The following is a 235,426-nucleotide window of genomic DNA, read 5'->3' as shown; positions in this document are numbered from 1 at the left end:
TGTAACTAAGATCAGATGTTTATGCAGTCTATGTGTTACATGTAGCATCACTTGGATATTTATTTACCTTAATTTTTTTTTTTTCATTCCAACATGAAAGAGGGCTCCTGTCTACCCAGGCCAGGGATGTGACATCTTTCACCAGAGCTCACTTTTCTCCCTATGGCTTCTCTCTGCAAACTGCATGCCTTGGTTCTTCATGTGAGGCCAAATGCGACAGTTCAAAAGAGATGAATGAATGAAAAACAGTATACCCTATGAAATACCTTCCACTGAATATGTTATAATAGTCTTTTCCCCCTTTTGGAAAAAAAATTGTTTGGTAACCAAATTACTAATGCATTAGTGCCAACAAACTCATGAGGTGAGAAATTATCATACTGTATCTTTTGCTAAGAATCCAGAAGTTCCTAGCATCTTACAAACTATCACCTTTATATTACAAAATCTTTTCCCCCCTCTAATATATGAGCACCTTAAGGACAACGGACCAGGTTTTTGTTGTGTTATTGTTTAATCTCAAGTGTTGAGAATTGGGTAAATCTTACTCTCCAATTCATAGCAAATTATCATTACTGGTCCATAGAAGTTCACTTTTGCAATTTCGTATCATTTTATTTTATTTTTACCATTCATCTTTACTCCCCTAGATAGTCATCCACCTATATTTCTGATATATGTTGTTAAATATACATGTATCTTTATGAAATATATGTTATGTTGTCGTGTGTGTGTGTGTGTGTGTGTGTGTGTGTGTGTGTGTAAAATCTTTGCTTCTTCTCCATGAGTATTAAATGACATTGTATAGTCTGATGCAAAAGTCTAGGGTAGTTTCTAGAATGTTAAATAGACCAGTTCCTCCACAGACTTTCAGATAACGTTCTGATAATTAGACTTTGCAACTTTATTACATTTATATGGTTTTCAATGCCCTTTGAAATGTGATTAGTTCTTTTAAGGGTCATGGACCCTTGGAACACTTAGCTCATAAATAATTAAATCCAATTAATACTCCAGACTGAACCAAACCTAATTTATTTCAAGTTCTGGTTCTCAGCGGAGGAGGCCTTGGTTCACTACTTTTGAAATAATATCACTACCTCATTCCATCTTCCCTTCAATTCATTTGAATAGTAAAATACAGGTGACAAAAGAGGGGAAGTTATGCATGCAGAGTTTATATTAAAATATGAAACTTTATTAATTTGAAAAAACTTCAAAATCAGAAAAATAGAAGAATACAATAAACAATATGCCTTCAAATTTCTTTCTTTTTTTTCTTTTTTTTTAGATTTTATTGGGGAAGGGGAACAGGACTTTTTTTTTTATTCGAGAACTGTGTGTACATCCAGGACTTTTTTCCAAGTCAAGTTGTTGTCCTTTCAATCTTAGTTGTGGAGGGCGCAGCTCAGCTCCAGGTCCAGTTGCCGTTGCTAGTTGCAGGGGGAGCAGCCCACCATCCCTTGCGGGACTGGAGGAATTGAATTGGCAACCTTGTGGTTGAGAGCCCACTGGCCCATGCGGGAATCAAACCGGCAGCCTTCGGAGTTAGGAGCATGGAGCTCTAACTGCCTGATCCACCGGGCCGGCCCTCAAATTTCTTGTTTAAAAAATAATCTATTTCAGATACTTAAAAAGGCAGTAAAATAATATAAAGAGCATCACTGTGTCCATTCCTCAGCTTAAGCTCTTACGATACAGTTGTAGCCATCTCTTTGACCTCATTTCTTTCCATTATTCCTCCCCCAAACCACCATTATCCTGAATTTTGTGTTTCTCATTTCCATGTAAGTCTTTACACTTTTACTACTCATCGATGCATCTAAAACAGTAGTATTGTTTTGCAGATTATAAACTTTGCGTAAATGATATCATACTGTTAGTATCCTTTGATAAGTTACTTTTTATTTAATTTTTTGGAGGTGTGTGTCTGTGTGTGTGTGTGTATGTTAATGTGTATGGTTCTAAACCATTCACATTCTACTGTCATCTATTTTATTGCATGGCTAAAGTTTATTTTTTGCTTCTTCTTTTTGCTTCATTGTTATGACAAACAATGCTGATGTGAACATACCTGAGCATGTCCTCTTGTGTACACCTGAGGGGATTTCTCAAGCGTTGAGGCTTGGGAATGAGGGGATTGTAGCTTCAGGTGCTCCTTTCCTGGTCTCCCTTGCTCATCTCGCTCAGGCGCAGCTCACCCTTCTGTCTCTTACTGCAAGCACCCTGAGGAGGACAGCCATGGTGTCACCGTCTCTGCGTTGAGGCTGAGGGATGCTCCCTCTGGGCCCTCTTGGCTTCTACCATTCCTCAGACTGTGCCCTAACTCTGGTCCTAGGCTCTCGCCATACCCTCTGGAAGGCTCTGCGTGAGCCGCCTGGAACACTGGCCTATGTCAGCATCTCTGCATTGTACTCATCTCAGCTCTGACCTCTTTATGCTCATTGTCTCTCTCCCTCTCCCCACACCCTGACGTGACACTCCGTTCACTCCCTTCACCTGTCACTATCTTCTCTCTGCAAGTGCTCCTCTGTCCTCACTCACCTTTTTTCCACTCAATGTCTTTATTCCCTCTGTCTCAAAGCCCTCCTTGCTACTGGGCTCATTTTATTTTTCACTTATCCATTTTTTACCGCCCCCCCCCCCCACCACCTTTCTCATTTTTGCCACCAGATCCTCTTTACTTCTAGACACACCTTTCCCCAGAGTCTCTGTCACCAGAGTCCCTTTTACTACCAGTTCCAGTCACTCTCTTTCATTCTCACCACCCGGTACCTCTTGCCACCCAATCACTTTATTCCATGGGATCCCACATTCTTAATGGGAAATCTTTCCCCCCATCATTTGCCTTTTCTCGCTTCCCCCTGGAGCACACTCACAACCTAAATCTTCTTCACCAACTAGACCTCCCTTTCTGTCATTGGGCCCTTCCCTGTCATCTGACCCTCAATGTGCATCATTTTCACTCTGACTCAATCTGACTCAGTTTCAATCCTACCGACTATTGTCTCACAGAGCTTATCTCCATAGAACCGCTGTTGGTTGGCCTCTTCTGTCCTGAAAATCTCAGGCATTGGTCCCTCAAGCCTGCCTAAGAAGGTGGCTATTCTATGCTGAGTTTCCACATTAGGGAAAGGCTATGGGAGATAAACTTAGAAATTCCTCCAAGGGTCAAAGAGTCCAGGGAAATAATTAAGGTTGAGCTCTTCAGCTACAATTAGATGTCCCTAGATCCAGTAAACAGGGAAATTCCCCAAAGTAAAATGGATATCTATGTAGTGACCCAGGAATGTTGGTTGCCATGCCTTACAGAGCAGCTTGCTAGCAAGTTGAAGCTCATATTTGAAATAAAGCCACAGAACTAGTCCTAGGTTTGCCTCCTGCCCAGATACTTCTCAGGTCTCACTGGCCTATACCCAGAATGTGCCCAGTAGGAACATGGCAGCTTTCCAAGTTCTGGGTGTCCATATAGAGGCAAGAGGGAGACCTGGGGCCCAGTGAAGAACCAGGACAAGTATTTACCCCCAGGGGAAGAGAGAGAGGACTCTAAGAGATCTAATACAGGATGCAAGGAGGAAGGCAGGCAGAATTGGGGTCCATCCAAGCCAGAGGGGAAGAGCCAGCCAACCTACCCAGGTCAGAACAGAGACTCTTGTAAGCAAGACCCCATGATTCCTGGCACAGAATGAGCGAGTTCCTGCAGAAAGAAAACTGGGGGAAAGGATGAGGCACTTTTTTAACGGTGGCTTTATTCCAGGAGGAAAGGCACGGAGCAAGAAGATGCCTTGCCAATTCAGTGTTGGCTTCTGCTCAGAGCCAGGCCCTGGCTCAGTAGAAACGAGGGATGTGTCTATGAGCAGTGGGGATGCTGAAGTTCAGGAGTTTCTCAAGGGCCTGATCCTGAGAAGAAACTGGGGCTTGGGCATGGACTTCACACCCAAAATGAAAGTTAGGACAAGGAGGAACTCTGGTCCTGGCCAGCCTGGAGATGGGCATTCCTTCAACCACAAGGTTCCCTTCTTTCCAGAACAAAAGAAAGTGATGAGTGCTACATCCTGCAGTCATCAAGCAGGCTTAAAGGGCCAGAGCTGTCCCAGCAGAAATAAGTAGGAAGTCACCAGTAATAAGACAGCTGATATTGCATATCCCTTAGCGTATGGTGCACTGGAAGGACACAACATGACTTCTGGACTATTCTTGCCAAAAATGCATATGCTCAAGCTAATCAAGAAAACACCAATGAAACGCAAATTGAGGGACATTTTACAAAATTCCTTACCAGTGCTTTTCAAAAGTCTCATGATCATGAAACACAAGAAAAGAATGAGGAAATGTCACAGATGAAGGAAACTAAGGCGATATGATAACTAAACGCAATTTCCCACAAATGACAGAAAGACGTTTGTGGGAAAAGTGGTAAAATTCTGTAAGCCTATAGTTTTTTACTTCTTGCTCCAATGTTAATTTCTGGTTTTGATTATTGTACTATAGTGATGTAAATTAAGAGTAGGGGAACCTGGATGAAGATTATACAAGAAGTCTGTGCTGTTTTGCAATTTTTCTGTAAGTCTACAATTATCTCAAAATAAAAAGTTTTAAAGATCTAGGTTTGATGCCTTTTTGGACGATGAATTTTTTATCGTTGATCCAATTTCTTTATTAGTTATTGGTCTATCTAATTATTGAATATCTTCTCTAAACAATTTTGGTAATATTTCTCAAAACTTTTCCATTTCAACTATGTTTTCAGAATGATTGGCATGATATTAATTTATAATATAAATTAATGTATTCTCCAATACATTTTTAAATCTCTACTGGGTTTATAGTTACACCACTGTTTTCATTAATAAAATCATTCATTTGTGCTTTTTCTTGCTTTGTTTTCCGCTTTGATCAGAACTGCAAGAGGTTTGTCTTTTTTATCAGCCTTTCAAAGAATGTGTTTCGGTTTTGTTAATCATTCTATTGTTTGTTTTTTCTCAGTAATTTCTGGTTTTATCTTCATTTTTTTCCTTCTATATTTTTAGTTCATTATTCTTTTTTTAACTTCTTGAATTAAATGCTTTGCTCATTAATTGACCACTTTTCCTGTTTTCTAACATAAGAAGCATAAGGACATAGTTATTTCTTCTAGTACTATTTGGCTGCATCATTTAAGTTTTCATATGTAATATTTTCGTTGTTGTACAATTTTAAGTTATAATTTCTATTGTAATTTTTCCTTTAATCCATGGATTATTTATCAGTATGCCTTTTTATTCCAACATATATGGGACTAGCTATAATTTTAATATTATTATTAATTTTCTTTTATTAAAACATGGACAATCTTGTCTGAATAATATCATTGTCATTTGTCACAAGGTTTATAATTTTAATAATTTTATAATTTTAATAAAAGTTCTTCCCTTTTCCCTCCAAAAGAGTTTTTGGTTGCCTGAAATGAGGAAAATGTTTCAAAATAGAATGTATATAATTGACTGAATGATCTGTGGTTTCAGCTTTGGCTTACCCTCCCACATCTTCCCAACAATTTTGTATACTAATGCAGAGTATTGAAGCACACCTTTAGCTTGATTTATGATTCGGTTCACCGTCTTCAAACAAATTACAGCCAATAAAAGTCTTCAAATTAGCATCTCCTCTCTGGCACTTGCAGGTATCAGTGACATTTGTCTGTGGATAGAGGTTATGGAGATTTGTGATTGTGCCGAAGAATAGAGATTCAGAATCAGTACTTATTATTGCTGGTGTTAAAGTATGACGCGTAATATCCTGGTGAATTTATCTATTCCCGGTATTTAAACACTGAGCTAAGCTGAAATCTGAAGAAAATGGCAGGGAAGTCACTCTCTAAAATGAATCTAATAGGATTTAATACACAAGGGAAGGGAATTTTGTAACATATCCTATTTTGTGGTTTTTGCGTGCTCTTTTCTATGAGCCCAAGATGTTGGGAGTAACGGCCCTAACTCATATAGACTAAAAAGAAAACCTAATTGTAGTTATCCATCATGGCCTGAATTAGTCAGAGTTGTACAGAGATATAGACCAATAGGATGTGTGTATGTGGAGAGAGAAAGAGAGAGAGAGAGAGAGAGAGAGAGAGAGAGAGAGAGAGAGAAGAGGAGAGAGAGGACATTTCATAGAGCCCTAACTCACTCTTTGTATTCCTTAGGTCAAATTCAGAGAGTCTGACTGGTTGCTGGCTAGCTCCTTTGGTCAGATGGTCCAATCAGCTGTGGCTGCATGGGCATGGATCATGTAATTGATAGAGTAATCCTTCCAGGAATCTGAGTCAAAAACTTAAGTTGAAAGGGTAACTTGGATGTGCCAGGCAAAGTAACCTACCACTTAGTCTCTAATGTGGTTGCCTAGCTGGGTCAGTCAATGCACCTCAAAATGCTGTGCCTGCCCTCCGCTCCTCATCCCCAGCTCAGTTTGCCTTTACCTCACAGCCGGCCTCCAGACTTGCACAGGTTGGTGTGGGGACAGAGCCCCAGAAAGTAGTTTACAGGCTCTCGGCCTCACGTGGAAGGGTGCTGGCTCGGGTGGTGAATGGCCGTCGGCTGTGGCTGATTGGCCATCGGCTGTGGCCGGTTACCCGATTGGCCGCTGGTATAACTGCTGCGGCTACGGAGGATAGCCGAGGATTGCCGAGGAGCCAAGGAGAGCGGAAGAGTAGAGGAACAGAGCCGAGGAGAGTGGAGGAGGGTCGGTTGGTCAGTTGGTGGAAAGGCGGATGGCAGGTCGCGCATTCGGTGGGCCCAGCCTCCAGTGAGACTATAGTGGTATGACTCCCCTACCTATGGCTCCGTGGGTGTTCCTTTTTGGCCTCACCATATACTGCATTCTTGTGTGGGGAGCGGGAGCAGAGACCCCGCAGGCCGCCCCGCCTGACAAATGGCATAGCGAGCAGGGTCTCCCGCACGACTGTTGGTTTCTCCCCGAGTGAGAGTAGCCAAGGCTTTCTGCCCCTGGTTGCCATTTGTCTGGCCACTGGAGAACCTTGATCCCTCCATTATGTGGCTCCCAAAGCCCACTATGATCTCTGGCATGGCCGGCATATCTGCTCTTGTCCTGCTTCTGTATCCCTGTCGCCAATCTCAATGGCTTTCCTGGTCTTTGCCCCCTCCTCCTTCCACAGACCTGTGGATTTTGCCTATACTCACATTCCCCCTTGGGATGCTCTTAGCCCAGGATGAATCAACTCATAACATTGGCTTTCTGAACTGGTGAAGTGGAGCGGCATATCCAGACATCGCTGGATCCCTAAGACATGGGAAGCGTCCTGAGAAAACAAGCCTAAAACAGCCAGTCTGTCTTTACCGCTAAAGAGCCACTAACTGCAAGTGGCAGCAAAGTGTTGCAGTGAAAAGAAACTAACGTGTGAATCAGCAGGCCTGGATTTGAATCTAGACTTATAGTCACTAACTATGGGACCTTGGCCAAGTCTGGCAAGGCTTAGTTCTATGAAATAATAGTAATTATCATACTTACGGTACAGAGTTTCTAGAAAAACTAATTGAGATGAGTGTAAAGTACTAAGCACATAATAAGCAAATGTTAATAGTTATTTTTCATCATTTTTATCTGCTTTAATGGTAACATTTCTCAGTCCCCAGGAAATGGTTAAAGAGGAGGTATTTCTATACCACACAGTCAACTTCTCATTTCTGAAATAGGCTTTTCTCTCCCTCCATCTATCCTACAAGGTCACTACCACCTGGGCTGGTAAAGAAATGATGGGTGCAGTTATAGCAGTTAGGGAAACTGTATTTTGGATTTGGAGAATTTCCCCACCTAAAACCCTCTCCTGTAATAAAAATTTAAAGTCTTTTCCTTGCGGTTTACCTTTTTTTTTTTTTCTTTCTTAAACCACAGCAGCAAAGTCACATTGAGGTTTCTCTCTGTGTGTGAGCACCACTGTACTAAAACATATTTCTCAATAAGTTTTGGCTGGAGGGAAAATTATTTCTAAGTGGTTTTTTTCCTTTAGCCAAGAAGTATACAGTAATTAAAACATTATTTGTAAACAGGAACAAGAAATAATTTATAGCTTGTGTGTGATCATTTCATTCTTTCATGACTTACATATTTATGTGTTTGAATAAAACCTATGAATACTAACTGGCTCTTTATTCCAGCAAATGAGACTGGCAGGGAGAGAAGAAAAGTGTGGGGCACATAATTGAAAAATAAGATGGAATGATGTATTTGAGATGCATGTGTGTCACTGAATCATTCTGTGACTCTAACTAAAGTACAACACTTCGTGCTCTGATTCTCTACCTGGAAGATTATGATAATATAACTGTCTGGAAAATATGGCATGAGGGTCTGTTTTTTTAAAAAGGGAGAATTTTTTTTTTTAAATTTTTGAACTTTTGGGTGCAAACAGGCAAACATTCAAAACAAGAGTCTGGGAAATTAGAATCCTCGTTAAGCCTGAAACATTTTATCCTTGGTTAACAGTTTGTAATATTTGAAGAAGCTTCTTTTTAAATATGGGGGTTTCACCAAAGAGTACTCATACATTGTTTAGCCAGAGAGGTAGATGAATGTGCAATTTATAAAAAATGAACCACACTTGGCCAAGAAACATATAAAACAATTACCATCTTTACTAATAATATAAAAAGGCCAAACTAAACAATGAGCTTTTTCATTTTTCAAACTGGAAAAAAATTAAACAGTCTGATGATATGGTGATGATATGGGAAAATGCACACATTATTGGTGAGAATATAAGTTGGGATAGGATTTTCTCCTTCCTCACTGGCCCCCCAATAAGTAAAGATGATTCCAGCCTGGGAGCTGACACCCACAGCGGTCACTACCATTTGGCTAGAAAAGTCCATGACATGGGTCCCTGGATGAGAAAGGAGAAGATGGGAGGAGTGTTGTTTTTCATACCTAACTATGCTTTGGGGTGAAACACAGACTTAGAAAACTACACTCCCTCTTCCTTTGTCCCTTATGGATAATGATATACTCAGTAGATACTGTGTTTCCCGAAACTAAGACCTAGCCAGACCATCTGCTCTAATGCGTCTTTTGGCGCAAACATTATTATAAGACTCGGTATTATATTGTATTGTATTGTATTGTATTGTATTGTATTGTATTGTATTGTATTGTATTGTATTGTATTGTATTGTATTGTATTGTATTCATATTATATTATATAAGACCTGGTATATTATATTATGTTATATTATATTATATTATATATTATATTATATTAATTATATAAGACCCGGTCTTATATTAAAATAAGACCGAGTCTTACATTAATTTTTGCTCCAAAAGACACATTAGAACTGATGGTCCAGCTAGGTCTTATTTTCAGGGAAACACAGTAATAGGAAAATGTCAAGAACTGGGCCCATTTAAAATAAGCCAAGCAAATTGGGGGTAAGGAAAAAAACGTGTGTAACTGCTTTAGGGTAAGGCTCCTTCCCCCACCACCCGCCCCCAACCAGTAGAGCCCTTCCAAGGCCTGTACAGCACTTGCTTCGTAGAGAACCTCTTTTAGGTTACCTGATATCCTTGTATTCAACCCACTAATATGCTCTTGTCCCAGTTGAACCCAGAATAAGATGGGGTAGGGTCGGAAGAGAGAGCAGCATCTGGATCAGGTCTCTGTGGCCTGGCTGTTGGGGAGGAGGCAGAATGGGAACTGGGGTGGCCACAGGCCATACCTGAGAGCAAATGGAATCTCTTTCTGGGGGACTTCTGACATGGTCTGAGTCCCCAGTCAGAGACCTCTCGTCAATCTTGAGATAATTTCCATCTCAAGATAATTTCCATCTCATAATTTCCATGGGATCAGCATCCCATCTGCAGACAGCAGGTCACCTAGTGCACAGAGGAAAACGAGCAACAGGCAAAGAGCCTGGCAGAGGATGGGACCCATACAACCTCATCTCAGGGCTGCACCCACGGGCCCTACCTGTAAAGCAATGGCCTAGGGTATATCTGGAGAGCCTTTGACAGATAACTTCTAGAGAGCTTTTGACAGACAACTTCTGGGACATGACTCCTTTCCAGGTATTATAAATTAAAACAATTACTAATCCCCAGACACCTTCCCATGGCCTGAATATTAAATACTTTTAACCTTAAGACACGCAGGGTACAAGTCTGACAATCTTTTGGGACAGTGTTAGTTACTTCTCTCTTTCCTTCCTTCAACCTTTTTAAATGCTAACCTAGGAGCTAACACAATTGGGGTCATATCTGGAAGTTTTATTTGGTTCTTTTTATAGTTTCCATGTCCTTCATTATGTGTTCCTTTAATTTCTTGATTATATGCATAATAGCTGCTTTAAAGTCCACATCTGCTAATTTCATCATCTTTGTCATTTCTGAGTCTGTTTCTATTGACTGAGTTTTTTCCTGTTTATGCTTTACATTTTCCTGCTTCTTCACATACATAGCATTTTTTATTGTATACTGGACATTACAGTTATAACATGATGTAGTGCATGGATTTTGTTGTCTTTCTTTAAATATTGTTAAGTTTCATTCAAGCATAAAGTTAATTTACTTGCAGATAAGCTGTCTCAATTTTGTTTGAGTGGGTCTAGAATAGCCTTCACTGTTGGGCTAGTTTAGCCTTATCTCTGTAAAATATATATGGAACCACTTTAAAATGGAGTCTGAGCTGCCATCCCAGAGGAACTACCTTGCACATCTTATGTGTCAAACTTTGAAATGTTAAAATGGGGCAAAATAACCTTTGGACTGGGCCTAAAGCAACATTGTGTCCCAAAAACTGTTTGCAAGGATAACAAGAAAGCAGACTGGCTATCAGACTGATGACTATTGGACTGAATATTAAAAACATTTCTATTGTTACAGATATTAGCTTATCTGTAACAATAGAAATGCCCTCCTTCTATTGATGTAATTATTCCCCTTCCCTTTCTCATTAATTAACCTTGCCTTTGCCTCCTAATTGGAACACTATTTGGGTTTCTGCGTGAATCAGTTCTTCCCTATTCCTTTTTGATCTCAAATAAATGCGTGTTGCCTTTCACTTTGGACCTTTTTTTTTAATTAACATCTCTAAAGTGTGGCATTTCTGAGCTCTCTGTACAAAATGCCCTAGGTGTTTAACAAGGTTTTGCCATTCCAATTGGTCAAAACTTGAATGTTTCTTGATTCTATTCAAGCTCTAGTAGTTGCTCAGCTTATAGTTCATCCAGTCATTGTTACTTAGCCAGCCTCATGCAGTCTATCCTTAAACCTACACCAAAGATTCAAGGAGACCCTTACGCATATTTCTAGAACTCTTTCTCTAATACTCTGCCCTGCAAATTTCTGTTGCCCCAATCTCTCTTCATTTAAATTTCTTTCTTCTCAGTTAGCAAGAGTACTGTATTCTGGTTGGCTTTCTTCTATCCTGTGCTTAGGTAAATATCTCCAGAAAGAAATCTGGGGAAATCTTGAGATCATCTTATTTGTTTTCCTTCTTTCCAGGATCACAGTCTTACTGTGCCAATTGTCCATTGTCTGAAAACACTTATTTCATAGATTTGGTCCAGTTTTTTATTGTTTGTGGTAGGAAGGTTGGTCTGATACTAGTTACTTATTCAGGGCTGGATCGGCCATAACATTTTAGAAATGTTATCTTTCTATTGAATAATAAAATACATACTGAAAAAATACACAAATCTTAAATACAGCTTGATGAATTTTCACTAACTGAACACACTGGTGTAATCAACATGCAGATCAAGAAGAACATTACTAGAACTCCAGAAGCCCCCTAGTGACCCTTTCCAAGCATTAATACCACTTAAGGGTAACCAATATCCTGACTTTTTTTTCCCCATATATTTATTTATTTATTTTTCTTTCTTTAAAAAAAATTTTTTTTTTGTTTCAGGTGTAAAAAACAATGTAATAGTCAGACATTTATACCCCTCACAAAGTGATAACACCCATCCCAATCTACTACCCCTCTGACATCGTATACAGCTGTTACATTTCCATGATCTCTATTCCTTCTGTTGTACTCCACATCCTGTGACTATATATATGTATATACAAAATTATAGTTGACATTCATTGTTATTCAGTTTCAGCTTCAGGTGTACATTGCAGTGTTCAGGCATCTACACTGTCCATGAAGTGGTCTCTCTAATAAGACAAGTGTCCATCAGATATCCTACAAAATCTTTATGACATTATTGATTATATTCTCCAAACTGTCTTTTGTATTTCTGTGGCAATCTTGTGGTTACCTATTTATGCTTTCTAATCCCCTCAACTTCTCCCTTATTCCCACTCCCCTCCCATCTAGCAACCCTCAGTTTTTTCTCTATATCTCTGAGACTGTTTCTGATTAGTTTGTTCATTTATTCAGTTCTTTAGATTCCACATATAAGTGAGATCATATGGTATTTGTCTTTCTCCATCTGACTTATTTCACTTAGCATAATGTTCTCTAGGTCCATCTATATCATTGCAAATGGTAAGATTTCATTCTTCTTTATGGCTGAGTAATACTCCATTGTATAAAGGTAGCACAGTTTCTTAATCCAGTCCTCTTCCGGTGGGCATTTCGATTGTTTCCATGTCTTGGCTATTGTGAATAGAGCTGCAGTAAACATAGGGATGCATACATTTTTTCGAATTAGCATTTTGGATTTCTCTGGATAGATACCTAAAAGTGGAATTGCTGGGTCATAAGGTAGTTAGTTCCATTTCCAGTTTTTTGAGATACCTTTATACTGATTTCCATAGTGGCTGCACCAATCTGCAATCCTACCAACAGTACATGAGGGTTCCCTTTTCTCCACATCCTCGCCAGCACTTGTTGTTTGTTGATTTATTGATGACAGTCATTCTGACTAGAGTCAGGTGGTATCTCATTGTGGTTTTTCTGACTTCTTTACCATCTATTATTTTTGTCTGTTTTTGAACATTATATAAGTGGGATCATGTAGTATACAATTTTTGTGTCTGGTTTCTTTCATTTAATTTTATGATTGTGACATTCATCTGTGTATTGTGTGTAGTTGTTAGATTGTTCATTCTCTTTCCTGTATACTATTTCACTATGTGAATATTGTAAAATGCATTCATCCTATGAACATTCTTAGAAATGTCTTTTGGTGAACATATAAATTCATTTCTGTTGCATATATATCTAGGAGTGGAATTGCTGGGTTAACCCACTCCAGCAACCACTAAATTTATATAATTAGTCCAGACATTTCTTCTGAACTCCAGATTTACATATCCAAATCTGTCTGATATCTCCATTTATAAGCACCGCAAACTTAACACATCCCAAACCATTTGCTCCTCCTTCTATGTTCCCCAAATCAGTAAATGGCTTCTTAACCCATCTGGTTACTTAAGGAGTCGTCCTTAATGCTCCTCTTTTCTTTGCCCTCCCCAGCAAACCAATTCATTAAATCCCTTGGAGTCCACCTCTGATTTACATATGTCTCAAAATTATCCAACTCTTTCTGTCTCTACTGTGCTAGTTCAAGACATTATCATCTTGGGCCTTGGCTAATGTAATTGCCTCCACACTGGACTTCCAGCAACCCCTCCTGCCCTCTTGCAAACCATTCTCCACAAACAGCCTGAATGAGCTTTTAAATATGTAAATCAGACCCTACTTAACACTCTCTATTAGCTGCCCATTGACCTTAGGATACATTCCAAAACACCATCTAAAATCCATAAGGTGGCCAATAAGAGCCTGCATGGTCTGGCCTTTGCCTCGTCTCAGCCCAAGTTTGCTCCCTGCACCCCAATCACACCGACTTCCTTTCAGTTCTTAGAACACACCGAGTTCTCTCAAGCCCTAACAACCTCACACATAACGTTCCCTCGGCCTTTAACATTCTTTAAGGCTCTTTCATATGCCTGGAGCTTAAAAGGTACTTCTTTAAAGAACTTTCCCCTGATAGTCCAGAATTAATCCATCATCACACCCACTACTTTTTCATCACAGTTCTGATCACAATTTATAATTATGTAATGATTTATGTTTTAACATCTCTTGCTCCTATTACACTTTAGATTCCACCCGGTGTTATGTTTACTCCTGTAACCCAACGCCTAACACCGTGCTTGGCACATGGTACACAGTCAGTGCTTATTTAATAATACATGACAGATGCAAAGATTGGAAGGGGCCACAGGGTGGTTATCTAGCATTTCTCTGCTAAGGTTAGGTGCCTCCTCCTGTGTGGTGGTAAATGGGGCAGGAACTGTTCTCGCTCATTCAGAGGGGTTTTCTCTCCTGCTCCGTGGACAAGCGTTTGCTGTAGGGCCTCATGAGAGACAAATTGCCTCCAAATACAGGAGGCAGGCGGAAGAGATTAGATTTATTCTTGAGGGACAGCACAGTCTACCACTACAGAAGTAAACAACCTCTTGACGTAGGTGCGTGAAAAACTGCCAATCTCTCCTGGAGGGGGCGGGACTACCTTGGGCCCTGGGAGGGGGCGGGTTAGTGTTTCTTTCTCACTGAACCTGATTGGCCTGAGCGAGCGGAGAGGACAGGGGCGGGGCTTGATCCCGCCGGGAGCCTGCCGCGTTGGACGCCGGGCTGCCCCGCGGAAAGGCCACGCCCTTGCCCCACAATGCACAGCGGGCCGCGTGACTCGGAGCGGCTGGTCCCAGTTCTGCAGGTACGGCCCGGCCCTTCCCAGTCCTCCTTCCTCCGCTCTCGGGGTCGCTCGAACCCCTGGCTGGCCGCTCCCCTCACGCTCCCCGCCTCCCGCCACGGCCCTGGCCCTGGCTGTGGTGTCTACAGACCTACCCAGCCAAGCCCGTGCCGCGGGGGCGGAAACCGGGTGTCATTGGAGCCTAGGAGCTCCGGAGGGGCGGCGTTGCAGGGAGTTCGTCCCCTGCGACTTGCGGGGTGTGTGGGGCCACGCGGGTGGCAGTTGCCCCTTGGCCGACCTGCCCCGGGTATGGGGCAGCCCGGGCAGGGCGGCATTCCCTGTCAGAAACACCGTGATCCACTTAGGCTGCCCCAGAGAGCTTGACGTGGCATTTCCTGTTTCTTTTAGGCAGGGTGGGATTTGACTCAGTGGCTTACTTTGCGTTTTGTGGGAATTGAATGAGCCATGCGCCCAGTGATTTGCCCTCGGAATCCTCTGAAAGCCCTGTTAATGGCACTTTGGGAACGATGTGGCAGACAGACCTGCGCGGTTGGCTTGACAGGTGCAAGTGGGCTCCGAAATAGGAAGCCGAGCCCCAGCCGACTTGAATCCCTCTGCCAGTGGAAGCAGCTTTGGACTTTTCCGTTGCTCTTTAGTTTCCTGGGTCATCCACCTAGGGGCAGATGGCGAGCTTGAGAAAATTCCCTCTTACTCAGCCAATGCAGGGCCCAGGGCTTGAGTCAGCCACCCATCGGGAGATGCTGGGATCCCAGCTGACAGGTAGAACAGCCACCTTTTAAAACTCTGAACCACATTCCTGGTTACTGGCACTTGCTCATGTGCTGAGATTATAAGGAATTAGGCAGTACCTTAAATAGTACCTACAATTTGTGGTATATGAAGGTTGTAGTTCAGTATTGGAATCAGACATCTGTGACCACACCCTCAGTTAATGGAACATCTGGGTGTTTCCTATGTTGAGAACCATGATCTCTGTTTAGTGCTTCTTTTGGTGTATGATAGATATTTTAAAATCTAGGTATATTTTATATTGGTGTATGAAAAAAGCCCAGGTCTTATCGAAAGGGGGTGCCTGGGATCTTTCTATGTAGCTGGAAGAAGCATGAATATATTGAGAGGCAACGTCTCATAGGGTGGTTAGAGTCAGGCCTGGGTTTAAATCTGTCACTTGCTAGTTTAGGGATTGAATAAATTAATCCTTCTGCGTTTGAATTTCCTCAAAAGTAGAATGGAACGGATAATACCTATCTCATAGGTTATTGAAAGGCTCATATGAGGTAATGTGTGCCAGGCACTTTATGTGCCTGGTAAATAAAGGGCAGTCAATAAATAATAATAGCAAATAATAATGTACTTTCATTCTGCAAGGCAGTGGTTCAGGTTCTTTACATGTTCCTGTGAGGTAGATACTATTAGTATCTTTAAAATAACCCTATGAGATAGATACTGTTGGTAGCCACAATTTACAGGTAAGGAAATTGAGTATAGAAAGACAAAGCTTGCCCAAGTTTACACAGTATGTGGTGGAGCCAGTTAATGAGCCCCGGTAATCTGGTTCCAGAGTCCATCCTGTTAACTAGCATACTATACTGCCTCTTAAAGAAAATGTAAGCTGGTCTTTTATTATTAATCCAAAATGAATAGCTAGATTCTGTATCACTGGGTTCTTGCCCCTTGTTGGTTTTAGGAGATTGGTGTCGCATAGTGATGTAGAGATACAAGAAACTTAGGTTTAAGCGCCAGTTCTGCCATACATTAGCAGTGTGGCACTGAGAAAGGGAGCCTGCCGTTTCCTCATCTGTAAAATGAAGATTATATCTCCCTCTCTGTTTGTGAATGATGAGGTGTTACACAAATGTTCCTAGATGAGGGTCTGCACATACTGTGGAGCCTGAGGTCTGCACGTACTGTGTAATGCAAACACCTGTAATAGGAGTGTCAAAGGCTGCTGGAGAGGTTGTGGGGGGAGGCGGGGAAGAGCAAGTTGCAAAATAAATTTTGGTTGTCCTTGGTACCCTTTCCGCTTTTCCTCTTCAAGCTCTGTTTGCCTTCCTGCTAAACTATTGCTGTGTAAGACCTTCCTTTTTCTCTCAATCTTGCCCCTACCCTGTGCGGAATAGTTAGTGTAGCTTTCTCCCCGAATGACATCTCCCCACCCCCAATTCTCACAGATCTCTGTTAGCACTTTTAATAAAATAATATGTACCAAGGTAGTATTTCCCAAATTTTGGTACTGTAAGATATGCAAGATAATTTGAGTGATAAACAGATGAACATTTTTAAAAATTTCTCCAGAATTTCATACACATTTGAATGAAACCCCAAAAGTTCTCTGTTTTAGTTTATATTAGGAGAAAAACCTAACACCTCAAAACTGACTTCACAGATGCTATTGCTAAGGATAAGACAATAAATAAGTCAAATGAAAGACCTATATTAGGTACATAATAGTACAGGTAGGATGCGGATATGGTACGAATTGTGAAAATGGTACTTGGATGACTGGAGTTTGGGAAATAATGACCTAAAATAAAATAAGAGTGATTAACCCAAAATGAAATGTTTTTTTAATCTTAAAGAGGCATTTATGAAAGCATATTGCTAGAAAGTACATATAAAATGTGCTTATATGTTTGGTTTGTTTATTACTGTTTGAGAGATTGCCTTCCTGGTACCTTGGACCCACAGGCATTACTCCACAAGGTTCTGAAGAAGAAAGGTCGGATCTTGTTATCTGAAAGGTTGCTAACCCCTGCTATGGCGGTGTGGTATTATTGGAGTTTCTTTTCTTTGGCCTTTACATAAATATTTACCCAGACCTATCTAGATTCCAATTTGGCCTTTTTCCTCTAGCATTTGCTACTGGGGAGAGGCCAGTACTCAGATTCCCTGTGAGTTTTCTGCACTGTCTAAAGGCATATGCAATATTTTTCCAGTGTTAAAGGTAAGGGAAAATAGACCAGTGGCCTAAAAATGTTTCAATGGCCCTGATAAAACTACTTCTGCTCCTAAATTGTCACTCTAAATCTGTCACTCTAATTGGCAAGTATCTTAACCTTTTTTTCTCCCCAGTTCCCACTGACTCTTCCTTGGTTTTCCCAACCACCGCCTTGCCTAGACTCTAAGGGTACTCTAACCCTAGTATGAAGACAGATGCGTCTTCATACTAGCACAGTCCAGATAAGATGAGCTTTTTGGTTTTGTTTTTGGTTTTAAGGAACTGCATTAAGAATCCATGGTAAAAAGAAAAAAGAAAGGGTGGGTAATATGTATCGAGTTGATAGAGGAGAAATTGCTTATCCTAAGGTGATTGAAGTCTATTTACAAATTAGTCAAGCCTGGCATTGCTCATTGGGCAGTCATCTCAGGTTTTTTTGTTCGGTCTGGATGCAAGGTCAGTTGACTCTGGGAGGAAGAGACTTTTTCTCAGAAAAATCTTATCTACTGATAAATAGAAAGAGTGTTTTGACAGCCTTTTAAGAATTTTGGTTACAAGCCTAAAGGTGTGTATTAGGAATATCTGAAATAAGTTTATCTAACTGTAGTTTTCCAATTAGTAAAGTGGTGTGCTGCACAGCTTGCATTGTTTGCTTTTTTCATCTGAATTTCTTTAATTCTGGGCTGATGCTTCTTGATGGTAGGAACTGTATTCCTAATGTCTGCCATAGTCCCTGGCACACAGTATGTACTGTTAAAAACAAAATTCAACGGTCATTTGGAAGATCTAATTGGCTTTATTAAGTGAGTCATGAGTCTGGCAGGTTATACACAATGGAAGGTTTTTACAGGCAGAAAGAGGGTGGAACTAAAAAGTTAAGAGTAGATTATTTTAGGCAAGGAATGGCAGGGGGGTCTTACCAGGCAGATTACCTCACTAGTGGATCAGGAAATTCCAGAGTGATTGGTTTAAAATTCCACTCCTGGGAGAGGCTGAAACTGCAGTTAGGTTAGGTATTTAATCTAGGTTTGTTATCATGGGTGTTTAACATGAGTGATGCCATTTTGGGCCTGTGGCTCTTCCTTTTAACAGTACTCAATAAATGCGAAATGAGTGGAATTTACAGGTTGGTATTCTTTTCTCAGTATATGTTTTAGGAAGTATGAATTTTATCTTTGTGCCTTTCAAGTCATAAAGAAGAAAAGGGTAACTTTGAAGATTACATGAAAGTTGGCACCCTATAATAAAGATACTTCCTAATTCTGTTGGGATCCTAAAAAAAGATCAAGCATAAAAGAGTGCAGTGTGCTTTTAAAAACTAAGTATATGGATGTTTGGAAACTATAGATCACAACCCTGCCTTCATGTTAATTCCTGGAGTAGTCCTTGTGTTACAGTATACTTCTGTAAAGACAAAAGTTTTATATTTAAATACTAAATGGTTAAGGATATGAAGTAAGACATCTGCCTACTTTCTTAACACTGAGGCTAAATGTAGCAATTGTTTAATTAAATAAAACATGTTAACAATTTTTAAAAGAGGATTATAGTATAGATATTATCCCGTGAGAGATCTCAGCTTTCTCTTTTTACTGCTTTTAGAATAGAAAAAAAATGATTTGGATAGTCATGTTGGAACTTTAGTTGAGAAGGATAGGTGTTAATTCTTTGAATGTTTGCTAAAATTCACCTGTGAAGCCACCTGGTCCAGGATTTTAGTATGTGGGGAGTTTTTTTTATTACTGATTCAATTTCATTTATAGAAATCAGTCGATTCAGATTTTCTGTTTCTTCTTGATTTAGCCTTGGAAGATTATGTATTTCTAGGAATTTATCCATTTCTTCCAGATTGTCAAATTTGTTAGCATGTAATTGTTTGTAGTATTTTCTTATAATCCTTTGTATTTCTGTGGTATCAGTTGTCACTTCTTTCATTTCTGATTTTATTTACTAGGATTCTCTCTTTGTTTCTTGAGAGTCTGGTTAAAAGTTTATCTATTTTGTTTATTTTTTCAAGGAACTAGCTCTTGGTTTCATTGATCTTTGGTATTGTTTTTTTAGACTGTATATCATTCATTTCTTATCTTTATTATTTCCTTCCTTCTACTCAGTTTGGGCTTTGTTTGTTCTTTTTCTAGTTCCTTTAGGTGTAAGGTTAGATTGTTTGAAATTTTTCTTGTTTGTTGAGTTGGCCTGTATCGCTATGAATTTCCCTGTTAGAACTGCTTTGTCTGTGTGTGTCCCATAGATTTTTGAGTCATTGTGTTTTCATTTGTCTCAAGGTACCTTTTGACTTCTTCCTTGATCTCATTGTTGACCCATTCATTGTTTAGTAGTATGTTATTTAGCCTCCACTTGTTTGTGTTTTCAATTTTCTTCTTGTAATTGATTCTAATGTCATACGATTGTGACTGGAGAAGATGCTTGATATGACTGCAGTCTTCTTAAATTTGTTGAGTGTAGCCTACCATGCGGTCTGTCCTGGAAAATGTTCCATGTGCAGTTGAAAAGAATATATATTTTGCTGCTTTTGGGTGAAATGTTTTAAAAATATCAATTAAATCCATCTGGTCTAACGTGTTGTTTAAGACCGCTGTTTCCTTGTTGATTTTTGGTCTGGATGATCTGTCCATTGATATCAAAGGGGTGTTAAAGTCCCCTGCTGTTATTGTATTACTGTTGATCCCTTTGTATCCATCAGTATTTGCTTTGTATATTTAGGTGCACGTACATTTGATGCATAAATGTTTACAAAGGTTATATCCTCTTGTTGGATTGATCCTTTTATTATTATGAAATGTCCTTCTGTCCTTCTTTGTGTCATTATAGCCTTTGTTTTAAAGTCTTTTTTTCTGTTATAAGTATTGCTACCCTAGCCTTTTTATCCATTTTCATTTGCATGAAATATCTTTTTCCATTTTTTTTGCTTTCAAGTTTATATTTGTCTTTTGATATGAAGTGGGTTTCTTGTATGCAGTATATGTATGGGTTTTGTTTTCTTATCCATTCAGTCACCCAATGTCTTTTTATTGGAGTATTTAATCAATTTACATTTAAAGTAATTATTGATATGTATGTAGTTATTGCCATTTTAGTCATATTTTTATGTTCCTCCTCCCCCTTCCTTCCCTTCCTCCCCTTCCTCCCTTTAACATTTCTGGTAATATGGGTTTGGTGGTAATGCTCTTTTAGCTTTTTCTTGTCTAGGAGAAATCTGCATTTCTAACTAAACTTCCAGTGATTTTTATACAAACTAAAATTCGAAAACTACTGTGTATGTTTTATCAAAGTTTGATTGATTTCTTTCACACCCAGGCCTATGTTGTTCTTTTATCTATTTTTGTAACGCATGACCAGAATCTAATAAAGTAGGCTATTATTTTTTGCTTTCTGGTAAAAAGATTGAGAACAGTATTAAAACCAGTGTTCCTTTAGCTTTAAGATTTATTTTAAATAAAAAAGAATTTTCTGGTTATAAAAGTAATGTATGCCCATTGTGAAATATGAAAATTTAATAAATTTTAAAATGATAATCACCCACTATTTCCTGGATATAAGCATTATTCTAATTTTGGTATGTTTTCTTCCAGTATCTGTTTCTCCATTTGTTCTTCTCTTCTCTTTTTCTTTCTGGAAAACAACACTTACAGTTTTTATCCTGCCTTTTTTTCCCCCTACCAAACATATAAGCATTTTACCACATTATTAAACTATTTTTTACAAACTTAACTTTTAGTTTCTGCATTATATTCTGTCATATGGATGTATTATCAGAGGGATATACCATCCTCCTGTTACTTGATATTTAGGTTGTTTTCAGTTATTGCTGTTAAAGGATGTTTTTCTGTTTAAATTTTGTCTGAATCTGATTACTTCCTTAGGTAAAGTTATATATTTAATTTTTTTTGTGGACAAAGGCCATAAGTATTTTTAAACTCTGTTGAATATTGCCAGATTGTTTTAAGAATGATGTTTATTCCATTATTTACTTCCACATAGGAGAATGCCAGAAAGAAGCAAGTAGTCTTTTTTTTTTTTAAAGCTAATTTGTTAAGGAAAGTATGGGAAGTCACCATTTTAATTAGTATGTCTTTGATTATTAGTGAGTTGAATATTTTTGCACTGTTTATCAGCTTTGGTTTTAATTTTTTTCCTAATCCAAATTGTTCATTTTGTTTTAGGTCTTTTCCGTCAGTTGAAATGTCTATGATTTTATCTGCCTCAGTCCTTCGTGTCAGAGATGGACTGCCACTTTCTGCTTCTACTGACTATGAACAAGGCACGGGCTTGCAGGAGTGCAGGAAGTATTCTAAAATGCTCTCGAGGAGACTTGCTCAGCTTCCTGATAGATGCACACTGAAAACTGGACATTATCACATTAAGTAAGACTTCAGTTTTGCTTCATGAAAATCACTGGCTTAGTAGTTGTCATTTTAATGAAATATAAATGGTTACAATAGAAATTCGTGTTTGTTTAGGAAAACTTGTTAAGTCAAGAATCATGTGGTTCTGAACTTTTACTGAATATTAGTCATCACTTCATCACCCTTTTTGCAGTTTATGTTTATATCTGGTTTTAGAAAAACTTACAGTTTTACAGATCACAGATATTTCATCTTATAAGTTGATCTCTTGGTATTTATTGGTGTTCTTACATGCCTAGACAAACTGAAATGGGAAATATAAAAAAATCTTACATGATACCTGGCCTCAAAGAACTTAGGAAGTTTACATTCTAGTGAGAGGGGATAGCATTCATCACTATTTATTGTATATAAAGAAAGTAAAACTGGGCAGCGGGATAGAGAGTGACTTTATGGTCGTCAAGGGCCTGAGAGGGTGACATTTGAGCAGCAACCTAAAAGGTGAGAAAGAGGCAGTTATATGAAGGAAGCTATGAACGAAGAGCAAGGCAGAGATAACAGCCAGTGCAGGAGGCCACTGATACAGATCAAAGGCTGGAAAGAAAACCAGAGCTGCTGAGCACTATGGACAATTAATAGAGTGGCAGAAGGTGAGGCTGGAAGGGTAGAAATGAGACAGGGTATGTAGGGCCTTCTAGGCTGTGAGGAGTTTGGATGGAGTCCAATGCAATAGGAAACCATTGGAGAGCTTTAAGCTGGCGAGTTATATGATCTGATTTGGGCTTTGAGTAGATCATCCTGGCTGCTCTGTGAAGAATGGGCTCTCAGGAAAAAAGAGGGGAAGCAGAGAGATCATTTAGGAGACTCTTAGAAAAGTTCAGGCAGGGTAACTGGAACAAGGGTGCTAGTGATGAGAAGTGCTTGGATATGGGCTATATTTGGGGAGTAGCACCAACAAATCTTCATGTATTGAAGTGGGATGTGAGGGAAAGAGAAGAGTCAAGAGTCACTTCTAGATTTTTGTCCTGAGGAACTGGATAGATAATGGGGCTGAAATGAACAAGACTGGAAGATAAGTGTCTCAGGGGTAAAAACCAAGAGTTCTCTTTGGACATGAGAATTCTGAGATGCCCCTTAGACGTCCAAGAGGTACTGTTAGGCAGGTAGCTGGATGTGTAAGTCTGCAGTTTAGTGAAGAAGGACAAGTATGGAGATTTATATTTGGGGGTCGGCTTGCAGCTTGTGATTAAAACCATGGGAACAGATAAGACCACCTTGGAGGACATACCCATGAAATAATTAGAGCACAGTTAGCTTCTGAGCAGTTTGATACTGATTGTGCACACAGTACGAAATCAAATAAGAACAAGGTCCATGTAGGATACAATGAAGGCAGAGCTTCATTATTGAGATAAGACATGAGCCATGTCCTGAAGAAATAGTAAGATTTGCCTAAGGCAGAGAGTAGGGCATTCCGGGTGTAGTGGGGAGAGGCAGAATAATAAGAGTGTGACTCAGCATGGTAGTTGCATTAACCTGCTTGGCTTCGTGATGTGAATGGTGATTCAAGGATAGTTGTGGGAAATGTGAGATAATTATTATGGGGCCAGATCCTGGATTTCCCTGAAAGTTGAGATTGAGAGATGTCACTTTGATGTAATAGGTTATAGGAAGTTGTTACTGCAGGTTTGAGAGAAGTGACACTAGCATATAGGGTGGAATGGAAAGTCAGAGGAGAGAGGTTAACTTATAATTAGGGCCTGACCTGATAAAATACAAGTGCAAATGAAAAAGAAATTGCCAACCATAAAGACACTTCAAAAGAAAAAACAATTAAGCCTGATAAGATGGAATACCAGAGATGAGGAGAAGGAAGGCACAAAGATGACTGAAATCTGGGAACTGGACAGAATGAGGTCTTTGGAAAGGATTGCTTATGGGGGATGCGGCAGGAGAGCAAGATAACGAAGCTCCATTCTGGTTGAGATTATGACAAGGCAGTCCAGTCGATGTGGGATAGAGATTTTGGAATCATACAGAAGTTGAAACTGTGAGGGTCAGAATGCCCACCGAGTTTCTGAGAGGCCCAGAATGGGACCTTAGAGAATGTCTATAATTACTCAGATCACCTGCGTAATGGAAAGGTAATGAGCTGTTACCTTTAATTGGGTTTTCTGAGGGTTTATCTGGAAAATGGTGGTGGTGGTGGTGGTGAATATATCTAAAATGATGTCTTAGCCTGCTCTTAAATGTTTTGGAGAGAAAATCTTGAAACATTTTAATATTTTATTCACTACACATGCTCTTTTAGCGCCCTGGATCACTGTGTTGAGTTTTAGTCATTTATGTTGCGTAGTGCTGTAGACAGATGTCAGCATTATAGAAGGTTGGCTTGAATGTAGTATATTAATTCTGATAGAGATCTGGACTTAAAAAACAAACAAACGCACCCACAACTTTTTTGCGAATGTTTTTTGTTCCTCTACCTTATTCTCTTAAAAGAAGAGTAGAATGTAGTATTAGGTTGGTGCAAAAGGAATTGCGGTTTTTGTAATTATTTTTTTCACCCTTTTAAACCGCAATTACTTTTGCACCAAACTAATAACATTTTTAACACCCCTCCAATTCTGTTTGACTGGGGTGAATTCAACTTACAAAAAATAATAATAATAACTCAAGAGTACAGGTAAGAGAATCTTATGAAGGAAAAAATAAAGGTTAGGAGTATAATAAACTGAAGTAACATTTCCTTCTGGAGATACAAACTATATAGTCTATTCATTTCTTAGAAAGGGCTACAAACATTGCTTTGAGCTTCCTTGTGGCCGAAACAAAGGGGATAATGGATCATTTACAGGATTCCCAATGTCCATTGGGTAAAAACATTGCTTTTCATGTTACTGAGATTTGATGTATGTAAAAAGAGAAGCATTTGGATCGCCTTCTTCCAGCGTCCATAACAATGAGCTTTTTATGATTTGTTTTCTTGTAATATTCCTTACTGTAAGCAAATGGCAGGATGCAAAAAGCAATTTTATAAGCAAGTTTAGGAGTGGGGTGAATCAGCAGAGGTCTAATCTGGCTTGATCTAAGAATACAATTTAGAAATGTCTAAAGGTTACATGGCTTTCAGAACCACTGATGGAAAACCCTCTGTGCATGTAATTTTTGTAGTTGTAGCCAAGTTTGAAAAAAGGATTAAACTACAGAGAATTTTTAGTTTTACTTCTTGATAAGAAACTGGGTTTTATGTTTTCTATCATTGATTAGCGGTCTTGTTTGTTAGTTTCTAAATCATTGGGGTTTTTATGCTATATGACAGATTTAGACTGAAATATACCACGTTCCCCCAAAAATAAGACCTAGCTGGACAATCAGCTCTAATGCGTCTTTTGGAGCAAAAATTAATATAAGACTCAGTCTTATTTTAATATAATATAAGACTGGGTCTTATAACATAATATAATATAATATGATATAATATCGGGTCTTACTAATTTTTGCTCCAAAAGACACTTTAGAGCTGATGGTCCAGCTAGGTCTTGTTTTGGGGGAAACACGGTATACAATAGGGAATTTACGTGTGTCTCCTGACTTATTTAAAATTCTCACAAGACACCTCTTTTTCTGAGCACCATGAGTTTGCCAGATAAAACTCACAGATCTGTAGTAGTGGTGGAGCACCCCTGCCCCCGGCACCAGCCTGCCGGTTTGCTCTCCTAGCCCTGTGTGGAAATGCTTCTTTCCTTTGAAACCCAGCTTACAGCCTACTTCTTTTGAATCCCCTTCTTATCACTGCTGTTTCTCTAATGACCTTCCTTGCTTCACACATCATCTGTAGAATTTGTTTGACTTGACTTTTTCATCCTTTTTAATTAATTTTTTTATTGCTATAGCTTTTCTCTTTATCCACATTGCAACTCATTGAGATAATTGCTCTGCCCTGGCTTATATTATTTTTGATTCCTCATCTCTTAGCATTGTGGTTTTCAAATTTGTATAGAAATTGAGATGCTCTTTGCAGAATACCACTGAGAACCAAAACAAAGTAACTTAAGTGTATAATTATGTGCTAAATCAGATGGTACCTCATATTAGATTCTAGGTGAATAGGTAGAGGAAGTAGAGTTTTGAGAAAGAAATTCGGAGAGTAACATTTAAAATTGAGAAAATTCCTTTTGTTTTCCCTGTGTATTGGGAAAACGGTGAACTTCAGATTGTAGTGACTGAATAGTTCAGTACAGCTATTGGAGCACATTCTGTGGAGCATGGCTCGCGCTGGCACTGTGCTTGCGTGTATCATAGTGGCTGCTCAAGGGGGGATGGTTGTTTTGGGGGTTTGGCAGTGTTCAGAGGGCCATGGAATTAAGTCTCCGTTTTCTCCAAAATTCTTCGTCTTGGCTCGTTGACTTTGGGGGCAGATGTGCATAATCTAGTTGTGTGATTTCTTTTCACATTACCTTGTGATATTATAATTCCCTCTGTATAAATTTTTAAGGAATTCATCTGTTACGCTAGTTGAGGAATACTTTCCTTAAACTGTCATAAATGTTTAATATATAAACATATGTCACTACTTAGGAAGCAACAATAACTAAAGCAATAATTATGAACCACATGAAAATTAAGTTGTGTCATGTGAGATCTTAAAATGTTGAGATTGGTTTGGGAGGTTTAAGTATCATAGTTGTACATTTTGAAATATCTTTCTTTAAACATTTAGACATTGATATTATGAAAAGACAAACCCCTTTGGGGGACCATTCACACTTTATTGTGAAGTTTAGTGCAAGAAATAAAATTCCTTCGTTCTTTCACTGTGAATTCATTTGAAGTCTGATAATGATTGTGAGCTTCATAGATTCTCTCATTACCTGAGGATTCACTTTCACCGTATCTGTCCCCAAACTGCTACCTCCAGCCGGGAAGGCTATATTTTAGGCTTACCTGCCTTTTGGTTTTAGTTTCTGGTAGTGCTTTTCTTTCACTCTTTGGTGTTATTTTCTGATTACGGGAGTAACAACTTCAATAATGACTCAGTACCTTTAATTGCCAGGCCCTTTACTAATGTTATCATTAAATTTCAGAACAGCTCTGTGAATGCCTAATAATACAGCTCTTTCCCATGGCTTAGGGCAGAAACACAGCTCATCCTAGCTTAAGCAGCAAAAGGGTATTGTGAAGGATAGGCTGGCTGCTGAGTTGGCTGGAGCCAGGCACTCAGATGTTATCAGGCATCTCTCATTTCTCCACTCTCTCTGCTTTTGCAGGTGGGGATTCTCCACATATTAGAAAACACTGTGCAGGCAGCTCCAGGATTACTTCATTCCAGCTGAGTAACCCCTCTCACTCCCTGTTTCAAGAAAAGGACTTTTCTGTGTGGGCCATGCTGTCATGGCCCATTTCTGGAGTAACATTGTGGAAGAGGGCTGAGATACTCTTACGTGGATCCTGGCTCACATGCCCACCCCTTTGATGGGCAGCTTTGCCAAAGTCGTATAAAATGGGTGGTGGAGCTGGAGATAATTCCCCAAAGGGAAGGAGAGAAGGGATGCTGGGCAGATGGCCATTACAGGGCTACCACCCCTGTTTTACAGATGAGGAAACTGAGACTTAGGGATGTAAAGAAACTTGTTCGGACTCACAAAACTAATAAATGGTGTATCTGACCCACAGTCTTTTGGCTTCAGCATTCCCATTCTCTGGTTAAAGAGTTGCCTCCGTTTACCCATAATCTCTCTCTTGACGGTGCATTCCTAATTCTCCTAATTTTTTTCACTTTTTATGGAGAGAAAAATTAAGGTAAGAGAATTCAGTGAAACTACCCCTCCCCCCTTTATTGGTTGAGAAATAATGAGGAACAGAGTATATGTGAAGTTTAAACTTGATGAGACGGCATTGTCTTGTTGGAGTCTAGGTGTCTGGTGGGAGGGGCCTGGCGGGAGAATGCAACCCATCAGTAGCTACCAAACCAAAACCCCCTGGTGGAGGGAAATAACCTGTGTGTCCTGCTTTCCTGTGTTGTCTCATTACTAGCCATATATATGGACATATATATGAATTTTTTTTTACTGTTTATTATAGTAAAATCTATAGCTTTTCAGCACTATATGTATTAAATAGGCTCTTTACTAGTCTAGGAATCTAATTACTCTTAAAATACAGTTTCTGTGGGAAAATGAGTTCTAGGTGCTATAAACTTCTGGAATACTAACCAGAAGTAAATAAATTATGGATTGTCTGTGATTGATTATCTAAAAAAGTGAGGATCTTCATTCTCTGGGGTGTGAAGGTGTTAGGGTTAGTGGGAAAGGGTGAATCAGGACATAGATTAACTACAGAAAAGGAAATGAAGGATGTCAAAGGGAAATTATTCTTGCCCTGTGTTTTATCCAAGGCTCTGATGGTGTAATCACCTTCGGCCACTTAAAATCATCTGATTCTCCTTTAGTTTACCATTATAAGTTGCTATCACTTGGCATGTTGCATATTAATATTTTCTTATTTAGTGACTGAAATGCGTCTTTATTCATGGGATAATGTGTTTATGATTTAGCTCTTCACCATTGGAGGGTAATTGAAAGTTGCCCACATAGGAGAGGAATAAGTGAGAAAATAGGAAGTTTCTGGTAGAATGATGCACATGGTAGACACTCAGTGTTATTGAATTCTTTTTCCGGTTCTTATCTCCTTACTGTCCTGTCCCATTGATGGCAAAATCTTGTTTTCGTCTTGTTTCCTTTTAGACATAGTTGGTGATAATATTCCTAAGGCATACTCACTTTCATAATGTCAAACTTTTTGTATATTTGAAAGTTGAAACACTTTATTTTAGAGATTGGTATTCAGTGTGAAAAGTTCTATTTCAGAAATATTATTTTTCCCATCTTTAGCAATTTTAACAGTAGATTAGAGATGGCATGTCCTCCTGGAGAACTTTTCTTCCCCCAGGAAAGCTGTTCACTGGGCAAACATGGCTACAAAAGATGGGCAGGCTTTCTATGTGTAACAGTACAATTGCAGGATGAAAATCGTATGTCATGCAAATATTAATTATTATTGTCTCAATTTATAAATAGTTTGGTATATATTTTGTGCTTTAGCATGCTGCGAAATGCGATTGTGTCTCCTTGTCTTGTTTTGTGTATCATTGTGTTAAGTGCATTCCCGGTCCCGTGATGCAAGTGCCTGGCAGGAGGGACGTTGTCTGTGATCAGAGTGCATACAGCAGAATGCTAGGCGTATACTGCACTCGGTGCTCTGTTGCTTGTTGTGGGAAGATCATTATTTTCAGGAGTTACTTAGTTGGGTGCAGCAGGCCAGAACTCTCTTGGTAATGGCGTTGTTTAATCGGTGATACATAAAACTTCTTTTTGTCAGTTCCTAAATAAGATTAGATACTGGAGGTTTAATTTCTAAAAATACTTTTTCATTTTTTGGCCTTTAGGAATCACCTGAGCTTTGGCCCTCTTGGATACATGATAGAATTAGCTTTATAACAAAGTGGTTGAAAGGGCTAAATCCCCCTCATCTGGAGTTTGAACATCTGCCAGCCTTACCTGTTTAAGACACGCTTGATCCTGGAAGGCCCTAAAGAAGTTCCTAGTGTGTGTGCTGTGGAGAGGAACCAAAGATAAAATAAGGCTGGGTAAACTCCTTGGCCAGAAGAAAGGGAGTAGCTCTAAAGAACGAAGCCCAGAAGTGGAAGGGAAATAAAAAAGAAAAAGGAAATTAGAGCAAAGTAGGAAGAAACAATGGCGATTTAAAAATTTTGCTCAAGCTGGAGAAAAGAGGAGTGATGTGTGTGTGTGTGTGTGTGTGTGTGTGTGTGTATTAATAATAACTGTAATAAAATAAAAGGAGCAGACATACCTGTTAGATCTGTCTAGCCACCTGGAGGTACTCACTGCAGAGCTGAATAATTCTGCCGGGATCCTGAGAACACCCTCTCTTTAAAGTAGGGGGACGTTGAAGGCTCACTGACCTGAACCCTAACGGCTTCTGGGAACACTGCCTGGACCAGCAGGTGTGAAGTTCTGCTCTCTTCTGTCATTTAGTCAACTATTTATTAAGCTTCTGCTTTGTGTCGATCCTTTGTGTAGATACTGCTGGGCTGTACATAATACAAGAATAAATGATGCCATTTTTTACTCATTTATTCACTAATTTATTAAGCACTTATTTTTTCCTAGATGCAAAATATTCTAGGTACTAAATATAGTGTTGAACCATACAGAAATCATTGGTGCTCTCATTGAGCATAGATATTAATGAGAAAGACATTACAACAAATAAACACATAAATATATTACAAATTGAGTTAGTTACATGAAGAAAAATAACAGCTGGTGGGATCAATTTAGAGTGTGTGCTCTGGGAGGGATTTTGAGCTAAGAACTGAAGGATGAGTAGGTCAGAACCGGAGCGTGGTAACAGTGGGGTTAGGAACATTGCAAGTAGGAAGACAGAATTTGTGAAACCTCTCAAGTTGGGAGTAGGTTGATATCCTTAGGGATCTGAAACAGGACTGGTGTGGCTGCAATGCCGAGAGGAAGGAGGATGGTTGCACACCAGGAAGTGGGGAAGGTGGCTGGGCTTTCTGAATATCCTTCTGATGCAAGTTCCAAAATCCTCAAGTGTCATGACTCTTAATTGGGGGAAAAAATAGAGACTGATTTGTGGCTTGGAAAAGCTGAAAAAAACGTTGGTGGATTAGGACATAATTGATTTATCTGTACCATAGAAAAGTGGGTGTTATGTTATGGAATGCATGTGGCTTTGGAGGTAGAACTAAGTTCGTCCCAGCTTTGCTTCTTAATGGTGTGGCCTTGGGTAAGTTACTAAGCTCCCCGAGCCTCTGGTCCTTCATCTGTAAAATGTAGATAGCCATGCCCCTTTACTGTGAGAATGCCCTCAGATAACGTGTAAAGCATTTAGCAGAGGGCCTAATTCATACTAAGCGGTCACTAAGCTGTACCTGCTGCTGTTACTATTTCTCTTCCTCCTCCTCAAAGCCAAAGAACGACAACCAGATTGTCTATAAAATGTGCGCGAAGTGAACCTGATGCGTGGGCTAAAGCATGCCCAAACTGGCACGCATGGCGTGATTTAGACTAGCTCCTCTGAGTGGTCCCCAGTGGAATGGTGGGAGTCTAGCCGTCTGTCTCAGTGAGAATTGAAAAAGCAGAGGTCTTTCGATAACAAAGGTAAATCAACTGAGCTGTATATACTTTTGGAAACCTGGCTTTGTATTTCAGAGAAAGACAGCATCTAAGGCTGACCTCACTATGAAAAGCCGTAGTATTATAAAACACTTTATAGCCTTTTCAGAGAGTATCAATGCAATTATAGTAAAATAAAGACTTTGGAATAAAGACTCATTGAAAATGCTAACATACAATCTTAAAAACATAGGGTTCCCTTTATCTCACGTGTAATTCTCTAATTAAATTTAGTGTAAGCAAAGAGGAACCATTTGGGATAAACTATCATGTAGGTGTCTGTGGTTCACTGTCTTACTAATATGGAAATACAGTAAAACCCTGCCATAATACAAAAAGAGTCTAAAAGCTTCAGTCATATTGAAGGATAATGAAATAACTCCCAGTTAGCCACTTGGGAGTTCCTAGTGTGTGAAAGCCAATCATGAATTATGTTCTATCCCAATTCAAATTATTGTCCGGTATATTTGAATGCTAATATGTCAGAATTTTGTTAATGATAGTGAAGATTTTTTGGGGGAGGAAAGAAAATTCTTTGGGAAAAATATAATTTGGCCTTTAGTTATTAATTTTGTAGGAAAATGCAGTGTTATAGCTAAACATTTTTGACTGACCCATAAAGAGATATATTTTATTTGTGAACACTACCAATGCACAAATAGGAAACTAAAACAAAAGTTTTATGAAACAATATGCATTCCAATATTTTCTCTTATATTCTATTTCAATTTTTAGGAAAATGCTGTGTGTAATTCATTAAACTAATTTTATGACCTAATGAGTTAACAGCTTGTAGTTTGAAAACATTGCATCAAAGGAGTATGTACTAAGCGGAATTTCACAAAGGAATTCCAGGTTATTCCAGAAGCATAAGATCAGCAGAGTTTGACTGGTAGTATATCCCTCACCATTAATAATAGATGATTAATAGGTGCCAACCTCACATCCTTTGGCTGCCTGGCATGGCCTTAAAGAAAGAAAGAGGGGAAAAGGGGGGGGGGAGAGAGAGAGAGAGAGAGAGAGAGAGACTCTTGTATATGCATAAACGCTCACTGCAAGGATACACAGGAAATTAATAATAACATGAGTTACTTGAGGGACAGAGAACTGGGTATCTGTGGGCAGAGGTAGGGATAAGACTATTTTATTTTTTATTTTTTTCCCACTTCTTCAGCCCACTTCCCCCAACTCCAGTTCAAGCCAGTGTTTCTCAGTTGCAACCTTGGGCGTTAGGAGTTCGGCGCTCCAACCACCTGAGCCACCAGGCCCGTCGGATAAGACACTTTAAATACAGTGTTTCCTTTCATTTTTTCATTCTTATGAAATTTGAATCATGTGAATATATACATATATAAAAGTATGGCACAGGATTCTAAAAATTAAGTTAATAAATAAATTCTGTTTCTATATTATTAGAAAAAAAGGTGGGGAGGGAACTCTAATATACATCAGGGTTTGGCAGTAAAGATTGATAAGACAGATAGGAGTTACAGCCTGTATGGTCTGTTTGCTGCCCTTGATCTAGACCAGCTATGTTGACAGTACTTTAAGAAACTGTTTTAAGTGATTCATTAAGGGTGAATTTGTGTCCCTTTCTTGTGCTTTTTAAAGGGGGTATGTACTTTATTATAGCCAGTTTTTTTTCAATAGAACATGGTTAAACATTTCAGTGCTTAAAGTAGAAGTTTTTTGTTTTAAAATTTTAACTTATTTAGAAACAATTTAAAACTTACAGGAAAGTTGGAAAAAATAGGAAAAATACAAATAATACCTGTTCTCAGATTTATGTTTTGTTAACATTTTACCCCATTTGCTTTATCATTTTACCTGTCCCCCTATCTGATTCCTAACCACTTCAAAGTATATTTTCTAAAATGAGGGATATTCTCTTACTTAACTATAGTACAGTTATCAGCTCTAGTAAATTTAATATTGATACCATACTTTTTCTAATCTATTGCCTGTTTTCTATTTTTGTCAATTGACCCAGGAATGTTCTTTATAGCGTTTTTTTCCTCATTTCTGGCACGATCTAGATTACGGTTAGGTATTACATTTAGTTGTGTCTCTTTAGCTGCCTTTGATCAGAAACATTTCCACAGTCTTTATTTCTTTTTTATAACATTGAGACTTTTAAAGAATACAGCCCCTCCCCTTTTATAAATAGAATGTTGATCATTCTGGTGTTCCGTCATGATTAGATTCATGGACCCCTACTTCACAAACTGTCTAAAAACTAACTGATGGGCCGGAATACTACTAGCTGATACGTCTTTCTGAAAATGTTGTATCTGGAGGCACAGGAAGTCTGTCTGCCCCTCACAGTGATGTTAGAGTACTTTGTCAAGGTATTGTCTAGTTTCTACTGTATAATAAATATTTTTTCCTTTGCAACCAATAAGCAATCCATGGGAAGACATTTTAAAGCCGTGCAAAATTTCCTGCTCCTTACCTAGATTTAGCATCCATTGATTGTCCTTGCTTGGTCCAACCTTTACTGTGTTGGTTGCAATTCTAGTATTACCTCCACATTTACCAGTTGGCACTAGTCATCCTACTGTTAAAAAAAAAAAAAAGAGTCCTCCTTTCCTCCCTTTTTATTATTTATTGTTATGAATTCATGAATTTCTCCCTTTTCCCCAATGATTCATAATTCATTACTATGTAGAGGATTTGATTCTGAGTTTAGTGGATGACTTCAGGAGGTCAGTAACCACCCTGAAATTGTGTACTAAGTTCTGTGTTGTTCAACATCTCTCTGGGGAGGGTATCCATGACTTTTATCAAAATCTCTAGGGTTCTTGATTCAAACAGGATTAAGTTCCACTAGGTTGAAGCTATAAATGTTAAGCTGTCTGTAACCCTATATATTTGTACATTCTTTTATTCACATGCTTTCTACCTACCCCAAGTGACAAATAACTGAAATGTTAGAACTATAGCATGTGTTCCTCTGTAGGAACTATAGCACATGTACATTCCATTTTTTTGTCTACTGTTTTTAAACCACAACTGAAAATATTATATTTTGGTTTCTTTAATTTTTTTTTGAGGTACTATATAATGTTAATATCTTTATTGCCACTGTAGCAGCAGTTTATGGTGTATAGAGCCAGTCATGTGAAGCAACAAATTATCTTGATTTACTTTGAAATTTTAAAACCGATGTTTTTTACACTGTAGTTTTATTAGCTCTCTGGGAGTAAGCTACATGATGTTGTGCACTGAAAATTACCCAAATGTTCTGGCCTTCTCTTTCCTGGATGAGCTTCAGAAGGAGTTCATTACTACTTATAACATGATGAAGACAAACACTGCTGTCAGACCATACTGTTTCATTGAATTTGGTAAGGGCCTGATTTTTGTTTCCTTTTCATTACCCTGTCTCCAGCCAGTCTTAAGCAATTTTTAATCTAATACTGGGGCGGGGGCGGGGGAGGGGGAAAACTCAGAAAATTCTGCTTCCTTGCTTTTGATAGAATAATTTGACAAATGGTCTATAGATTATGGCAACGTCTTCATTTAGGTGCTTTTTAGAAAATACTGTATTTGAGCTATGGAGGTGATTGTGATTATTGGCACAAAGAATTAATCCTGGAGGACAGTTTCTCAATGAGAAATTTATAAGCCAGAGATTCAGAATTTTGTGTTTGTGATAGTCTGCGTAATGTAGAACAGAGGTTGGCAAACATTTGCTGGAAAGGACCGTATGGTACATATTTTAGGCTTAAAAGGACCATATGGTCTCTGTCACAACTACTCAGCCCTACCATTATAGCTGGAAAGCAGCCATAAGAATATGTAAATGAATGAGCATAGTTATATTTTAATAAAACTTTATTTACAAAAACAGCAGGCTAGATTGGGCCTGTGGGCATTCCTTGAAGTTTGCTCTAGGAGGAAAAGAAAAAGTAAAACCAAGTTATAAACAGTGAAAATAAAATTGGAAGATTATTTAGGAAATATCTTAGAAGATATTTAGGAAATGTCTTTTATTTATTTAATTAAATTTATTCTTTAAACTATACATTCTAATGGTGTAAGCAATAAATAAGCAAGTTTTATAAGAACATGGAATTTATAGTGTATGTTCTTATGTAATTAAAACTGGTAAATGATGAGAGACTTAATGTTTTATGAGATATGAATCCATATAAACATTAAGATTTTGGTTTCAAGACTAAAGCTGTTACTGTTTTGTCGTAGAAGTAAGGTCAAAGTAACTCCTTGAAATGGATATAATAGTAAAAAAATTCTCACAGTCATGTGGTGTTAAATCCTTAGTTTATTTACAATAACTAATTTCTAGAGTGTGAAATGACTCCATGACATATTAACCATTAAACACAAGTAATATTAGAACACTCCATGATAAATTGAACAGTTTTGGATAACAAATTAAACAGTTTATCTACAAAATTTACTGTCCATGAACATCACACTCTCAAATTATTTAATTAACAAATGACTGCAAGGAAATTTATTTTTTATTTTACATAGATAACTTCATTCAGAGGACCAAGCAGCGATATAATAATCCCAGGTCTCTTTCAACAAAGATAAATCTGTCTGACATGCAGATGGAAATCAAGCTGAGGCCCCCTTATCAAATTTCCATGTGTGAACTGGGGCCAGCCAATGGAGTCACATCTGCATTTTCTGTTGACTATAAAGGTGCTGGTAAGATTTCTTCTGGTGAGTTTTGGATCTCAATTTTATTTAAAAAATCTTTTGTAAGAACTGAGGAACTCTTGAAAATGAATTGCTTTATTCTAATATTTTAAAGCAAGTACATGAGAGAATTTCGAAGTTCAGAGTAATCCTTTCTCCCAGTGGTTTTATACAGTACTCTATCAGATATGTGACTAATCAGGAAAATTCTTTTAAATAGCCATCTCAGAGGAACTCTTTGCTAGGGATACATTTAAGAAGGTTTCTTTGTAAACATTTGACTAGAAATGAATAGTTTATTTGTAATATATGTTTATAAGCATGTAAAATGCTTTGTATTACATCAAAATGCTACATTCAAGGCAGAGGTTTTTGACTGTCACAGAAAATGTGATCATCTCAAACCTCCCCTCCCAAACAAGGAATACAGTTATGACAAGTTGAAAACCTCTGCTTAAAAATGGAAACCTTATTATTTTATAAGGTAGCATATGCCATAGTTGAATTTCTTGTCCAAGAAATTCTTCCTCATATTTGAGCAAAGGTCTATTTCCTATAATGTTTACCTGTTTGTCTAAGTTCTGTGACCTCTACTTCTCTCTCTTCAATTTTACCAGAATAGCACTTCAGAACTTTGAAGTCAGCAACTCTGTGTCTTTTCTATTCCATTAGTATGATCAACTTCATATAAAATGTCCTCATTCCCTTAGCCTCTTTGTCTATGGCATTTTGAAACACTATCCTGGAAGCTTTGTATATGTTTTATTTTGTTAATATACTTCAAATGTGGCATCCAGGACTGAACAATTCATATTTGGTTTAGTAAAAATTATGGGAGAAAAGGGGAAGCAGATTTGACTAAAATAATCCAGCCAGTCAGGAAACAAGTAAATAAGCAAATAACAATAGCAAGCTTTGGGGGAAAGGAGGTGGACCAGTACCCCAAATTGCTACAATGTGTTATCTAAAATGTCCAGTTTCCAACAAAAAATTACAGGACATACAGAGGAAGAGGAGAGTATAATACATATACACTGGGGGGGGAGGGGAAGCAGGCAATAAAACCTGCCTGTGAGAGATGTCAGATTTAACACAGACATAGACTTCAAAGTAGCCATTATAATTATTTTCAAAGAAAATAAGAGAAACCATGATTAAAGAAGTAAGGAAGGTATGAGAATGAGATGTCATCAAATAGACAATAAAAAAACAAAGAGTTAGAAATTATAAAGAAAAAGAACCAGACGGAAATTCTGGGATTGAAAAATGCAACTGAAATGAAAAATTCACTAATGGGTCTCAATAGTAGATTTGAACTGGCATAAGAAAGAGTTAGCAAACTTGAAGATATATCAATAGAGGTTATGCAAGCCAAAGAACAGAGAGAAAAAAGAATGAAGAAGAGAACCTTAGAAAAATGGGACACTATTAAGCACACTAATATATGTGTGATGCGAGAACCAGGAGAGCAGAGAGAGAAAGGAGCAGAAAAAATATTTGAGGGAATAATGGCAGAAAAGTTCCCAAATTTACTCAAAAAAATTGACTCATCCAAGAAGCTCATTTAATTCCAAATAGGATACATGCAAGAGACCTACAAATAGATGAATCATACTAAAATGCTAGAAGACAAAGACAAGGAGAAAATCTTGAAAATAGCAAGGAAAAAACAACCTGCCACTTACAAGAGCACCCCAATAAGATTAACAACTAACTGACTTCTCAACAGAAACAATGGAGACCTGAAGGTAGTGGGAGAACATGTTCAGAATGCTCAAAGGGTTAAAAAAAAACTTGTGAACCAAGAATGCTATATCCAGTAAAGCTATCTTTCAAAAATGAAGTTGGAATAAAGATATTTTCAGATAAGCAGAAGATGAGAGAATTTGTTGCTGGCAGACTCACCTTACAAGAAATACCAAAAGAAGTTCTTCAGGCTGAAAGCAAGTAACCCAGACACTAATTTGAAGTGACACACACACACACACACACACACACAAAAAAAAAAAAAAAAAAAAAAAAAATCAGAGAACAATGATAAGACAGTAAAAGTACATTTTTCTTTTAAAAAGTAATCATATAAAATAATCTGTATAATATATTGTTGGTCTTATAACATATAGACATGAAATATATTTTCTAATAACAGCACAAGGGAGGTGGATTTGAACAAAGCTGCATTAGGCTAAGGAAATGACTCCAGGTAGTAATTTGAATCCACAGGAACAAATAAGAAAGCCAGAATGATAAGAATATTAACGAAACTATAAAAATATAATTGCTCTCTTTTCTTCTCTTGGCTTCTTTAAAAGACAGAAAAGTATGTAAAGTAATAATTATATAACAATGTATTTTGGGTTTGTAACATTTATAAGTGTAAAATGTGTAACAACCTTGCTGCAGAAAAGGGAGAAAGGCAGTCGAGCAATATAGGAGTAATATTTCTGTAACTCACTGGAGTTAAGTTAGTATAAATCTAAAGCTGTTTCTGGTGAGATGTATATGGTGAGTCCTAGAGCAGCCACTAAGCAGATAACTCAAAAAATAGTAAAAAATCATTAAAGAAGTTAAAATACTGGCATATAAAATACTCATTTAATGCAATGATAGTAAAGGAGGAATAGAGCAAAAAGCACAAGACATATAGAGATAAGTAAAATGGTAGATGTAAATTCACTATAACAATAATAACATTATATGTGAATATAATATTACACAAAATGCAAATGGATGAAACAATCCAATCAAAAGTCAGAGACTGTAAGAGTGAATTAAAAAAAAATTCAAAGATACAATTAGATTGAAAGTAAAAGGAAGAAAAAAGATATATAATGCAAACAGCAACCAAAAGAGAGCTGGAGTGGCTCTTCTGATATCAGACAAAATGGACGTTAAGACAAAAATTGCTACTAGAGAGAAATAAGGACATTTTATAATGATCAAAGAGTCCATTAAGGTATAACAATTATAAACACACAGGCGTTTAACAGACCTCAAAATACATGAAGCAAAACCTACCAAAAATGAAGGGAGAAATAGATAATTAAACAGTAATAGTTGAAGACAAATACCCAAGTTTAAATAATGGGTAGAACTAGGCAGAAGATCAGCAAGGAAATAGATTTAAACAACATAAACAAACAAACATCTATAGAACATTCCATCCAACAATATAAAATATGTTCTTCTGAAGTGTACGTGGAACATTTTCCAGGATAGACCTTGTGCTAAGCTATGGGAAAAAATCATAAATTTAACAGGATAAAAATAATACAAAGTAAGTTCTGCAACCACAGTGGAATGAAATTAGAAATTAATAACAAATAAATTTGGTAAACTCACAAATATGTGGAAATTGAGTAATACAATCTTAAATAATGAATGGGTTAAAGAAGAAATCCAAAGAGGATTTATACTCTGAGATGAAGATGAAGACACAATGCATCAACTTAATGAGATGTAGCTAACACTGTGCTTAGAGGAAAATGTATAGCTATACATACCTATATTTAAAAAAAAATCTAAAATGAGTAACTTAACCTTCCACCTGGAAAGCCACTGTAAAAAGAAAAGCAAATTAAACCTAATGCAAGCAGAAGGAAGGAAATAATAAAGATTAGAGCAGAAATAAATGAAAATGAAACGAAATAGAAAAACATTAGAGAAAAATCAGTGAAGCCAAAAACTAATTCTTAGACCAAATAGTTCTGATTTAAGGGTAGACATACAGATCAACAGTATAGAATTGAGAGTATGGGGGGGGAAAACTTTGCATTATTGTCACTTCATTTTTAGCAAGGATGCCAAGACAATGGTGAAAGAATCATCTTTCAACAGATGATGCTGGTACAAGTGGATATTCATGTACGAAAGAATGAAGTTGGACCCCTACCTCACAAACAATCTAAAAATGAACTGAAAAATGGATCAAAGACCTATATTTAACAGCAAAAACTATAAAACTATTAGAAGAAAACAAAGATGTAAATCTTTAAGACTTTGTATTAGGCAATGGCTTTTTAGATTTGACACCAAAAGTGCAGTGAAAAAATAAAAAATTGATAAGGTGGAATTCATCAAAATAAAAATTTTTGTTCTCCAAAAGACACTATCAAGAAATTGAAACGACAGTCCACAGACACAGGAAATATTTGCAAATCACATATCTTATAAGGCTCTTGTATCTAGAACATAAAACAATTCAACAATAAAAGACAATAATCCAATTTCAAAATGGGAAAAGAATTTGTATTGACAAAGAAAATGTGCAACTGGCTAATTAGCACGTGAAAAGATGCTCAACATTATTAGCCATTAGTGAAATGCAAAGCAAAATGATAAGGAGATACTACTTTACACTCATTAGGATGGCTATAATAAAGACAATAACACGTGTTAGCAAGGATGTGGAAAAATTAGAACCCTCATATGTTGCTGGTGAGGTAAAACAGTGCACCTGCTTTGGAAAATAGTTTGGAAGTTCCTCAAAAAGGTAAACATAGAGTTACCATATAACCTAGCAATTCTACTCCTACGGGCATACCCCAGAGAATTAGAAATCTATATCTAAACAAAAATGTGTACATGAGTGTTCTTAGCAGCATTAGTCGTAGCAGCTGAAAAGCAGAAACAACCCAAATGCCTATCAACTGGTGAATGAATAAACAACATATGATATATCCATACAATAGAATATTCTTAAGCAATAAAAAAGGAATGAAGTATTGATACATGGTACAACATGTATGAACCTTAAAAACAGTGAGCTATGTGAAAGAAGCCATCTAGAAAAGGCCACATATTTAAAATTTCATTTATACAAAATGTCCAGAATAGGCAAATCCATAGAGACAGAAAATAGATTAGTGGTTGACGAGAGCTGGAGGGGTAGAGGAAACAAGGCAGTGACTACTACTAATGGTTATGAGGTTTCTTTTTGGGGTGATGAAATGTGGAATTAGATAATTATGACGGTTGCACAACTCCAACTCTGAATATACTAAAAACCTCTGAATTATACACTTTAAAAGAGTGAATTTTATTGTAAGCAGATTATATTTTAATTTTTTAAATTACTAATAAATGAGGAGTTATTACTTTGAAGACTTCCACTTCCAATAGTGATGGAGTAATTAATTCAGACCAGTAGTCCCACTAAATACTTGCAGAAATGCTGAATGGAATGTATGTATTCTATAGAATATGCAGGTCTAATATATAATGTAGAAGTTAATCTACAGTATAGTCTTCCTGAAGTCTTTGGAGATCCAACAAGAATTACTGGGATACAGAGGAGGATGGAAGCCCAGGGAGATGACCCAATGTTTGGAGCTACTTCTTCCTTTGGGGCTTACACCAATTCGGGAGGGAACAGCTGACAGCTTCTCAAGACTAGGGAGATAGTTTAGAGAGCAGGGCCTACCAAGGCAGTGAACCTAATGAGCAGCCCTCCTACCCATCCGAGCTTTGGGTTAGGGCCTTGGACGTCTGTACTCTAGGAATATGGGTAGATAGGAATATGCAGTAGACAGGCTTTGATCAGAACTGCCGCTTATTTTTGAATCATATTCATCTCTAAAATTGGATTGAGCTGACTGATTCCACTGTGCTATGCTCCAGAGAGCCTGGCAAAAGCAAACAAATATCTTTCCTGGAAGAAATGGTCTCATAAGCTTCAAATTATGTCTACAACAAGATTTTTAAAATAGAATGTTTGGCAAACAATCATAAGTAACCAGGCACCTAAAGAGACTAAACTGCACGAACACAAAGCATTAGAAGAATCTCTCTCTCTCTCTCTCTCTCTCTCTCTCTCTCACACACACACACACTCACACTCACACTCACACTCACACTCACTCACTCATTGGAACCATAGAAGCCAGAGGACAACTTAACGAAAACCTTCTAAAGGATAAAAGAAAATAATTGTAAATGTAGAATTCTGTGCTTAACAAAAATATCCTGAAAGAATGAAGTGACAAGAGTGGATATCCTTGCGTTATTCCTAATTCTGAGCTTAGCAGGGAAAATGTTCAGTCTTTCACACTTAAATATTATGTTAACTTAGGGTTCACGTAGCTGCTTTTTATTTTTATCATTTTGAGAAAATACCCTTATATTCCCAGTTTGATGAGTAGTTTTTATCAGGAATATAAGTTGTATTCTGTTAAATGTTTTTTCTGCATTTATTGAGATGATTATATGATTTTTCTTTTTAAAGTCTTTATATGGTGAATTACTTTGATTGCTTTTCAGATATTAAACCAACACTGCATTTCTGTGATAAACCCCACTTGGTCATGATGTATTATCTTTTTTGTATATTGTCAGATCCAATTTACTAAAATTTTGTCAAGATATTTTGTATCTGTGTTCGTACAAACACAGATACAAAATATCTTCAGGGAGTTGGTTCGTAGCTTTCCTTTTTTGTAATGTTTTTAGCTGGTTTTACAATCATGATAAAGCTGACCTCATAGAATAAATTGAGAGGTGTTACCTCTTTTTCAATTTTGGGAAAATGTTTCTATAGAATTTTTCTTTTTCTTTAAATGTTTAGTTCGTTGAAGCCTTTTGAGCCTCTAATTTTCTTTGTGGGAAAGTTTTTAACTACAGATCAATTTCTTTGATAGATGTAGGGTTATTCAAGTTACCTGTTTCTTCTCAAATGAGTTTTAGGAGTTTGTTTCTTTTAAGGAATCTGTTCATTTCACCTAAGTTACTGAATTTTTGGCATAAAGTTAATATTCCCTTATTGCTTTAATATCTGTAGAATTGTAGTGATATTACCATTCTCATTTTTTGTATTGGTAATTTTTGTCTTTTGCATTGTTTTTCTGATCAGTCTTGTTAGAGTTTATCATGTTTATTGATTTTCTTAAAGAACCAGCTTTTACTTTCAGTGAGTTTTTATTGTTTTTATTTTCTATTTTGTTGATTTATGTTCTGATCTTTATTACTTCCTATCTTCTGCTTACTTAGAGTTTAATTTGCTCTTTTTCTAGGTTCTTATGGTAGATATTAAGATTATTTATTTGAGAACTTCTTTTTACTACATATATCCCTTTAAATACTGCGTTACCTACATTTCATAAATTTTAATATATTAGTTTTTACTCATTTTGTTCAAAATGCCTTTTAATTTCCTTTTTTTTATTTCTTTTGTGATCCAAGGGTTATTTAGAAATGTATTATATAGTTTTAAATATTTAGAGGTTTTCCAAATAATCTTTCTGTTGTTGATTTCTAATTTAATTCTATAGTGGCCAGGTACCAAATGTTGTATGATTTTAATACTTTTAAATTTATTGACATTTGTTTTATTCTTCCAGAATATGATCTATCTAAGTCATTTTCTGTGTTCATTTGAAAAGATTATATATTTTGTTGTTGGGTGGAGCATTCTGTTCATGTCATATAGATTGAGTTGGTTAAATATTTAGGATTGGTTCGTTTTCTTGGTGCATGAACTCCTTTGTCACTTTGAAATTGCCTTCTTTATATCTAGTAATATTCCCTGTTGTCTAATTTGCCCATAATGTTTAGTCTAGTATTTCAGATTATTAATTTGCTTCAGCCTCTTTTCTGACTGCATTTCCTCCTCATAAATATCCTTTTGAGTCAAACAACACCACTAGCAATGCCCAGTAGCAAAGTGGTTAAGAACATGAATTCTAGAGCCAGGCTACATGGATTTAAATCCCAGTTCATTCACTTTGGGCAAATTACTTAATCTACCCAAAATCTTAGTTTCCTGTCGGAAGGAAAAAAAGGTTAATTGTAGTGCCTGTTGCACTGGGTTCCTGGAAGGCTGAAATGAGATCATGTATGTGAAGCACTTGGTGCCTGGCATCTTGCCTGGCGTACTGAGAGCAGCCGCTGCTGTAGCAGGAGCAGTGGAGGTGGTGGTGGTAGTAATGGTAGTAACGGCAGCAGCGGTGTAGGTGCTGTTAATTTGCTTCTCCCATGTCCATCTTCATGCTCATGCTCTTTTCTCCGCATGGAGTGCAGTCCTTCTCGTTTGTCCCTGTCTACATTTTATCCATCATTATAGATCTTCCCTCCTTCATTTACCATTCCTGTGTCACCACCTTCCGCCTACTTCGCTTTCCTCTTCAGAATCCCTTAACTCTTTGTAGTTTAGAATACTTACTACTTTCAGATCTGTCTGTCCACTTCCCTTTAAAAGATGAGAAGTGCCTTGAGGGAAGATTGTATATAATTCATTTTTCGTATCTTCTAAAGCATAGCATCTTACACAGAATCGTGCCAAAAAGTATTTGCTGAATAAATGTATTATTTCACTATAACTAACAGCCCTTTGGTTCCAAGGGATTTACTCTTACTTCTTTAGGAACTTTTGTAAACTCTCCATTAATCATTGGTACATTTTGAGAAAAAATTAATTTTGTCATGAAAATGCCACTGTTGGGCCTAACGAGACTAATGAAAGAAAAGGCATTGTAGCAGAAGACAGTAATAACAAACACAAAACAAAAACTGACCAAGTGACATGCTTTGGATTCAGCAAAAAAAAATTTTTTTCTACATGCCTCTCATTTGTTATTGGTCCAAATCCACTCTTTTCCTAATGGTGACTATCATAAGTGCCAAACTGAACTGTGAAGCAAACATTTGTGGATAACAATGGATCTAAAATCTGTTTTACTGAAGAAAAGAAGCATATAAAACACAATACATTAAAATGTGATTAAATATCTTATTCAGTTTGTTAAAATGAGAAATTGTCCCTAAGGAGTGTCACCTTCATATTGTATGCAGATGGAGTTTTCCCTAAGTAACCATTCCCACAGGTCCTGAGAAGGGGCTGGGGTGGGAGGGAATCTCCACTTGAAAATTTCTTTCCCACAGTGATTTGGCGCAGCACCAGCCTGTCCTTCAGCATAATGCATGCCTTGTCCTTGTTAAAGGACGCTTCCTTTGCTCTCGTGCCTTTAAAAATATTTCTGGTCATTTTGAAGTAATTCAATTATAAATGGTATACTGTCGTTATAAAGAGAGTGCTCCAAGGCCAAGAGGCAAGTGTTAGAAACTTAATAAATATTTAATTTATATAGACATATTATTTACTTCTTAAATAGATATTGCTCAACACATTAAAATGGTAATATTTTCCCATTCAAGAATATACCTTACTTAAATATAAAAAGTTAAGGTTTGTCAGTATAATTCCAAATATTATTTGGGTTTTTTTTGTAAGGTAAACTTGTTTGGTATATTTCAGAAGTGTGACTTATAATCTACTCAGTTGTCAAGTGGTTTTATTCTTGAGAGCCATATTAAGGATTTCTTTTTTATTAGAGGGTAGTTGTCCCTTACTACTGGGGGGAGGGGTGTGCTGTGGGGAGGGATAGAGGAGGGATGCAAAACGTAACTAATTGGTAGACCAGTTTAATAGATTTTTAAAGTGTGAGATTTTTTTTTCTACTGATATAAAATTTGGTATCAGTACTTTATAAAAACACTTAATTTTTTTTTTTTTCGTATCAAAATCTCAAGGAAATTGATTAACAGACCAAGCAGTAAGCTTGGGCACAGAAAAAAATTTAAGAAAATGTTGTTCCATATTAGCATTTTCTGCTGAACTTGAGGAATAAATACGTTTTGTGATATGTGGGTTTGTGTTTTTATGAACTGTTTAGGGAAGCTTTTCTGCTGAAATGGCTGAATATAAGTTGCAAAGATTTAAGCCTTTCCTTATATTAATGTTCCACCTCATTAACTTCATTGTTAGAGCTTTTACACTTCAGTGATTTAAATAAAATGATCTAAATGTAATTCTGTTGTCTTCTCTTTCCATCTGTCTTCCTTTTGAGGTCTAGATGATTACGTATTTAGTTTTGTGTTTTCATTTAGATTCTATTTTAATTCTGTTAAGTGCAAGATGATGATGAAGGGAAACTGTTGTATAACTAAATGTCTTACGCTGCTGAAGCCCCTACAGATGAGGAAATGTGTGTGTAAAGATAATCTGGTCACTTCTTCAGCTGGTGTTTTATCATTTGTACCTTCAAGTGGTCTTCAGAGACCAGGAACTTCATAGCTGTAAGACTCCATTTTTTTGTGGAGTTGAGATTGGTGATTGTAGTTGACCCTAGAACAACACAGGGAGTAGGGGCACCAAACCCTGCTCAGTCAAACATCCATGTATAACTTCTGAGTCCCTCAAAACTTAACTACTAACAGCCTGCTGTTGACTGGAAGCCTTTCTGATAACATTAAACGGTCAATTAACACATATTTTTAACGTTATATGTATTATATACTGTATTTTTACAATAAAGTAAGCTAGAGAAAAGAAAACATTACTGAGAAAAGCACGAGGAAGAGAAAATACATTTGAAGTACTATATGTGAGTGGACCCGCACAGTTCAAGACCATGTTGTCCCAGGGTTAACTGTAGATAAAAAGCTTTCGTGTGTGTCCTCTGGTATTTATAGCCCTGGAACCCAAATAAAGGAGAACTTTGCTTAAAGCAAGTTATGTTTATCCTTAAAAATATTTTCTAAGCATTTTCAGGAAGAGTAGGAATTATGCGATGAATTTCCAAGCAAAGTCACCTTTGCAAATATTTGCAACTGCTTGCAAATGGTAGACATATTTAGGCATGAAGGTTTTTTCCTACATGATTTACTACCAGATGTGAGCACTCCTTAGCAGTACATATCCCAAATGCGTGCTATATGTCTTTGTTAAAAATGTAGAAAAAAAGAAGTTAGTTTAACTTGAGTTCACTAGAATGAAGCTGTCATGTTGTCAGACATTTTGCATTAAATAAAACAGTCAATTACTAAGATATATTGGTAGATGATTTTATGAAGATTAATCTATATTTGACCATTTAAATTGAGCAGTAAAATTCATTTTACACAAGTTTAGGTATTGACTTGCAATACTGATGTTCCTTCCTACCGTTTCTTTTATTTTCCAGCTCACCAGCGACTGGAACCAGCAACTCTGTCAGGGATTGTGGGATTAATCCTTAGCGTTTTATGTGGAGCTCTGAATTTAATTCGAGGCTTTCACGCCATAGAAAGTCTCCTGCAGGTACTGTGCTATTTTTGCAATTTCAGGTGACTGTGTCTATTGATTCTGTTTGTTACAGAATTGATTTGAATTGATTTGGGTATTAGTACAACTTCAAAATGTATGCGCAGATTCTGTATTTTTTATACCTGCCTTAGTCTCTCCTTTCCCCTTCCTCGAAAAACACTGATTTAAAAAAAAAAAAAAATCCCACCGATTTCTGGTTTTAGGCTTTGGCTTCTTTGACTCAATTAGCACTATATATTTATTTATTATCTACTCTGCAGGAGGCACTGTTTATGGGTACTCTGGGACACTAAGATACCGTTTCCGTGAAAATAAGACCCAGCCGGACAATCAGCTCTAATGTGTCTTTTGGAGCAAAATTAATATAAGACCCAGTATTATATTATATTATATTATATTATATTATATTATATTATATTATATTATATTATATATCATATATCATATCATAGACCTGGTCTTACAGTATAGTAAAATAAGACCAGGTCTTATATTAATTTTTGCTCCAAAAGACGCATTAGAGCTGATGGTCCTGCTAGGTCTTATTTTCGGGGAAACATAGTATGTGTGACATGGGCCCTGCAGTCTCAAAGCCTGGAGTTGAATGAGGGAGGCAGAGACGTCCATGAATAATTGCTAAGTACACAGAGTGCGGAAGAGAAGTGGTCAGTGTGAGTCAGGATAGGAGAAGGAGGCTTTGTGGAGTAGCGGTGAGCTGGACTTGGAAGGATCTGAGTAAACAGAGGAATGGAAGAAAGGAGAGGGCATTCAGGGGCAGGTTTTTGTCCCATCTCTGTGTATCCCTATTAGTTTCCTTTTTGATTGGTGCCTCCCTCTGAAACCACTAATTCTTTTGGTAGTGCCAACTATTTTGTTTTCCAATGGAATTTCTTCCAGAGACTGTTGCTATCAAAATGTATTAAATTTTTCTATTATTTTTGTAAACTTTTTGAAACTTAAAGTTTAGCACATTTCAGACTATACAGCTTTTCTTTCCCTTGTTTCTGCTCACTTTTTCTGAAGACTTTTGACACTTACACATTGTAAATTAGTTCTCTTTTTTTGGGTTAGCATTAAACTCATAAAAACCCACTCAACACACCTTATGTTCTCTTTTAAAATTGCTGTTAGTTTGGGGAACACCTAGAGAGTACCATTCTGAGTACCTTCTGAATGTCCTCATTATGTAGGAAACCAATAGCTGAGGATATCACAGGTTCCAGGCAGCTGAGCTGTCCCTCAAGTGGAGGGTTGGCAGAGGCATCTCATGACTTCCCGATTCCTCCTCCTGGGCCCTTTCAGGCACAGGGCCGCTGCTGTTGTCCCTTGGTGTTCTTGCCCTTGTTCCCTAGCCAGCTCAACTTTATTCCAGCAGGAGTTCAATTTGGAGTCAGGTAATCAACCTGCCAACCTGCCAAAAAGAAACAGGCAATTTGGAGACTGCCGACTAAAAAGGCTAATAAATAAGATACTCTTTTTCTTTTTTTTTTAAACTTGATATAGTGGAAAGAACAGTAGTATTCGGTTTGTGAAGAGTTGATTTTTGTTAGTGTAAGAAAGAGAGACAGTTGGCTCAGCTCAGCTACTGATTAACTCTGTGACATTGAATACCTCACCTTACTTTCTGGTCCTCAGTTTCATTGCTCATCAAATGAAGGACAAGGAGTGGATATGATGAGTATTTCTCAAAATATGGGACACATTTACCACTGTTTACACAATAGGTGACTTTTGATAGAGGGGTGAAGATTTTTAATTTTAAGAAGTATGTATTTAATGTATATTAATATGTTTGGTAAAGGATATAAAACTTGCCTTTTAAAGTAAATTAATTTTAGTAAACAGTCAACTTTATGAAATTTATTACATAAGTAATGGTATCTTTAGTATTTAGAATTGGCAAAAATTGTGAAAGAGGTACTCTAACATTAAAATTCTCTGATTAAAAATTTTTTCTGGTTGTTTGAAATTAACAAATTAATAAATGAAGGGAGGGAGCAGACCTAGGTGGAGAAAAGCTTTCATGCCACAGAGCCTTACCTTCCCTGACTCAGAAGGCAGTGCACAAGCTGGGGAACCTGAGGTTTAGACCACATTGCTTTTAAGTTAAAAATCAGACAATGCTGTCATATATCTCAAAGCATGTTAAAGGAAATAATTTCTTTTAGGCAGTCAGATATCCTATTTCTCCTCTTCCTGGACTGATTCTTTCCTTCTCCCTCTTCTGATTTACAACATCAAAACTAAGGAAAGTAGTATAAACATCAGCTTTTCATGCTTTTGAACTACTACACCTGTCCAGTGCCTGCCTTGATTCCTAAGAGTTTCATATTCTCTCTCTGATCACTAATGTCTTTGCTTCATCGCAGTTGTTTTTTAGGTTTCAGACAATACAAGGATACCTTGTTTTATTACAATCCACAAATGTTGTGTTTTTTACAAATTGAAGGCAATACCCTCCACCAGCAAAAAGATTACAATTTGTTTTATTGTGGCAATTTGTTGTGGTGGTCTGGAACCACACCCACAATATCTTCATGCTCTCGAAGTAATTACTACTTCGTGTAACTGGCTGAAAGCTCTGAGATTTCTCAGACTATTTACATTTGAAAAAGACATTAGAGGCCAATATCTCTCATGAACATTGGTGCAAAAATCCCCAACAAAATATTAGGAAATTAAATCCAAAGATGTATAAAAAGAATTGCATATTTACAATAAATCCCACTTGGTTGTAGGATTTATTACACCACAACCAAGTGGGATTTATTGTAAATATGCAAGGTTGGTTCAACATTTGAAAATCAATTTATGCAATTCATCATATCAACAGGCTAAAGAAGAAAAATCATGATCATATCAGTAGATGCAGAAAAAACATTTGGTAAAATCCAGCACCCATTTCATAAACTCATAGGAAACTAGGAATAAAGGAGAAGGAACTTCCTCAACTTCTACAGAAACCCTACAGCTAGCATCATATTTATTCCCCGAAAATAAGACCTAGCTGGACAATCAGCTCTAATGTGTCTTTTGGAGCAAAAATTAATATAAGACCAGGTATAATATTACATTACATTACATTATATTATATTATATTATATGACCCAGTCTTGTATTATAGTAAAATAAAACCAGGTCTTATGTTAATTTCTCCCCAAGATCAGGCAGAAGGCGAGGATGTCACCTTTCACCATTCCTATTCAGCATTGTATTGGAAGACCTAGTTAATGCAGTAAGACAAGAAAAGAAAGCAAAAGGTATAGAGATTAGGAAGGAAGAAATGCACCTGTCTTTATTCACAGATGGTATGATTGTCTATGTAGAAAATCCCAAAGAATCAACTTCTGGAACTCATAAGTGATTAGCAAGGTCACAGGATCCAAAGTTAATACGTAAAAGTCAATTGCTTTCTTATATATCAGCAAAGAACAATTGAAACTTGAAATTTAAATAGCAGTATCATTTATATTGGCACCCCCAAAATTGAGGCACTTAAGAATAAACCTAACAAAATACATACAAGATCTGTATGAGGTAAACTATAAAACTCTGATAAAAGAAATCAAAGAAGATCTAAATAAATGGAGAGATAGTCCATGTTCATGGATAGGAAGACTCAATATTGTTAACATGTTGGTTCTTCCCAACTTGATGGGTAGATTCAACACAATCCCAATCAAAATCCCAGCAAGTTATTTTGTGGATATTGACACAGTGATTCTAAAGTGTACATGGAGAGGCAAGAGACCCAAAATAGCTAATGCAATACTGAAGAAAAAGAAAGAGGACCCATTACCCAACTTCAAGACTTTCTATTAAGCTATAATAAGTAAGACAGTGTAGTACTGGCAAAACAGTAGACAAATAGATCAGTGAAACAGAGTAGAGCGCCCTCACAAATATAGTCAACTGATCGTTGACAAAGGAGCAAAAGCAATTCAGTGGAGAAAGGGTATTTTTTTCAACAAACAGTGTTGGAACAGCTGGACATCCACATGCAAAAAAATAATCTAGACACAGATCTTATACCTTTAACAAAAAAAATTAACTCAAAATGGATCACAGACCTAAATGTAAAACATAAAACTTTAAAACTTCTAAAAGATAACAGGAAAACACCAAGGTGACCTTGGGTTTGGTGATGGATTTTTAGATACAGCACCAAAAACATGATCCATGAAAGAACAAATTGGTAAGTTGGACTTAATTTGAAAACTTCTGCTCTGTGAAGGACGTTAAGAGAATGAAAAGGTAAGCCACAGATTAGGAGAAAACATTTGCAGAACATGTCTGACAAAGGGTTTGTATTCAAAACATACAAAGAACTCTCAAAAACCAAGAAAGCAAACAACCCAATTAATAACTGGGCAAAAGAACTGAACAGACACCTCACCAAAGAAGATATACAGATAGCAAGCATAAGAAAAGATGCTCAACATCGTATGTCATTAAGGAATTGCAATTAAAACAATAAAATATCTCTAAACATCTATTAGAATGGCAAAATCCAAAAAACTGACAATACCAAATACTGATAAGGATATGGAACAGTAGGAACTCTTCATTCATTGCTGGTGGGAATGCATAATGGTACAGTCACTTTAAAAGACAGTTTGGCTGTTTCTCACAAAGCTAAACATGGCTTTAACATACAATCCAGCAACCATGCTTCTAAGTATATTTATCCAAATAGGTAGAAAAACTTATGTCCACACAAAAACTGGCACATGATTGAATGTTTATCTCACCTTTATTCATAATTTCAAAAAACTGGAAGCAGTTAAGATGTCCTTCAAAAGGTGACTGGATAAACAAACGGTGGCAATATAGACAATGGAATATTATTCAGTAATGAAAACAAATGCGCTATCAAACCACAAAAAGATACGGCTAAACATTAAATTCATACTGCTTAATGAAAGAAGCCAGTCTGAAAAAACTACGTACTATATGATTCCAACCATATAACATTCTGGAGTAGGCAAAATTGTAGAGACAGTAAGTAAAAAGATTGGCAGTTGCCAGAGGTTTGGAGAGAGGAGGAAGGGATAAATTGTTAGTTGGAGCATGGGATTTTTAGGGCAGTGAAACTATTCTGTATGTTACTGTAATGGTAGTTAAGTCGTTATATATTTCTCAAAACCTATAGAATGTATAATACAAAGAGTGAACCCTAACATAAATGATGGGCTTTAGTTAATAATAATGTGTCATTATTGGCTCATCAATTGTAACAAATGTACCACATTAATGCAAAATGTTAATGATAGAGGAAACTGAGCAGGGGAAAGAGCCAGTATATGTGTACTCTGTACTACTTAATTTTCTGTAAACCTGAAACTGCTCTAAAGATTAAAGTATTGATTTAAACACACACACACATACATTCACACACACACACACACACGCACACTGCTGCCGCCTCCAGCACCACCACCAGAATGGAGCCCAGGTTCAGGAATCTGATTCATGTTTCAAGGTCACATGTACAATTTCGTGCCCTCTGAGAACAGTATCATTTTGAGAAAGCCAGTGAGAGATAGACAGACCAGGTCCTCTGACCTTGAACCTACCAGTCCCCAATACTCCCACCAAAGACGGACTGGGAAAATAACAATATTTTAATTGGCATAAAGAAACTCTGGAAAGATAAACTAATAAATGTGGGAAGTGGACAGATGGGAAGCAGAGTGGAAATGCTACTGTTCACAATATATATCTTCTTATATGTTATTTTTATTTTTGAACCATATGAATATATTACATAGTCAGATTTTAAATAAAAATGAATATTTATTAGCACCTGTTATGTAAGCAGAAAGAAAGGACAACTTTCGTTAACTTAATAGGTAGATTTTCAAGTAACAAAAATTTTAGGCAGGGTGAATATTTTTGTGAGGGTAACGGGTCCTGAGCACTTTTCCTTGGTTTTTGTGGCTTCTTTCTGACTGTCTTAGAGTCCAGTTTCCCTAGAAGTTTCAAGATTTTTTTATTTGCTTTAAACAGTTTCTTAAAATTGTGGTGGTGGGGTGTGAAAGAATCATAGGGTAAATTATGGATAGGGAAAAAGTTAGAGTGGTCGTTTTTTATTAGTAGATCGTTTATAATTTGGGGACCTTCTGGATGCTTGTGTCTTTGAAAGTGTGTCATTCTGATTGTTGACATGGAATCTTTCTTTTTTATTGTTGTCCAAGACTAAATTGACTCGAACAACATTTCTTTCTCACTTGATCCAGGAAACTGGAAATTGGTCCATGTGGGATTCTTAACTCTCTGGAAACTAGGGACACTGGTTGTATTGTTCCCTTAACATTGTTCTGAAATCTTTGTCCTGCCATTCCCCCCTGATGTCTTCCACATACACTCATCAATAGCTGAGGTTCCTAAAAGAGTGCTGCTCAGGGAGAAGAACGAGGAAACAACAGAACGCAAGGTTGGGGGAAATATAATCACAGGTAGTTTGTCACCATAGGTAGTTTTAAAAGATTTGCTAACAAACTCTTATCCTCTCACCTAAATGAAAATCAGTGCTTTTGGAAATTCACTGGATGAAAAGTAGAGATAACCCACTGCTCCAGTTATTGGGGATTTTACATCTATAGAGAGGAAAATGTTCTAGTAAGTAACTGGTGCTTGGAAATATTTTTCCTTGTCTTGTAATGAGACTAATGAGGGAGTACTATGTAGTGGTGGAAGTATCTGCCTCCTAAGGATTCTGTAACCTAACAGATAACGGGCAAAGAAAAGGAGAAAATGAAATGTCAGAATGGAGAGGGAATTGTAATAAGCTTTGAGTATTAAGCAGGGTAGGATTAGGGGTGCAAACTAGATCAATTTTAACAAATGCATCCTTTGTAGCTCGAATCAATCTGAAAGAAAAAACATACAAAATTGGGGACCTGAAGTCTCTCACCTTTAAATTTCTCTCATTAGACTGTTTTATCATTGTTCACTACTTATATTGGATAAAAAGGCCTTTTTACTCTCACAAAAGCCATTGAATTTAAGACATATTCTTAGTTTTCTCTCTGGTTCATTGTATTTTGTGTCAGGAATAATCTCTAGAGTCGTGGTAGGTAATTTTTGGTCAGTAAAAGAGACCTTTTTCAGGTGGTCTGCTGTGTAGACTTGAGTGCAGATTCCAGGACGTGGCACTTAAACCTGTTTTGAAGTAACCTGTGCTGGAGTTACTCAGATCATGGTGGTGATACAGGAGGCAGAAAGATAGAACCCACTTTAGTGGTCTCAGCATTGCTTTAATACTTGATTTAAGAGCAAAGGATTTCGTTGGGGATCGTATTTTTACATCTAGCTGAAAATATGTCGTATGTTTCCTGAGAGTGAGCAATATATCAATATGAATTTAAAGTTTACTTCTTTAAGGCCATGAATTTTAAATACTCTTTCAAATGCTAAAAATGATTGCCACATTTATCTTCTACTATGTAACTTGGTGCCTGAGGCACATTTAAATTTGAGAACCCACATGAATTAACATTCCTGTATATTGTTAATGTTGTTTGAAAATTCAGCACAAGTTTATTTCTTCTAGATTAATAACTGCCTCTTAGGGTGATAACAAGGGATTTATTAAAATATGTAGCACTGAAGTTTTTCTAAGTTCAGACTGGGGATGTTTAGGGTGAGTAGTTTTTTTTTAAGTTGGTAAATTGATTTGGTGTTCGCAATAATGTGTAAATTAGATTTTTTTTACTCATTTGCTCACTTTGTTCTGAGTTTAGAGATGTTAATAAGTTTATTGTGAATTGGCACCTCATGAATGCGGAAGCTTTTATCACACTGCGTTTATGTTACCTGTGTTCCTTTAAGGATCAACCTTGAAACAATGATATTAATTAGGCTGATGCCAATTTAGAAGTAATTTGCATGTGGTACATTAGAAGAAAATTGAGTATTCTGATACAGCAGTAGAAATGCTGGCCTGGAAGTCAGAATACCTGGGTCCCATCTGCTGGTTAACTACCTTTGTGACCTTGGATGTGTTGCCTTACCCTTGGATCTTATTTTCCTGTGGTGCGAGATGATGGTTTTAGACTACAGAAGCTCAAGGACCACAACAGAACGAACGTTCTAAGACGCTCTGATTCTAAAATTGTAATGGCTACTACAAAGCAGAAGTAATCAACTTGGTTTTATTCCTTGTTCTTTATTTCCCATAGATTTGTTAATACCTTTTAAAGAGATTACATACCTGTTAAAGCTCAACAGAAGTTTTTGATTTATTTAGTGGTATAATATCTATGCTAACACGTGGGGCTTGCTTGCTTTCAAAAAAAATAGTGTTTTTCTAATTCTGTGCTCATTATTAAAGAATTGGGGGAAAATGTATAAAGAAGAAAATAAAAATCATTTCCAAATTTTCTCTGTATTTTATATATATGTATACATACATATGCACAATCATATGCATATATACAAATATGCATGTGTGCATATCATAATTTTGTATCTTTTTTCACTTATTTCCTAATTATTACAAATAGTTTAATAGTATCATTCTAATATATTGTGTGACTATTATATGAAGCCTTTGCTTTCCTGTTCATTCTTACCTTAAAAATAAATTATTTTCCATTTGTTAGTTTTCAGAGCAATATTTTGGTACCCTATCATTCCCCAAAGGTGAATGTGAGGTTTTAAAATTTTTCATTTGAACTCCTTACCTCTGCCCCCTCCTTCCCTGCACCACCTCACCTCTGCTGTCATCCCTCTGTCCTGCCTGCCTCCTTCTGTCCCCTGTCTAAACCTCTGCCCACTTTCCCCCAACCTCTGGCTATTCCCTCACCTACATTTCATCTGCTTGCTCTCTCCTGGCTCTTTTCTCTCAGCCCATAAACATGTTATAGCCTGCCAATCTTTAAAAAACAAGCAAAAGCCCGCAAAAGAACCTCTTGCTGTATGTTCTAGTCTCATTTTTTGAAGGAGTGAACTATCTCCTTTACCTCTGTTCTCTTAGTCTCCTGTGATCTCTTCTGCCTCCAGTTCTTTCAAACACCGACCTTTAAGCTTCACCAGGATCCTGATTGCCAAATACTGCAGCCACTCCGGAGGCCTTGTCCTATGTCCCCTTCCTGTCTCGTCTCACATACTGTGCAGTTCTTCCTTTGAACAATTACTGTTTAACTTCAAAAATAATGCTTATTTTAGAAAGTTAGAAGGAAATAAAATGAATCACTATTGATCGTTTGATGTTATTACATAATTTTTCTTGACATTCTCTCATCCCTTCATTTCCATGAAACAATTTTATCTCTTGTTATTTTTTTTCTTTCTCTTACTCCTCAGTTTATTTGGTAAACTTTCTTTTTCCATCTGTCATTTAAATAGTGGCATTCTCCAGTGTTCTCTCCTTGGCTTTATATTCTTCTAATTCTACACCTTCTCCTTGGATATTTTCATCATGTCCTTTAAAAAAAAAAGTTAATACATGTACATACACACACATCCTCATGCATGGATGTACACCTGGTAAATTTCAAAGCCTATAATTTTTACAGTAATTAGTTCTCTTCCTACTTCTCCTTCCTAGAGCCAGCCTCTGGTGTGTCCTAGAGAGATTACGTGCATATGGTAGTACATGTGTATTTCTATATTTACTTATAGTATAATTATTCATTTAAAATTAATTCTATATAATTGGCAGCATACTCTTCATATCGATTTGTGTCTTTTTCCACCTAACACTATGTAGGAGATCGTTTCATATCAGTATATGGAAATCTGTTACATTCTTCTTAGTGGCTGTGTAGCATTTGTTCATTTGTATTCTTTTTCCTCCCACCACACATTTTATTTAGAAAAATGTAAACATATAGAAAGGTTTTTAAAAAAATACAGTTGACATTCACCTGTATACCTACCTACCTTTCTTTCTCTTTTATTGAATTGTTTGAAAGTAAAATTGTAGGTATCATTACACTTTTTTCCAAAAGTATTCAATATGTCTATTTTAAGCACACATAATCATAATACCTTTATTACACCCAAGAAATTTAAGATCAGTGCGTATTATTTAATATAAACTATTTAAATTTCTGCAATTGACCCCAAATATCCTTTATGTTTTTCTCTCTCCAATCAAGGAGCCAGTCAAGAGTTAAGGCTTACACTGGTTGTCATAGACCACTCTTTCATTTAACTGGTATTTAAATAGATTAACACTAAACTAGATCTCTAGGTCAAATTCTGTCCTGAAGCAGACTTAAATATCTTCTAAATTATTTTGATGTCCCACTACCAACTCCAAAATAGCATGTACAAAATGAACTCAGTTTTTTCTGCTCTCAAATCTACTTTCCCTCCTTTATTTCCAACTTAGTGAATGGTATCATTCAAATGTTGCCTAAACAGGAAACCTGGAAGTCATCCTAACCTCTTCCCTCTTTTCAGTGCTAGTCCCTTTTCCTGGAATTCTCTTCCTACCTTATCTACCTTGTCTGACAGTTCATTCTTCAGGATCTAGGTTAGGCTTTATTTCCTCTGGCAAACCTTCCCTGACCCTTTTTTCTCCAGACAAAATTAAATGTGTCTCCAGTAGGCTCCCTTAGTGCCCTATCCCATCAGTTACCATTTTGGGTGGGATTGTTGATTTCTGTATCTGCTTTTTTGATTAGAGAGTGAGTTTCTTGAGTTAGTGTGGACTTAATTATTTTCTATTCTAGGTCTAGTAACATACTACTGGCCCATAAGTGCTTAATGAATATTTACTGAATGCAAGAATACAGACAATCTTCTCTTTACCAAGTCGAAATAAAGATTTTTCAAAGCTCAACTCAATTTAGCATGCACTTGTTGAATTCTTACTATGTGCACAGTTTCATGCAAATAGTAAAATTTATTTTTCTGCCTTGAAGAAAGGTTAGGGTCTAATTGAGAAGATAAGGCCAGCATACTAGAGGCTTAAACAATGCTGAAAGGTAATCTAATTATCTGATGAGCGATGCAGACAGTAACCTCAGGGAGAAAAAAAAGTGAATGTTTTTGAGTACTTTTCTGTGTGCCAGCTACTATTCTGTGTGTTTGTAAATGTTATTTAATCTCTGTAATTTTTATTTTTCAAAAAGAAATTGAAGTTAATAGTCCAAGATCATGTAGCTACTAAGATCTGAACCCAGATCTGACTGACTCCAGAAACATGCTCTAAGTGTTCCAAAGACATTTTGGAGAGTTATAAAGTGATGTTATAAATTTAGGGGGGAAATAATAACCAATTGTAGGACAATAATTGAATTAAAGTACAGCCTCACAATGAAAGGTTACAATCATTACAAATCATGGTTGAGGACTGTCTTGAGAAAGTATGTATGTAATTGTGGTATAATGTGAAGTACTGAAAAGCAGTATATGAAAGTATGCCATTTTTAAAAAATGTACATATATTTTTATACAGAAAAGATTGGAAGGAAATACATAAAATGGTTAGCACTAGTTCTTCCAGAGTTGTGATATTAGGGACTATAGGCATTTCTTCTCTGTAACAATCTGTTTTCTAAATTCTCTACAACAAACAAATTTTTATAATCAGAAGAAAAGATCAATTAAAAAATAAAGGATTAAGAAAAATAACCAAGAAGAACTTATTTTTTTTAAATTAAGTGTATTGGGGTGACAATGGTTAGTAAAGTTACATAGGTTTCAGGTGTACCATTCTATAATACATCATCTATATATCACATCGTGAATACATCGTGTTCACCATCCAGAGTATTTAAAGTATTAAATTAATAAAGTGGAAAGATTTCGCGCTGACATTCCTTGCCTCTGGGGTAGAACTCACCCTCAGCATCCCAGACGTTAGTGGCTCCTGTTTTAAGATCACCTCCCTCGAGGAAGAGCTACTCCCTCTGCCCCGCAGTCAGGTCTGTTGCCCAGTAGCAAGTAGAAAAGGAATCTTCTCTGTATTTCATGAAGACATGGTCATGAGGGACACTCCCATGTCTTGTGAAAATTTTTATTGTATAAAGATATTTTTTCTCAAATAAGGACTCATTTGAATGCTCCTGCTTGGGCTTTATGTTCTGTTTCATAACAACATTGAAAGAAGTAATAAATACAGATATTTGAGAGGAATCAAAAAGGAATAGAAAAACATCGGCTGTTTTTCTTCCCATTCGTTTTCTTTTAAAAGAAATATTCTATGCATGATGCTTTTCCTCTGAGTGGCTGTTTTTGTAATACAGCATGTGCGACTGACTTTTCTCATTAGGATTTAGCACACTCTAGTGGACAGTAGCTTTTCGGATTGTTTTGTGTGTGTGTGTGTGTGTGTGTTTTTATCATGTCAAATTACTTTATTGGACAATTCAGTGATGTGTTTACTAGGTACTAAAATGTGTCAATATTTATTTGAGTTAAATAGTGACCCTCGTGATCAGGACTAAGTGTGTAGGCCGCTGGGGTGTTGTACATTTTTATGGTTTCTTCAGTAAAGAGAAGAGAGGCTTTTATATGGAAATTTTTCCCCAGTGGCTTTCATCTACTCTTGGGTAAAATGAAATTACAGGGAGGCCACAACCTAGAGGAACCCTGGTGGTTTTCCGCTACCTCACACTTCTGGGTTCTTATGGTATATTTTATGTTTCCCTTTGGGACTCTTGAGAATTGTTATATGCCTTTGTGAAAAATTTGACCATTTATGTATAAACGTTTTCATATCCTGTTCCCGTGGATTGTTTTTGGAAATGGGCTTCTATCAGAAGAAAAGTAATTTTTTAAATTTTGTTTTTGCAGAGTGATGGGGAGGATTTTAATTACATCATTGCGTTTTTCCTTGGAACAGCAGCCTGCCTTTACCAGGTAGGTTCTCTCCCATTTTTAAGAAACACGTTCACGTTATAGTTTATTTCAGTTATCAATTCTAATAAGTACTTGTGCATTTCAAATAAATAAAAATAATGTCTGAGTCCTTTGCCTCCCTTTTAACTTGAGTCTCTGTCCGCTTTGTGACCTACTTCCATTTTGAAAGGACATAGATCCCAGTGAACTCAGTGTCACTGTGCTGGGCTTCAGTGGTGACATGGCATCTGCCTGTGGCCGTAAGGGCTACGTCTAGATTTTTGTGGTGACTGATTATTCAGCTTCCAGAGACTGCTTATACTCCAAGCTGAGGATTTTGTACTTGCGGGAAAGTCTTTAAATAAGGAACAGCAAAAGCAGGATCTTAGAATGTTTAATGTAGCAGTGATGACTAGGATGGAGTGTCAGTGTGGAGACTGGAAGGAAAGAAAGTAGTTGGGAGGTGATTCCATTACTTCAGGCAGAAGGTAATGAGAGCCTGAACTATGATAATGTCAGTAGGACAATGTCGGTAGGGGTGCGGGGGGGACACTGAGAAGGCAGACGGCTGGGACTTGACAGATTAGATATGAGACTTAAGGAGGGAGGAGGTTTTGCACTCGAGTGATAGACATGGGTCCTCGTATTTCCAAGAAGAGAGAAGGCACCATTTGTAGGGAAGGGAGGGATAACTACCCCAGTTACCCAAACTCAGGAATGTCTTTGCTAAAACATGGTAGCACATTTTGATCTAACTTTTATAAGTGACACATTTCTCTGGCTTGCATAGAAAAAAACGTTAGAAAGATTCCGGACTACAAATACAAGGCTACCCAAAACTCAGTAGAATTCTCTAGTAAAATATTTTTAATACATGTATTTGACTTTTATGTAAAGATGTACTAAAAATCTTAGTTTCAGTGACCCCATTTTTTTAAATCCCCTAATTTTTCTTAATCATTTCTGTCATCTTCAGAAATTGTTTCTCTATTAAATTCAACACTTAATTATAATGAATGGCATTTCATGCAGGAAATGTATTTGCAGTAAAACTCTGGTATTTGCTGATGTCACAAGCACTTTAATTTTATGAAGTATTTTTGTGTAGATTTTCTACACTTGAATCTCTATAATCCTATTGCACAGGGAATATTACCTCATTTTTGAAAATGAGAAGTCTAAGCCAGTTTCAGTACTATACAGAGATCACACAGCCAGTGGGTGGTGGAATCAGGACTTAACTCTGAGTCTTCTGATTTTAAATATCGTATTCATTCCACTGTGTCATACTGTCTCTAAGCAAAATTCCTGTATTTGCATAATTTTTACATTGCTATAAAATTATAATTTTATAACTTCTATGCATTATCTCATATGATTCTAAAACAACGTGAGGTTAGTATTAGCCTTAAAATAATTTCATGAGTAATTATTCTTGTAAAATATACTTTTGACTGTTTTACCTGAATGAATTAATTGTAAATGCTAATAATAATAGCAAAATGTATTGAGCTCTACTTTGTGCTAAGCGCTTTACATTCCTTGTACCCCTAAATCCTCACAGAAGGTCCCACACTAATCTTATTACCATCATCATTTTTCACTGAGGCCCACACAGTTCTCATGGCCAGTCAGCGACTTGAACCCAGGTCTGTGTGATTCCAGAGCCGGTATCACAGAGCGGCTGGAAGAAGTTCTAAGAGTTATGTCATGGTAGAGCAGTGTCACTCAGGTGTTCTTTCCCTTGAGAGAAGTAAACAAATTCGTGCTTAAAAAAAAAAAAACAAGCAAAATACAATTTTCTTCATGTTGACAGACATGAAAATACATGCTTTCCAAATGTGCTGAGTACAGTGATAGTAATGCTGGTTTTTTCCACAGGAAAACTTAAGTAATTGTGTGTTACCATATAACAGGCTCTATCTCTAGTCATCAGGGTATTTTTAATCCCTTTAGGTCAGACCTCAGAAGCCACTACCACATGACTTGTTACCTTTTCTCCAGGCTGTGGGTACTTATGGAAGCACAGAACTTAGCCAGATAGGAGTAATCTTGATGTGGATCATTTCCAATAGGAAACCAAAGGATCTAGAAACTATAAACTGTTCCTTTTCCCTCAGTGTCTTATTTTGAAAACCTGCAAACTTACAGAAAAGTTAAAAGACTAGTGCACCTAGAATCACTAATTGTTAACATTTTGCAATACTTGCTTTATCTGTCTCTTTATATTGGGTGCATATAGTGTTCATTTTAACTTTTTATAAAGTAAGTTGCAGACAGATATATGTGGGTAAAGTTGCTTTTGTTATTGAACTTTTTATTTTGAGATAAGCATCGATTGACATGGAGTTGTAAGAGAGATCCTGTCTACCCTTTACCTGGTCCCCACACTGGTACCATCTTGCAGAGCTGTAATACAGTATCTCAGCTAGGATGCTGATGCAGTAGATATACACACCCCCATCACAAGGACCCCTCCTGTTGCCCTTTTATAGCCACACCCACTTCCCTCCTTCCTGCCACTTACTCTCTGGCAACCACTAATTTGCACTCCATTTCTGTAATTTTCTCATTTTAAGTACGTTACATAAATGAAACCATATAGTATGTAAGCTTTTGTGACTGACATTTTTTTACTCAGCATAATACTCCGCAGGTTTATCCAAGTTGTTGCATATAATGATGGTTTGATCCTTTTCATTGCTAAATAGATTCCATGGTATGGATATATCACAATTACTCATTCACCCATTGAAGGACAGCTGAGTTCTTTCCAATTTTTGGCTCTTATAAATAAAGCTACTATAAATCTTCACGTACAGGCTTTTGTGTGAGCATAAGTCTTCATTTCTCAGAGATAAATCCCCAGGAGTGCGGTTGCTAGGTCCTGTGGTAGTTGCATGCTTAGTTCTGTTAGGAGACAGACAAACTGTTTTCCAGTTTGGCATACCATTTTACATTCTCACCAGCGTGTGAGTGAGCCAGTTTTTCCATATCCTCTCCAACGTTTGGTGTTATCACTGTTTTTTTAGTTTAGCCATTCTTATAGGTATGGCGTGATACCTCATTGTGGTTTTAATTTGCACTTACCTAATGGCTAATGACATTGAACATCATTTCATGTGCTTATTTGTCATCTGTATTTGTCACCTTTTGGGTGAAATGTCTGTTCATGTTGTTTGCCTGTTTTTTATTGGGATTGTTTGTTTTTTATTGTCAAGTTTGAGAATTCTTTATATATTCTAGACATTAGTCATTTGCCAGATATGTAGTTTGCAAATATCTTCTTCCAGTCTGTAGCTTATCTTTTCATTCTCTTAACTGGGTCTTTCGCAGAGCAAAAGTTTTAATTTTGACAGAATTCATTTATCAATTTTTCTTTTATGGATCATGCTGTGTTGTCAAGTCTACAACTATTTGCCTACCACCAGATCCTGAAGATTTTCTCCTGTTTTTTTCTAAAAGTTTTATAGTTTTATGTTTTACATTTAAGTTCATGATCCATTTTGAATTAAGTTTTGTATAAGATTGCAGAGGATGTGAGACTTAGATTAGATTGCGGTGTTTTGTTTTGTTTTTTTCTCCTGTGGATAGATGGCCAATTGCTCTAGCACCATTTGTTGAACAGGCTACTTTTTCTCCATTGAATTACTTTTGAATCTTTGTCAAACATCAGTTGGGCGTATTTGTGTGGGTCTATTTTGGGGTTCCATATTCTGTCCCATTGATCTGTGTGTCTGTCCCTCTGCCAGTACCACATAATTTGATTACTGTAGCTATCTACTATGTACTAAATTCCATTGTCTTAATAGTTATAGGGCTACTCAAAACATCTGTTTCATGGTGGGTGATATTCTGTTTCAGTCCTCATCTTTGCAATTTGTATCTTCTTTGTCAGTCTTTTTAATTTCATTGATCTTTTCAAAGAACCTGTCTTTGTTTTATTGTGCATGTTTTTTCTTATTTTCAATTTTATTGATTTCTGCTCTTTTATTATTTCCTTCCTCATACTTGCTTTGGGTTATTTGTCTCTTTTTCTAGGCTCTTGAGATGGGAGCTTAGATGATTGATTGGAGAATTTCTCTTTTGTAATACATACATTTAATGTTACAAATTTCCCTCTTAGCACTTCATTATCTATGTCCCATAAATTTTGATACGTTGTATTTTCATTTTCATTTAATTCAATGTATTTAAATGTTTTTCCTTGTGGCTTCCTTTTTGACCTATGGATTATTTACAGTTGTGTCTAGTTTTCAAATGTTTGGAGATTTTCCAGTTTTCTTTCCATTATTGATTTCTAGTTTGATTCCATTGTGGATGGAAAACATAATCTGTGATTACAGTTCTTTTAAATCTATTGAGTTTTATTCTGTGACCCAGTATATGGGCTATCTTGGTATATGTTCCGTGGGCACTTGAACAGAACATGTATTTTACTGTAGTTGAGTGAGTGTTCTGTGTCGATTAGATCCTGTTGGTTGATGGTGTTTTTTTCTGAATGCTTGCTGATTGTCTGTCTAGTAGTTCTAGCAATTGTTGAGAGATGGGTATTGAAGTTTTCAACTATAATTGTGGATTTGTGTATTTCTCATTTCAGTTCTTTAAGTTTGTTTCATGTATTTTGCAGCTCTTTTGTTTGGTTCATACACATTTAGGACTGCTGTGGCTTCTTGGTGGACTGGTCCATCTATCATTATCCCTCTTTGTCCCTGGTTATTTTCTTCTCTTAGAAATATTTTCATATTTATCTGATATTAGTGTAGTCATGCCTGCTTTCTTTTGATTAATGTTTGCATGATATATCCATTTCCATCCTTTTACTTTTAACTTACCTATATCATCTAAGTGACTCTCTGCTAGACAGCATGCAGTTGAGTTAGGTTTTTAATCTGTTCTGCCAATCTCCATTTTTTAATTGCTGTATTTAAGCCATTACATTTAATGTAATTATTGATACATTACAGCTTAAATCTGCCATCTTATTTTTTGTTTCTTTTTTAGTTTTTCTGTTTTTCTTCCTGTGGGTTACTTGAACATATTTTTAGAACTCCATTTTGATTTATCTATAGTGTTGTTGACTGTATCTCTTCGTAAAGCTTTTTAAATGGTCGCTCTAGGTATTGCATTGTGCATACTTATCAGTTTTCTGGCGTTCTCATTGTACCCATTCAAGTGAAGCATAGAAACTGTATCTCTTTTTATGTCCCTGTGTCCTCCTCTATTTATAATGTAATTGTCTTAAATATTTCCTTTATATATACTTGGAATCATACCAGACAGTGTTACAATTTTTACTCCAACCATTGAACATAATTTAGAAAACTCAAGAGGAGGAGATCTATTATATTTTACTATATATTTTTAAATACTTTTTTTATTTTTCAATTATAGTTGACATACAATATTATATTAGTTTCAGGTGTATAACATAGTGATTAGACATTTATATACCTTACAAAGTGATCACCCCAATAGATCTAGTACCCATGTGACACTATGCATGGTTATATTATTATTCCTGTGCTATACATTACATCCCATGACTGTTTTGTAACTACCAATTTGTACTATTTAATCCCTTCCCCCAACCCCCCTCCCATCTGGCAAACAGCAAAATGTACTATGTATCTATGAGTTTGTTTCTGTTTTGTTTGTTCATTTAATTTTTTCTTTAGATTACACATATAAGTGAAATCATATGGTATTTGTCTTTCTCTGTCTGACTTACTCCACTCAGCACAATACCCTCTGGGTTCATCCATGTTGTTGTAGATAGCAAAATTTCATATTGTTTTTTTATAACTGAGCAATATTCCGTTGTATATATGTACCACCTCTTCTTTATCCATTCATCCATTGATGGACACCCAGATTCCCTCCGTATCTTGGCCATTGTAAGTAATGTTGCAATGAACATATAGATGCTCATGTCCCTTCGAAGTAGTGTTTTGGGTTTCTTCAGATAAATACCCAGAAGTGGGATTACTGGGTCTTTCTTTGTCTCTTCTTATAGCCTTTGTTTTAAAGCCTATTTTGTCCTGTATAAGTATTGCTACTCCAGGTTTTGTTTGTTTGTTTGTTTCCATCCCTTTACTATCAGTCTGTGTGTGTGTGTGTGTGTGTGTGTGTGTGTGTGTGTGTTTCAATCAGAAGTGAGTTGCTTGTAGGCAGCATATGTAAGGGTTTTGTTTTCATATCCATTCAGCCGCCCTATATATTTTTTTATTGGAGCATTTAATCTATTTACATTTAAAGTAATTGTTGATAGGTATGTAAATAGTGCCATTTTATTCATATTTTTTATCTTGCCAGAAGTTATAGGGACTTCTCTCCCTGGTACTGGAACCCTGGGCTGGGGAACCTGGTGTGGGGCTGGTTCCCCCTGCTCCTCAGGAGGGACCTCTGCAGCCAAGATACCCCTCTCGATTTTTAACTGCCGTATGTGGGTGTGGGACCAGCCCATTCCACGCCTCCACCCCTCCCACCAGTTCAACATGGCCTCCCCTGCACATCCCGAGCTATAGGCATTCTGTTCAGCTAGACTTTAGGCAGTTCTGTGATGGTTGTTCTGTAGTTTAGTTGAAATTTTGATGTGGTCATGAGAGGATTACAAGCACAGCATTTACCTACTCCTCCATCTTGACTGGAAATCCATATTAAACTATATTTTTGCTTAACTGTGTTGTTTTTGCTTTCCTTCTTAGTGTTCCACAGTTTCTTCTTTTATTGTTTCCTTTCTGTTTAGAGAAATTCCTTTAGCTGTTCTTTTAGGGTACATCTATAGGTGACAAATTCTGTTAGTTTTGTTTCACCTGAGAATGTCTTTATTTCCCCTCCCCCAAGATACAAAGAGAAGAATAGTAACTTCACAGTGGAGAAATTTGTCAGACACTACCTTACCAAGAGAGCAGAGTTAACATCACCCATAACAAGACATATTGCATATCACCTCTCTGGTATTCTCGCCAAAATTGCATATCCTCACTTTAATCTTGAGAAAATAACAGACAAACTAAAATTAAGGGACATTCTACAAAAAACTGATCAATACTGTTCAAGAATGTCAAGGTCATGAAAATTAAAGAGCTATTACAGATCTGTGGAGACATGACAACTAAATGTAACACGGAACCCTGGATTGGATGCTGGACCAGAAAAAGGGCCTCATGGGACAACTGGCAAAATTTGAATACGAGTCTATAGATTAGTTAATAGTATTGTATCATTGTTCATTTCCTTGTTTGATGATTATACTATGTTTATATAAGAGGATATCTTTAGGGGCAGCAGGGTGAGGGTATACAGGAATTCTCTACTATTTTGCAACTTTTATCTAAATCTAAAATTATTTCAAAACAAAGTTAGTTTTTTCAACTTTTTTTACACAGTGCAAATCACTTCAGTAAAATAAATTCTTCCAATTCATTTTGCTTGGAGAGCTGTCTTCCTTTTAAGTAAGCACAGTCCTAATTTCTGTAAGAAAAATACATTTAACAGAACATTTCCACATTCTTTCTGCATTGTCACAAACACCCTAAGGTTCTTCCTGTACTGAAGCCTGGATACAGTTTCACACAGAGATCCGTGCTTCTTTCTTAAGATTTGTGATCACATAGAATTCCTATATTTGCCAGATTGTGAATTTTGGATATCTTCTAGAAAACAGTTTATTCATTCAACAATTTTTTTTTTAATTGGGGTAATATTGGGGAACAGTGTGTTTCTCCAGGTCCCATCAGCTCCAAGTCAAGTCATTGTCCTTCAGTCTAGCTGTGGAGGGCGCAGCTCAGCTCCAAGTCCAGTTGCCATTTTCAATCTTGCCATGTTTCCCTGAAAATAAGACTTAGCCGGACAATCAGCTCTAAAGTGTCTTTTGGAGCAAAAATTAATATAAGACCCGGTCTTATTTTACTACAATATAAGACCAGGTATGGGATATGATATGATATGATATGATATGATATGATATGATATGATATGATATGATATGATATGATATGATATGATATGATATGATATGATATGATATGATATGATATGATATGATATGATATGATATGATATGATATGATATGATATGATATGATATGATATGATATGATACTGCGTCTTATTAATCTTTGCTCAAAAAGATACATTAGAGCTGATTGTCCGGATAGGTCTTATTTTCGGGGAAACGGTAGTTGCAGGGGTCGCAGGCCACCATCCCATGCAGGAATTGAACCAGCAATCTTGTTGTTGAGAGCTGGCGCTCTAACCCACTGAACCATCCTGCCGCCCCTCCGGATGCTCAGCGACAGCTGCCTTCAATATAGCTGCAGAGGGCGCAGCTCACTGGCCCATTTAGGAATCAAACCAGCCACCCTGTTGTTCAGAGCTTGCGCTCTAACCAACTGAGCCATCCAGCCACTCCCATTCAACAAATTTTTAATGAGCACTTACGTGCCAGGCCCTGTTCTAGGCACTGGAGATAAATGAGTGAACAAGATAGTCAAAAATCTCTCCTCACATGAAGCTGAGGTTCTATTGGAAGAATATAGATGACAAACAAAATAAACATTTTTAAAGTATGTTTATAGTATAGGAGGAAAAATAAAGCAGGATTTGGGATAGGGTGATGGGAGTACTTTATTATATCTTTTAAAACAGTATTCATTGCATTATCTGTCCTCTTTTTTTAATCTTTTTCAAGGCATAACTATTTGATATTATTGTGTAAAATGTTTATAATCTTTCTCTCTCCCCAAGAATGTAAGTCATGTGATCAAGGGCTTTATTTGTTTACTTAACACTAAAGAACAATGCCAGACTTAAAGCAGGCCCTGAATAAATATCCATTGAATGATTTCTCCTTCAAATGTTCACTCAGGTCCTCCTAGCTTAATTCCTTGCACTGAATGGGGGAGGATGAGGAAATACTTGTTGATTTCAGTAATATTCAAGTTCAGGTTATATAAGAGTCCATTTTGCTAAGTAACTTATTTGAGCTTTTTGTACTTTTCTGAGGTGAAAATGAGAGATGGAACCCCCTCAGACCTGAGAATGCTTCTTAGTTGCCTGTCACCTTGAGGAATTTTTCCAGTCTGTTTGCAAGGGAGTTGTCCAATTATTCCTCCACTTTAAATATGGTAGAAAATACTTTTTCTTTTGAAAAATGAAAAACATAAAAGGAAAAATCTATTTCCTTTTCAAGCTGTGGAGCTTCCATAGCTGAATGTCTTGATATTACATTATCTTATCTGTAGATGAAAAATCTCCTTATTCCACTCTCATATTTTGCTCTGTGGCCTGTTACAATTAGATGGCAGAAGTATCTGGTTGTTTTCCTGTACCCTAATCATCTTTCATTTTTATATTTTGAACAGTGTTATTTACTTGTCTACTACACCAGCTGGCGAAATGTCAAATCTTTTTTGACTTTTGGCTTAATCTGTCTATGCAACATGTATCTCTATGAACTCCGCAACCTCTGGCAGCTTTTCTTTCACGTGACTGTGGGAGCATTTGTTACACTACAGATCTGGCTGAGGCAAGCCCAGGGGAAGGCTCCCGATTATGATGTCTGACACCATCCTTCAGACCTATTGCCTTGGCTGCTGGGGAAAAAGGAGGGAGCTTCTCTTACCGGCCACTGTGATGAAGAAGCTGTTCACCACAAACAAGAGGCTCTGCTTTCTTTCTCTCCAGCCCCTTTTTGTTCTGTCAGCATGCCTGTGAGCATGCGCCACCTGCTCGGCAAACTCCTCTCAAAAGAATGTTGGCCGTGAGCTTATTATTCAGAAGAGAAGACTTCTCTCTGCAGCGCCATGACAGTAGAAGACCAGTCAGATGCCACTGGAAGACTGGGCCAGCAGTCCTGAATCCTTGCTGAAGAGTTCAAACAACAACAAAAAAATGATCTTTTTGAGGACCAAGCAGGAACTTTGGGTTTGCCTTTGTGAGGCATTAGTACAGACCAAATAAAAAGATGCCACAGTAAATTGGAAAGTTTATGTTTAAAACAAATGACTTGCTAAGTATCAGATTATTTGCACATTTATGGTACCATGAGTTTATGAAGTCTAGGATGGTATGGAATTAGTTCTTTTTCCTTTTATATTTTTATTTGAATCTCAACTCTGGGAATCACCTGATATAGGAGAGGCCATGCTGAGCTCATCTCTGGAATATCACAAGTATTGGAAATAGTGACATGTTTCCTTTCTAGACTACATTGGTACTCTCTTTTGAAATCACTTTTTAAAAATATGATATGTTAGACTAGCCGTTGTTTCCCAAACTTCAGTCACTTGAGCGCTACATATACTCTTATTTTCTTAATATTTATCTTTTAAATTTTAACATTTTTTAAAAAGAAAGTAATCTTTACTCCAAGTGGAAAATCAGCATCAGTTTGCCATAAATAAAAGGTAACTACAAAACAAAATTCAAACAGAAAATGTTACTAAATTCTAGCTAGATGCTAATGCCTGCCAAGGCTCTGAATCTGAGAGGCCCGCTCTTTCCTCGTTGCAGTGAGAGAGGTGCTACCCAACACTGAAATGGGCCTCTCTCTGTGGAATTATCAAGGGGATAAAAAACACTAACGGGAATGACATTCTCACTGTGACTCAGTGTTATTTAACTCAGTGTTGTGTGCCACCAGTGGTATGGGTCCTGTAAACACTGTACTGAGATATCACAAAGTGACTTCTCCCAGCAACTCTCATTATTCTGTAGCTTTGAGGAGTTAAGACCCTAGTCTCTTAGAGAACGTACTTGCTTTTTGGTAACATAACAATTGTTCAAGAAGTTATGAATTAATAATATCAGAAGCACAGTTTGATTCCATTAGCAAAATCTCCCATCTCTCCTGGTTTTGGAAATGGTTTTCTTGTGTTTGTTAAAGATTCCAAACAAAGAATTCACAAGATACTAAAAGTTGATATCCAGAAAAACAGTGGACCCATTACATGTAATTCATGGTACTGGGCATATTTATAAAGTAGAAGAAATAGTCCAGGGGGGAAAGTCATAGAGCTGCCTTGTTTGCCTGAACAAGTTTACTTATGTAGGTATGTCTACAACTGTACAATAGTGCTTAACTGGGACCTTTTTTGCTACTCTCTCCTTGTAGGAGCATGAAGCAAAAGGAAGACAATAAGCTTACGATATCAGGGATTTATTTAAAACAAGAAACCCCAATTCACTCCAATTGTCTGCCTCTGAGAAAACTGCACAGAAATTTTGTATATTCTGAGAAATACCCCATGTACCGCATGATCCTAAATCAGTAAAATAAAATTGATTTATGTTTGGCATTTTGTACTTAGCCAGGAATGTGAAGTGGCTCAATTTAGACAGGTTTTTGTAAGGTAATGGTTAAAACAAGAACACGTTTTTTGTTTGTTTTGTAAATAGTCAGTTAACCAGGAAGTTGGAGCATTCTGGTTAATTGTGATTTTGCTATATACTGGTATTTTATAACTCAGTTTGGTTCTTATCACTGAATTATTGAGTTACAATGTTTGGTATTTGGATCCATTCAGCAAGGACACTTGAAAACTCACCAGCTATCTTTAAAGGCTTAATTTGTTTTTTGGGGGGTGGTTTTGTTTTGTTTTATCACCAGCTGTTTTGGATCAAGGGATGTTTACATCTTAATGTAAAAAATTAAAACAGGTATAAATAATGTTTTATGTACAAAAAAGGCTTTCTTTCGTTATTTGCTGCGTGAATCTCTAAGTGTTTATATAACTTCCCTGCCTCTATCTTGGTTGTTGCCAAGAAACCATGAATTTGGAAAGAAGTTTTTGCCATGGATGTAAAGAAGCCCGTAAGCTCTTGAGAAAGAATCCCTCAGGTCTCTTGTGTATACAATAGTAATGTCTTGCATTTGTAGTACATTTATACTTCTAAGAGCAAGTCTGCATTTACCTCCTCATGAGTTTTGTGGTTAGAGGAAGTAGTAGGTGCCTTCCTGTTGTGAAGGAGGAAACTGAGATAATCAGATGTTACTGATTTACCTGAGGTCACAGAGCTGCACACAGACAACTTCTAATCTCAGCCCAGGGCTGTAATGGAAACTAATGAGGATAAGTAAGATTATATTTAGGGACTAGGAATGCTCTTGGTAAAATCAAGGAATTGGGGACTTCTTAATGAGCTCAGGACTGCTGCTGCCAAATCTAGGTGTTTGTTATCTTACTTCAGGTAATTCTGAAATACTGCTTTTTGATTAAGGGCAAAGATACTCTCTTTTATATCCTAAAAATAATGGTAGTATTTACTTGTTTTTTTGGTCTGTATTTGAAATGTTATTTTGGTCCGTATACCGGGCCTCCTTTCTGAAAGAAGAGGAAGCACTATACCAACCAAGAAAAGACATGTACAGTAATGTTAATAAAATGTGAACAGAAAGGGGAGAAAGTCAAAGTCAATGAAAATGGAAGGAAGGGTGAACACGTTGCTGTTACCGGGTGTAAAATTGGACTCTAACTTGCTGGAAGTCGAGGCTAGAAGGGAACAAGTTTCCATTGCTGTAACTGTGAGGCAAAGCAGACTAGTTCCTCAGGAGAGACTTCCTCCTGATGAATTCTGGTAAAAATGTTCGCACTTTGGGGTCCTGTGAAATGCTCAAGTGAACATAATCCTGAATTGTTTTATGCATATTTGCATATTGTGTTTGTTCCTTGGGTCCTCAGCTTATATAAGCCTTCAAAGACTTTCATATCAGGATTTTTTTATGTGGTTTATAGAGCATTTTGTTCTCATAAGTAAGAATTCTTAAGCTAAGAACAAGTGTCCATGTTAAAGTTTGCAAATGCATTTGAGATAAATGCCTGGAGCCATGGAGAACCTTTACCCAACTTTGTAATTTTATAACTTACATAAAGTGAATGTGCTGTCCTTGGTGTAGGACATTTATTTTGTATTAAATGTATTTTTCACAATGGAATCTAGTCTGGAGAAACTCATGGCTCCATTTCTATTAGGTCATGTCTGGAATCTACTAGTCCTGATTTGTCAGGGCTCCACAGAGACCAGCTGCATCATATGCGCCTTAACCCCCGCCACAGAAGGGCTTTCTCCCGAGGTTAGCTGCCCACCATACAGGCAGCTGCTGGGCCTTTATTCCAGAACATTTACTAAGTAACCCAAGGACCCACTCGGAGCTGTTGGATTTCTAAGAGAGAGAGAGAGATTACCTTCTTGTTATTTTAAGACTTTTTGTTCACTTTATGATAAAAGAATAAATATTCCAAAAGCAGCTGCCACTCAGACCAAATTGTTCACTTAGTCCTACCACAAATTATAGGTCACTCTTCAGGGCTGCATTCTTTGTGTGTGGTCAAGCCTTCTTTTTATTTTTGTCCTTTATCTCTAAGGAAACAGTCTTTTTACCTAAAAATGCTATGATAAATCAAACCTGATTTTTGGGTTAAACTGGCTTTAGTAATAATCCTAGCCAAAAGTTAATCAAAGAAACGCCTCCAACTCGCAGGGTTATTATGAATGAGTTTGTGTAGAAGGCTGTGGCAGCTGAGAATTTATATTATTGATCAGGGGTAGAGGGCCTGCCCATCTCATCAGTGTTGTGGGGCTCCTGTTGGGTGCTGGCATATGGCAGCCTCCTGTGTGAGCACTGAGCTTTTCAAAAAGAAACAGTAGGTGTGGGTACCCCTCTCGTAACATCTCTTCCTCCAGTGGCTAAGCTTTCTCTGTGACTTTATTTCGCAGATGAAATCACAGCGTGGAAGCACTGCATGGGTGGAAGCCATGGGTTTGTATCCTCCTTGCTTGCTAACAGTGAGTGGTGTTGACATGGGCGCATACATTTTCTTATGCAGTGGGCAGTGCTGGTGTGTAATAAATAGTCTCAGCACAATTGGAGACTGTAGGAAACTCAAGGAGAGAACAGGCTTAGTTCGCAAAGAGTTCCCACAATCAATACCGTAGCCTTACAAATTGTTCCTGATGTTTCCTTGGCAACAAACAGTATTTTCAGCCCAGCCTCACCCACGGCTCACATTTGCCCTTTTCTCCGGCATCCCAGGGCACAGCAATGCAAGTGTCACGCAGCAGAAAGCACATTCAGGCTCCAGCTGCCAGAAAAACAGGGCTCATACATTCCGTTTCCCACGTGTTCCCTCAGCTCCTCCCAGCTCTGCCTTGGTTGCTTGGCTGCTCTGTGCCGGTGCTTTTCTTTGAGGCAGGTTATCAAGGACCTTGCTTAGAGGTGAACAAATACTATTCTGCCTTCGCGCTTGGAATTCCTCCAGTGCCTAGGACTACCGTGTTTCCCCGAAAATAAGACCTAGCCGGACAGTCAGCTCTAATGCGTCTTTTGGAGCAAACATTAAGACCAGGTCTTATTTTGCTATAATGTAAGAGCCGGTCTTATATCAATGTTTGCTCCAAAAGACGCATTAGAGCTGATTGTCCGGCTAGGTCCTATTTTCGGGGAAACACGGTAGTGATAAGAATGCTTGTTAGCACCTTCTGTGGACCAGATCCTCCGCCACAGTTCAACCTTATGGCAACTGGGCAGGAACAGGTGGGGACTCTTCAGCTTCACCTGAGGAACAAAGACTCACATTCAAACGTGGGATTCGGGTTTAAATGCTTCAGAAGTTGGTGCTCATTTTTCTATGCCTCAGAGACTGTCAGAAAGAAAACTGTGTGTATGTGTCTGACAACCACGGGCCCTTACTGTTGCAGCAGCAGTGAGGACAAAGTGACACGGAGGGGAAATGGCCCTGGGTATGCTAAGCATGGCACCGGCACAGAGAGCTTTTATGAGGGCTTCCTATTTGTAGACGAAGCACTTGAGACTTCGTGATGTGACCACAGCACAGTGTAACCATGTGGTGGCACCAGGAGTTCAGATCAGTGTCACACACAACTCACGCCCCTCCCCACCATGTAAAGTTAATCTAGGCAACATGGAAATAAATTCTAATCTGTTCTAGATTACTTTTGGAATAAAAGAGACCAAGTCAGAGCTAACTCCTGCAGTGTCAATGTCCTAGACAAATAAAAGTTTCCTAAAAGTCCTACAACAGTGACAGGACAGATGGTTGCAAGAGGTATGCTGAACCTTAAGTGTGTCTGAGATTTTAGGGCAAGGAAGCATACGGTTTAGTCTTTGTAGTAAAACTTACTCATGAATTAGTGATTCTTGATAAAGAATGTTAAAGCTTCATTGGTGAGTCATATGTTACAAACATTGACTTTTTCTCGCTGAAGGCCAGAATAGATTGGTTCTTTGATATGAAGTGATTTCGTGGACATTTTGCTTTAAGTAGGTCCATATATCTCAAAACATTAAATGAAAAACAAAAGGTAACTATTTACAATACCCAATAGTCATTGAGTTTGGAGCCAGATGTCCTGGCTCTCCCTTTTACTGGCATGTAGCCTCTCTACATGTAGCCTCAGTTTCCTCAGCTGTACAGTGGGCATAATAAGAGCACCTTGGGCAAAGTGCTGTTGTGAGAATTAAATGAGTCAGTGAATATAAAGGACTTAGAACAGCCCAGTACAGCGAGTGTTAGGACAGCATTTCCTGACACGCTGTGGTCTCTTTCTATTCCTTTCAAGGTAGTAAGCATCGTTTAAATTTCAAATGCCCCACGTATAATAAGCCATTGCACAAAGCTTCTCAGACACTGCCAGTGTAAGCAAGGAGCCTGTAGAGCTGTCCAGCAGGCCGTAGGTATCCGGCCCTGGCCAGCCTCTGTGTGCGGCTGCTGGGCAAGGGGCTGGTGACCCTGGAAGCGAGAAGGGAACTGAGGAACCCACGCTGGCCAAATGCCTGCTGTATAGCAAGTGTTTTATGTACAGAAGGTTATGTGAGCACAACAAAATCCATCTGAGTAAGGAAGCAGGGTTAAGTAGTCATGTCACACATCCTGGAATTGTAAACCGCGCTCCCGGACCCCCTTCTCTCAGGGCGTGGAGCACTGTCACATGGGGAGGGTGCCTCTGGGAATCCCGCCTGCTCTGGTGCGGCCCCATAGTCCTTTACTTCGAACATTCTAGTCTGATCTCTCGAGCAGTCTTGGGTGACAGCCACTGTCATGCAGGGTGTCTTGCAGGGACTCAGCTCCCACTCCCCACATAAGAACGCAGGACATGGTGAGGCCAAAAAGGAACACCCACGGAGCCATAGGTAGGGGAGTGGGAGCTGAGTCCCTGCATACCACTATATTCTTGCTGGCGGCTGGGTTGGAGACACAGGCAGCAAACATCCACCAGTACCCCAACAAGGGGTCATCCTGCACCCCAGTATCTGGAGGCTGGGCGAAACGAAGGAAGTAGGATCCACACGATGTGCAATCAGCCATCCACTTTTCTGCCTGCCAACTAATCCCATGTGCTAGCTGCAATCCGCCCTGCTAACTGCAGTCCGCGCTTGCTAGCTCAGCCACCATCCGCTGCTAGTGTAGTCATAGCAGTTATATTAGTGGCCAATGGCTCACTGGTTACAGCTGACGGCCAACTAGCCACAGCTGATGGCCATCCAATCAGAGTTGATGACCATTTACTACCCGAGCCAGCACCTTTCCACATGAGGCCGAGAGCCTGGAAACTGCACTCCTGGCTCTGTCCCCACACTCTACGCCCCCAGGGTCTCACCTCACAATCTACACGACAAGCGTCTTCTGCGAGGGGCCCTGTGTGAGGAGCCTGGAGGTGAATGCAGCATCCTGGACACAGCCAGGCTCTCTGGGCACAGCCAGGGCACTCAGGGCATTGCCATTTTCTGAGCACAGCCAGAGTTCCTGGGCACAGCCAAGGTTCTCAGGGCACCATCAGTCTTCCTGGGCACAGCCAGGGTTCTCAGGGCACCGTGCTGGAACAATAATGGCTCACAGCCAAGGTACTTACATATTCTCGATGGCGCCGGTCAAGACAAAGGCAGCAAACATCCATCGGTTCCACTGCATGGTGGTAGGTTCCCAAGCAAACAGTCAAGCAGTTCATCAAATGAGGGATGGAAGGAAATTCCCCATAGTCCACAGTCATTCTCCAGGGCTGTGCACTGGCCCCACAATGTGTGCCCTCTCCGCAGGGCGAGGGCTCCAAGTCCTCCCCAATCTGGGGGTGAGGGCCTCAGCAAGCACTTCCCAGCCCACAGGGCTGCAATGATCTTCGCTTTCTCCAGCCTATGCTGGTTGGGGAACCGTCCAGGTCTTCCCACCCCTCCATGGGGGTCCAGCTCTCCGACAGCTGCCCCTCCTCGTCTTCCCGAGACTGTGTGTTCATATGTATAAACTGCTCCATTACATTTTGTAGAGTTTGGCCGACACCATACCCTGCTCGCTGCGCCATTTGTCATGCAGGGTGTCATGCGGGGTCTCATCTCCCGCTCATAAGAACACAGGACATGGTGGGCCAAAAAGGAACACCAACGGAGCCATAGGTAGGGGAGTCATACCACTATAGTCTCGCTGGTGGCTGGGTTTGAGACATAGGGAACAAACATCTGCCAGTACCCCAACAAGGGGTGTTCCTGCACCCCAGTCTCTGGAGGCCGGGCGAAACGCAGAAGTAGGATCCACACGATGTGCCATCCTCCATCCACTTTTCTGCCTGCCAACCAATCCCAGTTGCTAGCAGCAATCCGCCGTGCTAACTGCAATGCGCGCTTGCTAGCTCAGCCACCGTCTTCTTGCTAGCCTCCATTTTCTGCTAGCGTAGCCACGGCAGTTATATTAGTGGCCAACAGCTCACTGGTTACAGCTGACGGCCAACTAGCCACAGCTGATGGCCATCCAATCACAGTTGATGGCCATTTACTACCTGAGCCAGCACCTTTCCACGTGAGGGCGAGAGACTGGAAACTGCACTCCTGGCTCTGTCCCCACAGCCACTCTAGTGCCCATCACTCTGTAAGGGTCCCCAAGTGTGTGTGTGTATGTTCTCTGCATTAAGGGAAGTCAGGGGTGGGAAGGCAGCCAGCAGCTTTCAACTCGCAATTTGGAAATACATAGAGGCTGGAGATATGAGAGCTGAAGGCCCTCTTGAAAAACACAAATGCAACATGGCTTTCAAAAGTTTAATCTGAAGCAAAATGCACTCCTCAAAAAAAAAAAAAAAAAAAAAAAAAAAAAAAAAAAAAAATCCCACATGAGCCAGAGAAATGACACTTTAGCTAACTGACAAAGTCAAAACAAAGAAGCAAATTTTGCAAAATTGGAAAATAGTCCAAGTGGAAATAACCAGAGATGCTGACAAACCAGAGATTTCAGGCAGATCTAAATTAGAAATTGGCTGAGGGGGGAAAAAGTGATGAGGTCCCAATGGATTCCAGTGAAAATTCTTTAAATTCATGGGCCTAATGGAGCAGGGATGTGAAAGGGGCCTTGGGGAGGCATATGTGCTCACCCAGTGAGGGGTGGCTCCGCTCTGCTCACTAGAAGCAGATGGGCAGGTGAGGTTTGGGCCTGGCAAGCCTGTGGGGCCAGGATACCTACTTGACTTCAGCTGTAGATGGATCCTCTTCCTGCTCTTAGAGCCGTTCTCCCCTATCCCCCGTCTTTTTGGCCCCTCTGCTCGCCCTGTGAGCCCACACTGACCTCCGCCCACCCCTCCTCCCCCATGGATCAGAGCCCTTGATAGGAAAGGACTCCTGGCCATGCTGCTGTCATGTACGGCAGCTGCTGCTACTGACATGGTGTCTGGAGGGGGACAGAGCCATTGCCAGCTCGGCGTGAAGGTGACCTTCCCACAGATCGCCCATGGCATGATGCTGTCATCTCATTTGTCTTAGCCTTTGGCTCCAAAATCTTAAAATCCTAATTCGATTGCTTGTTTGCATCACACATGTGGTCTGGTACTGGAAGACCCGATAGAGAGTTCCACGGTTGTTTAGAATCAGAGAAGCCAGAGCAGGAGGAGACCTTGGAGACCAGCTACTCCAGCGGCCGCACCTGGCTTTGTTCTTGTCTGTCTTGTGAAGCAGTGACCCTGCAGGTTTCCAGGGAGGAATGATCGGCAAGAGGACAGCAAATACCATATTTCTCCTCCCAAGACTGAGAGAGGAACACCACCAAAGGGCTTTTTTGAAAATCTGGGAAAAGAAAAGCTATCATAATTGGATCCTGTTTCATCTATTGTTGGCCTTGAGGTGCGGCGAGCCCGCGGTTCTACCAAGGTCATCAGCACCCCACCAGATGGGCACACTGGACGGAAGTCCCGGTGGGCTAGGGCCACAGCTTTTGTCCCCAAGCCCTTCTCCCACTCGCTCGGAGGCCTGGGGGGAAGCACGAGTGAGGAAGTGTGTGTGGAGGCTCTTTATACAGTATGACGGACATCCAGGTGCCGGCGAGGGACATGGTAGTCTGGTCTGCTGTGCCCTCCCCTCACCCCCACCCCCGCAGGGAACAGCAGCCGGTCCAACTTTCCTGATATGTGTTAAGTGGTGCTGGCCACAGCCAGTGTGGCCCAGCCTTCTCAGTCCCTTCCTTCTACTGATGACATGTATGGTGTTTATTCTCTTTAATGTGGAGTTGTTTCGATGTAGACACATTCAAAGCTGTGGGTTGTCAGTGTCTGTCCCTGGCGTCGTACTTCAGTGGGAATCTGCTCAGCATCACTTTGAGCTGTACCTCCCAGTGCCCAGTGCCTCCCTGCCCAGCACCGAGGGGCTCAGCATCCTTTTCTGCCCATGGGCAACTCATGGCCAGATGGCAGCATTACGGAAAGCACCCAGGTTTTAGCATGAAAACTATAGCTCTCGGCATCAGTTAACTGTACGCCACCCCGGAGATACTTGATTTTGGGAAAGCTCGGTAACCGTATTTGTAACTTTGAGAGTCTAAAGTGCCATGGCCACCTGGTGAACACCGAGCTTCCGCCTGCTCGGTGCATGAGGCTCACTGCCCAGCTCCCCGCTATGATCACGTCAGCACCATGGTGGCGGAAGCCTGGTCTTGGTCTTAGTGGTCTCTGCGGTCAGTAGGCATTAAAGACGTGCTCAGAACCCAGCTCCCGCATCAATGGCGTCTTTTCTAGTAAGTTTTGCTAATTAACTGGCTAGTACGGATATGCTTTTGGAAAAAGAACAACTCTAAGAGAGGAAGAAAGTATGTTCTCTGGGATCAGCTCCGTGGAGATGGGGACAGAAGGGCTTAGGAAGGTTCCAGGTGCACTGCTTTGTGGCCCTGCTGTGCGTGCATGTATGTGGTGTCCTCGGCTTGCTCTCCACTACCCACGGCAGGCTGCGAGTTCTTCGGGAGTTGAGGTTCCCACCCGGGCAGATCGGCCCTGAAGTTTGCCCTTGCGTATCATTTGGTCTCCTTTTCTAACTGCCGTACCCCCGCCCGAAAAGTTCCGAGTTCAACACGAGTTCTGTGCAGTTACATCCTTCACCACCCACATTTGAAGTCCTAGTGATGTCCATTCTCTTTGGAGCAGGCCGGCCTGTGCCCCACGGGGCCAGTGTTGTGATGGAGCCATTGACATCTTTCTCACTGGCTCCTTCATTTACACGTGTGTGAAGCCTGTCCGAGCCCCTCTGGTCTTATTTCCTGAACCTGCCTTCCAATGGCTGGGCAGGCAGGAACTGCTGCAAAGGGCCCCCTGCCTTGCTACCACCTTTCCCTTCCTCTGTGGGGAAGAGGAGTGCTGGGCATGCAGGACGTTTCCTGTGTGGGCTTAGCACACACTGCTGCTTTGAATCCCGTCTGTTACTGACCAGCTCTGGGGCCTTAGGCAAATAACTCAACCTCTCGGTGCCCACTTCTTCCGTGAAATGAGGTAGCCAGAAAGATGAAACGAGATGATGTTTGTATGGTGCTTCTGCCAGTGACTGATACACAGAGTGCTCAATAAATGGTAGCCCTCGTTACTAGCTATCCGGGTCCTATCGGTTTACCTCCAGCACACATCTCCTCCCCTCCCACCGTCTTTGGTCCTTTCAATGATCTGTGTTCTCTCCTGTGTTTTCCACTTTCTTTCCCTCAGCATAGAAACATGTTTGGCTCACCTGTTTTAAAAACTCCTCCCCTAGACCCTGGATCTTTCCTGGCTGCATCCTCCACCCCTGTCCTCCCCACATCCTTCACTCCTCAGCCTCCTGCACCCTGGCAGCTGCCCCCAGTCCAGTGAACCAACTCTTGCCAAAGTCACCAGGATTCTCCCACCCAGCTGCCACAGTAACTTGTCCTCAGTGGACATTCTCCCTCAGCCATGTTCTGGCCCCCACTTAGGAGGCCCCCCCCCCCGAGGCCCCCGCTCCAGCACCCTCCCAGGGCTGAGTGCACTGTCCTTCAGGCTGGACCTAGGCCCCCAGCCCAAGCCACAAGTCAGACCAGGACACATGACCAGTGAAAGTGTTTAATAGATAAATTATTTAAATAGACTTTTCAATTTCCATGGGAAATCATAATCGTATCCGTTTTTGCAAGAGCAGGAATAAAAAGAGTGCACACCCCTTAGAGGGAATGAAGAGCTAGCACTGCACGTTGTCACCAGTCACTGCTGGGAGGGGGAGGATGGGCCCCCGCAAGGCTGGCGGGGTGACAGGGGGAACATGGGAGGAACTCAGCACACACACAGTTACTCATGTTGGAAACAAAATGAAAACCCAGCACCACTGGTGAGTGATGGGAGGGGCAGGGGACTGGAGAACATGAGAAAGCCGACCCCCAGCGAGGGCCGATGCAGAACTCAAAGGACAGAGCAGCAAAAGCGCCGACACACTCAGGCAGTTTTAGGTCCATAAGCTTTGCTTCTCAGAGCTGTGTTCAAATTGGGGTGGGTGATGGTGTGTGGAAAGGGGAGGCCAGTTTAGTGTCCAGTGAGAGGTGGTACAGGTGGGCCTCAAAGTAACGTTTCAGCAGCTGGGATATGGCTGCCACCTCACCTCCTTCTAGCTCGTGTTGGAGGTGAAAATAATTCTGCCCTGAGAAGCAACGGATCTGGGCACAGGCCCCAAGGATTCTGTTTGAATTTATTTCTATGATAATATTTTCCAAATGCCCCCCTCACAGCGTATAAAAATAGAATTTTTTTCCTCTGTGTATTTAACTGTTCCCTCCTCAAGAAACAAAAACCAAACCAAACAAACTTTCTGCTAGCTTTACCCTGTAGACTCTGAAACTGGACTCTACCCTTTCCTCTGGTTTGCAGGTGGAGGACAAAGGCAATACCCCCCTCCACTCCCCCCTGAACCTGAGGGCTACACATTATGTCCCCAAGTCTGAGGGATCGTCTCCGAGAGCCACCTTGGCCAACTGAGAAAGCCAGGCAGCTTTCTCACACCCCACGCCGGCCAAGCGCCAAGGGCCACTGCTGAGCCCTCTGCAGGCAGCAGACGGCTGCTGTCTCAGGGAGCAGAAGGGTGAACAGCGGCCAGGCTGTCTGCTGCAAGTGGAGGGTGCGTCCATTGTTCCCACTCAGCCTGAGATGGGAAAGCAGCTTTCTGTTTTGTTCTTACCATTCCATTTGCATTTTACTTAGGGGAAGAGATGTGTGTGTTTGTGTGTTGAAGAGAGAGAGAGATGGATGGGGGAATGTCCATGCATCTTCCTCTTGAATCTGACAGGATGGTACCCCAAAAGGACATGCTCACTGCTCTGGCTGGACCTGGGAAAACCCAAAACTGCCACATCTGAATGAGGGAAATAGGCGTCCTGTATGAGAGCAGTTCCACAGCATACACACACACACACACACACATACACACACACACCAGTACACATCGACGTACGTACAGTACAAATGAGCACACACCCTGCTGTGCACAGCTGTGTTCTAATATAGAGAATTTACAAAATATAGAATTTGGTATATTTGTTAGATCTCCAAGGTTTTCAATAATACAAAATAAAAAATACAAAAAAGACAAGTCGGGACCCCCGCCCCCTCTCCCCAGTGGCAGCCTCAGTTGCTTGTGGGTCTGTTACACGCATACAACTAGCATGGTCTAAAGAAGGGCACAGAAACTTGTTTTGTTTTATTTAATAAATATTTTCCTTTTCTCAGAACCACCACTCCTAGCTTCGAGTCCTCCTGCCCCCCCCCCCGAAATTCTTCCTGTTCCCCTCAAAGGGGCATTGGCTGTGTGTGCAGATGTAGGAGGGCGACTGCAAAGGAAGCCAGTCCCTCCAAAGCCAGCACTGCTGCCGGACACTCCCCTTCATGGAGCAGAGACCCGGCCTCTGTCTGAACTTTCCAGGCTCACAGACAAGCAGATGCCTCGGGGCCCCTAGGCTCTCAAGAGCCAGAGTCACGCTCCCCACCCCCTGAGACGGAGGCCGCTCCCTCAGCCCTGCCGTCAGCGCTGGGCAGCCACACACCCATCAATGCGCCAGCAGCTCTTTTCCACCCGCGTTGCAACAGCGCCCATTAGAAAACTCAAGATTCAAGTTGAGTCTAGCGGAGTCTTCTATGGAGGGAAACATCTTTGGTCAGCTTGGTGCTCGCAGGACGCTGGCACCCCCGGGGCCTGGGACACAGGCTGCTGCCTGCCCACAAAGGCAGAAGCTGCTTCTGGAGTCAAAGTGGCAAATCTCACCGGCGTGGCCCCCTGGGCTGGAGCGCAGGCTTCCACCTGCCCGCCCGGCACACAAAGAAGCCGTTTCCATTTCTCTGGAGGCCAGGCTACCTGGCATCACTGGCTGGCAGCTGCTAACTGAGCGGGGGCCCTCCATTGAGGAAGTAGGTCATCATCTCTCCTTTGCCCTTGACCTTGACCACACCCCGGCACTCCAGCTGGTATGTGTTGGCAGCCAGCACCTGGTACATGTCCGTGGTGACCTGAGGAAGCAAAGGAGGAGAGAGGATAGGCCATCGATGACCTGAGCTGTGAATCTGCCATCGGGTAGAGCTGCCTGACTGCCCCTGACAGAAGGGTGGGTGGCATCTCCCCGGCTGGGGCTCTCGGGACAGACAATGGCTTGTCCATGCAAGTGCCTCTTAGTGATGAGAAGGATGACAGCACCCACCCCATGCCAGGCAGTATGGAGAGCACCTCTCACGTGCTATTTCAGTGCTACTCAGAGTGGAGCTGCTTGTCACCATCCATAACAAGGGACGTGCGGAGGCTGAGAGGAAACACACGGGAGCTCTCATAGCAATCTGACCAAGCACGTGACCAAGGTCTCACGCCATGACAGATCAGAAATATTTTTGGAAAGTGGTTTTTCACCACAGAGCATTTGAGAACCACTGCTTATCTAATCTATGAGGTAAGTACTATTATCTCAGGCTCGGAAAACCCAAGTCACTTGTTCACGGTTACACAGCTTATGCCTGGCAGAGCCAGGGTCAGTTCCATAGTGAAGTGCTCATCTCTCCTTCCGCCTTTGGAACAAGGAGAATTCACAGGTGGCTTCAGCAATTACACTTTTGCAGGATGACGGAGAAAAGCAGGGGGGATGGGAGCAGCAGTGTCAGTATCGCCAGCACTCCCCTGCCAGCCACCGACAACACACCTACTGTGTGCCCTGGCCCAGCCTGGCTGCCAGGCCAGGGAGGAAGGGGCCAGGAATCTCTGGATGGGCTGTTGGGAGGTGACCCTGCTGTGTTATGAAGTATATTCCGTGAATGGTAAAGCCTGATGTACAGGGAGGTTCTGGGTCATTGTGTGGTTGCTGACAGAGTCCCTCCCTCCTGTCATGGGTGAGGTTAGAAGCTCTGCAAAGCCGTATGCCTCACTCCTCAGTTCCCGTCTCCTGTCCCTTCTCCCTTTGGCACGGGGATGGATTTGAGGCCCCTCAGACAGGATGTACAAGCCAGCCGGGCAGGAGAGAAAAGTTAGGGTACGTTTGAGCGGGGTCAGTGTGAGCAAAGGGCCATGAAAAGAGCACAGCTGGCACTTGGGAAAACAGAGGCCAGGGAAGCTATGCGACCTGTCCACAGCCTCACAAGGAACTAGGGGTGTGTGGGGTGCAGGACTAGAGCCCAGTCCGGGGCCTCTCTTTTGTCAGATGAGAGCAGAAAATCAAGGAAGGCTGAGAAAAACAAAGAAAAGCAGCTGAAGCATTTTAGGCCTGGGACTCACAAGCGCCAGCTGGCAAAGAATGAAGGGAGGAGAAAAAGTCTCTGGGTGTGTGGCCAGACCCCTTGGCTGTTGGGACTGGTGGATGGAGGCACCATCCCAGGTCTGGTTCTCCTGAACCAGGCCCTGAGTGCTGCGGGCTGCATTTGGCAAGACCCTGCTCTCTGAGCCATCTTTGTGTCCCGCTGTGGGCCTGGGTTACGGCGTTAGCACTCCTGCCTGGTGTGGGCCGCTGGCCTCCCCGCTATATCCCCCAATACCTTCTGTGGCCAGTAGAGGGCTTGGCACAGACTGAAGATCTGTCCAAGGTACTGAGGGCCTGAAGCAGCCGTGTTCTCCAAGCTTCCGAGACAGCGCCAACGGGCCCAGCCCCCTCAAACTTGGCTGCAGAAATTCTGACTGGGCACTGTGGGCAGCTTGCCCCAAAGACCACTTAGCATCAGACAGAGCCCCCGGTGGGGGGCGGACTCACTTGGATGCGGTCAGGCACACCGGTGCTGTCCATGCGGCTGGCCACGTTCACCGTGTTGCCCCAGATGTCGTACTGAGGCTTGCGCGCCCCGATCACCCCGGCCACCACGGGCCCGATATTGAGCCCTGCAGGGGACAAAAGTCAGCACACTCGTCAGGGCTCAGACCAACGCGTGCCTGCGTGTCATTCCTCCCTCCGCACTCAGCAGCTTCTCCTGCTGACTCCCAGCCTGAAGACACCCCGTTCTCCAGCCCCGAGGCAGTGCTTCACCCTGCAGCTCCCGCATCTCTGTTCCTATCAAAGGCTGACAACTCAGGACCACAGGAACCGGCTCACACACCCACTGCTCCTGGGTCCTCCGAACCCAGTCAGTGCTCAGCTCCTGCCAGGCCATTACCACAACTGCCCTCTGCCAGGTTTCCAGTGACCTCTGACGCCACCCAGTTGCCCTCTCCCTCTCAATGGCATGTCTCACCATCAATTGAGACTCAACATACTAGAACTGGCCCTTTTCTTCGTCCTCACTTCTATCTTTCTTTAGGAGTGCCACCATTCTTGCTCTTCGAACCTGGCTCCTAACCCATCCTTCTCTTCCCTCTCCAAGTAATCCTACCCCGGGCCTCTGAGCGAGGGCAGGGTCACCGCAGCGACCCCAGGCTCTCCGTCAGGCTCCTGGCGCTTCTGCCCTAGTCTGTCCTTCCCGATCTTACCCAAGGCGACACTGAGCAGCATCTCCTCTGAGACTGCCCTGTGCCACACTCCACCTGAAGTGCCCTCCCTCCTCTCCAGGCAGAACCCTTCCCTGACACATCTGGCCCGCCTGGCATTCTCTTGACCTTTTCTGTCCTGTCTCCCAGCCCAGGGTGCTCCCTCCTGTTACATTAACTGTTTCATGCTGAGTCTTATTAAACCTCATGGCTGCTTAGTTGTTTCTTCTGTGTGAGAGGATGGGGCAGAAGCTCCCCAATAGGCCCCTCGGGCCACTCAGTCAGATGTGTCATTGGTCCTCAAAACTCTTCTCCCATGACCCTCCGCTTTGGTCCTGTCAAGCCACGAGTAGCTTTTCACCCCACGTGCTATTCCCAGACTGGACTGTCCAACTCACTGGCCCAAAGCCAAGCTCCCCAGTAAATATGTCTGGAGTCTGGAGGAAGGGCTTTGCCACACAAGGCTCCCAAATGCCTGCCCGTCTACCTGCCACTCAATCCCCGGTCCTGGTCTGATGAAGGAGTTGAGGCAGCTTACAAAAATACAAATCAACATCGGTGGAAAAGATAGCGCATAAGGAAAAGAAGGGTGGCAACATCACGAAACCAAGAGTGAAATTAACACAGAAATGTAGGCTGTGTATCAGGTGAAGCAGACCCCCCAGTTGGCTCTGGTCTGAACTTTCTAGCAGTCAGTGCAAAGTGAGAATCTGGGCAAGTCCACAGGCACTGGGCCCCCAGGCTAACACAAACAGCTCGAAGGAAAAGCCCAATTCCCGACAACTCAGTCAGAACAAAATGTCTCCTGAGGCTATTAATGACCACAAGATTGATGGCTAGTAATCCAATATTTCGGTTTAATGTGCTCATTTTGAGAACTGAAGTACCAGTATTTCTGTTGATGAATTACTCTTGATTTTTAAAAAAATGTGACATCTGAATCATTTATGGCTTGAGACATGCCCAGGGTTGATGCTACATTTTGAAATTTTGAATAGAAGAAAGGTCTGCTCTTTCAGAAAGCATTCTTTACCTCCACAGCCCGCAAGAGGAGGAGGGCAGCAACACTTGACAAGGCCAAGTTTCTACTGCAAAAATCACTCACCCTGGAAGCCTGGGCATCCTGGGTAAAATGCGCGCTAAGGCCAAAACGAACTGCAGAAATAGCTTGACCTTTATGGAGCAACCCATTCAGAGTTGTAATTCTGAAATCATTTTGTGGATACAGGAGGGTGGAGCAATGTGTGGCTATGTCGACGTACATGTGTTTTCACTGTGCTACTCTTTCAACTCTCCTGTAGAGCTGAAACTTGTCAGAATAAAAGGGTGAGGATAATAAAACAACAAAATTAAATACAAAAGGGGGAAAAATATATAGGTTTTTGGTTTAAAGATTTTCTGAACATGTAGAATATGGCCTGAAAGTGACTGAAAAGTGCCCCATGGCCTCTCCTCAGAATCCCCCTCTTCCATGGCAGCCCCCATCCTGGGACACGACCCTCGGCACCTACAAAGTGGGGGCCCCTGACAAAGGAGGAGTCCCGGGGTGATACACGGACTTGACGTATTACCACCTCCTCACCGTTTCTTTCCCCAGTTTGTATGGAAAAGCTTCCCAGCGCCTAGAAGATTGTGCTCACACACAGAAACGACTTAACACAGCGATAATCCCGCAGACCCATCGTTTTTTAAGGTTACTCTTCTAAAATGTTGAAATATAATCATTTCATTGTCAATTTTACATGATTCTTTTCATGTTTAAGTTTTTAAAACGATTTCACTATATTTTATTTTGCTAACAATTTTGTGGAATATACGTTCAATATTTTTATAAATTTGCAAATTCAGTGACTTGTACCATGTTTCTATTTTTTATACTTAAAATGTGAAAGTGTTTCATTTTTCTGCTTTTCATTTCTACTGAATGAATTTGGGACACTTTTAAATGAAACACTGTCATTGAGTCACTATTACTTGAAATAAAAGGGACTGTCATGCCCACGAGGCAGCCACCAGAAGGCCCTGTGCCCTTGGCACACAGCATCCCCCACACAGCTTTTCAGGTAGGGACAGCCTGGGTCCAACCAGGCCTTCCCAACGAGTGGTCGAGGTGGGAACTCAGAAAGCGGGTGTCCTGTGCAAGTCACCCACACACCAACATGCAGAGGAGGCACCTGCAGCTCCAGGAGGAGTCTGCAGTGAGTGATGGGTGATCCCCCCCCCACGCCCTTGGGCAGGGACGCACTGTGACATCAGCCTCTGCTTGGGCAGGCTGTGGGATGGGGTGGGGGTAGGAGCCCCGACGAGCCCTCAGCACGCCCGGGCCGGCTCACCGATCTTCATCTGGAAGTTGTTGAAGGAGTGCTCGTTGATGTACTTCATTTGGTCCATCAGCTTCATGGCGAAGTCGGCCAGAGCTTTGATGTGGGTCTTGCCCACCTTGTCGTAGGTGGAATCATTGAGGCCAGAGGCGGCCATGTAGGTACTGCCGATGGTCTTGATCTTTTCTAGCTGCCTGAACCGATCCTCGCTGATGATCTGGACAGAAGGAGGCCAAACCTGGGTCACCCTCCAGTCTGGGCCCTGAGGGCTGCAGGGAAGTACAGCACCGTGGCCCCTGGCGTCTCCCCAGTTCTCACAGTGGACCCGTCTCCATCACCAGCTCAGTGCCAAGCCTCGATGCTTCCCAACAGGGCCAGGCCTCCTCCAGCTCTCACCCTATGGAGTGGCTGTGTGCTACTGCCCCCCACCACCACCAAGAGCCCCCAGGACCAGGTCACTAATCACCTCCTAGTCTACAGCCCCCAGGAGGGGCTGGTGGCCATCTACCCCTTCACTGGCTCACATCCCCATCCTTCCCAGGGAAAGCTCCTCATCTTTATCCAGCGGGACACCCTTCTGCTATCTCTAGGACCTGTCTGAAGCCTGTCCAGACCCATTTCAGCCGACTCCAATGAACCCAGTTCCCCACCGTCTCTGGGTTGCTTCTGACACTGCCCCGTCCCAGTTCCATCCTCCCTCTCCTCCCTGTGCTCCATGCCCCAGGCCCTGGATTCACACTGGGGCTGTCCCTCTCAGCCTCACTACACACACAGTGAGCCCCCAGGGTCGAGGTGGCCCTACTGGGCACAGTGTCCCCAGTGCCTGGCACACACGCTGCTCAACAACGGTGTGATACACGGATGAAGACATGGCTTTGTTTCCGCCTCCACTGTTCAGGGATTTGCATCTGTCCTGCCTCCTCCCTCGGCCTGGAAATTCTTCCTTCCTGTGACTCTCTCCATGGCTAGGTCCCAACCTTGGGACCCTGTCCAGTCCTCAGTGGCTTGAGGGGAAAGGTGGATGGTGGGAGTGGCTGGAGAGTCAGCTGGGCAGGGCCTTCCTGGGCGGCTGAGGTGCACAGATTGCAAATTCAAACAGCCTGGGCTGAAACCCCAGCCCTGCCACTTACTGGCAGTGACCTGAGGCAAGACGCTTCACATCTGTGGGCCTCAGTTTCCTCATCTGCAACATCATGCTAGGGGACGGAGTGTATGTGAGGGGCCTGCCTATAACGGTGCCTGGGGCACCCCCGTCTGGGCTCCTGAGATCACTGTTCACATCTGGTGACGGGTGAAAGGGGGCATGAGGTCTCTCCGCATCCCTCCCGCTCTGGGGACTGAAGTGCCCCCTGCTTCCCACCTCGTCAAAGTCAGCGATGATTTCATTGAGCAGCCGCAGGCACTCAACACCCTCGTTGTTGGCCTCCAGCTCCACGTAGAACTCGGAGAAGTTGGCGATGGAGGCGAACATGACCGCCACGCATTCGCATGACTGGTAGTAGAGCTCGTCATTGCGCCGCTCGCGGGCCAGGAAGTGGGCGGCCACGTCCTTGGGCAGGATGTTGTGCAGCAGCCGCCGGTTGTAGGCCTGCAGCTCCTCCATCTCCTCCTTCTCCTCTGTGGCCTGGGGCAGAGGACCGGGCAGAGGGAGGGCAAGCGAAGCGCTACTTAGGGGAGAGAAGTGAGATCCGCCCAAATGCCAGCGTGTGCCCCCGATTTCCACCCGTGCCCAACTTTCATGCCTCTCTCTGCTGCCTCTACTTCCAATTTTCTATAAAGAGCATCTATTACTTTGACCATCAGGAAAGAGAGAGATTTGTATCCAACTCTCTCCCACCTGCCTCACATACGAGGGTGTTTATCCTAAAGCAGGGAACCTGAGTGGAAACAGGTCCCGGAGGAGAGGCCGAAGGGATCCTGTCTGCCCAAGACTAGAACGAAGCAGTAGGTTATAGGGATGGTCCAAAACCACACCCCAAAGGCCCTCCAGCTGCCCAAGTGCTCCTCAGCTTTCCAGTGTTCTCTTCTTAGCAGGAAATCATCAGAAAAGCAGTCTGATAAGGGTCACTTTAATAGACTGACCCTGTGGCCATCTTCCTGGGTCCCATGAGAGCAGACTCGCCCCAGGGCCAGACACAGCCAAGCAGGGCACGGAGGTGCAGGTGCCCCGAGGTGCCACCCAGGACAGAACGGGGGCATCACCTTTGACTTTGTTCTTTCCCCAGTTTGGGTTCTGGATCTGGGCAGCTGGAGTTTGCGGTCACTCACCCTCCAGGTTAAAGAAACAACGCAGAGCCCTCGAGTCAAGAGGTCACTAACGGCCCACGGACTGAAGCACAGAGGTAGGCATGCAGCAAGGCACAAAGGAGCCACCTGATGAGAGCGTGCGTGGAACACAGGGCACACAGCGGGGTCTGCTGGCTTCCTCCCCCCGATGGCAAACAAAGTGTCCCCTTGAACTGGGAATGAGCGTGTTGGTAAGGCAGGCAGGAAAATGACCACCAGCAGGACCACTGAAAAGATCTAGCCAGCCTACTTGGACTTTCCCTAACTAAATGTGGAGGCCTTTCTATTTGACCACAACTCCAACCTCTGAAACGGTCAGGACTCCTTCTCAGGGACCTGGCTCTCCCATGGGTGGTGGCTGCCTGTGGGGAAGCAGCAGGCACACCCACCTGAGGCCACAGGACCTGGGTCCAGCGAAGAAGGCAGAAAGCTCAGGGACTCCAGGCTTAGAGGCTGAGCCTTGCTTATCCCTCCTGGAGCCATCAGAAACATGGCCATTGAGGGTGGGGGTCATGCCTGCGGAAGCTCCTGGACCCTCAGATGTCAGGTGGTCCAGTGGGCATGTGCTATCTTCCCGCCCTGGCTTTCCAGCGCAGGTGACTTTACTCCTGTGAAGTGTGACACTTTGACCACTTCCCTCCCCATAAATCAGGGCCACCTACTCTTAGCTCTGGAACACATGTGCCAGAGGGAGACGTTTGGAGTGAGAATCCCTGTACTTCACACAGGCTGTCCCACAAAGAAGCTGGACCACCTGTCTCCAAAAATGCACCAGCTGCTCACAGTCCTGCTCCTGAGGACCGAGGAACACTCCAGCCCAGCAGGTGGCAGAAATGTGACATGTGCCTTCCCAGAGAGCATCTGCCCGAAGTGTCAGGCAGAGTGGCAGTGCAGGCGAGGAGGCCGGGAGGCTGAGAACAAGGTACTGATGAGAACAGAGCCCAAGCCCCCAGGCCCTGGCCAGGTGCTTCTGCCACAGCTGGGGAACTCTGCGCCAAGACGTGTTGGGTGGCTGCCAAACCCCATCAGAAGCTTCTAGGGTTGGGTTCTGGCTGGGCAGGAAGGCTCGGGGGTCCACAGCTTCTCACTGGTCCTAAAAAGGTCAGTGCTGTGGGCGGAGAGAAGAGTGGCCTCTGCCCTGAGAACTGAGACCAGTGGCTCGGCCAGGAAGGGGCCGTGCAGGTAAGCGAGTTCCTCATGCAGGTGCTTCAGGGAAGCTAAGGACCCCAGGCTTCCCCACCTCCCCGTCAGCACCCACCCACCCGCCATGACCACAGATCCAACAGCAAAACGGGCTACTGGGCAAGACTAGGCGTGGAACAACAAACCGTACCTCACCCAGCCCAAGGACCTGCACTCAGGTGTTTATTGGTATTTACTTGATGTTGTCCCCCCTCCCCAAAGTCTCAGAGCAGGAGGGGAGATGGAGGGACCTGGAAGCATCGCGAGCCTGCTGGAGCTTCAGGGCAGAGAGGCTGACACACCGCAGGTAGTGCTCACCCACACACCCACACATGGCCACAGGCCTTCTGAATCGTTTTCGAAATGACAGTGTGTGTGTATGGGGGTGGTGTCCAGCCACTTCCCTGCTTCCTTCCCTTGCACAGAGCCCTCAGTGCCTGAAGAAAAGTGACTAGAGGAAGGGGTGCCACATGTGGCATGCCCAGATGCAAGAAGCAGAGTGGTGAAGAGGGGAGTTGGGCATGAAAGGTAATGGGCGCTAGGTTTCTCACTGCCAGAGATGCTATTCGCAAGCATGGAAGGCGGAGAGACTAGAAAGAAGCCTGAGGTGTTGCATTGGAAAAGGAGGCACTGGTATAAACTCATGGTTTTAAATAGCAACAGAGATACTGGAGTGGTATCCATACATATGCATGTGTGTGTACATATAGTTACTTATATGTTCATATACACTTACACATATTTCCCAGCTTTGTCCACGGAGAGGACCTAGAGCAGCGAGCACACTGAGCCCCCGATCTTGGTTTCTAAAGACTGTTGTCCACGGAAAGAGAACTGGGGCTCTTTAAAGAAATTACTGATTTCTGGGCTGGATCAGGGAAAGTATATGATGAGCCCGAGACATAGTCTTATGCCAGAAAGTGAGAAAATGCTCAAAGAATGATGGAGACATGTCAAAGAACACAGAAGCCAACTTGAAGAAACTCCAAATCCAGAACTGGAACATTGAAATAATGGGAGGGAGATTCCATAGGAATCCACAGATTCCTACTAAATTCCATAGGAATCTATACGTTCATGCTATATAGATAGATGAATGACTAAGTAGATAAGTGGGGAAAGGAGTGTCTCCCTTACAGTAGAATGCCAATTAACTAATGCAGAAGGAAGGGTGGACACGTGTCATCACTACTTGGCAGGCAGCAGTCAGCAATGGGTGCTGAGACCGGTGGGTGGAGGTTTGCTGAGGATCAGAATATGGGTGTTACATCGGAATTTCTTTCCACAAAATGCTAACTGAATGCAAAGGGGAAGATGGAGACCCGACAGTGGCGAAGTCTGGCAGACGCCCTCTTGAGTGGGGAGATCAAGGTTAAAGTCACCGGGGTGGGACAGGTCAACATAGTGGAGTCCCCATGTGATGAGAAGGCATCTCATCCTTTCCACAGTTTTCCTCCAAGAAGGTGTGGCCTCAGTCTGGACGTGGGAAATGTCAACAGACCGAGGCTGAAGGTCACAGAATAAAAACCTCTTTAAGACGGACAAGGACTGAAAGAAAAGGAAAGACAACTAAATGCAGAGTACACCCAGCTAGGATCCTAGGCCAGAATTGGGACCACTGGCAAAATACGAACGGGCTTTGTGGGTGGTATGATGCTACAACAGTGTTGATTTCCTGACTGGGAGGTCACGTGGGAGTAATGTAGGGTGTGTCCTTGCCTTTGGAAGGTAGGCACAGGAATTTAGGAGGGATGGGGCATCACGTGAGAAGGTGGGGAGGGTGTAATTAAGCAAATGCAGGAAATTAGCTGGGGAATCTGGTGAAGGGACTGCTGGAGTTCTTTATAACTGTTCTTGTAACTTTCCTGTAGGTTTTAAATTATTTTTTTAAAACTTCCTCCCCCCCAAAAAATAAGATAAAATGGGGGTGGGAGAAGAGCGTGGCATGGGGAGGGAGGTCAGGGAGAAAAGGTAAATAAGTGGAATTAACCTGTTTCTGCGGCCACACGTGGAGAGGACCACTAACAGTACAAGTGCCTCTCGGGGCTGAAGACTCACACGGGAGTCACTGAGAATGACCAGTGTGGGGACAGAGCCAGGAGTGCAGTTTCCAGGCTCTCGGCCTCACGTGGAAAGGTGCTAGCTCGGGTGTAGACGGCCATCAGCTGTGGCCAGTTGGCTGTCAGCTGTAACCAGTGAGCCACTGGCCACTGATATAACTGCCGTGGCTACGCCAGCAGAAAATGGGGGCTAGCAAGAAGATCATGGCTGAGATAGCAGGCGCGGATTGCAGTTAGCAAGTGAGGTTGGTTGGCAGAGAAGCGGGCAGCAGGTTGCGGATCGTGTGGCGCCTGCTTCCTATGTCCCCAACCCAGCCGCCAGTGAGAATATAGTGGTGTGACTCCCCTACCTATGGCTCCGAGGGTGTTCCTTGTTGGCCTCCCCATATCCTGCATTCTTATGTGGGGTGCGTGACACCAAGGCTCCAAATCTCCCCAAACCCTCAGCACCGCTGCAGGCTGGGCTGCAGCCCGAGGATGCTGGAGGGAATGGGAATGATTTGGGCATATGTGGGGGACCTCACACCCAGGGGCCTGGAGGGGGCCGGCACACCCCTTCCTGTAGCAGAGGAGAGACCCCCTCCCCTGGGTGTTTTGGGCCTGAGAGGTTCAGAGCCCACCAAGGCCGGCTGAGGCTGGGAGGCTTCAGCTCTCCGGGAGAGACCCACACCCAGCTTGTGGTTCATCCAGGTCTTTACCTTCAAGCTCCAGAGGCAGCACCTGGCTGGGGGCTGAGAGAAAGCCGCTGTTGCCTGAGCACTGGGGGGGACCAAGTGTGAAGGGGCAGCAGGTCACAGAAAGAGTCTGAATGGCTGCTTCACCCCTGGTTTCTACCCCTTTTTCTTGAGGTCTTTGCAACACAACTCAGGCACACTACAGAAACTACACTGGGGGGGCCTTCCTAGGGGCTCACAGGGAGGGTGGGGTGTGTGTGAGCAGAGAAGCAGAAGGACATCGGCCCTGAGTCCCACACAGGCTGGCCAGCCCCTTGGTGAGAGCTGGGGCGTCCTGGGAGCTTCCCCAAGGGAGAGGGGTGTGAGAGCAGAGAAGAGGCTGGGCAGCTGCTCCCTGAGGAGACACAGGAGACTTCATACTGGGTACCGCTGAGGTCCCTCCCCACTTCTGAGGGGCATTCGGAAGGAAAACATGTTTCCCTGACTTCAGAGGTCCCCACTGGAGACCTCAGTGGGGAATCGCAGACAGACCTCATGCAAAACTCCCATCAGCAGGGCAACCAGATGCCCCCATCTTCACTCGGCATCCAATGAAATTCCAGGGCCACCTGCTCCAGCCTAAAGACTTTAATCTCAACGTTAATAAGAAGCTGAGGATGGAGGAGGCCTAAGCCAGTTGCAGATGAGTTGGAGAAGTGACCTGGACATGGGGACCAGGCCAGGGGAGGCAAAGAGGTGGTGCTAAGCTATGTCCTGTAAGGGGCTGGGCTTGAGTAATAGATCTGAGGCCGCCTGCACAGAAGACCAGGCTTTCTCACAATCAGTGCCCTTGCGCACCCTCTCTTGGACCTTTGGAGGGGTCCACCAGGGGACAAGGGGCCACGGGGACTGCTGCTAGCACCTGGAGTACCAGGCATCCCTTCCTCCAGGTGGACAGATTCAGGGTTCAGAGCACGAAGACTGGAAGGCAGGGCACTGACTGGATTTTAGCCTCACCTGTGGCCCCAGCATCCCACTGCCTCTGCCCCTGCCTGGCCCACCTCTCACCAGGGCCTGGGCACAGACCCATGGCTGGGCTTCCTGTTGACGGTCTTTGATGTCTTCTTTCATCCATCCATCCATTCATCCATGCATCCATGCTCCCTTGGAGAAATCTTCAAGCCCAGTTCTGGACACATCAAGCCCTGCTCATTAGCCTTTGGTACAGCTCCTGCACCTGGTCAGGCCCCTGCACTGAGGCCTCCTTGACCCTGGGACTGCATGCCCCTGCTCTACTCACCTCCTGCCACTCTTCTCCCCCTGCCCTTCTGACTCCTTGCTGCCCCCCACAAACGGCCTGTCCATACCTCTTCTCTGTCCCTGACTCTGGATGCACATGGTATTTGTGACTTAAGAGCATATGTCTTGGGTCCCAGCACTATTGAGGGTGGGTCTGTCTAGAATAAGCTCCAGGGTTTTGCCTCTTGGCCCCAGAGAGCAGGGAGCAGACCCACTGGAACACGGGGCACTGGTTTGTTGGGACAGGACCTGAGAAGGACAACTGGTCCGTGCAGAACTAAGGCCCGGCCCAGCCCAGGTGATGGACACGCTCACTCATAAAATACTGTGAGGCCCCCACGCCAGATCCAGCCCCTGGAACACCCACCTGCAGTTTCCAGAGGAAGTCGAGGCGGGCAGTGGACTCCACCTGCTGGGCGTGCAGGTACAGGGCCAGCACAAAGACGGAGATGACGATGGGCGTCACCACCTTCAGCGCCACCTTGGTCGCGTGCTCAGGGCTGCAGGCGGGAGGTAGATGCCCTGGCACCTCATGGCAGGCTCCGAAGCCCCTCAGGCCTGGTGTCTTCCTCCCATTATAGCACCTCCCTCTCCTCACCCTCCTGCTCAAACTTTGCCTGAGGTGTGCCTCATCCAGGAAGCCTCGGCTGGCAGCCCCATCTCAGCCCTGCTCACACCTGTAGCTCAGCACCCCTTACTCCTCTCCGGATGCCTTACTCTCCCATCCCTGGGGAGCTTCCCTCTGGTCACATCAGGGGATGAAGAAGGTCCTTGTAAAAGTCAGCCTGTATATCCCAGGTCTATCTTGGTGGACAAGACAGGGGCTGTGGGTGCAGTAGCGAGGGAGCAAGGCAGGCCGTAATGACCATCTCTGGGCAACCTTGGGCAAGTCTCTTAACGTCTCTGAACAATCTGTGAAGTGGGATAACAATGTCCACATTTCAAGACTGTGATAAGAATTAAAGATACGGTATAGAAAATCCCTTGTACTGAACTTGACAAACAGTAGGAACTCCCAAAGTGGTAGCTATTGTCGTCTAATTATATTTAACATTTTTGATGCATCCTCTTAATAAAAGCAGCTATCCCAAACACTGCTCCCTGTCACAGGAAAGAGCCCAAACCTTGAATGCTGCATAGACCTGCTAGCAGCAGACCGGATACAGGGCCCAACCCACACATCCTGCAGGCCTCCCCTTTGCTTCTCTCCTCAGAGGTGGGGGCACTGATTCTTGTTCTCCTGGGCCTGGGGTCTCGTACATGCTCCTGTGTAAAAGCTTAAGGCTAGATGCTTTTAGACGAGGCCTGTGGAATGAACTGTGCATCCCCAGGACCCCGGCCATTGAGCCTGTCGATCAACTTGGGGTGCTGGATAACATGAAGGAAAAGAAGGGCATCTACCAAGTGAGGACCCCTTGGTACCCAGGAAGGGGAGGGCTTCCTCATCCCCTCCAGCCTCCTCCTTCACTGCCGTTGCCATAAAGCCCCCTCCCACTTGGGCACCACTGCCTTCTCTGCTGGCCCTGGCTGCTCTGTGCCTGCTCTGTGCCAAGGGCAGGGAGAGGCCATATCAGAGCGCTCAGAGAAAAGCAACTCACCACTGGGAGGTCCCGTTGTTGTTGAAGTCTCTGTGAACAGGAGTGGGGAGGGCTGTTCAGGGCCATCTTCTGCATGGGCAGCCTCCATGCCTGCTGTATCCACCCCCGACTCTGCCCCCAGCCTGCTCCTCCCCCACCCTGCTCTTCCCCCCCCTGCTCTTACCCCCCTGCTTTGACCCCCACCCTACTCTGCCCCCCACCCTGCCCTGACCCTCATGTCCAATACTGCTGCTCCCACTACTGTTGCTCCTTCGCCCCCCACCCCTAGCACCCTTCCTGATTCAAGGACACTCTCAGGATGAAAGGTTTACAGGAAGCCCAGTCCCACCTAGCATCTGGTCACCATGACCACAAGGCACCGCAGCCCTTCCCTGGGACTCTGGGGCCTCCCAGCATATCCACCTGGGCAGAAGCCTGCCCACCTCTCCCACCCCTTTGTTGCCACCTGCACTGTCCAGTATGGCAGCTACTAGTCACATGTGGCTACTGAGCCTTAAAATGTGGCCAGTGCACATTTGTGGCTATTGCATATGTTGCCCCGTTAATACAGCTACTAGAAAAATTTTAAATTACACGTGTGGCTTGCATCATTTATCTGTTGGATCATGCTGCCCTAGAGCCAAGCCAGGGTCCCCCAACACAGAAATGACCTCCATTCTCTGCTGCTGCTTCAGGAGGAGCAGAGAGGCTGGGGAAGGGGAAGGAGCAGGTAAGAATGAGGAGGCAAAGTTCCCTGCTCCTGCGGGGCCCATGGGTACAAAGGCCTGGACGGCCTCCCTCTGCTCATCCCCTCAATTGCAGCCTGCACAGCTCCCGATGCTGCAGTGACACTGTCATCTGTCCACAGCCCCATGCAGCTGCCAAAAAGTGCTTCCTTGAGTCTGACTTAGATGCTTCGTTACACCTTCATTTTCTAGGTGACACTCTTTTCACAAGAAAGTGACTGTACTTCCCACTGCCTAGTTCAATGCCTGGAACATGGTAGGCCCACAATAAATATTTTGGAACAAATGGATAGACGGATGAATGGATCCCTTCCTGTAACTCAGAGAAAGGCAAGTTTGCTGTATTTCCTCAGGGGACACAGACCTGTCACTCACATTGTTTGTACTTCCTGATGTGTGTGTTGGGTGGGGGATGGTGACGGGAAGAAAAAAGTACTACATATCAGGCACTTTACACACATTTTACTACTATGGGTATTATTATTCCCATTTTACTGGGGAAAAAATAATAACGTTCAGGAAAAGTAGCCAAATCTGTGTCTGAGGCTGATTCAAACCCAATTCTACCCAAAGCCAGAGGTCTTTCCCCTTATGAAGTCATTTCCCTTGGAATCTGACAACTTCCCTTGGAATCTGATGCCTGTTCCTATATGACCAGGCTGACTGCCAGCTTAGATGGCCTAGGGCACAACCCCACAACTGCCATCTCCGGACTGTGGGACTTTGAGCAGTGCACAAACTACCTAGCCTTCCGTGGAAGCCCTGCCTACTTTGCTGGGGATGTACCATGAGGATGAAAAATGGTACGGTCCGTCCAAGTGCCTGGCTCAAGGCGGACCAGAGCCCATGAACCACACAGACCTTGCTGCCCAGCTCTGTTGAACCTTAACCCCTCTGGGCCGGAGGTGCCCAGCACCATCCAATAGATACATAATACAAGCCGAGGCAGTTGGACTTAAGTGAAAATAGCTCATCAGAGGTTGCCATGGATTAGCGAGGAACAATTCACCGAGGCCTGAGACCAGGATTGAGTGGGAAACTGGAGGCAGAAGGACAGTAGACCTAGTCGCCTTCAGGCCACCCCCATCACTGGGAAAAGGAGAGAAGGAAAGAAACAAGACACTGTGGGGCTTTGAAGCATGTCAGAGCTGGGGAGTAACAGGACACTCCCCTTGCAAACCCCCTGCAGCCCAGGACCCCAGCCTCCTGCTTTCCCATCTCTCTACTGTGCCCTCAACCCAGTGGGGGTGTGAGGGGAGGTGTCACCTACATGGCGTTGGAGGTGACCAGCAGGTCGGCATTGTCAAAGAGTGTGACACCGGGCACCTCAACGACGAGCACATATATGAGCTCGATGGCCAGCATGAGCACCAGCTTCCCGATGCAGCTGATCTGCAGGAACACGGAGCAGGCCAGCAGGCTGAGCAGCACGCTGTAGGTGAAGTACTGCGAGGAGAGGGCAGCCGGGCTTCAGTGCCTGGGGCCCTGCCTTCCCCCAATGCCCGCCCCGCCCTGTCTTCCCCCAGGCCCCGCCCCACCCTGCCTTCCCCCAGTGCCCGCCCCGCCCTGCCTTCCCCCAGGCCCCGCCCCGTCCTGCCTTCCCCCAGGCCCCGCCCCGCCCTGTCTTCCCCCAGGCCCCGCCCTGCCTTCCCCCAGGCCCCGCCCTGCCTTCCCCCAGTGCCCGCCCCGTCCTGCCTTCCCCCAGTGCCCGCCCCGTCCTGCCTTCCCCCAGGCCCCGCCCTGCCTTCCCCCCAGGCCCCGCCCTGCCTTCCCCAGGCCCCGCCCTGCCTTCCCCCAGGCCCCGCCCTGCCTTCCCCCAGGCCCCGCCCCACCCCCAGCATCCGTCCAGCCTGAGCTGGCCTCAGGTGAAGCTTAGTCTTGGGATAGTTCTGCTGATGCAAACTTGTGATATAATGTGAAGGGCCCTGATTAGGGACCAGAAGATGTGGCTCCAGGCTGAGTTTGATCAGTACTGGCGGTAGGGTCCAATGGTTAGAGCAGCGCTCCAGGCTCAGGCAGCCTTGAGTTTCATCCTGATTCATTATGGACTGTTTGTGTGACTTGGGCCATATATTCAACTTCTTTAAGCCTCAGTTTCCCCATATGCAAAACATCCTATCTCATGGGCTCACAGCAATGATTACAAGAAAGGAAGCCACTTGGCGGAGTGCCCTGTGCCCTCAGTAACTGGGGAGCACAGACCCTAAGCCACCAATCTGCAACTTAAAATCTAAAGTTCTGAAAACTGAAAATGTTCTCATAACGAAGTGGTGGCAACACCTGAGCTGACCTTATTTGGTGGCAAAAACCTGACCCAACTGATTTAATGCTAATTATCATCTTTATCCTGTTTCCTGTGACTATTCATACATTTTGCTTCAGAAATATTACTGTGTTTCATCATCAGCTGCTACCCAGAATGCACTAGGGTGTGAGGTGATCTTTTAAAATCTGAGAAGTTCTGAAGTCCGAACTATATCTGACCTGGAAGTCTTCAGATGAGGGATTGTGGCCTGATACGATTTACTCTGGGGAAATCCCTTCTGGTCTCTGAGCCACGGTTTCTTTCTCAGACAACTGAGGGGCCAAACCAGGTAGTCTCAGAGGTCCCCTTCTGCTCTGTCATTCCCAATGCTAATCCTAGACATGTCAGCATCTATTTTTTCTTTTTCCCTTTTAAATTTAGCATTTAAATTTATTTCTGAGTCAGGCATCGGGGCTCACTATTTACTGCCTCTGCCTTGGGCTGGAGGCCAAATGGCAGTGGCTGCCAGTGGGCGTAGCTCCCAGGTTGGACATTCTGCCTCCCCAGGCCTTCAGGAACCCAGAGAAGGACTGCAGAGGCCCCCAGGAATTGGAAGGGGCAGGGACCAGCCTTAAATCATCCAGAAGAAATGGGACAAAGGAAGGAGCACACCCGGATAATTCAGCCCCAAGGATAACAAGCTCATCCTTGGGGGATGCGGTGGCAGCCCAACAGCTAGCCTGGATTCCCCTTCAAAGCCAGGGCCCAGACAACCAGAGACCGAGGCTTAAGGCTGGAGTCTCCCAAGGGCCTCAGGGTCTGTGAGGGATGCTGAATCAGAGTAACACTGTGAGGAGTGGTCAGCCCCGGAGCAAGGCCGCCAGCAGGGGTCAGCAGGTCTGAAACTGGGACCACCCCTCTCCTGAAAACGAGGCCCTGGCACAGGCCCTGGAACAGCCCTCTTCCCCCACTGTTCAGCTTCTTCCATGGAGCAACTACCAAGAGACAAGTGTGACACCCAAACCTGCCTGAGTTTCTCAGCAAGCAGCTCTCAGGCAGCAGCTCCTGTGGGCTCTCGGCCAGATGGAAGAGGGAACAGAGGCAAGGGTTGGAGGGCGGGTGCCTGCTCATCCAGGCTGCCTGAGGAGCATGGCCACCAGGGAGAGGGAGAGCTTGGCCTGGGCCCAGGGATGGGTGGAGGAAAAGCGCTGGTCTGGTGAGCACCTGCAGAGCCCTGCTCCTCAGAATTTCCCTTGCCCTGTCTGTATAGGTGAGACGGCTCAGGTTTCTTCCCGGAGAGCAGGGAGACCAGCACCGTGATGGCCCACAGGGCCCTCACAGCAGTTCTGGACCCTTCTGAGTCATGGGCCCTTTGGCAATTGGATAAAAGCTTGGACCCTCCCTCCAGAAAAGGGCAAAACTGCCATCATCTTAGAGGTTTCATGTCAACCGCTTCCAGGGAGCTGGGGTGTGGGAAAGATCCAGTGCATGGAGTGGACACCCTGGGTTGGAAGCCTGGCTTGCTGCTCCCTCAAAAACTGCTCCCTGAGAAAACGAAGCAAGGTGAAGGAAGCAGCTCGCATACCGTAGGCATGGAATGCATGCTGCTCTCTAAGCGTTCTCAGGGCTGTTTTAAACCCAATAACTTATAGGTACATGATTTCTTTCGGGAGTGATAAAAATGTTCTATAATTAATTACGATGATGATGCCTGCACAAATTTGTGACTGTATGAAAGGCTACTGAATCATACACCCTGAATGAGTGAACTTGATGGCAGTCCCTTTCCTTCCCTCCTTGCTCTCTGACCCAGAGCTGGTGGGGGACTCAGCCAGGTTCTCCTGAGGCAGCTTATGGTCTCCTGCCTAAGCTGAGGGTCCAGAAACAGCTCCGTTCTTTGGTTAAAAATACAAACTCTGGAGCCAAATCACCTGGGTGAAAGTTCTGGCTCTGCCACTTACAAGCTGTGTGACCTTGGGCAAGTTACTTAATCTCTCTGTGCCTTAGTTTCATCTGAATAAAGGAGATAATAGTATTTATGTTATAGAATTGTTGTGAGGATTAAATGAGTAAATGTATATAAAGCACTTAGCACAGTGCCCAGTACATCGTAACTACTACATAAACCATAGCTATGTTATTTATTATTGTCATTGTTATATTGAGGAGGCTGGCTTCCTTCATTGGTGTCTGGCATGTGCAGTGAGAAAAACGAAGGAAAGGAGGTCTCTGGAATGGCAGTGAGCCTGAGGGCCCCTGAGTCCCTCAGAGCAGCCAAGGGCAGAAAGGGAGTGGAGTGGGACGGTCTCAATCTGCATTACCCAGCCCTCTGCCTGCCCAGTCAGTACCTCAGGGAAGTTGCAGTTGGGCCAGGGGCTGCTGCAGAAGCCCTGCTCATCACCCAGGCTGTAGTTCATGGCCGACTCCACCACGTGGCATGCGTTGACCTGGCTGGAGCTGATGTTATGTTCATCTGCCAGGCAGCCAAACAGGTCCTTGGAATTGCACATAAACTGAGGGCAGGGGAGCAGAGGGTCAGGGGGCCAGGCCAGGGCAGCCCATCCCCACAGGGCAGTGGGTACCTGTCCACCCTCTGTCTTGGGTGCAGCCTGACATTAACTAGGGACAGGAGAGGAACCTGGGAGAAGCTGAGGACTGGGTAAGGTGTGCCCACTGCCCAGGGTAGGACTCCAAAACAGCCCCTGGGGACTTGCCGAGTCCTTCTGGCTCCTCCAGCCATGAGAGGCTTTAGGAGTCAAAGCTGATGCCAGACCCAAGCGAGGTGAGACCTGAAAAATTTCCACGGAGGGAGAACTCTCGGGGAGACTCTTCCCAGCCCATGGTGCAGTGCACAGGGCCGCACTGGGTTTCACCTAATGGGAGCGGACAGGGCTGGGGAGGTGCAGCCAACCCACCATGTTGACAAAAGCCGACAGGAACACCAGGGTGATGGTGAACACCCCCACCAGGGTGCTGTTCATCTTGGAGCGCACGATCTTCCTGGAGAGGGTCTGCAGGGGGGCTGGGAAGAGCTGTGGTGGGGGGAGGACCGAACAGAATTCATTGGGCACGCCGCGAAGCGCCATAGAACCAGCCCTGCCCTCCACCTTGGTCTCTCGTCAGTGCCAGCATCGCCCCAGGGCCCTTCCTGAACACCCGCCCCATGTGCAGGCCTCCAGCCTCATACCACTGCACCAGATTGTGGCCCAACAGCACAGATTCTGCAGCTGGCCAGGACTGGGTCTACCTGAGGAGCTCACAGGTAAGAGGCTGGATGGAAGAAAGAAGGAAAAATGCCGTCTTGACCTCACCAGGGAAGTAGACAAAGCACATGTTCCCGCTGTGTGAATTCTGAGCAGCTCAGAGTTACAATCAGGGAGGGGCAGAAGGCTTCTCTGAAGAAGTAGGAAACTATGGGTCTGAGGATTTGGGGAGAGCCTGGCGTCTGGAGGAAGGGTGGGGGCTGGGAAGAAGGTGGCAGAGCAGCGCGTGAGCAAGAGGGCAGGCCCTGGACAAGCGAACGCAGTGAGCCCTTTTCAGCAAGATGCTCACGGATCTGCCATTTCCCCCACCTAACCCTCCTCATATTTCCTTCAACTAGACAAACCGTATGTCCACTCAAAGACCCACTGCGGTTTTGGCAATCACATGACCAGGCTCCACCAAATCTGACACAGTTGGCCTTGCCCAGCATGTCTTCCTTATCTCCCATCCGGCCTAGACTGACGAGAAGTAGAAACCAGCAGACCCAGAGACGTGGAAACTACCCAAATGTCCATCAGTTTCATGTTGACAATTTGTTGTGTCCACACAATGGAATATTACTCGGCCACAAAAAGGAATAAAATGCTGTTACATGATGGCATGACGTAGATGAACCTGGGAAATAGGCTCAGTAAAAGAAGCCAATCTCAAAAGGCCACATATTGTATGATTTCATTTACACGAAATGTCCAGAACATAAATTCATGGAGACAGAAAGTAGATTAGAGGTGGGCAGGGACTGTGGCAAGCAGGGACTAAGCAGTGACAGCTAATAGGTGTGGGGTTTTGGGGATGGCGATGACAATGTTCTGGAATTAGACAGCGTACAACTTTATGAATATACTAAAAACTACTGAAATAACAATTTCACCCACCTTTATAAAGGTGGATTTTATGGTATGCGAATTTCATCTCAATAAAGCACTTATTAAAAAATCCTGCTGAGTCTCTTACCAGCTGTCTGATCCTGGAGAAGTCATTTAGGGCTCTGAGCCTCAGTTTCTTTATTGGTAAGTAGGGAATATCTATCTCACAGGGTGGCTATGAAGATGCACTTGAAAGTGCTTTGTAAGCTGTTAAATTCAACAGAAAATTTAGTTAATACTTGCATTTTAAAGAGTTATGTTGCCAATAAGAACGGAAGTTCTTGTTTCCTATTAAAGGAATTTTTGGTTTCCCAGCTGGGGAAAGTGTTTTGGCACTAGCATCAGGACCTCACTCTGAAATGCTAATGACAGATGGTTTCTAATCTTCACCTGCCTCTGATTTTGTCATTCCACCCTCCCCCACCCACACCCATGTTGCTTAAATCATTTTAGTTCTGATTACCTTATCCATCAACTGAAGGGCTTCCTTCACCATTCTGCAATCACCAATGATTAGGGAGCAGGATATGCACATGGGCTTCCTGGTTAATGTGAAACTAGTATCCCCACCAAGGCCACCCAGAGACCAGGAGAAGGACTGCAGGCTTCAATTAAAAAATAGAAAAATCTATTCTGGGGTAGCTGGTTAGCTCAGTTGGTAGCTTGTTAAGAGCACAATGCTCTTAACAAGGTTGCCCGTTCGATCCCCACATGGGCCAGTGTGAGCTGCGCCCTCCACAACTAGATTGAAACAACTACATGACTTGGAGCTGATGGGTCCTGGAGAAACACACTTAAAATAAATAAAAGTTAAAAAAATAATAATCCAATCTGGAATGTTGCTCTAACATCTCATGAAGGATTAACTCTTAATGCATTAGCTTGCTATAAGCCAATTTCCCTTGTCACCCTTCAAAAAGATCCACTCTTGATTTTAAAACCTCAGCAAGAACCAAGAACCCAGGAATTGCTGCTTTTTGAAGTCTCCAAAAGATCTGACATACTGCGCTGGTATGGGTTTGTAGAGGCCCTCATTTCCTGTAATCAGAAAGTTCATCTGAGTGTTGACCCTAAATCCCACCTTTACTAACCCCAGTGTGATGACAAATTTCTTCACCCGGGACAGAGTCTCCTCGTGGGGCTGCGGCCCAGTGGCAAGCTGATCTTGGAGAGCATATTTTTAACGGCAGGACATTGTATCTGTGCAAATCAATTGCTCAATGCTTGTCACAAACAGAGCTCAGAAAATGAATCAATTAAAAAAAATTCCAAACCAGTACATTCCCAGTCTAATTAGTTCAAATCAATTCAATATGAAAACAGGAGTGGGGACATAATAAACCATGACTGGGTGAAGGACAGTTTTGATCTTGGCTTCTTTGAAAGTCTCCAGGTAAATCAATGACTTCCTTGGGGCCCTGTTCCTGGTATGTGATGTGGGGCCAGGGTGTCGCAGAGATGAAAGAAGGTGATGAAACCTGAAGGCAAAATGTTTAAGAAAACAGGCTTTTTGATAAGGACCGAATAAAAAGAGGCAGTACCTCCTACTTCAGAAAAATATTTTAAAAGATAAGAAAATTTCAGAGGCCTAACAAGGCAGGCAGAAGCTAACCAGGCTCTCATCACCTGGCCTCTTAGAGGTCAACTGGACATATTATCGAAGGCAGTGTCCTGGAGGGGAAGGAGTGTAGGCTCTGGAGTCAAGAACCATTTGGGTTTAAATCCCAGCTATATACCACTTCCTAGCTCCAGGACCTGTGTTCCTAGCTCCAGGACCTCCAGGGGAAAGCTGTGTTACCAACCTCTCTAAGCCTTATTTTCCTCATCTTTGAAGTAGATGTAATAAAAAGCCACCATAGAGGCGCAGGAAACACAGCTCAAAGTGGCACGGCTGGGATCTGGACCCTAGATTGCCTGACTCAAAACCCACAGAAGGAACCTAAGATATGCCTCCTGGAACAAAGACTTCTCCACCCCAAATGAACGTATGTCTGGCAACGACACAACCTTTCCCTGAGAGACAAAATGTGATCCTGAGCACATGGGTGGAAAGGTGAGTGAGGGACTCCTAAGGTCCTCCCAGGACAGAAGCTATCTTACGAGGCAGAGGTACTGGTAGTGTATGTAGTAAGCCCCTATTTTAGATACTGTGGACAGCAGTCAGGGTGAGAGGTAGAAAGGAGAGCCAGCAAGGAGGGACTTAGCCGCACTCAGGCTGCGGGGAGAGGAGAGGAAGCTTTTTGGTGACTGCACAGAGCAGACGGAGACTAGAAAAAGCTCTGGTCACAGTTCCCTGGAGCTCAGACAATCGGGTTCCAGGGGTCACTGGGATGCAAGCTAACAGGGAGCCAGCAGCCTGGATGATGAGGGAGATTTAGACATATGCATGCACGTGTGTTCACGCACATGGACACACACACGCACACATACACACACACACACACACACACACAAACACACACAGAACTATGTGGCTGAGTATTCCTTCTGGGCCTATCTGTACCCAAGTCCCAACCTGCAGGAAAGGAGTCTGGCCTTCTGAGTAAGGATGCGCTAATGAGCCATAGTAAATACAGGGGAACCAGATCAGCATGTGGGGAAAGGAGGGAGGCACCCTCCTCTACCCATTTGGGTCGTGGTGGCAAAAATGCCAGCATTGTCAGGGGTAGGCCTGGGCTGCTTCACAGGATAATGGGCAGAAGCCACAGGAAGGTGGAACAGTCAGAGCTGGCCAAAGAGGGGAGGAAGGGACTGTGCTCAGATGTGAGTGAGCTCACCGACCCTAGAAGTGATCAAGCAGAGGCTGGCCCACCCCTTGCAGGGTTATCATAGAGGGAATCCAGTCTCAGGTGGGTGTTTGGGCTGCCTCACTGCTTGGGTCCCTTCCAATCTGAGATTCTCTGAGTCTGTGGACCACGTGTGATGGCAGGGAGGGATTTAGCATGGTTTCTCTAAGAAAAACAGCTCTGGCCAGCCCAGTGGCTCAGGTGGTTAGAGCTCCGTGCTCCTAACTCCGAAGGCTGCCGGTTCAATTCCCACATGGGCCAGTGGGCTCTCAACCACAAGGTTGCCAGTTCAATTCCTCGAGTCCCACAAGGGATGGTGGGCTGTGCCCCCCTGCAACTAGCAACGGCAACTGGACCTGGAGCTGAGCCGCGCCCTCTACAACTAAGAATGAAAAGACAATAACTTGAAGCTGAACTAAGATGGAAAGGACAACAACTTGACTTGGAAAAAAAAAAAAAAGTCCTGGAAGTACACACTGTTCCCCAATAAAATCTTTAAAAAAAAGAAAGAAAAGAAAAGCAGCTTTGGGGCCCCAGGCAGCACCAACGCCAAGGGAAGGGAGAAGTGATGTGTGAGGGGTTCAGACTCGCCCCAAGACAGCGTCCCCAGGAGGAAGTGCTCAGAGGACGAGGCTAAGGACCAGGCCTCCCACAGACGGCAGGCGGGCTCTAGAGGGCAGCTGACGCTCTCTGGACATGGGGCCAGGACGCTGGGACAAGCTAAAGACCAAGGCACCAAATTAGCCTCACTGAGAAAGCTAGGCCGGCTGTGAAATGGACCAACTGTATCAGGGAAAGACCAAACAGGCCCAAGGCAAAAAGACAACCAGCCCTCAGTTAGTAGGAAGGGAAAACCTTCCAGCAAAAAGGACACGAGAAACTACTCCCTGTCAGACAGTGCAGATGACTAAGTCAACTAATTCAGTCTATACTTTCTTCACAGTTCTCCCTTCAAAAAGGTTAAAATACGGACAATTTAAGAAAGTCATTCCAAGTCATTTGGGGGGAAATGGAAAAGTAAATGAAATAGAGAAAGAAACCATGTCTGACAGAACTGCCTGGCTTTGGCTCTATGGAGACTATACCAGGTGGGGATAACTTAGGAACGGCTGCATCTCATCGAAAAACCACTAGCCACGACTTCTGAGAAACTGTGGAAATAAAATGAAAAATTTCTGAGTCTGATAAAGGGTAAGTGTTTTCAGAGGGAAAACAAAATGACATTGAAAATTCCAGTCCAGTCGGCTTCATGGCAATACCTGAAAAGGTGATAAAATCAACTCTTAGTCCACCTTCAAGCAGGTGCAGTGGTGCTTAGTGACAGGCAGATGTCCCCACATTAGCGGAAGGGAGAGCTAATCTGCCCTGGTGCATGGATGCCAAAGGGAGAATTATCCCTTTTATGTCTTAATATGCAAACATGTTAATGCACAACATGAAAGAGGAATGGAAAATAATGAAATGGAAGACAAGTGCATCCTACAAACACTTCTCAGGTAGGGGGTTTACTCTCCAGAACGTGGATAAATGCTGAGAAGATGGCTTATCAAGAGTTTGGGAGGGAAGAAGACAGCCAGGAATGAACCTAAGGTAGGTACCAGAATATATTCAACCACTGGCCCCGAACAGCAGGTTCCAAATTTAATAAGCCACTGAGCACTTTTTTCCTAAACAAATTCTTTACAGAAGCTCTACATCTGTAAGATGGACGAAGCAGCTACCCCTGGTTGGAGTGAGTGTGTGTGTGTGTGTGTGTGTGTGTGTGTGTGTGTGTGGTGTGTGTGTGGTGTGGTCGGATGGGGTGGGGTTAGGGAAGTGGGCATTCCATCCACACCAGCCTTCCCCTGAGGAAAGTTGGGTCTCCTCAGAACCCAGAAAAATCAGTGGGCTGGATAAAGGAACTGAGAACAAGCTTATGGAATGTGACGTTGATTACAAAATACATTCAATAAAACAAAAAGAGGCAGGAATGATTTTCACAAATAATCTTGAACACTGGCAAAAAGAATTCACTAGACCAAAATAGTAACTTAAAATGGCCAGTGCAGGTGGGAAAATGGGGCTCTCCTCCCTGCTCCTCCCCTTTCCTCTTCCCCCTCCCACCCCCCACCATCAACCGACACACTCACAAATCAGGGAACATAAACCAAACGAAATCAGTGTGGCTCAGGTTTACCAAAGCAGTGAACAGAAAAGAGAGAAATCTAGGTTCCAGTTTAAAAACTATAGACTACACCTAGCTTTGATTCTGATTTGAATAGGCTAAACAACCACCTCAATCAAACAATGACTTTGCCTCAGTTTGTTTATAACTTAAAAAGATTCTTTAGGGGGTTTAGAAAAAGAATGTTTAAGAGGCCCTTTTAGGGCAGCCCCATGGCTCAGTTGGTTAGAGTGCAAGCTCGGAAGAACAGGTTTGCCGGTTTGATTCCCACGTGGGCCAGTGAGCTGCGCCCTCCACAACTAGATTGAAGACAACGAGCTGCCACTGAGCTGCCGGAGGGACAGCTGGATGGCTCAGTTGGTTAGAGCGCGAGCTCTCAACAACAAGGTTGCTGGTTCAATTCCTGCATGGGATGTTGGGCTGTGCCCCCCACAACTAAGATTGAAGGACAATGACTTGGAGCTGATGAGCCCTGGAGAAACACACTGTTTCCCAATAATCCCCAATAAAAAAAAAGTTTTTTAAAGTTGAAAAAAAAAAAGAGGCCTTTTTAGCTATGGTGTGCTTTTTCTTAGGTTTTGACTACTGTGGTAAAATACATGTAACATAAAACGTGCCATTTGAACCATTTTTAAGTGTACAATTCAGTGGTGTTAATGACGTGCATATCGTTGTGCCACCATCACTGCTATTTATTTCCAGGACCCTTTCATCACCCCAAACAGAAGCTCTGTACCCATCAGGCAGTTACTCCCCATCCCCCCTCCTGCCAACCCTGGGTACCCTCTAATCTACTTTCTGTCTCTATGAATTTGCCTATCCTAGATATTTCATGTAAGTAGACTCATACAACATATGTCCTTTTATGTCTGGCTTCCCTCACTTAGCATAATGTTTTCAAGGTTCATGGATGTTGTAGCATGTGTCAGAACTCCATTCCTTTTTATGGGTACATAATGTGCCATTGTATGCAAACACCACTTTGGTTTATCTGTTCATCTGTTGATGGACACTTGGGTTGTTTCCACCTTTTGCCTGTTGTGAATATGTGGTGTGCTCTTATAGCCACGAGAGGAAGAAAATGGGACTGCCCACTGTGGAAAAGCAGGCTGGGGGTGGGGGGAGAGGTGACAATGAAAGGAAAGACCAAAAGGCCAGGAGGTGACTGACTGAACACAAAGCCTTGAGGAAGGAGCTGGTGGAGAAGCAGGGAAACAGGATTAACCCCTATGATGCAGCGAAGCAACCAGCTGAGCACATGGCCCAACTCTCCAAGTGACCCCGGGCTGCCTGCCCCTCTTCGGGATCTACTTCTGCACCAGCTCTGAGGAAGGGCAGCACCACATCAGGTGATTCCCAAAGCTTCCAGTTCTGACAATCAGTCCACCAAGACTTTGACCATCAGGTGATTTAAACAGTTAACGGGCAGACGGGTGACTCAATTGGTTAGAGGGCAAGCTCTGAACAACAGAGTTGCCAGATGAATTCCCACATGGGCCAGTGAGCTGCGCCCTCCACAACTAGAATGAAGACGAGCTGCAGCTGAGCTGCCACTGAGTTCCTGGGCAGCCGGGTGACTCGGTTGGAGCGCGTGTTCTCAACCCCAAGGTTGCTGGTTTGACTTCCGCAAGGGATGGTGGGCCGCAACTAACAACGGCGACTGGACCTGCAGCTGAGCTGCACCCTCCACAACTAAGATTGAAAGGACAACAACTTGACTTGGATGGAGCTGATGGGTCCTGGAAAAAACACACTATTCTCCAATGAAAAAAGTCCTGGAAATACACACTGTTCCCCAATAAATTTCTGTTCCCCTTCCCCAATAAAAAAGTCTTAAAAAAAAAAAAAAACCATTAACAGCCCAACCTAATGAAGGACCCCATTGGAGGGTGGAGAGGGAACGGGGACTTTGGAGGTAACAAACGTCCAGTCCCTCCAGAAGAACATGGTGCCCACTGCACAGTGTATAGGGAGTGATGGCAGGGCCGGGCCCACCCCCACACACCCCCAGGGGCTTGGCTCCGAGTGTCAGGAAGGAGCAGAGAAATGATTGCAGTAGAAGGTGGAGAGGGCTTGCACCTGCCCAGGGACAGAGTGCTTTCTGGGACCAGGCTGACCTTGTCAGGGAATGCCTGAACCACTGGGTAGGAAATGAGGGGCAGGCAAACAGGAGCCTGAGTAATCCCTACAACAGACCAGAACAGCCTGTGGTCAGGTCCCCTCACCAGACACAGCTGGCTGGGGGACACAGCCTGCCCAAGAGGAGGCGTGGGAGAAAAACACAGGACAGGGTCTTGTGCCCACATTACTAGCTGTGTGGCCCTGTCTGAAACACTGAACCACTCTGGGCCTCCCTCCTCATCTATATGATGAACAGCTCAAAAGCCATCATCTCTATGGTCCCCTCCAGGGCCAATTCCAGGGCACGTGGGAACACTGAAGGGGGCGTCGAGAGATCTCTTCCACACTTGTTCTTTCAGCAAATGTTTACTGGCCACGGCTTCAGGCCAGGCACTGGGCTAAGTGCCTTCCTGCATCCCACCTCATACCAAGTGGACGAAGAGAAGAGGTAGCAACACTATCTTCTGGTTGCAAAGATCTGCGAAGGCCAATTAAAACAGCCAGTACCAATGAGGCTCCCCCGACTGACTACCCCCCTACTGCCTCGTTTGCTGCCAGCGCCAGTCAGCAGTTGTGACCCAGCATCACGCACCCCTGATCCCAACAGGGACTCTCAGGTGCTGGGAGGGCCCCTATCAGCGGGCTGGGAAGGGAGGGAAAATGGCGACCAAGGGCTCAGGTGTCAGCCAGACTTACCTTCACGCAGGAGTAGATCACGGACACAAATACTACCAAGGTCAGCAGCACAAAACAGGTCAGGTAGAAACTCAACATGAACACGGAGCTGGAAGAAGAGAGAAGGTGAGGAATTATGGGTGGACCGGGTTAAAAGATGACAAGGACGGAAGATGTCATGCCCAGGTGACAGGGCGGCAGCTTCCCCAGGCCTGGCCTAGCAAATAGACTGCTGGTTCCGAGTGCCCAACTTACAGCTCTGGAGGGCTGGGGCTCTGAGAGCCCATGCGAAGGAAGCAGAAGTTGCTCCGTTTCCCCTGCACCCACCTCCCAGGCTTTCCTAGCCCCTGACTCACTGAGAAAGGCTCACACAGCCTTGGGAACTGATTCAAGACCCTGCTCCATGACCGTCTAGCTCCTGCCCTTGCCACCTTTCTGCAACTTCCAGGGCGAGCAGCCGCCTATGGTGTACCCAATGGAGAACCAGGTGACACCTGCTCAGTAGTTTGCCTAATTCTTAGCCATCCACAGACTCTCGTCATTTAGCTTGGAAGGACCCATTTTAAAAATCACTTGGTTATTCCCTCCAAGTAGCCACTCACGGCTTGATAAGTAACTATAAAGGCTGAAAACTGATTTGATAAGCAGTCATCCCCACCAGCCACTCCGAGAAATGGCAGTGATGTGTCTCTTTGAAGGGCAGTCCTTAAACCTTGTCCCCTTCCTACTGCCAGGCCCCAAAACAAGTCCTGCTCAGGTTTTGCTCTCCAATTCCTAGTCAGTTCAACAGCAACAACAACAACAAAAATTCAGGGGTCTCCTCCTACCCTTCCTTTCAGAGGCAGATCACAGGTGATCTTAACATCGACCATGGACCGGAATCCTCAGACAAAAGACCTGCAAGTGACTTTCCATCTGGAACCTTCCACTGGCTCTCTGGGGGCAGGGGCTGGCCGAGGTACAGCACACCCCACTACATCACCCCACCTTTCAGGGAGTGAGAGTAACCTGGAGATGCCAGGCATTGTCAGCAGTTTAAAGGCAAGTGAAGGACTTGAGAAGGCAGGGGACACCTGTAGGGACGCATTCAAATGGCGTCTTTGTTCCAGGTTCCCCCAGAAGCCAGCACTTAGCTGCCTTAAACAAATAGAAGAACGGGAGAGCACTCTCTTCAGAAGGAAATAAAGACCTTTAAAGTAGCTTTTAAGGCTTCGCTAGAGAGGAGGGCTAGAGAATGACCTCTGTCAATGCCTTAGCAACTCCTCAATGTCTTAGCAACTGGGAGCTGTGGCCTGAGGAGGGAATGAAGCAGCTGGAGGCAGAGCAGGGAACTGGGATAACCCAGCCCTGACGCCATGCTGCAGAAAAAGAAAAGTGGCAAAGGGGCAGATTATGCACCCAAGCTAAGACGACTTACAGCTGCAATGGGACAGAAAACCTAGGTTGCTTATTTATAGCTGTAGCTCCACTTCAATACAGAAAAATGGGTCCTACGCCAGTAAGAACCCACAAACCCACCAGCTCTGCCCAGTGTGCATGCGGGGACAATGGTCACTGGCTGCATAACCAGGGTGCAGCTGGGTGCCAGTGCCTGGTTTTCACCTATGGAATCCTGACAGAGTCACAGCACATACAAATTTAAGAGCCATTTTTTCAACAAGTGTCATTAAAAATAAAAGGCATTGAGTAGTAAGACCTGTCAACATTATGTACCTCCTGATATGATGCACTGAGGACACAACATCACTCCTGTGGGCTTCTTGTCAGAAGCACATAATCTCAATCTAATCATGAGAAAATATCAGACAAACCCAAATGGAGACATTCTACAAATTAACTAGTCAGTACTCATCAAAAGTGCCAAGGCCATGAAAGATAAGTAAGGCTGAGGAGTGTCACAGATTAGATAGGACCAAGGAAATACAACAGCTAAACGCAATGTGAGGTCCTGCACTGGCTGCTGGACCACAGAAAGGCCATTCAGGGAGTCTCGGATGACATTAGAAATGGTCTGTAGAATAGTTAGAATAGTTAATAGTTAATAGTATCATTCCAGTGTCCATTTCTGGGGTTTGATTATTATTGTATTGCGGTTATGTAAATTGTCAGCATTATGGAAAACTGGATGAAGGGTGCACAGAAACTATAGTACTGTTGTAACCTTTCTGTAAGTCTGCAATTATTTCAAAATGAAAAACAGAAAGTGTTGGGGTGATTGCCTTCTAGATTAAATTAGACTTCTGAGACATAACCAAATACAACCAGTGGGTCTTGAGTAGAACCTGGCTAGGAATAAACTAAGACTAGAAGACATTTTGGAAATTTGAATATGGACGTGATATTAGATGATTGTAGAGAAGTGGTGCGACTTTTGTTTGGTATGTAAGGCACTGTAGTTAAGAAGGAAAATGCCCTTCACATGGTGTGTATTGAGCTTTTCAGGAGCAAAACATCCTTGTGTCTAAAATTTACTTTAAAAAATCAGGAAAAAAAAGCAAAATATTAACAATTGTTATATCTAGGGGATAGGTGTTGATTATATTAATTATTTTCTGTGTGTTTGAAATACTGCATAATAAAAAGTTAAAAATTATGTATGTATACATGCACATACCATGTTTGCCTGAAAATAAGACCTAGCCAATCAGCTCTCATGCATCTTTTGGAGCAAAAATTAATATGAGACCCGGTCTTATTTTACTATAAAACCGGGTATAATATAATATAATATAATATAATATAATATAATATAATACCAAGTCTTACACTGATTTTTGCTCCAAAAGACACATTAGAGCTGATGGTCCAGCTAGGTCTCATTTTCGGGGAAACACGGTATTAGACATATATATAGACATATATGCACACATGTAGAACAGTTATATTCCTCACCTAGACATGACTGTAAATAACTAGCTAACAAACACTTCATTTCCAAAAGCCCACGGCCCACTCAGAGTGGTCCCCTGGAATGCCACAGGCCTCTCTTAGCGACACGGCCAGTTCTCAGAAAAGTTCAGAAGCATCTCTTTGAGAAAGGCCTTCAGAACCTGAAATTCATTCTTTGAACTATCCAGAGTAGCAGAAAACGTTTATCTTTTGAAGATATATTGATTTTTTTGTGTAAGAACCAAAGGTCATGCAGAAACAAGCCTGGTGAAGACTTTGGGTGATTCAATAGACGCCTGCAGTGTGGGTTCAAATGGGATGAGATGATCGGGTGAGAAGGAGTCTCCCGTGCAGTCAGGCAGTGCCCAGAGCACACAGCCTCCCCGTCACGGAGGAGTCAAGCTCCCGACTTCTCCATCCCATCAAGAACACGTTTGGAACATTCTCTCCCGGCCGAGCAAGTTCAGCCGACTCCCACCTCTGCTCCCCCACATGACCTCCCCTCCCACTCCCGGAGCCCCTGGAGCCAGGAGGATGGGTACTTACTGGGGCACGATGGTGATCTGAACAAAGCAGATGAAGAGGAAGACGAGCGAGGCACACGCCACGTAGGCACCAAATCGGTCATCCACCTGCTTGGAGTACTGAGAGGACAGGGCAGGGTGAGGGGGCGGAGGCACCGGCCCTGTCCACTCCAGCCCCACTCCATCCCAGACACACCCGGGGCAGCCCACTCCCAGGAGGGGGAAAACCCGCAGACTAGCGCTGGCCTTAGCTCTTGAGAAACCAGTCCTATTCACCATACGGTGCTGCCTGTGGGGAGAGTGGGTGAATTGTGTCAAACCAGAAACCTTCTGCAGACCGGATCACTGCGAGAGTAATTCATAAGAATCATGGCTGAACTTGCAAAGCACCATCTACACGCTAGGACATGTGCCGAGGTCTACAAGCGTCATCGCAAGCACCCCAGGAGGTAGGCACAGGCCCGCTATTATTTCTACTTCAGAGATCAGTGCGCTGGGGCTCAGAGAGGTCACAAGACTTGTCCAGGGTCACAGCTTGTCTCCAAGGTCCTGACTCTTAGCCCTGGCCCCTCCCATAGTACCAACCAGCGGCACAAGCAGAGGCTGTGCTGGCACAGGCCCCCAGCGAGGGTAATCCATGTCAGGTCCACCGACTGCTGCTCGACAGAGTAGTTCCCTTACAGTTTTCCCTCCTAATTTGGTTTGCCTCACTTGACGATGACGTGAGGTCACGTGAGCACATTCATTTTAACCAAACACTGGGGAGACCTTGTGATGTGGAGCAAAGACCCCGAACCAGGGACCGATGCAGGCTCTGTCCCTACTTCACTGGGTGGCCCAGAGCACAGCTAGTAGAGCAGCTACTCTGATTTTCGGTTCTCTCAGTCACAATGTAAGGAGATGGGACAAAGAGATTTTGACTGCTGCTTCTCCAACTTTAATACTTGGAGGTTCAGTGTAGCTGGGTGGTCCACTGGTAATGACAATGATAATAATACAACAAAAATAATGCAAGCAGCAACTAACATTTATTGAACATTTACTATGTGCCAAGCATCATGTTTTATACACATGGACTTGTTTCATCGTCACTATGACCCTTTGAGGTAGGTATGCTAAATATCTCCATTTTCCAAATAAGGAAACTGAGGCACAAGGAGGTTAAGATCTATCCCTTCCAACCAAGGAGGTAAGGTCTCTGTAAAATCTCCACCTCCTGGATAGCATAGCATCAGAGCTGGGGAAACTGAGGTCACTAGATAGGCTATTTCCATGGTGACGGAGACAGGGGAGGGAGCCTCCTGTGGCCTTGTTTCCCTCCCATTGGTCCTGGTTCTGCCTGGGGGCCTCCTTCCCACTCAGGGTGCTGTACCTTCTTCTCTAAGTCGGGCTCCCTGAAGGTCAAGAGGAACTTGCGAACGTGCTCAGACCGCAGCCTGTCAATGCTCCTGGCATCAATGGCACGGCCCAGAAATTCGTCCACTTCGTCCTCGGGATTTGCACTTTCCTGGGCGTTCCTGTGAGCAAAAGGTGCACACACAAGACAGGCTGACCACCAGGGGTGCCACTCGAGAACAGCTCTGCCCTCCCATGTGGGGCCCATTACAGAGGCTCAACAGCCACCCAAGATCAGCCCTCATAAGGGGTGGGGAAGCTGAAACTGTGACCAGGACAGCCGGAAGCCCAAGCCCCGTCCTAACAGCTGCATACATGCATAGGAAACTGCCAAAGTCTCGGAGCCGCTGGCCGGAGGGCCTCACTAACAATAAGCGTTCAGGGACTGTTGATATACTGTTGTAGCATAATAATGCTACTATGAATTATTACCAAAGGTTTAGTTACTTCTCCCCCACAGCTAACAGTCTCTGCTCTTCATTCTCCAGCTATACCATCATCCAGGAAGGAAAGCTGAGATTGGCAGGTGTGACTTCTGCCACACGGGCTGTGAGCCACCTGGCTGCTTTCACCTGGCTCAGGCACTCTTTGGGAAGCAGGTTTCTTGATCCTTGGGTGCTGAACTAAAAACCCCATTTCTCAGAGTAAAGCCTAGTCCTTGAGTGGGATTAGCGACAGTCCCTGAGAACTGGGAAGTGGAGGCAGCCACACACACACACACACACACACATGCACACGCAGCTCTCAGCAAAGTGCAGACCTTGCACAGGGGTCTCAATGGCCTCCTCCACTTGCCAGTTCTCAGGGACTGTCACTAATCCCACTCAAGGACTAGGCTTTACTCTGAGAAATGGGGTTTTTAGTTCAGCACCCAAGGATCATGAAACCTGCTCCCGAGAGCGTGCCTGAGCCCGGTTAAAGCAGCCAGGTGGCTCACAGCCCTGTGTGGACGCACGCACTTGCAGAATGTGCGTGTGCAGGTGTGTGGACACGCGTGTGTGTGCATGGAGTAGAGATTATAAATGGGCAGTGCTGAGGCCCAGCCTCCCAGGCTGCTCATCTCTAGCTGTCGTAGGTTCTAGACACTCTCAGCCAAGACTGTGTGGCTTCCTTCTCCATGGAGCTATCATGCAGATTTGGAGCTACCCCCCAGGCCAAAGCAGCAGGAAAGAAGAAGGGCACATTACTCACTTGTCCTTGGGGTCTTCAAAACCCTGAGAAGAGGAACACAGAGAGGAGGAGTATAAGAACATGAAGGCTTCCCGAAACGGGGCTGTGGGGAGGCTGCTGCTCCTTTCTCTCTATACGTCACTAAGGAGCCTGTGTTTGACTACCCAGGGCAGGTGGGTTCCTCACTTCCTGGGTCCCCAACCAGCTTTAGAGAGGATTGTCACTCAGTAGTCCCTTTCTCCCTTCCTCCCTTCCTCCCTCCCTCCCTCCCTCCCTTCCTTCTTTTGGTGAATACAGCTGGCTTCTTCCTATGGGACAGGCTCTATGCTAGGTACTGAGGGCACACTGCGATTTCATTTTATTCACTGGCAAAAATCCATGAGTCTAAGCTCTTCTTGTCCCCACACACAATTCCTTGTCATAGTCCCCAAAACGTCTCCTCCCCACCTCCTGGACCTGGGGCTTGGTTGATCCCCTCCCAATTCTGCCACTTCCTCAGATGGAGGTAAGAGAAACTACTAAGCCGATCAAGCTCCACACAAGTGCACACCCCTCACACGCACCCCCAGCCCCACTGAGCACACCTGAAATCGCCTGAGAGTTCACAAGTTTGGAGCTTAAGAAAACTAAACTCCAGTTACCTGCAATTGCTTTTCTGGTATCTGAGGACCAATGTGTTCTTATAAGGCCAGAGCTAGTTGGGGACCCAGGAAGCGAGGAACCTACCTGCCCCGGGTTTGAACCAATCTGATGTTCACATACACAGGACAGCGGTGAGAGTGGGACGGTCCCTTACCAGCTGCTAAATCCAAGCCTTATATCTAATTAATCTATAAAGTGCACAGAAGGATAGCTGTGGTCAGGGTCTGACCAGTTGTGATGGAAAGAAGGGAGGGTTCCTTAAAATGGGAAGGGGGTGGAATCCAGGAGGTGACAGGCAGCCCCAGGCCAGGCAGTTTCAGGTAAGGCTCAGGTGGCCAGGACAAGGCCGAGAATGACCTCTCATCTGTGGCCTAGCAGGGAACACACGGCTGGGCAAACAGGGAGATCAGCAAATGCTGAGTAAACCCAAACCCCAAAGGAACACACCTCTCCTCATTCCCCCTGAGGACATGGCTTGAAAATACAAAAAGCAGGATTTATGTTAGTCTCCATGAGCCAGAGCTGCTAGGTGCAGCTCTGTCTGTTTTACCCCCAGCTAAGGGCTACCAGGGAAGCTCAGCAGCCTCTAGCCGACGTCTAAGTGCCCAGCTCTGGGCTCTGCGCTCCTCCCAGGCTCCTGGCAGTTGTCTCCTTGTCCTCTAAGAATCGCCAGGCCCCCTGTCCAGGCTGCAAGACCCAGCCTACTTCACTGTCCCAGCCCTAGGCCAGAAAAGTCAGGGTCACTCCAGTGAGAGCTCAGTCTGGAGCAGGCTCCGACCAAACGCTCCCGGGATCCCCTGGAGCACGAGCGTGAGCGGAGAGCAGAAGCTGGACAAGCGCGGGCCCCCTGAGTTCCATCACAGGGGCCGCCAACAAGTCTACTCTGGGATTGAGAACAACTGAGCTGTGTTATGCCTATGCTGGTCTCTAAAATACACCCATCACGTTTAATAACCCTGCTGCTGACTGTCTACTGCTCCTTTGGTCATCTACGGGGGCTGGTGTTGGGGCCGGGTCCATTCTAAGCACACTGGGGTGGGGCCATGTGGATGTGGAGAGCTCAGCATCTGCTTGGGGCAGAGAACTGACAAGAGTCAGAAAACACTTTGGTCCAGAAACCATAGCAGAGGGTCCAACAGACTGGGTTTGAGTCTCCTGACCTGCTTACTAGTTCTAGCACAACGGTCTTCAGCCGGGATGGGAGGACCCTCAGATGGGTTCCTACGGTGTGTGCCTCAGCACTTCTGGGGAGCAGCTCAGATCAGGGGTTCTGTTTGGTTCCCCATCCCTCCCTCTTAGGCCGGGGCCCCCAGCCCGATCACGTTTGCACGCCCATCCTGGCGTGGTGCTTATCTGCCCCAGGCACTTGGGCCCACCCTCCACCCCTGAGCCATGCAGAGCTTCCCTGGGCCTGGTTAGATGAGCAGAAGTCCACGCACACGCCTTCTGTCAACCTTCTTGTTAATACATAACCCTAGAGACCCTATAATACTCATGTCCAAACATAAACAGCATAGCTCGTCACTACGTTTTAAAAGCTGAGTAAAATTTGGAATGAGATTTAAAGAAATAAGCCGCTAACTACAAATTAGTACCTTTCTAACTGTTCTCAGTCACTGCTTAATCTAATCCCCACCTCCCAGGCTGCACCCCATGCCACATTCCGGGGAAGTCAGAGTAGAAGCTCTCATTTTGCATCTTTCTCTGATTTCAGGGCAGTTTAACCCTAAAAGCCAATAGTGTGCCTGAGAGCCGCCAAGACCTATCCCAGCCCCAGCCCAGACACTGCCTGGGCATGCTCATGGAGGGCCAGGAGTTGGTACTTGGATGCTGGCCCCCTCTGCCCAGCCAGGATGGTCCCCACACTCTCCCTTCCCTCCCTGCTGGGTGAGGCACTTAACACCCGGAAGGAGACTTTCCTGCAGCCTGTCTCCTCTAAGCCTACCTGTTCCCAAACTACAGCCCTTCTGCTATTTCTTCTAAGGTTCCTTGTCCTAACAATGATCAATGCATCTGCCAAACTGGTGCTTATGGTCCAAATTGCCGCTGAGGCTCTGAAAAAACTAAAGAGTCCGCTTATACCAAATATCACTAAAGTAAAAAAACTTTCCACAGATTTTAAATAGAGAAAGTACCACCAGGCACCCTTCCTGCCTGCTGGTGGTTCTTCCTGTCACCTCTTCCCTCCCTTTCTCTTTCTACCCCACTCTCCATCATTTCCAGCTCCCCCTCCATCTCCCACTCACCCTCTCAGTCCTCTTTCCTCCTGTCTTGCCGCTCCCCTGTTCCTTTTTCCTCTGGCCTGCTGGGAGCTCCCCTCTTCCCACCCTGCTCTCAGCCTTTTCCCTTCTCTTCTCACCCCTGCTCACTGCTTGACATCCTGGTCATGTGGGTACAGAGTCCACAGGATGATTTAAAAGGCTGGGGTGAAAAAAAAGGAGGGTCCACCAACTGCTCTTTGCTTTGGGGAAGGCCCTTGAGGGAGGCGTGGTGGCTGGAGACCTGGATGACAATGACCAGGTCTGTGGAAATCCAAGTTCAAAGCCAAGGGGAAGGCTAGGCCTCTCCCACTCTGCTCCCTCATAACCTGGGTGCCTGTCAGCTAATTCTTTACCATCAAAAGTTAAAATGGAGGTCTTGACTCACTTCATTTTTTTCTCCTATACATCTTCCTTAAACCTTAATCGCCTGCTTCTAGCTAGCTAGCAAGGAGCAGTGTCTGGGTCACCAGCTGCCCCCTCCCGCAGGTCCTGGTTCTGTCTGCTGACTCACATGGACTCCTATGGAGTCTGTCTCTAACTCCTACACCTGCAACTGAAAGCTCGTCTGATCTATGATCCGCAGCTGGGGGTCCTAGTGCAAATGCCCCATCTATTCCTCTACCCTCGCCCTGTGGCTCTGTGGCTCACACCTCCCTATACCTTCTCTCCTCACCCAGCCCTTCCTCAGGGTGGAGGACTCTGCCTGGAAGCCAGGCTGCCCTTGAGTTGAGAAGTGTGCCCTATACAAAAGCCACGCTCTCAGATAAAATGAAAGGGGCTCAGGAGGTTGGAGCTCCGTGCTCCTAATGCCGAAGGCTGCTGGTTCGATTCCCACATGGGCCAGTGGGCTCTCAACCACAGGGTTGCCGGGTCGACTCCCGCAAGGGATGGTGGGCTGTGCCCCCTGCAACTAAAATTGAACATGGCACCTTGAGCTGAGCTGCCTCCCAGATGGCTCAGGTGGTTGGAGCGCGTCCTCTCAACCACAAGGTTGCTGGTTCGACTCCCGCAAGGGATGGTGGGCTGCGCCCCCTGCAACTAGCAACGGCAACTGGACCTGGAGCTGAGCTGCGCCCTCCACACTAAGACTGAAAGGACAACAACTTGACTTGGAAAAAATCCTGGAAGTACACACTATTCCCCAATAAAGTCCTGTTCCCCTTCCCCAATAAAATCTTAAAAAAAGGAAAAAAAAAAGAAAAAGAAACACAGCTGCTGTAACATGACTTCTGTCGTCCTCTTCCTTTTCTTTCCGTCTTCGGAATTCCTCTTTCTATCATCACTCATAGAACGTGGGCAGCACATCCTGAATTAGCTCTTCCCTGGTATGTACAGGGACGCTGGGGGTGTCTGTCCCCCGAGACAGGCAGGGTCCTTTGAGGTGGGGGTTGCACCGTACCACAGCGTCCACTCACTCAGCCTGCGTGCTCCCCCTGGCAGGCTGGAGTTAGCAGTGGTATTTCTCAGCAAGAGGGCAAAGGGGACCGTTACCGGTCACTTGCCAAGAAGCACTGGAGTGGTCTCTGAGCAAATGAGCCAAAGCATGTTTTTCAACTGCCTGAGAAACACAGCAGGTACTGGAAGGGCATCTGACACAATGGTGCCCACCCAAATCCCAGGGACCTCACCAGACAGTGCCCAGAGACCACTGGAGGCTCTGGCTGGAGTCCAGTCAGAGGGGGCTGCTTCCAGCCTGTGCCAGCAAAGCCAAATTCGGCATGCCAAGAGCCAGAAGTCAGGTGCTCTGGCTTCTCGCCCAAAGTTGAGGTGAGCCCCACTTCCAGTGTTCCCTCCTGCGGCTCTCCAGATTCTTTCAGGCAACGAGGAGGCTGCCCCACCCTGAAGATTGATGCCTGCACACTGTCCCACCCATCACTCACCATGCGCTTCATCTCCTTGGACACCTGGTTGCCGCCCAGGTGGTTGTAGAAGGGGCGCTCGGCACCCCAGTGTGGCGGGTTGTGTCCGATGGAGTTGGTTCTCTGGCGATTCATCTTGGCGATCATGGCCTTCTCGTCTTTCTGCGAGAGCAACACAGATGCATCAGCCTCCGGGTGGAGTTTCTCATTCCTCCCAGGTGCCTGGCCAGGCACCCAGGGCTTAAGGCAGCTCCCCTTCTCTTCCCTGCATGGCCTGGAGCCCAGAGTCCCGCCAGGATCCTGGGGCTCATCCAAGGAAGCATCCTACTCCCTCCAAGCCCCAGTGCCATCCCTGACCAGCCCGGGTGAGAGCACCAGAACACTACAAAGAGGTTGGTCCTGTGAGAAAGGAACTGGGCATAGGAATATCTGTCTTTCACATGGAATTCTCAGGAGTGGGCAGAGCCTGAATCTGTTCGTGCCCGGGGGTGATGGGGAGGGGAGGAAACCAGGGACTCCAATCTCCACTCAACTTATCCAAAATAGGCATGTCCTAGCAGAGTGGGCAGTAGGATAGGCCCTGCTGCCCAGAAGGCAGCTTCCAGAGGTTTGCGTCATTAGAATACGAGATTCAAGGGCTGACATACATTGTACAGATACACAAACAGGGCCTTGGCCAGACACCCATGTGCCAACCACGATCTCTTCTTTCCACTCGTCTGTCCATCCATCTGAATGGGCTCGATTGGAGGGTTGGGGAGGCCCATAGAGACTTGAGACAATCTACACCCCACATCCCTCCCCAAGCCTGGAAGGGAGCCTGTCAGAGCAGGGATGCAGAGGGAAGGGGACACAGCCTGCTTCAGCTGACGCTGCTGGGATGGGGGGTGTCACTGTCTGTCTCTATCTCATCCTTTCTGAACCACTTGTCAAGATGGAAGAGCCAAGACCCACAGAACTGAGGGTAGTGGGTAGTCCTTCAGCCTGCGTGGGGCAGGAGGGTGGGGCTGGAGGCCTTGTGAACCGGGCAGAGGAGGGATGTGGAGGGCAGCCTGGCAGGGTTTCAGTACATTTATAGTCTAGCCAAACAACAAGCAAATGTTTAATATACGTCAATTAAGCCACTAGGAGCTCTCCACAGAGTGCCTTAAATCCTTCCATCCCTCTTCCTGGTGTCTGTGAAGGGGGCTGATACAGCTCACTCAGAGGCCCCTGCAGCCAAGATCCATGTCCTGGGTGCACTGCTGGCAGGACGAGGTGCCCTCTGCTGGCAGGATGAGGTGCCCTCTGCAGGGGTGGGCACCTGGCCCAAAGAGCCCTGCCGCCCTTAAAAAATCTACTTCTGCTTTCGTCCAAGACTTTCTCTGAACTTGTCTCACCACTTAATTTTGTCTTTAGTCTAAATTCTTAGGAATGAAACAGGGAAGCTTTCTCTATCAGAGGGCTCTGACCAACAGAAAAATCCAACTGAAAGATTCATAAGTAAAAGGCATTTTAATTTAGGGAGAAATAGAAAATGTTCTCTTCATTCATTTTAAAAATTAAGAGGCTGGAACATGACTATTAAAAATAGAATACTAAAGTCTGCTGATAATTCGGTTTTATATTTTGGACAGTGTGGGCTGAGACAAAAGGAGAAAGAAGAGACTAGAAAGTGAAAGGGTGGGAAGAGAGGTTCAAGAGACAAAGATATATAGGATAGGCAGAGAGAGAGAGAGAGAGAGAGAGAGAGAGAGACAGAGAGAGACAGAGAGAGACAGAGAGAGACAGAGACAGAGAGAGACAGAGAGAGACAGAGAAATTTCCGCCCAGTTTAGGCAACAGGGAAGGACTGAGATGGAACTAAAGTACATGATAGACACAGATTTCCTTGAGGTTTCATTTCCATCTCGTGACCTCCTGATGTATCACTGCTAACTGATCCGAGGCCTGTGCATTTTTGCAGCAGAAGCAAAATGAAAACATCCCTCTTCGCCATCAGCCTTTGCAGGGCCCCTGTAACTCTCAGGTCCTTCCCCAGATGCAGGGACCACGACTGTGTAAGAATTCATGACTTGACTCAAGGAAAGAGTAAAGAGAAGCACAGAGCAGGCCAAGAAAATGTTGCTCCTAAAAGAATGAAGGCCCCAGCCGCCCGGCGCCCCCAGCTCCCCCAGCCCCCCGGACCCGCTTCTGGGTGCAGCGCAGGATGAGGAAGGTCTCGATGCTGTGCTCCTTGAGGTAGGCGTTGCGCTCGCCCCCACAGCCTGGCTCCACCTCGTAGTCGCCATTCAGGTAGTTGAGTGTGGCCTTGGTGATGTGGATGCGTCTGCAGGTGGGGAGGGAAGCGGGACCAGAGGGCAGAAAACGTGAATTCAGACCACGAGCTCCCAGGCAAACCCAGCTGCAATGGACTCAATCATGGTTCAAATTCCAGGGCCCCCAAGTCTGGCTCAAAGGCTAACCCCAACCTCGATCCAGCCTCAGCATCCTGTATCCCTCCAACGTCATCAAGGTGGCTTAGGTCAGGCCCTTGCCAGTGTGTGTCCGCCGTGACGACACGGTATCACATCTGCGTTCTATTATTATAACCACATAAGACATCAGGAGCCTGCCAGGAGAACACGGCCTCTAGCCTCACCGACTTTGCAAACCTGACTACAGGACTGAGCCCAAATCCCCCAGGCTGGTCTGAACGTCCCTCTTAGCACAGGCGCTCTTTCTCCCACTGGTCCCTAAAAGGCCCTCTGCCCCACTCCCACTTCTTGGAAACACTACGTTTTCCTATCCTGTGCCTGTCGTCACCCCATTCCCTCAGGCTGACTCTCTCCTAATGCTACCTTCTTCATCTGTCCGAATCCTGCCCATCATCCAAGCCGGCTCACATTCCACCTCATTTCTGTCTTGGCTACCCCGAAAATTATCTGTGGTTCCTTCCTCCTCTAGAACTGTACCCTACCTGTCACATCGCACAAGCCACCGTGTTTTGTGTAAATAGCTTCTGGGGGAAGACTCTACAAAGTTGACCCAATGTTCCCTACAACTTGCCACCTCTATTACTTGGGGTGGTTGAGTAATGTGTGAAGTTGAAGAATTTCTGCTAGCCTCAGGTTGCAAGCTACCCTGTCCTGCCCACTTCAGCCCCACTCCTCACGACAGGTACCCTGGGTGGAGCTGGATGGGAAGCTAAGTCTGGGTCCTGCCCACAGCTCTCACTCACCCAGCCTTGCCTCCAGCCTCCATGTGGTTGGCCAGCGTGACGTCGTTAGACCAGACGTCGAACTGCCACTTCCTGAGACCAAGGACACCGCAGTGTACTCGCCCGCTGTGAATTCCCACGCGCATGTTCACGTTCACCCCTGTCACCTCCCGGACCAACCTGGGGATGGAGCAGGGGTGAGGCTGGGAGAGGGTCAGGGGCCAGGCACACAGAGTGGGGATGAGGCTGGAATGCAGGGGGTCGGGTGGGGGGTGCGTCAGAAGGTGCAGAGGTCAAGCGTCATTTGGCAGCCAGCACAAATCCAATCTGAGACTGTCCAACCTGGAGGGCAGGGCTGAGCCCTGCAGCTCAGGTGCTACGTACTGTGAGAGGTGCTGTTTCCAGGCTTGGCCACAAGGTGGTGTGGCACTTCACTCTAAACCTCAGGCCCCACTGCTTCCCCCGATTAGGGCACCTGGGGCCATTACTACCCAGTCAGTTAAATTGTGTTCCAAAAATGCAAATGCACATTAGTGCCTACTTGAGCCAGATAGGGAAGTTACAGCCACTCCAAATCCCATTCATTTAATGCTCTTGGATTTATCCACATCGCTGCTTCTTCGACATTAGCAGGATAATGGAGAAAGGTTAAGAGAAGACATATGTCTGCTCAGGAAAGAAGGGGAGCCCAGGCAGGTGCAGGGGACTAGGGGTGCTCCATGCGCTAGAAGGCAGCTCCAATCCCCGCCACATGCACCCACGTACCCAGGGGCTCCCCAATAAAAGGCGGGCCCCCTCTGTGGGAAGGGGAGTAAGACAGAAGCTATCCAGCCCCAGGGATATGCCTGGGGCCCAGGGTCTGCAGAAGAGGGTACAGGTGTTCTGGGGGGAGGTACGCAGTGTGTACTGACGTGGACCCTGCCTGACACGCTGGGGATGAGCCCTCAAGCCAGCTGTGGGGCTGGCATTCTGACCGTGAGAACTCCACCCCACTCCACCAGGGAGAAGCTGACACCCACCACAGGGAAGATTTATGTCATCCATCATTTCTCTTGTCCTGGGATCAGCTCTGCAAATACTTCACTGGAGCTATGCCTCTGGCCACTTGCTTCGGTTGATGGTATCTCATTCCACCTTTCTGGCTTACATCCAGGGCCACCTCTTTCATGAAGCCGCTCTAGGTCGTCTCAATGGAATCAACGGCTGTCTCTTTGGCCCTCCTACCACAGTGTGCCTCTTTTAGCTGATGGTGTCCCCTCGGCAGGCCCAGTTCAGGGCAATGGAGTCGCAACCTCTCTCCCTCAACTGACTCCATGCTCCTGGCAAGGGACCCACTGTCTGGCCCAGGCATGCAGGGGCACTCGGCAATCACTGCCAAACAGAACCGAGCCACACTTAATGAACCTGGCCACCTTCCTGGCCAGCTACTCTGACCTCTGATCTTGCCCACTGTGGCTGTCCCTCTGCCCTTGCCCAGGCTACTTCTAAAGTTCAAAGTTACAGAACCTGGGCACAACCTCTCCTCTGACACATGCCCTAGATGACATGTGCGCGTGTGTTGTCCGTGGTTTTTAATGACCAGAGGTCCTTCTATGGCCACCAACGACCAAGAACTGGCCAAAATCCCTGTTGCTATACTCCCAGGAAGGTGGCTTTTCTTAAAATGGGAACCTCTGAGTTTGACTCCCTGCCTAAGAGTATTACCCTGTGTAGCTGTTTACCCCTGAGCCCAACCTTTCTCATTTGGGAAGAAATGGGGCCAGTGGATTCCACCCCTGGCTGGTGATGGTGAGAGGATATGAGGGACTGGAGAGCAAGGCCCATACACGGCATGATGCCGGCTGGTCCTGCAAAGCCCTCCTTCCTACGGGACACATTCCTCAGGGAAACGCTTCCCGGCTGCTGTGGGTGAAAGGAGCCCAGGAGAAGGCTCAACACGTGCAAGTGCAAATCAACCCTCCTGTGTGGCCCGCTGGTCCTCGGGAAATGGCTGTCCACTGCTTCCCTGCCTCCATTGGTCCGACCAGGTGGCAAGCCAGTCAGTTACTCTGGCTATGGGACAGTACCCCCTGCAGACAGGCAGTCTCCCTGGAGGTAGGCAGTCCCCTTCCGACAGGAAGTCCCCCTTGGAGATGGAACAGTCCCCCTGGAAATGGACAATGCCCTGGAGATGGGACAATGCACCCAGAAGTGGCTAGTGCTCCTGGAGATGGGACAGGCCCCCCCAGAAATGGACAGTGCCCTGGAGATGGGACAGTCCCCCTGGAAATGGACAATGCCCTGGAGATGGGACAATGCACCCAGAAGTGGATAGTGCTGCTGGAGATGGGACAGGCCCCCCCAGAAATGGACAGTGCCCTGGAGATGGGACAGTCCCCCTGGAAATGGACAATGCCCTGGAGATGGGACAATGCACCCAGAAGTGGATAGTGCTGCTGGAGATGGGACAGTCCCCCCCAGAAATGGACAGTGCCCTGGAGATGGGACAGTCCCCCCAGAAATGGACAGTGTCTTGGAGATGGGACAGTACCCCCTGGAAATGGACAGTGCCCTGGAGATGGGACAGTCCCCCCTGGAAATGGACAGTGCCCTGGAGATGGGACAGTCCCCCCGGAAATGGACAGTGCCCTGGAGATGGAACAGTCCCCCCGGAAATGGACAGTGCCCTGGAGATGGGACAGTCCCCCCGGAAATGGACAGTGCCCTGGAGATGGGACAGTCCCCCTGGAAATGGACAGTGCCCTGGAGATGGGACAGTCCCCCCGGAAATGGACAGTGCCCTGGAGATGGGACAGTCCCCCCTGGAAATGGACAGTGCCCTGGAGATGGGACAGTCCCCCCGGAAATGGACAGTGCCCTGGAGATGGGACAGTCCCCCCTGGAAATGGACAGTGCCCTGGAGATGGGACAGTCCCCCCGGAAATGGACAGTGCCCTGGAGATGGGACAGTCCCCCCGGAAATGGACAGTGCCCTGGAGATGGGACAGTCCCCCTGGAAACGGACAATGCCCTGGAGATGGGACAGAACCCCTGGAAATGGACGGTGCCCTGGAAATGGGACAGTCCCCCTGGAAATGGACGGTGCCCTGGAGATGGGACAGAACCCCTGGAAATGGACAGTGAACTGGAGATGGGCCAGTCCCCCTGCAGACGGGCACTTACGAGATGGCCTCAATCATGTCCATGCCCATTTCCACGCAGCAGTGGGCGTGGTCAGCCCTTGCTTCAGGCAGCCCCGAGACGCAGTAATAACAATCCCCTAGGATCTTAATACGTAAACAGTGATTCTCCTGGAAAGCAAATTAATTTTAAAAATTAAAAATAGCAGGAAAGTGAAGTGGGAGGGAAAGAAACGGGAAGCAAACAGATTCACTCCATGCCTGGAATAACTTGCCTTTTAGGGCAGTGAGCACAGACCCGGTGCCCCGACAGGCTTATCAGAAGCTGTGGGGGACAGAGGACAGGCTGAGCAGTCCTCGGAGAGGCATTCCGGCCTCACCGGGATCAGGAACTCACTTTCACGGCCAATGCAGAGGCCCAAGAAGAAGGGTCTACCAGGGCAGCCAGACTGAGGAAGGCCCCAGGCCGCGGGGGCGTGTCCCCAGTCCCCCTACACCCTTGGCATACCCTGACTCTCGGCCTGAGGGTCTACAAACAGTTTTCTGATTCTTCTTCTTTTACAAAAAGACTAAAGCAGAAATGAGATTTAACCCCAAGTTTGCCTGACCCTCCGCGTGTCTCAGTTATCAAAAACAGTTCTGCTAAACCAGGAAGCGTGTGAGTGCTAAGACGGGGCTGAAGGGCCTGCCCGAGTAATGGGCGCACAGGTCACCCCGGCAGGCCACCATTGATCCGTCATAGTCACCAGTTCTGAGCTGTCCAAGTCTGACTCCAGGAAATGAGTTTAAGAAGCTGGACCCTGGGACTCAAATGGCCTGGACCCTCGTTTAAGGCCCATCCCATCACCCATGTTCAGTGATAAAAACCATCCCCGCGCTAGGCCCCCCTGCAAAGGGCAACGTGTCTACCTACTGGTGGACACTGCAGTAAGTGGCCCCAGGCATAAAATGACTCCCCAAAGGCCCAGAGCACCACCCAAAGCCACAAAAGCTGGGAAGGTGACGGTATAAACAAGGACCTAAGGAGTGAATGAATATGTCCTCCGTGCCTCCCTGCCCTGGGGTGCTACGCCCACTTTGTCTGAACACCGAAGTGTCCTCTCTCCCTGGAAGCCTCTGGGGGGTGGCCCACAGCTGCCTGCAGGCCAGTTGGGATTCAGACTCGTTCTCTGGTCACTCTGGCCAACCTCATCAGGAAAGTGGCTGTACGGCATCTAGTTTGCCCTACCGGACGCCTGGGCAGTATTACCTGTAGGCCTTCCCACCGTTATCACCCATTCGCTCCCTCGTGACCGATGACGCGGAGAAAGCATCTCCAACTAAGTGCGTGGCCACAGCTGATGCAGGCCGTGAGGACACACAGCACAGCCTGTGTAGCCCCCCCACCAGTCACCAGTTCCCTGCAGCAGGCTCTGCCCAGCAGGGCACACCCTGGCACAGTGCCCATCCCTTGTCCTGGGATCAGCAGGGTCTTGACTGCAGCACCCTCCCGCAGGCAGCCTGGCTCAGGCACACACAGGCGCAAGGGCAGTGGACAGGGTGACTCACCGCAGCCAGCTTGTCAAAGCGGGCGAAGAGCTCGTTGAGGGTCATGACCAGCTCCTGGGCAGTGCACTGGGACGCCAGGCTGGTGAAGCCCTCGATGTCAGCAAACAGGATGCTGGAGAGACAGGTGGAGGAGGACCCCTGTGAGGGAGGATGGTCAGGGCGACACAGCCAGGCCCACCCTCGGCCTCAGGAGGGCTGTGGGCCAGCATGAGTCCTGGGGGGGCTCACACGGCTGCTGGGGAGGGGACAGAGAGGCCCTGACACCAGAGACCCGGGAATACTGGCCTCTCCCTGCTGGCCAGGAAATGCCGATCAAGCCCTCCTTTCTGTACCCCAACTGCTACCCAGGAGGAAAAGGGGGCCTGGGAGGGTGCGCCTGCCTGAGGTTCCCATAGACAGGGCCAGATCCCCCAGCTCTTAGTTACCTCTCGGGCCGGCCCGTTTGAGCCCTGAGCTTCCCCTTCAAGGTAGTTGGGCCTGGGAACAGGGGGTCTCTGATTCGTCTGCTCTGGAAGGTATTTCAGACCCGAATGGTAGCTGTACAAAGGCCTCACTTCCCAGCACCTACACGAGGGAATCCGACCCCAAGACCCTCATCCCATGGGAGTCCTCTAGTAAGGGACAGACGCAGCAGCCCGGGGAGAAGCGAGAGGAAGTCGCAGCCAGGAAGTGTCTCTGGAAGCCCCCAGCTGGTACCTGCCAGCTCCTCGGGCCTCATCCCCGGACGCCTGTCAGATGCACTAGCTCATCCCCGTGGATCTTTTATCCGTTTCTGAGACTCGTGTGCCCAAGATTGAAAACCTCTTCCTTTTCTTTCATAACAGACTATCAGAGGTGAGGACCCAGGGCCAGAATGTGTAAGGGCCCCTCGAGTTTTCTTCTTAAAATGGACACAATAATGTAGTAACTTTCATGTACTGAGACGCTCCTGGTGGCCCGGTGTGGGGCTCACCTCACTGAGTCCTCCAGGTGGCCCTGAAGTGAGGGCTTGGTGGCTTCATCTCACAGATGAGGAGGCGGTGCCTCAGGGAAGAAGCTGCAGACAGCAGCACGGCAGGCTCTCCCCCCAAGACCTGTACTCTTCTCACTATGTCACAGGGCACCTGAGGCTCCAGAACTGACAGTTCCATTTTTAAAGTTGGAATGTAGAACTACACATATTTTGTCATTTTATTCTGGAAATGTGTGCTGGTGCATTAAGTGTGTCTGTTCATTCTGGTGTGTGACATCTGGGACCTCACTCACTCCGGAGCCTGTCCCTGCCAGGCTAGCAGGTTCCTAGAGATAGTCAACAACTCACCTCAGGGTCCAGAGCCTCCCGCCCCCATCAGGCTGTAATGTGTGGGGCCACGGCCCCCCTGCCCTAATCACCCCAGGGACAGGTGCCAGGTAACTTGGGACAGTCCCTACACCCCACAGCCCACTGAAAGTATTCAAACTCGTCCCTCCTAAGCCTGCTTACCCTGTCTCACCGGTTCCTTCCCACAGTAAAGGCTCTTGCCCACATTTCCCCCCTCACTGCCTCCTGCACCCCAGTGTTTCCCTGCATGGCCCCCCATCGCATTGGGGTGCCCTCCTCTCTTGGGAACGGTGAGAAACAAACTCTTTTTGTGGTAATCAGCTCCTGGCCTCACCATACCTGGATAATTATAAAACCTACATTTTCAAACAGTTGGACAGTGTTCTAAGCACTTTAACTCTTTTAAGCCTCTGAGGTTGGTATCTTCCTTTTACAGGTGAAAAAACTGAGGTACAGAGAGGTGGAGTGGTTGAGTCACCTGCCCAAGGCCACACAGGACACGTGGCTCCACATCCAGGAGTGGAACCAATAAGTATTATTATTTGTCTGTTGGCCCCACAGCCGTCTTAAGTGAATAGACGTATAATCTGACAGCGCGGCACTGAACGTGTGGGCTGCTGTAGGGGGGCGAGTTCAGGACTCCGTCAAGACGAGATACACTCAGCAGCTGCTTGCCATGTCACGTGAGGCGAAGTGGAAATAGGCTGGGCCACCCGGGCATGCATCTTGGGGCTTCAGCCAGTCGATGTCACCTCCCAGGGAGAGTACAAGAGGGTAACTCCCAGGTCCCCAGCCCAGGGTTATTTCCTGGCATCCGGCACCGCCAGCCATTCTGATTTCCGCCTGGATCAGTAAAGACAACTGCAGGACGGAAGCCAAAGGCAGTGGGAGAAATGACGAGAGACGAGACACATGAGTGAAAAGAGAAAAGATGAGGAGGAGGAAGACGGAGAGCAGAGAAGGGAGACACGGTCCCTTCAGGACACAGGACATCAGACTCCCGGAGTGGACAGCCACGGGGCAGCGTGCTCAGAGGATGAAAGGGAGCCGGAGTCGCTTTGATGCCTGGTGTCTGACAGGCTCACAGACGGGCTCAGCGCCTGCCCGGGGAAGTCTCTGGCCATGCAGCCTGCCAGGTGAGAGAGGAGCGGGTGAGGGCAGCTGCCGGGCTGCAGGGGCTGACCCCGGCTTCCTGACTAAAGATGTGCAGACCCTCATCCTGGCCTACCTGCCTCTTCCCTGACTCAGTATCTCAGCTAGCTGCCCCACTCCCTCAGGAAGAAAGGAAAGGTTTCTCCGGGGCTATGATAAGCACCATTACATAGTTACTCTGGAAATTCTTTAACTTTCAGGAAATCCAAGCAAAGGCAAGTTGAGGTCAAGACCGGCAGCTCCAGAGTCAGGGAGCATGATCAGTGACAGTCCCCTGGGCTCACTTCAGTGTTTCCAATGCAAAGCTGGCAACACCAGGCCCAGCAGCTGTCCCACCCTGGGTCCAAGCCTACACAGCAGAAGCCTGGCTTTGGGGGCGGAGGGAGGAGGAAAAATGTCCTCAAACTTGGTAGAGGCAGGACTGCTATTGGATAAGGTGACCCACGGTACCAAGGATCTGAGGAAAGAAGAAAGAGAATGGGCCGCTCCGGGAAGCATGAGGCAGATGTGTGTGGACTGCAGGCTCAAGGGGCCCCGCCACACTGAGCTATGACCCCCATACCTGCTGAGCGCACCTAGCCACTCGGGGCGCATGCGTCTGCCTGCCATGTATGGACATGGCCAGGTCTGGACCATTCTTCTGTACAGGTGACCTCGCTGGGCCACAGGGAGCACTTTTCTCCACTGCAGCTGTCATCCTGCTAGACCAGTGCTTCTTAGACCTGGTGCCCTTAGAATCATCTGGGAGCTTTCCTAAGGAGAGGTCCCAGAGCCCCACCCCGAGATTCAGACCTAATTGACCTGGGGTGGCGTTCTGCTATTGAGTGTTTTTGTTCTGTTTTATTTTAAGCTTCTCTGGTGATTTTAATATACAGCTAGGATTGAGAACCACTGCTAGTTCAAGTGTCACCTTCTCAAGGAGGCTTCCACCACCTTATTTAAGACTGCAACCCTTTCCACATGTCTCTCTCTCTCCCTTCCCTGCTGGATTTTTCTCGCTTGTACTTTTCACCATTTAATATACTATTTATTTACTGTTGTTGGGATTTATCATTATGCTCCTGTCTGTTTCTCCCCATTAGAATATAAACTCCTTGGTGCGGGGTGGGGGATTTCACTCACTGCTATGTCTGAGCCCCAGCATAGCGTCTGGCACACAGAATAAACGATCAATAAAATGTGTAAGTGAATGACTGAATGAGGACAGATAATGTCTACCTTTCCCTTCTGCTCTGTCATCGCACTACATACACACCTAGCACAATAGCCAGTGCCTAGGAGGTGCCTATATTAGTTTCCTAGGGCTACTGTAACAAAGCATCACAAACTGGGTGCGTTAACACAACTGAAATTTACTCTCCCCCAGTTCTGGAGGCTGGAAGTTGGAAATCAAGGTGTCAGCAGGGCCATGTTCCCTCTGAGGCTCTGGGCAGTCCCTCCTTGCCTCTTTCTGGTGGTGCCTGGCACTTCTTGGCATTCCTTGCCTTGCAGCTGCGTCACTCCAATCGCTGCCTCTGTCCTCACAAGGCGTTCTCCCTGTGTGTCTCTGTCTTCGCAGGGCATTTTCCTCTTATCAGGACACCAGTCATACTGGATTAGGGGCCCACCCTACTCTAGCATGACTTCATCTTAACTTGATTTCATCTGCAAAGACCCTATTTCCAAATAAGCTCAGATTCACGGCTACCAAGGGTTAGGACCTCAACATATCTTTTAGGGGGACACAGTTCAACCCACAAACATGCCTAATAGATATTTGCTGAATGGAAGAGAATATTTATAGTTTCAAAGCAAGTAAGAGGCAGGCCTAATAACTCCAGTCGCTCTTGCTTCTACCCCACTGGACTTCTTGGGGTCCCAAGCATGTCATTTGAGACACGAGCCTGAGCAGCCCATAACCTGGCACCCAGCAGACACTCCAGCAATGTTCACGGGAACAAATGGTGGAATGGTGACAGAGGCCACAAACTGCTTTCTGGTTGTGCGCCAGGAGATTCTGGAAATAACATCAGCGTGTGAGAGCCTCTGGGTGGCTTTGAAAGCCTGATGCTTCCTCCAATCTCCTGGATCTACTCTTCCTGGCCCCCTCCAAGGGCCTCAATAGCTGTTGAGGAATCAGGGAGGGGCAGGTTGCTATGGCTCCCTTCCTTCAGGGAGTGCGACACAGCAGCCAGACAGACGGGGAGGAGGTAGCTCAAAGCAGGGCTTCCAACTTGCACAGAGGTCCCAGCGCTGAACCCCTGCAGCCTCTCCTACACATTTACGGAAACACTGCCACCTCCACATTCCCCCACCTCCCTTCAGAGGCAGAGTCACACTTCCCTGCCGCCCCGTGGGAGGATTCTGCTTAGTGACTGTCACTTCTGGAGTCTCCTGTTTTATGAGGTTTACCCAAAGGCAGACTGTCTGTTCTGCTGGCCAACAATTCCTGACCTGCTCCTTAGTAATTCTGAAGACCATTTTACAACCAGCGCTGGGCCCAGACATGCAGTAAGGCGCTAATTCATCGATTAGCTCCCACTTGAGAGCGCGTGTTGGCAATTCGACCAGGCCCTCACGACAGGCGCACAGAAGCTGGGCAGGCCCACTCTGGTTGTGTGCTCCTCCCTAATTGCCTGCCATCCATCACTCACGGTTGCCCGCATTCTACTCCAGAGGCAAGAGTGGGCAGGCACTTCATCCCAATTACCACAACAGGCCCTTCAGCTATCTGTCCCAGCTTCAGCTCAGCTTTACCACAGGCATTTTTAGTCAAGCGCATTTCCTCACTGCTGCTCCCTCTTGCTGCCAACACGCCCTGTGACTTGCTGAAGTTGTCCGCATCTGACCCTGCTCTTGTGAGGAAGCCACACTCGGTATCATCTCCAAACACCTGGAGTTGAGTTCGCCTAGTGGTCTCCGCAAGTGCAGTACTGAGGACCTGCTCCTCTGATCACTAGCGTTCCTCGGCACTGCACAGAGGGAGCTCAAGGAATGCCAAGAGGCAAACCATCGGTTGAGGAGGGCCTAGGAAGAGCAGGGGCCTGGGGTAGGGGGTTGGCAGTCTCAGCACAACTCCCAGGATGCTGGGCCCAGTGTGAGATGAAGGTCTTATGGAAACAGGGCAGGAAGCGCCCCGCAGGCCCCCAGTGTGTAGCCTGGGGAGACCCAGCCACAGGCCAGCCTTCTCTTCTTGACCCAGAGGGCTGCCCCCTGCAGCGTGCTCTCAGCTGCTCTAAGCCATACAACCTGGGGAGCCTTTTGGGGCCACGCCCCATGTAAGGTAAAGGAGGAGCGATGAGTCACTCACATGTAGGAGACAAGTAGCACAGTGAGGTATGGTCTTATCAACACCTGGCTGAGAACGGACACCACACTACTGAGTGCTTTCCAGGGGTGATGGAAAAATGATTAGAGCGAAGCATATGAACTAGAAGCAGCCAGAGACCCAATCGAGGGCATAGGCTGGGAGAGGCCAAGGAGGAAAGCCAATGAGAAGATGCTGAACACACTTATGTCTGCAGGTTCCACAAACAGGGAGCAACTACCCTGACACAGCCATGCCCTCTCCACTCTCACAGATGGGACACGCTCCTTCAGAAAGTGGAGGAACCCTGCAACTGGCTCGATCGTCAGGACCGAGTCCAGTGGGTCTGGGGTCAGTATATGTCCTGGAATCCATACTGCCAGTCTCAGAGACCCCTGCAGACCCCATTCCATCCCGATCCCTTGATCTTGTTTCTGCCACCAAATCCTACTCCCAACCACGCAGACAGTGTACCAGCCCACAGCACCTATACAGACAGCTCACAGAGTCTTCGAAGAGCTGGGGAAATGCCTCTCCAAGGAGAAGCACGATAAGGGAGAAGGGAACTGCTCCAAGACTGAGCAGTTGTCAGTGATCTCTCGGGGGTGAGAATATGGCGCTTTCTATTTTCTTCTCCACACTGCTCTTGTTTTCCAATTTTTCTACAAAGAACATGCATCCTTTGCATAATAAAAATGTTTACTTTTAAAAGGTCAAAAACAAATCACATTCTTCTTTTAGGACCTGATTCTAACCCTTCCAAATTCATGATGTTTTCTTTGACTTACCCTGCCCAGAAGAATCCTTCTTATGACTGAATTCTTATTAGAATCAGAATCACAAAGCACGACTGATTCCAGTTGTTTCAAAGCCAAAGCTTGACATATTCAATGGGTCGGTGCCTCTTTACCCTGACTTCTCTCTCTTCCTCTCTCACAGAGACCCCCATTTTGAGTCCAGACAGCAAAAATAGTAAGTCTTTACTGGCTACTGGCTCCATTCCCCATGATCCCTATTCTGTGCCCAAGGACAAAGTCAGGTTTGTTGACAAGATCCAACCCCAGGCAAGGTTGTGAAGAAACTGGATCCCTTGTGCACCGCTGATGGAAAGGTAAAGCGGTGAACCATTAGGAAAAACAGTATGGGGCTCCTTAAAAAATTAAAAATAGAATTACCACATGACACGGCAATTTGCCTTCAAGGTATATACCTAAAAGAACTAAAAACAGGAATTTGAAGAGATAGTTGTGTACCCATGTTCACAGAGCATTATTCACTAAAGTCAAAAGGCAGAAGCGACCCATGTGTCCATCCACGAATGCAAGGACAAACAAAATGTATTTACACACAGTGGAATATTATTCAGGCTTAAAGTAATATCTGACACACGTTACCACATGGAGGAACTTTGCAGACATTATGTGAAGTGAAAAAAGCCAGACATAAAAGGACAGATACTGTATGCTTCTATCTACGTGAGGTAACTACAGCAGTCAAATGCATAGACAAAAAGTATAATACAATGGTGGTTGCCAGAGACTGAGCGGAGTGGAGGAATGGGGAGTAAGCACTTAATGGGTACAGAGTTTCAGTTGCAATGAAAGGTGAAAGGCTTTCTGGGGATGAATGGTGGTGATGGTTGAGCAACGTGGATATACTTAATGCCACTGAACTGTACACTTAAAAATGGTTAAAATGGTAAAGTTTATGTTCTGTATATTTATGACAGCTAAAATAATTAAGTAAGTAATTCATTAATTAGAAAGAGAAGAGCCAACCCCAGTGGTTCCCCCAGTGGGGCCACTGGGTGTTCAGGCTGCTGTACCCATAACACCCCGCTCAGCCGCACCTCACTGGTGAGGGCTGGGTACCCCTACGGGGCAAGCGCGGTATCTCTTCCATGTACTCAGGCATGTCTGGCACATAGCAGCAGCTCAACAAATGCCTGTGGAATGAATGAGATAATAATATAAAGACCACTTATGTCTATAATTGGTATGACTGTAGAGTTCAGAATACTTTTCTTAATATCAGGTTGGAGACAGAAATGCTGGGTGTTTATGGTCAGTTGGCTGGGGACCTGATTGGAGGTAAACGTTTTCCCTCTCGGCCCACAGGGTGCACAATCCACTCACGGGTATCTGAGCATCACAGACATTATCACGAGGTCATTATAATTCACAACCACGCGGTAGCTGAGCCAGACGCCGGAGCGACCTGGGGATACAGCCAAGTCCTTGAAGGAGACGGGAGAGCAGATGATAACCTTAAAAGGGGGAGGTTTGGGAGAGACTGGGGAGAGAAAGGAAGGGAGGGGGAAGGAGTGAAGGCAGGGCAGCCCTCCATAGACTTTGCTACATCCCGGAGTGTAGGGACAGGTGTTACCTCATTTTCACACCTGGGGCAGCAGACACTCTGCCAGTCCCACAGGGCTCCTGGGTCCCTGAGAATGAGGCTGACTCCAGTCAGTGAGACAAGACCCCCCACCCCACTCCATCTTGAACCCCTCCCATGGTCCACAGAGCCCTATAAGGCACGTGTTTCTTCAGCAGACGACCAGCACTCCCTGGATGAGGAGCTGTCTTTGGAATGATTTCTGGCCTTCCACACCACCTACAACCTTTAAAACATTAAGGGGTCCAGCGTGGGGACAGGCCAAGTAGGTGTGGGGCCATCCTCATTCAATAGTGACCCTTAGTGAAAGTGGAGATTCCTTAGTACCCCCTCAGGTCTTCCCTGCTCCCTGAAACCTTTGGGGTGTTGGGTTACCTGACCTTGATGCTTTCCTGGTGGCCTGCTCCAGCTCTCAAGGGCAAACAGTCTGCAGCCCAGTCAGGGGCCTTACATACTCTACCTCATCTTTCCTCCCAGCACCCCTGCAAGGAGCCCCCAGTCCCCCCTGCTCCTTTGTGGCTTTAATCACAATTGTAACAGAATAAATGAGCAGTAAGTTGTGTAACATCTATACCCATGGAGAATGCAGTTCTATCCCCTCCTCATGTGATACATTCCTAATTTACTAATTAATCCATTGTTTAGTGTGTGTCTTTGCAAACAAAAGGTGAGCTTCCCAATGTCAGGGACAGTGTCCCCCTTCATTCCATCACGATCCCTGCCTCTAGCTAAATGTCTGTGAGCTCGGCTGGAGGTCCCCACCTAAGGAGGCAGAGGGAAAACGTCCGCTGAACAGAGGGGTGAATGGATGTCACCATTCCCTATTACAGGTGAGGAAGCTGAGACTCACACTAGGTGACTTGCTCCAGTTCCCACAGCTACGAAGTGGCAGCGTGGGGTGCAAGCCAGTCTGCTCAACACACTCATCTTGCTCCACGACAGTGACCTCATGGCAAGGGGTCCCGGGCAGCACCTGGGTTCTGGCTGTGTCTTTACTTTGACTGTGACCGAGAGAGACGTGCCTCCCCTGGTGTGGTGCTTCTCTGGCTGGCCCCTTCCTCCAACCCTGAACTCCCTCCTGTCAAGGCAGAGCAGTGGGAGACCCCAGCCCAGAGCAGCCTGTGCGGGTATGTGCTAGGGGCCCTTGTCCCAGGAATGGAGAGAGCACAGCCCACCTCTGACCCTGGCACTGCCGGCTACAGGAGGGGCAGGTAACTGGGGACAGGGTGGGGATAGGCAGGAGGGTTCTCAAGTCACAGGTCTGACATCCGAGCAACGGGCCCCAGCCCCAGGCTGACCTGTTCAGCCAGAGGAGCTGAAACATCTCCATCTGTCAGACAGGAGAGGCATCTAGAAGGCTCCCGGGGTTCCTTGGCCTCCGGCTCCCTCAACCCATGGCCAGTGGTGGCTCAGCACCGCGGCAGCCGACAGGCTTCCGAAAGCCCCAGGAACTGTCTGCCGCAGAACCATTCTCCTTGGGGCCAGGGGAGAATGAGGTCACAGAGAATGGGAGCACCTGTCACCCTTCCCCACACAGGCCAAACTCTCCCCCACCCATTAGTCTCTTCCCCTTCCGTAGATCCAAGTCCAATCTGTCACACCGCAGAGCTGATTTATTTTTCCTGTGGCCTTGCTCTTGGTGGGGCTAGAGAACAGCATGTCATCACCCTCTAAATATTATAGTTCCACAGGGAATTGATGAATGTGACTCATCACCCTTCCACTCTCCAGATAGAGAATCCCCAGGCCTTTCTTTGTTGATAGGAGTGTGATAATCGTCATAATAATCACAGTAACGACAGTAATAGCTGTTCCCAATTACTGAACACTTGCTTCGTGCAAGGTATCATACTAAGCGCTTTCCTTGCACTATTTCATTGATTCTTCATAACCCTATTAAGTAGGTACTCTTCCCATCCTATTATATAGATGAGGAAACTGAGGTTCAGAGTGGCTCAATGCCTATGACTTGCCCCGGTCACAGAGCCAGGAAATGCTAGGACTCTATGCAGGGCTGCCCGACCCCGCGCCCTAGGCCGAATCACTGTATCACGATCCCAGCCCCAACGTGCGTTTCTACACTATGATGGCCCCCGTCCACCTACTACTCAACCCCTAACCCAAGCCAAAGGTTCAACCCAAAAACAGAGACCAGAGCAAGCAATGTGTTTCTATCAAAAGCTGCATCCAGGGCTCCTAATGCAACAGCGAAAGGGGCCCCGCGGGATATTTGCATATGATTGCTTGTGGCTGGCCTCTGATGTGTACCACACCGCTAGCCTGGCAATTTCAGAGTCAGAATTATGTCTGGCCCCCATGAAAATGATGGCATCTTGGTTTCTCTCTCCTTTCATCTCTTCCCTGATTGCTGTCATTGATCCTGAGAACGTCCTAGAACCGGAATACCTCCACTCGGCTGGGGTCTGCTTCTCGCCATGTGGAAGCTCGAGCCACTCTGTAATTAGGACACTGTTTTTTTATCAACCCAAAGTCACAGCGTCTGTGGGAGTGGAAGGGTGAGGGGGGTGTCACCAGGAGCGTGGGCCATTCCTTGTGGTGGTGGAAGAGGCCTGAGTCGGGCCTCCGACCAAACACCCTTGAAGGAGGTCTGGGGGCCCAAGAGCCAACAACTGTGGGATGGGAAGAAAGACGATGCCTGTCGTGGGGCAGAGCAGAGGGGGTGAGAGGGCAAGGGACTGGGCAGAGAGGCAGCGGTGGCCAGATGTGCCGATGTGTCAGCCAAGCCAGGCTGAGAACCTGTGCCTTGAATGACGGACTGTTTCTGAGCAATGAATCTTCTCAATCTCCTTTGTAGACCACTTTATAGTTAGTGAAATCTGTTGAAAGTGCTGTATCCTAAGAGCCATCAAGGAAAGCACCTTCATCCATGCTCTGCCTGGAACAACGCCAGAGCCAGTGAGGTGGTGAAGATAGGACCAAGAGAGAAAATTCCAGAAGTGGGGAGCTCAAGGTTTCATGTGTGTCTGGGTCACTTGGCAGGTCACTCCTTCCCTCACGCACCTTAGGATCCGGGATTTGTTCTAATAGGAAAGGCTGTTTCTTTACATAAGATGGAGTACTACAGATTTTAGGGGTTGCTATCAGACAGAAAAGCCCTTGGTGTGGCCTCAGTTTCACACACACGCGCGCGCACATGCATTGGAAGCCAACCCTCTCTCCTCTGAACCTCCTCTTGGCCTAGGGACTCCGCAAGACTCTTACCCACACCATCTCAAATGAACTCCTTTCTCCTAGGCATATAGAAAACATCTGCCCAGTAGTCAGGCTAGGTAAAAACTGGCATCAAAAAGTTTTCCGGAGGCAATTCTCCCACTTAACCAGCTATGGGATCTTGACACAAGTTAATCTCTGTGCCTTAGTTTCCTTACCGGTAAAAGGAGATAATAATAGGACCAACCTCTTACATTTATTGTGGGGACTAAGTGAATATAGGGAAGCACTTAGAAGCGTACATGGCCTACAGAAAGCTCTCGAGAAATATGAACTATTGTTGTTAGCAATTATTCACCATGTGAGGACAGAGGTGGGTATGAGGAAACCAGCCGTCAGAGCTCCCTCCCAAGGCTCGGACACATTCCCTTCTCTGAGCACCAGCAGCTGAGCCTGTAGCCCCCTCAGGATACCGCCTGGGTTGGAAACCCCACCAGCAGCAGTCTTCTTTCTCCCTGACCGACCAAGGCTGCTGCTGGCTGCACTGTCCCAGTGGAGTGTGTGTGGGCTGCAAGGAGGCTGGGATTACCACAAAACCTCGGGACAAAACTGTGTAGGTACATTTTTCTCCCAAAAGCTTAGTGTCTGTTTTGAGAGATAGATAGATGACATGCAGGCAGAGCCAACAGTCTTAGATTCCAGAGCATACGTGGGAACTGGGCAATTCTGCCTGCTCTGCCTGAAAACACAGTGCCCCCCCTGACCCCTGCTGCCATCAGCGTCACCTTGAATGGATGTATATTGGTGTGCGTGTGTGTGTGCATGCATGTGTGTGTGTGTGGGTGGATGTGTAATTTACATTACTCCATTTAATCCCTTTATTGACAATTCAGCCCCAGCCTCCAAAAGGGTCTATCTCCACCAACCTCAGGGGACTCGTGGGTCCTAGGAAAACATGCCCAGGGAGCAAGTAACTCCCTCGAAGGCAAACACAGCAGCTCCTTTTCTGGGCACACGGGAGGATTATCGGACCATGCTGGATGAAGGCCACTGTATCGCCGCATGTCCCCGTGGAAGTCTATTAATCTACATCTGTTTGCACGTCCCTGCTGTCAGTGGCTTCTGTCTGGGGAAGCAGCAAGCATGCACTGGCAGGAGCGTGGGCTCTGGGGTGGGCCGACCTGGGTGCACCCCAGCTTTATCACTCCTGGCTGAGTGACCCTGGGCCAAGGGTCTTAGCCAGTCTGAGCTCAGTCGCTAAACCAGGGGTGCTGACAAGGAACCGCACCTCGCAGGGTTGCCAGGCGGATTAGCAAGGATGTGGGAAATGCTGGTACAGTGCCTGGCACGTACTGTCTCAGCAGGCCTGGAAGCTACTGCATGGTGGTGAAAATTGAGATGATGGTGCAGACATTTGGGTCCCACGTCTGTGCTTTCTGTCTCCCTTGTTAAGTTAGGAGTTTCCCCAACAGCCAGTGGTGTCCCTTTGTCCTTTCTCCCGTTCCTTCTGTGTCCTCTCCCTGCAGCCTCACACCCCCACCCCATAATAGCTCACTTAACAGACCTGGACAGGAACCCCACACAACACACATTCCAAAGCCACCACTGGGTTGGGCTGTGCCCCCTTGAAAAGGAGGGAGTGGGGATGTCGTCTCCTTTAGGGTTTAGCCCTCCCACTATGCCATCACGCCCCCCTGCCCCCCACCTCACCCCTACCTCACGTTGTCATGTTTCTGGATGTAAATCTTGTGGAACATCATATCCTCCTGCTTGGCGTTGATGTCTGCTTTCATCTCCATGGCAACATGACGGGGAAGGACAGACAGCAGGAGCCGCTCCTGGGGAGGGAAGCAAATGCTTTCATCACGGCTCCTGCCACCTGCCTGGCGGTGCCCTGTCCTCTCCAGGTTCACTCCTCCACACTGTGGCCCCACCTGCAGGGCCCTGGAAAACCTCTCGGGCTCTCCTGAGACTCGTCGGGATAACACCTGTGTGTGTGTGTGTTGGAGGCATAGGTTGGAGTCACGCCCCCAGGGCTACCTGGCCCCCTCTCCCTGGACACCTCCTGATTCTTGGTGCACATGGGGAAAAGCAGTCCTGGTGAAACTATAGCGAGAACCCGAGTTAGAATGCTGCATGTCACCTAAGACTGTGTATGACCTTGGACAAATCCCTGAAGCCTTCTGAGCCCCAGGACCCTCATCTGTCACTAGGGATGGGAGGGGGGTGTTGAGAGCATTAAATGAACTCCGTTCAATCAGTCATCAAATATCTACTGAGCACCTGCCATGGTCCAGGCATCACGCGGGGGGCCGGGAGTCATAACCATGAACGGAGCTGGCAAAGTTCCTTCTGCACAAAGCTCCCAGCCTCACGGGGGTGCAGGCACTGCAGGGCACCTGGCCTAGGCTTGGGAGAAGCGGGGCGCTCAGAGAAGCTCACAGAAAGCAGAAGGAGGAGACGATGATGGGGGCTCCGTGTCCACATAGCGGACAGTGGCCCAGGAGAAGGGAAAGCACGCAAGTGTGAGAAGCAGAGACGTTAAAACCTGTTGAAGAGGAAATAAGAGAGAAGCAGGGAGCGGGACCAGAGCCACACTGTGGAGGGGACGGGTCATGTCGGCCAGTGGTGGGGTCTGGACCTTGCCCCTGCTCTGCGCGCTCCTCCCGGCCTGCCTGCTCCAGACTGGGTGGCCTCCACCTGTGACCTCCGCAGCCCATTCCCCATGCCAGGCCTGCTCCCGGAATTCTCATGTGGAGCCTTGCATCTCCGCTGCCTCCAGCCCCCCTCGTTATCCTGTCCTTCACTCAGCTTCAGCGGATGTTGGGGGACCCCCTGTGTGGCCCTAAGACTCTTCTCCCGTCCCTGCCTCTTTCTTGGCTCCTCTCCCTCTGTCCCTCCTCCTGGCCCCACACAGAGTGCAGCGCCACCTCTGTCCTCTTTCTGCTCACTCTGTCCTCTAGGAGTGAGGTTTCTGCCAGCACCTCTGCAGTCAGCAGGGCGCCAGGGTCTCCAGCTGCCCGCCTGATGCCTGGTCACCTTGACCCCATGCCCCAAACCATACCTACCTTCCCTGGTTTTCATTCCCCAGTGGCTTTTCTTTTCAAGTTCCTTGCCTTTGACATGACACCCCCATTCTCCTGATCACCAAGGTCAAGCCTCTACCCATGTAAACCACTCTTAAGTTCTCAGAACCTTTCCTCTGAGACTCACTTCTCATCCCACAGCCGCAGGCCCTGTCCAGCACTGAAAGAGTCCTGCTGATTCGGACACCGCTCCTGGATTTGTCCTGTGTGTTCTGCATCTGCCTGCACTGAACACATGCAGCTCTGACCTGCCTGTGGGATTCGGGCCATACCATCCGGCCAGATAGCCTCCCCTCAGCCTTCCTCACGGCCTGTACAGCCCCGGTCGCCCCAGTACATGGCCTTTTCATGTCACTCCCCTGCTCAAAACCTCCAAGGCTTCCCTGGGTCCCACCAGCCACATGAAATGTGGATTCTTCTGGACCCACTGAGCCCACTCTTCCCATTTTCCACGGTGAACCAACGTCCTCACTCCACCCACCCACTGCCTGTGCCAGGCCTGCTCCCTGGCACGCTCCCACCGACCCGGGCCTGGCTGCCATCCTTCTCCCTCTGAAGCACCCCTGGCATCCCAGCCTCAGCCTCTCCCAGGTCAAGGCCTCCTTCGGGTCCACTGGGCCTCCACACTGGGTTCTGTCTCCAAGCTTGCTGCCTTTGATCCGTCCTCCATGACAAGCCAGAGAGTGATGTTTCTAAGACACACACCTGGCCACATCCCTGGCCCACATAAGAACCCCTCTTTGCCTCCCAAAGCTAGCAGGATCAGTCCATGCCCCAGCCTGGCCTCGAGGTTTCCACAATCTGGCTCCTGCCTATCGCTCTGTGCTCCCCTCCCAGAACCCCCTGAACTGAAATCTGCACTTTGCTCCCGATAGAGTGAACCACGGGAAGCGTCCCCAAGCTTCTGGCATTTTTTTCTTGCCTTTGCACATAAGCAAGCCCCCAGCTAGAATGACCACACTGGCATACTGCTCCTAATCCTCCTTCAGATTCACCGCTTTCCAGGAAGAGGGGCCTGGCTCTGGCGGTCAGCATCCCCTCCCCACCTGGGCCTTTGTTTACAGCCCCTGATCACTCTGTATTTCAATGGTCTGTTAACATGTCTCCCTTGAGTGTGAGCAATGAGACACCTCCCTGAGGATGGGCGCTGTGTCCTGTTCAGCTGCACAGCTGATAGCCATACGCGGAGACGTAAACTGGTGAGGGATGATGGTCTCTGTGGGTTGGCCTACTCTTCTCCGGCGTCAGTGAAGCCCATCTCATACTTACCAAACTCTCAGTAAATAGTTACTGGTGATAGAATCACAAACTAAAGGACAATGCTATAAAAATATTGGATGACTAGGAGAAAGTGTGCCACAAATTGTGTAGATTCATGAGAGATCTTTCTATTAGGTTGATGCAAAAGTAATTGCAGTTTTTGCAATTATTCACCTTTTAAACCGCAATTACTTTGCACTAACCTAACACATTTATTACTACTTCTGGAGCTGAGGGTCAGGAGGAGCGGGCAGAGGGTGGCTGGGGAAATCCCTATGGATTTGCTGGAATGTCCAGCCTTGCCAGGCTCAGGGCAAATAAACTCTGATGAGTTGTGAAATGCTGATTTTACTGGAGAAAGGACAAGGTGCAGAAGTGAGAGGCGACACTCCCTAACACGGAAAGGGAAGCAAGGTGTCCTGCTCGCAGGTGAGATGCTGGGGCCTGGGATGAGAGGGGGGAATTTTGAGGACTGAAGGGGCTTAGGGGGTTTGTGGGGTGCAGAGGTGAGGTAAGCTTGTCAAGAAGACAGTCGGGGATGGGGGGAGGTGGGACTCAGGGACACTGCGAGGCATGGATTGCATTCAAGAGGCAGGACCAGGAGTCCAGGCAGGGCCAAAAGAGTACATGGGGCAAGCCAGGTCTCTGACTAGACAGCGTGAGCTGGGGACCTGGAAAGACACGGTGCCACAGTAGCAGGCTGGCAGGGAGGCAGGACAGGTGGTGGATGGGGGAGGGCCTGGAAAGACTGCAGAGCTGCATGCCCTTGCTCAGCTTCTGGATGTCACCAGCCCATGTCACTGTAACTCCCCTAGGATGCATCCGGACAGAGTCAGAGACGCCATCACATTGTGCAACCTGCTGTGCACTCAGGGTGGCCAGAGCACACGCTTCATGCCAGCCAGGAGAGTGCAGGTGACTACTGCTCTCTAGGGCTTTGTCTTCCCTGGCCGCATGCTCAAAGGCAGACCTTTCACGTTTACAGCTGCCATCGGGCATGCCGAAGCATGTGGCACAGAGTAGGAATCCACTAATGTTTGGGGCAACACTAACATGAGAAGAGAGGGAGAACCTGGTTTGGAGCAACCTGATCTCTTAGAGCCATGACTGCTATGGTCCGGGGGGGCCCCGTCACTCTGCTGACCTGCTCACTCCCCTGGGGTTGCATGGCCCATCCAGGCCCCCAGGCCGGAAGCCATGCAGCTCCCTCCATACTCTCTCAGAAGTCCCCGCCCTCTATCTAGTTTACGCACAGAAGAAGCCACAATGGTCTTGAACCCCAAACAGGACCCTTCCAGGATGCCAGGCAGACAGGAGAGGAACCCTGACACAGCCTCAGTCCCCACTCCACCCTTACCCAAGAGCAGCACATGGAGGCAGGTCCCTCTGCCCAGGGCTCACTGGGACAAGCCCCTTGGTCTGTGGCCCACTTGAGCGGCCTGCCTCCCAACCCAGGAGTCCCATGAGGGTGAGGTTTAGAGTGAGATAGGGATGCCTTCCTTTCTCTGAACCAAGTAAACCCCAGAACTCAGCACAGAGGAAGTATCTCGTGTGGGTGTCACATGGGCTGACAGCTTGGGTCTCCTCCCTCCCCCCACCCCAATCCCAAGTGGAAATGCTGATACTCAGACTCCAACTCATCAGTCCCTGGGGAGAGGCGGAGCGGGCCCTCCTTGCTGTCAGGCCTGGGCTGCTTGGATTGTTTGCAAAACCACAGGGGGACACTGGATGGAGGAGGCAGTGGGCAAGGACAGGGGCAGAACTCTGTTTCTAGAGTCTCTCCTAGAGCTATCCTACGGAGCCAGGAATGCCGACTCCCTCTGAGGGAAACATGCCCCCAGGGAGGTGGGGTTGGGCAAAGGCAGTGAGCACAGCTGGTGGACAGGCAGGGCTTGGGCCTGCTCCCCGCCAGCTGCGCAGGGGCAGGAGGGTGTCACTCACCTGCTGCTGGTTCTCCCGCTGTGAGTGAAGTCGAGCCTGGATGCATTCCCGGGTCTCCTGGAAGGCCTGTCTCTGGGAGACCTCGGCTGGGTAGTGGGTACAGACACCCACGATGTTAGTGCAGGAGAAAATGAGGACATTGGAGACGAGCTGCAGAGGAGAGATGAGGACATCAGTCACTGCAGTCCCCACCCGGACCCTCCAGTCCCAAAGCTCGAGCCCCCAGCCTCCATCTTAGCAAACACACACTGAGCTGCTAGCAAACAAATGCCAAGGAGCTGGGAGCAGCCAAGCAGAACTGGCCGGACTCTCTGACGTCCTCAAAGACGAAAGCTCGGATGGCCTGTGACAGGGTATGACTCTATGGACACCAGGTCACTGAATAATCACATTGGATGCGTCCATAGTACTGAGAATGAAAAGATTCGGTGTCTTGCTGATGCTGTGACCACCTGAGTAAATGCTGGGGTGGCAGGAGCACTGCATGGAAAGCTGCATCGGGGGGACAGGATTTCATGTGATGAACGTGTAATAGAGTCCAGCACAGGACAGAGGGCTGCCCTTGCAGAGAAGCCTTAGCTTATTATTCCCCAGGATCTGCTGCAATGAAACACGGACTGGCTGGCTAATGATGAGATCCCCAGCACTGTGCTAAGTCCCCTAGGGAATGAGAGAAAGAGAAGGACCCTGGCCAGTAGCCATCAGTGTCCACAGCGGGTCTCATCTTCTCTTCCTAGGCTTCCATTCCTTCTCTGCACCAGCACCAAGACCCCCCCGACAACCCTACCACATCAGCTGGCAAGCATTCACCATCACTCCCTGCTCCTCACTGGTGCCCTTCTCCACTGACCAGGATGGGCACCTGGAAAAATACTATTGCCCCTCAGGCCGCAGAGACACGGTTGGAATTCTTTTGAAAGGAATATTTACTGAAAAGCGAAGGGAAAACAAAACACAACACAACTCACAAAGGCAAGTTTCTACCACACATTTCAGATACTGACAAAAGTACTGTTTAGCCCAAATTTCTCTTGGCAGGTACAGCTCCTGGGGTATCAGGGTAAATGGATCCTGGTCCTCACCTCAGGCCACACAGGACAAAAGCCACAAGTATGCACAGGCTTCTAGGCCTCAATCACTCCCTCCAAAACCGAATTCTTCACCCCAGCTACAGAAGGTCTAGGCCGGCCCCTGCGCCTTCCACTGTGGCTCCTCTGGTCTTCAAGAGCCGTGCATTGGTCCCTAGTCCCCTTGTACATTTGGATCCCAAAAGCCTTCCTCGGCAATGTCAGCGGCCTGGCAGCGATCCAGCAGACAGCTCCCACATTCTTTTTCCAGGGGCCTCTTTGTCTTTAAGACCTAGAAGTCCTCCCTTGACTCACATCTGTGTTCTACCTGAAGACTTACCCTGACCCCAGCTCTGAGCTGGTCCTGACCACACTGGGTCCTCAGCCAGGCTAGGTCTGGAGGCCATGTGGGCTCCATGCTGGATGTGATGCCATCTTTCCTTGGAGACAGCCTATACTGCGTCTGCCCCGATCCATGAACAGAGACTTTCTCTTTCCCATTTCAAAGACTTGTTCTCTCCTCGGTGACACAATGAAAATTCTGGTTTTCTGGCTGAAGGCCACGTCCTGGACCTGCCTTCAGGGAAGGGGCAAACTCAGTACCAGCTCCACCAACTCTGCTGATGACTCACAGCTCCCACCATCCCCTCCCCACCCCCATCTACCCCAGAATCCTACCATTGTCACTTTATGTATAAACATATGGCAGAGAAAAACCCAACCTATTTTTCGAAAAATGACCCCCTACTGTACAGAAGCTAACAATCTAATTGAGGAGATAAGTAGTCAAGGTTGACAGAGAACTGGCAAGAGGAAGCAGAAACTGACATGCACCAAGCAAGAAGGAGAGTGGGGAGTGTGGGGCATTGAGAGGAGACTTCTGGGCAGGCCTGGGAGGGCTGGGCCTGGGTGAGGGGCCTGTTGGGTGAGGCTGCCAGGCATGCGGAAGGGCCTCCCTGGAGAGAGATCCAGGAAGCTCAGGCTTATTAGGTACCTCGGGGTCCTTGAATAAATAACCCAGGCTCTCTGATTCTGAGGGGAAGTCCACAGAGAGAAAACGGATCTGGAAGGCAGGCTGGAGCCAGACTGAAGAGGCATCTGAAAGTCAGGCTGAGAAGTCCTGGCACAATCCTTACACAAAGGATTGTTGCACCAAAAAACAGCATGATGAGCACACAGCTCCAGGAAGATTCATCAGGCGAGAGTAGTGTAGGGGTAGGAGATGGGTCAGGAGGCTGCCACAGAAGACCAAAGTATGAGAGGACAGAGACCTAATGAGGCTGGGGGAACAGGCAAGGCAGAGCTGACTCAGAAGGAAGAGCCCCTCAGACCAGGGAAGAGAAGGTCCAGGGAAAAAAAATGACCATATGGACTGTAGTATCAACCACTGCAGGGACTATGAAAGAAGACCCTGAGAACATCTCTGGAAGTCACCGGGGACCACTGAGAAGAGGGGTAAGGAGAGAAAATGAGATGAGAAGGTGAAGGCCGAAGGCGCAGGCTACAGAGAATTCTGAAGAATGTTCTAGTTAGGAGATACCTATTGAAATGAGAGAAGAAGGTGTCAGATGATAAAAACAGGAGTGAGATAGGAGAAACTGGGAAGAAGAAGATGAGGAGCTTTCTTTAAATAGGATGAGGCATCATGATAATGCAACATGGCCAAGTGGGGTTTATCCCAGGAATGGAAGGCTGGTTCAACTTGGAAAATCAATCAATGTAATTCACTGTATTAACAGATTAAATAGAAAAACTGTACGGTTATTTCGATGGTTACTAGAAAAGTATATAACAAAATTGAACACTTATGCAAGATTAAAAAAGGACTCTTAACAAATTAGAAATGGAAGGGAAATTCCTCAGACTGATCAATGGCATATATGAAAAATGTACAACACTATACTTAATGGTGAAAGACTGAATGTTTTCCCCTAAGGACCATGAACAAAGCAAGGTTTTCCCCTCTCATCACTCATGTTCAACATTGTACTGGAGGTCGTAGAGCATGCAATAAGACAAGAGAAAGAAATAAAAGGCATACAGATTGGAAAGCAAGAAATAAAACTGCCTGTATTCGCAGGTGACATGATTGTCTGTGTAAAAAATCCTAAAGAATCCACAAAACAGCTACTAAAATTAATAAGCAAGTTTAGAAATACAAGAATACAAGATCACAGGATACACGGTCAATATACAAAAAGCAACTGCATTTCTATATGTAAGCAATGAATAATCACAAGTGAAATTTTTTAAAGTACCATTTAAATATAGCCCAAACTGTGAGGTATTTATATATAACTCTTAACAAAATATGTGCATTCCTGTTCACTAACAAAATATGTACATACCTGTGCACTGAAACTATAAAACACTGATGAAAGAAATAAAAAATACTTAAATAAATGGAGAAATAAACCATGTTCATGTATTGGAAAACTCAATATTGTTCAGGTGTCAATCTCACACCTTTATTTTTGACAAATATATAAAGGCAAATAAATGAAAAAAGGATAATCTTTTCAACAAATGGTGCCAGAACTATTGGGTATCCATATGGTTAACTCAAACCTCACAATGTATACAAAAGTTTACTCAGAATGGTTCATAGGCCTAAATGCAAAACCTAAAACTATTAAACTTCCAGAAGAAAACATAGGAATTTTTGGTAGGCAAAAATTTCTTATATATAACAGCAAAATCATGATCCATAAAAGAAGAGATATAAATTATAAGTTGATAAATTAGACTTTATCAAAATTAAGAACATTTGCCTTCAAAAGACACTAAGAGAATGAAAAGACAAGCCGCAAAATGGAAGAAATTGTTTATAAATCACATATCTGATAAAAAAAGACTTGTACTCAGAATTCATAAAAACTTTCAAAAGTCAACAATAAGAAAACAAACAATCCACTTTTTTAAAAAGCAAAAGATTTGGGGCCAGCCCGGTGGCTCAGGCGATTGGAGCTCCATGCTCCTAACTCCGAAGGCTGCCGGTTCGATTCCCACATGGGCCAGTGGGCTCTCAACCACAAGGTTGCTGGTTCAACTCCTTGACTCCCGAAAGGGGGATGGTGGGCTCTGCTCCCTGCAACTAAGATTGAACACGGCACCTTGAGCTGAGCTGCCTCCCGGATGGCTCAGTTGGTTGGAGCGCATCCTCTCAACCACAAGGTTGCCAGTTCAATGCCTCGACTCCTGCAAGGGATGGTGGACAGCGCCCCCTGCAACTAAAATTTAACACAGATGGCTCAGTTGATTGGAGCGCGTCCTCTCAATCACAAGGTTGCCGGTTCGACTCCCGCAAGGGATGGTGGGCTGCGCCCCCTGCAACTAGCAATGGCAACTGGACCTGGAGCTGAGCTGCGCCCTCCACAACTAAGATTGAAAGGACAACAACTTGACTTGGAAAAAAGTCAGTCCTGAAAGGTACACACTGTTCCCCAATAAAGTCCTGTTCCCCCTCCCCAATAAAAATATAAATAAAATAAAATAAAATAAATAGCAAAAGATTTGAATAGACAACTCACCAAAGAAGATATATCGTAAGAATGACAAATACTGTGTTTCCCCGAAAATAAGACCTAGCTGGACCTTCAGCTATAATGCATCTTTTGGAGCAAAAATTAATATAAGACCCAGTATTATATTATATCATATCATATATCATACCATATCATATCATATTATTATATTATATTATACCTAGTATTATATTATATTATATTACATTATATTATACCCAGTCTTATATAAGACCTGGTCTTATATTAATTTTTGCTCCAAAAGACACATTAGAGCTGATGGTCCGGCTAGGTCTTATTTTCAGGGAAACATGCATGGTAAGCACATAGAAAGAAGCTCAAAATCATTAGCCACTAGGGAAATGCAAAATTTAAAAAAACAATGAGATACTACTAAACACTATTAGAATGGCTAAAATAAAATAAAATTTTAAATGGAAAGGGAAAAGAATTGCCCATCCTTATACTGGTAAGGATGTGGAGCAACTGGAACTTTCACACTTCGCTAGTAAATGAAAAACGGTAGCTGCTTTGGAAAACAGTTTCTCAATTTCTGATAAAGTTTAACATACACTTGCCATATGACCAGCAACCTCACTCCTAGGTATTTGCCCAAATGAAATGAAAAGTTTCATTTTCATTTCACACACACACACACACACACACAAAATCTATGCAGGAATGTTTAAATTCTACTCATCTGAAATGGGTACATATAAAATGGAACAATCTAGTGATAACATACAACATCATACAACTATGCTGAGTGAAAGAAGCCACACGCAAAAGGCTGTGAACTGCAGGACTCCATTTATATGGCATTCTGGAAAACGCAAAACTGCAGAGACTGAAAATAGATCGGTGGTTGCCAGGGGGCAAGGAGAGAGGCTGACTACAAGGGGCAGCAGGAAGAAATCTTTCAGGGTGATGGAACTGTCCCTTATCTTGATTATGTTGGTGGTTACACATCTTTATGCTTCTATCAAACCCACAAAACTGTCCACCTGAAAGGGTGAATTCTACTGTATGTAAATTATACTTTAATTAAAAAAAAACAAAAAAAAAAAACAGGAGTAAGATCATGGAGAGAGAATGTAAGGGGCCAGCTCGACAGAGAAATGGCAGTCTTTCCTCTCTCTGAGGCCAGAAAGAGGGGCCCGTCTATTTTGAGACATGACCCCCAGGTAATTATCAACTGGTCCCTGCAGCCTCTCAGTGCTAATCTGCCTGACCTCTCCTGCTGTAATCTGACTCCTCCTGCTGCCAAAAGGCCAATAGCAACAGACGGTGCAAATCCAGGTAAAATGATGCCTTGTAACCCAATAGGGGTCCAAATGGCTTTGCTAAGCTTAGTATGCCTCTCATGGACTAAATACAAAACGGGATTAGCAAGAAGAGGGGTCTTGGGCAAGGCTGTTGAGAAGGGTGATTTCAGTAAATTGGATGTGAGAGTGAAAAAGTAAGATTAATATGTCAGACACACATATATACGCTGGCACACATGTGCGTGCATACACACACACACACACACACACACACACCACCCACCAAAAAAGCAGGAATCTGGGCATCAGGTCTTAGTAGATGCTAAGACCCCTGTGCAGACACTGCTGTTATGAACAGAGGGGAGGCATCAGTGAAATCTGATGGAATTCTGCTTACAGCCTTCTAGAAGGCATCTGTAGCTTAAAAGTGATCTCACACCTTGGGCACAAGGATCCAAATGCTGACCAGTTCTCTTCTCCACTAAACACAATGATCAATTATTGAGCGCCTTCATATGCCCCATGGAGGCAGGCACAGGAAAAGTATAAACCCTGTCCTTACGTAAAAGACTTTATTAGTAAATAATAACAGGTATCATTCACAATAGCAGGTAAACAAGGCCTAATTAAGGGTTTGTTGGTTTTCCCTGCTGACCCCACGGGACCTATCCAAACACATGGAATGTGTATAAGAGAAGGGATACCTACATTTCACCAAGTGGGGTAACAGGAGACCCGACAATACAGCAAACCTCAGCCCTGGGAGAGCCTCAGCATCTGCTTTTGAAACAAGCCCTGCAGATGGTTTGGGTCCAAGTAGTCCCAGGACCTCACTAGGAGAAACCCCAACAGAGGGGACTGTTTAGGATTCTGGTCTCTGAGCGGAAACCCAGGGGAGATGCCTATGAATATTTACCACTCCAGCTGGCATTTCTAAAACCCCAGCACTTCAGAAACCCAATCTCTGGCTGCCTGCAGGCTGTAGGTTTGATTTGGCACGAGTGAAATTATGGTGCTCAGTTTGCACAATGTCTCCTCCGCAAAGGATGAAAGAAATCCCAGCAGCCGGCCTTGTGCATGGCAATTGTTGCTGCTTTTCCTCTGAATTTTCAGAGGGCTCCGCGGACACAGGCTTGCTAGTCGCCAATCCTGAGAAACGAGCAAGGCAAAGAGGATTGAGGAATGAATGGGTTTGGAATAGAAGGAAATGAGTTGGGGAAGACCCTCATGCAATTTGCTACTTTGCGTGGCTTCTGCTCTAGACAAGTCAGCTAGCCCCTTGCAGTGATGTCCACAGTGTGTGTCTGACGGTGGTAGTGCTGAGATGGTGGGGAGTCAGAATTCTCCAGAAAGCCAGATTTAGTGGTGGGGAAACAAGATGTTCAGTTAAATTTGAATTTCAGACAAACAATGAATACTTTTTTTTTTAGTATAAGTATGTCCCGTGCAATATTTGGGACATACTTATACTAAAAAATTATTCATTGTTTATCTGAAATTCAAATTTAACTGGGCGACCGTATTTTACCTGGCAACCCTACCAGGGAGGCTTTTCAAACCTGGCCTCCCCCCAGCGCTGACGACCCTCCTCCCTTGGCAGAGCCCCAGCAGACGAAGAGTGACCCAGCTCCCACTCCACCCTCCTCCCTCATCCAGATCCTTCTCCTCTCTCCGTGGCTCCTGCACCACAGCGCTTTCTCTTCACATCAGAGTCTGAAATCACCTCAAGTAAGTGCAAGCCAAAGCTGGGAACTGATTTTCCAAATCCATCCACCTGGCCACAGGGGTTAGACCACCTCAGGGGCCCTGGGGGCTCCCACCACTCTGTGTATTAGGAAGGGGGAGGAGGTTCTCTCCTGCAGGTGAGACCTGGGACCCAAGCCCTAAAGACAGGCACAGCCCCTTCCTCTCCAAGTCCCAACACACAAAACTAGTAGCAACCAAATAAGTCCCAAACAAAAAGAGCTGACACGCCTGACAAGAGTTCCTTCCACCTGCCCCAGATTTCATGCGTTCTACTTGGTGGTAGTGGGAAGGTCGTTGGAATCCCATTAGGATATAAAATAAAATAAATCAAGAAAGGATAACCTTAAATTACGTGCTGTTAGAAGGCATGTCGACATGTTCCTTATATATTGTACCAGGCTAGACTGGGGATTAAATGGCTTTTTAAAAATATTACAAATTTTAAACTTTTTTTTTTTTTTGAATCATAGTGATGGCTCTTTAAAAATTTTCGTTTACAAAGAACAAAGGCTCCTGTATGCTTTTTTGGTGATCAAAGCCATACTATCTCTACTAGGAGACTTTTAAGATGAGCTCCTCTTTCATGGAGATGGCTGGTCAATTTTCATGGTTCTAGACAAACAGCACCAGGCTCTCTGCCCTCTTCATTCCTACTAGGGTCCTGCCCAGGTGGCAGCCTCTGCTTCTCCATCCAGCTACCATCTAGCTGCCAGGGGCTTGTCAATCTCGCCTGCTCCAGAGTCCTCTATGCACCCTGTCCTCTGTGTCAGAGATCCTCCTATCTTTTTACATCATAATACTTCCTCCTCAAAAGCCCATGTGACTTCCTCTTACCAATAAGATAAAGCCCGAACTCCTGCGCTGATGTGAAGACTCTACCATTCTCCTCCTAGGCCACATTCCCCTTCTCATGACCTACCCCAAACATACGGGCTACTCACTGCCTCTGGAAAACAGCAACCTGCAATATGATTCTAAACTATGCTGATTTCATATCATTTTACTGTCACTAAAACCAGAGCATGAAATATTAAATCAATGATTAGCATCTGCTTGATACATTTTTACAAACGACAAAATAGACTAAAATGTGAAGAAACACAAGTATCTCGGAATGACGGGATACAGCCGTTTACAGTCTCCAGCACACTTTCACCTGTAACATTTTATTGCATCCTTATCCCATCCTTATAAGATAAGCAAGTTGGGTGGTCTCACCCTCCCTTTTGTGGATGAGGAAACTGAGGCTCGAGATAGGAGCTGTGTCCCTGATTACACAGCCAGACGGTGGCAGAACTAAATCACAGAATCTCATTCTGAGTGAGAGCTCGTCCTACTCTCCTCTACTAAGCTGTATTCATCCCAACTTAATTTAGGTCCACTTGTTTTTTGTTTTTTCTATTTAATAAAGAAACACTCAGCTTTCTGTTGCCCTCATCCTTAGGTGCCCCAGGCCACCTTCACAGATCCCGGTCACATAAAATGCTGCTGACGGGGACCTGCTCCCAGTCGCTGCCTCCAAACTTGCTCTCTCCGAGGAATGCGCCACTGGCTGAGCAGGCCCGTCACCTGTCTCGTGAGGCCAAGCCTCAGTCCAGCATAGCTTCCCTTAGTTTTTCACTGATATACCTTAAAATTCACATTTTTATACAATTCAGTAATTTTTAGTGTATTCTCAAGATTGTGCAGCCTTCGCCACTCTCTCATTACAGAACATTTTCAACACCCCCAAAAGAAACCCCACAACCATTAATCACTGCTTATTTGCCACCTCCACCCCTACCCCCAGCTCCCGTCTACCATTAATTTACTTTCGGTCTTGATGGATTTATCTGTTCTGGACATTTATATAAATGGAATCATATAATAGGTAGCCTTCTGCATCAAGCTATTTTCACGTTAGCATAAAACTTTTTCAAGATTCATCTCTGTTTGTAGCACATACCGGGACTTCATTTCTTTTAATGGCCAAATAATATTCCATAGTACAGATACGTCACATTTTGCTTATACATTCATCAGTTATGGACAACTGGGTTGTATCCACTTTTTGGCTGTGGTGAATCATGCTGCTATGAGCATTCATGTACAAGTTCTTACATAGAGGTATGTTTTCAATTCTCTCGGAGTAGAAATGCTCGATGTTATAGACTTCCCCCCACTTATATGTTGAAATCCTAACCTCTAATGTGATGGCATTAGGAGGTGGGGCTTTGGAGAGGTGATAAGGTCATGAGGCTGGAACCCTCATGAATGGGCTCTTATTAATAGAAGTCTAACTCTTTAACTCTCTTCCATCAATGAGAAGATGGCCATCTATGATCCAGGAAACGGGCCTTCACAGACACAGAATCTAATCTGCTGGTGTCTGAACTTGGGACTTTCCAGCCTCCATAACTGTGAGAAATAAACATGTATTGTTTATATATTTTGTGATAGCACCCTGAATGGTCTAAGACACTGGGTCATATGGTAACTCTATGTTAAACATTTTGAGGAACTACCCAACTGTTCCCCAAAGTGGCTGTACCATTTCCTATTCCAACGGGCAATGTATGAGGGCTCTAATTCTCCACATTCTCCCCAACACTTGTTTTTGTTTGTCTGTTTTACTATAGCCATCCTAGTGGGAGTGAGGTGGTATCTCATTGTAGTTTGCTTCCCTTACATTTTGAAGCAAACAATGACAATAATAAGCCCGATAGCTTATTCTGTAACTTGAACAGTTGTGCCTTTAGAGAGAAATGGCCACACTGTATTTTATTTTTTGGTCATCTTTGGTTACTTATTCCTAGGAAGACCCTAGACCTTGTGTTCGCATCCAGAAGAAAAACAACTGCACTTACTTCAACAGGGTAGTCTTTTAACTCACTCAACAAACAGAGCCCTGTGCTGGGAGGCTGGGGATCCCCGACCCTGGCCACCTGGCCCATCCCCAGGGTGCCAAGTCTGGTGGTAGAGTCAGGATACGTGCAGAAGCCGCTAAGAGAACACAAACTCTACAGGGTCTGTAGTCTTTAACCCCAAGTTAGACCCACAAACACTCAGTTTGCAAAAAATACAGCAAAGGAGAGCATATTCTTAATATATGAAGCATTTTATAAGTTAACCAGAAAGAAATCGAATTTAACAGAAAAATGGGTAATGTAGATGAACAAGCTACTCAAAGAAGTAAAACTACAAATGACTTACGAACACGTGACATGAAAAAATGTGAAGCCTCGCTAGTAAGCAAAGAAATACAAATGAAAACAATATTTTGCCTATTAAACTAGCAAAGCTTTTTTTTCATGGTAATGAGGTTGGCAAGAATGCAACAGAACAGGCGCCCTCCTACACCATCAGTGGGGAGTGAGCTGGTACAACCCTTCTGGGAAGCAATTTAGTAATATGTATGAACAGCCTTGAAAATGCTCGTCCTCTGACCCAGTAAGTGAGTCCCCTCCCAGGAATCTGTGCTACAGAAACTCAATAGCGTGGGCAAGCATTTATATCCAAGGGTGATTAGAAAATTATAAATAAGGAACAGCTAAATGTTGAACAACTGGAAGACAGTTGAATAAATTACGAGGCTTCAATACCCTGGAATATGTTGAGGCCTCTAAAATGTTTTATTTGAATAAGATTTAATATCATGAGGAATTTTTCAAAATATGTCAAGTGGGGAGAAAAGAGAATATGGAATTTCATATTCTGCATTATATATATTATATATATATATAGTTATAGACTGTCTCTAGGTAGTGGGATTTTAAGTTGTTTGTTTTTTACTTTTTTCTTTCGAGCACTGAATATGCTCCAACTTTTCTATCAAATGTATTACTCTTAAAATAGAATAATGATAAATTTGTATTTAAAAAAACCAAAAAGTACACACTTTTACTCTGAGCATGGCAGGCTGAAGCAACTTCTCATCTAACGGAAGAGCTAAAGTGAGAATGCAAATGCCTACAAACCCAGGCAGAATAAGTCAAACGGGAAAAATATTCAAACGAGAGGAAGAAGTCATGTCTGGGCAGTAGGGACTAGGAGGGCGTCAGGCAGAAAAGTGTTTAGAGACGGAACTCGCAGCTTGGATAGGATCCGGGCAACTAGCATGACAGTGGAGGGGCACCCAGGTGGCAGGAAGAACACAGGGGCAGAGGGAGAAGAGTGCAAGGCTGCCCGGGGAGCAGCAGAAAGCCAGTGCTGACAGGAACAGAGCAAGCAAGGGGGACTGGCCAGAGATGAGGTGGGGCTCGTGGCTGGATCACAAAGAATATCCACGTCCGGGAAAGGAGCCGGCCCATGACCCAGGCGGCATGCAAAACTCCTGGTGACAGCATTTCCCAAAATAAAAAATACATTAACTTTTCAATTTACAAAACATGTATTCATTAGAGAAAATTTCAAAATCATAGAAAAAATCAATTTACCACTCCAAAACAGCTAGTATTAACTCCTTTCTTCCTTCCTTCCTTCCTTCCTTCCTTCCTTCCTTCCTTCCTTCCTTCCTTCCTTCCTTCCTGTCTCTCTGTCTCCCTATGTCTCCCTCCTTCCTTTCCTCCCTCCCTCCCTCTCTTTCTCTGAGCTTTCTTCTCTCTCTCTCTCTCTCTCTCTCTCTCTCTCTCTCTCTCTCTCAATCTACTCACAGTCTTTTGTTTTCGCTTTCATAAAGCTGTGATCTTACCGTTTATATAATCTGGTATCCTGCTTTTTTCACTTAACATTATAACATAAGTATGTTCCCCAGTTATTACAACTTCTAATGTAGGCTTTCGACAGGGAAATGTGATCAGAGCTGCACTTTAGGAAGATTAGTGAGTGTGACAACTGGGGAGGAGGCAGCAAGGAGGAAGGTGCTGGAGGCAGAGACCAAAGGAGAGCTGGGGGAATGGCACCCATAAGGACCAGAGCCTGAGAGACAGCCTGGGACCCTGCAAAGGGAAAGGGGAGTGGTGTTTGGGATGTCCCAAGCCAGGCATCTGAGAGCAATGAGTCTCTAGGGGAAGGGAAGGGCTTTGGTTCTTAATCCAATGCAGGGAAATCCAGGGGAGGGGCTGGTTTGGGGAGGGAGACGTTCAAGGAAGAGTTGGAGAGCCAATAGTCAGGTGCTGTGGAAGAGGCTGAAAAGATACACATGAATCAAAGGTTGTCAGGGGCGCCACAGGTGACCCCTGAGAGAGATTAGGGAGGAGTCCAGACGGCATGGGGTTCAGTCAGGGCCGGTGAAAGGGACAGTGAGTGAAGGTGACACTTTCTCAGGATGCTTGGGAGAAAGCGTGGGTTACAGCTTGAAGGGACACAGCATGGAGTGGAGGGAAAGGCGGGTGAATTTGGTTTATCCAAAGGCAGAGGGAGGGGAGGCCTAAAGAGGCAAAGGAGAACAGACTCCAGTGAATGGCAGGACGGTGCTGTCTGCGACGGCAGCCACCGGCCGCACGTGCTGTGAGCACATGAAATGTGGCTATTCTGAACTGAGGTGTGCTGTGCGTGGAAAATACGCACTGGAGTTTGAAATGACTTTTTATACTAATTCCATGCTGACATGATACTCTGGATATATTATATTGGGTGAAATAAAATACATTGTGAAAATTCATTTCACCCGTGGTATTTCTTGTTTATTGTGTTTTACTTTTTTTTGGCTACTGGAAAAGTTCAAGTTATGGATGTGGCTCTCATTACATTTCTGCTGGATAGCACAGCTAGAGAACGAAGGGGAGGCAAAGCAGGAGGGACTCGGAGCACGGCAGACAAGAGACAGACCACAGGATGATTTTCGAAATATCAAATTGGTGTTTTGGAAAACTCGGCCATCGGTGAATTGACACAGAGCCCCCACCTTTGGGCCACAGAGACACTGGCCTCGCTCCCGGCCCTTGAGGGGGTCATTTCCCAAAAGCTCAGATTCATTCATCTGCCAGGCTCAGAGCTGACTTGGGATGGCGCAACCCAAGACAGCCTCTCCCCTGGCTTTTGGGAGCATGAAGCGTGGAGGCAGAAAAGAGAAGGAGGTGTTTGGGGGCTGAGGCTGAAACACAAGATTCCAAGCGGGGAGAAGGTCTCGGATGGGGCTCAGGTGTAGACTGCGATTTTAGGCCTGTTGTTGAGAGCATGTCAACTTCTCCAGCACGTCATCAACATTGGGGGATTCAGAAAAGTATATGAATTTAAAACCACAGGGAGAAGGGCAGACCAAGAGCAAGAAGTGAATGTCAGGAGGCAGCACAGAGTGGAGGAAGAAAGGACGGCGCACTGAGGAGGCTAAATTCTCCTCTTGGATCTGCAAAACGAACGAGCAAAGAGCACTCCGGCTCCAGGCAAGCCACTTTTCCTCTGTGGACGTCAGCTTCCTTATCCACAAAACCGGAAAGGCAAGAGGTGATGGCCAAGGTCTCTGGCACCTGGGGCAGTCCATGGAGTGGCCACGTCCCAGGTCTTTGGCTGCTGAGACAGGACAGTTGTCTTGAGCATACCACTATGAATGGAGATATCATTTACAGGATTTTCAGAGAACTCTCTGATTTCAAATATTCTGTCCCCTGTTTTCCTAAAACACAATGAAATGCTCAGGATACAAGCTGTAACTTTCAAGCAGCTGGTCACACCTGGAAGTCATATAAAAGTCTTCCATCTGACCCAAAAGGATCCATAGGGAATCCCAGAGGAAGCTGGAGTCCTTCAGAATCTATGCCAAGCAACGCCCACCCCCCCAAATCTCCCAAGGTTTGGCAATCACGCATACAAAGCAGAGTGGAAATGTAGATACATTCCCACACAAACCCAGGACACGAGTTGGGATAGAGGGGATGGGGCCGGTGGAGAGGCTGGCTCCGTGAGACTCCCTTGGAAAGGCTTTCTAGAGAAGCCGGATGGTGGCGGGCCCACCCATAAACTGCTGCTCATGCAGTTCTCTGACCTCTGGGGTAAGGAAGAGTTTGCTTTGTGGCCTAGCAAGAAGTTTTGTGGGCTAGAAGTTTATTTATAATCTGAGTGCAAATGAAGTTTCTCTCCTCCAAAAATCTCATCTTGGAGAACAATTATCCAGCCTCCCCTCTCCCCAAGTTCCCCCACCCTCAGTTTCCTCCTCCCCCTTCCAGGAAAGTCAGACAAGCTTTCATTGTTCTAGGTGAGCAGTGGTGACAGCTGAGGATGATGTGGGCTGTGTAGGTGGAGGGAAGGGGCTGACAAAATGCTGGAATCAGACGCAGGGAGGGAGAAAAGCGCATTCCCCTCCAATACGGAAGGCTGGTTTCCACCCCACACAGGTGAAGCACGGCTCTCCTCGTGCCTTCCCCACCCACTAACCTTCACCCACCCATACCTCCTCCCTCCCTCTCATCCTCACCTCCAGGGCCCATGTTAGGTCTGCTGAATTGGGAAGGAAAAAAGAAACTCTAAAGAGAAAGTGAACTTGCCACAAAGTCGCTTACCTAATAAAAAGTTTAATCTCAAATTACCCTCCCTGCACACCGCTACCCCCCAGAAACACACGTTCAGCTTAAGGTCCAGCGGGTGGACTGTGTAAAGTACCATGGCACCACCTCTCACCATGTGCCTTTAGAGGAGAAAACTGAGATTAACCTTTTTACTAAAAGAGATTTTTTAAAAGGCCATGGCAGAAACTGTTAGTTGTCCACCTAAATTCATTCTCCTCGTCTTTCAAAACAACACATAGTATCACTGGGCACCTGGTTACAGAGCTATGGTATTGCTCAGCCAACCTCGCCGCTGGATGCAGTCATGTGACTGTGCTCGGGTCAGCCAGGTATGAATGGAAGAGATGTGTGCAACGTCCACATCTTCCCCCTTTCCACCCTCCGACAAGCCCCTGGCCCTACCTGGCCCAGCACCTGTTTTCACTTTCTTCTGGAACATGCATAGGCCCCAAACTCAGTTTTGACCATACAGATGAGGATAATGTCCTTCGGGCTGGTGGAGCAGCCCCATGGAACTGGACCAGGTCACGTCAGGACTATCTGAGAGAGGAATAAACTCTCATCTCCTTAAAGCCACTGTATCTCGGTATCTCTTTGTTACGCAGCTTAGCTGTACCCTAACTAATATACCTGCGAACAGCAGAGCTTTCTAGATGTGAGCCTCCAATGGCAACCTGGTCCCGTCTTCCTTCCTTCTCTCACCTCATTTGCTCCAGTGCAGAAGGGAGAAAGCACAGTACGCAGAACTCACAAGGTGAGGGGAGGCAGGACGGAGGTGTGAAAATAGGAAGGCCACTTCAAAAACAGCTGAAGGTTTCCGAGGCAGTGGTTCTGACAAGAGCTGGGCCTGAGCCCAGAAACCACACGAGAGACAAAGCAGACAGATTGGCTGGATTCTCAAGGACGGAAGGAAGTACAGTGGCCACACTCCACAAGCTAGGAAACGGAGGCCCAGAGGAAAGAAGGAGCAGGCTCTGCATTATCTCAAGGAGATGAAGCATGGTGTGGGGAAAGATCATGGGATCTGGGGCCAGAAGACCCGGGTTCAGGTCCCAGCTCAGTTACTTTGTTAGCTGAGTGGTGTTGACTGAGTAACTTTACCTTCGTAAGTCTCAGATTCTTCTATAAAATAGGGATGATATTATCTACTTCTCAAGGACTGTTGATAAATTAAATAGGGCAATGATATAAAATGTCAGCAAAGCAATTATTCTTCCACCGCTTATCTAGGTTTAGATATACTGAAAGCAAGAAACTGAGAAACCCAACCAACCAACCTATCCGCAGTCCCCGAGGGGAGTGGGGAGGAGAAGAACATCGATCGGTATTTGTCAAGTGTCTTGAAGCACCGGGAACAGAGATGGGTGCTTGTCCCAGAACACCTCCAGGAAAAAAGACACATGACCAGATCTACAAGGGTGCCAGTCTGGAGCCCTGGGGTACGGTGCACACCCAGGCTGGGAGGATCGGGTAAGGGCTAGGGTGAGGCTGCTGCTCCCACGCCCCTGTGGGCAGCATCCCAGGAGCTCTCCCCATAAGGGGCAGAGGCTCCCAAAGGTGGGGACCACCCTGCTGGAAAAGGGTGCTCCTCTTCTCTGTCCAGTGGCCTCTGCAGGCTCTTGCCTAGAGACAACAGGCCTTCACTGAAGAGTCCACGTGCCCTTTACCTAAAAGCAGGGAACTGAGAGGCATTTGGAGAGCCTCTGTTTTACAAGTGAAAGCGAAGACCAAAGCTTCTCAGCTCTCCCAGCAAGTTGCCGTGTCTGGGCTGGCACAGGCATCTGACCCCTCGTTTCCTGTCTGATGGTCCCTCAGCAGTTCCAGACAGCGAAGCGCAAGAAAGTAGTAGGTGCCTCAGGAATAGCTGCTCCTCAGCCAGATTTGGAGGGAGAGGGAGGGCTTTTCAAGAAGGTGGGGCAGTAAAGTCCCTGAGGTGTGTAGTGAGACTACGAGGAGGGCTTGGGGCTCCCTGCCCAGCAGTTCCCTGCTTGGTCTTGGGCTCTTTTTCCTTCTTCTCTTTTATAATTCAAGTTCCTTTCTTCAAAAACGTATTTGAGTTGGTGGAGGAAAGTGGACTCCAAGGCAGCCCTCGCCTGGGCCCAGAGGCTGTCCCTGAGCCCCAGCACCACCCTCTGATAAGCCCGTCACACAGACCTTCTCAACTCCACTGGCCAGCAGCCTTTGTCTTCTCCTGAAAGCTGAGTTCCCATGCCAGCCCAATGCCTCTTCCCTCGCCTCAGTTTACCCCGTTCCCTGCTAGAACATCCACTCCGCTTACTCCCAGCTCTCACACCCACCCCTACCCCAGTCCCACCATGGTGAGTTCTCCTCACGCTCCCCAAAACTCAGGAGCCGTCCCTCTGCCCTGACCCCCAAAATACAGGCAGGGAGGGCATTTCCCAGAAACACTGTAGGACCCAGGAAAGCATCGCAATGCCCTATGGGGCAGCATATCAACCCTGATATGAGAGCGCCCCCATCCTGAGAGCGCCCAGGCGAGAGGCGCCAGCTGAGTCCTTTCTCCTCCCCATCTAGAGGAAGCAGGGTCCTTCCCAGGACTCGAAGGTGAATAGAAGGAGACCAGGCCATCAACACCAGATGCTCTCCATGTCCCGGCCACATGCATGTATGTGCCTAGGATGACCGAGCGTGAGAAGGTGAGAGGAGAGGAACTCAGCCGCCAGCCTCCCCACCACCAGAACCACTACTGCCTCACACCAGCAGCGAGGGCCGGAAGGCCCGACTGGGCCCATGGCTGGCTACAGAACCACTCCTACCGTCCGCTGTGGTCCAAGGTCTGCACCAAGGGAGCTGATGTGGAAAGGATGGTGGGGCATGCCCTTTGGAGTCCCCTCTCCGAAGCAAATGATCACTCCCCTAACGTTAGCTTTGTAAGTCTGAAGGGTTGTCAACTGGACTTTCTTAAAGAGGGCCACAGCTACAGCAGGAAGCAGAGCCTGGCAAAGCCACCTTAGACTCCAGGCAACCTGAACCCTGACAAACAGAGAGGACAGAGGTACTCAGAAAGGCATGCACTGCAACCCTCGGCCACAGGTTCTCTCCTGGGCGGTTAAGGTCCTCACCCACTCTGGGGATTCGCCACAGCAAAGCATTACCCAGAGTCAGCCAGGTGGCTCTCTGGGCACAGAGACCACATCTCACGGTTCCTCAGCACCGCACGGGGTACCCAGCCCTCGGCTGGTACTAGATAAACGTTCGGTGAGCAGGAGAATGGGCAAACACATCAAGGAATGGCTCATCCTAACCACAGCCATTTCCAGGCAGTCGATATGTACACAAGGAATACAGGCTGATCTGACCTCAACATGAGCCCAAAACAATTAAGAGAGGAAGTCTGCTACAAATCATCCAGTGCATTCCAAACTATCAAATGCATTTAGCAATCCTCTGCTGTTTGGTATTATCCATGCCGCGGGCTTCCTTGCTTAATGCAGCTAACTGGACTGATTGACACCCAGAGGGATGGAACTCTCTCTAGGAGCCTACCAGCGTCATCTGGGCTGCTCCAGGAGCCAGAACAGGAGAATGAGGGCTGAGGAAAGGTCAAATGCCTCTCACCCCACCCCCACGGTCTCCCAGCAGCGACCCCCGCCCTGAAGGGCCTTGGGGAGTTGGGACAGGGTCCTCACGAGCACCTCAAGTGCTAGCACAAGCCACCTAAACTAAATTGCCCTTGTCAAAACAAACCCGCTGCAGGCACTCCCAGGGCCAGTCCGGCTTTCATCACTGACACTTGCTATGGAATTTGGCCAAGAGGCCAGGAGCCCCCAGGTAGCAGAGGAACAGGCCTGAAGGAGCACAGGGCCTGGGCTGGAGTCCAATCCCATTTCTACTGCACGGTCACTTGGGAACCTTAGGACACAGCTCTTGACCTTCTGGTTCCTATAAAATCAGGACAGGATTCCCTGTATTTGACAGAGAAGTTTCTATGGTCATTCTGGTCAACTCCTAGCTCTCCACATTAAAGGAACTCAATCAGTAGTGTCTAGCCCCGGGAGGCACGCTAGAGACACTCAGGCGTGGCCCCTGCCTTTGCGGCACTCACAGTTAAGGTAGAGAGCACAGGAGAAACACACGAATGGAGGACGGCAGAGCAAGATGGCTGGGATCGACTGCAAATGCCTCCCTGGGCCACGGAGGCCAAGACAGGCTTCAGGGAGGGGGCGAGATTTGGGTGGGGAGCTGCAAAGGGTTTGAATGGGGAGTGGAAATTTTCCAATGAAAGCGACAGTCCTCAGAAAAATCATGGCATGGCTGGGGCAATGAAGAGGCCATCGAGCAGGATCACAGAGTGACAGGTGATAACACGGCATATGCATTGCATATTCCAGTCGCCCAGATGGTGAACCACCGCCTACCAGGATGGGAGTAATAACGAACCACTGCAGACTGGTGAAGGAGGAAGTGTTATGATGAAATGAAATTTAATAACAGCAACTGTCTATTGAGTGCTTAGAGTATGCCGGTATAACCTCATTTAATCCTCATGACAATCCAATGAGGTGGATGCAATTAAAATTCCTGTTTCACAGACAAGGAAAGTGAGGCACAGTGAGGTTAAGCAACTTGCTCAAGGCCACACAGCTAGGAAGTAGCTAACCACCATGCAACACTGCCCCATCAAGAAGGAAGAATAATTTGTCTGCAGAAGAGGGATGGAGATGGGAAAAGGGAGGCTGGGTCTGCAGACCAGGAGTACTGCTGCTTTCAGGAACTGACGATGCAGATGGTGCTGGAAAGGAGAGATGAATCCCACAGATTCCAGGAGGAAGTTCTGGCAAAATTTCGGACTGACCCACCCCAAGTCCAGTGAAACTCGAATGCTTAGAGGATCCTTGACAGAGAGAGAAAAGTCGAGAAGGGCACCAATTATGGGGCAGATGATGAGTCCAGACTGAACAGGTGAGAGTTATCTACACAGTGGACAAGGCCATGTCTCTCCTTGGGAAGGAGTTCTTTTCCCACACAGCCTCACCTTCACCTGCAGCCCAGGTCTTCACAAGTTACCCTCCAGGGGACTGAAGCACCCACCCTCTCTCGGCCCCTCCACAGACCCCCATCTCCCAGTGACACCTCCACCCCTACCACAGGCCCTTCTCCAGGGCAGCACATCTGTTCCAAGGGAAACAGACAGGACCTGGTTAGTGTCTATTCACTGCCATGGAGTCCAAAGTGGGGGACTTATTATATCCAAGTGTGTGCATTTGAAAGCATGCACGTGTGTGTCAAGATCCTGCAGATATAAACAGCTCCGCCTCCAAGAAGGAAGCACACTCTCATTTTTCCTCAGTGGACGACAAACAGAGATAAACCAGGTGCTGAGCTTTCCCAGGTCCTGCTGCCAGGAGGCTCCGCCAAGAGGGCTCTCCACAGTTTCTTCCTGGAGACTCTGGATTCTGACAGTCAAATGTCAAGGCATGTCCCCAACAACCCAGCCTACCCTGCCCCTGGGCTCAGCCACCCATCTGGGACAGGCCCCTCTCTTCCCAGTTTTCAGAGCAATCTGGAGAACGGGGGATATTTACAACCCAAGGTTAATTAAAGTGTCATCTTGCTTTCTTGAGAAAGAATGTCTGCAGCTAAGAGTTTCCCCAAGAATGCACGAGGGGTCAGAGGGATGAGAGGCTTCCGGCAGTTCAGACATCCTAAGAGCTGATTTCGTCCGTCAGTGTTTACTGAGGACCCACTGTGTGCCGGGCACTCTGGCATGCAGGGATGCTGGACAGGGTGAGTGCGAAGACTTCCTTTAACCCCAGAAGCAAACACCTTGTTCATCTGTTCACATCAGCTTCCGTCCTGGAGATTCTCGGGCACTCTCCAGGAGGAAGTCCCACAGCTGGGGTCCGTGCAGGCCTTTAGAGTGCTGGTGGGGGCCATGGTGGTGATAGTCGTATGGGGGTTTCTAACACACAAGTTGAATTCTTTGGTGGCTATTTGGGAGCATGTTTGCAGCAGACCTGGAAGTCCTCAATCTGCTTGCTCTCCAGGGCAAGGGGCTGCAGTGGGATGCAGTGGGGAGACTCAAGGACTGCTTGGCAGTTCTGCCTGTTTCAGCAGGACTGTGACCAAGGGGGGTCCTCTGTTTGGGGGCCCATGGGATTCAAGAGCAAGGAAATGCCAAGAGTGTAGCTAAGGTGGTCACAGTTAAGCTACGGGGTAGATGGCCAGACTCTGGACCTTGACACTTCTGTAAGAGAAATCAGAATTTCTTCAGAGGATTGTACATTCTTTCTGCCTGTGGCCCAGGGTATATATTCCTGAGAAACAGCTCATTAGGAAGAGAGGACACTTGTTCCGAGAGGCCTTTCCTGTACTTTAGGCCTTGGGACATAACCTGCTAAGTGGCCATCACAATCAGGCAAAGGCCAGTCTGCCTACTATATGCACGCCCAGTTAGGTCTAAAATATATAACATGACCCCCTCAACCTTAGCCTCAAGTGCCCCAACCAGCAGAGGGGTTGGGTAAGCTAAGAGGATAAACCAGCCAGAAGAAAAGACTGAAGAAGAGAAGTCTGAGAAGGCAGGAGGGAGGAAAAAGCACCAACCCTTCAGCAAAGAAAAGATGTTTCACTGAAATATTCCCAAAGCCTAATTTTAGACAATAGCTCCTTTCTCCACCAGCATTCTTCCCAGAATTAAGATTGCATCCGGTGAATTCCCGTCATCCCCAGGGAAGTTTCATCCTCTGGAGTTTCAAGCAAGGAGTGTTTTTTATCTGTGCTGAAGCAGACTAATGGCGAGACATGCCCCAGCAAGGAGAAAATCATGGGCCGTGGACTTTCTACAACCTTACACTTGCTCACCCACACAAACCACACACCTGTCCACCTTCAGCTGACAAGAGCGGAGCAGAGAACTGGAGCTCTACACAGCAGCCAAGATGATCTTTTCAACACACAAATCTGATCGTGTAAACTACACTCCCTCTCCCTCTTCAAACTTTGATAACATCCGAGTCTCTTGGAATAAAATCCAGTCTCCTTAACTCAGCCGCATGGGCTGTGACACCTGCCTCCTGTTTCTCCAGGCTCACGTCACTACCCTTGAGTTCAGTTCCTGCTCCATCCTGCCACAGGGTTTTTGCACGTGCTAGTTCCTCTCCCAAGAAAACCCCACTCCCACCCCTCTTTGCCTAGTTACCCTCTCCTCTTCCTCTAGACGGCAGCCAAGTAGTCAATTCTGACGTCCCGAGGTGATTCCCCCCTAACCACCACCACGACGCCCATGTGTCCATGCTTTTGTGCCACGGACAGAAGGAATTTTATAGTTACCAGTGTCATTTGTCATCAGGGTACAACTTCCCTACTAGACTGAGAGCTCCCTATGGGCAGGGCCTATCTGCTCACCAGTGAAACAGCAGCTCCTCGCGCAGCGCCCGGCATCTAATAAATACTCAGGAAACATAGCATGAATGAATGAGTGGCTGAGGAAATGAATGAACAAAACATCAAACCAGTTATGAGCTGGCCATTCTCCAAAGCTAGATCCATAAATTCCACTTTGTAACAGCCTAAGAAACAGCTCGGGCACAGCAGTCGTCTTCACCCCGCGCCCAGGAACCCTTTCTTCTCCAGCGTGTTCACTCAAGTCTTTATCTTCACAGCCTCGCCACGCGTCAGAGCCAGCGAGGGCTTGCCACGCTACTTTTTCAGATGAGGAGACAGGTCCAGCGCCCAGTCCTGCCAGGCAGTGGGACAGTAGGACTTCATCAGACCCCTTGATTCTAATGCGCTGCTGTGTTAGTCCAAACAAGCCAGGCTACATTGTACCCCGAATGCACCCCAAAATCTCTGGGGCTTAACTCCATACAAGTTTAGTCTGGCTCATAAAAAATCTGATATGGGCTGCCTGACCACTGTAGTGTACACCTGAAGTCGAAGCTGAATAATAATGAAGGTCAATTATAATTTAATATATATATATATAGTCACAGGATGTGGATTGGAGCACAGCATAAGGAATAGAGTCAGTGGAACTGTAACAGCTATGTACGATGTCAGAGGGGTAGTAGAGTGTGGGTGGGGGGTTACCACTTTGTGAGGGGTATAAATGTCTAACTATTACACTGTTTTGTACACCTGAAACGAATAATAAAAAAAATCTGATACAGGCCACATGGCTCCGCTCCCTCTGGGCAGGGGGACGAGAATGCTGGAGGGCTGCACAGGGTTTTTTCATGGCCAGGCCTGGAGGCGGTGGACATCATGGCGTCCACCGCTTTCACCCACATCCCACTGGCTACCACTCATATGGCCCCAAACTAACTGCAGGAGCCTTGGGAACACGTCTCCCCAAGTGCCCATAAAGGGAGAATGAAGTGGGGAACAGATCTCCACCACTACAGGGCAGCTCCTAACGAGGGCTCCTTATCAGGGTCCTAGAACGACCCGCAGCAGCCCCTGGCCACGTGGCCCCATGTCCCTGCTGGAAGGACAGTGTCTCCTACCCTGATGTGACACACTGACCGGGAGCGGTTTCCCAGAGCACAGAGGCCCCAGCAGAGATCAGTAAGTGGTCTTCCAGTTTGGTGTGGGAGTTGGGGGTGAAGGATGCAGGGGTAAGGAGACCACGCCCTGGAGCTCTGAGCCTCCTGACCTCACTCTTCCAGCTGGTCCCGGCCTGCAGGAGGGCAGTCCCCACTGTTACTGAAATGGAAGGCTCTTTCCTTGGTCATCTGCCAGAGATGCCTGAGGACCGCCAGGGGGAGGGGGTCCTGGCAAAGGAAAGCGACCTTGGACTCAGGTCCTGGTCCCAGATCTCATTGGCCAAATGTCTTTAGTTGTGTTTCTTCCTGCCTTGGTTTCCCAAAAGGTGAAACGGAGATGCTCAGTTCCACCTCCACCCGATCACCCAGGGTGAGTGTACGGATTAAAGAAGAGAGGTGAGAAACGATGCTCAGATACAAGTGCCATCAGTTATTATAGAGAGAGTCACCTAAAGTGCCAAGGTGACTCCTTCCCTTTGACTGTCATCTGTGCAAAAAAGGCCGTGTTGTTAATGCCTGTCCTATACGCCCATATTCAGAGTATCCTACCCCAGTTTCCAGGAACTCAGGCTGAAATTCTACCAGCGAAGTGAATTTCCTGGTACTGGTTATTGTCCGATAGTACTAGGACACAGCATGAGACGCAAACATTTACTTTCATATGTACGAGCCAGTCCCAGGGATGACTCACCCACTAACATACGGGTATCTACCATCCCAGCTGAGGGTTACAGGAGGCATTTACCATCACGCTTGGTCTTTCACTGGCAGAGGTTCCAGAGTTGGAGGGTGAGGTTGATGGGGGGGGTGGGTGCTGGGATGGAGGACCCAGACTGGGGGTGGGGGGAGCGGGGAGGAGGAGATTCCAGGAGCCCCTTGAGGCTGAGCCTGGGGCACTGCTCTGGCCTTCCTTCCCACCCGCTTCCCCCTGGAGGACTTCTGAGGCAATTCTCTCTGCTTCTTTGAAGTAACACTGAGTCTCTCCAATCTGGGGAGAGGGTGCCTCATGAGGTAAGAAAGGAATTGACGGGGCAGGAGGCAAGAGGCTTCAGGCCCTTATAGCAGGTGGATTTGCAGAGAACTTTGAGAGCATCCAGGGTAGCAGTTGCTGCTGCTACAGGGATGGGGTGGAAATAGATGGATGGGAAGGGGGAGAGAAGGTATGAGGAGAGAGTGGGTGAAGCAGACAATGGAGGCTGTCAGGAGAGGCTTCTGTGACAGCACTGAGCGTGGGAAGGACATGTGGGTGAGGGTGGGGCTCAGAAACACGGGGACTTCACGGGGGGCTTGGCAACTGCAAAGTTGGGAAACCCAATCGGAGCTCCCAGATATCAGCCAACTTCTGATCAACTTTGTCTGAACAGGAGAGAGACTCCAGCCTAAAAAGTTTTCTGGAATTTCATTTATCTTCCTTTTAAGCATGTCGCCATGGGTTTCTACATCCACTTTACTCTGATAGACTATCCTCATTTTGCAGAAGAAGAAACTGAGACTCTAAGGACAAGACAACTCAGCCCAAGGAGATACAGATAAAATAACAAATGCAGGGTCAGAATTCAAACCCAGGTCCTTTTTAACCCCAAGGACACAGCCAGACATTTCTGGGTCTGAATTTCCCGTCCCAACAATAGGTCAGACTCTCCTAGTTAGGGCTATTTCCCTAATTAGAAGTAATTAATAGAACTCCCTCAACTGTCTTCTCAGAAACAGTGAGTCCAGGTTTGAACACATTTTGGTCTCCTAGGAAAAAGTAAGCCAGAAAAACCCCAGTTACAATTACCAGCGCCATCAGTATGACTATCCACCACAAACACTTACAAGGAGCCATGTGACCGGGGACAAGCTGAAGTAGGTGGGTGGGAACATGACAACGACACCCTCTGTCCTCAAGTGGATTCTGGTCCCGTCCAAGCCAAACTCTGAGAGGCTAACGTTTGGGGGACTGTGAATCCTCGGTCCCCAAAGGGGAAGGCACAGAGAGAAGGGGTTTGTGACAGCTAGATGACAATCTTGACCAGTCTCATTTATCAACCGAAACCATGTGCTACAAACTGCCTGCCTCCTGACCCTCTCAACACAGGCAGCTGGCTTCGTCTCTTGGAGTCAGGATGTCCAGCAGGGGCCACCCTCCCTAAAGTCGGGGCAGCACACACCCACAATGCAAGCCAGGGCGTGGGGTCACCACCATGGACCCTCCTCACATCCCGTCCTTCCGCCCGAGAAGTGCAAGTAGCACGGTATTCCCCATGGTGCTTCACCTCTACCCTGGCAAGCACCTGACTGTGCCTCAGTCTCCTCTCCTGTGAAACGGGGATACCCTCAAGCTTGGCATAAGGATTAAATGAGTTACTATATGGTAAAGGGCTAGCAATGCCAATAAATATTGTTACCAACATTATCACTGTCTGAAAAAAGGGATGGGCAGAGATGGACCCTCCTGTCTCTCCCCTTCCTCTGCTTCTCCAGGAGAGGGAGGAGAGTTGGAGATCTCACTCTGCAGCATCGGCGAAAGGTCAGGAGCTGGTGCTGAGGGAACTGCAAAGCTGGGTTCTGTTCCTGGCCTCTCCGCTTTGTGTGACTTTGGGCAAGTTACTTACCTGTCTGAGCCTCAGTTTCCTCATCTGTAACAAAGGAGTCATAATGGTACTTTCCCCATAGGGTGCTTTGAGGATTATAGGAACAATATATGTAAAGTGAGAACACTTTTTTAGAAGTAAAAAGAGTGTAATATTATTCCACTCTTCTGTATGAGAGGACAGCAGCTCTCTGTTTTCTAGTAAATGCCAAGAATTTTCTGTTCCTTTTTCCAGAGCTAAGAGGTCTCAGTCATATTGTGCCAGGATGTTGAGCGGGGGGCTCACCACCTGCTTCAGCCACAAGACCCCCGTCTAAATTCTCCTGGGAGGCCTAACCTGTGGCCTGTGCCCAGGTCCTCACAAAAGCAATCCCAGAAGCCTCTCCCCAAAGATGTGACTGGGCTCGGCTCCACAGCAGGGCGTGAGTGTCTCCTAGTTCCAGCCCTGCTCACTGGCCTGGGAGACGTGGGATGACTCAGCCACTGAGCTGGCTTCATGCATGTGTGCTCTGTGCAGTCACACAGGGACCCACAATATGACAGCCCCACCGGCAATGCACAGGATGCCAGTGTCGCCACGTCCTCGCCAACCTGCCATGGTTTTTTAAAGGCAGGATTAAGTGCGGTCCAGTTCGGGGACAAAAGGATGGGCGTGATTTCCAAGGGGTTTTTTTTTGCGTCAACGGGATGTTAGGTTCTCTATTTGGGGGAGGACCTCTGGGGATGTCTCAGTTTAATGTTACGTTGTTTTCATCTCGCAAGTCTTCATACTCTTTGAACAGGGGCCCCCACATTGTCGCTGTGCACCAGGCCCCGCAAATGACGTACCCAGTTCAGCAGGCTTCTACAACTAGTAGCGCCGCCAGAGCCAGGTTGAGGCCCTGTGTTCACAGTCTCTCCTCACCGTCACGGCTCACACGGATGCCTCACTGCTCTCTTGCTTCTACCCTTGTCCCCTGCGGTCTCTTTCCAACAATGGAGCCACAGGGTCCTTTTAAACTGGGAGTCAGAATCATGTCACCTCTTGCTCAAAGCCCTCTCTCGTTCTCATCGCACTCAGAGTAAAAGGAATGGCGGCCCTTGAGGCGTTTCCCAGTCTGCACCTTTCCCGTCCCCCGCTGACCTCGTTGCCAGGGTCCCTCCCTTGCTCCCTCTGAGGCAGCCACACTGGCCTCCTCGTTCTCCGCCAACAGCTCAACAGGCACATTCCACCCCACGGCCTGTGCTCTATCTGTTCCCTCTGCATGGGACACTCTTACCCCAGCTATTCTTCCCCAAAGAGAGGACCAAACATGCCTTTAATGCCAGAAAAGTCCTCTGAATTCATATCTATCCCTTCGTCCCCAAGCTGGACTGCACTTAATGCTGCCTTTTATAAACCACAGAGTGTTGGCGAGGAAGCGGAGACACTGGAACCCTGTGCATTGCTGGTGGGGATGTAAAATGGTGCAGCCGCTGTGGAAAACAGTATGGTGGTCTCTCGAAAAATTAAACATAGGAATACCACATGATCTAGCAATTCCCCTATCTGGGTGTATATCCAAAGGAATTGAGAGCAGGGACTGAAACAGATACTTGTACACCAACGTTCACAGAAGCATGATTGACAATAGCCAAAAAGGGGAAACAACCCTAATGTCCACGGCTCAATGAATAGATAAACAAAATGTAATACATACACACCATGGAATATTATTCAGCTTCACAAAGGAATGAAATTCTGATACATGCTGCAACATGGATGAACTGTGAAGACCTGATGTTAAGTGAACTAATCGAGACACAAAAGTACAAGTATTGTATGATTCCACTTACAGGGGGTACCTAAAATAGTAGAATTCTTAGATACAGAAAGAATAGAGGTGCAGGGGCCAGGGAAGAGAGGAATGGGGAGTTATTGTTTAGTGGGGACAGAGTTTCTGTTTAGTAAGATGGAAAAGTTCTGGAAACGGATCGTGGTGATGGTTGTACAACATAGTGAATGTGTTCCATGCCACTGGAGTGTACACTTAAAAGTGGTTAAAATGATCAATTTTACATTGTTTCTATTTTACCACAATAAAAAAGACATGAAATAAAGCATGAGGATAGAAGACTCAATCTAATATGGAATCCACTCTGGCCCCTTCAGCCTCCACACCCACCCCAGGGCCTTATGGTGTTTGTTACGTGTGACACTGACCACCATGCACAGTGGGTGGCCGAGTCCTGGTCCTGTCCTGGAGAGGGAAAGGAGCGTCCCAGGTCTGTTGCACGCCCTCGTAACACCGTGTGTGAGGAACACTCAGCCATGATGCACGCGCGTGTGTATACACACATACAGACTACAGCCCAGGTCATGGGGTGAGACTGTGAACTCTCCTGCTGAGGAGATGGGGCTTTGTGAATAGGTGGAAAGCTCAAAGGGAAAAGCAGTCTCTGGTGAGGAATTTAGGGAACTCCTAATTCTGCCTCCAGAATTCTGGGTGTCAGGAAAGCCAAGTTCAGGGGCAGGCGGGAGCCACAGTGTGTGACACAAAGGAAGGGAGGAGGCATCTCTCCCCTCCGCAGCTCAGCCCTTGCCACTTCAGGAATGTAAAGAGGGCCAGCAAGGCCCTTGCGCTTGGAGCAAGCTCGCAGGCCCCTCTGAGCTCTCCATTCATGGCTTTACCCAGCAATTGTCAAGGCTGAGCGTGGACGCAGAGGTTTTTTTGGTCTCCGGGGAGTTTGAGATGCTCACAGCCTGGTCCCACACCAGGGTGGGGTGGGGTGTGGCTGCCAGGCAGAGCTCCAGGCTCCCACCTTCCGGGAGATGGACAAGCTCCTCAGGGAGAGAAATGCCAGATGGAAAAGTGCCCGCCCACAGGGCTAATTTTAGGCTCCACAGCAGCAGCAGCAGCAGCAGCTTCCTGCACAAACCCCCTGTGCAACTCAGCTGAGGTTTAAACTACGGGACCACCCAGAAGGAAAAGCAAATATGCACAAGCACATGCACCAGTGCCCATACATGCGTGTACATGCACGTAACACAGACCCTTCCTCCAGGCAGGCCTGACAAATGCTCTTTCCTGTCCTGTGAGAGGGAGGGAATCCATCAGTGCTCCTTCCTCCCCGCTGCTCTGAACCCAGTAAGGCCCCACCAAATATTATTAACCACATGACCTTATGGTTCCCGGGTCAGAGAGCCCAAGGTCACTAGGCCCCAGGAAAAGACCCTGAGGGAGATTTAATAACAAACAGCCTTTAGCTCACAGCTGCAGATGGGACCAGCTGTCTCCTCTGAGAACAGAACAGGACAGCTCAACAGGACATATTAACAAGGAATTTGCTTGGACTTGAGGATAAACGTTCCAACCAAGGGGAACCTAAACCATGGAGCTACAGACACTCCTCCCAGCACATGACTGAGTCACAAAAGGGTGTCTCTTCTCTGGGCTGGGCAAGTGTGGTTACCTGCGGACAGGGGTGGCTTAGATGGTCTTAGAAGCCCTTGGTAACACCTGCTCATATTTACACTGCCACTTGCTGCACCCTTCATATATATTACCTAGGGCTCAAAGACGTTGACAGACTTACTCCAGGTTACACAGCAGGTAAGGGCCAGAGCTGGGATTTGAAGCCAGGTGTGTCCTCATAAAGCCTGCCCACATACACTGTCCTTTTGCTAACCCCAAAACCAACCTGCATGGGACAACTGGGATATTGAAATTCACTGCCTGAGAAATTGTTCCTTCTTTGCCCCCTCCGCATTAAAGCCACAGGACCTGGCCTGAAGCACCAGTACGCTTCTTCTCCCCCAACCTCCCGCTCTTAAGCTCCGCTTAGACAATCTCTGCGCCCCAACTATTCTAATTTGAGGAGCACAGAGGCCACGGGTACCACCGTGGCCTCCTTGCTCTTCCTGGAGCCACCCCTCCTCTGACGACCCCTCAGCTGGGGAAAGGACTGCAGGGAAGAGACAACACGTGGAGGGGCAGCCCTTCAGTCTGCTTGGACTCCCTGGGAACCCCCCCACCCACCCCGGCCTCCAAGTCATAATATTTACAGGGAACACTGCAAAGCCAGCCACCCAGCAGCTCTGCCTGGCTGGCAAGTTACCGCAAACAGCAGATGTCTCTCAACAATGGGAACGCGGCCCCCTCCTTACACTCGGGGTCCCACCCCATCCCCAATAAACAAATAAACAAGCAAGATACAGGAGCCAAGCTAGCTGCCCTTCCTGCAGAGGTCACCCTGGAGCCAGAGCCACATACTCACACTCCACTTGAAAAACACGTCCTTCTAGGGGCAAAAAATGTCCATTGCAGACACACACACACACACACACACACACACACACACACACACACAGTGCTCTAATGTGGTGTGTGTGTGTGTGTGTGTGTGTGTGTGTGTGTATCTGAGACAGAGAAAGGCAGGGAGGGGGGATGGAGAAAGGACAGGGAGGGAATGTCAATAGAGCCAAAATGCTTATTTTATTAAAACCTTTTATAAATAAGGCCCACTTAGCCCTCGCCAGACATGCAGTGTCAATGCCAGAAATCATGAAACCTCTACTTTCTGGAAACCTAGCTGGTGAGACAGAGGCACGCAGAGGGTGAGAGGGGAGACCTGCCAATGTTTTGAATGCATATCCCTGCCCCCTCCAACTCCCAGAACTCCCACTTGGAGCCCCATCTATGCCCAAGTTGGCGAGAAAAGCATGATTTCAAGTCCCACCACACCACTTACTTGCTATGTGACCTTGCAGGCTACTTAAGCTCTCTGTGCCTCAGTTTCTCATCTGCAAAATGGAGAATAACAACATCTACATTCGCGAGTTGGGCGATTAGATATTAGCTATTGTGATGCTAATCCTACTCTCCCTTTTTCTTACTTCTCTCTCTCTAGTCTACAGAAAGACTTCTTTTGTGGACTGGGAGTCGTCATCTTCACCATCATGTTCTCTTTAAGCCCAAGACAGTGCTCCAAGGTTCTTATCTCCATCTTAGAGATAAGGACACTGAGGTTCAGAGAGGCTGTGAGACTGGCCTGAGGTAGCAGCATAAGTGATGGAGACTGGGAAGGCTGTCGTAGATAGAGGCAGAGCAGGAGTGTCCAACCAGCGCTGTGCAAAAGCTTTCAGAAGACCCTGCCCTCTTCAGAAGGCACACGGCCAAGAGGACATGAGGAAAGGTACACAGGCACAGATGAGCCTGGGGTGGCTCAGCCCCAGTGGCTGTGAGGGCACAGGCTGGCTGCTAAGTTGGGGGGCTCAGCCTAGACACCGCACACCTCCTTGGGCCCAGAGCCCTGGCTCCACGTCCTCAGCAGGAGGCACCACAGTCGTCAGGAATCCTGCGTTCCACTGAGAGGAACCTGACAGGATGTTAGTGGCCCAGGATCCTAACTCCCACCCTGGAGTTTCTCAGCTTCTCAGAACACTGCCATGATGCTCCAGCTCTGGACAGGCCTGTGTTCCACTCAGGAGACCGCATCTTCCGATTTGCCCAGCACAGTCCTGGTTTATGCCTGCTGTTCTGAAACAGTGACGAATAGTGCTCCCTCCCATTTCACTGTCAAAGTGTCCTGGTCTTGATGCTAAATTCTATGGTCACCATACTCCCACTCCCCTCAAGGCTCCTGAGCCCTGGGCCAAAATCTGCCACCCAAAGGGGTATCCCACCCTCCTTGGGTAGTTCCAAGGAGCCTCAAGTAAACTCCTGACCAGCCTCCTTTACTTTCCAGGCTGCAGAAACTTTCTTCCCACGCTGCCTGCCAGCCCCATGTCTGCGATTTCCAGAAGTAGCCCAGCTGGGTCTTCTCAACACAATACCAGTGACCAAAGGTCGCGAGCCTGTCAGTATGGAAGGCGACTCCAACAGAAACAGGCCACTCCAGAACAGAGAAAGGAGACAGCCAGACGATCACCCAGCACAGCACATGGACACATTAGGATCCTACACAAGAAAGCGCCATAACTTCAAGAAGAGAAATAAGAATTCCTTCTAGCCTTGGTCTGTTCATTTGCCCATTCATTCACTCATTCATTCATTCAACAAAAATTGATTAAACACCAACCAGGTTCAAGACTGTGTCCTATAATCAATGGAACCAGAACTCACAACATTAAAACATAAATAAAACCTAGAGAATTAGAATGGAGATATGTGTGTGTGTGTGTGTGTGTGTGTACACACACACGCACGCACATATTTACTTATTCATGTCTTTCGGTTTTGAACTATCCTAGGACTAATCTGAAAATCACTGGAATCAGGCTTTGAAATGCATTGGTGATTTTTTTCAATACATTTACCTCGTTGGTGATGTCTGAGGCCATGTGCTATTCCACTGTTATTTAAATGAGCCTAGATTCTGAGACCTCTTCTATAGTCTTAGAATGTGCCAAGGGGTGGGGAATCTAGCCAGGAAGAAAAAAGTCAATTCAGTCAAATTCATTGACCTAGGAATATGTATTAATTGCCCAGGATGTGACCAGCACTGCAGGAGGCTGGGGGTAAACCACCGAGTGCCAACATGAGGTGCATTTCCAACAAACAGCCTGTGGAAAGAAGCCTGCCTTTCGCTGAGAACCTTCACCTCGGCCTGGCCCAGTCACAAACATGGGACATTCAAACCAAGTGACATAGCAACCTCCTTTAAAAAGGCCTATTAGCAGATGCAAGACAGAATTTATCTTCCCACAACATTAATGAGACAAACATGTACTGAGGCCAGTGGCAGGCCAAGCACTCTACTAAGGCTAGAGAAATCAGCAATAAATAAGGCCTGTCTTGGCTCTTGAGACACACCCAGCCTAGTGGAGAAAGACGAATAAAACCGGGAGCATAAAATGCCTGGGTGAGTGTGGTCGCAGAGGGGCCCCCAAGGAAGGGAGGGAAGACCCCATCTCTGTGTGCTGGGGTGAAGCCAGGAAGGCTTCCAGGAGGGGGTGATGTTTGACTTAGGTTCTGGAATGCAGAGAGCAGTGGCAGAGGGAGGGACAGAAAGCATTCCAAGGAAGCTTGGAGAGGCAGCTGTGTAGGCCTATAGCGCAGATGGGGGGAAGCCAGTACTCAGGGCTGGAATGGCCAGGAAGCAATGTGCTCACACCTGAGTTATGGAAACGTCGCATTACAGCTGTGTGGCAGATGCACCAAAGATGGAGAGAGCCTAGTCAGAGGGACCAGGGAAAGGGCTATTACAATGGTGTAGATGAGAGATGATGAGGGGCTCACCAGGGCAGGTTGAGAACAGACGCAAGGGGTAGAGGAAAGGAGAGGACGTTTCAGAGTTAAAACCATCAGCACTAGATGACCAACTGAAAGTGGGAGGCGAGGACAGGGAGTTTTCAAGCATGTCTTTCAGTTTCTAACCGGGCAACAGGGGGTTGGTGATGCCAGAAAGCAAGATGGAGAAGAGAGGGGGGTTGGGGAAGCTGGCTTTGGTGGGGACAATGGAGTGGATGAGTTAGGCAGTGCACATGCTGGGTTTGAGGTGCCCAAGGGACAAACAGCCAGGGAGAGACAGCTGGAAATTTGCGATTGAATATCCAGAGAGGTCTGATATCAGAGGGGCAGATATGGGAAGCAATTGACCTTAATCACGGAGGTAGGCAAGATCAGCCAGAAGAGAGCCCAATATGGAATCCCAGGAACTACCTAAATGCTTAAGGAAGAAGGAAAGGACCAAGATGAGATGGAACGGGAGCAGCCTGAGAGGAGAACCAGGAGAGAGTGTCAGGAAGAAGGCAGTGCCAGGCTGATGAGAGGCAGGAGACCAGCAGCTGAGACTCAGCCATGTGGCAGCCAGGAGACCCCAATATGTGCAACAAGGTTGCTTTCATCATGGGGGGAGTGGAATCGGTGGATTTAGGGAGACGTGCAAGTTGAGAACTACCCTGTTGAGAGGGCTGCTGGTGATGAGTGGGAACGAGAACATGGGAGATGGAGGCAGGCCTACGAAACGAGGGTGGGTTTGTATGTGGAAGAATTATGCCCAAGCTCAGCATCTGAGAAAGGGAGTCAGGGAATGAGGAGAGGCTGAATAAAGGCCAAGAGTGACGGAGGGAGGGAGGTGGCCTAAAGGGACAGAACAGAGGCCAGGCAGTGGAGGGATGCCCTGAGCAGGAGAAGGTACTGGGCTGGCTCTGAGAGGACACCAGGAGGTCAGCTGAGACAGAGGACAGATGTTTAAGGGTCCTCCCTGAGGCAGGGAGTTCATCTGCAAACAATGAGCGCTTGGCCGTGACACAGGACTGGGAGCTCCAGAGATAGTGGTAAGGGCTCCAGCTGGTCTCTCTGGGGAGGAGGATATGAATACAATCACGAACCTCATTAGAAGATCCTTGTGAGGAACGGTTCAGAAGTTTTCCTCTGGGCTAGGATTTGTCATCCTGTGCCTGAGTCTTTCAATCCCTTTTCCCCAATACCAATAGGGCCTATTAGCACATAGAGAGTTTGCACAAGAGGGTATCAAACACCCCCCCACACACACACACACACACACACTGCCTGCACATCACAGCTGGGAACTCCTGGGCCAGCACAGGCCCACATCTGTTTCTTGCTCTTGGGTGATGCCCAGCAGAGCACCACATGCAGAGGCACGTGACAAGCAGATCAGAGGGACACTAACCCCGAGGTTAGAAAAACCTGTAACTTCCCCCCTCGCTGACCACAGGGTCAATCGACTCGCCCAGAATAAGTGCTTCTCTGTCCTTGGCCCAGAGCAGGATAAACTCCAGAGTGAAGTGAGTATGACTAGAACCTAATTTAATGGCGAGGACACAGATGTCCGCACAGGCCTTCTGACCTGCAAGAAACAAAGGGTGCAGAGCTTGCTGGGGAGCCTGGCTCTACAGGGAGCTGCAAATGGCCCTCATCCTTCCTCAAGAGCAGTTGGGGGAGTATAACGGTGGCAGAGCCATAGGAAGGGCCTGGGTGTGGGGTGTGGTCCTGCTCACAGCTGGACACCAGGACAGAACAGGTGTCCCTAGGTGACGAGGTTGAGGATGGCTCCCAATTTCTGGGCCATCGAGATTCTAGCTTCAGTCTCAGGCTGGGAAGTTGGACAGACACTTTAAGCCAGGGGTGTCCAAACTTTTTTCAACGTTTTTTACCAAGGGCCATATGCGGTAAAATACACAAACAGCCGGTCCACTCACTCGAGGTGAAGTACATACTGCCTCACCTGGTTTATTTAAGTAAACTAAATATATTTTGGAATTTGCTGCGGGCCAATTAACAATGGATTGCGGGCCACAGTTGGCCCGCGGGTCGCAGTTTGGACCCCTGCCTTAAGCCATCAGCTCAGAGGAAAGACCTGTCTCCTACTACTCTTCCCCAGCACACACTGCTCACAGCCAAGCCTGACTTTTGCTGCTGCTGTGGAAAAGGGGGGAAAGAAGAGGAGCTGGCGACCCTGAATGTTGCGACTATGGCAGGATGCAGAGCGGCCTTCAGAATCCACTTGGTCACCCAGTTCACTGTCAATCTTACTTACTCTCAATGCCTCCCACTGTGTCCTCACGTCCATTTCCTTCCTGTGCAGCTGGTGGAACGGCGCAGAGGGCCAGCTTCTCTCTGTAAGATCTGGTTAGCAGGGGCTCTAACTGAGGCAGGCACCGGTGGTCTTCTGGAGCCCGGGTCCCCCTGGAATGGTTTCTAGCTTTCTCTGTGTACACAGAGGTGCATTTCCCTGCAGGGAGGGTTCAGAGCTCTAGACTTTGGGAGAGGTTGAAACCCAAAGGAGAGTAAAAAGTTGCTTTAGGGGATTAAGAACTGCTGGGGAGTAAGGAAGGAAGTCTGGGCTTGGCCTCCTGTGGAGGTCGGGGAAGCACTCTCCTCATATCCCCGTGGCAGTTCTGGGCCATCAGGGCTGCACGCACAGCACGTCCTGGGCCACCCAGTCACATTCTTGGAATGGACTCATCCTTGGAGGGGTCTGTCCCCCAAAATCTCCATCTGAGAAGGAAGTATCTGTTCAACCTTTCACCATATGCTACAAACTCATGAGGGTATGAGGTGGGCATTTTGATGTTTCCCCCCTCCCTGGAATGAGGTAGCAAAGCTGACTTTGGAAAACCAGACGCAAACCCTACAAGCACACCGCGCTGATCCAGCTGTTGGCAGGGGCCAGCACACGTCCCACCTGCCCCTCCAGGGACTTGGGGGCCACCCAGCGTACCTGTGCACGAGGACCAGCTGCCCAAACAGACTAGCCAGGGGGTCCTAGAAGCTCAAAGGATGTGCTGACACACTGATTCCTGCACGTGGGTGGGATGGGAATGGAAGCAAAAGTGTGTGGGTCTGGGATGAGAAAAGTGAGCTACATTCTGAGAATTTCAAAGCACGCCATCCGAGGCTACTGGGCCACTAACGTAGGCCAAAGCCACCCTTCCCAGTCAGTCCATGGGCTGCTGCCTGATGACCACAGACTGTCTAAATATTTCCAGATGTCCTTGATGGCCTGCAGAAGACGGCAAGTGTATCTCAGACAAAATAAAGTGAAAGATCATCTCTTGGGAAAGAGAGGCTATAAATTACAATTATCACTTCCCAACCAGACGGAGGGAGAGGCCATGGGGCTACGGATTGAGGGCGGACGATGGGGTTGTCCTTCCTGGGAGACCGTCCTCACCTACCTAAGGAGGCGGAGAAGCAACCCAAGGTTCTCTGTGGTCTCCTTGCTCTAGCCCAGCCCCCATAATCTCCCCTTCCCGAGGTCCAAATGCCATAGGATGGAAACACAACGAAAATAACATCACCCCATGAAATGTGCTCAGCCATTTCCAAGGTCTGGGGCTCCTATTAACTCCAAGTTGTCAGTCCCTCAGGCTTTGGCCCAACCTCGGCATTGTGCAACTCCAGGGGGCGCCATTCACAGTGCAGACTACATAGGAACAGCACCCTCTGCAGGCTGCGGGCAGCGTGCCACAGCCCTGCAGGGCAATGGGTGGTCAGTCACTCCACAACCAGCTCTATCAGCTATGTGCTCCCAGCTCCCAGACAAGGAGCCCCATGCCTTGTCCCAACTGTGTCATCTCTGATCCCAGGAGCACCTGCAGTCCCTGCCATGGCACCTTTTGTCATGGCTTTCCCATTAGACCAGGACTCCAGAAGATAGTAAGGACCATTTCCAGAGGCCTCAACGGAAGTGCAGTGGCTGATACAGGCTGCGGAAGGTTGGCCTGTTCCGGACGAGAGCCTCCTCCTAACATCTAATTTACTTTATGTAATTAAGAAAAATTCACTATGCAATGGCAAGAGTCGGGGGAGCAAGTTACAAAACAGTATATCCTGTATTATACTAGTTTCGGTTTTAAATGATTAGAAGGAAATATCAATGTGGTAAAAATGAGGCTGATTTTACATTTTCTCCTTTATACTTTTTTTTTAATTTCCCAGATTGTCTTCAAGGGATGTGTGTGGCTTTTATGAACAGGGAAAGAGGGCTACAAACGCAATAAACGCTTTTTTCCTTGGAGAAACCTTGAATGGAAAGCTCTGTGAGTTCCAGATGGGGTAAAACCTGCCGGGTTTTAGAAAGTCTGAGTAACAGTTAAGATGGGCTGAGGTCTGCAAGTTAGGATGTGCTCATTGAGTGTCTCATAAACCACAGATTTAGAGACCAAGAGACCATCTCCAACGGGCATCTCATACTCGCAGCCCCAGGCCCAGAGGGCAGGAAGCTGGCCTAAGGGCAGTCAGCCAGGGGTAGTGGCCAAGCCAAGTCTGAACCTAGGCCTCTGGGCCCCCAGGCAGAGGACATTATGACTTTTCTTCTCTGATCTCTCTCTCTCTCTCTCTCTCTCTCTCTCTCTCTCTCTCTCTCTCACTGTTCTTACCCATCCTACCAGATGGCCATAGGACAAGCACTTTTCTGGTGGGGGGAGAATACCAGCATCCCCAGGGAGTTCACCACAGTCTCCCTCATCCCAAGTGGCTCAAGGGACAGGCGACTCTAAATGCACTAGACCTAGACCATGACATCCAGCAGGAAGACTCGGAACTTCAGTCTCTGTAATCAGGCCACAAACAAGGCAAAAAGGTGAGCAGCCAGGCACAGAAACCCATGCTTCCAGCCAACTCTAACCAACCCCCCCCCCCAACACCACCACACAGACACAGTCTCCCCTGAGAGGTGCAAAAGCAGCGTGGGGTCTGGGAGTGGAACAGGTCTTGCTTCAGGCCAGTTCACTCCGAGCTCGAGCTCTGTGGCTGGGGCACGTTATTCCTCTTCTCCAAGCCCCGTGTAAAATGAGGACAAGGACATTAACTCCTAGGGGTGTGGCATCACGTGAGAACGAGATAACATGTACCAAGAGCTCCTTTGGGCTGGCCCTGCCAGGGGCTCACTGACGGGCAGCTATTGTTGTCATGAACTCAGGTCCTCAGACCAGCCCCAGACTCCAGCCTCCCACCCTCATCCCAGCCCCGGGCGGGCCCGTTCCTGGCTTCCCCTTCGTCCCTCCTGCGGCTGCTGAGGATACTCACACACTATGTACAACAAGAAATTTTAAGATGGTAACGTTTTACATTTGTTTTCCTAACTTTAAAACAATTTTTATTTATTCTCTTAACTGAATTTTTTAAAAAAATGTTTGTCACCTGAATCAGAAATAATAAAGCATATTGCCTCCAATCCTACCACCTTAACAAATCAACGGATGTTCCCTTCCAGGGTTTTGGTTGTTTTTGAATGAATAAAAAGAATGTGTATTTACAGTAGCGCCGTATCCTTCTGTAGCATAGCTGAGAAGCCAGAAAGGCACAAAAAGGCATGCCGTGGGACAAAACAGATGTCACTTAGACTATGCACTCGTATTCATGAGCATTCCTAAGTGACAATCTCAGGTCAACACTAACTACCTGATAACTGTTAATTTCCACAAGTTATAATCATATAGTTGCCAAGCTCGTGCAGTTTAGAAATAGCAAATTAGAAATGGAGGTGGGCCACCTTAGGGATGATGTAGATGCCTGATCACTGCACTGTACACCTGAAGCTGAAGCTGAACAATAATGAATGTCAACTACAATTATATATATATATATATATATATATTTACAAGAAGCGGAGTACAGCATTAGGAATAGAGACAGTTGAAATGTAATGGCTGTGTGCGATGTCAGAGGGATAGTGGATGGGGGGAGGGGGGTTGTCACTGTGTGAGGGATATAAATCATAAATGTCTAACTATTACATTGTTTTGTACACCTGAAACTGATTTTAAAAAATGTTAAAATAAGGTAAAATAAAAAGTTAAAAAGAAGAATGAAAATAAAGACATTTTTATATTTAAAAAAAATGGAGGTGGGGTTGGGGGTGGGAAAGGAGAAAAGCTGCTTGGGCAGGCACTGTGCTAACATTGAGAAGTGAAAAGTGACAATCTATCAATGAGGTAGAAGACAGAAAATGGATTTTTAAAGTATACATTAGTTATCACACACAAAAAGTACATAGTTGGAGTATTTCGTGTAGGAGCAAACATCCCTCTGACCGGGCCTGCCGTGTAGTAGAAGATGATAATTAACTTACAATGACGGCCAAGTCACCCAGACAAGGTTATATTATATCAGCGACTATTTAAAGAGGTAGTCAAAGTACATATTTTAGGAAGACTTCCACAGAAATAGTTATAATAAAAGCCGGCATAAATTCGTAATTATCTAGAAAACCAGGCCACACACAGCCAAGGGTTCTGGAGAGAGGAGGGATTACTGTGCAAATTTCATTTTGTAAGCGAAAACTGCCCTTCCAACCTTCCCCACTTTCCACGGGCCTTGTGTGATAAGCAGAGGGGTCCCCAACTCTCAAGGACATAAGACTTCTCCCCACTCAGAGGGCCCATCAGGCCAGAGCCCAGTATCTAGAGAGGTATCTCAGTCCCAGCATCCTCGGGGCCAATCATCTGATGAGTGGGCCACTCAGGGCATGCAATGCCCCCAACACTGGCCCCCACTGTGGTCCCATGATGGCTTATCCCTCCTTCCACACCCAAGCTCCAACCCGTCTGCCTCCTCTACCTGAACATACCCACCCACCTTCACACCCACTCACCTTCACACGACCCCGCCTCAAGGGCATGTGGAGACCTTTCATCATACCTCAGGGTCCCCGCCACCTCTCAGCCCGTCAAAGTCCCACTCTGCCCCTTGAAATCCTCCTTCCCCGCACAGGCTCCCACCTGGGGCTTCCCTTGAACTCTGTTCCATCCCATGTTGAGTGGAGCTGCCTACCCACCGCCTCCCCCACTCAGCTAGACAGTAAGCTGCGTGCAGATGGCACATGGCCTGTTTGATTCCCCACAGTAACAGCACCTAAAGGGCATTCAATAAACTTCTGGCAGATTTGAAAACCCATGTCCACACAACAGCGGGTCAGGGGCCCGGCTTTCTCGAGCACACACAGGAGTGCATGCCTGTGTACACATCACACACGTGCCTCACCCTTCGCACCACTTTGGGGCAACACTCACAATGTGATCTCCCGGAATTGGGAAAGGAAGAAAGGAGGTCCAGCTGGGAAGGAATGTCCCTTGCCCAATAAGGATTTTATGCTACTTTTTTTCTCCATAAACTCTAAAAAACAGAAGGGCTAAATTTGTCTCTGTCCTGATATTCCTGAGAATGGGTGGAACTAGGTGAAAGGGAAGGGGACCCTGCCAACAATTTCCTCTGTTCCTTGCCTAACTGACTTTTTGCTTACTCTTCATTGTGGCACAGCACAGGGGGAGGCACAGAAACATCTAGAATTACTAGGTCCCTCTTTTCTCCCACCTCACCAGCCAGGAGTGTCCCCTGTCCTCAAAGACTGCCGAGGAAAGGAATGATCGACTTATCAATTCCAGCAGTTAATCTTCGGGTCTGGAAGTTCTTCCTGATGTCTAGCTTAAATCACTTCTTCTGCTCAGTGGGAAGGATCTTCTTTCCCACCCTCAACCATTGTTTCCCCTCTGATCTTAAGTGGATTTTTTCAAACCAGAGGGGAAGAGTGATGAGGAAAAGGGAGCCTTATCTCTGTCTCAAGCTTTGTTTTATCTTAGGGATAAAACAGTGAAGGGGTCCTTGTGGGGGAGACACAGCACAGAGAGCTGCCAAAGAGAATGAAGAAGAGGGGACAGAAGAGTAAGAAGGAAAGTTTAAGGATTAGCCAACCCTCCGGTGAGTCCATCCAGCTGCTGGGCACCAGGCACCCACAGAGCTGCTCACAGGTCTTGGGGTTCAGGTGCCCCCTTGTCTGGGGTGTCTCACCCCCTGAGCCCCACAGCACCCAAGCAGCCATCTGCTGCCCTCCTCCGCAGAGCACTGGCGATATGTGCCTATTGCCATGGCAACCAGTTCTCCTGGCACCTGGAGAGCGGGTCTCATCAACAAGGAGGCCCCCAAGTGACTTCTAACAAAGCCTCCTTCCCTCCAAACTCAGGGTTCCACCAGCCCCTTGGCTGGGACCCACACTCCCTGGCTACAGAGTGATGGAGAGGCCAGTGTGCGCCCCCACTCAGGCCCATCTTAAAGGTCATCACACCGTCTAGGGAGGTGTTCCTGGGGATTCCCAGGCTGAGATGGCATGGGGACTCTGAGAAGTGTTCAGTTCTCAGATTTTGCAAGGATGGATCTGAATACGCTTACCATCTATTGTCACCACAGCCCTGTCCCCTCATCACCTCAGATCCAGATTCCAGGCCACTGTCCTCTGCTCCAAAGCATAGAGCACGGCCTTCACCACTAGGGTAACCTTCAAATACCATTTTTATCCAATCAGTCCTCATGTGCCTAAAATAGCTTGCTCCGGCTTATCAGACTATATCTAAACCTTTATGGTATTCACACCCACCCCACACATACTCCAACCTCCTCTCTTCTCTGTCCCAGTTTTCTTGTTCCTGCCACATTTCCTTTGCTCAGGCCATTGTCCCCCTCCAATCTCGTCCTTGCCTTCCAGTTCACTCTCACCTCTTTCAACAAACAATGCTGTAGTCTGTCACCAGAGCTGCTTACATCTACAACAATGTCGCTATAAATGACCATCTGACTGGGTTCCAAACGCCTAACTTCACTGCAAACTCCATGAGGGAGGAACTTTCTCTTTCATTACACTCTGAGATTTCCCAGTTAGACAGGGGGCTCCCAGAGGACCCACGATGTGGCTTCCTCCACCAGACTAGGCACTCCCTAGACAAGCACCATAGCTTCCCCATTAGAATGCCCCAGGCACAGGGCTGGGGAAGCTGACTCTATCCCTCCCCTAGGCCTTAGCCCTTCACCCGCTTCTCTACATCACAGCCATAGCCTCCAAGGCAAGTTTAAGGGGGAAAGTCTAAAGCAGTGGGGAATGTCCTATAGCTGAGCTCTCCAACACAGTGTCCACTAGCTGCCTGTGGCTATTGAACACTTGAAGGGCAACGTGTCTAAAATGCCATGTACTGTAAGCATCATATAGAAAACAGATTTCAAAGACTTAGTAAGAACAAAAGATGAAATGCACCCTCCTAAAATGTTAAGTGTATAGTACAGGACTGTTAACTATACACACATTGTTGCACAGCGTCGCTTTTTATTTTAGTTTTGTTTTATCTTGAGGTATGCCTCTCTGATAGATGCCTCAAATTCTCTCTGGAACCAACTGGTATTACAAATTAGTTAATTAATTTAGACCTTTAGTGTCCTAACGTGGACTCTCCCATCCCAGGAATGCATCAGGAAGAACCATAACCATACGAGCACGTTTCACTTGTATTGTTCCTTACCACATTATGGTGCTTTTTGCATGAGCCAGTTCACACATTGTGTGAAGCAGGCAGATCAGGCATGAATATCCCCAGTTACCATGTAAGGAAACAGAAGGTTGGGGGGTTAAGCGAAGTGTGCAAAGGCAGTGACAGGACTAGGACCTAAATCCTGGACACCCAGACACTTTCCACGGTACACCTACAGGAAGGGCAACAGACGTGGTTCAGAAGCAGCAGGCTTATCGGCTCTCTTTGCCCCCCCGAAGAGACAGCTCAAAAAAAGGAAATGTTATTAAAATAGGAGTAGATGCCGAGTTAGGAAATCTAAGATGGGAGCCTGTGGACCTGGGCTCCAGAATCACTTCTGCACCTGAGTTACTTGTGTGCCCTTGGCTCTTCGGTTTCCTCATCTGTAACGTAAGGAGCCAGCTGCTTCAAAATGCAGCCGGACAGCACCCGCTTACCCTGCCAGCAGGAATGCAAACCAGCTTGATCCTTTTGTACAGCAATTTGGCAATATGTGTCAAGAGCCTCAGAAACGTTCAAACTCTTTGACCCAGTAGTTCTACTTCTGAGAATCCTAAGGAAATAATCCTAAATAAGGGAAAAGCTTTATGTGCAAGGACCTTCATCTCAGGACTGCTTATAACACTAAAATACTGGAAATGAACTAAAGCGTAATAATAGGAGAGTGGCTCAACTATGAAACGGTAAATCCACTTAATGAAATAGTATGCAGCTATTTTTAAAAAAACAGTATCAAATATAGAATGTGCTTTTGGCATGCAAAAAAAAAAGCAGGCTATTAAAAGGGCTGGTTCTGCATTATTGTAATTAAATTTTACAACGAAAAAGAAGTTTTGCTCCCCTTGGGAGCACACACATATATGTTCACAAAAACTCAAGGGAAATTCACCATAACGCCCATAGTGATTATTTAGAGTGGGGACTATGGTGCTTGCTTTTTTTTCTTCTTTTCTCAGTTTCTAAATGTGCATAAATGATTTTGGAAAATATAGATAATAACGGTCCTGATTTGACATTCCCCAAGAGCACTCCCGGCTCCAACAGGTCTGGACGGGTCAGACAGGTGGTGAGGGCGACTTGGACACTCAGCCCAGGCCCAGGCCAGGGTTGGTCAGGGAAACACCAAGCCTCTGAGAACTTTTCCTCAGGAAAAGCAAAACCTCAGGAGATCAAAGACCAGGATAATTCACATCCAGGTGGGGAATGGCCATCCCACTGCCCCATCCCCCTACCTGGGGGAAAAAAAAAAGACCATTTTTGTAGCTATTGAAACTTAGAATAAAAACAAGCATATGTCTGAGGAGATGATTTTCAATCTGTGCTCCTCGGACCCGTTAGTGGCTGGAGCCAAAGTGGAGGAGCTGGGCATGGGAAAGAGAGGCATCTACCTATGTGACTATTCACTGCTTTGCCCAGGGACACCTATGTAAGTTTTCATTGGAACAAGTGGAGATGGGGAAGAAAGCTGAGATCATCCTGAGTCCTGACCTCCCTCCCTGGTCAGCGTTCTTCATGGCAGGAAGAACTTTTCCCCACACTTTCCCACTATTCTCTGACGCCCCTGCTGTGACACGTAGCTCTTACCAAAGCAACCCAGAGAACCTGGCCTGTTCCAGAAAGGGTCTAGAAACATATGAGAAGACTTAGAGGACCCTGGACGACCTCATGGTGCCTGTCTCCCCTCCCCCCGAACCCACAGGCAATGAGGAGTTGCCTAGGTCACACACCACAGACAAGGCCTGACGGTCCAGAGGGAAAAGTCACGTGGACAAGGGCAGTGATAAGGCAGATGTGTACACCAGCTCTTCCAACATCAGTGCCAGGCACCTGAGAGCTTAAAGGCACCACGTTTAGGACAAAAAAGGGATGTGCGTTCTACCAAGCTGGACAGGAACCCCTGGCCCCCATCTCTCAAAGAGAGGAGATAGGCTAAGGACAAAACAGGCCCATGGTGGGTTCAGATAAATTAAGAGAAGGCAGAACCGCGATTGGTTATCAAGGGACGTGACAGATGCCTGAACCACAAGCAGGACCTTTTAAGGTCGATGTCAAGGAGGACACCCCTCCACTGTCCAAACATACGGCGTGGGCCAGACTCATAGGTGAAACACTGGGGCTGCAGAGCGTGGCTCTGAGCCAAAGTTACTATTCTTGGGATCGAGTCTGGCTGTCTGACAGCACTGGACTGCTGGTAAGCCTGGTGGCAGTGTGGCTGACAATGCTGGCAGGCTGCTGAAAGGCAAAGGGGGCCTTATAATGCAAGCAAGGGTTTCTTCCGAGCTTCCCATCCCAAGGCAGAGCAGCTCACAGGACCACAGCTGGGGAAAGCGTTCAAAGGAAACTCTAGACACTTTTTTCTTTTTGGAAGGGAAAAATATTATATAATTAAAGATTGGCAATTTAAAAGAGGAGAAGAAAAGGGCACCATTAAAGCATCCCTCAATACTAATGTGATGGGCAATGAAATCAGATTTCCTTACCAGTGCCTTCAGACCTTGCAGAGTCTGGAGTAGCACGAAGAGCACAGATTTAGAGCCAGAGAGACCTGTGTTTCAATTGTGGCTCCACCACCTACAGCCTGTGTGATCTGGGTCCACTTTCCTCATAGGTGACATGGGGACAGTCATAACATCCAACTAACAGAATCGCTACGAGGAAAAAACTCAAGCAATGTTCTTGAGTGACCCAGTGCAGTGAGAAATGGGTTCTTAGTCCCATCCTCCTAAGGATGCCACCGTCCTCTCCTTCCCATCCACCCCCAGACCACCACCAGGATGAATGAATCAACCACATCGATCAGAAGCTCCCAGAGGGCTCCTGCTGTCATGAGATTGACAAGGAATCCCTGAGCCAGCTGACTGACCGGGGTCATCTCCTCACACAGTCCCCCTCACAGACCCTTCCTAGGTCCGCCCATTCTACCTTGTTTCCCTGAAAATAAGACCTACCCCGAAAATAAGCCCCGGTTAAGATCATCAGCCAGACGGACGCATTTAGTACATTATGACGATGCTCCCGAATAAGATGACATGACTATATTTGAATAAATGTAGATTGTTGTACATGAAGAAATAAGACATCCTCTGAATATAAGCCCTAATGCGTCTTTTGGAGCAAAAATTAATATAAGACCTGGTCTTATTTTGGGGGCAATACGGTATGTGTCCTTGTCACGTTCACCCATCTATCCCTTCTGCTTTCTGTGCTCTCTCTCTTTGGAATGCATTCCCATCCATAGTCCCTCCTCCGTGAGGCCTTCCCAACCCCTCCAGCCAGAAGGGACTTCTCTCTCTCCCACCTCCTTCCTCCCCGCTGCTTTGACGATAGCTACAGGCAGGTGCTGAGCTTCCCAACTTTAACAAACATTTTGAGTCTGGCTAGTTTGCAAGAAAGGAGTAAGACCCAGTCCTCTTCCCTCAAACAACTTGAAATCCAGTGAGGAAGAACAGATAGGCCCACCCAGGAAACACTGGAGGAGGCAGAGCAGCCAACTGCAAGGCGCCAGCAGAAGCAGCATAATCAGCAGTGTGAGTCACAACCCTGCCTGGGCCAAGCTCAGAGAGACGCTACCTGCAGGCTGCGGAAGGGGACTTGTAAATGCAGCACGAATGGCTGATTAACAAGCACCCAGTGCCGAGAACACAGACCCAAACGAAGACCTTCCCTCTTCCTGTAGCTTCCAGCTTTGGACAAACACTGTCCCCACCAGACACAGGGGACGGACATGCTTGGCTTCCAGCCGCTGGCCAGTTAGGAACATCAAGCAGAGGCCCTTCTGGTACCTTCGGCCCTTGCCTCACCACCCCACTGCCGGGACTTCTCACTCAGTGTGGTCAGCGGGATGGGGCCAGAAGGTGGGCAAGCGGCCCATGTCTCCCGCCTGTGTCTGGGGCCTGGTTCCTGCCTTGGCCCATCTCTCCAGCTGTGTTCTAAAGAGAAGAATGTGCACTATGCCCAGAACAAACACTCGCACAGGCCTCCTGGGTGCGAAGGCAGCTCAGAAAGAAGTGGGAGCCTCCACCCCCATCAGCTGTGAGTGTGTGTGTGTGTGTGTGTGTGTGTGTGTGTGTGGAGCCAACCTGAGTTCAGCACAAGGGAATTCTCTGAAGCAGTGGGGGAAAAGCACAAAACCAGGGCTCACCACGCAGCACCCTGGAGGCACAGACATGTCAGAGGGTGAGATCCCTCAGCTACAAGGGAAGACGGCTGACAGAGAGATTTCTGTCTTGGTCCATCTTTTCGGCCCCAATCTTCCACCGGTTCTCAGTGAGAAGCCCTGTCAGGCGGTCTGGTAAATGTGTTTCCTTTGGAATTTGAGCCCCTAAATCTGGCCTCCTCTGAGCCTCAGTTTTCCTATGCACCACAGAGAGAAATAGACCTACGTTCCCTGCCTCTGGGGAGCTGCCGGATAACAGAGGTGACAGAGGGAGGGCAGTGGGCAGCACATGTGCTAGTGATGTTATCCTATGGCTGTTGCTGCTGGGGCGGCCCCTGAAGCAGCTCCTTGGGGACGGCCTGTGGGGCCACCAGTGCAGGCTCCCCAGGCCTCTTCTCCCTGCTGCCATGGGCCTTGATTTTGCTGCCAAGAGACTCAGGCCCTCAGCAGAGCACAGCAGCCCCACTCCTGCATGCTCCTCCCTCAGCCCCTTGGGGAGGCTCTCTGAGCCCCAGCCTACAGCTGACAGAGATGGACAGGCAGACACAAAGCATCTTGGGCCACAGTGTGTCCATCTTCCAAGTCCTCCTTTTCTTGCAATGCAAATGGTTCCAGACCCAGAGTCCACCCAGGCAGACAAGATGGAACTCCAACTCTGTTCTCTCCTCAGGACCTGAGGTAGCTGCGAGAGGCAAGGAAGAGAGCAGGGCCTGAGAGGAGGCGCGCCCAGGCTAGGCTAGGTACACCATGCTGAAAACATGGCCGTCGGTGTTGCTGACTATACCAATCCTGCCTTTTTATTTTTCTGGGTTTTGGATGCTTTGGCGTCTTGAGCCTAGTCAACTCCTATGCATGGAAAAAGGCTTGCGTCTTGCCTGTGTGGAAAGGCTTTCAGATGCAAAGCAACGAATCCAGAGCCCTTCCTTCCCCAGCCTCCTTGATCAAGCTCCTTCTGCAGCCTACCCTCTGAGCCACTCCCCTGCCCTCACCACCCCAGGACCAGGTACCAGACAACTCAGAGCCCACTGAAATTATTCAAACTAGACAATCCTAAGCCTGTGTACCCTGCCTCACCCATTCCTTCCCATGGAAATTGCAATAAAGGCTCTCACCCATGTTTTCCCCTCTCTGCCTCCTGACGGACCCTGGTGCTTTCGATGTGGCCCTGCTATGGCACGGCATGCCACGCCTCTTGAGAACTGTGAGCACCAAACTATCTGTTTAGTGGCAGTCGTCTCCTAATCTGCCATATCATACCTGGAAAATAATAAAACCAGCATTTAAAAACACTCACCCAAGGGCTCCCCAGTCAGTTGCAAAGACAATTGTCTGGTGCCACTGACCAGCAAAGTGGTGTTTGCATTCAAGTTGGAGGGGGGAAGGAGGAACGGAAAGGGATTATTTTCCTCCTGAAATTGTGCTCTTGAGACTCAGGGTTATTCCCTTTCCATTCTCCCATGATCCCTCAAATGGCACAAACAATGGCTAATGGACACTGACTGTTGTAATGAGAGAGGAACAGGGACACTAGAGTGAGTTGGGATTGAGCGAATTGGTGTTCCCACGACCCCACCCAGCCAGGTTCCTTAAGGTTTTTGGCAATGCCCAGGCCCTTTCCTCCCCTGCCCCACACCAGCTCCTCTTGGGGACACACTGCCATCCTCTGCCAGCCTGTCACTCGCATACCCGCCCTGCAGGCCAGGCCACAGCTATTGTTCCTATTTCTCCAGAAATCCAGGACCTTTTCCATCTGGGCACCAGGTCACCCCTTGGTTTTGGATCAAAGTTCCTCAACCTTACAGAACTGTACACCTGAAATCTATGTCATTTTACTAACAATTGTCACCCCAATAAATTAAAAAAAAAAAAAGAATTAAATGCAGATTCAATAATAAAAAATAAACTGAAAAAAAAAAATTCCTCAACTTGCAGCCATTCACATCCAGGCTTTGGGACATCCTTGAAGTTCAGCCACCATATTTCCCTGAACTGACTGCTCCTCTGTTCTAGGAATGTGACACCCCCTCAGCTGCCCTCCCTGCCAAGCTTCATCATCCCGCTCTGACCACTTTATCCCTCAAGGTCACATATCCAGTCCCAACCCTGACCACCAATTCTGCCTTCTCTACCTTCTCAAGACACCCTACCACTCTCCCACTCTCTCACTGCCCTGGAGCCATGTGTATCCCCCATCGATAAACTCCTCTCCTAGACCCCCTCTCTTCTCAAACATTAGCACCACAGGATAGCATCCAATCTTAGCACTTGGATTTCTCCGGTCACCAAAAAGAATGGGACTATATACACAAAATGTGATACATTCATCAACTGAACATTATTCCTTCATAAAAGGGAATGATGTATTGATACATGCTACACTGTGGGTGAACCTCAAAGACATTATGCTAAGTGAAAGAAGCCAGACACAAAAAGACACGTATTGCATGATCCATTTATATGAACTATCCGGAAGAGGTAAATCCATAGAGACAGAAAGCAGACTAGTGGTTGTCAGGGCTGGGGGAAGGGAAGACTTAAGAGTGACTACTAACGGGTGTGGGGTTTACTTTGGCGGGGTGGGGGGGTGATGAAAATGTTTGGGACTAGCCAAGAGGTGATGGCTGCACAGCACTGTGAATGCCCTCAACGCGACTGAATCGTATACTTTAAAATGGTTGATTTTGTGTTATGTGAATTTCACCTAAATTTTTAAAAAAGAATCAAATTGGGTAATCAATCCATCGACTATATACAATGTACAGTGGGCACATAAACAGAAACATAAGAGGAGGCCTGGGATAGTAGATCGAGCCCGGGACCTACAATGAAAACTCCAAACACCAATTCCATGTTTGATGCTTGGGAAACGCGAAGCAAACCACAGAACATCACCTCCATGGGAAGCGCTACCACATAAATACAGTCATTGAACACGTACCCTTCAGTGTTGCTGTGAGAATTAAACGAGTAATGCAGGGACCTCACACAAAAGACATTCATTTGTACACTTAACCAGAAAATTAGTACACAAAATGTTAAGTTAAAAAAACAAACAAAAAACCAGCAGACAAAAAAATTCTAGCTATGCAGACTGCATTTACATATACGTAAATGTATCTCTGTAGATACAAAAAAGAATTGGAAAACTAGCTGGTGTTTTAAGTTTATGGAATTTTTTCTGTAAAGCTATCAATACAGACGGAATATATATATTAGGAGTCCAGGAAGTCAGGTTCTAGTTCTGGCTCTACCCTTAACCAGCCTGGGAGGCCCCTATGAAATCCCCTCCCCATCTGGACCTCGATTCCCTGGTTTTGAGAATGACTTAACCCTGACAATGGCCCACTTTAACCAGACCTACTCAGAGTTCCTCTATGTGCCAGGGGCTATACAAGGCACATGCAGGAAGCACGTGGGGGGCCCCCCAGGGATTGGTGAGAGTGAGTCCCAGTCCTCAGGGAGTGTGCAATCAGCACTATAAAACCAGGCAGAATGTGAAAAAGAAGACAGATGGCCCAGCACATGGGTTCTCAGTGTGGCCACAGGGGAAGGTGTCCTCTGAGCCAGGGCCTAAAAGCAGGACATGGCTTTCGCAGGTGGAAAGGGTGAGTTTCCGACCACAGACCCGTCCAAGCTGCAAGGCTGGGCAAGGGAAGAGCCACCATAAGTTCTCATTCAATTCTCCATCACAACGATTCTGAAAGTGGGACCCCCACGCCAGCAGCAGCAGGAGCAGCAACGGGGAACTCGCTAGAAATGTGAATTCTTGGGCCCCATCCCTACCCTGTGAATCAGAAACTCTGGGGGTAGGGCTGGCAAGCCCTCCCCTAGCACCTACTTCCTTAACAGAGGCACAGGGAGAAGAGTATGAAAATTGCCCCAAGGACATGCCTTCGTGGCCAGCCCTGCCCACCCTGCAGGCCCCAGTGGGCTGAGCTGAGAAAGTTTCCTGCACTCACAGGAGCTCATCTATAGAGTTGAGTATAGCTTTACGTTCCCTCCCTTCACCAGCCCACTGGCCTGGGAAAGGCAAACACCTAAAGCGAGCAGAGCCACAATAAATCTGTCTGCTGCTACTGCCCCAGCTCTTTCCACACCACACTTCCCACACCCGTTTTCCTGGCCTGAGATCTGTGATCCCTGGGGCAGTGGCCTCATAGCCCTGAGGTCCCTAGACAAGGAGGCAATGCGGCCTCCCTCTGCTCTCCCCACACAGCCCAATGCTGGGATCCTACAGCCCTGTGGGAGGCCCCACAACTCCCAAGGCCCCCTCTGGGGCTGGAAGGATTAGGCTAGAACCCAGCTCATCACATTTAAGGACCGCAGAGTAACTGGGAGTTGCCTTTCTAGAACTCCTCAGGAAACAGCTCACAAAGACTCCAACGCCCTCCAGGGCAGCTCAGATCCTGGGAAAGGTCCCCACCCCTCCTCCTCCTCATGGGAGTAGCCTGGGACCACCCCCACCTCCCAGGTGTCAGCAGAAATGGCAGGGGTGGGAATCCCAGGCTGAACAGCCTGTTGGGAAGGCTCACCCGCTATTATTCCAAGGCCCTTGGCCACACCCCGCACATGGTCTGTCTGTGGAATCACACTTCCACCTCTTACTAGCTGGGTGACCTTTGAGACTTGATTTTCTGGAAAACCAGGATAACAGTACCCTCCTTAGTGGGCTGCAGTGAGGATGAAATCAAAGGACATAACACATGAAGTACATAAAGAGTCAATAAGGAAGCATTTATATTCATCACCACCATCGTGCCCAGCCTTTATGCAAACACCTACAGTGGCCAGAGCCCCAATCCTTCAGCACTAGCCACTCCGACTCCCACTCGTCTCCACACCAGCAGCCACACAGACATTCTCGATTTGGCAAATCCCAGCCAGATCTCCGTGACCTGACTGTTTCTGAGAAAGCTCTTCTTCCCTGCCCGGTGAGGCCCCACCAAGCATTCTACCTGGGCCTCCAGATGTTGAATGCCTGCTCTGAGAAGGACCTGTCCACCATGGGGTCCCCACAAAGAGGGCTGAGCAAGTAGAGGAGCAACACAGATGTTTGGAAAATTGAATGGAATCCTTCCAGGTTCAGAAGAGAAAGCAGAGCCTTAAATCAGCAGGGAGCAAGCAGACACCTCTGACCCTCTCCCATCACTGTCCGAGGAGTCAGATGATCTGCTGGGGGCCCGTCCTGGGCACTTGGGGAGGCCACATTCTGAGAGGCTGTGTCCTCAGAGTTCCCAGCCTGAGACGGAAACCTCCAGAGGCAACAGATGTTGACCAGCCCTGACAGGACAGGGGACAAAGGCCTGAGCCAGGCCCAGGATCCCAGCACCTGCTCCCTCTCTTCACCCTGCCTTCTACCCACCATCCAGATGTGCTTCCAGCCCTGGCTCCCACAGAGCGCTGCCCAGAACTACCGGTTCTGCCCTGCCAGGACTCAGCCCATGTCAAAGCTGCTCCTGAACTCACACTCTGGAGGCCAGGGCAGCCCAGGGACCTCAGCCTTGGGACTTCTACACACATGCCCAAGAAAGGCTTAAACTAATGGCACAGCTGGGCTGACATGTCAATACAGGTGAGCAGGCCCCTGTGGGGCTTTCCACCCATGTTGACTGCACAACAGAGCCCCAGGTGGACAGACTAAAGCCTTCATCACTCTTCCCCACACACTGCCCAGTTCCCATCCCCATACCCTGTGGGCCCACTTGCTGAACCCACCCAAACGAAACTTCCCACCTTCTGAAGCATACCCTCCGCCCAAGTGGATCAGGAGAGCTTCACAACCCTAGGCCCTTGCTCCAGCACCTGGAAACTCAGGACATCTGCCCTCCTCTCTGGAAGGAATCAACAAGGCCCCCACTTATAAAATCTTCCTCCATGAATGGGAAGATGAGGAGAGAAAATAGGAGGGAACAAGGCTAGACCCCGGGGAGGCTTCCTGACCAAAAGGGGGTGTTACTGCAGGAGAAAAAGTATCTTCCACGGTGGGCCTTACTGAGCACCATCTGGGTGTCCTGTTTTAGTTCCGATTCCTGCCCCTAGCTTGCTCTTAGAGAAGACATTCTCCTCATTAGAAAATGGGGGAATGGGAGAGATATGAACAGAGTGACAGAGAAAGAACCCAGTAGGACGGCCTGCCCCCCCCACCCCCCCACACACAGTGTGTCTCCATCTGACTCTGAATGGAAGCCAAATAACGTGACACAACGTCCTCCAAAGTCCAGGCACTCCTCACACTGTGATTCCCAAAGGGGTCAGGGTCCCACAGATGGTTCCTGGGGTATCATTTTAAGAGTATGAAGACAGCAGGCACTGGTGGTCACAGTGTGGTGACAGAGAGCTCTGAGAGAAAATAAAAACAAAAACCTAAGAAGGTATGTGCTTGAGAGGCGGTGGGCTGAATGAGCCCCTCTCAACTGCAGATTTTCAGCTGTTATCTGTCATGTGGGAGGCTCTGGGACCCGTCTCCCCTACATCCCTCATTTCCTAGCTCAGGTCTTCAGCTTTACCACCAAAAACATCTGGAGAACTAGAAACATCTGGATCCTTCCTGAGGCTAAAACCCAAACAAACCATCAAGCAAACAAACAAATAAGGAAAGGGCAGTCCTGGTTATGTGCTCGTTCAATGAGTGCCCTGAACAGCCCTGTCCATGAACATGCTGGTCAGCTCGGCTGGGGACAGATGCCCAGCACGGCCTCCCAGGGCAGGAGTCACAGCCCCGCACTGGGCTTTGCTTCCTGGTTCAGTCTAGATTTGTAAGAAGTAACGGAGTCCCTGGAGACAACCTCCGTGTTAGAAGCAGACACAGGCTTCACAACACAGGCTTGTCAATGAGGCAACGTGCCTCTCTTGCCTGTTCTACTTTCCCGTTTTCATCCTGGAAATCGTGCCAACTAATGGGCGAGTGGCTGTAGCCCTGGCCTCCTGGCAGGTGGGCCAGTCCCAGGACCAGGCTGTTTTCTAAGGCAGGCACCTAGTGTGCGTAAAACATATAACATTCCTCTGAACCCTCATCTCAGGCAGGCAGGAGCACTTCCTGTCCCTAACAAGATCCCTGAGCTGTGAGCTCAGGCCCACGGGTGGGCTGGGGCCCGAGGAAGGACGTCTGTCCATTTCTGGGAGACCTTTGATCACAGCCTGAGATGGGAGGGAGATGCTCTCTCCCAGACAGAATTGCTGGAGCAGAGCCATGGGGAGGCCCTCCCCTCAGAAACCTGAGGCCTAAAGTTGGGAGGCCGGGTCGAGGGTCAACTCTGTGTGCAGAGCTGCATAGGATCCCCCAAACAAGTCCCACACCAGCGTGGCTCCCGCCAGAGGAGATGACTGGTTTCACGGCCTCTGGAGACGCGGGGTAGCAGGGCCACTGCGGGAAGCTTTACCTGCCTGACCCTACTCAGTCTAACCTAAATCTCTCTGCTGCAGCTTGAGGCATTTCTTGTTCCCTCCTCAGAAAAGACAGAGAAAGCAGTTCACCTTCCCTTTGATTTGTTCACCAGTATTTATTAAGCCTGACTGCGAAAGACAAACCCCAGTGCCTGTCCTAAAGGAGCGTATAGCAGTGAAGGCCACGGAGAGCAGGGCTGTGGAGTGGACAGAGCAATGCCAGAGTCATGTCCCAGCCCTACCACAGACTGTGGGCCCCTGGGCAGGTCATTTCACCTCTGTGCACTTAAGCCTCTCTCTCGGGGTCGATGCATGCAGAGCTAAGCAAGGTGACCTTGAGCTCTGGTCCCTGCCAGCTCTGATTCAAATAAAGCAAAATTCAGGGGGGATAGAGAAAGATTGAAAAAGTGGTCCAGACAGTATGCATGGATGCATGAATGAAGACTGACATTGGGGCAACTTCTCAGCCCACCCCCAGCTTTCTCACTCCCAGGTGGACAATCCTCGACCACCCCCAGCCTCCAGTGTGGAGTACACTGATCTCAACCACTAGTTGTGCCATACCCGAGCCCCACCTCCATCCACACTTACTGTGCGACTCTGCACCATCTCTTATCCTCTCTGAGACACATTTTCTAATCTGTGAAATGGGGATGATGATAATTCCTACTTCACTGACACTCCAAATAGAATGTATGGAAAACACTCCTCAGAAAATGTACCAATACTCATTTTTCATTTTTGATTTTTTGGCCAACGACTTGTTTTGCTAACGATTCCCTGTGTCCAGTATTGAATGCCACAGAGACGTGGGAGATCCAAGTCGGAAGAGAGAGAAGGCCACATTTGAGTACCTTTGAGTACCAGTTCTGAGCAAGAGGCTTGATCTGACAACTCGTCTTTAAAGCAACCCTTCTGAGGATTTGCAGATGTGGAAACTGAGGCTCTAAGAAGCTAGGTAACCTGCCCAAGCAAGGCCACACAGGTTGTCAAGGCTGGAAGCAGGACTTGAATGTGGGGCTGTCTGACTTCAAGGTTTCTACCACCTGCCTCTGGGACCCCCAGAGAGAAGAGCTGAGGGGTGAGGCACAGCATGGCCCACAGCCCCTCCCAGTACCAGGGAGGAGACCCTCAGCTTCTCCCACAGTCCCCACTGGACCTTGGGTCTGACAGGAACTGTTTATTCTACGCTCTGATATTTTCTGCAAACACAGCTTACATTGCCAAGAGAGGGAGAGAAATTCATTGGTTAGAGAGGAATGAGACGGAATCGTTACACTTCTTTTGGCTCAGCTGGAGACCAGGGGACGGGGTGGAACCTGCCCTGGACAGAGACCTAAACTAACCAGCCTGGCCCCCAGCCCCACCGTAGACTAACTAGAACACCTCCACGCCAGATGTCAGTGCACCTGTGGTCTCCCTGGTCGGGGCCCTGCTCGCCGGAGCCCTGGGGAGGTCTTCACGGAACAGTATGATATGACCCAGATTCTGAGCTGGGCCACTTGTCTTGTCCTCTGGGGGTCATGGCAGCCCCTGGGAGGACTAATGAGGCTTTCTTCAGTGTCTGTGGGACCATTTAGAAAATGATTACTTTTCCTGCGACCAGAGAGAAAGTGGCAGGTCCCACAGTGCTTCAGTGGCCTTGGGGAGGAGCTCCAACCAGGGAGAACACGTTTAATTACAAAACCCAGGCCTGCGGGTTTCATCTGGTGCACCTTCTTACGACACTGCTTTTCAAGTGCTCCTTTATTTCACCCAAATACCATACTTGTGGGGGAAATTCACAAGGAGAAAGCTGAGTATAGCTGGCTGGTCTCGGATAGCCCAGAGAGGCAGAGGTGGAATTCAGGTATAGATTTTTTTTTTTTACCCTGGAAATACACACTAAGTATATAGAGATACACGGGCATGATGGTTGGAATTTGCTTTTATACTTCAGCAAGCGGGGAAAAAGGACAAAAGAATAAATGTGGCAAGAAAATCAAGACAACTATTGAATCTGAAAGACGAGTATAAGGGGGTTCATTTTTCTCTCTACTTTCAAATGTTTCCAATTAAAAAATCTCAGACACAGGCCCCACCGAGGGGCAGGAGTGACCAATGCTATAATGTGGAACCCAGGTGAGGTGGCCAGGGAGGGCAGGGAGGGCGTAGGAAGGGAGCTGGAGGGACTCGACGTGCGGGTTCAGGAGGGGCCGGAAGCGACGAAGATGTCCTTCCACAGAGGGTGGCACTCTCCTCCAGGACCAGCTCTCTGGTTGGACAAGTCACCTCCACCCCAACAGCCCCCTTTCTGAGACTACGTTCCTCCAGACTCACTTCTAGGCTCTTCCCCAAAGGGGGCTTAAGGCAAGACTCTGCTTCTCTGGAACTTTTTATAACTTGAACATTTTGTCCCATTGAATTGGGGAAGACAGCGGGCTTCCCAGCTGAGGGTCGGCCTAGCCAATTTTCCAAAGGCCCTTCCTGACCCCAGTGTGTTTGGGATGGAGGGGAGGAAGCTCGAAGGCGTGAGGAACACTCAGACTCTGGCCCTCATCTGAGGTAAATGACGGGGCGTGACCATTCTCTCACAGAAACTTGTAGACTTCAAGATTTTGGACAAATTTCCTACCAAACAGGCCTTTCATGCCCACAGACAGGGCCTCCTGAGACTGAGAAAGACGCAAACCCGCCACTCTTATTCACAAATGCTCTCTGTCATACACTACATTGAGTGCCCTAAAATTCATAGGTTGAAACCCTAACCCCCAATGTGACTGTAGTTGGAGACAGGGCCTTGGGGAGGTAACTAAGATCACAACAGCTCATAAGGGTGGGGTCCTCACCCAATAGGTCTGGTGACCTTATAAGAAGAGGAAGAGACACCTAAGACCCCTGTCTCTCTAAGCTCATGCACAGAAGACAAGCCTTGTGAGGACCCGGCAGAAAGGCAGCCATCTACAAGCCAGGAAAAGGGCCCTCACCAAAAACTGAATCCACTGGCACCTTGATCTTGGCCTTCCAGCCTCCACAACTGTGAGTGAATAGATGGCTGTTGTTTAAGCCACCCATCAGTGGTATTTCGTTACAGCAACCCAAACTGACTAACGCATTCTCCTTCCCTTCAGAGAGCTGATATCCATAGACGCATTGCAGTTCCGTCTGACCCAATCAGCAGACCTGTCTGGCTCAAGGGCCCCTGATTTCCTAGCATCGCTGAAGGTACAGGGTCCCTGCCCCACACGCATCATCCTGGGAAGGAGGCATAAAAGGCCACAGGAGGGGCTGCCTTTCTAGGGAAGAAAAGGAGTTGGTACCAAAGAGAAGCGCCACCCTCTCTTCCTTGGTCCTCTTCCTGGGCTCCCCAACAGGGCAGTGAGGGAAATAACTGCCTGATGGCCCGGCCAGCCCAGGCAACGGAGCCCTCCTCCCTCATAGGCCCCGGACAGCCAGGCCCCCAGAGAGGACATTTCCTTAAGCCCTGGCCCCCTGCAACTCCCTAAATTGAACAAATATTTGCATGTGCTAGGCATTGTCTTTCTTTCAGTCAGACGACACATTTTTATTAAATGTCCACTTCGTTGAATGCTAGAGATGGAGATGTAACTCCTGACTTTGAAGAGGCCAGGAATCTACAAATAAAAAAATGTGACTTGGCAGGGGTGGCCGGTTAGCTCAGTTGGTTAGAGCGTGGTGCTGGTAGCACCAACAGTTGCTGGTTTGATCCCCGCATGGACCACTGTGAGCTGCACCCTCCTTAAAAAAAAGAAAAAAGAAAAAACAAATGTGACATGGGAAAGACAACAGCATCTCAAGCCAGACAATGGCTCTAAATCAGCCACAGACTGACCATGTCACCTTGGCTGGTCACAACTCCCCTCTGAGCCTCCATGCGTTCCACTGAAAATGGGCGAGTTGGAGATGATAACTAAAGTTATTTCCAGCTCTGACATTCTAGAATTCTATGAAGGGAAACTCAGAAAACAATACAAATGAAGATGTGCAGGGTAAGATGGTTGAGATGCCTGAAATGTGCCGGAAGGAGAATGCCGAGTAAGTGGCCCTCCAGCATGGTGAGATCCTGGACCAGCCACGGCTGCCAACTCTTCTGTGAGCAAGAAGATAGCCGCTTGCAGGAAGCAGAGTGGGCTCATTTCTCTGGAGAGCAACTGGCCACTGTGTCCATCAGCAGGTCTGAGCTACACAGCACCCAGGGCCAGACAGCCACACTGGTCACTCATTCCTGGAAAGGCTAGTAGCACATGTTCATGCAAGGATCCCACCTCACCACGGGGGCTGTGCTCCACCACCACCCCCAGGTCCCCCCTTGCCTCATCCTGATTCCAGGCCAGAACCCCCAGAGGAGACCTGGTCTCACCCCAGCAGAGGTTCCAGTTCTGACCCTACGCACAGGCGGATGGCCGACCAGCCCCCTCCCTCCACATGCCCACAGGCCAAGGCTCTACCACCAACAATATTCCTTCATCCTGGCTCATCCTCCATACTTCTTCCTCACTTGCTAAATCCAGTCAATTTTCCAAGAGAAACGTCTCTCCCTTCATCCTTTCCTTCCCGCTGCCGCGATGTTCTCCGATGGGCCCCAGCCCTCCTCCCCACTCCGTCAGACCCACCTCAGCCTCTTCCCAGGGCTGCATGCTCCCTACCCCACAAACTCTCCCTGTCCACCCCCTGCTAAAGTGCAGCTTGAACCGTGCGCTCCTGCCCACAATTCTCAAAGGAGCCCCTCTTACAGCGACGTTTATAGACACACCTCATGCCAGCATGTGAGGCAGCCATGACGTGTTACCTTCCCAGCTCCAGCTCCCTCCTACCCGCCCTGCACTTGGGTGCCCCAGAAGACTCAGGGTGCCCAGGCACATCCTGAATGCTCCAGCCTCCAGGCCTCTGCTTCTGCACTCCCCCTGCAGCTATGTTGGAGTTTCAGACCCTCCATGAAGTCCAGCCTGGGCTCCCCCACACCGGCCCAGACACTCCCAACTGCCGCTGAGCTCCTCCTTCTCCCCAGGCCCTCTCCCCATCCCTGAATCTCAACTTGCACTTCTCCAAGCTCCTTATTTATTCCCCTTGGATTAGAAGTCATTTGATGCTTGTTCTAGACGCCCACCCGCCACCTTTCTCATCCTGGATCCTACGCCATGCAGACAGAGGCACTCAAGACCTATCTGTTCCCACAAACGACACCGAACAACCTGTTCTTTGGAGGCAGAAGGGAGAAGGCAGGGACGGGCTGCCAAGGTGCTCTGCGGAGGCCCGCGGCACTGGCTGCTGTGTCGAGAGCCACCAACACCCACCCGGGGACAGGTCTCCTCTGTCCAGCACAGCCTGACTGTATGTTTATGAGTCATGGTCACGAGGCCCACAGCAGCTCAGTGAGGGACATTCTCTCTACTCACTCACACACATGCACAGATACACAGACACACCCCAGGCAGGCAGACCATTTCCCGCCTACAGATCCGAGTTCAGGCTCCAGGAGACAGGCGAGGAGAGGACTAGAGAGGTTCAGGCCCAAACCCCACTTTAGCTTGTCCCACTCAGGGATTTATCATTTCCTTTCTTCATTTCTTCCTGCCTGGAGCAGGGGTGAGGTACTCCAAGAAGCAGAGGCAGGGGCAGCAAGGCAGGGTGGGAGGTGAGGGGCAGGCCCTACAAATGGCCCCAGCTCCATTTACCTGCATGGCCAAGAGCCTGTACCATCTGAGACAGATGCCAGAGGCCCAAGACCAGCCGATGCCCGACAGCAGGCCCGCGGCCCCTGCCCTGTTCAGTCCTACCCCACTTTTTTCCCCCAGGGGTGGCGGGTAGCTCAGGTGGTAGTGGGAGGTAGTGGGCTATGCCCCATTAGACCCTGCATTCGTTTCCTAGGACTGCCTTAATGAACAAGACACCACAGACTGGGTGGCTCAAACAACAGAAATGTATTATCTCACAGTTCTGGAGTCCAGAAGTCTGAAATCAAGGTGTCAGCAGGGTTGGTTCCTCTGAGGGCTGTGGGGGGACAATCTGTTCCAGGCCTCTCTCCCAGCTTCAGCAGCCTCAGGCGTTCCTTGGCTTGCAGATGGTGTTTGCCCTGCATCTTCCCTTAATGCCTGTCTATCTTGGGCCTAAACTTCCCCCTTTTTATAAAGACAGCAGTTATAGTGGATTAGAGATCTCCTTAGTGACCTCATCTAACCTGACCATCTGCAAAGACCCTATTTCCGCATAAGGTCACAGGTACAGTGAGTGAGAACTTCCACATCTTTTTGGAAGAAACAATTCAACACATAACAGACCCCAAAAGCAGAAGTTGCTGAAGGTACTATTATTGTTCCTACTGAAATAATAACTAAGAGAGCTGACCCTCGTGGGCTTACCATGTGCCATCACTATCATAAGCATGCATAACAACACCAGAAGGTAGGTTACTTTTATTACCTCCACTTTCATTGAGAACGCTGAGGCCCAGAGAGCTTAGGGAACTTACCCAAGGTCACACAGCTTGTGAATGAGAAAGCCAGGATTCAAACCCAGGTGGCCCTCAGCTACTGCTCTATATTAATCATATCACACAATGTGAGCAAGTGTGCCAGTCTGGACAGTACAGATATTACCTCACTATGACATCTAGTCCTAAATCCAGGGCCTGGGTGTAGTCCACTGTGACCATCGAATTGAGCCATGAAGAGGCTTCTCACAGGGCCACTGACCCAGGTACACTGGCTCGAGTTGATACCCAAGGGCGGAGACAGTCCTGCAATCGGCACTGCTTAGGTGCGAGAAGTTCTGAGTGGTAAGAAGAAGGCAGGGAGCACATAGGACAAATGGAGTCCACTGCCTCCCTTTCTGGGCCCTCCCCCACCGGCCCCCAGATGGGCACAAACCACACTAAACCCACCTGTGTGCTGTAGTGGAAGGGACTTATTGATTTGTCCTGAAGGCTCTTTATTTAATGGGAAAAGACTGTGCGACACTTGAGCATGAAAAGCCTGAAACCTGCTGCCTTCAAGCCCCGCAGGCCGCCCCTGGTGACTAACCGCAGCCCTGGCCGGGAGCAAGACCATGGAGTCTCGGCCTTCTCCGTAATTGTGTGTGCTTGTTGGTGCTGTTGCTGTTATTAGTACTGTTGTAGTAATCATGTCCGTCGATGTTTCTTTCCCAGCCACTCCAGGCACAGCACCGACATGAGCTCATGATAATGCCATCTTTACTGGGAGGCAGAAAACCACTGCAGGCGCTGGGACTGCCAGTTTCCTCCTGGGCAGAGAGGGGCCCTCACAGGGTTCTGCCCAGCTCCTCATACCACCTCACTTTCTCCCCTTCTCTTGGCAAAGTGACACCAAAGCTGAGTCTAGATTTAGACGGGTGGTTAAAGCAGCCAGAAGTTGAAATATATAAGACCATGGAAAGCTTAGAGCAGGCACGATGGCCAGAGAAGTGACATTTTGTTGAGTTACCTCCTTCTCTCAGGCTGTCCGTGGGATTCTACAGACACCGGGGAAGGTCACACAGATTAGGACACAAGTCTCCAACAGCCCCATGTGTCAGATGGGGACACTGAGGGTCAGACAGTTGCAGTCACGCATCCAAGGTAACTTGTACACAAAGTGGGCAGCTAGATGGGTTTCATATCCAGAACTGCTGGATGCAAAGCCCAAATGCCTGCCATTAAACCACACGGCCACTGAACCATGACGGAAGGTCAGGGTCAGTGAACCAGCTCATGACCAGCGAGCTACAAATCCCTTTCCCCAGGCCCCACCAGCCATGAGGACCCACCTCTTCCCAAACCACAGGACAACGGCTTCCAACTGGACGCACCAGGAGCAGGCTCCATCCCTCTCTCCGTCGAGCCTCTCCTCGTGCTGCTGGGAGTCCTCAGCACCCATGGTGCTCCAGAAGTCCAAGGGCTATGGCCATTTCAGGAGAGTGGCGAGCACACAAAGGAAAGAGACGGTCCTTCTCCAGGAGGGGGGAAAGATACACAGATATATCGCAGTCTGACGGAGTCCAGCACGATTGGAACACAAAGAGAGAACTTCCCAACTGTCCCTCCTGGGGAGGAGCAAGGGGGCTGAACTTGAGGACAATGAGATGATACTTCCCTATACCTCACAGGCACGGGACAGGCCCATTACTGAGGCTGCAGTGGCCCTGGACTCAGGAATGGGTCACGCAAGGCAGCAACTCAAGAGGGCACTTAGTCTTGAGCCCAGCCCTCTCTGATTGCCCACCCCTCCCACACCCACCTCCCTGATTCACGCCCTGAGCTTGGCACAAACCCTGAGTGCTCAACTGGCTAACAGGCTTAGGAAATCATGACCCCCCACCCCAGCTATAAAACCCATCCCTACCCCACCCCTGGGGAGAAGGGGAAGTGGAGGGAAGCTCCTGATTAAGGGGATGTAATTCTTGGCTTGGCCTTCCTCCTCTTCTGGCATCCCTGGCTACGGCAGTTGGACCTTCAGCATCCCATCCTCTCTCTAGGCTTTCCAGGTGCTCAGGACTGAGCACCTTTGCATCTCACAGCCAGACACTGGGTCCTGAGTGGCAGGGACGGGAGACCAGGGGCCCATTTCCATCCTCAGGAAGGTCCAGTTTGATGTAAGACCTTCTGCCCTCAGAGAGTTCCCAATCTAATAGGACAGACTCAGCCTCTGCCCTCAGAGGTCTCCCAACCTGACGGGGGAGACATGGTACTTGTCCTCAGGAGCTCGTCATCTGATGGGGGAGATGCAGCCCCTGCCCTCAGCTTCCCATCTGGTGGAAGGGACAAGCCCCCTGCCCTTAGGGACCTCCATGACACCATTCTGAGAAGGGCTGACACTGGGTCCCAAGACAGAAAGACCACACAGGACAGAGCTCAGCAGCTAACAGTCCTGCTATAAGTATGCAGTCCCAGCAGTGCAATGCCTTCTTGAGGCAGAGAAGAAGGGCCCTCAGGAATCAGGAAAGCAGATGGCACATGTCCTCAAAAGGGTAGGGTGGGGCTGGCCAGCGGAGTGGGAGAAAATGGAGAGCTACCCAGGATGCAGGCCGGGTCACTACTACTCGTGGGCAGCCTCTGCCCCAGCCGTCATCTCCTCACTCACTGCCTGGCAGCTGGCAGGAGCATCATTCCCATTTCTCACCAGGACCAGCAAAAGGCCCCGGGCTGCCTAGGGTAGAAGGTCCCGGCTGCTCCCTCTGTTCTCCCTTTGGTTCCAGGCTGGCCTTTGAGAGCACCACTGTCAAGGAGGGGAGGGCAACGTGGCCGGGGCCAGCTTCAGAGCAGATGGGCCGGCTCTGAGACAGGCGGCTGGAAGAAAGCGTGGGGATGGTCACATCGCACTCCAGGTCTACACTGTACATCTATGTGCCACACCCAGTGCCCTGCACGCGGGAGCGACTGTGCAGTTAGGGGACTGGCCTCTGCTCTGCTGCCAGCAACCTGCCGTCAGAGGCATCAAATGGTGGACAGGGCCGTGGACACACTGTCCCTTAGCCCTGTTCCTTCTGACGTCCTTTGCTGTCAGATGGCGGGACCAAGCATTGTTCATCTCACGAGCCCAAGGTTGTCCCCACCAGGCTGGGAGCTCTCTGAAGACAGAAGCCAAGGTTCCCTCCTCTGTAAGACGGGGAAGCCAGGCAGAGAAGCAGGCCTTGGGGCCCCTGCAGGAAGCAAGCGCTTTCCTACATCCTAGTAACAGACCCTTAGCTCCCCCAGGCACCCCTGCCGATTTCTCTGCAAAGATGGTCCAGGCAGGATCCACATCCTCTCCCACAAGCCCTTCCCAGGGATGAACACCCTGGAGAGCGAGAGAAAACAATCAGAGACGCCTTGGGGGTGGGGGCTGTTTCTGAGGAACGAGGAGTGAGGGGATGTGGCTGCCTCCCACCACAGCCCTTCCTCCACCCTGACTCAGAGTGCCCATCCTTCAGGCATTTGCCCCTTCTGCACCCCATGTTAAGCCTGGTGGGTGCAGGCCGGCTTTTCCAATAGGCTCCAGGTTGGAGGGTGTGAAGGTGCGTATGCGTGTGTGCATGCCCATCTGTCCTGGGGAGCAATAATAGTTAATAAATAAGTGAATGGCAAAAATAGCCTCAAAGGAGCTGACAGGCAGAAGGCCAGAGCGGCCGGGCATGGGGCCAGCACCCTGAAATGCCAAATGTTACTCTAGCCAAAAAGAAAAAAGGTCCATTTCGAGGTGGCCTCCATTAGCCAGGGTCAGGGTCTGTTGTGGTTTCTGGCACTGGCAGAGCCCCACCCCAGGCATCCTGAGGGCGACCCAGGAACCGGGAGCCCCTCGCTCAGGGCTAGGGTGACAGCACTGGAGAGAAGGGGCCCCGTCTGGGGCTCGCCAGGTTATGAACTGGCAGGAAGACGGCAGGCCACTTCCCAGCAGTCCTCCAACCGTCCACCCAGCTGGCCAGCCCTGTGTCCAGTCAGCCCCAAAGGTCCAACCTGTTCCAAGGGATGATCTGGACACCATCACAACGTCTCTCCCCCTGCATGGGCCCTGCCCCCCTAGACACCCACTTGGGGGGGGAAGGATTTGACTCAGTCTTGGTTGTCACTCACCCCCAGCCAGGTCCCTCAGGTGTCTCACTGACTTCTCTCAGGCCTTCCCTCCAACAGACCTCACTGGCTCTAAGCTTTCTCCACACGGAGGCCTCTGGCGGCCCGTGGGCAGTTTCATTGTCCTTTGCCTCATGTGCGTGTGTCTTACTGAAGTGACACGGCGAAGCACATCTGGGAGAAGCAGATGTGTGCCCCTCACTTCCCCAGTGGCTCCAACCCTTTCAAAACCATCCTCAGCTTGTCTACCAGCCTCTTTGGACCAGTCCTCAGGGGGAACGCTGCTCACAGCCCTGACCTCGATGCAGACTCGCTCAGAGGCAGCTACCTCCCAAGTCGGGGGACCTGGCTCAGCTCACTCCCCAGTTCACACTCACCCAGGAACGTCCTGGCCCCAGCTCCCAGGCTGGTCCCAGTCAGTTCTGGAGGCAACCGACTCCTGGAGAGTCTGTGCTGGTCACTTGTGGCCACCAGAATAAGGATGGGGCAGGGGTGGGATAAACACCCAGAACCCAGCACCTCGCCCTTTTCCCACTTAGCCTTCTATCTGGAGGTAATGCTGTCTCCTGCTCTGTGTAACACTGTCCAAACACACAGGCATTCAAGAAAAACACTAAGCTTTCCTATAATGTGTTGGAACTTTAAGTGCTATATGCAGCTGGGACGGACCACAGGCTATTTACTGAGGGTGTTTCCCGTCGCAGTCCCTGTGTTAAGTGCTTGGCATGTATCATTGTATGTAATGTTCAACACAACCCTCAAAAGTAGCAATTCTTGGCTGGCCCGGCTGGTCCGGTGGCTCAGGCGGTTAGAGCTCCGTGCTCCTAACTCCAAAGGCTGCCGGTTTGATTCCCACAAGAGGCTTAGATCTCAACCACAAGGTTGCCGGTTCGATTCCTCGAGTCCCACAAGGGATGGTGGGCTCCGCCCCCTGCAACTAAGATTGAACATGGCACCTTGAGCTGCCACTGAGCTCCTAGATGGCTCAGTTGGTTGGAGTGCATCCTCTCAACCACAAGGTTGCCGGTTCAACTCCCTCAAGGGATGGTGGGCTGTGCCCCCTGCAACTAGCAACAGCAACTGGACCTGGAGCTGAGCTGCGCCCTCCACAACTAAGACTGAAGAAAGGACGACAACTTGAAGCTGAACGGCACCCTCCACAACTAAGATTGAAAGGACAACAACTTGACTTGGAAAAAAGGCCTGGAAGTACACACTGTTCCCCAATAAAGTCCTGTTCTCCTTCCCCAATTAAAAAAAAAAATCTTTAAAAACAAAAAAGTAGCAATTCTCACTCTGTCCCATTTTAAGGAGAACACTTAGGCTCTGAAACAAGGAGACACACACAGCTGGAACATGGCAGAGCTGGGATTTGAGCCCTGCAGACACAGGTAACAGCCACCAACATGAGGAGTCCCAGCCTGGGAAGGCTGATCCTAATGAGAGGGGGGCAAGAAATGAAGAAGGAGGGTAAGTATGCACTCTGTCAGGTGGCTGCTGAAGGGACAGTGTGTGGCGACTAGCATGTTGGGCCCATGGGAGCACCAGGAGCTCTGCTGGGGTCAGGGTGGCCAGGACATCATGGTCCACGAAAGAGATAAAGTTCTCAGAGGCTTAGATCTCTGAGCACCAGGCAGGAGCTGGCGGCAGTGGGGCCCCTGGGTTCCAGAGGGAGGAGGAGCCAGGAGGTTGAATATTTGGGTCCTTCCCACCTGGACAAAGGCCAAACCCTGGGAATGTGAGGGGAGGGGCTGACATGGAATATTTAAAGCCCATGAAAAGGTAAGGAGGAGTACCCGTGGGCTCTATCCCAGGTCTCATGGGAGAAGGTGATAGCTAGTTCCCCAGAGGCTGGTCTCCTGGTTAGGGAGCACGACAGAGCAGGCTTGGCACCACTGATAACCAAAGCGAGGAGAAACTAACACCGTGTTTCCCCGAAAGTAAGACCTAACCGGAAAATAAGCACTAGCATGATTTTTCAGGATGACGTCCCCTGAACATAAGTCCTAATGTGTCTTTTGGAGCAAAAATTAATATAAGACCCGATCCTATTTTCAGGGAAACACGGTAGATACAGGCCTAGATGCTCCCCGTGACCCTCCCCTCTTGTCTGAAGGCCCTGACCTTCAACCTCCCCCAAGCCCCTTCTCCAGCCTTGGACAATGGCAGCAGCTCCCCACTCAGTCCTGACGCTCCCTCTCCCAGGCTCCTCCCTCCAACTCCACATTCCAACACTAGAGCCACCTTTCTTTTTTTCTTTTTTTTTTTAATTAAAGTTTATTGGGGTGACAATTGTTAGTAAAGTTACATAGATTTCAGGTGTACAATTCTGTATTACATCATCTATAAATCCCATTGTGTGTTCACCACCTAGAGTCAGTTCTCCTTCCATCACCATATATTTGATCCCCTTTACCCTCATCTCCCAATCCCCACCCCCCTTACCCTCTGATAACCACTAAACTATTATCTGTGTCTATGAGTTTTTGTTTCTCATTTGTGAGTCTTGTTCTTTTGTTGTTTTTGGTTTATATACCACATATCAGTGAAATCTTTACTTTTTCCTCTACTTTTTCTGTCCAACTTATTTTGCTTAGCATTATAATCTCAAGATCCATCCATGTTGTTACAAATGGTCCTATTTCATTTTTTCTTACTGCCAAATAGTTTTCCATTGTGTATATATACCACAACTTCTTTATCCATTCATCTATCGAAGGACATTTTGGTTATTTCCTTGTCTTGGCCACCGTAAACAAAGCTGCAGTGAACATTGGAGCACACTTGTCTTTATGGATAAGTGTTTTCAGATTTTTTGGGTAGATACCCAGGAGAGGGATTGCTGGGTCATATGGTAATGCTATTCGTAATTTTTTGAGGAACCTCCACACTGCCTTCCATAGCGGCTGCACCAGTCTGCATTCCCACCAACAGTGGATGAGGGTTCCTTTTTCTCCACAGCCTCTCCAACACTTGTTACTATTTGTCTTGTTGATGATAGCCATTCTGACTGGGGTGAGGTGATATCTCATTGTGGTTTTTATTTGCATTTCTCTGATGATTAGTGATGTTGAGCATTTTTTTTCATGTCTATTTGCCATTTGTATGTCCTCTTTGGAGAAATGTCTCTCCAGGTCCTCTGCCCATTTTTCAATTGGGTTGTTTGCTTTTTTGTTGTTGAGTTGCATGAGTTCCTTGCATATTTTGGATATTAGGCCCTTATCGGAGGCACTGTTTGCAAAAATCTTCTCCCATTCAGTTGGTTGCCTCTTTATTTTGTCGATGGTTTCTTTTGCTGTGCAGAAGCTTTTAAGTTTCATATAGTCCCATTCGTTTATTTTAGCTTTTACTTCTCTTGCCTTTGGAGTCAAATTCATAAAATGTAGAGCCACCTTTCCAAATACAGATGGGGCCACATACCCTCACTCTCCTGTATAAGAACCTTCTAGAGATCCCTGCCACCTCCAGAAAAGCAAGCCCTTAGCCCAGAAATCCATACTCTTCCTATCGAGTTCCACCTCCCAGCCAGCGTCACCTTTGCCACAACACTTCTTCCTGTTCCCGCCCTGGTCCAGCCAGCGGGCTGTGTTTCAGCTGCTAAAGCTGCAGGTGTCACGCTGTGCCCAGCAGGTGCAATGCCCATCTGTCCACTACCCTTGGGAGATAAGAGCCCAGACTTGGAGCCAGGCTGCCCAGTTCACTGTGTGAGCTTAGGCGAGTGACCTAAGTCACCTAACCTGCCACGTCTCAGTGTGCTCATCTGCAAAACGGGGCTGACAGCAGCAGTGCTTACCTCACAGGGCTATTGTGGGGGTTACATGACTTAATATAACCACAGCACTTAGAACGGAGCCTGGCGGATAGGAGGTACTATTTATAGGTTTGCTCTTGCGGGCAGGGTCTGTGGCTCATTCATCCTGGCTTCCCAGTGTCTAACACACAGTAGATATTTGTTCAATAATCCAGTCCAACAAACATCTAACACCAGTACCCAGATAAAGAAAGAACTGACACTGAGAAAAATAAAGTCGATTTCGGGATGATGATAATTTTTGTTTTGAGGACACGCTGAGTTCAAGGAGATGGAGGGACAGGGACCAGGAGGATCAATGGGCAGGGACTCATGACCGTGGCTAAGGCAGGACAGACACGTCTGAGGAGCAGGCGCTGTGGCTGTGTGACTCAGTCCCCCTGGCTGGTATCGTTTCTGTCCCCATCGCACTCCCCATCCAGACCTCTGGAATGGAGTCCTTTCTTATTTGACCCCACTGCACCTTTTAATGTGCACACTGGAAGGATCTTCAGAGACCACCTGCTCTGTGTTGTACAGACGAGGAAATGGAGGCAGCGGCAGATGTGTCCCTGTCAGGACTGCAGTGCCCGCAGTCACATACTGGAGTGGCACCTGAAGGTACTATTGTCTGCCCCCTCTCTGGCCATTGATATATGTTCTGCTCTAGGCCACTTCCTAGGTCCTGCACCCCAGATTAGTTTCTCCATCTCCTCTCTCCCTGCCTCCCCCTCAGCCGCCTCTGGCTCTGCCCCCTGAAAACTCAGCAGAAAGTCGCCTCCTACCCTCAGTCTAACCATCTCATTCTGCCTTGCCTAGCCTACCCCCTGAAGTTGACAGGAACCTCCATTTCTGCAGGGGGCCTCGCGTTCCCCATCACTTTGGGAAAGGGGACCCTGCCGGCCTCAATCCTTCCTCCACCTGGGAAGGCACTAGACGGTAAAATTGGGGCATCCCTGGGGCACCTGCCTCAAATGTTGAGGTGCCTACGTAAGGTGTAGATTCCCAGGGTTTACCCCACACTTACTGGATCAGACGCTCTTGACAAGCGGCCCAGGAATTGAATTTTTAGATAGCCTTACTGGGGAATTCTCGCAGGCACAAGTTGAGGAGCTGCTGGAGCCCGCGGTCCCGCAGAGAACTGCGCCACTTCACGCCAGCCACGCCCTTCTCTGGGCCTCAATTTTCGTATCTATAAAATGTTCTCCAAAAAAGGCAATAACCTACCTAATGGGAGATTATGAGGGTCAAATACGTTACTGAATGTGGAAGTGCTATGCTTGCCACATGGTACGTGCATGACAAACGATAGGAACTGGCAATATCGTCTTATCTGGAGGCTGGGCATCTTACAAAGGCAGATTTCTATCAGACTGAGCACGCCCCAAACGGAAGGCCGGAGCTTCCTCTTTCTTCTCCATGCCCAGGGCCCTGGGGGTTCATCAGGGTAGTGGAAAGGTTGGTGCATGGAAAAACAACAGAGATGCTGTTCCCAAAGGACAGCCAGCCCCACACCATGCAGGCTGTTAGGACACCTCCAAACCCAGAGGGGGCCCCCCAGAGAAAAAGAGGAGTCCCTCCCCACCTGCAGTGAGTGCCTGCACTCAGGCCCTCCGGAGCCATAGATGGAAGTGGAGGGACATCACAAAGCCCTCTTCTCTCGAGCAGAGGGCACCTGGCCCCTCCAGCCCCACCTGCCCATCAGGTAGTTTTTTGCAAGCTTTTCCCTCCAGCGGCCTGGAGATGTTCAAGTTCACATAAACTCTGAATTAATTACCAGCGGCAGAGAGAGGCACCTGATTACTGGTTCCGGAGAAGGTTCAGGCCGGACAAGGGGGTAGCAGCAAGTGGGAGAGTGTGGGCACCGTCACAGTGGCACACTCCACCAGTGTGGCCAGCCTCTGGCTTCTCAGCTCTGGAGAGCCCAAGGCTCTATGCCTCTGCGCTCTTCCCTAGGGAAGAAATCGCCCCACCCCAACCAACTGCGATAGGTACTCCCGCCCACCTGCCCCAGCCGCCCACCTGCCCCAACCGCTGCCCCACTCCTCCCAGGCCCAAGTTGCCTCTATTAGGCTAACTACAGCCGGGGGTGTGGAGACCAGCAGGAGTCTCAGAGTTGGCAGCTCAGCCTTCAGTGAGTAAATGCCCCACCCATCACTCCAAGGCCAGCCTCGGCCCTTCTCCCCAGCCCTCAAAGTGTGCTGACCACCTTCCGCACCCCCTCCCAGCGCCTCTCATTGGGGAGGACTCAGGGCCCCCTCCTTTCTCCCACCTCCGCACAGCACCAAGCCTCCAGCATCTGCCCATGAGAACCCCCACCCTTCCACTCCTCAGTGGCACTTCCAGAGGACCCTTGGGGAAGTGGGATGTGGCATCCCATATCTTTTCATTCCCTTATGAGAAACCAGGTCTGTTCTTTAAATCCAGGCACAGGGTGATTTTCCTTTTACTTCCAGGAGAAGAGACAGAGCAAAAGGAAAGTACAAAAAGACTGCAGGGAAAGCAGGCTGGAACCAACCTCACAGATCAGGACACGGCAGGGAAAAGCCTTACCTAGATGCCGTGGCTTCTTCTAAGACAAGCCAAGAGCATCCCCAGGGGCTGCCCCCAATCTCCACAGAGGAGGACACCGCCTCAGACCCAGCAGGGGTTCCCCATAGGCCTGTTTGCCAGAAATCACCCCTGAGGCCTCAGAGGGAAAGGCCCACAGATCTTTTTTTTTTAGGAGGGTGCAGCTCACAGTGGCCCATGTGCAGAATGAACCGGCAACTTTGGTGTTATGAGCACCATGTGCTAACCAACTAAGCTAACCGGCCACCACCCACCCACCCACCCCGCCCCACAGATCTTTAAATCAGCCCCACGGACAGGGGATGGTGTCAGGTGGGAAAAGCAGAGGCAGCAACGCCCCACAAGTGGAAGATGTCAAATGGTGACTACCTGGCGTTTCTAGGCCATGGTCTCCAATGCTGGAGAAATATTCCACTTTAAAAGGAATAAACGTAAAGCAGAATCCAAAATTAACTATTCTCCCCAGATGACCCCTTTCCAAAAAAGACCAGATCATAATCCACATGTGGCCATTCGGGGAAGATATGACCCGAGGACATCTCCCTGTCCTGGACAGAGATGCATCCCAGGCCTCAGGCCCACACATCTGGTGCTTCTCAATCCTCCCCATCTTCAGATGGACCCGTTTCATGTGCTTCTCACGGCCCTCCTGGGGCACGAGGGCTGCAGCAGGATACTTTGCCTCTTGCCCTGATCCAAAGGTACTAGAAAAGAAGCAACCTCAAAGTGCACAAGAAGGAAACTTGTTCAGGGCGCAAGCCCCATCTCTCCCTCCCCTGCACGCCATCTTTCTTTACTTTCTTAGTCTGCCACATGTGCTGATAACGATGAATGAATTATGGGGAGTCGCCAACTGTGTAATTCCTTGCTTTTCATGCGCTTAAGAGTCAAAGAAAAAGTAACAGAGGTAAATAGTGCAAGGCTAACATTGCTATTTACCTGCTGTGTAACTTTGAGCAAATTCATTCATCCATCAACAAATATTTATTGAGCACCTACTATGCTGTTCTAGTTTACGCTCTAGTGGGAGAGAGACTCATGAACTAAGGAACACTGCTGAAGGTGGGAAGGCCACAGGTGTCCGTACCATTTCTCGCCCTTCAAAAGTGAAATAGCACATAAAAAAGAGAGGAGGGAAGAGTTAATACCAATCAATAGGCATTTGTTTATAGCTAACAGGCCGTCAGGAACGTCCAGGGAGATTTGCTGCTCTGCTCAGACAGCTCAGCGGAGCACATGGTGCAGCAGTCGCTTTCTGAAATACTCTTCTCTCTGTTGCAGCACACCACTAGGCCAGTGATCCAGCCATGTTTGGGGCTAATTGCTGGTGATAAGAGCAACATAAATACACTAAGCCACAGCCTTGCCTGACACGATTTTATACACTAACCGCCAACCAAATTTTCTTCCCCTATGACACGCCTGCAATCATTTTTAGTGGCCATCACTCTTGACTGAATCACACAAGAAGCCCTTTCGATATAAACAACGCGCCTTTCAATATAGCCGTAAATCAGACTCAGCGTCATCCGCACGATCCCTCCGCTGCTGCACGGAAGCTCAGGGCACGAGTTCTCAGCCCTCGTGCACATCAGCATCCCCGGGGGCTCTACAAAATGCTGATGCCCAGGCATAGCCAGGTGAGCCTGGGCCCCACCAGACTTACGTAAAAACTCCTACATATGCCTTCACTTCCCACACTGTAAGCTCTGTTAAATGCTGAGAAAGTTAAACGCTGGCCCTGGGCATTTCAGGCAAAACACTGAGGCTGACACATGCACTGTAATACACGGCAGTCAACTATACGGACCTTTATGACCCCCTGCGAGAACTGCTATTTCAGGGGATTGCTTGGGAAAGAATGGAGCATACTTCTTTGAATCTGTGCAGTATCCGTGCTTATGTTTATTGTCCTTACAGGTGAACTTGCCTCCTGGAGAGTCGCTGAGGTTTCCTCCACATCTTACAACTGGAAAGAGGGATGAGGGGAGGACTCAGGGAGCAGGAAAAGACATCAGAGGAAAGATGAGAAGATAGCTAACTAAGAGAGATGAGAAGAGAGGGCGAGAGGGAGGGGCTAATGGGGGCACCTCGGTCCTTCCTTGCATCACCTCACAGGTGACCAAGAGAGGCGAGGAGATTAAAGATGAAAGCCAGTGTTTCCTCAGACCAGGACCCCAGGCACATGGCCCCCTGCCCAAAGAGGACACACTTGCCCTGGTCCAGGAAGGGAGCACCGTGAGAGACCCCTCTCTGCCAAGAGTCAGATTTCCCTGTGCAACCTGAGGATGGGCACTGTCTGCCTTCTTACCACAGTGGTGGGCAAGGAGGGCTCAGAGAGTCAATAACATTCAGTAAATAGTTGGGTATTAAAACCGACAAAGCCTCAGCCCTCAGAAGGCTGATAGACAGGTAGAAAGGCCAATATAAAAGAGAGTGTTTCTAATCTAGATTCGCAGTGCCAGATCTTACAAAGGCAGGGCCCCTGGAGGGGCACGAGCCTGCCCTGCTCGCTGGGGATGCAGTTCTGGCCCCTCTCCCGGAGCGGTCTCTTCAGTTGAGAGAAGTCAGGGCCAAGGCATTTCCCAGCTGGTATTGCCACTGGGATCCAGTCAGGGGGATGGATGGATCCCTCAGGAAAAGGGGGTTGGCCAGAGGAAGACTGAGGACTTGGGCGTGTTAAGTAAACAAATACACAGCCTGCCCATCTCCAAAAGAAAATGTGAAAATAAAATTTCAAAAGTCCACTATAGCAAAAAAAAAGATGGCACTTGAGCAGGAGTTTCCTTTTCCTTTAGTTTTCTTGAGAAGAGTAAGAGGGACAAAAGTGGATTTGAAGCAGAGTGAAAGGATGTCTGGGGTACCTTTTAGGGGTTTGATGGTTCTGGGAAGCTGGCTTTAACACACATCCTAGAAACACGCTAGTTTAAGCACTAAACTGCGGATCGACTGGATGCCACTCGGCAGAACAACCCCTGTCTAACCTCCACAATGTACCAAAAAGGGCTCCTGTGTGTCCCCAGCAGCCTCCTGCCCTCCAGCCGCTGTTCCACTTACGCCACCATGACTGGATATAAGGCAGCCTCGCCTCAGAGCTAAGCTATCCCAGCGTCGCTTCTGACCCCTCTCCTGGGTCTCCATCCCTACTTACGCATCCATAAAGCTACTCGGGGGCTCTTCAGAGGGAAACATCTGCTCCCAGATGCCCCCTGAACACTTCAGCGCTGCCTTCACTCACAGCATCATTGCAGGCTCAGGAAATGACAAATCATTTAATGCCCATCTGAGCCAGACACCATGAGGGAAGGGAGGCTGTCATGCAGGGACTCAGCTCCTGCTCCCCGCACAAGAACGCAAGATACGGTGAGGCCAAAAAGGAACAACAGAGCCATAGACAGAGGAGTCATACCACTATATTCTCAATGGCCGCTGGTCGAGACACAAAAGCAAACATCCACCAGTACCCCAACAGGGGGTCTTCCTGCACCCCAGTCTAGCTGGCGGCCAGGCGAGACACAGGAAGTAGGATCAACGCGATCTGCAACCCACAATCCGCTTGCTAACTGCACTTGCCGCAATCCGCACTTGCTAGAGTAGCCAGGGCAGTTATATTAGTGGCTAATGGCTAACTAGTTACAGCTGATGGCCAACTACTACTTGAGCCAGCACCTTTCCACATGAGGTCAAGCGCCTGTAAAGTGCTCTCTGGGACTCACTCCGTCCCTACAGAGGCCATCGCAAAATAAAAACCATGTATTCCAAAACCAAATCGAGCCAACTGCTTGAGAGCAGCTGTGCCTTCTACAACTTCCAGAGGCACCATGGGGCAGACCCAGGGCTCGGCCCACTGTGAAAAGAGCGCTGGATTTGGAGTCAGAGATCTGCATTTGTACAGCAGCTCCTAAGCTAACTAACCAGCTGTGTGACCTGAATGAGGTCACTCAACCTCTCTGAATTGCTACATCTCCTTCTCCAAAACACTATCAGCAACATAGATCTGTGAGTGCCCTCACATGCATTAACTTGTTTGGGCTGCCCAACAACAGATCTGTCAGTCAGGAATCTATTATCCAGTTTACAGAGAGGAAACTGACCGAGAGGGTTAAGACAATTCAGCCAGATCATATAACCAGGGCTTTCCCCTGGACCCCAAAACCAGTGTCTTAACCCATCTTAACCCATCACCTCCTCAGAGCTGTCATGAGAGGCAAATGAGATCACACGTGGTTAAGTCCTTTGTCATCTATAAAATACCAATCAATGTGAAACTATTTGAGTCTTTTGGAGGATATTTGAGCCACTATCTAAGAGAAAGCCACACATTTTTAAGAAAGAAAAATTAAAAAAAATATATATATATATATATATCTATACACACACACACACACACACACACACATAGTTTTTAGTTTCACATCATTGCGCTAGTCCAGCAACTACTCTGCTGGTGGCAAACGTACGTAATCAAACGCACGTGAGGGTCCAGGGCAGGACGAGGGTTCCGGGTCGGCCACAGAGCTCTGCACCTGCTGCCTTCCTGCTCCAGCAGGCGGCCTCACCCCTGCCTGGTGTTCAAGTCAAACCCCGGTTTGACTCGCAGCTCTCAGTGTGGATTTACCCTAGAAAAAGATCCTGAGGCAAGTATCTGAGTACAAGTGGTTTATCTGGGAGGTGACCCTAGGAAACATTAGAAGGGAAGTGCAGAAGTGAGACAAGGAGGGAAGAAAGCAAGAAAGCAAGCAAGCAAGCAAGAAAGAACGAAAAGGAATGTCCACTGCTGCCACTGTGGACAACCAGAGCTGAATCCTTTTGTGTGACTGGGAACCGTGTAAAATACATGTCTCAGAGTTAGACTCCCCACCCAGGGTCAAGGGAGTTGGGGTATTTATCCACTAGCACCCAACAGTCATTGGTTGAGAGCTGCTCTGGGAGTGGTAACGCCCCAGCACTTCCGACCTGCCCCATGAGCAGACAGAGGGACGCAGGGTCAGAGAAAGCCCTCAGGTGCCGACAGCTGGAAGTCTGGCTAGCAAGAGAAGAAAGGTACATGCCGGATCAAATATAGGGTGATGGAAGGAGAACTGACTCTGGGTGGTAAACACACAATGTGATACATGATGTATTACAGAATTGTACACCTGAAACCTATGTAGCTTTACTAACAATTGTCAGCCTAGTGAACTTTAATAGAAAAAAAGAAAAAAAAAAAAGAAAGGTACATGGCCCAGGAATATGGGCAGTCACTGAACCACCTGCTATGCTCACTACCAATGTCACCTTGGACAAGTTATTTACTTTCTCTTATCCCAGCTCCTGTAGCCCTGAAACGGGGATAAAAATATCTTTCTCATAGCGTTGATATTAAGATTGAATGAGGTCATGTATGTAAGGGATTGGCCCAGTGCCTGGCTTGCAGTAAAGATGTAATATATACTCATTGTCCATAATCAGTATTCTTAATGAGCTTCCTCTTTTTGGAGAGTGGAGAGGGGAAGGAAATAAAGAAAACTGAGGGAAGAAGGAGGCTCTGGAATGGCCCATTGCTACTTCCCTGTGGGCAGCCATGCACTCAGCCTGAAGGAAAAGCTCTGGAAAGACATTCAATGGACCCCAGACCCACCAGAGGTCATTATACGGAAGCCAAATCTGCTCCAATGTCGAATGACAACAGAAAACCCCTAAGAGAAACTGAAACTAGATAAAAGAGGCATCTCCCTGTCCCTTTCTGCCCCATCATTTTATTTTGTGAAGGATTTTGGGCTAAAATGGGGAGACTTTAAAACAGGCAGCCAGTCAATGCAGTCTGGGAATCTCCTTCCTGGGGAAAAGCCTCCAAACCCACTCCTGTCTAGATGACTTTGCCCAGGCCTGCCCCACAGGCAGGGGCTGGACCCTGAGAATCGTAGAGGCTCCTCCCAGCCCTGCAGCAGTGTGACCTCAAGTGTGTTTGAACAAACACTGATGTCCCCTATTATGTTCCTTGAAAAATTGGTTCTGGAGTCAAATATGTTTGATATGGACTATCCCCCCTTCATGCAATATCCCCGTCTCAGAAAATGTTAGTGCATATTAGCATACTAAAAGCTTTAAAGTTCTACAGGAAGAATTCTGTTTAACCCTGTATTTCCTAAACTTATCTAACACAGAACCAAATCTATATATGTGAACCATCTATTTAACATCCCTCCAAAAGACACTTAGTGGGAGAGTCTGGACTAAAGGTCGTCCCAGGAGCTGGGACCCAGGTTGAATCATCTTGGAACCTCCATGGCCTAGCACAGTGTCTGGTACACAGTAGGCACCTAACAAATGGTCGTTGTCTGAATGAAAGGAGAAAAGCCTGAAAGAATGATTAATAATGGTGTTCAAATCTGTGAAGTGATACAGTATCAGCAATGCCAAGCAACAGCTCTGTTTCCAGGAAGCCACACGTTTTAAATGGCAGCAGGAGGGATTTGGGAAGCCCTGCTCGGAGTTTAGGATTACAATACACCAAAATAGGCTTCCAAGCAGAGAGCTACATCGCTTCCTTCTGTGGAGGTGTTGGTCTAGCACTTAAGCACAGCCAAGAGTCTGCATGCAGCTGTCCGCCCACCCCGCCATCTATTCATTCATTCATTCATTCATTCATTCAAACAAATCCTTACTGAGCATCTACTATGTGCCAGGGCACTGAGGTTGGCACTAGGTCCCTCAGGACCCCTTCTAAAAGCCAACTGGGACTGCAGTGAGCTGTGATAAAGTCCAGGGAGCCCCAAGGGGATGGGGAGAAAGGACCACTGAAGTGTGAGGTCAGGAAGCCTCAAGCACAAAAGCACCAGCTCATAACCCTCCCAGAGCAAGAGGTAGTGTGTGTGTGGGGGGTGACCGGGGGGGTTCACGATGACACATGAGGCTGGCCTAAAGAATAAAGCCACTACTGTCTCCCTGTTTGTTTGTCTACTCCCATTTTCTTGTGACTATATCCCATTGTTCCAAGAGAGCATCCCCGCCCCCACTTCCCAGCTCTTCCCCCTCCCCACATGCACAGCTCCGACCTCTTCTTCCTTCCTTCCTCCTGCTCCTCATTCAAACCATCTCCTAATTCCCCACCTCTGTCATTGCCCCTCTACTCCATCTCCTCATCCTCCCCGTTCTGTACCATCCCTTCTAGACCTGGGGTACCCTCAGTGCTTCATATCCACTGACCAGACAAATGAATGAATAAACCAGGTCTCAAACTGAGTTCCATCTTTCTTCTGAACTCACACCCTCACCACCAGTGGTGAACCAGACCGCTTTGCCTCGATTGAGCAGGAAGGGTGGATGGGAACGGTTGGGAGGAGGAGCGAAAGGAGAATGTGAGTCCAGGTCTAGGGCACCCTTCCCATCCTGTTCCTCCGCCACCAGTCGCCTCCCAATCTGCGTCCTTATATGAGTACACACTTCGCAGCCCCACCTGTACATCTCCCAGGGGGTCTGCAGGTCTGCAGTGATTTTACTTCCTTTCAACAGAGGCTGAGATGGACATGACGATAGGACGTCCCAACAGACTTCAGGAGGAGTCATGCCGTTACGAGACATTAAACCACAGAATCCTCGGGTTGGGTGTGACCTGAGTTGGTTATCTGAGCCAATGATGTCAAACCTAAGAGATGGTCATCAGGATCACCTGGGAAACTTTGAACACTAGATCCAAGCTGTTTAGAAAATAAATCCATCTTACCCCAGACCTTTCGAAGCAGCACCTTCCATTTCCTCAGCAACAAGCTTTGCAGACGACCATCTAGCCTCCACTTGAACACCTCCACTGACACAGCTAGCTACCCCAGAAGGCATCTGGTTTGATGGCTGCAACGCCAAAGGCTAGAAAGGTATCTCCTACCTGAATTTGAAATCTGTTGACTACTTTCACCTGTTTCCCCCAACCCTGCCCTTTGGAAGCAACTGAAACTAAATTTAGCCCACCTTGCCCATCTCTTTAGGTTTGCTTATCTTGCCATAGTCTGCTCTCCTCCCAGCTAGAAATCCCCCATCCTTTCAAATGTTCTCTCAGAAGTCAAAGTTTCCAGTCCCCTTACCAAACTGGTCGCCTTCCTCTGAATTCTACAGTCAAGCATAGTATTTCAGAGGGGGCTTCAATCCTCCTATGAGCTGGATATGCCTGCAACCTAACCGTGACCTGTTGGTCTTTACTAACAGCCAGCCCAGAATACGGACTCAAAATAAGCTCGCGATCCATAGCTAGAACACCCCCCGATTTTGTTCACAAGGTTGTAAAGAGAGATCTTCCCTGTCCTGCGTGTGGACATTGCCTTGAGAAAAGGAAAAAACAAAAAGTGGGGGTTTCCAACTGTCTTCATGAAGTTTTGCTTTGGGGCGAGAAAATGAATGCTGACCCTGTCCTCCATTAGCTAGCTTCCCCCATCTGATAAGCACGGATGAAAAAGGTTATGCTAAAGCATAGCTTACGTAACTGTACCCAGAGGATTTATGGGCCTCTATGGGAGCTCCCAAAACAAACTTTCCATTCCTAACACAGGCTCTCTTCCTGGGAAGTAAATGACCACGCTCTGGACCCCACCACAAGATAAATAAAGTTAACTGAGGTGCCAAATGGGCAGCCATGGACTGAAGTCACCCAGCAAGAGACTCGTACGTGAGACTGGTACATTCACAGGGAGGCTCCCACCTGGGGTTCCCCCCCCAACACCCACCCCACCTCCTGCTGGGAACCAACATGGGAGCTCCATTTGCACCTCTCGGGAGCCAAGGAGGCCACAGCCTGCTTCTAGCCGGTGCACCCTCAGACAGAGTGACCCTTAACTCTGTCGGCACAGGAAAGCTTCTGGCCCAGCCTTTCCAGCTGACTTTGAAACCTCTTCCGTGAGCCTGGGCACGTTTCCGTGATGGGGTTTAAGACATCGTCTGTGTTCTCTTCATAGTGGAACATGAGCGCGCTGTTCTGGGTTCCAGAGCACACAGACCTCATGCTCTTGCTCCAGATCAAAACTCAGATTGAATTATTCACAGGGAACACTCCTGCAAGTACAGCAGCTGATGGTGCTGCTCCTGGGCTGGGTCTCTGCCATTCCTGAAGTCCTCCCCCTGGGAATCGCGGCACCCCTGGGTCTAGAAGCTGCCGGCTCAACCCCCATCCAGAGGCTTCTGCTCCCCTCTAAGCACCTCCTTCCTACTGCACAGAGGAGGCAACATAATCGAAAACAATTAGCAAAAATAATTGGCAAGTACAATTAGCTTTGAGGCAAGACAAGCAGCCGCTCCTCAGCCCCAAAGGCAGCACCCTCCTCCCCCCCACCCCAGCCTGCTGTGCTGCTGGAGTTCACCAAGGTTAGGTTTGTCTGGTCCAGAAATGCGGGTGCTGGGCTAAGTAGTTGGCAGCAGGCAATTCCCGCTCCCGGCCATTGCGGTGGAAGTGTGTCCTCCTCCACACCACCCAGGCGGTCAGGGAGGCAGTGGCTGCCAACAGCACACGTGGGGCAGCCACAGAAACCCACCAAACAGGCCTCTGGGCCCAGTTCCAGAGCATGGAGGTGGCTTTTCAGTGGGGCTCACTGGGCAGCTAAGTGAGAAGGTTTTTGAAAGGGAAGGGTGGGACTCCATGGCCAGGACAGCTGACCACTCAAGTCTAGCCCCCAGCCTCATTATGGAAAAGGGGGTGTGCATCCAGGGTACTTCCCTGAGGAGCCAGAGGTCAAGGTCAGAAGAGCCATCAAGGCCCAGAATCAGAAAGGCAAACGGTCACAGGAAGCCAGCAACCAGCCAAGAACAAAAAAGCCAGAGCTGTAATGATCTCCTTTGAAAGTCAACACAAAGGCTTCCCCAGGCCCATCTCCATCACCCGGGCCAGTCCACAGGACAGACACACACACACACACACACATACACACACATACACGAATGCACACACACAATGGGGCCAGCCCACATGACACACACACGTGCGCACACACAAGCGTGCACACACTGGAGCCAGCCCACACCAGAGACACGCGTGCACACATGTACTCATGCACACACATGCACCTACCCTCTTGGCAGCCGCAGCAGTGGGTCCCCACCCCCATCCATCCCTGCCTTCTGGCTACAGACACACGTGCTCACAGTCACAGAATATCACCCACACCGTGTCTGTGTGGTGTCCGCAACAACTGGTGACAGTTGCAGGTTAAAACAGGAACAAAGGATGAACTGCAGGAAATCACTGAGATTCTCCAAAGGGTTAGGGGGGGAGAGAGGAAGGAGCTGAAGATAGGCTGGGTGGGGGATGGGCCGTCCCACCCTGCAAGAGCCACCTCTGACAGCTCTCCAGAGCAACCTATAACAACAGCTCTCCCAAGCTCACAGGGACGCACACGGGGTCAGAATCTTCTCCTCAGAAACCATCTCAGGCAGGTTAATGTGGCTACAGAATAATTCCCCACATTGAACAGAACTCTCTACTTTTCAAAGCTCTCTCCTATCCATCATCACCTCCTAGAGTAGTACCGGACACCGGAAATGCTCATCTCCATGGCCAAATGACCACCTGCCCCATGGGGCCCAAAGAGTTTCTCCAAAATAATATTTAATAGATAAGCATATGTAATAGTTGTGTGAGTGTGCTTGCTTGTGTGTGAGTGCAGGCAGAGGCTTTATGTAGCAGAGTGGGATACAGTCAAACAAAAATGAGGTCACCATGGCAACAGGCTCCGGCATCATCGCAGCCTATTAACACAAGTGAGGAATGTGTTTGGCAGATGCTCAAGTGTTATTTATGGTATGGGTGTAGCAGAGGGACTTGTAACAGGCAAAGAAGGAGAAAAAACAACACCGTGATGCTCCTACTGTACCTCACGGAGGAGACAACAGTGAGACAAGAGCACAGAAGGAGAGGCTGAGAGGCTGCAGATGGGGAGTGAAAGATGGGGACGCAGAGCAGGCAGGCAGAGGAGAGGTGGTCAGAGAGCAACAGGGGACTGGAGGGGGAGGGGAGAGAAAGGAAGTGAGAGAGAAAGTGCAGAGGGGGAGGGGGTGGATACCAGGGCAAGAGCTAGAGCCAGAGATGCCCTGAAAGGAAGAAACATCATCCCCCAAAGAGGGCTACCCCACCTTGCCTCTCTATTCTCTCGAGTAAAAGCCAGCAGGAGGGACCAGTTAAGAAACCAAATGTTCCTTCTAATTCGAACAAAAGGCAGAGCCCCAAACATAAGAAGGGTTGGGGAAGAGTCAAGTACCCAGGTCAAATATTGATATTGAGATTTGGGCAGTGGGAGCAAGGGAGCCAGCCTGCAGGAGAAGTGAAGAAATGCCAATACAGTTTCCTGAGGACCTACTATGTGTCCAAGGCACCGTGGAGGGGACTTCCCAAAGTCCCAACATTAGAAACCATGCACTGCTGCCCCATTTCCCTGAATCCGTGTCTTCATCAAAGAAAAGAACAAGGTATCTAACCGAAGCCATACTCAAAACACCTGCCATTCGGGGTTAACCTAAGGTAGAGTTTAATGCTGGACTATCCCACTAATATTTCCCCACCATCCAGCAGAATTTTGTTTAAGAAATACAAATTGTATATCAGACATAATCAGAAAGGTAAATCAAATACAAACAGAAAAGATTCAGTTTTCTCTGGAGCCAAATAGAAACAATGTTTGCATTCCCTTGTTACAGACTATTCTAAACAAGCTCAGCTGTACCCAACCAAGATCTTGAGAGGTGTAAATCCACACAAAAGCCTGTAACAGCCAAGAGAAGGTCTAAAGACCACACTGGGGAAAAGCTGGAGGTGGGGGCTGGTGGACGTGGGGAGAGGAGAAGGATTTGCCTGAGGAACTACTAGGGGGAGTCAGACAGACACTGTTGCTACAATGGCACTTCCATGCTAAGAGGGGGCTGGAGCTCCCCACGGTCAACACTCCTTTCCTGGGCTCTGACTCCAGTCTCCTGAAATCACACAGGCTGGATTGCTAAGGCTGTCATCAGACCGTGCATTCCCAAGTCTGGTTTTTGCTTTCTCTGATCCCAGATCAGAAAAACTTTAACTTAGCCTCAACAACCCCACCTACTCCACTCATTGGAACCCAACCAAATTGGCAGCAGTTATGAAATCCCTACTAAGTACCCTGTCACTGTGCTGGACAAGAGAGAGAGGGTAAAGGAGGAAAAACACGTATAATTCAGGACCCCTGAGTCCAAGTAGCTTATACTGGATGGGGAAGAAAACCAATGGATCCTGGAGAATAAGTAAGTGCTCCACTCTGTGGCTCTGACTCCATCGTTACCATGCAGAAGGAGAAGCCGACATGGCTGGGATGGAAGGAGAGGGCTCCTTATGGGAGGTGAGGCTTGGGACAGAGGAGGGTGGAACTGGAAGGGGTATACACAATCCTCTCATTCTCTAGAAGAGGAATCTGGGGCCTAGAGAATTGCGGGTCCCCTCCTTCCCAGTCGGAGAGCACTTTGGAGGTGCAGCTAGAGCCCAGCACCCTGAAGCACATACTGGTGCTATTCCCGGTGTGAGACTCAGGGAGTGTGGCGGGGCTCCTCAAGAAAGAGGTGGTACTCGACAGGATCAAAGTCTGAGAACCGCATTAGAGATGGGGAGGAATAAGGTAATGACAATGGGATACAGTTAAAAGAGTCTGTAGAGGAGGCAAATACCCAGAGAGGGGTGCCGTGGGGTCCATGGTCAAGGGGCTAGCAAGGGCTCACTTGACTCTCTCCCAATTGAGCTGCATGCAAACCAGCTCTGCATGCAACCAGCGGGCTCCACAGGGATCAATGGAGGAGGTCCATGGAGCCACAGACAAGGGGACTGCTAAAGCGAGAAGGTGTGCTTGTCAGAGGGGCTGGTCTCACCCTTCTCCCAGAAGCCTTCTGTGGAGTTCCCAGTTAACCAGGCAAAAGTTGTATTTCCTCCTGAGCCCGCTGTTCTCGGCTTGTCCAACCAGTCCCAACAGGGATAAAAAGCCCCCACCATAAGCAAGAACCAGGAGCACCCACATGAAGGGGTCACACCATTCAGCACTAGTGTTCTGTTCAGGCCAGGACCGGGACTGCAACCAAGCATATTTCAGAAGCTCCTTCCTACCTTTGCTGAAGGCAGCCTTTTGGCTTGGGGCACTTTTGTAAATGAAACAAATGTGGCAGTCCTCCGTCAATTCAGGGATGGCTCCAGCTCCCAAACCCCAACTATCAGACAATTGGCAGGGCTATCATTTCTCCTCCTTAGGGCGCCAAGGGCCTCCCCTCCCCAGTCCTCTATCCAGAATTCAGCTAACAAACCAGTGGTGGCCCTCAGAAGAGAGAAGATGCTCCAGGTCTAGACTTTTGTCAGAGGCCTTTTATATACAGGGACAGAAGCACAGGAAGAGAAGGGGGCCTCTCCACAGAATTTTCTCTTTCGACCCTCCTCCCTCTTTCTCATCCCCACAATGATGACTACGGTTCACTGTGCGTTTTCCAGCCGGCCAGGAGCATTATATATGATGCAAGGGCACTCTCTAAGATGCTGGAGCTCAGGGTGGGTTAAGAGGCTCAAAGAGACCACGCAGCAGGACAGCCTTAGACTCTCTGCCTCTTTCCACTACTTTAAAAGGGGGAGGGTGGGGGGATGCCTCTCTTTGCAGTTAGGCCACTGCTTGCCCACCCCACAATCCAGTCCTTGCGGCCAGGTGGGCCCCTACCTGCTTGAGCAGGAACTGGTCCTGGGCGTTGGTGCGCAGGGCGATGGCCAGGTGGAGGGCAGACAGGAGCACCCCGCTGAGTACCGCTGCCCGCATGCGCACGGGCAGCAACGTGTAGATGGTGTAGATGAAGAACACAGTCCACCAGATGCCCTCAGAGGCGCTTCTCGGCTGGGGCAGCAGCAGGCCTACCACCTGGACGGCCAGCACCACCGCGATGAGCGCGTAGCAGGCCAGGCCCATGTGGTCCTGGTGGAAGGCTGCACGGTTGCAGAGCACGGCCATCACGAGGATCACCCCCACGGCAGCCGCCAGCACCACCAGGTAGGACAGCTGGAGGGGGGGCCGCGCCGCGTGGAAGGCCAACATGACGAGGCACACGAGCACCAGCACAGCCATGAGCATGGTGAGGCTGCTCTGGTTCAGACGGAAGAAGTAGCGCTGGTACAGCCGCTCCAGTTTGTCCGACGGGAACTTCTTGGAGCGGAATATCTGCAGCAGCGCCAGGCAGCAGGCACCCAGGGACAACACTGAGCCGGGGCCCGCGCCCGAGCCCGCCGAGCTGCCGCCATCCCCGGACCCCTCGTCGCCCTCGACGGCGCTGGCCTCCAGCTCATCGGCCGCGCGACCCTTACCCCGCCGTTCCTCAAGGCCCAGCTCCACCGAGCGGGGGCGCACCTCCGTCCCACCGGCCGCGGCCGCCGCGGCCGCGGAGCCGCCGCCGCCGCCCGCAGGGGGCGCCCGGGTGCTACCCCCTCCGGCCGCGCCCCGCCGCTGCCGGCGGCTGCCCCGACCGCAGTCGTCGCCGCCGCGCTCCTGCCAGGCAGACTTGGAGCGGAAGCTGAAGCCGAAGCCCCCAGCCAGGGGATCGTCGCCACTCAGCGGAGGATCGTCGTCGTCGTCGCTGCGCCACCGGCTGGCCAGGCGCTGCTGCTGCTGCGGGGTCACCGCCCCCCCGGGTTTCTTGGTGGAGCCGCGGGCCGAACCCCCGGGGGTATGGGGATAGCCATTGGCGCGGGAATCGGCCTCTCCCCACGCCGAGCGGTGTTCCGGGCCTCCCCGGGACGCCGGCGCCGCCGCTGTCTGCGCAGCGTAGCCCGGGGGGCTCACGCTTTTGGAGCCAGACATCCCCCCCTCGGCCTCGTCGTCGTCTTCCTCCTCCCCCGGGGACCGGGACGGGGGTCTCCAAGGGGAGGGCGGACGGCCGAGCAGGGGGACCAGGCTGGGGTCACACGTCGGGGGCGGCCCGGGGCCCTGTGCAGCAGCGGGACATCTTGGCACCCCCGTCCTGAGCGGAGAAGGAGGGCAGCGGGAGGGCGTCCGGGGAGGCAGGCACAGCACGAGGTGAGAAGTAGCTGAGTATCCGCGTTAGGAGTCCCAGGTCCGAGATGGAGTTGGCTCCGAGCTGGGGAAGCGGGGAACTGACTTGATCGAGCTGCTGCGCCGCGCGCAAGGGGACGTCCGGACTCCTGGCTCGCGTCGAGCTCGACAAGGACCGGAGTTGCGGACGAGGCGGGACGGAGAGATGTCCTTGCAGGCGGCGCCTCCCCGGGGTTGGCAATGCCCGGGCGCGGCACTCGCAGATTATGCCTTAGCGGAACCCAGCAGCACTCGCGGTGAGGCGGCGGCTAGGGCGGCTCGGCTGGGGTCCCGGCGTGGACACCAAGCGGGTGCCCTTTCCTCACAGCGGACTGGGAGAGACTGGGAGGTGCGAGCGCCAACCAGCATTATTTTCTTACGAGGGGTGGGGAGGTGGGATGGGGGGTGGAGAGAACGGGGGAGGGGGCGGCAGGCGGAGCAACAGCTCCGGAGCCCTGAGGGGAGGGTCCTGGAGCCCGGGGGGGCCGTAGTCCGCATCCCCCACCTCCAGCGGCGAGAGTGGGAGCTTGGCCCCCGCGAAAGTCCAGCCGAGCCTTCAGCGCGTCCACGCAGGGGGCGGGGGCGAGGACCCGCTCCTGCGGCGCGGCCCTTCCCCTCTTGCCTCCCCCTTCTCCCAACACGGAGCGGGGCTGGCTGGGACCCGCCAGCCCAGGAGGGCTGTCGAGCCGGCTCCACAAGCCCCAGGCTCCGCGTCGCCGGCTGCGGGCCCACCGCGGCCGGGCGCAGAAGGACTAGGCAGAGGGCGGAATCCGGCGCAGCGCCGCCGCCGTTCTGCCCCAACGCAGG

The 235,426-nt window shown here is 47.1% G+C and overlaps 2 protein-coding genes across 4 annotated transcripts; one reads left to right on the top strand and one right to left on the bottom strand.

Moving 5' to 3' along the window:
* Positions 1 to 14,551: 14,551 nt before the first annotated feature.
* SEC22A (SEC22 homolog A, vesicle trafficking protein) lies at positions 14,552 to 71,406 on the top strand. Its single transcript, XM_019738990.3, has 7 exons — positions 14,552 to 14,666; positions 21,783 to 21,983; positions 34,370 to 34,533; positions 35,687 to 35,881; positions 46,813 to 46,928; positions 59,688 to 59,753; positions 69,101 to 71,406. Exons 2-7 carry the CDS (start codon positions 21,802 to 21,804, stop codon positions 69,299 to 69,301), a joined length of 924 nt encoding a protein of 307 aa, XP_019594549.2. The 5' UTR covers positions 14,552 to 14,666; positions 21,783 to 21,801; the 3' UTR covers positions 69,302 to 71,406.
* A 9,637-nt stretch (positions 71,407 to 81,043) lies between these two features.
* Positions 81,044 to 234,526, bottom strand: ADCY5 (adenylate cyclase 5). 3 transcript variants are annotated; one of them, XM_088794181.1, is made up of 22 exons: positions 233,261 to 234,526; positions 177,444 to 177,482; positions 148,326 to 148,475; positions 143,755 to 143,876; positions 130,736 to 130,847; positions 129,231 to 129,358; positions 126,090 to 126,248; positions 125,057 to 125,198; positions 122,912 to 123,052; positions 118,150 to 118,172; positions 116,936 to 117,080; positions 115,586 to 115,683; positions 112,172 to 112,259; positions 103,190 to 103,306; positions 102,623 to 102,787; positions 99,300 to 99,475; positions 97,305 to 97,334; positions 96,074 to 96,206; positions 89,587 to 89,850; positions 88,239 to 88,443; positions 85,199 to 85,323; positions 81,044 to 83,483 (listed from the first exon to the last, which is right to left on the bottom strand). In XM_088794181.1, the coding sequence occupies exons 1-22, from the start codon at positions 234,386 to 234,388 to the stop codon at positions 83,355 to 83,357; spliced, it is 3,819 nt and encodes a 1,272-aa protein (XP_088650307.1). In that variant the 5' UTR covers positions 234,389 to 234,526; the 3' UTR covers positions 81,044 to 83,354. The 3 variants fall into 3 exon arrangements, with proteins under 3 accessions (XP_088650307.1, XP_088650308.1, XP_019594532.2); XM_088794182.1 differs by having other exon boundaries at positions 126,090 to 126,161; XM_019738973.3 differs by lacking the exon at positions 177,444 to 177,482.
* Between the last annotated feature and the right edge of the window lie 900 nt (positions 234,527 to 235,426).

Source organism: Rhinolophus sinicus, chromosome 17 (assembly GCF_057876585.1).
Source record: "Rhinolophus sinicus isolate RSI-liver-muscle chromosome 17, RSI-T2T, whole genome shotgun sequence".
Classification (NCBI taxonomy): Eukaryota; Metazoa; Chordata; class Mammalia; order Chiroptera; family Rhinolophidae; genus Rhinolophus; species Rhinolophus sinicus.
Note: the sequence above shows the minus strand (reverse complement) of the source record. Positions and strands in the feature narration are given on the sequence as shown.

Coding starts and splice junctions, on each gene's coding strand:
- SEC22A (XM_019738990.3), top strand. CDS start 21,802: ATGTCTATGATTTTATCTGCCTCAGTCCTTCGTGTCAGAGATGGACTG. Junction 35,882..46,812: donor TGCTGGTAAGATTTCTTCTG/GTGAGTTTTGGA, acceptor TTTATTTTCCAG/CTCACCAGCGACTGGAACCA. Junction 46,929..59,687: donor CCATAGAAAGTCTCCTGCAG/GTACTGTGCTAT, acceptor TTGTTTTTGCAG/AGTGATGGGGAGGATTTTAA.
- ADCY5 (XM_088794181.1), bottom strand. CDS start 234,388: ATGTCTGGCTCCAAAAGCGTGAGCCCCCCGGGCTACGCTGCGCAGACA. Junction 126,249..129,230: donor GACATGATTGAGGCCATCTC/GTAAGTGCCCGT, acceptor CTCCATCCCCAG/GTTGGTCCGGGAGGTGACAG. Junction 96,207..97,304: donor AACAACGGGACCTCCCAGTG/GTGAGTTGCTTT, acceptor TCCCGCCTGCAG/CCCTGAGCACGCGACCAAGG.